Source organism: Erinaceus europaeus, chromosome X (genome assembly GCF_950295315.1).
Source record: "Erinaceus europaeus chromosome X, mEriEur2.1, whole genome shotgun sequence".
Lineage (NCBI taxonomy): Eukaryota > Metazoa > Chordata > Mammalia > Eulipotyphla > Erinaceidae > Erinaceus > Erinaceus europaeus.
Genome location: NC_080185.1, coordinates 46,609,941 through 46,877,152, shown reverse-complemented (window position 1 = coordinate 46,877,152; position 267,212 = coordinate 46,609,941). Strand labels below are relative to the sequence as shown.

Here is a 267,212-nt window from a genome sequence, read left to right as displayed (position 1 = left end):
TGAAGCAGGTCTACAGGTGTCTATCTTTCTCTCCCCCTCTATGTCTCCCCTCCTCTCTCCATTTCTCTCTGTCCTATCCAACAACATCAATGGCGACAATCAATAACAACAACAAGAGCAACAAAATGGGAAAAAATGGCCTCCAGGAGCAGTGGATTCGTAGTGCAGGCATCGAGTCCCAGCAAATAACCGTGGAGGCAAAAATTAAAAAAAAAAAAAAAAAGCTAGATTAATATATATATTCCATCTTGCCTTTTCTTTAGAAAAGCTGGTGGATCACAGTATAAGACCTAGAGTCTGGTGCCAGGCAGTGACACACTGATTGAACACACACATTAGCATTCAAGCCCCTGATCTCCACTTGGCAGGGCTAAAGTTTTAGAAGCTGTGAAGCAAGTACTACAGGTGTCTCTTTCTCCCTCTTTATCTTCCTATCCTCTCTCAAGTTCTCTCTGCCCTATCAAATAAAATAGAAAGGAAAAAAGAGGGTCAAGCGGTAAACGCAACAGGTTAAGTGCACATGGTGCAAAGCACAAGGACTGGTGTAAAGATCCTGGTTTGAGCTCCCCAACTCCCCACCTGTAGGGGGCTCACTTCACAGGCAGTGATACAGGTCCGCAGGTGTCTTTCTCTCCCCCCCCCCCGTCCTTTCTTCCCCTCCTCTCTAGATTTCTCTGTCCTATCCAACAACAACAGCAGTGATAATAATAATGATACCACAAGGGCAACAAAATGGGGGAAATGGCCTCCAGGAGCAGTGGATTCATAGTGCGGCCATCTAACCCTCGCAATAACCCTGAAGCCAAAAAAGAAAAAAAGAAAAGAAAAAGAAAGACTTGAAAAAGAACTAGGTTTTCATGCTTTATCCCACTTGATAATTAAGTGCTCAGAAATAGCAGTGGACTTGAATGCAGCATTTCTTCCTGAGTATGAATAATGAGCTAAAATCAAATCACTAAGAATGTTCAAGTAGAAAAATGGACAGAAAAAACATTAAGGTCCAATTCAAAGCACTATAAGCAAGAAATACAAAATGGAATGCTGGTTCCCAAAAGTAATGAGAGTTATACAATTTATTTATTTATGGCCTCCAGAGTTACTGCTGGGGCTTGGGGCCTGTACCACGAATCCACTGCTCCTAGAGGCAATTTTTTCCCTTTTTTGCCCTTGTTGTTTATCATTGTTGTTATTGTTGCTGTTGGTGTCGTTATTGTTGGATAGGACAGAGAGAAATGAAGAGGGGGAGACAGGGGGAGAAGAAGATAGACACCTGCAGACCTGCTTCACCACTTGTGAAGTGACACACTTGCAGGTGGGGAGCCAGGAGCTGGAACCAGGATCCTTAATCCATTCCTTGCACTTCGCACCATGTGCATTTAACCCACCATGCTACCACCCGACCCACACAACTTATTTTTTTAAGTTTATTTGGACAGAAATTGAGAGGGGAAGGGGATCATGATAATGTATGTGGAGGTTAGGGATTTGAACCTGGGTCTTTGTGTGTGGTAATGTGTGGACTCAACTGGTTACACTGCTTCCCAGCCCCAGGTAATAAAATTTAAGCCAACTCAGAAATAGCTTTTTTTCTTTTCTGGCTCTGGGGCCTCAAGCATGAGCAATTTCTGTTCCCTGCTCCTGGGCTAATTTTTTTTTTCACTTCTTTTTACTTGAAAGTGAGAGACAGGAAAAGCAGGAGAGAGAGCGATACCTCCATGCTAGAGCTTCCGCCAGGGCCGTGACATGCACTCAAACACAACCCTATTTGTGGCAAGACACATGCATTACTAGGTGAGTTATCTTTAAGTCTCAAGGATTACTTTATTTAATAGGTTTTTAGAGCACTTTTAGATTCACAACAAAATTAGAAAAAAAGGATGAGCATTTTCCATATGCTTCCTTTCTTACACATACATAACCTATCAACAGCTTGCCGCCAGACTGTAGCATTTGTGTTAAAATTGATGGAACCTAGCAACCTAGATGGCAAAGTGGATAAAAAGAAAACACTGACAGAAACCATAGGATAAGAGGGGTACAAATCCACACTATTCAGACCACCAGAACTCTGTATCCCATCCCCTCCCCTGATAGCTTCCCTATTCTTTATCCCTCTGGGAGTATGGACCAAGGGACATTATGCAGTGCAGAAGGTGGAAGGTCTGGCATCTGTAATTGCTTCCCTGCTGAACATGGGCATTGACAGGTCGATCCATACTCCCAGCCTGCCTCTCTCTTTCCCTAATGAGGCAGGACTCTAGGGAAGCAGGGCTCCAGGACACACATATGGAGGGGGTCATCTGCCCAGGGAAGTCTGGTTGGCATCATCTTAGCATCTGGATCCTGGTGGGTGAAAGAAGAGTTAACACATAAAGCCAAACAAATTGTTGATTAATCATGAATCTAAAGGCTGGAATAGTGCATATGAATATTTGTGGATCTCCATTTTGTAGATAGTTAGTAGGCCTATTTTTAGTTATATTCTAGTATAGCCCATGACTATACTCCTGGTTTGTTTTGGGTTTTTTTTCTTATTTTTTATTGGGGAATTAATGTTTTACATTCAACAGTAAGTACAATAGTTTGTACATGCATAACATTCCCCAGTTTCCCACATAAGTGAAATAAGTCCCATTAAGTGAATAAGTCCCATTAAGTGAAATAAGTCAGAAACAGAAGGATGAATATGGGATGATCTCACTCTCAGGCAGAAGTTGAAAAACAAGATCAGAAAAGAAAACACAAGTAGAACCTGAACTGGAATTGACATATTACACCAAAGTAAAAGACTCTGGGGTAGGTAGGTGGGGAGAATACAGATCCAAGAAGGATGACAGAGGACCTAGAGGGAGTTGTACTGCTATATGAAAAACTAGGAAATGTTATGCATCTACAAACTATTGTATTTACAGTTGAATGTAAAACATTAATTCCCCAATAAAGAAATTAAAAAAGAAAATTTGCTCCAGGTCTCTGATTGTTCAAGAAAGACAGTACTGAAATACCACCTCACCACTGTGAGAATGGCATACATCAAAAAGGACAGCAGCAACAAATGCTGGAGAGGCTGTGGGGACAGAGGAACCTTTCTGCACTGCTGGTGGGAATGTAAATTGGTCCAGCCTCTGTGGAGAGCAGTCTGGAGAACTCTCACAAGGCTAGACATGGACCTACCATATGATCCAGTAATTCCTCTCTTGGGGATATACCCCAAGGACTCCATAACACCCACCGAAAAAGATATTTGTACACCTATGTTCATAGCAGCACAATTCGTAATAACTAAAACCTGGAACCCAGGTGACCACCAACAAATTAGTGGCTGAGAAAGCTGTGGCATATATACACAACATACAAATATATACACAACAGCTATTAAGAACAATGAACCCACCTTCTCTGACTCATCTTGGATGGAGCTAGAAGGAATTATGTTAAGTTAGCTAAGTCAGAAAGATAAAGATGAGTATGGGATGATCCCACTCATCAACAGAAGTTGAGAAAGAAGAACAGAAAGGGAAACTAAAAACAGGATCTGACTAAATCTGGAGTAGGGCACCAAAGTGAAAACCCTGGGGTGAGGGTGAGGGTGGATATTCGGCTTCCTGGGGCGGCAGGGGGAGGTGGGGGAGTGGGATGGGACACGGTCTTTTGGTGCTGGGGATGGTGTTTATGTACACTCCTATTAATTTGTAGTCATATAAATCTCTATTTAATTAATATGAGGGGGAAAACTGATTGTCTCATACTTTTAAAGCACAGGCTGAGTCTTTTTAATGCATAGGCTGAATCTTTGATATGTTGACTCTCAAAAGCCTAGACCAGGAAGAACAGAAGCAACAGGTGGCACAGCTATATACAAGATGCAGGGTATTATACAGCAAATCCTAACAAAGGGATTTTCAAAGTTAACCCAATTACCAAACAATGTGATTATAACAATAACTATCTATTATCTTCTTGAACTCTAAGACAGCAGGAACCTCACATTACCACTATAGAGCCTATATTTCCCCCAGTCCTGGAACCTTAGGGTGGGGCCCACTTTACTGCATGCTTGTCTTAATTCATACCAAAGAATATTGCAACCACAGACCCCGACCTAATCAACTCAACGAGTACCACCTCAGCATGCTTCACTTCAGACTGTGTCCAGAGACTAAGGGTGTGGAATGACAACCTTTCAGCTTCATTACTCGGGTGAGGTGGTTCACTTCCTAACAACATCACAAAACCTAGATATAGACCGGACCCGTGAGATAGAGCATATGTTCACACGTATCCATAAACTAGTGCAAAATATATACCTGAAAGCAGAAGTACACTAGAGTTCGCAGTGAGTACCCCCCAACACTTCATCTGCACTATTCCAGCCTTTAGGTCCATGATTGTTCAACAGTTTGTTTGGCTTTGTATGTTAACTCTCTTTTCAGCCACCAGGTTCCAGATGCCAGCATGATGCCGACCAGACTTCCCTGGACACACGACCCCGCCAGTGTGTCCTGGAGCTCCACTTTCCCAGAGCCCCACCCTACTAGGGAAAGAGTCAGGCTGGGAGTATGGACCGACCTGTCAACGCCCATGTTCAACAGGGAAGCAATTACAGAAGCCAGACCTTCCACCTTGTGCACCCCACAATGACCTTGGGTCCAAACTCCCAGAGGGATAAAGAATAGGAAAGCTATCAGGGGAGGGGATGAGATATGGAGTTCTGGAGGTGGGAATTGTGTGGAGTTGTACCCCTCTTGTCCTATGGTTTTGTTAATGTCTCCTTTTTTAAATAAATAAATAAAAAGAAATAGTTTTTTTGCATAGTGTGTTGCTTTGCCCTGTGTGTGGTCCATGTTTGAGGCAAGTCCACATCTCCTTGAAGGAAGCTTGGATACTATAGCTCTCTCTTTCTTTCCCTCCCTCCCTCTCCACTCCATCCCTCCCTCTCTATCTCTACAGAAACCCCTACTAATAATAAAATATATGCAAGTCTACAGCCAATTATGCCAACTGTGCTCTTCTCTGTGGAGCCCAATGTGCCATGGTTGCAAACTACAGCCTCTTTGAGTGTACAGTCTGTTGTGTGTAAAAGTTGCCCTCAAAGACCTTATATTTCTTCCCAATGGACATTCATTTCATGCCTGACAATCTACTGTCCTCATTCCTAGACTCAGACAGGTATGTGGGGTGCTGGTTCTTTTGGAATGCTTTAGGGTGCAGTGGCCAGGCCATCGTGTCCATTCCAACAAGCTGCAAAAACAAGGAACATGTGATTGAGGAACAGTTCAGGGCCAAGTTCAAATTCCTTAGCTATCAGATCTCTATCTGCAGGAAGTGGGCTATCAGCAAGTTCAATGCAGATGACTTTGAAGATAGGGTGACTGAAAAGCACTGTATCCCAGATAACAGTGGAATTAAGTACATCAGTAATAATGGTTATGCAAATTAATTTCCTGCCTGAGGGCTCCAAGGTTCCAAGTTTTATCTCCAGCGACACCAGGGCTGAATAGTGCTTTAGTTTAAAAAAAAAAAAAACTGGTGTACTCTCAAGCATGAGGTCTGGAGTTAGCTCCCAAGCATGTGCTGGAGTGATGCTTTGGTTCTCTCATATTAGTAAATATATAATAATAACAATAATAATGCCCTGGGCAAATGGCAGTTCTTAAACTCACTAGAGTCTTAGCGCTGCCCCCTCCCTCACCTCTTCCAAACCCCCCTTCCTCATTCAAAAATAAAACATATGACAATATTTTCTACAAAAATAAAACACATGTAAATAGGATCGCTTACATCCATGTCACAATCCAACAGCACTGAAGAGAAAGAAGAAAAAGTCAGCCCTAACATCTGAGAACTGACCTAACCCCCGTCCCAGCCAGGTCTTATCCTATCATAAACAATTTCACAGAACACCAACACCCGATAAGATTCTGTGATGGAGAGAAAATGAGACAAAAACAAGACCACTGAATAATTGTGTCTGAATGCAGACAAAACATGAACTTGTCCAAGTCTCAGAAGTGAACACACATTCCTATATTATGACTAATATTAGAGAACTCTGCTGCCTTATCCAGGCCACCCCAGCCCCCAGTACAGCATTAGCTCTGGAATGATCTAGGATTGTTTGCAATGTTGACTAGAAATATTTCTTATATTTAAATCCTGATGACTTACACCTTGTCTCCACTAACAACTATTCTTGATTGTGCCTTTTCCCAAATTCAGGCCCCAAATTCGGAATATTAACGGTACCTAGAGGCGTCTTTTATGGCCCTTTAAGTCTTTTATGTCTTCCTCGGTTTCCTGAAATGGAATTAGAGGCTACAAAGACCTGTTCCTTGATTTTATGAAAAAGAAAACAGTAAATCTTCCTAATTAAATATATATATATTCAACAAACCAAATGGCTTTACTTACATGTGGAATACAGATAACTAAAGCAAACAAACTTGCAAAAAAGGAACTAAACTATGTCTTAGACTGTAGGGACTATGATGGTTTTGGGGGCAGTATGGGGGCCACTTAGTTGGTGAATGCAATGATTTGTGTGAAACTAAACCTTGAAATCTTGGATTTTTGTAAATCAATGTTAAGTCAACAAAGGAAAAGACTCTGAGGTGGGTGAAGGGAAGAATAAAGGTCCAGAAAAGATGACAGAGGACCTAGTGGGGGTTGTATTGTTACGTGGAAAACTGGGAAATGTTATGCATGTACAAACTACTGTATTTACTGTCGAATGTAAAACATTAATTCCCCAATAAAGAAAATTTTAAAACTTTTAAAACAACAAAGATTAAACAATTATTATTCTTTTAAAAATATTCTTTTATTAATGAGAAAGACCAGGCCACCACTCAGCTGAGGCATAAGGAGATACCATATTGAACCTTGAAATGTGGAGATACCATATCAGACATTTTAAGCTGAGCTATTTCCCATGCCTTAATTTTTTAAGCATTTTATTTTTTATAGACATAAATTGAGGTGGGGGAGAGAGAGAGAGAGAGAGAGAGAGAGAGAGAGAGAGAGGGAGAGAGAGGTGGCTGCAGCACTGCTTCACAGCTTGTGAAACTTCCCCCTGTAGATGGGGACCGGGGGCTTAAACTCAGATCCTTCCACATGGTGTCCCACCACCTGACCCCGTGTTATTTTTTTAAGAGACAATGAAGGCAAAGAGGTTGAGAGAAAGAGACAGAAAGAGAGAGACAGAGTAAAAGAGGCCACAGCTTTCATTCAATGAGGTAGAGGCTGGTCCCCATGTCTTAATTTTGAAATAAAACCATTATAAAAGCTTTTGTTTGCCAAATGTACCTGGAACTTCCAGACATTCTGGCATGAAAATCTATTGCACTATCAATGGCCCTATCTCCCATGCTGTTTGCCAAATACAATATTAATAATGATAATAATGAATTTGATGAATCCAGAGTTTGACTTCCTAAGATAGTCTTGCATGAATAAAAATGATAACTAAATGCTCTAATGATTGAGTGCCTTTCAAGTTAAAACAAACACAAATATCAAGGGTAATTCTAGGACTGCCACTCGTTTTTTTATTCTGGATTCACAAGCCATTTCTCTTTAGCTGTTGAAAATATTTCTTGATAGAAATAATGGGTATTAACTGCTAAAAAAAAGTAACCATAGGGCACCAGATAGTGGCACACTCAATAGAACAGACATATTAGCATGTGCAAGGTCACAAGTTTCTCTTAATCCAATGTAAATAAATTTAAAAATTAAGAAAAAGAAACCCCCCAGTGCTGAATATCACTTTTAGCAAACTCTGCTCTGTATAACCTTCTGGGACTCACTTAAATATTCCCAATTTAGCTGTATTTGTTAATGGTTCAAACACTAAAATTAAAACAAAAAAAAAAAGAAAAACTGCTAAACAAAATATGCCCTCACATTTTTCCCTCCCCCTTCCCCTTTCAAATTTATTATAGAAATTAAATCAGGAGTGCAAGAGATAGGGCAAGTGTTTCACCCTGAGCTAGGTTCAAGTTCAACCACTAAACTGACAGGAAGCTATAATTCTGTTCTCTCTCTTTCTCTCTCTTTCTCTCTCTCTCCCTCTCTCTCGTCTAGGAGGTATGAAATCATGCATTTACAAGCCCCCAGCTCCACCAAGAAAAAAAAAAAAGGAAATGAGCTTTCCGGTTTTGGCTTGGAGGAGGCCAAGGTACAACGTTCTTTAGCCACCCCAATCTGGGTTCACCCCACACCAGCCAAAGTTGGACCCCAATGAGATCAAAGTCATGTACCCGAGGTGCACCAGTGGGAAAGTCGGCACCACTCCAGCCCTGGCCCCCAAGATTGGGTCGCTCAGTCTGTCTCCAGAAAAGTTGGTGATGACATTGCCAAGGCTACTGGTGATTGGAAGGGTCTGAAGATTACAGTAAAACTGAAAGTCCAGAACAGACAATCCCAGATCATTAAAGCCCCACATCATTAAAGCCCCCAAGGAACCAGCAAGAGACCGAAAGCAGAAAAATATTAAGCACAGTGGAAACATTACTTTTGATGAAACTATCAGCAATGCCCGACAAATGAGACACCAGTCTTTAGCTAGAGAACATTCTAGAACCATCAAAGAAATCCAAGGGACCGCTCAATCTGCGGGCTGCAATGCTGATTGCTGGCATCCTCATGATATCATAGATGACATCAACAGTGGTGAAGTGGAATGTCCAGCTACTTAAAAATTACAGAGGACGGGGAGTCGGGCGGTAGCGCAGCAGGTTAAGCGCACGTGGCGCAAAGCGCAGCAAAGCACAGGGACCAGCATAAGGATCCTGGTTCTAGCCCCCAGCTCCCCATCTGCAGTGGAGTCGCTTCACAAGCGGTGAAGCAGGTCCGCAGGTGTCTGTCTTTCTCTCCCTCTCTCTGTCTTCCCCTCCTCTCTCCATTTCTTTCTGTCCTATCCAACAATGACGACAGCAATAACAACTACAACAATAAAATAACAAGGGCAATAAAAATAAATAAATAAATATTTTAAAATTTTTAAAAATTACAGGGGAAGATGCTTCAATTCGATAAAGGACTATTTGAAATTTTAAAAAAAGGAAACAAATCTTTCTAGATGGTTAAACTTGAATTGCCTTCAACAGGGATTACCATAACACAAAAGACAAAAGGGCATATGAAAATATTGACAATAAATTAATTAGTCTATGATATCAACTAGGTTTAGAGACAAAGATGGCCTGACTTGGCTGAGGGTATGGATCAGCCTGTCAACACCCATGTCCAGCAGCGAATCAATTACAGGAGCCAGACCTCCCACCTTCTGCACCCCATAGAGATCTTTGGTCCATACTCCCAGAAGGATAAAGAATAAGGAAGCAACCAACGAAAGGGATTGGATAAGGATGTCTGGTGGTGGAAACTGTATCTCTCTTATCCCACAGTCTTGTCAATTGTTATTGAATCACTACTACTACTACTACTAATAATAATAATAGTTGAGAAATAATAAAACGCAAAGCAGGACTTGGACTGGGTTTGGTGTATTGCATCAAAGTAAGACTCTGGTGTGTGTGTGGGGGGGGGGGGTTCAGGTCCTGGAACATGATGGCAGAGAAAGACCTAGAGGGGGTTGAATTGTTATGTGGAAAACTGAGGGCAGAGGTAGATAGCATAACGGTTATGCAAAGAGACTCTCATGCCTGAGGCTCCAAAATCCCAGGTTCAATCCCCCATACCACCATAAGCCAGAGCTGAACAGTGTTCTGAAAAAAAAAAGAAAGAAAACTGAGAAATGTTATACATGTACAAACTATTGTATTTTACTGTTGACTGTAAACCCTTAATCCCCCCCAATCAAGAAAAATAAGTAAATAAAAAGATAAAAGATAGCCTGACTCCCTCCCCCCCAAGCCCCCAGTAATATTAATGGTGAATAGAGGAGTCTGACGATAGTACAGCGGGTTAAGCGCAGGTGGTGCACAGTGCAAGGACCAGTAAGGATCCCGGTTTCGCTCAGCATCTGCAGGGGAGTGGCTTCACAAGTGGTGAATCAGGTCTGCAGGTCTCTCTCTTTCTCTCCTCCTCTCTGTCTTCCCCTCCTCCCTTCCATTTCTCTCTGTCCTAACAACGACGACATCAATAACAACAATAATAACTACAACAATTTAAAGAAAAGGGGCAACAAAAGGGAAAATAAATAAATATAAATTTTTTAAATAAATAAATGGTGAATGAAAAGTATTGAGAGTCCGGCAGTAGCACAGCAGGTTAAGCGCACTTGGCGAGAAGCTCAAGGACCCACGAAAGGATCCCGGTTCCAGCGCCCCGCTCCCCACCCGCAGGGGAGTCACTTCACAAACGGTGAAGCAGGTCTGCAGGTGTCTGTCTTTCTCTCCTCCTTCTGTCTTCCCCTCCTCTCTCCATTTCTCTTTATCCTATCTAACAATGACAACATCAATAACAACAACAATAATAACTACAACAAAAATGAAAAACAACAAGGGCAGCAAAAGGGAAAATAAATTAAAAATAAAAAAATAAAAGTCTTTGAGCTGTTTTAATCATTATTTTTAAACATAATAAATCCCCAAATGCTGCATAATATTGTCACCGATACGAGAAATACCGTTATCTTATAATTTTGTAAATCAATATTAAATCACTAATAAAAATTTTTAAGAAATAGACACATGAAAAAATGCCCCAAGTCTCTGATTGTCAGAGAAATGCAAATAAAGACAACAATGAGATACCACTTCACTCCTGTGAGAATGTCATACATCAGAAAAGGTAATAGCAGCAAATGCTGGAGAGGTTGTGGGGTCAAAGGAACCCTCCTACACTGCTGGTGGGAATGTCAGTTGGTCCAACCTCTGTGGAGAACAGTCTGGAAAATTCTCAGAAGGCTAGAAATGGACCTACCCTATGATCCTGCAATTCCTCTCCTGGGGATATATCCTCAGGAACCCAACACACCCATCCAAAGAAGATCTGTGTACACATATGTTCTTGACAGCACAATTTGTAATAGCCAAAACCTTGAAGCAACCCAGGTGTCCAACAACAGATGAGTGGCTGAGCAAGTTGTGGTATATATATACAATGGAATACTATTCAGCTATAAAAAATGGTGACTGCACTGTTTTCAGCCGATCTTGGATGGACCTTGAAAAATTCATGTTAAGTGAAATAAGTCAGAAACAGAAGGATGAATATGGGATGATCTCACTCTCAGGCAGAAGTTGAAAAACAAGATCAGAAAAGAAAACACAAGTAGAACCTGAACTGGAATTGGTGTATTGCACCAAAGCAAAAGACTCTGGGGTGGGTGGGTGGGTGGGGAGAATACAGATCCAAGAAGGATGACAGAGGACCTAGTGGGGGTTTATATTGTTATATGGAAAACTAGGAAATATTATGCATGTACAAACTATTGTATTTACTGTGAAATGTAAAACATTAATTCCCCAATAAAGAAATTTTAATAAGAAAGAGAGAGAAAGAAAGAAAGAAAGAAAGAAAAAGAGGCATCGCAGGTGTTTCCAATCCAGATCCTGACACCCAGCACACATTCCTAAAAGGCTCTGAAGGCAGTAACAGAACAGCAATCAAAACACCAAGGTTGAGGGCAGGAGGTGGCACACTGGGTTAAGCATACATATTACAAAACACCCAGGCCCCTGTTAACTTCTAAATCTACAGTTGAGTTAGTAGAGTGTTCTAGCTATTGTTGACTATTCTTAAGATGAGCTGAGGTAACTTCTTGCTGAATCTGAGTGAAACGGTTTCCCACTCTTGTGTGAGAAGATCCAATATTTCTAGTCATAAGGACATACATTTTACTGGTATCCCTAAAAAGTGTTAGTGTAAGTAATAGAGTTGTACCTATTCCAGTTTAAAAAATTGTAACTAAATGCTAACCTAGAGATTCTTTTAATATTCCACTCAAGTTTCACATCCTTCAGCCCACATTTGAACTCACTGATTTGTATCTCCAGCCTTTAGTCACTTTAGCTGTTTCCAAATGCTAAATTCATTTTTTTTGGGGGGGAAATGCATTATTATAATAACTAGGGTATCTTCTATGACTTTGAATTTGTGCAAACATACAAAGAGTAAGTCCCAAGGATTGAAGGAAGCTGAAAACCTGAGCTTACAACAGTTATAGGCCTGCCAGTGGCACATCTGGTAGAGTAAACACACACACACACTACCTTGCACAAGCATCCAGGTTCAAGCCTCTGGGGGAAAGCTTCATGAGTGGTGAGGCAGTGCTCCATATCTCTCTTTCTTTCTCTCTCTCTCTCTCTCTCTTTCTCTCTCTCCCCTCTCCTATTCTCTTCTCTCTCTCTCTCCCTCTCTTTCCCCCCCTCTCTCCCCCCCTCTCCCTCTCTTTCTCTTTCTCTCTCTCTCGTTTTCCTTTCAACTTCTCTCGGTCTCTGTAAAAAAATTAATAAAAGAAAGAAGAAAAGAAAGAGAAGGAATGGCTGCCAGGAGCAGTGGATTCTTTGTGTAGGCGTTGAATTTCAGCAATAACCCTGATGGCAAGTAAATAAAAAAAAAAAAGAAAGTTACAAATCCCAAAAGTAACTTTGATTGACCCCCCCCAAAAAAAAGGGCAAAATGCACTTTACATCCATTCTTGATGTCACTTATTCTGTTCTTTTTTTTCTGTTTTTTTTTATTTGTTTAATAATGAACGACAAGTCTGTTGGATAAGAGGGGTACAATTCCACACAGTTCCCACCACCAGAGTTCTCTATCCCACCCTCTCCATTGGAAGCTTTCCTATTCTTTCTCCCTCTGGGAGTATGGACCTAGGATCATTATGGGTTGCAGAATATTCCGTTCTTTTTAACATGTCTTTCTCACCCAACACCATCCTTGGATTGTCCCATCAAACAAGAGGAAGAAACATAACTGACTTGGCTCTCTTGCTTCACCTCATATGAACAGTTTCTCTGGAAGAACCCAAGGACTGTGTATGTATGTCCTATCAAACACCTGAGTTGGGCAGGGGTAGATAGCATAATGGTTATGCAAACAGACTCCCATGCCTGAGGCTACAAAGTCTCAGGTTCAATCCCCTGTGCCTCCATAAACCAGAGCTGAGCAGTGCTCTGGTTTAAAAAAAAAAAAAAAGTCTGAGTCCCATTTCTGGCTTTCTCTTCCCATCTCCAGACAATTCAGGAACTCCTGTCCAAAGAATGTAGCTGGGTGGGAGGGAGAAACAGCCCAGGGGCAAAGCACTCACCTACCAAAGAATGTAGCTCCTGCTCAGACTCAGCTACCCAAATAGTTTTAGTCAATTCCTTCTAGTTCCTGGGGAACTTTTCTAGCATCTTCAAGGGAAGAGAAATATCTATCTTCCTGCAGATTCATTGGTTATTGCATCACTTATTGTCACCACACTGAGTTCTGTGTTCTAGGGCCCCCCAAAAAGCAGAGTGACAATAGTCAGTTCTGTGGTTTAATCAATGATGGAGGCTGAATGTATAAGGCTGGTTGGTGAGAATAAGTCAGCAGACAAGGTTAAGTGTTACAAAGTGTGGGGGGTGTATATTGGTTAGGGTTTACTCAAGTGAGGTGTGGAAAGGGCAAATCAAGGAGACAGGTTAAACTACTCATGTGGAATTGGAATTGAGGAATCATTTAGGAGAAATATCAAGGGAAGTGAAACAGAAGTCAAAGGGTCTTTGTAAAGAGCAGAAAGATTCAGAGAAATGAGGGCAGGGAGTACCTCCTCCTGGTGTGTTCCCAGGACAGATGACTAAAAAGAGAAAACTAGCCTGTGTTAATTTGTAAAGTCTTAGGTAGTTTTGTGATTGGCCAATTCACATTTTGTGAATAGCACAGGTTCAGGGGGCGTGCCTGTGGTATGCCTTAAGGTTCTAGGGAAATGTAGTGATGGGATTCTCAGGTCACTGGCCAGGCCAAAAGGCCATTACTAGTTATTAAGTTATGTCATGGCACTCAACTGACCTCAAAGAGAATAGGTAGATACTCTGAAGCCCTAGAATATTTGGGATATGTACTTTCCACACCCAGGGTACTGAACTCAGACCACGGAGCCAGTCCCATGGGCTTCATTGTCCTAAATCCAATAAACAAAATTATTTCAGGACAAGAGCTGAAAACCATACCAGTTTGTGCCTAACTCAATAGTGCAGCTGTTCTTTCAAAAATATTTTAGATTGGCATTTCCTCTGGCAATTGTTAGAGTATTTCCTAGGTTGGAGACTCAAAAGTCAACAAAAAGGCATTCAGGAAAATGTGCCTTTCCCAAGCACCCCACCCAGGTTTCCTCACCAGAGGCAAACACTACATACTAATGTTTTTCTTTCATTTTCTTTTATGAATGCTTCCCCAAGTTGGGATTGGTGATTTGTTTTCTAGCATTTCTAGTTTGTTCTGGCTGGCTCTTCACTTGTAACCAGAAACCATAAGGTATGTCCTTTAAGCAAAAACAGTGTTCTGCAAATCTTGTTACTGTGCATTTGCAGTTTAAGCAACTCAGTTATGGCACACAGCAGCAAAACACATTTTTTAAAAATTCACAGGAAACCATAACAAAAGGACTTTTCAAAGTTAACCCAATTACCAAATAATGTGATGATGACATTAACTATCCATTGTCTTTTTGAACCCTAAGACAGCAGGAACCTCACATCTCCACTATAGAGCCCCTACTTCCCCCAGTCCTGGAACCCTTGGATAGGGCCCACTTTCCCGTATGCCTCTCCCAATCCATATCAAATAATATTGCATCCGCCGATCACAACCTAACCAACACAACGATTGCCACCTCAACATGCTTCACTTCAGACTGTGTCCAGAAACTTCACATGTGGAATGACAACCCTTCAGCTTCATTACTCGGGTGAGACCTTTCCTTTCATAGTATACTCTAATTTCATCTCAGGTGGTTCACTTTCTAACAAAGTCCCAAAACGTAGATATACACCAGTTTCTGTGAGAGAGAGCATATGTTCACACATATCCATAAATTACTGCAAAATATATACCTGAAAGCAGAAGTACACTAGAGTTTGCAGTGAGTACCTCCCTAACACTTCCTCTCCACTATCCCAAGCTATGGGTCCATGATTGCTCAACAATTTGTTTGGCTTCGTATGTTAACTCTCTTTTCAGTCACCAGGTTGCAGATGCCATCAGGATGCCGGCCAGGCTTCCCTGGATTGAAGACCCCACCAATGTGTCCTGGAGCTCAGCTTCCCCAGAGACACACCCTACTAGGGAAAGAGAGAGGCAGACTGGGAGTATGGACCGACCAGTCAACATCCATGTTCAGCGGGGAAGCAATTACAGAAGCCAGACCTTCTACCTTCTGCAACCCACAATGACCCTGGGTCCATGCTCCCAGAGGGATAGAGAATGTGAAAGCTATCAGGGGAGGGGGTGGGATATGGAGACTGGGTGGTGGGAATTGTGTGGAGTTGTACCCCTCCTACCCTATGGTTTTGTTAATTAATCCTTTCTTAAATAAAAAAATAAAAAATAAATAAAAATATTTATTTATTAATGTATTTATTCCCTTCTGTTGCCCTTGTTGTAGTTATTATTGTTGTCATCATTGTTAGATAGGACAGAGAGAAATGGTGAGAGGAGGGGAAGACAGAGGGAGAGAGAAAGATAGACACCTGAAGACCTGCTTCACCACTTGTGAAGTGACTCCCCTGCAGGTGGGGAACCGGGGGCTCGAACCGGGATCCTTATGTCTGTCCTTGTGCTTTGCGCCACCTGCGCTTAACCCGCTGCACTACCGCCTGACTCCCACAAAACACTTTATCCCCCGTCCTCTGTCATTTGTAGGATCTCTGAATGAGGGCATTTTATCATTGCTTTATTAGTTGTAAAGACAAGACTTATCCATAATAAATGGCTGGAATAGATAGAGTACACTGGAGTTTTGAGGAATTTATCTATGAAAAGCCAGTAGGCAAAACATCAGTTTAATTGTTGGCATTCAGTAACCATTTGTTTGTTTATTTATTTATTCATTTATTTCCAAAGTTATCGCTGGGACTCAATGCCACCATCTTTTCTTTCCTCTCTTCTTCTCCCCTTTGCTTTTCTTTTCTTTTTATTGCATAGAACAGAGAGAAACTGAGAGGGAAGAGGGGAGAAAGTGGGAGAAAGATACCTGCAGACCTGCTTCGCTGCTTGTGAAGCGTCCCCCCTGCAGCTGGGGAGCCTGGACTTGAAACCCATCCTTGATTGGATCCTTATGCTTAGTACTTTGTGTGCTTAACCGGGTGCACCACCGCTGGCCCCTGTCAATGTATTTAAAGACAGAGAAAACCTAGGCTTTGATGCCAGCTCTGGTGCTTGATTGATTCATTCACATTCTCCCTCTCTCTCTCTCTCTCTCTCTCTCTCTCTCATACTGATTTACAAAAGTATACAATATAGAGCCAGGCAGTGGTGCACCTGGTTAAGCGCTCACATTACAGTGCACAAGAACACAGTTTCAAGCACTTGGTCCCTACCTGCAGGGGAAAGCTTCATAAGTGGTGAAGTAGGGCTGCAGTTGTCTCTTTGTCTCTTTCCCTCTCAATCTCTCCCTCCCATCTCAATTTCTTTCTGTCTCTGTCAAATAAATAAACATTACAAGATAACAGGGGTACAACTCTGCACTGTTCCCACCGAAAGAATTCTGTATCACCATTTCCTCCATTGTAAGCCACAGCAGTTCTCCTAAGGTTGCAGATATAGGTTAACTATTTTTTTTCTACAACTATCTGTCTATATTTGTATACATTGCTGACTCTCTATCCAAAGAGGTGATGGTTAAGAGAAACTATACAAAACTTGGGGTGTGTGTGTGTGCGTGTGCGTGTGTGTGTTAGAAAAAGGCATACTAGTGGTTTGGAAGGTGGCGCAGTGGATAAATAATTCAACAGTCAAGCATGAGGTCTTGAGTTCCATTCCTGGCATTGCATGTGTTAGAATGATGCTCTGGTTCTCTCTCATAAATAAAGAAATAAAATCTTGAGAGAAAAAAAAAAAAAAGAGGACTGATAGGTTCATGAACTCTAAGGACTACTGTAAACAGCCAGAGAGGGAGATTAGCTGGGAGTAGCCTTTGAGTGTAAGCTATCCCCCTGAACTACTAGGATAGGATGTGGAGTAAGGGACAGGGTCTCTGATACTTCCCGAGCATGACTATGACTAAGTCTGAGACTTAACAGGATTCCTAGGAAAGTGGTATGGAGGCTGATATGGAAAGAGCCACAACTAGAGACAGAGACCAGGAAGGACTATCAACAAACTAACAGATTCGGAGACTGTATAGAGGAAAGAAATGAGGTAAAGATGACTCTAGGGTAAGAAGATATCCTCGCCAGAGTGTCCTGGAACCTCACTACACCAGAATCCTATTCTACTAGGGAAAAGACAGAGACAGACTAGGGGTATGGATCAACCAGGCAATGTCCATGTCCAGCTAAGAAGCAATAACAGAATCCCTAACTCCTTTCTTCTGCACCCCAAAAAAGAGTTTTGGTCCATACTCCCAGATAGGGAAATGTTAGAGGAAGAAGCTCTGAACACCAGTTCCATTAAGACCTGGAGCTTTTGTGATCAGGGACCTTTGTTTTTTCCCCCATTACTGAGGGGGAAGAGAATTTGGAGAACACCTGAGGAAGTCAGCCGCTATTTCCCTTACCTGAGAGGGAAGAGAAAAAAAGGACAGCTAGAAGTTGTAATAGGTGTGGCTTAGAAAGGAAGTGAAATCAGGGCCTCAGAAGTTAATAAAAATGAGCATCAGTTTCCATATCGGATCAGCCATCTTTGCCCAAATGGGCCAGGTGCATGCTTTTATCATTTTCCTGATTAAAAGTTTAAAATATTGGGGGGGGGTAAATGACAGTATTAGTAATACTTGGAGTTGGGGGTTCTTTAACAATGGAATAAAATAACTAATTTGAAGCAGGTCTACAGGTGTATGTCTTTCTCTCCCCCCTCTGTCTTCCCCTCCTCTCTCCATTTTCCTCTGTCCTATCCAACAGCAATGACATCAACAACAATAATAACTACGACAATAAAAAACAAGGACAACAAAAGGGAATAAATAAATAAAAACTAAAAATGTATATATATATAATTCTTTAAAAAGATAATTCCAGGGCTTCCAGCCAGGGAAATGGCCTTTAGAGAACAAAAGAAGAGGGGGTTGGTTTGGTGGGGCAGAGAGGGAGCTGTGTGCTAACTGTGTCCACCTTGTGTCCACATAAGTAAAGTCAGATGCCCTATGGGGGGAGGTAGTTTGACTAAAGCCTGTGAATGGAAGGAATGCAAGAGGGACAGTGTGTGTCCTTAAGAGATGCTGAAATGAGGAAGGCCTCCCTAGGAGAGTTCCCCAGCCTTCTGACCCTCCCATGCCTCCAGCAAAAGAATTATTTTGAGGAGGTGAGAGGGATGGGGTTGGCCAGAAGAGCTCACATTACTATGTGCAAAGACCTGCGTTGGAGCTCCCAGCTACCACAGAGGAGTGTCTGCAGTGGAAAAGCTTCATAAGTAGTGGGCTGGTGCTGCACTGTCTTACCCTCTCTCTGCCTGTGTCTCTCTCTTTCCCTCTCTATTCCTTTTTTTTCTTTTTTCTTTTTCCCCCTTTGTTGCCCTTGTTGTTTATTGTCATCGTCATTGTTATTGCTGTCGTTGTTGTTGGATAGGACAGAGAGAAATGGAGAGAGGAGGGGAAGACAGACAGGGGAGAGAAAGATAGACACCAAAAGACCTGCTTCACCGCCTATGAAGCGACCCCCCTGCAGGTAGGGAGCCAGGGGCTCGAACCAGGATCCTTACACAGGTCCTTGCACCTTATTTCCCTCTCTATTTCTGTCTTTCACCTTCTATCTAGACATAAGAAAAGAAAAATGGCTACTGGTAATGGTGAAGTCATGCCGTGATAACCTTGACTGGAAAAAGAAAAAAAGGGGCTGGGCGGTAGGGCAGTGGGTTAATCATACATAGCGCAAAGCACAAAGACCACCGCAAAGACTGGTGTAAGTATCTGGGTTCAAGCCCCCAGCTCCCCACCTGTAGGGGGTCACTTTGTAAGCAGTGAAGCAGGTCGGCAGGTGTCTATCATTCTCTCTTCCTCTCTGTCTTCCCCTCTTGTCTGGATTTCTCTCTCTCCTAAACAACAGCAATAACGGCTATAACAACAATAACAACCACAACAAGGGCAACAAAATGGGAAAAACAGCCTCCAGGAGCAGTGGATTCATAGTGTTGGCACCGAGCCCCAGTGATAACCCTGGAGGCAAAAAAAAAAAAAAAAAAGTAGAAGAAGAAGAAAGAAAGAAAGAAAGTAAAAAGAAAAAGAGGGAGGTGATGTGACTTTATTTTTTAAATATTTTATTTATTCATATTTAATTATGTATTAGAGATAGAGAAATCAAGAGGGCAGGGAGCCATAGAAGCATTTGCAGCAATGCTTTAGTGAGCAGTGCTCATCTACTTCCTATTACAGTTCTCTCACTCACTCCCAAGCTATCCTTATCAAAGCAAGGACTGCAAAAGCTGAATAAGGGCAAGAGACTGGCATACTGTAACGATGACGCTTTAGTCACTGTCAGGCCACCCCATCAGCTGGGGCCCTATTTGGGAGTCCTGAGATTCCCAAACAGACATTATGGGCCTAGACCTCAAATAAATCCCTCTCTCCATGGTTACCAATCCTCTGTATCAGGAACAAAAAAACAGACCCCTTTGCGGGCCACCCCATAGGACCTTGCCCTCAATTTGGGTCAACAATGATAGAGAATGTTCCATCCTCCGAAGGGAGGATGGACAACATACTCTATGCTACACCTGAGGAAGATGGGTCCTAAAACTGGGGCAGCTTGGAACGTTCCTACTCATAACCACAGAATGTGAGCTCAGATCTACAGGGATGCAGAGGTCACATAGGCTCCTAGGCTGAATATGGGCCCCAGATCACATCAAATTGATGAAGTTTATAGTCAACAATATCTATACACATTTCCCATATCTGGGAGCTACTCTCTTCCCTGATCCAGCTTTCTGGTCCTTTTTCCAGCCATGACATCATCTCCCCAGACAATAACTTGGATCCACCTGCATTTCAGATTTCAGGCTCAGGGAAAAGGAAAAAAAAAACTAGTATAGCCACAGACCCTTTGGAATATAACTAAAATATGCCCACTAGCTATCTACAAAATGGAGGACCCCCAACTCCTCATCTGCACTACTCCAGCCTTTGGGTTCATGATTAGTCAACAACTTGTTTGGCTTTTTAAAAAATATTTATTTATTTATTTTATTCCCCTTTTGTTGCCCTTGTTTTATTGTTGTAGTTGTTGTTGATGATGTCGTCGTTCTTGGATTGGACAGAGAGAAATGGAGAGAGGAGGGGAAGACAGAGGGGGGAGAGAAAGATAGACACCTGCAGACCTGCTTCCCCGCCTGTGAAGTGACTCCCTTGCAGGTGGGGAGCCCAGGGCTGGAACCAGGATCCTTATGCCTGTCCTTTTGCTTTGCGCCACGTGTGCTTAACCTGCTACGCTACCGACTCCCATTTGTTTGGCTTTATATGTTAACTCTCTTTTCAGCCACCAGGTTCCAGACGCTAGCAGGATGTCAATCAGACTTCCCTGGACAAACAACCCCACCAATGTTTCCTGGAGCTCCAATTCCCCAGAACCCCACCCCACTAGGAAAAGAGAGAGACAGGCTTGTGGGTATGGATTGACCTGTCAATGCCCATGTTCAGCAGGTAAGCAATTACAGAAGCCAGACCTTCCACCTTCTGCATCCCATGGAGACCTTGGGTCCATACTCCCTGAGGATTAAAGAATAGGAAAGCTGTGGTCCAGGAGGTGGCACAGTGGATAAAGTGTTGGACTCTCAAATATGAAGTCCTGAGTTCAATCACTGGCAGCACATGTACCAGAGTGATGTTGGGTTCTTTCTCTCTCTCCTCCTATCTTTCTCACTAATGAAAATAAAATCTTTAAAAAAATAGGAAAGCTATCAGGGGAGTGGAGGGGATATAGAGTTCTGGTGGTGGGAATTGTGTGGAGTTGTACCCCTCTTATCCTATCGTTTAGTCAATGTTTCATTTTTATAAATAAAAAAATTTTTTAAAAAAGATATGGCTCTGCCACAAGCTCAATGTGAGGTTGTGGCTAAATCATGCCCTTCCCCATTTCTGATACATTCCCTTTTGTCAGATAAGGGAGTAGAGTGGGCTGGGTTATATCAAAGGACATTTCCAAGGTGGCTGCCTTGTGGTTTACAGAACCATCATTCATGAGGTTCAGCATCTTAGAAGAGCAGCCAGGCATACTTTAACGATGACACTTTAGTCACTATCAGGCCATTCCATCAGCTGGGGCCCTAATCAGGGTGTCCTGAGATTCATAAACAGACTTAATGGGCCTAGAAATCGAATAAATCCCTCTCTCCATTGTTACCAATCATCTCTATCAGGAACAACAAAATAGACCCCTTTGTGGGTCCCCCAAAGGACCTTGCCCTCAACTTGGATCAACAATGGTAGAGAATGTCCTATCCTCCGAAGGGAGGATGGACAACATACTTTATGCTACACCTGAGGAAGATGGGTCCTGATATTGGGGCAGCTTGGTACGTTCCTACTCATAACCACAGAATGTGAGCTCAGATCTACAGGGATGCAGAGGTCACACAGGTTCCTAATTATAGGCCCCAGATCACATCAAATGGATGGGATTTACAGTCAACAATATTTATATACCTTTCCCATATTAGGGAGCTACTCTCTTCCCTGATCCAGCTTTCTGGACCTTTTTCCAGCCATGACATCATCTCCCTAGACAATAACTTGGATCCACCTGCATATCAGATTTCAGGCTCAGGGGCAAAAAGAAAAAGGAAAAAAAACTACTATAGCCACAGGACCTTTAGAATTTAACTAAAATATGCCTACTAGCTATCTACAAAATGGAGGAACCCGCCCCCCAACTCTTCATCTGACTATTCCAGCCCTTAGGTCCATGACCAGTCAACAATTTGTTTGGCTTTGTATGTTAACTCTCTTTTCAACCACCAGGTTCCAGATGCTAGCAGGATGCCGACCAGATTTCCCTGGACAGAAAATCCCACCAATATGTCCTGGAGCTTTGCTTCCCCAGAGCCCTTCCCCATTAGGGAAAGAGAGAGGCAGGCTGGGAGTATGGATCAACCTGTCAATGCCCATGTTCAGCGGGGAAGTAAGTATAGAAGTCAGAGCTTCAACCTTCTGCATCCCAAAATGATCTTGGGTCCATACTCGCAGAGGCTTAAAGAGTCGAAAAGCTTGGGCCTGGTGGTGTCACACCTGGTTAAGTGCACAAGGACCAGGGTTCGAGCCCCTGGTCCCCACTAAGCTTCACAAGTGGTGAAGCAGTGCTGCAGGTGCCTGTCTCTCTCCCTCTCTATGTCCCCTGCCCTTCTTGATTCTGGCTGTCTCTATCCAACAAACAAATAAAAGTAATAAAAAATTTTTTAGGATTTGACTTCCGGAGGTGGAACTACGAGCAGCAGATTGCTTTCTCTCCTCACCTCTCCTGTTGGGAAATTATGCCGATGCAATCACATCTACCATGTTGTCTCCTCAGGCTACTGCTAGTTCCCTGAGTTGGGACATTCTCAGAGTGCCTGTTCCGCCATGTTGTGCCCTCAGGGCATTGTCTATATCCCCGCGATATCCGGAGTGCTTTGGTTACTCCTCCCCCCTCCCATTCTCACGAGAGTTATCATTCTATCCTGGAGTGCTATGGTTACTCCTCCCCCTTCCCATTCTCACGAAAGCTGCTCCTATAAAAGCTTTTCTTCTTCCGCACTTCTCTCTCTTGCCAGTGCTTCACTCTGGTGTTCAGAAGCAGGAAAGATTACTGCGTGAGGCGGCCATTTTCACTACCTCCACGTGGCCCAACCTGTTTCTCTAGCACCCAACTCTGAGGTGCCAGCGCAAATAAAGATTTGTGTTTCCTCTTCGCTCTGGACCCCTCCTCTCTCTCTTCTCCACGGCACGCGTACAACAACATCTGGCTCAACAACATCTGGCGCCCAACTTGGGGGCACAGAGGTGGGTGGATGCCACTTACCTGTGTCTGGGCTGCCTTTCTGGACCTCAGGCTGGGCGTGAGTGCGGGACACATTGAGCGCCAGATGTTGAGGCCCCACACCTATGGACATCTAATCTTTGACAAAGGGGCCCAGACTATTACCTGGGGAAAGCAGAGTCTCTTCAACAAATGGTGTTGGAAACAATGGGTTGAAACATGCAGAAGAATGAAACTGAATCACTCTATTTCACCAAATACAAAAGTAAATTCCAAGTGGATCAAGGACTTGGTTGTTAGACCACAAACTATCAAATACTTAGAGGAAAATATTGGCAGAACTCTTTTCTGCATTAATTTTAAAGACATTTTCAATGAAACGAATCCAATTACAAAGAAGACTAAGGCAAGTATAAACCTATGGGACTACATCAAATTACAAAGCTTCTTCACAGCAAAAGAAACCACTACCCAAACCAAGAGACCCCTCACAGAATGGGAGAAGATCTTTACATGTCATACATCAGATAAGAGTTTAATAACCAACATATATAAAGAGCTTGCCAGACTCAACAACAAGACAACAAATAACCCCATCCAAAAATGGGGGGGGGGAGAACATGGACAGAATATTCATCACAGAAGAGATCCAAAAGGCTGAGAAACACATGAAAAAATGCTCCAAGTCTCTGATTGTCAGAGAAATGCAAATAAAGACAACAATGAGATATCACTTCACTCCTGTGAGAATGTCATACATCAGAAAAGGTAACAGCAGCAAATGCTGGAGAGGGTGTGGGGTCAAAGGGACCCTCCTGCACTGCTGGTGGGAATGTCAATTGGTCCAACCTCTGTGGAGAACAGTCTGGAGAACTCTCAGAAGGCTAAAAATGGACCTACCCTATGACCCTGCAATCCCTCTCCTGGGGATATATCCTAAGGAACTCAACACATCCATCCAAAAAGATCTGTGTACACATATGTTCTTGGCAGCACAATTTGTAATAGCCAAAACCTTGAAGCAACCCAGGTGTCCAACAACAGATGAGTGGCTGAGCAAGTTGTGGTATATATACACAATGGAATACTACTCAGCTATAAAAAACAGTGACTTCACTGTTTTCAGCCGATCTTGGATGGACCTTGAAAAAATCGTGTTGAGTGAAATAAGTCAGAAACAGAAGGATGAATATGGGATGATCTCATTCTCAGGCAGAAGTTGAAAAACAAGATCAGAAAAGAAAACACAAGTAGAACCTGAACTGGAACTGGTGTATTGCCCCCAAGTAAAAGACTCTGGGGTGGGTGGGTGGGGAGAATACAGGTCCATGAAGGATGATAAATGACATAGTGGGGGTTGTATTGTTAAATGGGAAACTGGGGAATGTTATGCATGTACAAACTATTGTATTTACTGTTGAATGTAAAACATTAATTCCCCAATAAAGAAATAAATTTAAAAAATTTTTTTTAAAAAAAAGAATAGGAAAGCTAAAGGGGATGAGGTATGGAGGTCTGGTGGTGGGAATTGTGCGAAAATGTGGCCATCATATCCTATGGTTTTGTCAGTGTTTCCTTTTTATAAATAAAAAATTAAAAAAGAAGAGCAGCCAGGAAGGGGTTAATGGTGACACCAAGTGAGGACTGGTGGGGTGCTTTCAGAAGCCCAGAAAAGGGGGGCAGGCTGGGAAACAAGGTGGCAGGTTCACTCTCAAGTTTCTATGAACTGATTTCCACAGGGAAAGAAGGTGGTGATTTGGAGGTATTTATACTTGACCTGGATCAAGAAGCAAGATAAGAGAAATGGGGGTTGTTTTGGTGAGTGGGTAGGAACCTTTCCCAAGTTTGTGATAGCAGAAATAACCATGAAGGACCTGTCTTAGAAGATGTGTTCATGGGAGTCAGGCGGTAGCACAGCGGGTTAAGCGCACTTGGCGCAAAGCACAAAGACCTGCGGAAGGATCCGGGTTGGAGCCCCCAGCTCCCCATCTGAAGGGGAGTCCCTTCACAGGCGGTGAAGCAGGTCTGCAGGTGTCTCTCTTTCTCTCCCCCTCTCTGTCTTCCCCCTCCTGTCTCCATTTCTCTCTGTCCTATCCAACAACGACTACAACAATAAAGCAGCAAGGCAACAAAAGTGAATAAATAAATTAAAAAAAGAAGATGTGTTCATAAATGGTGGAAACATCAGAGACAAAATTGTGTTGACACTAATCTTCCTACACTCTTTACACACACACCCCATGTGAAAGGAAACCATAGTTTAAGCCAGGTGCTGGATGGAAATAAAGCTCTCAGCTCAGAGCCTGGCACCCAATAAGCCCTTCCTCCCCTTAAAGGTTAACGTGACCCTCACAATTAAGTGATTGCACCTGGGCTTGCTTTGACTCGGTTTGGTTTTTGTAGGGTGGCAAAAAAGATGTATTTAATGTGGGTCCAAAGAGTCTTCCTGATGTGAATCAAACCTGTTACTTTGTTGGACTGTTTCACAGTTCTTCCAACCCTTAAATTTCAAGATTCGAGAGTCAGGCGCAGTGGGTTAAGTGCAAGTAGCCCACAGCGCAAGGGCTGGCGTAAGGATCCTGGTTTAAGACACCGAATCACCACCTACAGGGGGTTTGCTTCACAAGCGGTGAAGCAGGTCTGCAAGGTGTCTATCTTTCTCTCCCCCTCTGTCTTCCCTTCCTCTCTCCAGCTCTCTCTGTCCTATCTAACAACGATGACATCAATAATAACAACAATAATATGTACAACAACAATTAAAAAAAACAAGGGCAACAAAAGGGAAAATAAATAAATAAATAATTTGTTTTATTTCAACATTCATATCTATGCTTAAGCACTGTTGATAATTAAACACACACACACACACAAAGTTAATGCTTGACAACCAAGATGAAATACACAACGTTTGCTTTTTATCATGTTTTAAGGTTTTTACAATGAAAAATATGCCTATGGTTTGATTGCATTTGTATAGTCCTTCCCATTTTTGCTAATACATAGTACCCCTTAAACACATATATGGCAGGCAAGTTTTGAGGAATCTTCCTAGAGGACAAAACTATCATCTTCTCTTAGAAATGTCACTGGGTCCAGTGTGGTAGACCCTCTGCCACCATGTAGGTCAGTACCTTAACAGTCTGAACTCCAGCAATTACAGTTTAGACAAGGAAGAATTATCCAGCCAAATCGGACCAATCAGATTGTGCTTGAATTTTTAAAATTGGGTAGAGATGTTCCAATTTGGTCCAGTCTTTTTATCTATTTATTTTTAAATTTTTCCCCTTTTGTTTCCCTTGTTGTTTATTGTCGTTGTTGGTATTGTTGTTGTTGCTGTTGTCATTGTTATTTGATAGGACAGAGAGAAATCAAGAGAGTAGAGGAAGACAGAGAGGGGGAGAAAAAGACACCTGCAGACCTGCTTCACCACCTGTGAAGGGACGCTCCTGCAGGTGGGGAGACGGGGCTCGAACCCGAATCCTTAGACAAGTCCTTGCGCTTTGCGCCATGTGCGCTCAACCCACTGCGCCACCGCCCGGCTCCCTTGATCCACTCTTTTAAATGGAAAGTATATAATAACTTGTAACTCATGCAAAGGACATGTTTGGCAATAAATGTAGAACAATACCTGGTCTTTCCTGAGACCTTACTGCACTGTACAGTGGCTTTCCATGAAACTACTTTTTTTCATTTGTATTTATTTTCCCTTTTGTTGCCCTTGTTGTTTTTTTATTGTTGTAGTTATTATTGTTGTTGTTGATGATGTCATCGTTGTTAGGACAGAGAGAAATGGAGAGAGGAGGGGAAGACAGAGAGGGGGAGAGAAAGACACCTGCAGACCTGCTTCACTGCCTGCGAAGTGATGCCCCTGCAGGTGGGGAGCCGGGCCTCGAACCGGGATCTTTACACGGGTCCTTGCACTTCGCGCTTAACCCCCGTGCTACCGCCCGACTCCCAGCAATTGAATTTTTAAAAGGAAAATGAGAGGACAGTCTAGTCTGAATATGTCATTAGTTATTTCTCTCATCTCCAGATGTGCTCAGTTCAAATCTTTCATTCCTGGCTATTAGTCTAAGAGCAATTTATAGTCAACATTCTTATCCTACAAAGGAGAATAAAAAATGAGAAACAGCTATATTCTGCCACAAAAAGAATAAAAAAGGGAGTTGGCGGTAGTGCAGTGGGTTAAGCGCACATAGTGCGAAGTTCAAGAACCGGCTTAAGGATCCTGGTTCCAGCTCCCAACTCCCCATCTGCAGGAGAGTCGCTTCACAAGTGAAGCAGGTATGCAGGTGTCTGTCTTTCTCTCCCCCTCTCTGTCTTCCCTCCTCTCTCCATTTCTCTCTGTCCTATCCAACAAGGACGACATCAGTAATAACTACAACAATAAAACAACAAGGGCAACAAAAGGGAATAAATAAATAAATAGGGAGTCGGGCGGTAATGCAGCGGGTTAAGTGCACGTGGCGCAAAGCGCAAGGAACAGCATAAGAATCCCGGTTCCAGCCCCTGGCTCCCCACCTGCAGGGGAGTCTCTTCACAGTGAAACAGGTCTGCAGGTGTCTATCTTTCTCTCCCCATCTCTGTCTTCCCCTCCTCTCTCCATTTCTCTCTGTCCTATCCAACAATGAAGACAGACAACAATAATAACTACAACAATAAAACAACAAGGGCAACAAAAAGGAAATAAATAAATATTTCAAATAAATAAATAATATAAAAATTAAAAATTCAATTGCAAGGGCAGCAAAAGTGAATAAATATATATTTTTTAAAAGGAGTATCATTTAAAATTTTAATTGCTTTGATCTTTATTAGCAACTGAAATTTTTTTAAGTTTTATTATCTTTATTTATTGGATAGATACAGCCAGACATCAAGGGGGTAGGGATAGATAGGAGAGAGAAAGAGAGACACCTGCAGTCCTGCTTCACCACTCACAAAAGCTTCCCCCCTGCAGGTGGGGACCGGGGACTTGAACTTGGGTCCTTGTGCATTTTAACACATGCGCTCAACCATGTGCGCCACCACCCACAACTGAAATTTTTTATTAGTAGGCACTGTTTTTACAAAGAAATATATTTCAATAAAGAGAATTATAGCCAGTGTAGTAAGCTATTGTTCTCTGTTCTGTTCTCTGTCTCCCTCTTACAGATCTTAGTTTGTCAACTTAATTTTTCTAGATTTATTGATATGTAATAGCTATATAACATTGAATAATTTCTTTGTATTATTTTCTAGCAGAGAAAATGAAAGGGGAGAGAGAGAGAGAAGGAGAAAGCAAGACAATGAAGCATTGCTTCACTACTCATGAAGTTCCCTGCAGGTGGGGGCTGAGGGCTTGAACCCAGGTTCTTAGACATGGTAACACATGCACACAAACCGGGTGCACAACCACCACACATCTGATGAATAATTCCTAAAAGCACAAACACCTAAGACTGTATAACCAGTATACAGCATAGCTGATAATTAGCCAAACTGTCATTTTATTTTACTTCCAGTGCAAGAGAGGTATTTCTTCTCCTTCTCCTTCTTCTTCCTTTTTTTTTCCTTCTTCCTCTTCTTTTTTTTTTCTTGTGATAGTGTGTCCCTGCCCCCCCCCCACTTTTCCTAAATGTAGACAGATCACAATGGAATATATAGGAAAATGTGTAGTATAGGACTTTTGAAATAGCTCATTTGCAATAGTGTGCTACTTCGCCATGGGCAACACCCTGGTTTCAGCCGGACCACTGCTGAGGGAAAATGCAGGACACAGAGTCCTGGAGAGTATTTTATTTTCACTGTATTTGCACACGTGAAATAGATTCACATGGTGAAGGGATCCCTTCCCCCCCCTTTTTTTTTCCTGCACTATATGAAGGGGGAGGAGTTTACTCCATTGGGCCAATGAAAAGTGGGCCCTGGTGTAACTTAAGAAGGGTTATAAAGGGGGCCGGTGGTAGGGCAGCTGGTTAAGTGCAAGGACCTGCATAAGGATCCTGGTTGGAGGCCCTGGCTCCCCACCTGCTGGGGGGGAGTCGCTTCACAAGTAGTGAAGCAGGTCTGCAGGTGTATATATTTCTCTCCCCCTCTCTGTCTTCCCCTCCTCTCTCAATTTCTCTGTCCTATCCAACAACAGCAGCAATAACAAGGACAACAAAAATGTGAAAAAACGGCCACCAGGAGCAGTGGATTCTTAGTGCAGGCACTGAGCCCCTCGATAACCCTAGAGGCAGAAAAAAAAAAATGACCCCATCCAAAAATGGTGAGAGAACATGAACAGAATATCCACCATAGAAGATATACAAAAGGCCAACAAACATGAAAAAATGCTCCATGTCATTGTCAGAGAAATACAAATAAAGACGAGGGGAGTCGGGCTGTAGCTCAGCGGGTTAAGCGCAGGTGGCGCAAAGCACAAGGACCGGCATAAGGATCCCGGTTCGAACCCCGGCTCCCCACCTGCAGGGGAGTCGCTTCACAGGCAGTGAAGCAGGTCTGCAGGTGTCTGTCTTTCTCTTCTCCTCTCTGTCTTCCCCTCCTCTCTCCATTTCTCTCTGTCCTATCCAACAACGACGACAACAATAATAACTACAACAATAAAACAACAAGGGCAACAAAAGGGAATAAATAAATAAAAATAAAATTAAAAAAAAAACAAATAAAGACGAGATACCACTTCACTCCTGTAAGAATGTCATACAAATGCTGGGGAGGTTGTGGGGTCAAGGGAACCCTCCTGCACTGCTAATGGGACCATCAACCGGTCCAATCCCTGTGGAGAGCAATCTGGAAAACTCTGAGAAGTCTAGAAATGGACCTACCCTATGATCCTGCAGTTCCTCTCCTAGGGATATATCCTAACGAACCAAACATGCCCATCTAAAAGATAGGTTTATACCTATGTTCACTGCAGCACAATTTGTAATAGCCAGGAACCCAGGAAGCAACCCAGGTGTCCAACAACAGATGAGTGGCTTAGTAAGTTGTGGTGTATAGATACACAAGGGAATACTACTCAGCTATTAAAAATTGGTGATTTCACTGTTTTCAGCCCATCTTGGATGGAGCTCCAAGGAATCATGTTAAGTGAGATAAGTCCAAAACAGAAAGATGAATATGGTATGTTCTCACTCACAGAGCACTATGCAGCTATTAAGAACAATGAACCCACCTTCTCTGACCCATCTTGGATGGAACTAGAAGGAATTATGTTAAGTAAGCTAAGTCAGAAAGATGAAGATGAGTATGGGATGATCCCACTCATCAACAGAAGTTGAGAAAGAAGATCAGAAAGGGAAACTCAAAGCAGGATCTGACTAAATCTAGAGTAGGGCACCAAAGTAAAAACACTGTGGTGAGGGGGAGGGTGGACATACGACTTCCCGGGGCTGGGGGGGGGGGGTTTGGGACACAGTCTTTTGGTGGTGGGAATGGTGTTTTTGTACACTCCTATTAAATTGCAGTCATATAAATCACTATTTAATTAATATATGAGAGGGGAAATTGATTGTATGTCTCGAACTTTTTAAAACACAGACTGAGTCTTTTTAATACATAGGCTGAATCTTTGATATGTTGACTCTCTCAAAAGCCTAGACCAGAGAGAACAGAAGCACCTGGTGGCACAGCTATATACAAGATACTGGGTATTATACAGCAAACCCTAACAAAGGGACTTTTCAAAGTTAACCCACTTACCAAATAATGTGATGATAACAATAACTATCCATTGTCTTCTTGAACCCTAAGACAGCAGGAACCTCACATTTCCACTATAGAGTCTATATTTCTCCCAGTCCTGGAACCTTAGGGTGGGGCCCACTTTCCTGCATGCTTCTCTCAAATCAAATAATATTGCATCCATTGATCGCAACCTAATCAACGTAATGAGTGCCACCCCAGCATGCTTCACTTCAAACTGTGTTCAGAGACTTCAGGTGTGGAATGACAACCCTTCAGCTTCATCACTCAGGTGAGACCTTTCCTTTCATAGTATTCTCTAATTCCATCCCAGGTGGTTCACTTCCTAACAAAGTCCCAAAACCTAGATATAGACCAGGTCCCCTAAAATAGAGTATATGTTCACACGTATCCATAAACTAGGGCAAAATATATACCTGAAAGCAGAAGTACACAAGAGTCTTCAGAGTACCCCCCAACACTTCATCTGCATTATCCCAGCCTTCAGGTCCATAACTGTTCAACAATTTGTTTGGCTTTGTATGTTAACTCTCTTTTCAGCCACCAGGTTCCAGATGTCAGCAGCATGCTGATCAGACTTCCCTGGACTGATGACCCCACCAATGTGCCCTGGAGCTCTGCTTCCCCAGAGACCCACCATACTAGGGAGAGAGGCAGACTGGGAGTATGGATCGACCAGTCAACGCCCATGTTCAGCAGGGAAGATATTACAGAAGCCAGACCTTCCACCTTGTGCACCCCACAATGACCTTGGGTCCATACTCCCAGAGGGATAGAGAATGGGAAAGCTGTCAGGGGGGGGATGGGATACAGAGATCTGGTGGTGGGAATTGTGTGGAGTTGTACCCCTCCTATCCTACAGTTTTGTTAATGTCTCCTTTATTAAATAAATAAATAAATAAATAAATAAGTTGAAAAGCAAGATCAGAAAACACTAAGCAGAGCTTGGACTGGAGTTGGTGTATTGCACCAATGTAAAAGACTCTGGGGTGAGTAGGGGGAAGGGTTCTGGTCCTGGAACATAATGGCAGAGGACCTAGTGGGAGTTGTATGTTATGCATATACAAACTATTGTATTTACTGTTGACTGTGAAACATTAATCCCCCAATAAAGAAATCCTGTCCCAAGGGTCCGGGTGGTGGTACACCTGGTTAAATGCATATGTAAAATGTGCAGGACCCGGGTTCAAGCCCCTGGTCCCCACCTGCAAGTGAAAAGCTTTATAAGTGGTAAAACAGTGTTGAAGGTGTCTGTCTCTCTCCCTATCACCCTCTTCCCCCTCGATTTCTGGCTGTCTTTATCCAATAAATAAAGATAATAAAACAATGATTTAAGAAATCCTGTCCCATCTAAATTTATAGTTAACTAGATTTAGGAACATAGGTTAGAAAAGCAATTCAAGGCTAAATAGATATTTCATTATTTCGTGTTAATTTCAAATGGGTCCCTGTAAGGGGGTGGTAATCAGCCAGCCACCCCTTTTATCTCGGCCAGAACTCCAGCCAGCACCTTAGGAGATGGTTCCACCAAACCCCACCAGGACCACCTCCTGGGAAGCAGAGGGCTGAATAGGCTCCAGCACCAAGCGCCTCTAAGTCCAGCCTGGGGCAAGAACACGTCCTCTCAGCTGGGATGCGGTGACACCAGTATCACCGCGCGGGAACTGAAAGACACCTCGCACAGCTGCCTAGCTCCCTGCAAGCCTCACGCTTGGCGGGGAGGCGGGAGAGAGATGATAGCGGCCACTCTGATTGGTACGTGCCGAGGTTCCGCCCCGCCCACTTCCCCTGCCGCGCGCACTTTCGGTACCTTCCCTTCCGGGCCCCCCCCCCCCCCCCCCCCCCGGGTAGTAAACAGTCTAGTACCCAGGAGGCTCTCAGGGTTTTTTTTTTTTTTTTTTTTTTTTTAGGGTTTGTAATTGGCTGTTTCAGAAAGAGGCAGGAGGGCTGATTGGGAGGATGGTCCGCCAATCACTGTGAGGCGGGGCTTGGGAGGAAGCTCTTCTGGCGCTCTTTTTTGCAGACTTCGGTCCACTAGCATCTGTATTTGTTTGTTTGTTTTAAATTTTTATTAATAATTTAATTTGTTATTATTATTGATATTGTCGTTGTTGGATAGGACAGAGAGAAATGGAGAGAGGAGGGGAAGACAGAGAGGAGGAAAGAGAGACACCTGCAGACCTGCTTCACCACTTGTGAAGTGACTCCCCTGCAGCTGGGGAACCCAGAGCTCCAACCGGGATTCTTATACGGCTCCTTGCGCTTTGCGATGATTTAATATTGATTTACAGACTATCTGTATTTATACACGGAATCTACTTCACCTGTTTAGGGCTCACTAGGATGAGTAACACCTGAGCAACACAAGATGTTTTATCATTTCTTGAGTCAGTGCTGTTTTCCTAGACTGTTGGCTCAGGGGTACATATTTCAGATCTCTCCAAAGTAAGTATTAGCACACCTCGCCCTCCACTAAAGTGTGTGCCCCTCTTACTCTACTGGCCACCACCACTAGAGCACACAAAGTACCCCAAATCCCTCCGAACCCCCTCCATAGCCCCCTCTAATCAACTCAGATATGCAGTTCTAATCCAACGGTCCTAACTTATTTGTATCACACCCATCTTTGCCACAAGGGGGAAAGCAGAGAAAGAAGAGGAAGAGGGGGAGGGAGTGAGGGAGAGAGAGACAGAGAGAGAGAGAGAGAACTGCAGCACTACTTCACCTCTCACAAAGTTTTGCCCCTGCAGGTGGAGACCGGAGGCTTGAACCCGGTCTTTTCACATGCTGACATGTACACTCAAATCAGAAAGGAAGAGAGGGCAGAAGGAAGGGAAAACAGAAATGTTATACATGTACCAACAACCGTATTTATTGTAAACCATTAATTCCCCCAACTAAAAAAAGTCTCCTCTTTAGTTCCAAGAGTAAGGCTAAAGGCTGAAAGCTAAAGCCGAAAGGCAAAGACTAGGCTCCATTTCCTGTGCTAGGTACTATAAACACAGAGGAGCAATAAAGATAGCATTTGCTACAACAAAATATATCTGGTTGCTTATTTTGAGTTTGAAAGCCTTTTAAAGAAGGTATTATTTAGGTTAAATCTTTATAGAATAGTAGGTTTTATCCCCTTTTTCTTATTGGGAGGCTAATGGTTTACACTACAGTTGTTGGCACATGGTTACAATGTCTCATATAAAAAGATAGATATCTGCAAAACACTCCAAATTAGGTTCATTATTGTGTACCAAGACAATCAGGATCAAAACTATACTTGGTAACATCTTTATCAAGTAAGAATACAATTCATAAGAGTTCCTGTCATCAAAACTTACTAAGTTCCTTGCTTTGATCCAGGCTGTCCAAAATGGACTTTACTGGAGTTGTCAAGATCAGTTCCTGTTATTCTGACGTTTAGGAGGTCCTGCCACCTAGTGGGCGAATTTCATATTGTTGTTTACTGATTTAAAATGAATTAAAGGCTTCTTTATGAATCTTCCATGCTCCTGGTGCTTGTAAGAAAATTTAACTGGGGGTCCGGCGGTAGCGCAGCAGGTTAAGAGCACGTGGCGCAAAGTGCAAGGACTGGAGTAACGATCCGGTTCGAGCCCCGGCTCCCCACGTGCAGGGGAGTTGCTTCACAGGTGGTGAAGCAGGTCTGCAGGTGTCTGTGTTTCTCTCCGCCTCTCTGTCTTCCCCTCCTCTCTCCATTTCTCTCTGTCCTATCTAACAACGACATAAATAACAATAATAACTACAACAACAATAAAAAAAACAAGGGCAACAAAAGGGAAAATAAATAAATAAATATTTTTAAAAGGAATTATAACAAAGCCTCACTTATTTCAAGATGCAAGGAATACAGTAATCTTTTTGGTAATCTTCTCCCTCTGGTAAGAAAACAAATGCATTCGTCTGTGAAGGATTCTTATTTGATTTTCTTTTATTTTTTGTATTTTATTTATTTTTAGATAAAGACAGATAAATTGAGAGGGACAAAGGAGGTAGAGAGGGAAGGGGAAAGAAAGATACTTGCTATCTCCCCAGATCCCATCTCTCTCACTAATAAATAGAGTCTTTCTAAAAAATAAACAAAAAGCAACCCTGGGCTATGAAATCATGTTTGAGTAAAGCTCTGTCTCCACAAAACATAAACTAGGAAATTGAGCGGTAGTGCATCGGGTTAAGCACATGTGGCACGAAGCCGGAGGACCTGCATAAGGATCCGGGTTCTAGCCCCCGGCTCCCCACTTGCAAGGGAGTCCCTTCACAGGCAGTGAGGCAGGTCTTCAGGTGTCTATCTTTCTCTCCCCCTTCTGTCTTCCCCTCCTCTCTCCATTTCTCTCTGTCCTATCTAACAATGACAACATCAATAACAACAACAACTACAACATAAATGAAAAACAACAAGGGCAACAAAAGGGAAAATAAATATTTTAAAAGCATACACTAAATAAATGAGTAAGGACTTACTTTTTAAAAAGAAATACTGTGAACCCAGCTACTTACATTATAATACAAATTATCTCTAAAACACAGTTTTGCAGGGTTGGGGAAACAGCATAATAGTTATGCAAAAGACTTTCATGCCTGAGGCTCCAAAGTCCCAGGTTTAATCCCCAGCCCCACTATAAACCAGAGCTGAGCAGTGCTCTGGTAGCTCTCTGTGTGTATCTTTTTGTATCTCTTTCATTAAAAATAAGTAAATAAAATATTTTTAAAAAATCAGTTTTGGTGACCGGGCGGCAGCGCAGCGAGTTAATTGCACATGGCACAAAGTGCAAGGATCTGGTAAGGATCCCAGTTCAAGCCCCATCTCCCCACCTACAGGGGGGTTGCCTCCCAAGCCTTGGAGGTTTGCAGGTGTCTTTCTCTTCCCCTCTCTATCTTCCCCTCCTCTCTCGATTTCTCTCTATCTTATCCAACAACGACAACAGCAATAACAACAATAATAATAACCACAACAACTATAACCGAGGGCAACAAAAAGGAAAAAAAAAAGGCTTCCAGGATCAGTGGATTCGTAGTGCAGGCACCGATCCCCAGTGATAACCCTGGAGACAAAAAAAAAAAGTTTTGCTTGTCCTAAAACATGCAGGACAGTTAAAGAAATTAATGTTTAAGCCTTTTCCATATATGAAAATTGTAGCCTAGAAAATGAAATTTTCAGATTTATATAATTTCTATTTAATTTTATGTTACTTTTTTTTAATTGGGAGGTTAAGGATTTACAGTCCAGTCGTTGGCACATGGATACAATTTCTCATCTCACCAAGACAGGTGTCTGCAAAACACTCTCACAGTGCCCCCTCCCTCCAACCCTCTTTCTGTTTTCCTTCTGCCTAGTTCTTTGCTTCTGTGCAACCCAACAAACCAGTCAAAGTTTTACTTTGTATTCCCACTTTTTGTTCTTGTTTCTTAAGTTTTGCCCATGAGTGAAATCATCTCAAATTCATTCTTCTCTTTCTAGCTTATCTTGCTTAACATGATTCCTTTAAATTTCATCCAAACTGAGGTGAAGAAGGTGAATTCAAGTTGGAGAGATAGCATAATTGTTATGCAAAAGACTTTCATGCCTGAGGGGTTGAAGGCCCTAGGTTCAGTCCTCAGCAGTGCTCTGGTTAAAAAAAAAAAAAAAGTGACTTCATCGGTTTAAATAGCTGAGTTTCCATTGTGTATATGTACCACAACTTTATATGTTGCTGGACACCTAGGTTGCTTCCAAGTTTGAGCTATTATAAACTGTTCTGCTATGAAGACAGGTATACACAGAATTCTTTGGATGGGTGGGGAGTTCTTCAATTTTTAATGTATTTTATTTGTTTTATTTTCATGAGAAAAAACACTGAGAAAGAAAACGGAGCACTGTCTAGTTGTGGCTTATGGTGCTTCAGGGAACTGAAACTGGGACTTTGGAGCTTTAAACATGAAAGTCTTTTTCCATAGCCATTATGCAACCTCCCTCTTCCAAATTTTTAGTTATTTAAAATAAAATGTTGCTTTGCCGGAAAGTCTATTTCTTGGTTATGCTTCCATTACATCTAGCAAAAAATAATGTTCTCCCAACAGGTATAGATTGACCTGTCAATGCCCATGTCCAGCAGAGAAGCAATTACAGAAGTCAGACCTTCCACCTTCTGCATCCCATAGAGATCTTTGGTCTATACTCCCAGACAGATAAAAAATATGGAAGCTTCCAGTGGAGGGGGGTGGGATATGACTCTCTGGTGGTGGTAATTGTATTAATTGTACCCCTCTTACCACACAACCTTGTTGATCATTATTGAATCACTAATAATAATAATAATAATAGAAGTTGAAAAATAATAAAACACAAAGCTGGACTTGGACTGGGTTTAGTGTATTGCACCAAAGTAAGACTCGTGTTGGGGGAGGGTTCAGGTCCTGGAACATGATGGCAGGGGAGAACCTACAGGGGGTTGAATTGCTACATGGAAAACTGAGAAATGTTACACATGGACAAACTACTGTATTTTACTGTTGGTGTAAAAAAGTCAGGGGCATTAGGGAAAGAGAAACAAGCTGGAAGTTTGGGTCAACCTGCTTATGCCCATGTCCAGTGGAGAAGCAATTACAGACCTTCCGCCTTCTGCACTCCATAATGACCCTGGGTCCATGCTCCCAGAGTGATAAAGAATAGGAAAGCTTTCAAGGGAGGGGATAGGATACAGAGTTCTGGGGTGGGAATTGTGTGGAATTGTACCCCTCTTATCCTATGGTCTTTTTGATATTTTTTTATTTATAAATTTTAAAAAAAGAAGAAGAAATGCAAGAATAAGCAGCTGCCAGGCTGAGGCAAAACACTTCAGGTTCCTCATTGTCCCTGCCTCTGGAAATTACCAGCCACTTCTGTACAAACAGTAAGAGAATGAATGAGTGAAAATAGGGGGGCTGGGAGTTCTAGCCTTAGCACAAGGCTGGGAATGACTGGACAGCAGCTGTTCTTGGTGGCTTGAGCCTGTAAAGTTTTTTCGGGGGAGGGAGGTAATAAAATGCAAACAGATGCAGGCAGGAAATGAGGGGTAGTCACTTGGCCACTTGTGCTGATTTGGGGGTGGATACAGTGTGTTGAAGAAGTTTCTAGTCCCGGGCTTCCTGATACTTGTTATTAGAAATCTTTTTACCTCAGAGGAGGTTGTATTGTTATGTAGAAATGTTATACATATACATACTATTGTATTTTACTGTCAACTGTAAACCATTAATCCCTCAATAAAGACAGAAAGAAAGAAAGAAAGAAAGAAAGAAAGAAAGAAAGAAAGAAAGAAAGAAAGAAAGAAGGAAAGAAAGAAAGGGAGAGAGAGAGAAATCCTTTACCGCAAAAGACTTCTACTTGAGGTTCTGAAGTCTCAGGTTCAATCCCCTGCACCACCATAAGCCAGAGCTGAGCAGTACTCTAGTAAAACAAACAAACAAATAAATAGTGACTACACTGGAAGGTGAATCTGGGATAGATGACTTCAGTTATCCCTTGAAAGTGCTTATTATATTCTTGATTTTTCAACAAAACCACTGTATTGAGGAATTGTTGACTTACAGGATTGTTGTCCCAGGGGTACTGTTTCACATTGCCCTGAGACAGGTTTCAGTACACCTCACTCACCACCAAATCGTCATTTCGTTCCACTATAGAACACTGACACCCACACCTCAATCTCCTTTTAGTATTGTCTCGCCTCCCCCTTTTAAAGTATTGGATCTGATGAAATAGATACTAATTTATTAGTATTTAGCTCCTTGTTTTTCCTTTCTTTGTTTCTGGTTCCACTTATGAGTATGATCACCCAGTATTTGTCTTTCTCCTGTCTTATTTCACTTAGTATGATTCTCTTCAGTTCTATCCATGTAGCAGCCAAGCAGAAAGATCTCATCATTTATTACAATTGGTAGTATTTCATCATTTATACATACCACAACTTCTTTTGACACTCAGACGTCAATTTTCTTCTTTGCCTGTTTGTTTTCTGTTATCCCTAGGGCTTCACTGCTCTGTTAGACTTTTTCAGATAGAAAGTGAGAGACAGAGAGTCTGGCGGTAGCACCGCAGGTTAAGCGCAGGTGGCGCAAAGCTCAAGGACCGGAATTAAGATCCTGGTAAAGCAGGTCTGCAGGTGTCTATCTTTCTCTCCCCCTCTCTGTCTTCCCCTCCTCTCTCCATTTCTCTCTGTTCTATCCAACAACGACGACATCAATAACAACAACAATAATAACTACAACAACAATAAAAAAAACAAGGGCAACAAAAGGGAAAATAAATAAATATAGTTTAAATTAAAAATAAAAAGTGAGAACAGATTGACTACAATCAGAGTCCATCAAGGTTTTCACTCGGGATGCTAGAATGTGAAAGTGAGAGTCACCACTCACAGCGGTTTTCTCTCCTTCATTCTATTGCTGTGAATTTTTCATTTCAATGTCAAGGTACTCATCAGGCAGGAGAAACCTATAACTCACCGTGACTCCTTGGGATCTAGAACGCATTCCCATTCACCCCACCTTGGCATTGTGGGAGCCATCTGCTGCAGCCTGGCTTACAGCACACAAGATGTGAGGTCTGGGGGCCAGGTGGTAGTGCATCTGGTTAAGCGCACACATTGCAGTGCATAAAGACCCATTTCCAAACCCTGGTCCCCACCTGTGAAGGGAAAGCTTCACAGCAGTGAAGTGGTGCTACAAGTGTCTCTCTATCTCTGACCCCTCTCTATCTTCACCCTTCCTTTGACCTCTCTCTCTCTCTCCATATATATATATATATATATATATATATATATATATATATATATATATATATATATATATATGATCAAGGGCTCCTTAGCAGGTCTTTGATAGTGAGCTCCTGTAAGAAAGGTAGGGGTCCAGGTAAGGGTGGGGGTGGGAAATGAGCCAGTCTATGGTAAGGCTCTTGATTTTCCAGGAACTTCTTACTAGAAGCCATGCAGAAACAATGGGACCCGAGATCTCAGGTACAAGTAAGAGAAAGTTTATTAGGGAAAGATATCCAGGCAGAGCCAACTGCATGGGGCACTGGAAAGGCCAGAAAGCAGAAAGGCCAGAAGGGCACTGTTACTTAAATTAAATCAAAAGTTTCTCTCTGTTTTTGCCAGAGCACTGCTCAGCTTTGGTTTATGATGGTGTGGGGGATTGAACCTGGGACTTTGGAGCCTCAGGTATGAGAGTCTTTTTGCATAACCATTATGTTGTATCTCCCACCCTACATTTAAGATGTCTTTTTTTATACTCTTTTTAAATTTATTTATTTATTTATTTTTATTGCCATTAGGGTTATCTATTGCTGGGGTTCGGTACTGTCACTGCGAATCCACTGCTCCTAATGACCATTTTCTTTCCTTCTTTCTTTCTTTCTTTCTTTCTTTCTTTCTTTCTTTCTTTCCTTCCTTCCTCCCTTCCTTCCCTCCTTCTCTCCCTCCTTTGTTTCTTTCCTTCCTTTCTTCTTTTTTCCTTTTCTTATTTTTATCTGATGAGACCAAAATAAATTAAAAGGGGAGTGGAGTTTCGGGAAAGGGGGAAAGATAGATACCTGCATACCTGCTTCACTACTCTTGACCTGTCCCCCCTGCAGATGGGGACCTGGGGCTTGAACTCTGGCCCTTGAGCATAGTAACTGAGCTAACAGGGTTCTCCACCATCTACCTGGCTCCACTATTTATTTATTTATTTATTTATTTATTTATTTATTTATTTTCCCTTTTGTTGCTCTTGTTGTTTAACGTTGTGGTTATTAATGCCATTGTTGTTGGATAGGACAGGGAGAAATGGAGAGAGAAAGGGAAGACAGAGAGGGGGAGAGAAAGACAGACACCTGCAGACCTGCTTCACTGCTTGTGAAGCAATTCCCCTGCAGGTGGGGAGCCAGGGGCTCGAACTGGGATCCTTACGCAGGTCCTTGCGATTTGCGCCACGTGCGCTTAACCCAGTGCGCCACCGCCTGACTCCCCTGGCTCCACTTTTTAAATAAATAAATAAATAAATAAATAAATAAATAAATAACAATGTGGCACTCCTGGGATTATACCCCAAGGACTCTATAACATCCAACCAAAAAGAGGTGTGTACTCCTATGTTCATAGCAGCACAATTCATAATAGCTAAAACCTGGAAGCAACCCAGGTGCCCAACAACAGATGAGTGGCTGAGAAAGCTGCGGTATATATACACAATGGAATACTATGCAGCTATCAAGAACAATGAACCCACCTTCTCTGACCCATCTTGGACAGAGCTAGAAGGAATTATGTTAAGTGAGCTAAGTCAGAAAGATAAAGATGAGTATGGGATGATTCCACTCATCAGCAGAAGTTGAGTAAGAAGATCTGAAAGGGAAACTAAAAGCAGGACCTGACCAAATTATAAGTAGGGCACTAAAGTAAAAACCCTGTGGTGATGGGTAGATATGCTGCTTCCTGGGCCAGTGGGGGGGTGGGAGTGGGTGGGAGGCATGGGTCACAGTCTTTTGGTGGTGGGAATGGTGTTTATGTACACTCCTAGTAAAATGTAGTCATATCAATCACTAGTTAATTAATACGAGAGGGGGAAAATTAATTGTATGTCTCGAAGTTTTTCAAAACACAAACTGAATCTTTTTAATATATAGGCTGTGTATTTGATATGCGGACTCTCTCAAAAGCCTAGACCAAGTAGATCAGAAGCAACCAATAGCACAGCTATATACAAGATACTGGGTACTGTACAGCAAACCATAACAAAAGGACTTTTCAAAGTTAACCCAATTACCAAATAATGTGATGATAACATTAACTATCGATTGTCTTTTTGAATCCTAAGACAGCAGGAACCTCACATCTCCACTATAGAGCCCCTACTTCCCCCAGTCCTGGAACCCTTGGATAGGGCCTACTTTCCCGTATGCCTCTCCCAATCCATATCAAATAATATTGCATCTGCTGATCACAACCTAACCAACACAATGATTGCCACCTCAACATGCTTCACTTCAGACTGTGTCCAGAAACTTCACATGTGGAATGACAACCCTTCAGCTTCATTACTCGGGTGAGACCTTTCCTTTCATAGTATTCTCTAATTCCATCTCAGGTGGTTCACTTTCTAACAAAGTCCCAAAACCTAGATATACACCAGTTTTTGTGAGAGAGAGCATATGTTCACACGTATCTGTAAACTACTGCAAAATATATACCTGAAAGCAGTACACTAGAGTTTGCAGTGAGTATCCCCCTAACACTTCCTCTCCACTATTCCAAGCTTTGGGTCCATGATTGCTCAACAATTTGTTTGGCTTCGTATTTTAACTCTCTTTTCAGTCACCAGGTTGCAGATGCCATCAGGATGCCGGCCAGGCTTCCCTGGACTGAAGACCCCACCAATGTGTCCTGGAACTCCACTTCCCCAGAGACCCATCCTACTAGGGAAAGAGAGAGGCAAACTGGGAGTATGGACCGACTAGTCAACGCCCATGTTCAGCGGGGAAGCAATTACAGAAGCCAGACCTTCTACCTTCTGCAACCCACAATGACCCTGGGTCCATGCTCCCAGAGGGATAGAGAGTGGGAAAGCTATCAGGGGAGGGGGTGGGATATGGAGATTGGGTGGTGGGAATTGTGTGGAATTGTACCCCTCCTACCCTATGGTTTTGTTAATTAACCCTTTCTTAAATAAAAAAGAAAATAATAACAACGTGGCACTTTTTATTTTTTTTTTGTATTCTACAAAAGATCTTTTTTTAAATTTTTTTTTTATTTAAGAAAGGATAAATTAACAAAACCATAGGGCAGAAGGGGTATAACTCCACACAATTCCCACCACCCAATCTCCATATCCCATCCCCTCCCCTGATAGCTTTCCCATTCTCTATCCCTCTGGGAGCATGGACCCAGGGTCGTGGGTTGCAGAAGGTGGAAGGTCTGGCTTCTGTAATTGCTTCCCCGCTGAACATGGACGTTGACTGGTCGGTCCATACTACCACTTTTTATTTTAACAGAAAAATATGTTCTGTTTCAGAGAAGAAGGGAGACTAGATACTGGGCCAAGATAAGGGGTTACTCCCAGGCATTGAGGAGAGGACTGGGAACAGGATGCCTTCCTCTGGAGAGGGACATGACCAAGCCAGAGGTGAGTCGAGCTCCCATTGGGGGTCCAGGGCTGCCCGAGCCCAGTCTGCGCCCACAGCCTCTCCTGATCCAGATCTGGGCGACTGTCACCAGCAGTTCCAACTGGCTGCCAGCCAGAGCACCCTGGCCACCCTCTGCAAGCACAATACCCAGGTGACACTCAGTCCCTGCTCTGTTCAGTTGGCCAGCTGGGGCAGGGCCGAAGGTGAAGCTCATCACCATGTGCCCCAGGTCACACTGGGCAGCACATAGCAGGCAGAGGGAGACTGGCAGGCAGGACTTCCAGGCACAGGTGCGAGGGTGGTGTCCCTCGCCCCAGGCAGGCGTGGCAAGATGCTGGGGTCCTCTCCTCTTCCTGATATGGGGAACCTGGCCTGCTGGCCTCCTGGTCTGCAGAGCCTGGTTCCAAGAGCAAGTGGACAGGTCTTCCCTGCAGCCCGCTATCAGTCTGGTGGAACATTTCAGGCCACAGGAAGGGGTAGTACAGACCCTCCTTCTGGGGTGGCCTGGAGAAGGGCTCAAGCCCCAGGGCTCACAGATGGGGCCTAGGGGTCCACTGGGGGGGGTGTTGCAGGAGCGAGTCTGGAGAGGCCTGGAGGACCAGGATAGAGTGCAAGGGCTGGTGGGCCTAACCCAGGTCCAGCAGAGTGCATAGGGGCTGGCTCGGGCTCCCCAGGAAGGGCTGGTATGGTGGTGGTCTCAGGAGTTAGGCCTTTAGGGGGACTCCCGCTTGGGCAGCAGCAGTTGGAATTGGCCAGATTGGCTGTGGTTCAGAAGCAGCTGCAGGCCAGCACCACTTTTTTTAAATTTATAAAATGGAAATATTGACCACACTATAAGATAAGAGGGGTACATTTCCACACAATTCCCACCCCCAGAACTCCATATCCAATCTCCTCCCTGATAGCTTTCCTGAGAGAACAGATGAGGAAGGAGACAGAGAGACACTATAGCACTAGAGTCTACTTCAGTGTCATAATACCTGCCATATGGTGTTGGGGCTCAAGCCTGGACTGCACACATGGCAAAGCATGTACCCTATCCAGTCATCTATCTTTTTTAAATTGATTTAATAGTGATCGACAAGACCGTAGGATAAAAGAGGTACAATTCTACACAATGCCCACCACCAGAGTTCCATATTACATCCCCTCCACTGGAAGCTATCCTGTTCTTTATCCTTCTGGGAGTATGGACCCAGGATCATTATGGAGTGCAGAAGGTGGAAGGTCTGGTTTCTGTAATTGCTTCCCTGCTGACCATGGGCATTGGCAGGTGGATCCATACTCCCAGCCTTTCTCTCTCTTTCCCTAGTGAGGCAGGCATCTGGGAAAGTGGGGACACATGGTGGGGTTGTTTGCCCAGGGAAGTCAGGTTGGCATCATGGTAGCATCTGGAACGTGGTGACTGAAAACAAGTTAAGATATAAAGCAGAACAGACTGTAGACTAATCATGAACCTAAAGACAAGAATATTGCAGAGGAAGATTTCGGCTCACCGTTTTTGAAAAAGCTAGTAGGTCTATTTTAGGTATATTCCATGGGGCCCATGACTTTACTAGTTTTTGCCTGAGCCTGACATCTAATATGCAGGTGGACCCAGGTTATTGTCTGGGGAGATGGTGTCATAGTTGAAAAAAAGACTAGAAAGCTGGATCAGGGAAGAGAGTAGCTCCCAAATAGGGGAAAAGTATATAAGTATTGTTAACTATAAACCCCATCAATCTGACCTGGGGCCCATATTCAGCACAGGAGCCTATGTAACCTCTGCATCCCTGTAGGTCTGAGCTCACATTCTGTGGTCACGGCTAGGAACATTCAAAGGTGCATTCATTTCAGGACCTATTATCCTCAGGTTGTAGGTAGAGTATGTTATGTTGTCCAACCTCCCTTTGGAGAATGGAACATTCCCTACCATTGTTGATCCACATTGAGGGCAAGGTCCTATAGGGACCCATAAAGGGGTCCATTATGTTGTTCCTGATGGAGATGACCAGTGACAGTGGAGAGAGGGATCTGTTAGAGGTCTAGACCCATCATGTCTGTGTGGGAATCTCAGGACCCCCCCCCAAATAGGGCCCCAGGTGATGGGGTCTGGCCCTACTTTTTATATTCATTTGAGGCTATGGGTAGGCATACATCAATTGATGATTATTGTACAGGTGATATAGTATTACATTGTTTATCGATTGCATATTACCCTGCACTGGGGCAAGATTCCCCCTCAGAATATGTTGACAATGAGTACTTTTGTCTCTGGTGAAGATTCACAGCCTGCCTACAGCTGGTGTTCTTACATTTGGGTTCTTCTCTGCCTCCTCATTTACATTCCAGTTCTGCTCACAGATAAGTCTACAGGGTCAGCCTCAGGGAAGGAGAAGGCATCCATCTTACCCTGAAACTGTCCCTTTTTTTTTCTTATTGTTGTAGTTATTATTGTTGTTTTTATTGCTGTTTTGTTGTTGGAGAGAGAAATGGAGAGAGGAGGGGAAGACAGAGAGGGGGAGAGAAAGACACCTGCAGACCTGCTTCACCACCTGTGAAGCGACTCCCCTGCAGGTGGGGCGTCGGGATCCTTACGCTGGTCCTTGTGCTTTGCACCACCCGTGCTTAACCCTCTGTGCTACAGTCTGACTCCCTCACTGTTTCCATTTTATAAATAAAAATTAAGGAAAGAAAGAAAGAAAGAAAATAGGACACAAAGACATGATCCCCTTCCCCTTCCATTTAAGCTCCATTGGGTTGTCTGAAAATGTGTGACACATTTTTGCATAGAAAAACCTAGAAAAAAATATGTCAAGACAGAGGAAGAGAGAAAGACACCAGCAGACCTGCTTCAATGCTTGTGAGGTGACTCCCCTGCAGGCGGGGAGCCAGGGGGATCAAACTGGAACTCTTAGGCCCATCCTTATGCTTTGCACCAACCCGATGCGCTAACGCTGGACTCCTGAACCTGTCCCTTTTATCTGTTCCTTACCCTTCTCACCCGGAAGGACATGTTTAAAGTTCAGTAATCAAAGAAATATGAATAATGCACACTCCTAAGTTTGAATGTGCGCTTATTTAAACTGACTCCCCGAAGAGTTTTGTGAGTGTTGAACAGTAAAACTTTCCATTTTGCTATCCAAGCACATCCATCCACCATTTGCCAGCTCTCCGGCACAGACCCTACAAGCAAGAGTAATTAAGTCTTTCCGTCAAGCAACAAGGCCATTGGCTGGAGGTTTCCCTGAAACTTTCCCAAGCCCACCTCTCCCCGCCCCTTCGGGCATCTGGGGCCCACAGAGGGAGCCCCACTCCTCCCCTTGGGCGGGACCCGCCCTGGAGAGTGCTTTTATCCTCCTTCTCCTCCGGGCCTCATTCTTTCAGCCCTCAACCCCACTCCTTGGAGCAAGGAGAAGCAGAAGAATTGGGGCTTGATAGGTGCCTATCCAGGATCCGATGTCCCAGGGGTCCCGGGGGTGAGTCCACAGGGCTTGTGGGTGCATGGCTCCAGCCTTGCGCCCTTTGTTTGCCTTTCCTTTCCGGGATCAGGTTGCCTTTCTGGCCCCAAAGGCCTTATGCGTTCTCCTCCAGTTTGTGGGCAGCTGGAGCCCGCCTAGCAGCCTTGGACAGTGGTGGCTGCAACCTTGCAGACCCCAGCTTCTTACAGACTCCAGAGCCACAAGGACAGCATGGGCCGGCGGGTGAAAGGCTGTGTTTTGGGGGAGACTGACCTGGGGGAGGCTGAGCGCCTCTCCCACATTGTGGCATGGAAGCATTTCCCTTAAGCCTGTGTGTGTTGAAGCCAGTGTGTGTTGAAGCCTGTGTGTGTGTGGCATGGGAGCATTTCCCTTAAGCCAGTGTGTGTGTGTGTGTGTGTGTGTGTGTGTGTGTGTGTGTGTGTGTGTTGAAGCCAGCGCCGGTGTGTGTTGTGTGTGTTTTGAAGCCAGTGTGTGTGTGGGGGGGGGGCATGGAAGCATTTCCCTTAAGCCAGTGTGTGGGTGGGGTGTGTGTGTAGGTGGCATGGGAGCGTTTCCCTTAAACCAGTGTGTGTGGGGGGTGGAGCATGGAAGCATTTCCCTTAAGCCAGTGTGTGGGTGGGGTGTGTGTGTATGTGGCATGGGAGCGTTTCCCTTAAACCAGTGTGTGTGTGTGTGTGTGTGTGTGTGTGTGTGTGTGTGTGTGTGTGTGTGTGTGTGTGTGTGTGTGTGTGTTGAAGCCAGTGTGTGTGTGTGTGTTGAAGCCAGTGTGTGTGTGTGTGTGTGTTGAAGCCAGTGTGTGTTGTGTTGAAGACAGTGTGTGTTTGGCATGGAAGCATTTCCTATAAGCCACTGTGTATGTGTTGAAGCCAGTGTGTGTATGTGTGACATGGAAGCATTTCCCTTAAGCTGTGTGTGTGTGTGTGTGTGTGTGTGTGCGTGTGTGTGTGTGTGTTGAAGCCAGTGTGTGTGTGTGTGTGTGTGTGTGTGTGTTGAAGCCAGTGTGTGTGTGTTGAAGACAGTGTGTGTTTGGCATGGAAGCATTTCCCATAAGCCACTGTGTATGTGTTGAAGCCAGTGTGTGTATGTGTGACATGGAAGCATTTCCCTTAAGCTGTGTGTGTGTGTGTGTGTGTGTGTGTGTGTGTGTGTGTGTGTGTGTGCTGAAGCCAGTGTGTGTGTGATGGAAGCATTTCCCTTAAGCCAGTGTGTGTGTGTGTGTGTGTGTGTGTGTGTGTGTGTGTGTTGAAACCAGTGTGTGTGTGTGTGTGTGTGTGTGTGTGTGTGTGTGTGTGGCATGGAAGCACTTCCCTTAAGCCAGTGTGTATGTACCCCCCAGTAGAGACACCCCCCTCCCACCCCCACCCTTTCCCAGGCCTTTCCCAAGTTGTGGCATGGAAGCATTTCTGTTAAGCCAAAGGATGGCTCTGAGAGAAAAAGGTGGGATGGCTTGCAGAGCCCTTCTCCCTTCTCTCTTTCCTTTCCATTTATGTGGCCCCTGGGAAGGAGGGCTTGGGTGGGGTTGAGCTGAGAACACTGCAGGGGACTGGTAACATCCCAGGGGACTTGGGTAGGGTTGGGCTGAGAACACTGCAGGGGACTGGGAACATCCCAGGGGACTTGGGTAGGGTTGGGCTGAGAACACTGCAGGGGACTGAGAACATCCCAGGGGACTGGGATCCTAGATCCTAGAGAATAACGTTTCCTGCAGTGAATTTTTGCCCAGGAATAATCATCGGTATTAAAGGTCCATTTCCACGTGTACATTTATTTTAACTATTATTTTATTTATTGTAATGAAAGAGATACAGAGAAAAAGTTGGAGAGGAGACTAGAACACACTGCTCAGCTCTGGTATATGGTAGTGCTGGGAATTGAACCTTGGACCTCAGAGCTTTAGGTATGAAAGTCTTTATAGAACCATTATGCTGTCTCCCTAGCCCTACTGTGTGTGCATTTAACCCAATGTAAAAAACAAGCCCTCCAATTTTTCTAGGGCTCTGCATAATGATGAGGACATAGGTGACTTGAAATTTCCACCTGCATATGTACCTGATTTTTACTGAGCCTTGCACATACTGCATCTTTTCTGATTTGGACTTTTGTGGCAATTGTGCTGGGTACTGGTACCATTTTTTGAACAGCATGTGCTCACTTCCTTTTCCTTCCTTTCTTCCTTTTTCTTTTAAGCAATGAAGTATTTTTTAAATTTATTTAAGAAAGGAGACATTAACAAAACCAGAAGATAGGAGGGGTACAACTCCACACAATTCCCACCACCCGGTCTCCATATCCCATCCTCTCCCCTGATAGCTTTGATAGCTTTCCCATTCTCTATCCCTCTGGGAGTATGGACCCAGGGTCGTTGTGTGAAGCAATTACAGAAGGCAGACCTTCCACCTTCTGCAGCCCGCAATGAAGTATTTTTAAACATTTATTTATCATTGGATAGAGACAGAGGCATTGAGACAGGAGGGGGAGAGATAGGGAGAGAGACACCTACAGCACTGCTTCACCACTCCTGAAGCTTTCCCCCTGCATTTGGGGACCAAGGGACTTCAACCTGGGTTCTTGTGGATTGTAATATATGTGCTTAGCCAGATGTGCCACCACCTGGACCTGCAATGAAACATTTTAATGAGGGCATGCATGCACATTTCTTATACATCTTAGACTACAGTATAGTGTAAACATTGCTTTATGTGCACTGGGAAGTTTTTTTTTATTTCTTTATTTTTATTTTTATATTACAGCATTACATGTCGACAGGGGTTTGAAGCCACACCATTCCCACCACCAGTCTTCTGAATCTTCACTCTCCCCACTGCAATCCACCACAGTTCCCTTAATGTTGTAGGCATGGGTCAACCATCTTCTCTACAACTATCTGTCCACATTTATACATAGTTGCCCCTTCTTTTTCTGATTCAATCCTCTCTTTCCCTCTAAGCCACACATGACATCATAACTACCTCCACATGTCCCTCTCCTTTTCCTTCTCTCTCTCTGGGTGCTGATGGAGCTGGAAGGCAGAGTCCTCTTCTCTTCATCCTATCACGTCTCCCACGATGGGAGTATGGATCAAGGTTGTTTATGGGGAACAAAAGGTAGGAGTTCTGGCTTCTGTAATTGCTTCTCCGCTGAGCATGGGTGTTGATAGGTCGATCCACACTCCCAGCCTGTTTCTGTCTTTCCCTAGTGGACCAGAGCACTGGAGATGCGAGGGTCCAGGACACATTGGTGAGTTCGTCTGCCCAGAGAAGTCGGGATGGAGTAGCATCTGTAACTTGGTGTCTGGAAGGTGGCATGACCTAAATTGAGACAAGATGGTTTATGAACAGGAACCAAAAAGTAGGGTCAGAGCAGATGAGATTAGGGATTTTAGGGTAGAAGAGAGCTAGGAGAACCATTTTAGGCGTGTTCCTGGGGGCATAAAACTATAGTAGTTTTGCTTGAGTTTGGTAGCTAGCCTGAGGTTGGTTAAGAATATTGTGTAAGAGAATGGTGTCAGAGTAGAGAAAAGGGCTAGAAAGTTGGATTAGGGAAGGGAGTAGCTCCCATTCTTATGAAGAAAAAAAAAAAGTCTGTGGCTACAGTGAACTATTTACCTCCATCCACCTGCTCCAGGGCCCATATATAAATACATATTTATATTTAGCACCAGAGCCTGTGTAACCTATTAGTCTATTAGCCTGTGTAAGTCCTATTAGTCTGAGCTTATAGCTCATGGTCACATCTGAGGAACATTGCAGGCTGCACTCATTTCACGACTAGTGGCAAGGCAGGATACCCCCAGCCTCCCTTCAGAGACTGGTGCTATCTCTACCGTCCTCATTGCTTTATGGTAGAGCCAAGGTTCTAAGAGGGCCCACAAGACATTGTTCCTTATGGAAGTGACCAGAGGTAGTTGAGAGAGGGACCCTTTAGAGGTCAAAGCCCATCATATTGCACTAGGAAATTAAAAAAGTCATGTGACTCATTTGGGCATGGTCATCTGGCATGGAACCCACACTACCTTTGAAGTGTATGTGTATTTATAGTTCTTTGATACAAGAACAGCTGAAAAGAGGATGCTTTTTCTTAATAGAGAAACAACAAAGTTACTTACTTATGAGAAAGATAAAGAACCAGAGAACTCTGTTGTAGGTGCTGCTGGGGATTGAACTAAGCACCTCATGCTTGAGGGTCAAATGTTTTATTTTTTAACTTTTTTTTTTCCACCAGAGCACTGCTCAGCTCTGGTTTATGGTGATGAGGGGATTGGATTGAACCTGGGATTCTGGAGCCTCAGGCAGGAAAATCTGCTTACATTACCATTATGCTATCTACCCACCACCCAAAAGTCCACTGTTTTATCCAACTCACCACCTCCCAGACCACAGAAACAATATTTTTTTTTTAATTTTTTTTTATTTAAGAAAGGATTAATTAACAAAACCATAGGGTAGGAGGGGTACAACTCCACAAGAAACAATATTTTATAAAGAAATAATTTCTGGGAGTTGGGCGGTAGCTTAGCGGGTTAAGCCTAGGTGGTGCAAAGCGCAAGGACCAGAGTAAGTATTCTGGTTCAAGCCCCCCACCTGCAGGGGAGTCACTTCACAAGCAGTGAAGCAGGTCTGCAGGTGTCTATCTTTCTCTCCCCCTTTTTGTCTTCCCTCCCTCTCTCTATTTCTCTCTAGCCTATCCAACAACGATGACATCAATAAAAATAACTACAATGATAAGAGGGCAACAAAAGAGAATAAATATTTAAAAAATAGGGAGTCGGTGATAGCTCAGCGGGTTAAGCGTAGGTGGTGTAAAGCGCAAGAACCCGCATAAGGATCCCGGTTGGAGCCCCGGCTGCCCACCTGCAGGGGAGTCGATTCACAGGCGGTGAAGCAGGTCTGCAGGTGTCTAATCTTTCTCTCCCCCTCTCTGTCTTCCCCTCCTCTCCATTTCTCTGTCCTATCCAACAACGACAACATCAATAACAACAATAACTACAATAAAAACAAGGGCAACAAAAGGGAATAATTTTTAAAAAGGGCAACAAAAAGGGAATAAATATTAAAAAAAAAGAAATAATTTCAGGTTACTAGATAATAAAAGTAGTAATAATATAAACTATGAATAAGGCAAGCAAGTTAATTTAGGAATAAAAAAACTGTTTTTTAATTTTTTATTTATTTATAAAAAGGAAACACTGACAAAACCATAGGATAAGAGAGGTACAACTCCACACAATTCCCACCACCAGAACTCTGTATCCCAACCCCTCCCCTGATAGCTTTCCTATTCTTTAACTCTGGGAGTATGGACCCAAGGTCATTGGGGGATGCTGAAGGTGGAAGGTCTGGCTTCTGTAATTGCTTCCCCGCTGAACATGGGCATTGATAGGTTGATCTATACTCCCAGCCTGTCTCTCTCTTTCCCTAGTGGGGTGGGGTTCTGGGGAAGCGGAGCTCCAGGACATATTTGTGGGCTCATTTGTCCAGGGAAGTCTGCTTGGCATCATCTGGAACCTGGTGACTGAAAAGAGTTAACATACAAAGCCAAACAAATTATTGATCAATCATGGACCTAAAGGCTGGAATAGTGCAGATGAAGTGCTGGGGGTTACTCCATTTTGTAGATGGCTAGTAGGCATATTTTAGTTATATTCCAAAGAGTCTGTGGCTACACTCGTTTTTTTTTCTTTTTCCTTTCCCCTGAGTCTGAAATCTGATATGCAGGTGGATCCAAGTTATTGTCTAGGGAGATGATGTCATGGCTGGAAAAAGGACCAGAAAGCTGGATCAGGGAAGAGGGTAGCTCCCAAATATGGGAAAGGTGTACAAATATTGTTGAGTGTAAACCCCATCGATTGGATGTGATCTGGGGCCCATATTCAGCTTAGAAGCCTGTGTGACCTCTGCATCCCTGTAGATCTGAGTTCACATTCTGTGTTCATGAGTAGGGACTTTCCAAACTGCCCCAATATTAGGACCCATATTTCTCAGGTGTAGCATAGAGTATGTTGTCCAGCCTCCCTTCGGAGGTGTTTTTTTTAATACTATTTTTATTTATGTATTTTTTTTTTTTTTACCAGAGCACTGCTCAGCTATAGCTTTTATTTGTGTGAGGCATTGAACCTGAAACTTTGGAGCCTCAGGCATGAGGGTCTCTGTATAACCATTATGCTATCCCCTCCCCCTCCAAAAAAACCTAGTTTTTAAATGACATTGTTAAGGATATGAGTGTATGTGTGTGCATGTTCTTGCTATTGAGAGTGAGGCAGAAAGTTGGCCTTATGCTTTTTTTTTTTTTTTTTGCTTCCAGGGTTATGCTGGGGCTGCACTATGAATCCATTGCTCCTAGAGGCCATTCCCCCCCCCCACTTTTTGAAATATATATATATAATAGGACAGAGGGAAGGATAGAGAGGGGTAGAGAAAGACACCTGCAGACCTACTTAATCACTTCTGTAGCGACACACCCCCCCCTTATGTCCTTTTTTTTGTGTGTGTGTGGATTCTTGGCCTTGCACATATGCTGTTTTTTTATTCAGATGAGAGACAGACCAAAACACAAGAGGTTCCTCTGGTGCCAGGTGGTGCTGGGGCTTGAACCTAGCTGGTTACTTCTTTGGTCCCTTATATCCACATTTTAAAGTATCAACTTCTATAGAGATTTGATGGCATGAAAGAGTAGTGAAGATTGAGGAGAGCTTAGGAATTTTCACATAAAGAAGGAAACTGTCTACAGTGATATTATAATGGTTTGGGGGGTTAAGATTTGGGGGAACATTTGAGAAAAGCCAAACTGAAGAGAAGTCTCACTTAGCAGGCTCTTAAGAGGGGCAGGTCATAGTGAGAACTCATGGAAAAAAAAAAAAAGATGGGTGGGGGTATAGCATAATGGTTATGCAAAGAGACTTTCATGCCTGAGGCTTTCAAGTCCCAGGTTCAATCCCCCATACTGCCATAAGCCAGAGTTGAGCAGTGCTCTGGTAAAAAAACCAAAAAATATATAGTTTGCCTTTTCCCTTTTAGGGGTGAGAAGGAGACAAGTCTTTGTATTTCTTTTTCTGTGAACTAAGTCTTTTTCTACTGGGTGCTAACTTTGTCTCATAAATGACATATAGAAAAGTGTCCTTTATATATTAAGACTAGTGGTGTAAGTTGAAATTTTTAAAATTATATATATTTTTTCCCTTTTTGTTTCCTTTGTTGTTTTATTGTTGTAGTTATTCTTATTTTTAATGACTTATTTTTTAATATTTATTCCCTTTTGTTGCCCTTGTTTTATTGTTGTAGTTGTTATTGATGTCGTCATTGTTGGAGAGACAAGGGGAAGACAAAGAGGGGAGAGAAAGATAGATACCTGCAGACCTGCTTCACCACCTGTGAAGCGACACCCCTGCAGGTGGGGAGCCAGAAGCTGGAACCGGGATCCTTACACTGGTCCCTGCGCTTCACGCCACCTGCACCTAACTTGCTGAGTGAACGCCAGACTCCCTGTAAGTTGAAATATTAGAGGGGCCTGGGGAAATAGCTCAGTCTGTTACAGCACTAACTTGCATGCTTAAAGACTGAAGACTCTGAGGTCACTAGTTCAATTCCTGGCAAAACTTTTTTTTTTTTTTTTTATCAGAGCACTGCTCAGCTCTGGTTTATGGTGGTGTGGGGAATTAAACCTGGGACTTTGGAGCCTCAGGCATGCAAGTCTCTTTTAATAACCATTACGCTGTCTACCCTCACCCCTGACACCATCTTTTGTCCAAACTGAACAGTGCTCTCTGCTCCCCTCTCTTCTTACTCCTTATCTTTCACAATAAATAAAAAACAAAAAATAAAAGGAAATCAGCCCAGGCAGAGGGCCCTGGTTCAAACCTCCAGTCCCCACTTGCAGGGGAAAGCTTTTTGAATGGTACTGCAGGTATCTCTCTGTCCTTTTCCTATCTCCCGTTCCCCTCTCAATTTATCTCTGTCTCTATCCAAGATAAATAAACTTTAAGAAATGAGAGGAAATTATTTTGCTTGTCAATGCCATTCTGATTGTTAAAACTTTATTTTATTTGACAGAACAAAGAGAAATTGAGGGGAGAAAGGGAAAGAGACAGACACCTGCAGCATTGTTTGTGAAGCTATCCCTCTGCAGGGGCTTGAACCTGGCTTATTTTTTTTTCTTTCTTTTACACACATATAGAGGAAAGCTATTTGCTTTTAAAGAGAGCACAATTCTAGAGTATATTATCTAGAATATATAATATTAGTGTACAGATTATATGATAAAAACTGAAGAAAAGGGGGTCGGGTGTTAGCGCGGCGGCTTAAGCACACATGGCTGGAAGCTCAAAGACCCGGTGTAAGGATCCCGGTTTGAGCCCCCAGCTCCCCACCTGTGTGTGTGTGGGGGGTCCCTTCACAGGCGGTGAAGCAGGGCTACAGGTGTCTGTCATTCTCTTCCCCTTCCTGTTTCCCCTCCTCTCTCGATTTCTTTCAGTCCTATCCAGCAGCAACAACAGCAATGACAATAATAATAATGACAACAAGGGCAACAAAATGGGAAAATTGGCCTCCAGGAGCAGTGGATTCGTAATGCAGGCACCGAGCTCCAGCAATAACCCTGGAGACCAAAAAAAAAAAAAAAAACTGAAGAAAAACGAAATGGAATAGCCGAGAAGTGGCACTGTTGTGGAGTGACCAAAGTCCTGATTTCAATCCTTGGAAATCCAGAGTAAAGCTCTGAAATGAAATCTTTTTTTATAAAGAAAAAAAATAGGGAATATTAATTATCAATAAATCGGGTATTATTTCGTGGGAGGGAATGAAATCAGAGACTCATGACAGTCAACAGATTTGAAAGCAACAGCTAAAGTAAATTCATAAGACAGTTACTATGTATTTTACTAACACTACATACTTAATAAACATGCTTTTTTTTTTTTGTTATCGCCACCAGGGTTATAACTAGAATTGGGTACCTACACAATGACTCCACAGCTTCTGGTGGCTGTTTATATATTTTCTCTGTCTCTCATTTTCTGATAGAGACAGAGAAGTAGAGAGGGAGAATTAAGGGGAGGGAGAGGGAAAGGGAAGAAGAGTCACTTGCAGAACTGCTCCACTGCTTGTGAAGCTTTCCCCCTGCAGGAGGGGACATTGGGACTTGAACCCAATTTCTCACACATGGTGACTTGTGCACTCTACCAGGTTGCCACCACCTGGCTCTATAATTTTTTTTTTCCTTTCAGAGTGCTGCTCAGCTTTGGTTTATGGTGGTGCAGGGGGATTGGACCTTGGACTTTTGAATCTGAACCTTTAGATTTTCAAAACAAATTCTGTCCCCATTTATTAGTGAACAGTGTTTTATAGTAATGGGGACATAGAAATACAGTTAACACTTAATTTGGGCTTTGTGTCACTCTTGTAACACAGGAATGATTGTTTTCTAAGAAAATGGTATTTATTGGGGCCGAGTGGTGGCACACCTGGTTGAGTGCACATGTTACAATTTGCAAGGACCCAGGTTCAATCCCCCAGTCCCCACCTGCAGGGAGAAAGCTTCACAAGTGGTGAAGCAGTGCTGCAAAGAAGATGGGACCATAGGAAAAAGTAAAAGGCAAATATAGACAGATAGTTGTAGAAATAACAGTGAACCCATTTCTGCAATGTGTCCACTAACATGGCGGTGGTTGGCGGCTCAACGGTAGCACAGTGAGTTAATCATACATTATGCAAAGCGCAATGACCTGCTTAAGGACCCGGTTTGAGCCCATGGCTCCCACTTGCTGGGGTTGGGGGGGGTCGCTTCACGGGTTGTGAAGTAGGCCTGCAGGATTCTTTCTCTTCGACTCCTCTCTGTCCTATCCAAGAACAGGGAAAAATGGCCTCCAGGAGAGTGGATTCGTTGTGCAGGCACTGAGCCCCAGCGATAATCCTGGAAGTAAAACAAACAAACAAACAAACAAAAACATGGGGGCAGATATATATATATATAATTTATACTCAAGTCTTCCGCAAGGGTTTATGAGGAATATCCATTTTGGTCATAAAGAGGTAGGTTAAGTGGATTCACAGGAGACAGGCTCAGCTCCCTGGAACATCAAAATTGTGGATGCCTCCCCTAAGGAACCCATATAGTTAGCGGCCATGTTTAATAGTAATTGGCTGTGTATTGCCGGTTTTTTTTCTTCAGCAAAGGGCGGAGGGAAAGGCCACTTTGGCAGGATAGGTTGGTTTTCCTGGTGCAATACTGCCATCAAGCGGAACTTGTTTGTCGAAGAGTAAAAAGTGGAGCACTAATTAAAGGTAGGCCGAGGATCTAGCTTCTTTTAGACACTCCCACCCACCCCACACCCACCTACTGCTCTTCTATCCTTTAGGATATTGGAGAAAAGTATAGAGCAAGTCTAGAGCACGTTCTGGAAATTCAAGAGACAGACACATGGATGAGCGTCTCATAGGAACAGCACTAACTGCTTGGAGATATCTTTCACCTCCTGCATTACTCTTCTCTGCGCCTGCTAGCAAATAACAAGAAATTCATAATCCTGGCTAAAAAAATGACATTACTGACTTGGTGTCATATACCTCCGTTTCCCCCTTCTGTGGTTGGACCTGTAACCTCCAAAGAAGGATTCAAGTCCTGGCTCCCTGTGGCCCCTCCAGTCCCCCAGGGACCCAATTGACAGACTTGCTCTCGAAAGGATTCAATGGGACCCAGCTAAGGAGGCAGAAGATTCTACTACTTTCAAACATGGCGGCTACCTCGTCCATGTCCCGCAGCCTAGGAAGTCAGGAGGACCCACAGTCTAGGGTTTCTGGTGTGGAACGTAGGGCCTTTATACAACGTTTTGTTTCTGCACTCACTCTAAACAGTGCTGCTTGACTTAGTCTGGCTTTCGAATCCTTTCTTTGCTTTAAACCAACACTATCCCTCCCACCACCGCTAGCCTTGCCCGCCATGTCCATGGAAAGGCTGGCGGCTGTGCTGTAAAACCATCCGCTTGATGACACTGTCGCTCCAAAAAATATCATACTGTATGACTTCATCCTCTGTCCTTTGAGGTTCCAAAAAATTTTCTTAAGTATCTATAAGCCTTACTTTTATTAGTAATGGATGGATTCGTTCAGATTGTGTCTGCTGCTGTTTCTTTAGCATTTCTTTCCCTTGTAATCTTCCTTTTAAAGATAAAAATGATAGGGGAGATGATACAGCAGGTAGACTGTAGGACACTAGGATTCCACATTAAACTAGTGTTCTGGTTCTATCAAACACAAAATAAAAACAATTTTGTTGTTATTATTTCTATAATTTAGTAATTTTAACCAGAACACTGCTCTTCTGTGCCTTATGGTGGTGCGGGGGATTGAACCTGGGACTTTAGAGCCTCAGACGTGAAAGTATTTTATGTCACCAGGGTTATTGCTGGGGCTCCCTGCCAACACTAGGAATATACCAATCCGTCATTGTTTCCTTTTTTTTTTTTTTTTTTAGACAGGACAGAAAAATTGAGAGGAGGAAAATATAGGAAGAGAGAAAAGACACCTGCAGACTTGAAGGTGGGGAGTGGGGGCTCTAACCCGGGTCCTTGCGTAATAAATGCACTCAACTGGGTGCTCTATCGCCTAGCTCCCATGAAAGTCTTTGCCAAGAGAGTAGGGTGGTAGCGCAGCTTAACCAGTGTACATGCTGCAAAGCACAAGGTCCCGCTTAAGGATTCCTGTTTGAGCCCCTGCCTTCCCACCTGCAGGGGAGTTGCTTCATAGGCCATGAAGCAGGTCTGCAGGTGTCTGTCTTTTTCTCTTCCTCCCTGTCTTCCCTATCTTCATTTTTCTCTATCCTATCCAACGACAACATCAATAACAACAATAATAACTATAACAATAAAGGGAAACGAAAGCAAATAATTTTTTTTAGCTTGTTCAGCTAGTTGCGTTCTTAGCTCAGTGATTTCACCTTTCAGCTCTCTAATAACCCTGAGATAATTGGTATTTTCTTCCATAGTCTCATTTGTTGTTCCTGTAATTCTGATTACAATTTTTTCAAATTCTTTACTCACTCCTGTGATTATTTCCTTAGCTAGTGTTTGGATGTTGAATTTGTTATTTTGTGCTTCGCCCTCTGGGGAACTTTTAGCTGGACTCTTGTCCTGGTTCGTTTCTCCAATATTTCTTCTTGTTGTTTTAACCATTTTATATATTATGTTATGAGTTCCCTCTCTCAGTACTTTCCAAATTACTGATCACTATTGCCTGGATTGACTTGTGTCTAAGTAAGTTAATTAAAGGGTTCACAGTGGTGGAAGTTAACAGTTGTTTCACTAGTATTCTAATACCTGAGTTAGCTCAGTGGTTTAAAAGCCTCTTTTTTTTTTCTTCCCTGTAGGCTATGGGAGCCTGAGGGCTTTTAAATTATCAATAGGCTTCTTAGCTTAATCACTGACTCCTGACCAAGAGATAAAGCAGGGTGTGGCAGAGATAATCTAGTGGTTATGCAAAGAGACTTTCACAGCCCCACAGCTATGCCACCAAGCTATAGGTCTTCTCCTGAGTTTCCTGGTTAGATCTCTGTCCCATGGTGTCCCTCTCTGTCACTGTTCCAGATTCTGAGGGCAGTAGCAATGGAGACTCAAGAGTTGCACTTGGTGAGTCTCTGGGGAGTCCTCTCCTCCCTTTAGCCGTCCCCTTGTTGGTGGAGCAGACTGGAGGTGGTGTCTCAACTGATAAAATGCTGGACTGTTAGCAGTCACTTAATCTCTCCCTACGCTCCTCTCTGTCACCAGCCACACGTGTTTGTACTCACCAGTGATTTAGTGGGTTCCTGTGGTCATTCTATTCCTGTCTTGTTTAGGTCCTGGGTGGTCTCCTTTGGTATTCCTAGTTGATCTGGGAATAAAAATTTTTTTTTAGATTTTTTTTTTAATTTTATTTATTTATTTTCCCTTTTGTTGCCCTTGTTGTCTTTTTTTATTGTTGTAGTTATTATTATCGCTAGAAGAAGAATTGTTGTAGTTATTATTGTGGTTGTTATTGGATAGGACAGAGAGAAATGGAGAGAGGAGGGGAAGACAGAGGGGGGAGAGAAAGATAGACACCTGCAGACCTGCTTCACCGCCTGTGAAGCGACTCCCCTGCAGGTGGGGCTGGAACCCAGATCCTTACACCGGTCCTTGCACTTTGTGCCACCTGCGCTTAACCCACTGCGCTACCGCCCGACTCCCGGAATAAAATATTTTTAAAAAAATTTTTAAAAAGAAAGTCTTTGCCATAATTACTTTCCTAGGGGTAGGGAGTTGGCGAACCTGGTTAAGTGCACAAAGGACCATGCACAAGGACCCAGGTTCAGGCCCCTGCTCCTCACTTGCAGGGAGGAGGCTTCATGAATGAATGGTGAAGTAGGTCTGCAGATGTCTTGGTCTCCAACTCTTATCACCCCCCCTCCTCTCAGTTTCTCTTTCCTATCTAATAAAATACAATGAAAAAAGGGAGGGGGCACAATAATCAGGCAAAAAGGCTTTCATGCCTGGACCTCTGGAGGTCCCAGGTTAAGCCAGAGCTGAGCAGTGTTCTGGTCTCCGTCTCTTTCATAAAAAAATAAATATTTAATAAAGGAAAAAATGGCTACTGGGAGCAGTGACTTCTGTAGTGCTAAAACTGAGCCTCCAGAGATAACCCTGGTGGCCAAAAAAAAAACTATCTCTCATGAATAAACCTTTAAAAAAATTAAATTAGGGCGGAGGGTAGATAGCATAATGGTTGTGGAAACAGACTTTCATGCCTGAGGCTCCAAAGTCCCAGCTTCAGTCCCCCGCACCACCATAAGCTTGAGCTGAACAGTGCTCTGGTTACAAAAAGAATAGGGTGGTAGCACAGCACAGAGGGTTAAGCGCAGGTGGTGCTAAAGCTCAAGGACTGGCATAAGGATCGCGGTGGTTCGAGCCCCGAGCCCCCGACTCCCCACCTGCAGGGGAGTCCCTTGACAGGCAGTGAAGCAGGTCTACAGGTGTCTCTCTGTCTTCCCCTCCTCTCTCCGTTTCCCTCTGTCCTATCCAACAATGACGTCAATAACAACAACAATAATAACTACAACAATAAAACAACAAAGGCAACAAAAGAGAATAAATGAAAAAAAATTAAATTAAAAGACAGTGAAAGCTGGCAGGAAGGATAGCATAATGTTTAGACAAAAAGGCTTCCATGCTTGAGATTCTAATGTGCTAGGTCCAGTCTGCTGCACTACCATAAGCCAGAGCTGTGCAGTATTCTGGTAAAAATAAGTTAAGATAAATATTTTTTTTTAAAAAAAAGTCATCAAAGAGAATACTTACCTGCAAGATTCTACCTCCTCACCTTTATATGACTTTGAATTTTTTTTTATTGTTGTAGTCATTGTTGGATAGGACAGAGAGGAATGGAGAGAGGATGAAAGATATTCACCTGCAGACCTGCTTCACCACTTATGAAGTGACTCCCCTGCAGGTGGGGAGCCTGAGGCTCAAACCAGGATCCTTACTCTAGTCCTTGTGCTTTGTGCCACATGCACTTAACCCGCTGCACTACCGCCCGACCCCCCCCCCCTTTTGTTTTTTACTTTGTGTGCATAGGGAGCTTGTTTTCTCTCTTTTTTAAAAGTTTTTTGTAATATTTATTTATTTACTCCCTTTTGTTGCCCTTGTTTTATTATTGTAGTTACTGTTGTTACTGATGTCGTCGTTGGATAGGACAGAGAAATGGAGAGAGGAGGGGAAGGCAGAGAAAGATAGAGACCTACAGACCTGCTTCACTGCCTGTGAAGCAACTCCCTTGCAGGTGGGGAGCAGGAGACTCAAACCGGTATCCTTAAGCTGGTGCTTGTGCTTGCTCTCTTTTTTTAAACCAGAGCACAGATCAGTTCTGGCATATGGTGGTGCAGAAGATTGAACCTGGGACTTTGGAGTCTCAGGCATGAAAGTCTCTTTGCGTAATCATTATGCTATCTACCCCTGCGCGAAGCCTGCTTTCTCTGTGTACTTATTTGTTTATGACTATCCAATGTGGCCTTTGGCAAAATTCTAGCTTTGCCAGACTCTAATTCATAGCTACAGGTGGAAGTAATGTTTTTTGAGTGATTGTTTGACTTGTGCTCTTCAGTCTAGCTCAGGAGTGACAGATTGTTGGTCTGGTGGGAAAAGGAGATGTGTTGCCTAGGTTCAACTTATAGAGTCTCTCTCCATCATTTAACCACTGAAACGTGCAAATTGGTTGTTAGGGCAGTGTCCATGTAACACATGAAGACTCCAGTAACTCCATCTATACAAGTGAGGACCATTTGTCCAGAAGCCTTGTTGGCTATGTATACATAAGAGTATATCTCTAGGGGGCAGGGTGGTAGCGCAGCGGATTAAGTGCATGTGGTACAAAGCGCAAGGGCTAGCCTAAGGATCCTGGTTCCAGCCCCCGGCTCCCCACCTACAGGTGTGTCACCTCACAGGTGGTGAAGCAGGTCTGCAGGTGTCTGTCTTTCTCTCCCCCTGTCCCCCTGACTCCGATCTCTCTGTCCTATCCAACAACAAGAACAGCAATAGTAAAATAACAACAATGGCAACAAAATGGGAAAAATGGCCTCCAGGAGCATTGAATTTGTAGTACAGTCACTGAGCCCCAGTGATAACTCTGGAGGAAAAAAAAAGTATTCCTCTATTTTACTCTGCAATACGCAATTGCTCTTTTTTAAATATTTATTTTCCCTTTTGCTGCCTTTTTAAAATTGTTGTAGTTATTGATGTCATCGTTGTTAGATAGGACAAAGAGAAACAGAGAGAGGAGGGGAAAACAGAGGGGGAGAGAAAGATAGACACCTGCAGACCTGCTTCACTGCCTGTGAAGCGACTCCCCTGCATGTGGGGAGCAGGGGGCTCGAACTTAGGTGCTTACACTAGTTCTTTCGCTTTGCGCCACGTTCACTTAACCTGCTGCGCTACTGCCCGACTCCCATACAGTTGCTCATTCCTAACTACCTACAGAAACACACACACAATATTTCTGCGTATGTGAGCAAATATTTTATCTATGTGTCTACAGACACATGTATATATGTGCATGCATACAAATGTTGATTCTCCTATTCTTGTCTCTGTAACCACTTTAGAGATTTCACTATGGATTAACATTTCTCCAATAATAGCAAAAACTTCTTCTGTTGTATGATGACCTCACCCAAGTTATCAAGGAAATGTGTGATTTTTTTTCTTCTTTGTATTTTGTTTTCCTTGAATGCAAATAAAAGCAAACATTCAGTCTATGCTTTCTCTTTTCTTTGACTCCACAAGGCTGTCAATGTAATAGTTTTTTTTTTTTTAATCTGTTTGCTCTCATAATATGTAGGTCCCCTGGCCTTGGACCATGTGTGTCCTGTTCAGGGACATGTCTACTTCTTTTCTGACATTCACCTGGGACAATATATAGGTTATCTGTGCATCCTTTGTTTTGGAAAAACTAGGTTTTCTTTCTTCCTATTTCTTTGCTTTTTTTTTTTTTTGGTAAGGTATTGAACCTGGGGGCCTTAGGAGCCTCAGGCTTGAAGTTCTTTTTGAATAACCATTATGCTATCTACCCCGCCCTCTTCCTACTTCTTTTATACAACTAGTGAAGCAGTATATAGAGTAGTAGTTACTAAAGTGTGTGTGTTGATATGCTTTTTAGTGTCATTGTAAAACCAGATGAAAGTGGTTGGGTAGATCATCGTAACTTGACCACATCCCAGAATGAATGTAACCCCTGAAATGAATGTATCCCCTGAAAGTAACGTACTGGGTCTGTGTGCAACAGGAGAGGAGATAGCCTGGTCCATATTTGCTTGGAAGTCAAAGGAACTGCTCTCAGAGAAGGGCTGTTACTCTGTAATGGACACGGACTTCCTAACATATTCATGCATTGTCTGCTATAGTTCCACAGGTACAGAGGCCAGGCTCTGGGAAAGCCCCCAACTGTCATTGCCAAGGTGATTGCTATGGTTATCAAGAAGAGATTTTGGTGGAAGGTAGCTTCAGCTTTCACTTGAGATGTGTGTCTACAGCTGCTCCTTACAACTCCCCTCATCACATCCAAGCAATTTCAGGAAAGTATATAGAACTACTTTATACACTGGACTTTTCAGAAATTTGGGTTGCCTTGAGAACTGGTGTGAAAAATAACTACAAAGACTTTTGAGGTTGGGGAATTGGGGCTAACACTTCCCCCAGTTAACTAGCACTGTGTTGGCCCCATACTTAAATATAGAACTTTTGAATTGTCTTGCAAAGAGAGAGTGGAAGGAAGGAGAAATGAAAAACAGATACAGTCATTTCTAGTTTCTCTTTTCTGGTGACTGAGTGCTTTTCTTTCCTTCCTTCTGCTCCAAATAAGTTTGTTTCATCATAGGAAACTGGTAGGAACTCTAGAATTTCAATGAGTCTCAAGGAGAGACTTCCAAAGTAGATTCATGGCATGGGGATAATTGAGTGTTGATCTAAAAAATTAGAGCCATTACATAAAAAGGCCCCTTTGCCAGGTCTTGAATGTAGAAGATGACGTAAGTAGATGGATGGAACAACATCTAAATAATTGGTGCGTATTATCTAAGTTAATCAGTACATGGAATTCAGGTCAGTGTGCTGAAGGCCTAACTGGGTGTTAACCTCAGAATTTCTTGGAAATAGAGCCAGTGCCGCAAGCACCTGTTTATCACCTTCCCATGTGAGGTTGAGCTCACTCTGAAACAGTCTGCCAGTGCTTTTGGACTGCTGTTGCTCTTTGTATCCTACTATTTGAGGTCTTCTTTTTTTTTTTTAATTTTTTTAAAGATTTTATTTTTGAGAAAAAAGATTTTATTTATGAGAAAGGAGAGAGAAAGAACCAGACATCACTCTGGCACATGTGCTGCTGGAGATCGAACTCGGAACCTCATGCTTGAGAGTCCAAAGCTTTACCACTGCACCACCTCCCGGACCACTATTTGAGGTCTTTTGCTCTTGGTGACTTTTATTTATTTTTTTTTAAGAGAGCATTGATTAGCTCTGGCTTATGGTGGTGTAAGGGATTGAACCTGGGACTTTGGAGCCTGAGGCATGAGAGTCTCTTTGCATACCATTATGCTATCTACCCCAGCCTCTGACTTTTCCTTTCTTTTTTTTTGCCACCAGGGTTATTGTTGGGGTTGGTGCAGGAACTGAATCCATGGCTCCCAGTGGCCAATTTTTTTTCCCTGTTTCTGTTCTTCCTTTTCTTTTTTTTTAAGAGGGTACAGAGAAATTGAGAGGGGGAGGGGAAGACCCAGAGGGAGAAAGAAGAAAGAGAAACATCTGCTTCACCACTTGTGAAAGCCTGTCTTTCTCTTCCCCCCACCCCCCAGCTAGTGGGGATTGGGGTCTCTAACCTGGACCCTTACCCATGCTAAAATGTGCATTTAGCTTATGTGCCACCACCGGGCCCCCTGTCTTGGTGACTCTTAATGCAAAAGTGAGAATGATAATGTGCCCCTTAGGGCACTGGTTCAGTATGGTTCCAGCCCTGTACCTGCACTTAGTGTGATTCCTGACATGTCTTAAAAACCCAGAGTGCTTTACCTTTAGGTAGAAATGCAGAAAGTTTCATGTGAACACACAAGAGGTTCAGGTGAGACACAAAAAGGAGCTGCTGTTGCCTTCTGATCACGAAAGCATGCTACGCGGACCCAAAAAGACAAGGCTCTTTCTACTCCATAGACTTACTGCAAGTGGCAGTGCTCTTCCAAAATGGCCTAGATGGTGAGCAGCCATATTGGATTAAGGCTGGACTAGAATTGGTGGTTTTTTTCTTCTGCAAAGGGTGGAGGGAATAGCTTTGGGGATTGGGTGGGGCATAGAGCAGGCTAATATTTCTGGTACAATACTGCCATCAAGAGGATGTCATTCCATGATTCAGTAAGCCCTGCAGTGTCCTTTCTGGTGGAGGATCTATATGGCAGTGAAGTCAAGAGTGTCAAGCTAGACAGATGATAGATTCTGTTTCTAATACTCTCCGCTGCCAAGATCCAGAGTCTGGTAGGGCCTGGGGAAAGTGTGGACCAAGCCCCAGTGGTCTCACATCCTGAGTGCCTGGCTTCCAGGGACTGGAAGGTGTGAGGTTCCATTTCCTACTGGCAGCCATGTCCAGACTAGACCAAATAGAGTGAGTCACTCTGAAGAAGCCCATGCCAGCGTCTGTTACCTTCATGGAGAGCAAGAGCAGGTTAAGCCTGGGTTCTCCAGTGCCCTTGACTTCTCTGTTAGGCACAGGGGAAACCCAGCTAGGCATCAGCACTGGAGAGCTATAGCCTCTCGTGGGCATGACTGAGGCACAATATGGCTAATTCACTGGTAGGAGAACCTTAGCCAGATTCCAGTACCCTGAGATCTGACGCTCTTGGGGTTGAGAGACAATAACTTTGGACACTTCATAATTTATTTCAAGAGCCTGGAGGGATAGCATCTAGACACTTTGAGATGGGAGAATGTCAGGTGTGCTGCTGATCAGAAATCTAGGTAGAGTAATTATTGATAAAATTACTACATCCAAAAGGAACAGAAAGATCAAAAATGCTTTCAGGTAAATACAACAGGAAGAATTGTCAAAGCACACATTACTTTCAAGGTATGGGAGATATCAAGAAAGTGTTAAACCTTGATTACAAAGTCTTTGTCTGGATTTCTTTAGTCAGGTACAATTCTCTGATGCCTCAAGAAATATTCAGATCACTCTTATGCACAATAAATCCCAAACGCTTCAGGGAAGTAGACAGAGGTCAGAGTTATAGGTAGGCATTTTGCATTATTTCAAAGCCTATATGGCTGTGCCATTTTAACTCTGTGACACTCTTAATACTTCTGCCTTAAGGGGGAAGGAGTTGTGACAAAAGGAGTGCCTGAAGCCTCACTTTCTGGGCACCTGTTAACAATCAGCCAGACTTGTTTTGTAAACATGGAGGCTTTAGGTAAAATCAATAATAGAATTTCTGCTAACAACAGATAGCAAGAAAGCAGAAAAACTACAACACAACGTATGCTGCTTCTCTGTCTTAGATTTGGTGCCTGGTTACCGAGTGTCAAGTGGTCTTGAAGATTACTATTGGAGGTGAGAGGCAGAGTAAAGATGTCAATGGTGTGCATATGGGGTTTCCCTCCAGCAGAGTCCATTCAAGAATAACCCTAACACTAACCTAGGTGAGCCAAAGTGAGAGGAGTTGCTAAATGTTTATCCTCTCCAATTCCTCCACACCCACCCCCTTTCTCTTCTGAGATCTTGTCAAAAACAGCCCCCCCCAAAAAAAGTAAAAAAAAAAAAAAAGAAGAAGCAGTGTATAACAGTCTAATAGGTAGCCCTAGCTTATGGTGGTGGGGGGGAATTGAACCAGGGACTTTAGAGCCTCAGGCATGAGAGACTGTTTGCATAACCACTATGCTATCTACCCTCCACCGGGTAGCCATAGTTTTTATTTGCAGGTTGCAAGTTACAAATTTTGAGGGAAGCCTGCTGCAAATATTCCTTGGACTCAGGTTCAGACAGGGCTTTTGCTTTGGCAGATATAAATGTTCTGAATCAAGGGGTTGGGCAGTAGCATAGCAGGTTAAGCCCACATGGCACAAAGTGCAAGGACCAGTGGAATGATACGGTTTGAGCCCCCAGCTGCAGGCGGTGGTCACTTTCCAAGCAGTGAAGCAGGTCAGCAGGTGTCTATCATTCTCTCCCCTTTCTCCATTTCTCTGTCCTATCCAACAACGACATCAATAACAACAATAATAATAACCACAAAAACGATAAAACAAGGACAACAAAAAGGGGAAAAAATAGCCTCCAGGGAGCCGGGCGGTAGTACAGTGGGTTAAGCACACGTGGCGCAAAGTGCAAGGACCGGCTAAGGATCCCGGTTTGATCCCCAGGCTTCCCACCTGCAGGGGCCGTTGCTTCACAGGCAGCGAAGCAGGTCTGCAGGTGTCTTATCTTTCTCTCCCCCTCTCTGTCTTCCCCTCCTCTCTCCACTTCTCTCTGTCCTATCCAACAATGACATCAATAACAATAACTACAACAATAAAACAACAAGGGCAACAAAAGAGAAAATATATTTTTTAAAAAATAGCCTCCAGGAGCAATGGATTCATGGTGCAGGCACTGAGCCCCAGTGATAAGCCTGAAGACAAAATAAATAAATAAATTAATTTCCTTAATCAAAACCTTGAGGCTCCTCAGGAGAGCAAAAGCAGGTTAACAGTTGCTTAAAAGTTGACTTTCAATATAAAAATCTCCTTAAAGAGTTCATCTCTGTTGGCTGGTGGTTTCTAGGCAGTGTACCTAGCCTCTTTTATCCCAGATCTATTAGTGATCAGCCAACATCCCAAAGAAGGCTCTCAAGCCTGGACACATAGTTGTTAAGATCTGGCTGTCCTAATAAACTACTTTTTAAAACTACCTCAAATGGATGTATTGTGTTTTTCCCTAAGTATCACCCAACTGGGCTCAGTTGAGACTAATGCTGATAACAGCATGTCTTCAAGCTCAAAACTCTCCTATATCTTTGCTTTTACATGTCATGGAAGAGTGTTAAAATCCTGCTTCCATACCATTCATTTCGGACTTGTGAGTCCCCGGCAAATCAGATAAAAGATCTACTTTTGACAGGCTTTTGGGGCTCCCTTGCCAAGCCTGGGGTGTGACTCTTGACTGATCCCCAGCCTATAGTGGTACTCCTGTTCCCATGTAATGAGGCCAGCAGCAGGACCCACAGACCATGGACTGACCCTACTTGAGTAATCTCAGGAGCCTCTCCAGAGGACAAAGCCAAAGAAAATGACATCACTGACTGTGACATTCCTACTCACTTACTCTGGAGGATCATGTTCTTCTCAACATCTTTGGACCAAATCCTAGTGGATATAGTCACTCTATATATCAGTTAGGCCAAGACTGGATTTCTATGGCAGGACTCACTTCTTTTTTTCCTTTTTTTTTTCCTCCTCTAGGGTTATTGCTGGGCTCGGTGCCTGCACCATGAATCCACCGCTCCTGGAGGCCATCCCCCCCCCCCTTTGTTGCCCTTGTTGTAGCTTCCTTGTGGTTATTATTGCCCTTGTTGACGCAATTCGTTGTTGGATAGGATAGAGAGAAATGGAGAGAGGAGGGGAAGACAGAGAAGGGGGGAGAAAGATAGACACCTGCAGACCTGCTTCACCGCCTGTGAAGCGACTCCCCTGCAGGTGGGGAGCCGGGGGCTCGAACCGGGATCCTTACGCCGGTCCCTGCGCTTTGCGCCACATGCGCTTAACCCACTGCGCCACCGCCCGACCCCCTTTCCTTTTTTTTTGTAATTTTTAAATATATACTTATTTATTTTCTCTTTTGTTGCCCTTGTTGTTTATTGTTATAGTTATTATTGTTGTTGTTATTGATGTCGTCCTTGTTGGATAGGACAGGGAGAAATGGAGAGAGGAGGGGAAAACAGAGAGGGGGAGAGAGACACCTGCAGACCTGCTTCACCGCCTGTGAAGCGACTCCCCCGCAGGTGGGGAACTGGGGGATCGAACCCCGGGTCCTTGTGATTCGTGCCACATGCGCTTAAACTGCCGCGCTACCACCCAACTACTGACATGATTCACTTCTATACTGACTCTTCCTCTGTCGGTGGTTCCAGCTGCCCTTTTGGCTAGCTTGCCTTGTCTATCTGAGAATGCCTCCGTAAAAATATGCCTTGCAAGACCCCACCAATGTGTCCTGGAGCTCAGCTTCCCCAGAGACACACCTTAATAGGGAAAGAGAGAGGCAGACTGGGAGTATGGACCAACCAGTCAATGCCCATGTTCAGCGGGGAAGCAATTACAGAAGCCAGACCTTCCACCCTCTGCAACCCACAATGACCCTGGATCCATGTTCCCAGAGCCATAGAGAATGGGAAAGCTATCAGGGGAGGGGGTGGGTTATGGAGATTGGGTGGTGGGAATTGTGTGGAGTTGTACCCCTCCTACCCTATGGTTTTGTTAATTAATCCTTTCTTAAATAAAAAAATAAAATAAAATATGCCTTGCTAGTCCATGGCTAGAGTGACTCAAACTCTGTCTACACTATCTCCTTCAAATGTGGAACACTATAGTTAGAGCTACAGAGAGGCTCAGGTCTATTAGTAGGTGCGGGGGTTGGTCTTCAGGCAGTGATAAAACCCTGTAGAAAGCCAGGTTCAAGCTCCTGGTTCCCATTTGCGTGGGGGTGGGGCTAGGGGCTGGGGTGGGAAAGAAGCTTTATCTTCTCCCCCCCCCCCACCTTTCTGTCTCTGAGAGAGAGGAGAGAAAATGAAAAAGAAAAAAAGACAAGAAAATGGCTGCCTGGATTGTTGGATGAGATTTACAGGCTTAACTAAGCTCCAGTGTGCAAGAATTAAGCCCTAATTAAATAACCCTGGTAGCAAAAAAATAATTTGAATAAAAGGTTGTTTTTTTTTTTTTAACTAAATAAAAGGGTTTTTTTGTTGTTGTTTGTTTTTGTTTTTAACTATGAGGAGGCTCTGGGCTGTTCCGGGAGATTTGGGTGTTCTACTACTTCTCTAATATGGCGCAGGTGATAAACAGCCAAGTTTAACAGATTGGAGTAGAGGTTTTTTTCCTCAGCAAAGGGAGGAGGAAGAAGCCACCCAGCTAGGAAGGTTGTCATTTCTGGTGCAATACTGCCATCAAGCGGAACTTTTTTTGCCAGTTTCATAGGCTCTGAATTGGCGCTATCGGTGGGGGAGCAAAATGGCTGTCATGTGCGAGTCTTGACCCAAAAAGGGCTGTTGCTGTTATGCTATTTTCTGCCTTCAAGGTTCAGAGTTCTGTCAGAGGGAAGCATGGACTAAAGCAGGATCAGGCTCTTGTGTTTGGTGGCCTGGGATTGGGAAATCAGTGGAGTTTAAAGTTATGATTTAAAAAAATATGTATTTATGTATTTTCCCTTTTTGTTGCCCTTTTTTTTTTTTTTTGATGTCGTCGTTGTTAGATAGGACAGAGAGAAATGGAGAGAGGAGGGGAAAACAGAGGGGAGAATGAAAGACACCTGCAGACCTGCTTCAGCGCTTGTGAAGTGACTCCCCTGAAGGTGGGGAGCCAGGGCCTCCAACCAGAATACTTATGCTGGTCCTAGAGCTTCGTGCCACGTGTGCTTAATCTGCTGCGCTGCTGCCAAATTATAAGGTTTTTTAGGGGGACTAGACGGTGCAACTAATTGAGACAATTTCCCAGTTCTCTCTCTTGCGAAGTTCTAGACTGACTTCTACATGGAAGAATCACAAGAGAACCAGTCCTGTTTCTGGAAGATAAGCATTTATTTGGAGAAAGTAAGGACAGAAAAGGAGAAGAAAGTATAAGCCATGCAAGCATGTAGACAACCCCCACTCCCCCAGAAAGCGAGAGATGAAGGCCCTAGGCCCTCTAGTCTTCCAAGCTTTGTAGTCACTTCAGAGGAAGGGATGTGCTAAACTTCTGTCTTCAGGTGCTCTGTCTGCATTTTATGGCCTTTGCAGTCAGTGTTGGTGCTCAAGATATCTTTCTGGTCCCTGTCTCTGGTCCCTTTCCCTGGCTTCCTGCAGGGTGCAGGGGGAGAAGTGTTGCTTTCCCTAAACTGCCCTCCCAACAGTTTCCAGAGTCCAAAAGGAGCTTGTGCTAGTCACCATAAGGACAAATGAAAATGAGAGTAAAAGCATCCTTCTCTTCCCCTTGTCCATTACTTAACTTATCACTCCACCTTCCCCAACACACACAGAGAGAGAGAGAGAGAGAGAGAGAGAGAGAGAGAGAGAGAGAACTAGTTCTGGGGCTTTGGCCAAACAGACATGGAAGCTGTAGCATTGATTCAGAAGATTTCATCAGCTCTGTGGTAGTTTATTTGTTCTTTATGGGAGAGGGGCAGATTAATGGTTTATAGTCAACAGTAAAATACAGTAGTTGGTATATGTGTGACATTTCTCGGTTTTCCATGTAACAATTCAACAACTCCCCATCCTCCTCTTCCATCATGCTGTGAAGAACTAGAGATCCATAAAGATGATTCATTTGAAATTTCACCTATAATAAAAGTAACTTTTTAAAAATGTATTCCCTTGTGTTGCCCTTGTTGTTACATTGTTGTAGTTATTATTGTTGTTGCATAGGACAGAGAGGAGGGAAAGACAAAGAGGAGGAAAGAAAGACACCTGCAGAACTGCTTCAGCACCTGTGAAGAGACTCCCCAGCAGGTGGGGAGCCGTAGGCTCAAACCGGTATCCTTAGGCTGGTCCTTGTGCTCTGCACCACCTGTGCTTAACCTGCTGCACTACCACCCAACTCCCTTTAATTGTTTTTACCAGAACGCAACTCAGCACTGGCTTATGGTGCTGGGGACTGAACCTTGGACCTCCAGAACCTCGGTTCATTAAAGTTTTTTTTTTTTTGTAGAACCTTTATCCTGGCCCTGATTTCACCAACTCTGATGGCCTGTCTTAATGCTTCACATGGCTATGCTCCCATATTCCAGGGAACTGGAAGGCCTGTGACCCAGAATTCCCTGGAAGATAATCCTGGCTCCTTTGGCATAGAGCGCTTCCAAATTGATCCAGGAACATGCTCCTTACCTGAATTTGGACCTGGAATCCTAGTGTCCTAAACCTATCCTTCCTACTTCCTTTTTTGTTTGTTTGTTTGTTTGTTTTTAATGTTATTTATTTTCCCTTTTGTTGCCATTGTTTTGTTTTTTGTTGTAGTTATTGATGTCGTCATTGTTAGATAGGAGAGAAATGGAGGAGGGGAAGACAGAGAGGGGGAGAGAAAGACACCTGCAGACCTGCTTCACTGCCTATGAAGCAACTCCCCTGCAGGTGGGGAGCCGGGGGGGCTCTAACTGGGATTCTTATGCCAGTCTTTGTGCTTCGTGCCACGTGTGCTTAACCCGTTGCACTACCACCCAACTCCTTCCTACTTCCTATGGGCCTTTCCAACCATATTCACAGATAGGAGCTATATACCATACTCAAAGCCTTCTGCTTCATCATGCGATACACACCACTCATTGTGGATTAAGAATAGTCCATGAAGGGAGTCGGGCTATAGCGCAGCGGGTTAAGCGCAGGTGGCGCAAAGCACAAGGACCGGCATAAGGATCCCGGTTCGAACCCCGGCTCCCCACCTGCAGGGGAGTCGCTTCACAGGCGGTGAAGCAGGTCTGCAGGTGTCTATCTTTCTCTCCTCCTCTCTGTCTTCCCCATCTCTCTCCATTTCTCTGTCCTATCCAACAACGACAACAACAATAATAACTACAACAATAAAACAACAAGGGCAACAAAAGGGAATAAATAAAATAAAAATTAAAAAAAAAAAGAATAGTCCATGAAGAAAAAAAAAAGGTCCTTAAAACTTCCAACTGGGGTTGAGCCATATTGTGTTGTAGACGGTGGTCTCCCCTTTTTTTGGAGGGGGAGGGGGCAAAAAATTGTCTTTTATTCTGCCTCTTCATCTCTCTAGGAGTTAGAAGTCAACATTTTTGGGGAGAAAGGTTTTGTATTCATACTTTCTATGTATACCCAAAGTGGCTTTCTTCTGTCCCAGGATATTGCTTCATACCTACAAGTGGCAGACTGATAGAGAGGTCGAGAGAAAGGGAGACACCTGCAGTTCAGCATAACCACCTGTTAAGCTTTCCCCCTGCAGGTGGGAACTGGGGGCTTGAACCTGGGTCCTTGCACATTGTAATATGTGTACTCAACCAGGTGCGCCACCACCCAGCCCCTTTACAGGTATTATTACAGATAAAAATTTCTATCAATTATAGCAAAAGCCCCTTTACGGACACTTAGTGCTTTAGTTATTTTTGGGTCTGCTTATTTCCTGTCCTCTTTTTTTGATAGAACTGGTGGTTTACAAGGTGTCATCGCCAAGATTAGTCTGTGACAGTGTATGACAGTGATAGTAGAGTCTGTGGACATTTCAGAATACCACTGTTGACCCAAAGGAAAGCTGGATAAATGGTCATTCAGTCACATCCTAGAACAAAACCCCTTATTTCAGGTAAGTCAATGTATTTGGGTCTATGCACATCACAGAATAGAAACCTTTGCTGCCTACTTAACCCCAAGTCAAATGAGCTGATACTCATTTAAGTGTCTGTTACTCTATTTGTTTGTGGTGGACAGGGACTTGCCAAGGTTTCCAGACAAGATAACCTGCCTTAGTCACATGAGGGCTGTGGTTCTCAAGCAGAGATTTTCTTTTTCTTTTTATTTCATTTATAAAAAGGAAACACTGACAAAACCATAGGATAAGAAGGGTACAACTCCATACAATTCCCACTACCAGAACTCCGTATCCCATCCTCTCCCCTGACAGCTTTCCTATTCTTTAACCCTCTGGGAATATGGACCCAAGGTCATTGTGGGATGCAGAAGGTGGAAGGTCTGACATCTGTAATTGCTTCCCCACTGAACATGGGCATTGGCAGGTTGATCCATACTCCCAGCCTGCCTCTTTCCCTGTGGGGCAGGGCTCTGGGGAATCAGAGTTCCAGGACACATTGGTGGGGTTGTCTGTCTAGGGAAGTCTGGTTGACATTATGCTAGTATCTGGAACCCGGTGGCTGAAAAAAGATTTAACATATAAAGCCAAACAAATTGTTGACTAATCACGAAACTAATGGCTGGAATAGTGCAGATGAAAGGGAGGGGGTCTCCGTTTTGTAGATAGCTAGTAGGCATATTTTAGTTATATGCCAAAGGGGCTGTGGCTATGCCAGTTATTTATTTTCCCCCCCTGAGCCTGAAATCTGAAATATAGGTGGATCCAAGTTATTGTCTGAGGAGATGATGTCATGGCTGGAAAAAGGACCAGAAAGCTTGATCAGGGAAGAGAGTAGCTCCCAAATATGGGAAAGGTATACAAATATGTTGACTATAAACCCCATGGATTTGATGTGATTCAAACAGAGATTTTGACAGAAGGGATCTTTTTTAAAAAAGATTTTTATTTATTCATGAGAAAGATAGGAGAGAGAGAAAGAACCAGACATCACTCTGGTACATGTGCTGCCGGGGATTGAACTCAGGACCTCGTGCTTGAGAGTCCGACGCTTTATCCACTATGCCACCTCCAGGACCACCAGAAGGGATCTTCATGCTTAGGGAGGGTGGGCGCTAGCATGCTCATGTTAACTGAAGCAGAAAATAGATGCGTAATTCCTTAATATAACTTATATGCACTCATATTTCCCTGTTATCTGATGACAAATGGGGCAATGGCAGGAGCAAAGTCAGGCCTGATGCATGACACAGCCCCAGCAGGCTAGGGCTAACTGCAAAGCGGGGAGTCCTGGACTAAACTGAAGCCATTTTTCCTTACACTCTTAATTTAAAGATTTATTGGCTATTGAAAATACACAAATATGACCTGAGGACAATGGGGGAGGCAAGTCAGGCCTGCTGTATGGCACAGCCCCAGCAGCCTAGGGCTAACTGCAAACCGGGGAGTCCTAAGACTATACTGAAGCTATTTTTCCTTACATTGATAATTTAAAGACCTATTGACTATATTGGATATGCACAAATAATACCTGGGGACAATAAAAGGAGATCCCGGGGTGAAGTACACTGTGACAACAATTATGGCAGTGAATGTGACAAGATTAAAAATGGCCTAGGAGCAGAAGCTGCTGTATCCACTGGGAGGCTTTCAGAAAAAGAGCTACTTATCACCACTATAGCTTCTCTATTAGCTGGACTCAGACCAAAAGCCAGAATTATGGGTGGCTTGTAGCATGAGTGGCAAACTGTGATCTCTATCTAAATATAATACTGCTTACCCTCACCCACAGGAAGTTAGCAAACTTTCATTAGCTAAAAGTCAGTGAACTGGGAGTTGGACCATCGCGGAGCCAGTTAAGTGCACGTGATCTAAGGAGTGAAGATCAACCATCCTAGGGCCTCCCAGGATCTGTATGAGGGTGGGTATTTTTCTTTGACAGCACTTTTACACCAGAATATCCATTCAAGCCTCCAAAGGTTACATTTTGAACAAGAATCTACCACTGTAATATAAACAGCCAGGGAGTTATCTATCTGGACATTCTGAAAGACAACTGGAGTCCAGCTCTAACCATTTCTAAAGTTCTCCTCTCCATCTGCTCACTCCTCACAGACTGCAATCCTGCCGACCCCTTGGTGGGAAGTATTGTCACTCAGTATATGACCAACAGAGCAGAACATGACAGAATGGCCAGACAGTGGACCAAGAGATAAGCTACATAAACGGGGTTTCCACAATTCCTACATTATTTGTCTGTCACAGAGAGAGCTGCTTATGATTTTGAAGGGATGGGGGAGGGTGGGAGTTGCTAAAGAGTAGCGTATTTAACAGATATTATTCAGTCTTATCTCCTAAGATTTTGTTGTATCTTAAGGTATCTTGCTACAGTAGACAAAATTGGTGACAGCAACTTTTTAAAAATTTTTTTAAATTATCTTTATTTATTGGATAGAGACAGCCAGAAATCGAGAGGGTAGGGAAGATAAGACACCTGCAGCCCTGCTTCACCACTTGCAAAGCTTTCCCTCTGCAGGTGGGTACCGGGCGCTGGAACCCAGGTCTTTGAGCACTGTAAGGTGTGCGCTCAAACAGGTGCGCCACCACCCGGTCCCTGGTGATAGCAACTTTTTAAAAAAAAAATTTATTTATTTATATATTTTCCCTTCTGTTTTCCTTGTTTAACATTGTTATGGTTATTGATTGTTGTTGGATAGGACAGAGAGAAATAGAGAGAGGAGGGGAAGACAGAGGGGGAGAGAAAGACAGACACCTGCAGACCTGCCTCACCACTTGTGAAGCGACTCCTCTGCAGGTGGGGAGCCAGGGGCTTCAACTGGGATCCTTACACGGGTCTTTGCGGTTTGCACGTTTGCTTAACCCGCTGCACCACTGGCCGACTCCGGATAGCAACTGTTAAACTCATTAGTTTGCGATATTAGCTGAAATGTAGTGCACAGAGGAATAAACGCTGGGCTCAGTTGCTTGTAGTCTGTACATTTAAAACAATTTGATTTCATACAGGTTACAGACATGGCCATTTATATGAAGTCCTTTTAAGACCACACTGTTTTATGAATCAGATTTCTTTTCCTTTCTTAGAGGGGAATTGGTAACAGTTTTTAGAGACTGTCATCATATATATGACACCTGGCTATAAAACACCATATAGGAATGAGTAGTTGTGTATTTTATTTTATATGCCTGTCTACTTTATTGTGAAAGATTAGAGGTTTGAATCAGAACTTGTGAAAACCTGTAGTAAAATACCTTAAGCTGTTAACTGTAAGGCGTGGAATAGGAGTTACTCAGTAAATTGGTTATATGTTGTAGACGAGTTAAGTTTACATTTGCTACTGTGCTAATAAACAAAATTAAAGCAAACAAACAAACAAAAATTACCCATGTATGAGGACCCAAGACCATAGGGTGGCTACCCAGAGGCAAAATTAGAGGAAGGGGGTCAAAAGGTAAAAACTTCTCGCTCTAAGATAAAATACTGAAGATGTTTAGAACATGATGACTACAGTTAGTTAGGATTGCTGTGCGAAACCAAATTCTAAGCATTCTCATCTCATGGGGTTCGGTGTCTGCAGTATGAATCCACTGCTCCTGGAGGCCATTTTGTTGCTCTTGCTGTTGTATTAAGAGAGAAATCGAGAGAGGAGGGGAAGACAGAGAGGGGAAAAGATAAAGGCACCTGCAGACCTGCTTCACCACCCATGAAGTGACTCCCCTGCTGGTGGGGAGTGGGGGGGGGGGCGTCAAACCGGGATCCCTAAGCTTTCATTCTATTACTTGTAATGGATCTGAGTCGAACCTATTATAGTCGTTTCACAATATATATACATCAAACCAGCAGGCCATACGCCTTAAATGTAAGTGATGCTTATCAAATATTTATCAATAAAACTGAAAAACGGAAGGTTGGTACAATTGGTTGAGCACACGTTATGATGTGCAGGGATCTGTTTGGAGACCCCGCTACCCCATATGCAAGGTGGGGGTAAAAATAATGAGTATCGAAGGTCTATTAAGCGCCCTTATCTCCCCCTCCACTCTCAACTTCTATCCTATCAAAGAGATAAAATGGCAGCTGGGCTCGATGGATTTGCAGTGCTAGCACGGAGCACCAGCGATAATCCTGGTGCCCCCCTCCAAAAGGAAAGAAAGAGAGAGAGAGAGAGAGAGAGAGGAAGGAAGGAAGGATGGAAGGAAGGAAGGAAGGAAGGAAGGAGACCCCAGAAAACACACCCTGCCAGACACTAACAGGAGTGACTGAGACTCATTGTGTCTTCTAAGTTCTCCGGCAAACCCAAAGTAGTAAAAGATGGAGGCTCGACTCATTAGTAGGGGTTCTGAGAGGGATATTTGGCCCGTGATAGTACTGATAAGAGCACAGGTCTTGGGTAAGAATGATTCACCAGACAAAGTTAAAGGGGTAAAAGTTAAGTTTAAACTATAGCTAGAGAGATGGACAAAGAAAGAATGGGTAGGTGATGTGCAAGAGCGAAACGCCCTAGCTATTTTAAATTATGAACCTCCAATGTCACACCAGGCAAGAAAAACATTCATGCCTCTCATCTGTAGCTCCTTTTCTCAAGTACAAACGCTGTAGAGAAAGAAGAAAAGATAGACGAATACTTTACCGCAGAGAAGGACGGGTTCCTAAAAGCCCGGACTAAAAAGAGAGAAAGCAACAACCTCAAATAGTTAAATCAGCTATTAGCCCCACCCTTGTTATCCGTGATTGGTCAGTTCATACTAGTTGGTACTTTGTGACTCCACTCAGATGGTGACGGCACTGCTCTGTGTCAAAGGCATTGGCGTTAGGAAAGCAGAGATTTTTGGGAAATGTAGTTCCTTAACGAAACAGCTCCAGGGACCTCAGCCCAACAGTCATTTAAGTATCGCTTTTATCCACAGCACCAAGCAGTAGCCCTTGCTTTTTGGTCGTGAAGAAAGCTTATAGGACCCTACAGACTGGAGCTTCACCTCCACATAGAGCATTTGAAGTGGTAGCCACACCGGGATCTCCAAAATGGAGAACAATAAGGTTTAAAGGAAGTTGGACTAGAGATGATTTTTTTTCCTCACCAAAGGGCGGAGGTAAAGGCCGGGTGTGGGATTAGTTTGGCATTTTTGATGCAACACTGCCATCAAGAGGAATTTGTTTTCTGTCCTGTTGGCCCTGTGCTTGGCTTTCCTATGGAAAAGTAGTATGGCGGTGAATTTGGAGTAGGTAAGGCTGGTATTCCTATCACTACACTTGCCTGCTAGGGTCCAGAGACAACCCGAGTTCCTAGCTGGATTAAAGGAAGCCTCTCTAAAGTAGCATTTGGCTGTTCCTTCTGTAAGCAAAACCAGGTTCTATGGGGGTAGAAGCCTTTCAAATGGTGCAAAATCTAACCAAAGACCACCATGGACACCAGAGGCCTGTGGCCGTTTATGTCAATGGTTGGAATGGGACCTGAGATCTCTCTCTAAATAAATAAATTATCTTTATTTATTTATTAGAGACAGCCAAAAATCTAGAGGGAATGGGGAGATAGGGAGAGAGAGAGAGACACACCTGCAGCATTTTACCACTCACAAAACTTTCTCCCTGCTGGTGGGGAAGGAGGGCGTGAACTGAGGTTCTTGCACATTGTAACATGTGCAATCAACCAGGTGCACCACCACCTGGCCCCCTGATATATCTCTTTGCAAAGCGCTGTTAGTTGGGTATGGAGTCTGGAAGCTGTTGATGGTGGGAGCTTAGCAGAAAGCCCAGGCAGAAAAGACCAGGGAGAACCAATGTGAAAGCAATAGCACCTGACAGCACCTGTTAGCCTCTTATACTTTTTAGGCCATGGGTGAAAAAGCAGTGCCTAGTAGAGATAAGGCATCTGCAGTGCCATGGCAGGATATTTTGTAGACTGTATAAGGCTCAAGTCCAGGTGGAACGCACCCTGGACTGTTTCTGTAGGATTTAACTTTCTGGGCCACTGTCTCCAGATCCCATGAAAAGTCTTCAGGACACAATGAAGGCATGGCCCCTACTTCCACATCTCAGTGTTCTGCTTATTTCAGAATTGGTGTTCAATGCACATTGTGTAGATTTTTGCCAAAAGAGATCAGTTTGTTGGATGGCAGCTTCCAGGTGGTAGATACAGACACACTTCCCCAGATCTAAGATCAAGGCTCACATTCCTGGACACACTGACCATATATGTATAAGAGGATATCATTTGCTGATCCTTTGAGCTGTGCTCTATCCCTGCTAGTAGAAAAGCAATGTAGCAGTAAAATAAAGCAGGAGAATCTGCTTGCCAGCCACAGAAAAATTCTGGGTCAAGGCAGGTGTGAGTCCTGCAAGCTCCAGAGATAAGACAGGGGAACTAGAAGTATAGCCTTAAGGGGACAATGGACAGATAGTATAATGGTTATGTAAACAAACTCTCATGCCTGAGCTTCCAAGGTCCCAGGTTCAATCCCCCACACCACCATAAGCCAGAGCTTAACAGTGCTCTGCTTAAAAAGTGTAATCTTAAGTGTCTGGCATTTCAGCCACATCTAGCAGTTTTAGATACTAGAAGCTGTCATATTGGGCTAGAGTCACAGAAGCCTCACCAGAGAATCCCTGGTCAGAAGGTGTGCATGCTTGGCTAATTTCTTTCTTTTCCTAAAACAAAAGTAGTTTTGCCTGGATGGGTCCAGGGTCCTGGTAGTCTCTCTTGAGTATGTTGGTATCTAATTAAAAACAACTGAGTCACAGGGGGCCTATAATCATTGGCGACTGTAATGATGTCAGGACATGACTGTCACTGGCCAGCCCAGGGGAGCAGGTTGTGGAGCCTGGCAACCTAATAGATGGCATTGAGTTGGTTGATGGGTGTCCAGAGTCTAGAGAGTAGTAGAGTTTGGGGATACAGTGCCACCACTCCCCACCCCTACTCCTAACAGAGTCAGCAGTATTTATCAATAGGATAAGGCAATATGAATGAAAACAGTAGCAGCATACTCACAGGTGCCTTCTAGACTAACAGTCATATGCACCCTTCTCTTCAGAGACTTTGGTCAAAGAAGTAGTACTAAACGGAGACTTGACAACTGCAGTGCTATCTCCAGGAATTTCACAACCTCTGACAGATCTGTTCCAAATGTTCCCAGACTCAAGTCCAAGTGGTACAATCTCACCAGAGCCTCTACGTAGGTAAACTGAGAATTTGCTCTTCTAGGAACTGACTGGGAGGATTCAACTGTGTGCCCATACTCAAGGTATCTTCTGACATCTGCAAACCTGAAGTGCTCAAGAAAGAACTATTGAGAGATATTCAGTCATGAAGGCAGGCTAAGAGGATCCACTGGGTAGAGGCACTGTTCCCAGTATCATTTAAAGTGGGTATGCTCTTCTAAAAAGGCCCCCTGGTAAGAGCAATCAATTTTGAGCCAGACGAAATGATGGTTGGCTTTTTTTTTTTTTTTTTGTCTCCACAAAGGGTGGAGGAACTAGGTTGAGGGAAGGGCAGTGATGTGGGACAGGTTGGCATTTCTGTTGCAATACTGCCATCAAGAGGTATTTCTTTTCCCATGCAGCATATATTAAGCTGTAACTTCTGGTGGAAGAGCAGTTTGGGCATGAAGTCAGGTCCTGGCAGGGTAAAAGACGGATTCGTCATCAGTTGTACAGTGGGTTAAGCGCAGGTGGTGCGAAGCGCAAGGAGCGGTGTAAGGATGTGGGTTCGAGCCCTGGCTCCTCACCTGTAGGGAGGTCACTTCATGAGTGGTGAAGCAGGTCTGCAGGTGTCTCTCTCTCCCCCTCTCTGTCTTTCCCTTCTCTCTCCATTTCTCTCTGTCCTATCCAACAACAATGATATCAACAACAATAATTATAACTACAACAACAAGGGCAACAAAAGGGAAAATAATAAAGAAAAAATTTTTAGAAAAAAATTCTAAAAAAAAAAAAAAGAGATGGATTCGTCATGAAGCCAACAAGGCCCAATAATCTTTTTTTTTTTTTTTTTTTTTTGCCTCCAGGGTTATCATTGGAGCTTGGTGCCTGCACCACAAATCCACTGCTCCTGGAGGCCATCTTTTCCCCAATTTTGTTGCCCTTGTTATTGTTGCCATTTATGTTGTTGTTGGATAGGACAGAGAGAAATTGAGAGAGGAGGGGAGACAAAGAGGGGGAGAGAAAGATAGACACCTGCAGACCTGCTTCATCAGACCTACTGCATTGTCTCTGAAGCGACCCCCCTGCAGGTGGGGAGCCAAGGGCTGGAACCCAAATCCTTACACTGGTCTGTGCACTTCGTGCCATGACCTGCTGCACTACCGCCCGACCCTCCCCAGTGATAATCTTAATGGCAATAAAAACTAATTTAATTAAAATAGTATCTCTATGGTTGCTTTCCTTATTATTTTTTTTATTGACACTAAGATTATCATTGGGGCTTGGTACCTGCATGACAAATCCAATGCTCCTGGCAGCCATTTTTTTCCCATTTTCATTTATTTGATAGGACAGACAGCAATTAAGAGAGATGGGGAAGATAGGGAGAGATGCAGAGAGATACCTGCAATACTGTTTCACTGCTCATGAAGCTTCCTCCCCTGCAGGTGTTGTCAGACACAAGGACCTGAGTTCAAGCCCTTGGTTTCCAACTGCAAGGTGAAAGCTTCACAAGTGGTGAAGTAGTACTGTAACTGGTTCTCTCTCTCTCTCTATCCCCCCTCCGCCTCTCAATTTCTCTCTGTCCTTTCATAGAATACAAATTTTAAAGTTTCATAAAGGAGTTTTTAGTTTTATGATCAATGGTGATGTCTAGTTTAGGGAGAGTGTTCTTTCCCTAAAGTAGTGTTAATTTAAATATAATATATTGCCATTACTTGCTTGAGGAAAAATTTATTTCAATTTCAGAATTGATATTACATATTAGCTGGGACCAAGGAAAGCCTAGATTTCCTTTCTCCAAAATGGTATCATATTACACACACATACACACAATCTCACAGAACAAAAGACTATTACTTTTTAAAAAATATTTATTTATTCCCTTTTGTTGCCTTTGTTTTATTGTTGTAGTTCTTATTGTTGTCATCATTGTTGGATAAGACAGAAAGAAATGGAGAGAGGAGGGAAAGACAGAGAGGGGGAGAGAGAGACACCTGCAGACCTGCTTCACTGCTTGTGAAGGGACTCCCCTGCAGGTGGGGAGCTAGGGGCTCGAACCGGGATCCTTAAGCAGGTCCTTGCACTTGGCGCCACCTGCGCTTAACCCGCTGCGCTATGCCCAACTCGCAAGACTATTACTTTTTAAGAGAATGTATTTAAACAAGATACAAAGTGTGTGTGTGTGTGTGTGTGTGTGTGTGTGTGTGTGTGTGTGTGTGTGTGTGATGTGTGGGTGTGTTTGTGAAAACAAAGCAAAAAGACAAAAAAAAAAGTGCCACATTTTTACTTTAATTTCAGAGTTGGTGTTGTTATTTCCATCTGGAGAAAGACCTTCAAGGCAGGATGCTATCTATACTCTGCATTGGTGCCCTTCCTCAGTCAGATCTGAAGTTGTATTTATTAGCTACAGAGGATAAATTTTCATGGTGGAAGTTGACATCAATTGTCAGAAGCAGCACACTTGTCTATAAGGTGAGTTGATACAAGAATGTCTCCTAAGTGACAGACATAGTCTAACACTTCACTCTAGGTGTCCAAGACCAATTTCCCAGGGGGAAATGCAAAATAAGAGACAAAAAGCTTAGCCTAGCATTTTCCTTTTAGGTGAGACTGAACCCCCTGGGTTTCTCTTTGAAGCAAGGGCTAAAATCTGGGGGGGGGGGGCAACATTTCTGCCCTTTGTGCCTAGTAAAAGCTGGCAAAATTCTCCCATGTTTGAACCCAAACTTCTGCAGCTCCATATTCCTTCCCCTCAATTTCATTCCATGATAGGCTACAACTTAAATGTCACTGTAAACATTGAACTGAATAGTGTAGAAAGACCACAGTAGTTATTCTATTCCATAGTAAACTATTTGTTTTATCAATAGAAGTGGTTATCTGGTAATTGCTTGAAGATCTTAGGTAAAGATACGAAGTCAGCGAGAGCCTTGTATTAGGGTGTTTGTTATTTCTGTTGACAGATGCAATTTGTGTGATAAATGCAAGAATTTAGACATAAAATCCTTATTTTAAAGGATTGATGGGGTCTGCTCACTGTTCCATTTTTTTATTTTCCAGAGGAGGGTTTATTGTTAAGTTTAAAATAATAATGTACTGAGTATCTGTGATAGCCTATAGAAAATTTTTTTCTCCCTTTTGTTGCTCTTGTTGTTTATTGTTGTCATTGTTGTTATTGTTGTTGCTGTCATTGGATAGGACAAGAGAGAAATTGAGAGAGGAGGGTAAGACAGAGATAGGGAGAGAAAGACACCTGCAGGCTTGTTTCACAGTCATCCCCCTGGGGGGGGCAGGGGTGTCTGGAGAGGACTCTAAACAGTATACCTGCGCTTTGTGCAATGTGCTTGTGTGCTTTTAATTGGCTGTGCTGCCGCCAGGCCCACCATTTATATAGGACATTTTTATAGCCAAACTGATCCTGCTGATTTCCAACCTTTATTTTCTTTGCCCCAGATTGCCTTTTTATCACTTATTTTCTTCTAGAATCCACTGGTAGACAATCCGTGTTATCTCCTTTACGTGCATTTATGGAGGTGTCCACCCTTTCTTTTTCTCGTAGATAAAAAAGAAAAACAGAAAGAACAAGAAGTTGCCCCCATCTCCTTCCCCAGCCCCCAAATCCCAAGACCCTGGGCAGTAGAATCAGCAAAAGTAGGATGTGGAATTATATATATAATTATATAAAATATATAAATATATAAAAATATATTTAATATATATATATATATATTCCCCCTTAAGCTAAAGGGGGAGGGAAAAAGTTGGGGAATGGCAGGGTGGAGAGGAAGCCAACAAGTTGTAATTTCTGGTGCAATACTGCCATCAAGAGGTGATCTTTTCTCTGGCTTTCTTGGAGGAGCAATAAGGAAGTGTGGGAAGCCTGAGTCCAAACACGAATGAATTCAGTCTTCCTCTTACCTTTCCTTGCCAGGGTCTTTCGAGACCCCCACCTGGCATCGGGAAAGCATGGGACAAGGTTAAACTCTCAAAAGCTCCAGAAACAGACAAGACGAGGAGTTGGTGCATGGTGGGTTTATCACTGGAGGCTCTGAATACTGGTGGCAGCCATGTTGTGCCACAGTAGAGGAAGTCTCTGTAGAGGGCCAAGACCAAAGAATGTCGTTTTGACCACTTGCTCATTACTCTAGTGAAAGAGTAGGTGTGTTTTTGGTGGGTCTAGAAACTTGAAAGCATTTCTTGGGCTCAGTAAAAGTCAAGCATGACTGCGGTCACCCCAGAGCCATAGTAACTGATGGCAGCCTGTGGAGGCGGGACTTGTTATCCCTCTATGCAGATCTGGCTACCCAGTCAAGGGCCTTGAGGTGATGGCTGCCTCTGGGTAGGTTCAGAAGGCAGTGGAGTTCGGGGAAGCAGGAAGAGAGTGTCATTGTCTGTATTACTGTGTTGAGCCAATTTGAAAGCAGCAGCAGCAGCACACCAGAACACTGTTCCAGACAGATATCCACACCAACATTCTCTTCCTTAAAGAATCAGTGGGTGAGGTCTCTTTAAAAATAAATAAATAGACCTAGGTACTGGACTATGTATTTTGACTACATTTCCCAGAAATCTCTGCGTTAAGACTAGTTCAATGAAGTAATTCGCCTTCATCAGTGCGAATCACAAAGCAGTGTGTAAATATGAATGAGCCAATCATAGAGGACGGGGGTGGGGCTAAAAGGCAATTGAGCCTAGGAGATTTAACACTTCCTTGTTCTTTTTGGCCACTCTTTTTTTTTTTTCTTTTTATTTATTTATTTTCCCTTTTGCTGCCCTTGTTTTTATTGTTGTTATAGTTATTACTGTTGTAGTTATTGATGTCGTTGTTAGGACAGAGAGAAATGGAGAGAGGAGGAGAAGACAGAGGGAGCGAGAAAGATAAGACACCTGCAGACCTGCTTCACCTGTGAAGTGACTCCCTTGCAGGTGGGGAGCTGGGGTTTGCGAACCGGGATCCTTAAGCCATTTCTTGTGCTTCGTGCCATGTGCGTTTTACCCGCTGCATTAACACCGGATTCCCTGGCTACTCTATTTTTGCACTTGAAATCTGGGGTGGCAGCGTTGTTGGTGGTTAAGATATATATATATATATATATATATATATATATTTTTTTTTTTTTTTTTTTTTTTTTGCCTGCAGGGTTATCACTGGGACTTGGTGCAGGCACTAAGAATGCACTGCTTTCGGATATTTTCTCCATTTTATTGGATAAGACAGAGAGAAATTTAGAGAGGAGGGGAGAGAAGGAGAGAAAGACTGCAGACCTGCTTCACCTGTTTTCTCCCTCTCCATTCTCTCAAGTGGGGAGCATGGAGTTCGACCCTGATTTTTGAACTGCTCCTTGTGCATAGTTTGGGTACCCAGTATACACTGGTTAAGAGGGACTTGAGTTGATGAAAACTGTTTGCAGACACCCATCACAGGTGTCTGTAATAATGTAAACCATTATTACCCCCAGTAAAATAACTATTTAAAGTGGACCGGAAGGTAGCGCAGTGACTAAAGCATTGGACTCTCAAGCAGGAGGACCTGAGTTTGATCCCTGGCAGCACATGTACCAGAGTGATGTCTGGTTCTTTCTCTCTCCCCTATCTTTCTCATGAATAAATAAATTCTTTAAAATAATAATTTAAAATAAATCTGCTTGTGCTTAGAAATACAGTTGTGCAGGAATTGGGAGGATGTCATTTGCAGTTATTAAAAGTACTAAGAAACATTTAAACAACTCTCACCTGTACTTCTTATACTCTCATTGAATTTACACTGATCTCCTTTTAATGAAATAAAGCTTTTGCTCTCACATTTAACCAATAGTCTACTTAACCAAAAGCTGCACCCCTGTTTTTGTTGTATCATCTCCAAAGGGGGCCAAGAACCTGGTGTTATTTATTATTGTGTGTTTTTCCTGATCACATAATTTTAGTTCTCTGACACTAATTCTCAGTAATACTTGGTCAAATGAAGCAATGCCTAAAGATAGCTACTCTGCCATATTGGCAGTTTACTGACTTTGAAGAAAAAGACCTGTTTCAGACGCTCCTACAATCAATTGAGAAGCAGTCGTCAGACTGACTTCAAATTGCTGGGTCCCCTTTCCTGAGCTTCCCTGAGAGTCTTCAGTACATTAAGAAGACCTGGCCCTTCTGTATCACAATCCTATGCTTGCTTCAGAGCTGAATGCTGAGGGTGGTAGATACTTCCATTTTCCCTTTTTCCTTGTTGTCTTGGCCTGAGTCCTACAGATGGGGCATTGGCTTTTGAATTCTTATTGGCTAGAAGTCTTGGAATAGCAGTTCTAGTTACTTCATTCTGAAGTTTTCCTCTCTAGAAGCTATATTCTCACAGCCTTGGAAGCTGTATGGTCTGTTGGCTTAAACTTGGTAAACATTCCAGATTCCCTCTTTTATGAGTTGTTTCCATACCAACTTGAGATTCCTTGTGGTTAGGTCAGGAATCAAGAGTCCATGGAGTGTTCTGAACCTACTTTCTCCATTATGGCTTTAATCAAATGGATCTACAGAGAAGAGCTAACAACCAAAAGCAAAAATCTTATGATTATTGGCATTGTTGTTCCAGAAATGTCAGCCATCTTGTCAGTGGCTTCTTGCTGTGCATTTTGTGGCTCGATAAAGAATTTCTAGAAGTCCAAGCCATTCCAGTGGATTTTAATTCAAAACATTTGCATATCTGGAGAGGCAGTTGGCTACCCCATCAAATGAATTGTGTATACCCATTCAACAGGAAGGTTTTTAGAGAAGGTCCAAGTTTTCATCTTGCCAGGGAGGTTTACCTCACTACCCTCCTTTGATGGTATCCATAGGCTGCATCCACCTTCTATGCCCTTTTCTCTCTCCATTACCCCTGAGAACACATGAGTGATAGATAATATGCTGCTTTGGAACTAACTAGGGTAGGTCTCAGACTCTGTATCCATACATTGTGCCTTCTGCACAGCTGGAGTGCTAAAGGCTCTGGGAAATAGCTCACTCAGTAGAACATTTGTTCTGGTGTATGGGGGACTCTGGATTCCAGCCCCGGCACCATAAAGAAGCATCACTGATAGTGCCAGGGTACTCCACAGATGACGGAACACTGGCTGTTGTTTCTCTTTCTTCTAAAAATACATAAATAACAATACAGTTACAGACGTTCAGGCCCCCCTGCTAAAGGCTACCATGAGCCACCATTGCCTTTTGGTCTTGAAAGCCAGCTACTGGGACCCAACTAGGAAGAGGCTTTGCTCTCTGGAAAACTGAACTGGCTATGAAGGTGAGCCAACATGTTTACTGGACATCAGACTGTTGATGGCAGTATCTTTTTTTTTTTTTTTCTTCAGCAAAAGGTGGAGGAAGAAGACTTGGGACTAGAGCAGGTTGAAATTTCTGGTACAATACTGCCATCAAGAGGAAATTGTTTGCTCATCTGTAGAGGCCTGCATTGTCCCTTGTAATGGAGCCTTTTGGCAGTCAAGTCCGAATCTCAGACAGAACAAATAAAGATCTTCCTTCCATCACTCTTCCCTGTCTGGTGAGGTCCAGAGCTTGATAGGGCACATTGATATCTTGGGCCAAGTCCTGACTGAGTCCTGGAAACTACAAAGACAGGCCTCTGATACATCCCCAGAGCGTGTTGGGGAGGAAACCGAAAGCCAAAGCTCACTATCCTGATGGCTGCCATATTTAAAGTGGACTAGAGGAAGCCACTCTGAAGACATGGCTGGTTATAAGCTTTTATCTCAGTACCCCTTCCTTGGAAATCTCAAAGTGGTTTCAGCCTGGATGGAAACAGGTTCCTGCAAACCTTTTTTTTTTTTTTTCTTCCCTCCAGGGTTATTGCTGGGCTCGGTGCCTGCACCATGAATCCACCGCTCCTGGAGGCCATTTTTTCCCCCTTTTGTTGCCCTTGTTGTAGCCTCTTTGTGGTTATTATTATTAACATTGTTGATGTTGTTCGTTGTTGGATAGAACAGAGAGAAATGGAGAGAGGAGGGGAAGACAGAGAGGGGGAGAGAGAGAGACACCTGTAGACCTGCTTCACTGCTTCACTGCTTGTGAAGCGACTCCCCTACAGGTGGGGAGCTGGGGGCTCGAACCGGGATCCTTACGCCGGTCCCTGCGCTTTGCGCCACATGCGCTTAAACCACTGCGCCACCGCCCGACCCCCACAAACCTCTTTTATCAGATAAAATCTTATCATAGCTATCATTGTCACCTAAGGGCTGCCACTGAGAGTGAAACATAAATAAATAAATAAATAAATAAATAGAAAAAAATAATAAATAAATAAATAAATAGAAAGAAAAAAAGAGGATCCCCCATACCAACCATAAACCAGAGCTAAGCAGTGGCTTTGGTAAAAGAAAAAGAAAGAAAGAGTGAGGGAGGGAGAGGGAGAGAGATGGAGAGAGAAAGCCATGCAACACTGTTTTACCCCTTGTGAAACTTCCCCTTTGCAGGTGGGTAACAAGGACTTGACCCTTGTTCTGTGTGCACTCTACCAGGTGTTCCACCACCTTGCCTCTTTATTTTATTTTACTGAGAGAGAGATATAGAGATAGACAGATTGAAGGATACCATAGACAGCCAGACAGATTGAAAGATAGCTGGAGACTGTGAGGCTTTGGCTTACAGCAGTGCTGCTATGAAGCCTCAGGGGTGAATGCTGAGTCAACCATTCTACCATCTGTTTCAATTTGAGGCAAAGGAACTGAGCTCTGTGAGGAAGATCTCCAAGAGGTTAGACATAGGACTTGGTGTGGGTGTTTTCCAGCCCTATCTCAAATGATGATTTCTCCCCTTCTTTATGTTAATGAGTGAATAAAGGAGTCAGGAGTATCATACCCAAAGGATTACATACTAGCATGAGTGAGGATCTGAGTTCCAGCTCTTGGTCTCCATCAGGGGTAGGAACTTCCATAATCTGCAGAGAGAGCAGTGCTGCAAGCCTCTCTTTCTCTTTTTAAAATTTATTTTATTTATTTTATTTCATTTTAATTTTTTAACATCAGAACACTTCAGCTCTGGCTTATGGTGGTGCAGGGGACTGAACTTCTGACTTTGGAGTGTTAAGGCATGAGCATAGCATCTCTTTGCATAACCATTATGCTATCTACCCCTTCCCTAACTCTCTGTCCCCCCCCCACACACACACACACTTAACTCTCCCTCTCTACCAGCCCCAGCCCCCAGAAGAAAAGGAAAGAAAGAAAAATGGCTGTTTTGAGCAGAGGAATCATTGTGTAGAAACTGAACCCTGGTGGCAATATATACATACATTATATACAGACATAGAAAAACGGAAAAAGGTATAGAGATCCATTTGAAAATGTTTATGGTGTTGAACTAATATTTAGTGGACTTTTTTGTTTTTTTCTTCAGGAAAGGGCGGAGGGAGAAACCTCATGGCTAGGGATAGTTGATGTTTCTGGTGCAATACTGCCATCAAGAGGCACTATTTTGTCAGTCCCCTAAGTCCTGAATTGGAGCCTAGATTTGGAGCCCTGTGTGGAGGAACAAAATGGCGGTTGTGTGTGCGGAGGAGTCTTGACCAGAAAGTCCTGGTTCTGTCATACTACTTTTTGCTAGCCATCAAGCTCCACAGCTCCTCTGTCAAGGGAAAGCCTGGGTTGTGGCAAGGTCATTCCCTGGCAGGACCAAATATAGACAGAGAACTAATGTGTACACCTCTGGAGCCCAATGACCCAGGAAAAGGAAGCCAGGGCTCTGAACCCTGGTGGCTGCCATGTCTGGGTTGGAGGAGGGGAAACTGGTCAAAAGGAGTCCAAGAAGTGAGCAGTATGCCTTTTGTTTTCTGCCTCCTCCTCTCCACAAGTATAATCATTTTGTCTTTTCTTTTTAAAGATGTTTTTATTTATTTTAGTTCTACCAGGGTTATCGCTGGGCTTGTCTACTGACTAATCCATTACTATTGGTGGCCATTTTTTTTTTCCTTTTTATTTTTTTCCCTTTTAGATAGAGACAGAAAATAGTGAGGGAAGGAGGATAGAAAGGGAGAGGGGGAGGGGGGAAGGGAAGCAGAGAAACAGAGACTTGCAGCACTGCTTCCTCTTGCTGGTGGGGGCCAGGGGCTTGAGCCTGGGTCCTTGTGCATGGTAAAGTGTGCACTCTACTGGATGTGCCACTGCCTGGCCGCTATTTATGTATTTCAATGAGAGAGACAAAGAAAGCGACAGACAGAGAAGGAAAAAGAGGCATTGACACTAGAATACTGTTAACCCTCATAGTGGTGCTATCTATTGAAATTGGAACCTTGGGGGGGGTCGGGCAGTAGAGCAGTGGGTTAAGCTCAAGTGGTACAAAGCTCAAGGACCTGCGCAAGGATCCCCACCTGCAGGGGTGTAGCTTCAAAAGCCCTGAAGCAACTCTGCAGGTGTCTATCTTTCTCTCCCCTCTCGGTCTTCACGTCCTCTCTCTTACCCAACAACAACATCAATGGCAACAGTAACAACTAGGGCAACAAAATGGGGGGGAGGAAGGCCTCCAGAAGCAGTGGATTTGTAGTGCAGGCACAGAGCCCAGCAATAACCCTGGAGGCAAAATAAATAAATAATATATATTTTAAAAAAAGACATTGGAACCTCAGAGTCTCAGGCATGCAAGTCTGTTGCATAAAGCATTGTAGTTTCTCCTGGACTGAGGAGCACCTAGCAGGAATTAGGTTCCACTCCCTGGAGCAGTCTAAATGACTCTTCTCTCAGAGTCCAAGATGGTAGTCATCATATTTGAGACTTGATAGTTTTTTTTCTTTAGCAAAGGGTGGTGGAGGGAGAACTGGGCAGGAAGTAGATAGGCAGTTGCAGTGTGCTACTGCCATCAAGAGGAATTTGTTTGCAGATCCTTGTTCCCTTAGCTTTCCCTTCTGAGGGAGAAGCAGTATGGCGGTCAAATCAGAGGTTCCAATAGGATCCACCAGCCACCCCTGCTGAAGTCCAGAACTGGGTCAGAACTATTTAAATGTATATGCCAGTACTAGTTCAGGCTTTGGAAACTTTTCACAAAGTCCTGGTGCCTGGGCACCAGGATAAGATGCTTAGGCTTGGACACTGGTGTCAGCCATGTCTGACGGGCAAGGTACTGTGGGTCTTGGGTTGCATGACTATTCTGAGAGAGCAAGAACAGATTCAAGGGTTTGCTGCTGTAGTTCCACAGGTACAGAGGCCAGGTTGAAATGTCGCAGCTCTCTTTGCCAAGGTGATTGCTGTGTTTATTAAGGAAAAGATTTTGGTGGAAGGTATTTTCAGGTTTCAGTTAAAATGGATAAAAATTATTTATTGGGAGTCAGGTGGTAGTGCAGCGGGTTAAGTGCACATGGTGCAAAGTGAAAGGAGCAGCATAAAGATCCTGGTTCAAGTTCCTGGCTCCGCACCTGCAGGGGAGTCGCTTCACAAGTTGTAAAGCAGGTCTGCAGGTGTCTTTCTTTCTCTCCCCCTCTGTTTTCCCCTCCTCTCTCCATTTCTCTCTGTCCTGTCCAACAAGGACAACTACAACAATAAATTTAAAAAGGGGGGCACAACAAAAGGGAATACATAAATATTTTTAAAAAACATTTTAAAGAAAGTTAATTTGTTTATTTTACTTTTTGTCCTTACTGGGGCTTCACCACTCCAGGCCATATTTTTTTTTTAAATATTTATTTATTTATTCCCTTTTGTTGCCCTTTTTGTTTTATTGTTGTAGTAATTATTGTTGTTGTTGGATAGGACAAAGAGAAATTGAGCCTGTAAAGGGACTCCCCTACAGGTGGGGATCCTGGGGCTCAAACCAGGATCTTTACTCCAGTCCTTGTGCTTTGCCCCGCCTGCGCTTAACTCGCTGCGCTACTGCCAGCCTCCTCCAGACCATCTTTTTTCAACTAGAAAGACAGAGGCAGAGAGACACACCAAAGCACTGAAGCTCCCTTCAGTATGATGGGGTCCAGGCTGGAGTCTTGGTTCGCACACAACAAAGCACTGCTTGTGATTCCCTTACTGACTTCCATGCTACATTTGAACAAATGAGTGGATTTACTTTTCATTTTGTTTTATTCATAAAATTAGGTTGACTTGAATGACTGGTAACTACAAACACTCTTGAGGTTGCCTGGGGCTCCGGAGCATGGGGGCTGACTTTTGTTTACCATCAGTGTTTGGAACACACAGTGAATGTAAATATAAGGTCTTTGATCTCTTACAGAGGAGAGGTAGTAAAAGAGGAAGGTAAAAAAAAAAAAAAAAGAAGAAAGAAATGTCACATTTCTAGTTGCTTATTATGTTCTGATGATTGAATGCTCTTGTTTTCTTTCTTAATCACCAGGGCTTCATTGCAGAGGGATTACTTTAGAGAGAGAGAGAGAAGCAAACAATGGGACTAAAGCTGCCTGCAATGCAGGGGGACCAGACTGAACTCAAAACATGGGTGACACACTTTTGCAAAGCAGTGCACTATCTAGGTAGACTGATTTCCTGGGCTCCTTCTCCTTTCCTACATGAGTGTACTTTGTCACAAGAAAGAAAAAAGCAAGTGAATGTGGTGTTCCAGTGAAATCCAAGGAAAGATTCCCAAGGTAGGTTCACATTAAGAGGACAGTTGAGGGACAGGGGTAGATAGCATAATGGTTATGCAAATAGACTCTCATGCCTGAGGTTATGAAGTCCCAGGTTCAATCCCCTGTACCACCATTAAGCCAGAGCTGAGCAGTGCTCTGGTAATAAAATAAAATAATTACTATTTAAAAAAAAAAAGAACAGTTGAGGACTATCCTGAAATACTGACTATTTTAGAGAAGGATCTTATGTCAGATATGAATTTGGAAGAGGAAATAATTTAGTAATATGTGCAAATCACCTAAGTTGATAAGTACACTCAATTCTGTTCAGCTTTCTTTCTTTTTTTTTTAAGATTTTATTTATTTATTTTTTCTTTATAACCGATTATATTTATTTCTTAATGAGGAAGATAGGAGGAGAGAGAGAAAGAACCAGGCATCACTCTGGCACATGTGCTGCCGGGGATCAAACTCAGGACCTCATGCTTGAGAGTCCAAAGCCTTATCACTGTGCCACCTCCCGGACCACATCTGTTCAGTTTTCTGTAGAGCAGGAAGATAGCACAGAACCTGGGCATGGGTATTTGCCATTTCTAACTTAATTACACTAGGAGTTGTGAAGAAACTGATTTGTCCTAGGTATTATGGTGGCACCTGGCTTACCGTTCATGCCTGAATCCCAGAAGATTTTGGAAGCAGAGCCTGGTCCTGTCTTGCATGAGATTCACCTCATTCTTGAACTCTCTGCCAGTGACTGAGGGTCACAATTACCATGTTTCTGAATGATGTAAACTTCTTGATCACTCCAACCTATAATGAAATTGCACCAGTGAGAAATGTACCCTACTTGGCAGTGGAGGGGCTGTGGTGACTACGCTCACACCCAGTGTGTTTCTGCAGTTTCCATCCCATGTGAAGTGGAAACAGTAGACCTACAGAAATTCAGATCTATTGCTAGTTTCAAGGAGTACCTTTGAATTTGAAGTCCATTGTGCTCTGTGAAGTAGTTTGTGGTTAATAAACTGGATTTAGGAGCCTGAGGTCCTGAGTCCAATCTCTGGTGACATTGTGACAATAATGCTCTCTCACTCTCTCTCTCCTTCCCTCCCTCTGTCTTAATTCCTGGCTGGCTCTATCCAATAAATTAAAAAAAAAAAAAAAAAAAAAAAGAAGAAAAAAAAAAGGAAATAAGGGGGGTGCTGGGCAGTGGCATCAGTCACCATGGTGAAGTTCTGGTTTCACCCTTGCATGGGTAGGAATAGGCTTTCATAATCTGTGGGGCAGTGCTACAGGTATCTCTTTCCCTTTTTTTTTTTTTTAATTTTTAAAAAAATATTTATTTTATTTATTTATTCCCTTTTGTTGCCCTTGTTGTTTTATTGTTGTAGTTATTACTGTTGTTGATGTCGTCGATGTTGGATAGAACAGAGAGAAATGGAGAGAGGAGGGGAAGACAGAGAGGAGGAGAGAAAGATAGACACCTGCAGACCTGCTTCACCGCCTGTGAAGCGACTCCCCTGCAGGTGGGGAGCCGGGGTTCGAACTGGGATCCTTATGCTGGTCCTTGTCCTTTGTGCCACCTGCGCTTAACCCGCTGCGCTACAGCCCGACTCCCTTTCTTCTCTCTCTCCTCTGTCTAAGAAAAAATAGGGAAATAAGGGGCTGGGTAGTAGCACTGTGGGCTAAGTGTCCCAAAGTGCAAGGGCCGGCATAAGGGTCCAGGTTCAAGCCCCCAGCTCCCCACCTGCAGGGGGATCACTTCACAGGTGGTGAAGCACATCTGCAGTTGTCTGTCTTTCTCTCCCCCTTCTGTCTTCCCCTCCTCTCTCCATTCCTCTCTGTTCTATCCAGTAATAATAACAACAATAATGATAAACACAAGGGCAACAAAAGGGAAGAAATAGCCTTCAGAAGCAGCGGATTTGTAATGCAGGTACTGAGCCCCAGCAATAACTCAGGAGACAAAAAAAAAAAAAAAACCTACAAAAAGACTCTAATGACTGAGGCTCTAAGTCCCAGGTTCAATACCCTGCACCTCCATGAATGAGAGTTGAGTACTGCTCTGGTAAAAATAAATACATAAATAAATAGGGAAATCATATGGTTATCAGGAGTGGTGGAATCCTTGTACAGGAACCTTTCCTCAGTGTTAGCCCTGGTGGCCAAAAAAAAAAAAAAAAAAAAGAGAGAGAGAGAGAACAGACATAGGCATCCATGTCAAAGAGTTTCAGTACATCTCAGTATGCTTGAGGGTCTTACTGGTTGCCCTCTTTTTCCTCAGCAAAAGGCACAGGGAGAAGCCTATTAGCTAGGAAGGTTGTCATTTCTGGTGCAATACTGCCATCAAGAGGAACTCTTTTGCGTGTGTGTGTGTGTGTGTGTGTGTGTGTGTGTGTGCACGCCACTTTTCTAAAGCACTGAGTTGGTTTGGTCTGGAGGAGCAATATGGCAGTCTCACCCAGAAAGGATGAGTTCTACACTATTTTCTGTTTCAAAGTCTAGAGCTCCTCTGTCAACGGGAAATATTTGAACTGGGGCAGGATCAGCCCCCGGAAGGATCATAGACAGAAAAGGGACAGCCCTAGAGCCCAGCGAGCCAGGCAATAGGAAGCCAGGGCTCTGAACCCTGGTGGCTGCCATGTCTGGGTTGGAGGAGGGAAGAGGAGGGAAAGATGCTCAGGAGTATAAGAAAGAAGTGGTGGTAGTATGTGTTTTGTCTTGTGCTTCTTCTCTACAAGCAGAAGCATTTTCTTATTTATTCTCTGTTTAATTTTTTTTACGTTTTTATATGCCACTGCTGGGGCTCAGCACCTGCATGACTAATCCACTGCTCCTAGCAGCCATTTTTTAGAAAGAGGGAGGAAAGGAGTCAAGCAGTAGCACACTGGGTCAAGCTCAATGGGTTAAGCACCTGCCCCAGCTCCCCACCTGCAGGGGAGTCGCTTCACAAGCAATGAAGCAGGTCTGCAGATATCTCTCTTTCTCCCCCCCCCTCTGTCTTCCCCTCCTGTCTCCATTTCTCTCTGTCTTATCCAACAATGACAACAACAATAATAACTACAACAATAAAACAAGAGCAACAAAACGGAAAATTTTTTTTTAAGAAAAAGAAAGAGGGAGAGTGGAAGAGAGAGCCATGCAATACAGCTTTGCCTTTTGTGAAACTTCCCCTTTGCAAGTGGGGATCAGGGACTTGAACCTGGGTCTTTGTGCATGGTGATGTGTGCACTCTACCAGGTGCTCCACCACCTTGCCTCTTTATTTTACTGAGATAGACAGATAGATAGGTGGGTAGGTAGATAGATAGATAGATAGATAAGATAGACAGATTGGCAGATAGCAGGGGACTGGCTGTTAAATGAACCTGGGACCTTGAAAACTCAGGGATGCATGTTGAGTAAACCATTCTACTATCCGTTTTAATTTGAGACAAAGGAACCGAGCTTAGTGAGGATCTGCTACTATATTTGTAGTGAAGGACACAGATCTCTTAAGCTGTCCATAGACTGTCAGCTATAGGCCAGGTTAAAATGTCCTAGCTATCACTGCCAAGGTGACTGCTGTGGTTATAAGGCAAAGAGACTTTGGTGGAAGATGTCTTCAGGCTTCACTTGAGATGTATAAGTATAGTTACCAATTTTATTTTACTTTTGTCAGCATTTGGGCTTCACCACTCCGGGCTGACTTTTTTAGATAGAGAGACAAGAGACAGAGACAAGACAGAGGGAGAGGCTTCCTTCAGTATGATGGGGGCCAAGTGGGAACATGGACTGCACAGAACAAAGCATTGTTTGCAATTCCCTTCATGACACTGACTTAATATTTGAAAAATGAGTGAAGGGGGCCTGTTGGTGACGCATTTGGTTAAGTGAAAAACATCAGCATGCTCAAGGAACCTGGCTTGAGCCCCTGCTCCCCACCTGCAGGGGTTGATACTTAATGAGCAACGAAGCAGACTTGCAGGTGTCTGTCTGTCTGTTTCTCTCCCTCTCTCTTTTATTTATTTACAATATTTTATTTATTTATTTACAATGTTTTATTTATTAATGAGAAAGATAGGAGGAGAAAGAACCAGACATCACTTTGGTACATGTGCTGCTGGGGATTGAACTCAGAACCTCATGCTTGAGAATCCAATGCTTTATCCACTGCGCCACCTCCCGGACCACACAAGTCTTTTACTTTAGTACAATACACCATTTTATCCACTGTGTCATCTCCTGGACCACATTTTTTTCCCTCTCCCACTCTCTATTTCCCCTCCCCTTTCAATTTCTCTCTGTCCTATCTAGCATAATAGAAAGAAAAAGGGGGGGGGGGGAGAAAGAAAGAAAGAAAAGAAAAAGGGAAAATGGCTGCAGGGAGTGGAGGATTTTTTAAAAAAAATTTATTTATAAAATAGAAACATTGACAAAACCACAGGATAAGAAGGGTACAACTCCACATAATTCCCACCATCAGAACTCCGTATCCCATCCCCTGCCCTGATAGCTTTCCTGTTCTTTATTCCTCTGGGAGTATGGGCCCAGGGTCATTATGGGGTACAGAAGGTGGAAGGTCTGTCTTCTGTAGTTGCTTCCCTGCTGAACATGGGCGTTGACAGGTTGATCCATACTCCTAGCCTGTCTCTTTCCCTAGTGGGGTGGGGCTCGAGGACACATGGGTGTGGTTGTCTGCCCAGGCATCATGGTAGTAGCATCTGGAACCTGGTGGCTTAAAAGAGAGTAAACAAGTTGTTGGCTAGGAGTAGAGGATTTGTAGTGCCAGCACCGAGTTCCAGCAATAACCATGACGGCCAAAAAAAGAAAAATGAGTAGAATTGTACTTAATTCTGCTTTATTTTTAAATTTAGGTTGTTTGAGAAATTTAATCTGGTAATTAAAAACACTCTTGAGGTTTTTAACTTTAAGGTTGGGGAGAAGAGGGATGCTGCCTCTTGTTTTTTTAATATATATTTTTATTTTTATTTATTTGTTTTGGATAGAGACAGAAATTGAGAGTGGAGGGGAGATATAGAGGGAGAGAGACAGACACCTGCAGCCCTGCTTCACCATTTGCAAAGCTTTCCCTCTACTGGTAGGGCCTAGGGGTTTGAACCCAGGTCGTTGCACACTGAGTGTGTTCACTTAACCAGGTGCGCCACTGCCTGATGGCCCCCTGACTCCTGTTTACCAGTAGTACTTGATCCCACACTGAGTATAAGGTTTTTGGTCAATTGCATAGGAGAGGTAATGGAAGGTGGGAAAAAGGAATAAAGAATATAGTGACACACTTCCAGATGCTTATGTTCTGGTGAGTGGTCGGTCTTGTTTCTGTTTTCTTTTTCTTTTTTTTTTTTTGCCTCCAGGGTTATTGCTGGGGCTCAGTGCCTGCACCATGAATCTACTGCTCTTGGAGGCCATTTTTCCCCACTTTTGTTGCCCTTGCTGTAGTGTTGTTGTGGTCATTATTATTATTGTTGATATCATTCGTTGTTGCATAGGATAGAGAGAAATGGGGAGAGGAGGGGGAAGACAGAGAGGGGGAGAGAAAGACACCTGCAGACCTGCTACACCCCCTGTGAAGGGACTCCCCTGCAGGTGGGGAGCCTGGGGCTCGAACTGGGGGTCCTTATGCCGGTCCTTGCGCTCTGCACCACGTGCACTTAACTAGCTGTGCTACAGCCCGATCCCCTCTTGTTTTTCTTCTTTCCATTTTTATTTTCTTGTTGTTGTTGTTGTCATGAACAGGGCTTTACTACCAAGGGGTAACATTTCAGAAAGAGAAAGAAAGAGAGAGAGAGAGAGAGAGAGAGAGAGAGAGCAGGTGTTGCACTGAAGCTTACTCTAGTGCATTGGGAATTGGATTTGAGGATTTGAGTCTCAGCCATGTACATAACAAATCAGTGCACATTCCAGGTTGTTGTGTCTATCTCCTTTTTTATTTTATTTTTTTTTTAATTTAAAAAAAATTATCTTTATTTATTGGTTAGAGATGGCCAGAAATTGAGAGAGAAGGAGGAGATAGAGAGTGAGAGAGATAGAGAGACACCTGCAGCCCTGCTTCACCACTTTATCCCAAGAGAAAAAGAAGTGAATTTGGTGTTTCAGTGACTCCAAGGGGTAGACTCCCAAGATAGGTTTATGTTAATGGAGACACTTGATTACTGTTCTGGAATATTTGACTATTTCAGAGAAGGATGTTGAGTCAGCTATGAATGTAGAAGAGGAAATAAGTAGATGCATGGGCAAGAATTTTAATAACGTGCGCATCACCTAAATTCAAATGCACACTCAATCCTGTTCAGTTTTCTGCAGAGCAGGAAGATTGCCAAGGTGTTAGACACAGTATTGGGGACAGCACAGGGGTAGAGTGTGATCCTGCAAACAGGGACATTTTGTTGCACCACATTTGCACATATGGGAATTGGGGCATGTGAAAAGCTGAACTTGGGGCACAAAAGATGCTCATTGTGGGAGGTGTTTGAATTAGGTAACCACATCTGGTGCTTCCAGCTGGCCAATAGGAGGAGGCTGGCCCAGGTGTGAGGAATGTAAGGTTTTTTTTTTTTTCTTTTTCTTTTTTTATTTAACCAGAGCACTGTTCAGCTCTGGCTTATGGTGGCTCAGGGGACTGAACCTGAGACTTTGGAGCCTCAGGCATGAGTGTCTGTTTGCATAATCATTATGCTATCTACCCTCTATACGCAGAATGTATGGTTTTCACTTGGAGGCCTTTTCTTTGGGCAATCTACCCAGGCCCTCGGATCTAATCCCCAAATAGAACTAACTCTAACTCCACTTCTGTGTAATTTCTTTTTTTAAAAAAATATATTTTATTTATTTATGAGAAAGATAGGAGGAGAGAGAGAAAGAGCCAGACTTCATTCTGGTACATGTGCTGCCGGGGATTGAACTCAGAACCTCATGCTTGAGAGTCCAATGCTTTATCCACTGGCCACCTTCTGGACCACATAATTTCTACCTCATAACTTAATAAAGGAAGATCTGGACATACCATACGTATTATGTGTATTCCCTTGTAATTCTTTTTTTTCTTTTTAGGTATTTTCTTTAAATTTTTTTTTTATTATCTTAATTTTTTTTATTTACTCGATAGAGACCACCAGAAATCAAGAGGGAAGGGGGTGATAGAGAAGGAGAGTCAGAGACACCTGCAACACTGCTTTACGGCTTGCAAAGCATTCACTCTGCAGGTGGGGGTTGGGGGCTCAAACCTGGGTTCTTGTGTGCTCAACCAGGTGCTCCACCACCTGGCTCTTTCCTTGTAAAATTCTTTCAAGAGTATTCGTGAGGAACTCACAAAGGGGAAAATTGGGAATTTCAACTTCCCTAACAAAAGGACTTGGGACTGGATGTTTTCCATCTCTAGAATGATGTTCTCTCCCCTTCTGTTTTATGTTAATAATTAAATATATTTTTAAAGGTTTTATTTGTTAATGAGAATGATAGCAAGAGAGAAAAAGAATTAACCAGACATCACTCTGGTATATGTGCTGCGGGGATTGAACTCAGGACCTCACACTTGAGAGTCTAATGCTTTAGCCACCTCCAGGACCACTAATTAAATACATGTTTTTAGGGCTAAAATGGGGCTGGGCAGCATCACACCCAGTGAATCACAAATTAGCATGGATGAAGATCTGGGTTCTCCTTCCTGGTCTCCATGGGAGGTGGGCACTCCCATAATCTGCAGTGCTCCCTTGCTACTCTCTCTTTCAGTCTCACCCTCCCCATCCCACAGAAGAAAAGAAAGAAAAATGGCTGTTTTGAGCAGTGGAATCACTGTGTAGAAACTGAACCCTGGTGGCAATATATCCATACATTAGATACATACATAGGAAAAAGAAGGGCGGAGGGTAGATAGCATAATGGTTATGCAAAGAGAAGCCTTCTAGGCTTCAAAGTCCAGGTTCAATCCCCCACACCACCATAAACCAGAGCTGAGCAGTGCTCTGGTAAAAAAAAAAAAAAAAAGTAAAGAAAAAGACATAGAAACTCATTTGAAAATGTCTATGATGGTGAAGGCTGGATAATGGCTGCATTTTTTTTTTCCTCAGGAAAGGGCGGAGGGAGAAACCTCATGGCTAGGGATAGTTGTTTCTGGTGCAATACTGCCATCAAGAGGCACTATTTTGCCAGTCCCTTAAACCCAGAATTGGAGCTTAGATTTGGCGCCCTGAGTGGAGAAACAAAATGGCAGTTTTGTGTGCGGTGTCTTGACAGAAAGTCCTGGTCCTGTCATACTGCTTTTTGCTAGCCATCAAGCTCCACAGCTCCTCTGTCAAGGGAAAGCATGGGCTGTGGCAAGGTCATTCCCTGGCAGGACCAAATATAGACAAGAGAACTAATGTGCACAGCCCTGGAGCCCAGTGACCCAGGAAAAGGAAGCTAGGGCTCTGAACCCTGGTGGCTGCCATGTCTGGGTTGGAGGAGGGGAAACTGGTCAAAAGGAGTCTAAGAAGTGAGCAAGTATGCCTTTTGTTTTCTGCATCCTCTCTTCAAGTATAATAATTTAATTTCTTTTCTTTTTAAAAATGTTTTTATTTATTTTTGTTCTGCTAGGGTTATTGCTGAGCTTGGCTACTGACTAACCCATTACTATTGGTGGCCATTTTTTTTTCTGTTTTTTTTTTTTTCTTTTTTGATAGAGACAGAAATAGTGAGGGAAGGGGGATAGAAAGGGGCCGCTATTTATATATTTCAATGAGAGAGAGAGACATACAGAGAGAGACACTAGAGCAACCCTTGCTTACAGTAGTGCTACCTATTGAAACTGGGACCTCAGTCTCAGGCATGCAAGTCTGTTGCATAAAGCATTGTATTTTCTGACTTGAGGAGCAGCTCTTTCCTCACAGTCATAAAGATGGGTTAACAATACTCCTTGGGGCAGTCTGAGTCCTCCCTTAAAGAGCCCAAAATGGTAAGATGGTACCCATTATATTTGAGCCCATATGGGTAAGACTTGATACTTTAAAAATTTTTTTCCAGCAAAGGTCAGTGGAGGGAGAACTGGGCAGGGAGTAGGTAAGCATTTGTAATACACTATTGGCATCAGAAGGAACTTGTTTGTAGATCCCTGTTCCCTTCCCTTTCCTTTCCTTTTTTTTTTTTTTGATGCCTCAGGCAGAAGAGATTCTTTGTATAACCATTATATTATCTCCCCTCCCCCTCAAATAACTTGTTTTAATTCCATCACCCAGCCTAGCATCCTGGATTAGATTTAACCTGAAACTATTTATGTAAACACAGTTTTCTTTAAAGAATTTCTCAAACCTGAGGCTTCAAAGCCCCAGGTCCAGTCCCCCATAATACCACAAGTCAGAGCTGAGCATTGCTTAGGTTTATCCATTACTTATTTATTTATTGGATAGAGACAGCCAGAAATTGAGAGGGAAGGGAGTTATAGAGAGGAAAAGACAGAGAGACACCTGCAGTACTGCTTCACCACTCATGAAGGTGGGGAATGAGGGATTAAACCTGGTCCTTGTGCACTGTAGCATGTGCACTCAACCAGGTGTGCTACCACCTAGCCCCAGCCTTTCCTTCTGAGGGAAGAACAGTATGGCAGTGAAATCAGAGATCCAAATAGGATCCACCATGGATAAGAAGTTACTTGTCGGGAGCCAGGCGGTAGCATAACTGGTTAAGCACACCTGGCACAAAGCTCAAGGACTGGAGTGTTTGAGCCCCTGGCTCCCCACCTGCAGGGGAGTTGCTTCACAGGAGGTGAAGTAGGTTCAGGTGTCTGTCTTTCTCTCCCCTCTCTGTCTTCCCCTCCTCTCTCCATTTCTCTGTCCTATCCGGCAACGTCATCAATAACAACAACAATACAACAAAAAGGGCAACAAAAGGAAAATAAATAAACATTTTAAAAGCATTAAAAAGAAGAAGTTACTTGTCTATTTTAATTTTTGTCTTCATTGGGGCTTCACTCCAGGCCAACTTTTTCAGTTAGAGAGACAGAGACATACCACAGCACTGAAGCTCCCTTCTGTATGATGGGGGCTAGGCTGGAGCCTTGGTTTGCACACAACAAAGCACTGTTTGTAATTCCCATTATGACCTCCATCCTATATTTGGGGAAAAAAAAGTAGAATTGCTTTTTTTTTTTTTTTTAATATTTTATTTATTTATTCATGAGAAAGATAAGAGGGGAGAGAAAGGACCAGATAAAACTCTGGTACATGTGCGCCAGGGATTGAACTCAGGACCTCATGCTTGAGAGTCCAATGCTTTATCCACTGAGCCACCTCCGGACCACTAGAATTGCTTTTCATTTTGCTTTATTCATACATTTAGGTTGACTTGAGAAACCAGTAACTGCAAACAATCTTGAGGTTACCTGGTTGGGGGCTGGAGGATGGGGACGCTGACTCGTTTATCATCAGTGTTCTGATCACACAATGAATATAAGATTTTTTAATCTCTTGCAGAGCAGAGGTAAATTAATAATAAAATGTACAGAAAACCATTGAAGCCCATTTTGATGTTTCTAGGATGGTGAACTGATTTTTTTTTTCCCCCCCCTCAGGAAAGGGTGGAGGTAGAAACCTCGTGGCTAGGGATAGTTGTTTCTGGTGCAATACTGCCATCAAGAGGAACTATTTTGCCAGTCCCCTAAGCCCAGAATTGGAGCAAACAAAATGGAGGAACAAAATGGCAGTTGTGTGCAGTCTTGACCAGAAATTTCTGGTTCTGTCATACTGCTTTTTGCTTGCCGTCAAGTTCCAGAGCTCCTCTGGCAGGACCAAAGATACATAAGAGACTGATACACACAGTCCTGGAGTCCAGTGACCCAGGAAAAGGAAGCCAGGGCTCTGAACTCTGGTGGCTGCCATGTCTGGGTTGGAGGAAGGGAAGTTACTTAGGAGTGCAAGAAAGGGTGTGCTGTGTAGTGTCATTTTTTTTTTTTTTTTTTTTGCCTCCAGAGTTGGGCTTGGTGACAGCACTAGGAATCCACTGCTCCTGGAGGCTTTTTTTTTTTTCTTTTCTCGTTTGTTGCCCTTGTTGTGGTTGTTACTGTTGTTATAGTTGTTGTTGGAAAGGACACAAAAATCAGGAGGAGGGGAAGACAGAGAGGAGAGAAAGTTAGCTACCTGCACACCTACTTCACAGCTTGCGAAGTAACACCCTTGCAGGTGGGGAGCTGGAGGCTCAAACTGGGATCCTTACCTGGTCCTTGTGCTGTGCGCCATGTGTGCTTAACCCGCTGAGCCCAGCCCCCTATGTGTAGTGTCTTATGTCCCCTCTCCACAAGCCTAGGCATTTTCTTATTTCTTTCCTTAAAAAAAAGAATTTTTTAAAAGTTGTTGATTTTTATTTTTTATCATTTGTTTAGTGCCACCAAGACTTACTGCTGGAGTAAGGTGCCTGCATGACTAATCCCCAGCACACTTGGTGGCCATTTTTCTCTCTTTTTCTTTTAGATAGGAGACAGAGAAATAGTGCATAAGGATAAATATGGAGAGAGGCAGACACAACTGTAGCAGTAGTGATTGTGAAACTTCCAACTGTAGGTGGGGACCTAGGATTTGTACCAGGGTCCCTTTGCAAGGTCATGGGTGCAGTCTTCTGGGTGTGCCACCATACAGCTTCTATTTGATTTCATGAGTGAGATACAGAGAGACAGGTACACAGAAAGGACTGAGCTCTGGCTTAAGGTGAGGCTTGCAATTGAACCTGAGACCTCTGAGTCTTCATAATTATATGCTATCTCCCCAGCCCTATTTATTTATTTACTTTCCTCCCCCCTCTAATTCCAATATAATTTTATTGAAGATATTTATTTACTGGATTTTAATCGTTAAATAGTACCTTTCCACATTTCTCCAAGATATGTATCAGTCCATTTCACCCACAACCAAAACACCATCTTAGTCTACCATAAGAATTTAGATCCCCACCCTCCACTTCTCCTTTCTAGTAGCCCTTCTCTTTTCTGAGTTTTGGAATCTGCTGTGACAGAAGGGAAAGGATGGGGAGTCGGGTAGTAGCTCAGCGGGTTAAGCGCACATGGCGCAAAGCGCAAGGACCGGACCTAAGGATCCTGTTTCGAACCCTGGGCTCTCCACCTGCAGGGGAGTCGCTTCGTGGGTGGTGAAGCAGGTCTGTAGGTGTCTTTCTCTCCCTTCTCTGTCTTCCCCTCCTCTCTCCATTTCTCTCTGTCCTATCCAACAATGATGACATCAATAACAATAATAGCCACAACAACAATAAAACTAGGGCAACAAAGGGGAAAATAAATAAATAAATAAATAAAGGAAAAGGATGAATACCAGATGATCTCACTCATAGACAGGCTCTAAAAAACAAAGGAAAGGACAATTCAGGGTGAATTCTCAGTGGAATACATACTGTAGCAGATTCTGCATTTCTATGATGATCAGTAACTTTTAATTTTTTTTCTTTTTGCCTCCAGGGTTATTGCTGGGCCTCGGTGCCTGTACCACAAACCCACTGTTCCTGGAGTCTATTTTTTTCTCTTTTTGCTGCCCTTTTTTTTCTTCCCATTGTTGTGGTTATTATTATTGTTGTTATTGGTCACTGCAAGTGGGAAAACGTGGTATGGGAAGGGCTCTGAGTGAATTCAATAATACAAGGACAAAACATCAGATCAAGTGGGATTTATTCTAGTAATTCAACACAGGCAAACTAATTAATGTGATAGCCCACATCAACAACAACAACAAAAAAAATCCTGATATCATGACGCAGAAAGTATTTGATAAGACTTAACACCCATTAATGAAAGAAATTAATCAAGACAGAAAATATGCCTCAACACAGTAAAGGATATATGATAAACCTAGCACTACTAGTATATACAGTGGTAAACAATGGAAAGAATGTCTTCTAAGATCATGAACAAGACAAGGATGGCCGTTATAGCATTACTATTCAAGATAGTAATGGAAGAACTAGCCAAAGCAATAAGCCAAGAAAAATAAAGGAATCCAAATTGCAAAAGAAGTGAAACCATTAATGTTTGCAGATGACATGACTCTCTCCCACTCTTTTCTCTCCACATATATGCAAAAAACTTCACTAAAATACTACTAGAAAGATGTGACCACAGTTAAGTGGAAGGCTATGGAGTCAATAAAGAAAAATCTATTGTGTTTTATTATGCAAACAATGAGCCATAAGAAAGGACGCAATGACTGAAGTTAACAAAGGAGGTGAAAACTATTAATACAATATTAAAAGAAATAGATGAATACAAAGAAGTGAGAAGACATTCTCGTTGACTAGATTTAACAAAGGAATATACAGATTCAATGTAATTCTTGTCAAAAATTCCAAGGCTAATTTTCAAGGACACAGAACAAATAGTTCTAAAGTTTCGAGATTCATCTGGCAGTATCTGAATTTGAGTCCTAATACCCCAGCGCTGAGAACACAGAGATCCCACTATGCATTCTGTTGCCTGCATTTTTTTTATAATCTACGAAGCAATTTTGGACTGTTTTTCGATTATTCGCGGTCTGACCTCTCTCTTGTCTCTCCACCTGCTTTGTGATGGGCGGCTGGCAGTGCTTCCTCTCCAGTCAGCTGCCAGTGGACTTCCTACGCTTCTTGGACAGAATGCAGTGGTTGTACCAGGACTCATGTGAGACGGTGCAAGGACTGAATATTTACACACAGAGATAGCTTAACATGGACAATGCCTTTATCAACTTTTGAATATTATAATTTTTGAATATTGCTTTTATATTTCTTTTTTTCTTTTTTTTTTTTTGCTTTTATATTTCTTAAAAAACGTAACTATCAATAGTGATTCTGAGGAAGGAGAAATGTGATCTTTTTTTTAAAAAAATAATTTATTTCTTTATTGGGGAATTAATGTTTTACATTCAACAGTAAATACAATAGTTTGTACATGCATTACATTCCCCAGATGTTAAATGGGAATCTGGGGAATGTAATGCCTGCATTTTTTAATAATATTTTTTTATTTATTCATGAGAAAGATAGGGGAGATAAAGAGAAAGAACCAGACATTACTCTAGTACATGTACTGCTGGGGATTGAATTTAGGACCACATGGTTGAGAATCCAATGCTTTATCCGGACCACCTGTTGCCTGCATTTAATCAAGGATTTGGGGAGCCATGTTTCTTCAGAACATGGCGGCTGACAGACCCCGCCCCCACGATCTCTTTGCCCTGAAGGTTTTTCCCCTAGCGCTTCCTTGTTGTAAAAACTGGGATTCATACACTTGGTGCTGTTTCCACACTAATTCTGGAGATAACTGGTGGCCTGGTCCTTTGAGCGCCCCAACTAGACCCTTCTAGTCAAGGGCTTCCGTCAAGCGCCCTTGAATCCACAACAGCACTTCACAATTATGGCTCAAATAGCAACCACTTGGTGGCACTGTTGTTCCAAAAAAAGACAACCACCCCATATAGCGCCACTCCCTCCGCCTTTTGTAAATAAAAAAAAGTATATGCCAAGTGCTTTAGGATTCTGGTCTGTTCATTAAGTTGGTGTAGTTCCCTTAAGGTCCGTTATTATTTATTATTTTGCCACTAGAGTTACCACTGGAGTAGACAACTTGTATGACTCCACCAGTAATTTTGTGTTTGTTTACTAAAAGATGCGGCTTGAGCTTGGCCTTGTTTCACACATTACTTTGTGGTAGAGTAGGGTTCAAACCGCAGGGAGTAAATTTCATGTGCATAAGGGAAGCAGGTCTGCTGGAAGCTTTTTCTCTCTACTTGACTGTCTCTATGGGGGGGGGGGAGGAGGAAAGAAAATGGCTGCTAACAGCAGTGGTGTCCTTTTGAAGGTGCCAAGCCACAGTGATGATAAAGGTAGCCAAACAAAAAGCATAAAGAGGGAGAGACAAAGAGAGACACCTCAGAATCTACTGCTTGTTAAACTGTACTCCTCAAACCCTTTGCAGGTGCTCCCATGTTATGGATGGGAGCTTGTAAGCAGTTCCTAGGGCCTGGCAAATGTACACATTACCAGGTGAACTATCCCTTCACCCTATCTTCCACCCCACCCCACCCCCAACTTTTAAAACTATACTAACAAAGGGCAGTGATCAGAACACTATGGTATTGGAATGAAAGGTCCATGGAAAAGAACTGAAAACCCAAGAAAAAAATAGCACAGTGACAGCTAGTTAATAAAAGAACATAAAGACATGGTAATGGGAAAACTGGACAGCCAGATATAAACAAAATGAAACAGGGTCACTCTCTTGCATCATACAAAAATTAATTAAAAAACATATCAAAGACCTGAATGTACTCCTTGCAGTTCTACTCAAAGAAAACAGGTATTATGTTCTTTAACGTCAGTTAAAAATGCAGTCAGCATTTCTGGAACCACAGTGCCATGAAGTGAAAGCTTTTAGACCATGGTCTCTAGTATTTTCTGTGGTCTGTTGGGAGAAAACCAATGATAACGAAAAAACAAAATAAAAAACAAACAAAAACCATTGTGGTTTGGGGACATTGAAAGTATTCTGGGCCTTAGTACAGTTAGTGAGCACCTCCAGAGTCTGTGGAAGTGACCTACATTGTAAAGAACCAAGGTTGCCCACCAAGGAGTCCAGGGATGCCAAGCTTCCCAGTTTACTAGGTAGCTGCCATGATCAAGATGAAGGTGCTGAATTTAGAGCCCAAGTCAAGAGGATCCTTGTCCTTATTGCAGGACCACAGTTGGCCAGTGAGTTCCCTGGGATCTCAGGACAAAAAGAAATCCAGAACTAGATGCTTTGGAAGTTTCAAGCCGAGATACCAACATATCCTTCATACTGAATATCTGGTCAACCCATTAAAAAAAATAATGTAGAATATGAAAAACAGTTTTACTCAAACATACCACATGACTGCTAGTGAGGGATGGTTATCAACAAGTTTTTTCCCTCAGCTAAAACCATAAGATGCCTCCCCCAATTATCTTTTTAAGTACAACCTTTACCTTGACTTTGATAACAGAGATTTCTCTCTTTGTCCCTACCTGCTTTTGACTTAGGTGGTCTTGATCGAAATCTTGACAAGTCTATGTCCTTCACCACAAATGGCAACAACAGACTCTGAACTGATTGATCAGCAGCTTATCTGATTTACAGGTAAGTGGGTACCAGCTATCTCCTCTCTAGCAGCGTCCAGACCCACTGCATTGAGTTTCTGAGGATATTAGCGTTTAATGTAGGGTGTTGCCGGGAGCCAAAACCTTAGCTAAGTCTCTCACATAACTGATGAGCAGACATTCCGATCATTGTGAGCGGACATTCTGATCATTGTAACTGTGATTACCATCTAACTGTTTGGAAAGTTGCTCACCCACCTCCCTCCCCCACTACCTTAGCAGAACTTCCTCCTTGTTTGTGAATAAATTGTGACTGCAAAATAAAATTTTCAGAGCTTGATCAGACCTCATGACTTGCTCTCCTTCTTCCTGTCTCTTGTCCCCTCCATTCTCTCGCCCCCTACCCTAGGTTTCTGTAGATAACCCCGCAGGCCGGGGCACCTGGCGCCCAACGTGGGGCCTTTTTGGGTCTGGGGTTCAAGAGAACGTCGCTCCCGATGGTCGACCAAGGAGCATAGGACCACCACTTCAGAGAAGGAGCGAGTGAAGGTTCGCATAAGATCGCCACTCTAGCCCAGAGTGAGTGAAGATCCGTGTGGTGATCGCCGCAGATTCGCCCATCTGTGAGATTGATCCGTTTGGAGGTAAGAAAGAGCGACGCAATTATGGGACAAGCATTGAGTAAACATGATTTGTTGCTTAAGGGCCTCAAAGAGTCCCTCAAGACACGAGGAGTAAGGGTTAAAAAAAAAGATCTCAAGAAGTTTTTTTTTATTTTGTGAGTGATGTTTATCCGTGGTTCCCCTTAGAAGGGACTATTGATGAAAAAAGATGGGCCAGAGTAGGAAACTGTTTAAGAGATAACCTTCTGTTTGTGAGTCATACTTAAGAGTCTAATGCTTTAGACACTGGACCTTATCTTGGACTGTTAAAGGAATAAGGGTGGGGGGATCTGCCCCCTATTCTGAGAGTTCACCATGCCTTTTCCCAACAAAGAATTGATGGAAAGCATGATTATCAAGGTAAATTAAACTTTATTGGCCACAAAATCATGTTAGGAAAGGGAGAGAGAGAGAGATAGAGAGAAGGGAACTCACAGGCTTGATGGTCACATGGTAGTCTGGAAAAAGAGAATGAGCCCCAAAGGTTCACCCCTTTTAAAATCAAAGGCCTGCAACCACTCCCATTTCTGGGTGGTGCCTTCTCTCCATCAACAGGACCACACCTAAGAACTATTTAGGGGATGGTGGTAGATACCATAATGTTTATGCAAAGAGACTCTCTTGTCTGAGGCTCTGAAGTCCCAGGTTCAGTTCCCCGAATGACCAGAAGCCAGAGCTGAACAGTGCTCTGATGTTTCTTTCTTTTTAAAAATTTTTATTTATTTATTTTTTTTATTGGGGGAATTAATGTTTTACATTCAACAGTAAGTACAATAGTTTGTACATGCATAGCATTCCCCAGTTTCCCATATAACAATACAACCCCCACTAGGTCCTCTGAATCCTTCTTGGACCTGTATTCTCCCCACCCACCCACCCCAGAGTCTTTTAGTTTGGTGCGATACGCCAATTCCATTTCAGGTTCAACTTGTGATTTCTTTCTTTTTTTTTTAAATTTATTTCTTTATTGGGGAATTAATGTTTTACATTCAACAGTAAATACAATAGTTTGTACATGGATAACATTCCCCAATTTCCCATTTAACAATACAACCCCCACTATGTCATTTATCATCCTTCATGGACCTGTATTCTCCCCACCCACCCACCCCAGAGTCTTTTACTTTGGTGCAATACACCAATTCCAGTTCAGGTTCTACTTGTGTTTTCTTTTCTGATCTTGTTTTTCAATTTCTGCCTGAGAGTGAGATCATCCCATATTCATCCTTCTGTTTCTGACTTATTTCACTCAACATGATTTTTTCAGGGTCCATCCAAGATTGGCTGAAAACGGTGAAGTCACCGTTTTTTTTTTTTTTTTTTTTTTTTTTTTACAGCTGAGTAGTATTCCATTGTGTATATAGACCACAACTTGCTCAGCCACTCATCTGTTGTTGGACACCTGGGTTGCTTCCAGGTTTTGGCTATTACAAATTGTGCTGCCAAGAACATATGTGTACACAGATCTTTTTGGATGGATATGTTGGGTTCCTTAGGATATATCCCCAGGAGAAGAATTGCAGGATCATAGGGTAGGTTCATTTCTAGCCTTCTAAGAGTTCTCCAGACTGTTCTCCACAGAAGTTGGACCAATTGACATTCCCACCAGTAGTGCAGGAGGGTTCCTTTGACCCCATATCCTCTCCAGCATTTGCTGCTGTTACCTTTTCTGATGTATGACATTCTCACAGGAGTGAAGTGGTATCTCATTGTTGTCTTTATTTGCATTTATGTGACAGAGACTTGGAGCATTTTTTCATGTGTATCTCAGCCTTTTGGATCTCTTCTGTGGTGAATATTCTGTCCATGTTCTCCCCCCCATTTTTGGATGGGGTTATTTGTTGTCTTGTTGAGTTTGGCAAGCTCTTTATATATGTTGGTTATTAAACTCTTGTTTGATGTATGGCATGTAAAGATCTCCCATTCTGTGAGGGGTCTCTTGGTTTGGGTAATGGTTTCTTTTGCTGTGAAGAAGCCTTTTAATTTGTAGTCCCATAGGTTTATACTTGCCTTAGTCTTCTTTGTAATTGGATTTGTTTCATTGAAGATGTCTTTAAAATTTATGCGGAAAAGAATTCTGCCAATATTTTCTTCTAAGTATCTGATAGTTTGTTGTCTAACATCCAAGTCCTTGATCCACTTGGAATTTACTTCTGTATCTGGTGAAATACAGTGGTTCAGTTTCATTCTTCTTCATGTCTCAACCCATTGTTTTCCAACACCATTTGTTGAAGAGACTCTGTTTTCCCCATTTAATAGTCTTGAGTCCCTTTGTCAAAGATTAGATGTCCATAGGTGTGGGGGCTCACTTCTGGGCTCTCAATTCTATTCCACTGGTCAGTGTCTCTTCATGTTCCAGTACCAAGCAGTTTTGATGACAATGGCCCTATAATACAATTTGATATCTGGGAGTGTGATGCCTCCGGCTCTGTCCTTTTTTCTCAGTCTCTCTTTTTTATTTTACTTTATTTATTTAATATATTTTTTTATTCCCTTTTGTTGCCCATGTTGTTTTATTGTTGTCGTTATTATTGTTGTTGTTAACGATGTTGTTAAGACAGAGAGAAATGGAGAGGGGGAAATGGAGAGAGAGAAATGGAGATAGAAGGGGAAGACTGGGGGGGGGGTGGGTGGGGGGGGTGGGGGGGTGGGGGGGGACACAGGACAGAAACCTTCAGACCTGCTTCACTGCTTGTGTAGTGACTCCCCTTCAGTTGGGGAGCCAGAGGCTTGAACCTGGGTCCTTATGCCGGTCCTTGTGCTTCACGCCACGTGCGCTTAACCCACTGCGCTAGGGCTGGACTCCCTCATCTCCTTGTCTTTCATCTGGTCCAGCCCATAGCAATTTCCCCTGAAACTTCTCTGCTCTCTACTTCCTGTGCATATCCCAGAGCCCCGCTGGATAAGGTAGCTGAATTAGCACAGAAAAAAAGTCACGTAGGTAATTCAGTTGTGAAGAACAGGGGTGAAGAACAGGCCCTGCATTAGATCATCTTCACAACACAAAATGACTGACCTCCTCCTTTAACAATAAGCAAACAGATAAAATGGTGAACAACAAGGACCGACATAGAAAAGGCAGGGGCCAGGGAAGGAAGGGCCTCTTGTCTCCTCTAGCTAAGTATAAATCAGTAAAGGAAAGCTAGGATGTAGTCATTTGATTATAGAATATAACGACTACTAGGCTCCCAAACTCAGAGATCAGTTGATCCACTAATTCATTGATGTGTTTTTCTGGTACATTCTTAATACTCCGGTGCAGACCCCAAAAGGAAGGGTATCTATTTATTGCCAGAGCACCCCCAGGATCCAAAACCACCTGAAAGATTTAGATAAATGCCTTTTAGTTAGCCCACCTCCCTCCCTATTTTTTTTTTTAATTCCTAAAGGGTGGAGGAAATTCCCCATGCTGTGGTTGACATTTTTAGAGCAACAGTGCCATCAAGTGGATCATGTTTGAGCTGACATCCATGTACATTAAGTGTCGTCTGTGGATCAATAAATAAATAAGTGTGCAGAGCAAGCCAATGACCGAAGGGTGGGTTTGGGAGGCACTGAGAGGACGTGGCCACCTGTTCGCTCCAGAAATTATGTGGAAGGAAGATGAAGTGCATGAATCCATTTGCTTCCCAAGGAAGGGCTGGGGAACAAAGGCTGCGGGGGCAGGGCCTGTCAGCCGCCATGTTCTAAAGGAAACAGTCCAAGTCCAGGAACAAGACAAGGCCCCGCAATCCTTTTTAAAAAATTTATTATAATGTATTTATCAAATTAAAAAATAGAAAATAACTACAAAATCACAGGATAAGGGTGTTTTTTTTTTTTGGCCCCCAGGGTTATTTTTACTTTTTTTTTAAATTGTTGTAGTTATGATTGATGTTGTTATTGAATAGGACAGAGAGAAATGTAGAGAGGAGGGGAAGACAGACATGGGGAAAGAAAGACAACTGCAGACTTGCTTTATCGTCTGTGAAGCGACTCCCCTACAGCTGGGGAGCCGGGGGCTCGAACCGGGATCCTTTTGCCTTTCTGCACTTAGCGCCCGCTTAACCAGCTGCTGCTGGACCCCTATTGATTTTATCTTTACACCTTCTTTTTCAACAAGAACCCCTAAAAGAAGAAACAGAATCTTCTAGAGCACACAAAGATCCAAACGCACATGGAAAACTTGGAAATCTAGGTCTTCCTTGATATGTTTTTTTTTTTTTTTACTTCACAAAAGGTGGGGGGAAAACCTTTACACCTCAGGGTTTTGCCAGTTTTAGAGCAACAGTGCCATCAAGCGGAAGCTTTTTGAGGATAGGCTGCTCTGTGCATGATAAGCGTTGTTTGTCATGAGAGCCAGGAATGGTGGGTGAGAGGTAGTCAGGCACCTCAGCAGTCAGGGTGGAAGTGGCTGAGCACTGAGCCAGGTTTGACCACTGTGGAATCCAGGACCACAACATTTCTGGGTTCAAAGAATGTTGGGGAGCGTGGTGCCCTATGGTATGATGCTGGATCAAAGACTCTAGGAAGTGAGCAAAGGGTAATTAATCTCCTTTTTTCTCATCTGATTCAGCTCATTCTGCTTCCATGAGGATATTTGGCCTGTTCCTAAGCCCCATTTGGATGAAGTAGCTGCATGAGCAAAGAAGAAAAGCAACCACTCAAGAAGAGGGAAATACAGGTACTCATGCCACCTCTATGAGCCCAGAAAGCTAGAATATATATATATATATATATATATATGTGTATATATATAGTGAAATCACCATTTAAAAATTATTTAATCCCTTTTGTTGCCCTTGTTGTTACTGATATCATCGTTGTTGGATAGGACAGAGAAAAATGGAGAGAGGAAGGGAAGACAGAGAGGGGGAGAGAAAGACAGACACCTGCAAGCCTGCTTCACCTCTTGTGAAGCAACTCCCCTGCAGGTGAGGAGCCAGGGCCTCGAACCATCCTTGCACTTTGGGCTACATGCACTTAACCCACAGCGCTACCACCTGACTCCCAGAAAGCTAGAATTCTAACCAAAATTACTGGCATTATTAAACATTCATAAGGAGATAGATCCACAGATGCATTTATTCTATCTGATTCGTCATCTGGGCATTTCTATAAATCTGTTCTTCCCAGCAAGAAGGGACACAATGGAAGGAACACAACACACCTTGGACAACCCATCCCGAAACTAATAGGAGGGTTTCCCTATCTTCTAGGCTTTCCTGAGAGGTTTTTGACTCACAAAGGGTAGAGGGAGAGGCCTACTAACATGAGGGTGGATGACATTTAAGAACAACAGTGCCATCAACTGGAACCTTCTTCTTTTTTTTTTTTTTAATTTATTTATTTTGTTTCCCTTTTTTTTTTTAATGTTGTTGTAGTTATTGTTATTATTGTTGTCGTCGTTGTTGGATTGTAGAGAGGGTGAGAGAAAGGTAGATACCTGCAGACCTGCTTCACAGTCTGTGAGGCAACTCCCCTGCAGGTGGGAAGCCGGGGGCTCGAACTGGTCCTTGTGTTTCGCACCACAGCTTAACTTGCTGTGCTACCACCTGACTCTCTAAAACACACTTTTTTTTAACCCAAGTTTTCTGCCTCTTCCATTTGTTAAGGGGAAAACAATAAACAATAATTCATGTTCCACAAGCTCCAAATCTGATGATCCATCTGAAAGAACCGCATTGATTTTTATTTGTGATTTAATAATCATCACAAGATAGTGGGATAAAAGAAGTACAATTCCAAGCAATTCCCACCACCAAAGTTCTGTATCCACTCCCCACTCCCTCCATTGGAAGCTTCCCTGTCCTTTATTATTATTATTACAAGTTTTAAAATTATCTTCATCGAAGGGAGTCGGGCGGTAGCGCAGCGGGTTAAGCACATGTGGTGCAAAGTGCAAGGACCGGCAGAAGGATCCCAGTTCGAGCCTCCAGCTCCCCACCTGCAGGGGAGTCGCTTCATAGGCTGTGAAGCAGGTCTGCAGGTACCTATCTTTCTCTCTTTCTGTCTGTCTCCCCTCCTCTCCATTTCTCTCTGTCCTAACAACGACGATATCAATAACAGCAACAATAAAAAAAAAAAAAGGGTAACAAAAGGGAAAATAAATAAATCTTAAAAAATTAAAAATAAATAAAAATAAATCCTTATTGAATAGAGATAGCCAGAAATTGAGAGAGAAGGGTGTGATAGAAAGGGAGAGAGACAGAGAGACGCCTGCAATAGTGCTTCACCACTGGCAAAGCTTCCTTCCAGACCCAAAAGCTTCCCTATTCTTTATACCTCTGGGAGAGAGCCTCATTTCAGGGTTCTCCTGTGTGGTCTTCATAATCAAAATGGAAGTACCTTCAATCAATGCACCCTAGCTGCAGACTTGAAGCTTGCATATCTATTGTGGTAGTATTTCCAAGTTTAAGTGGACCTCAGATACACAGAGTGTGGGTACAAAGTTTGAGGGCACATTATACTTGGGGCATATCAGGTATGACCCTGAGGTCACCCAGGCCAGTGAGATCATGAATCAAAACATAACACGATAGGTATCCAATTATCAGCAGGGAAGGGTGGGGTGTTGGAGTAGGATGAGGAGAGGAAGCAGACTCATGCGGAGGGTCCAAAGAACCTAATCAGCAAAGGGAAATGTGTTTTCTTTTTTTACATTTTATTTGTTGACTAGAGAAAGCAAGAAATTGAGAGGGGAGGAAGAGGAGATAGAGAGGGACAGAGACAGATAGACACCTGTAGCACTGCCTCATCACTCATGAAAGTTTCCCCCTGCAGGTGGGGACTAGGGGAGTGAACCTGAGTCCTTGTGCTCTGACATGTGAGCACTTAACCAGGTGTAACACCTCCTGGCCCCGTGTTTCCTTTTTTTAATGATAGCATTACAAGAAAGGAGTTATCATGAAAATGGAAGGTCCCTACATTGCTAGGGGAGTGAGCGGTTTTATATTCAAAGTTGTACCTTCTAGGATTTGAAGAATGGGAAAGGGATCTTGGAGTGATGGAGAAGGGAAAGAAAGCAACTATCACTTTCCTTAATTCATTTAAATTAATTAATTAATTAATTCCCTTTTGTTGCCCTTGTTGTTTTATTATTGTAGTTACTATTGATGTCGTCATCGTCGTTGTTAGATAGGACAGAGAGAAATGGAGAGAAGAGGGGAAGACGAGAGGGGGAGAGAAAGACAGCTGCAGACCTGCTTCACTGCCTGTGAAGGGACTCCCCTGCAGGAGGGGAGCCTGGGGCTCGAACCCGGATCCTTATGCCTGTCCTTGCACTTGCCGCCACGTGCGCTTAACCCGCTGCGCTACCACCCAACTCCCCCCAACTTACTTTTTAAAGTGATTTTCACTTTGACAAAGATGAGATAATAGTCCAGTCCTTTATATATGCATATATATCCAGTGTCTGGACTACTTTCATAGCTAAAATAGCCTGCATACCAATGAGATACTTAACTAAAAACACCTAATATGAGAAACTTCATGAGGCCTGTTTACGTATTCCCGTTAACCTACATAGGTGGTCTAGGTGGTCATCCATGCAGATCCTTATTTCTGGTTCCACAATCAGCACCTGACTGAGGGCTTTTCCTATTATGTCAAAAAAATTCTGTAACATTATACTGTTGTCTCTTTGTCACAAATCTACTATGGGAATAGTCTCCTTGTTAAGACAGTGAACTACTACAATCACTGCCCCTTTTCAGTTTTGAAATACACTGGTGGGAGTCGGGAGGTAGCGCAGCAGATTAAGCGCACGTCGTGCAAAGCTCAAGGACCAGCATAAGGAGCCCAGTTCGAGCCCCCAGCTCCCCACCTGCAGGGGTGTCACTTCATGAGTGGTGAAGCAGGTCTGCAGGTGTCTGTCTTTCTCTTCCCCTCCTTTCTCCATTTCTCTGTCCTATCTAACAACGACGACATCAGTAACAGCAATAATAACTACAACAATAATTTTTTAAAAAAAAGGGCAACAAGAGGGAAAATAAATAAATATTTAAAAATTAAAAAATATTTACTAAAAAAAAAAAAAAGAAATACATTGGTGTGGGAATGAAGTAGGAAAAAAGAAACCATATTAACCCCTGCCCCTAATACTACCAAGTGTTTGTGTTTAGTTTAATGCCAGTCTGGAGTCAACACACATTTTTTTTAAAAAAGATTTTATTTATTAATTAATGAGAAAGATAGAAGGAGAGAGAGAAAGAACCAGACATCACTCTGGTACATGTGCTGCTGGGGACTGAACTCAGGACCTCATGCATGAGAGTCTGATGCCTTATCCACTGCGCCACCTCCCGGACCATCAACACACATTTCTAAATAAATCACAATCTACTATATTTTCAGCTATTACATGGATGTCAGAGATGTAATGAAGAAGCACCCCTTAGAGATTTATTTCAGGTAAAGCCTGAAGATGCCTTCACCTACAATCTTTTTTTTTTTTCTTTTATCCCTAATGTCTGCATTGTATGACTAAAACAGGTTAGTAATGAATACTTGGAAAATCTATGCTCTCCACCAAATGAAGAAACAGACAATCCTGAACCAGCTCTCATTTGACTTGTGAAGAAAGCGGCACCAGGAATATCTCTGGCAGCGTACAAACACCCCACATTATTTCGCAGGAATAAGGACTTTCGTTCTAGGATGTGACACAGTTATTATTTACATAACTGCTTTTTTTTTTTTTTCTGGAGAAATCTAGATCCTGGAAAACATATACTGGCCTACTCCTTTTTTTTTTTTTTGTTAAGTATGACTAAGTACTCCAACTCAGAAGAACAGAGAAAGAAAGCAACTAATAGTTTAAAGAACCCAGGTACCTGCTGCTACTAGCGTTTAGTTAGTAATGAGCAGGCGAGTTACTTAGTACTGGACTTCATGGATTAACTACATTTCCCAAGAATGACTGTGACAAAAACAGTTTAATGCAGTGAGGCTACCTTCACCTGACCAGTCACAGACGATGAGAGTGGGACTAAATGCAATATAATCACTGAAAGTTTACGTTATTCACTGTTGACACCTTGGTATGAGATGTCCCCTTGCTTTCACAATGTTTGGGCTTCAAAATATAGGGGTACATCAATCACAGAAAAAGCCCTTGTGTAGTTTGCAGTTGCTAAAAGTATTAAATGTAAGGAATATTAAGTGACTTTATTCTGTACTTCTTACCTCCCACTATTAGGGCATCTATGTTCTGTTTAATAAGTAAAACTTGTGCTTTCACATTTAACTAATAAAGCATCTGTTTTCCTTAATATGTGTCTCTTTTTACTCCACGAATATTCAAGGCGGGGTGGAAGAGAACTTTTATTATTATTAGTGTTTTAGTTCTTTAACATTAAACCTAGAAACTTGTAGAAGGGAAAAAAAAGATTCCTGGTGGGGAGGGAGAGCATAACGCTTATGCAAAGAGAGTCTCATGCCTGAGGTTCTGAAGTCCCAGGTTCAATCCCCCATACCACCATAGCCAGAGCTGAGTAGTGCTCTGGTAAAATAATGATAACAAAATTAAAGTAAAAAAAATTCCTTTTGGAAGAAGGGGATTTGAAGCCACACATGTAATTTGGGAGTAATCAAGCAACAGAAAAGGGCTTTGAACTGAAGATTGTATCCATGTATCCACAGTGCTACCTCCAAGGTGGTTAGAGGGAAAACTAGAAAAAAAGGAAACCCGTGTGTGTGTGTGTGTGTGTGTGTGTACGTACATAGGAGGCATATATGTATCTATATGGTTGTGGGTCATTTACAAACTCTCATGTGGAGTTTACCAAAAAGGGCTTCTGAACAAATAACCCTCAATCAGGTCATCTCTTTGGATGCAAGAAGTCACAGGGACACTACCTAATCTCATGAAATCCTCCCTTTACCAACCCCACTGTGAAAGAATGGGATTCCCCAATCGGACTAGTTCATTGAAGTGGATAGAGAAATCTCTTAGAAACTAGATAAAATGAAATTACAGTAATGCACTAATTGTTTCAGCTCCGCACCTGGCAGATACGAATGTTTGCCTTGAAAACAGCACACCCTGTAACCCCTGCTCTCTCCCTGCTATGTGTTCACTTGTCCATTTGGCTTCTGTAAACACTGCTTGCTTCCTCTCCGGAAGATTAAGAATGGAATGTTCTCCTTGAAACTTTAACCCCAAAAATAAATTAGCAAGGACATGTTAATCACTAATTCATGTAGACACACCCCCCCCCCCAACTCACTTTTCTCTTTAAAGGAGGACGAATTTCAGCCTCAATATCTCAGAGCGATGGGACCAAATTTGGTCCACCCACCGGCCTGGGATCTCTCAGTTGAGATTTGTCTTTGTCTTTTGGTGTTGTCTCTGTGTTAAGTCTGTGTACTGGCCTTATTTTCACTCTTTCAAAATTAAGAATAAATGCCTTATACTTAACTTATATACGGGAGTCGTGTCAGTTTGTGTGGGTTCGGATCAGAAGTGCTCTTTCACCACCCCTAACCAAATAGATACAGTGACCTGAAGGGAAGAGTGGAAATGTTGAGAATCCTCTGTACACCACTAGATATGAATCACTATCCTAAGAATTTCTCCGTAGAAGACAGGCTGTGCCTTTCTAGAAGGGTACACAGGAAACTAGGACACTGTCCCCATGAAAGGTGGGCCCTAAACCCCTAAAGTCTTACAGACATGAAAAGGGGGATCCACAGACACATAATTTTTTTCTTTATTGAGGGGATTAATGGTTTATAGTCAACAGTAAAATACAGTAGTTTGTACATATATAAGATTTCTCAGTTTTCCCCATAACAGTCTAACCCCCATTAAGTCCTCCTCTGTTATCCTGTTACAGGACTTGAACACTTCCCACCCCAGAGTCTTTTACTTTGGTGCAATACACCATCAAAACATTTTTTTAAATGCATACATTTGTGGTCCAAGAGGTGGTGCAGTGATAAGGCTTTGGACTCTTAAGCATGAGGTCCTGAGTTCGATCCGCGGCAGCACATGTGCCAGAGTGATGTCTGATTCTTTCTCCTCCTATCTTTCTCATTAATAAATAAAATCTTTAAAAAATTAAAAAAAATTTTTAAATGCACACATTTATTTTTAATTTTATTTTCTTTTATTTGTATTTAACCAGAGCACAGCTTAGCTCTGGCCTACTGTGGTACTAAGAGACTGAATTTAGGACCTCTGTGGCAGGCCTGAAAATCTTGTTTTTTTTTTTTGATAGGACAGAGAAATTGAGAGGGGAGGGAAGACTGGGAGGAGGAAAGATAGACACCTGTAGAGCAGGGGAGATAGCATGATGGTTATGCAAACAGATTCTCATGCCTGAGGCTCCAAAGTCCCAGGTTCAATCCCCCGCACCACTATAAGCCAGAGCTGAGCAGTGCTCTGGTGTTTTTTTCTCTCTCTCCCTCTGTATCTCTCTCAAAAATAAAATATTAAAAAAAAAAGACACCTGTAGACCTGCTTCACCTCCTGCGAAGCGACCCCCCCCCCCCCCCCCCCGCAGGTGGGGAGCTGGGGGTTTTCAACCAGGATCCTCACACCAGTCTGCACCTTGTGCACTTAACCCACTGAGCTACTGCCCAGGCCCCCAGGCCTGAAAATCTTTTGCCTAACCATTAAGCTCTCTCTGGCCCTCAGTACACTTTTTTTTTTTTTTTTTTTTACACACAACTGCAGAGACACTACCTCCGAAAAGAAAAGAATAATGAAAAAAAAAAAAAGCAAAAAACCAGAAAAACAGGATTCAACACCACTAGGATTTAGATGCCTTTTAATGAACCCAAGATGTAATATACATATATTTATTTTTTTAAATTTTTAAAAAAATATTTATTCCCTTTTGTTGCCCTTGTTGCTTTTATTGTTGTCTTGATGTCATTGTTGTTGGATAGGACAGAGAGAAATGGAGAGAGGAGGGGAAGACAGAAGCGGAGAGAAAGACAGATACCTGCAGACCTGCTTCACCGCCTGTGAAGGGAACCCTCTGCAGGTGGGGAGCCGGGGGCTCGAACCGGGATCTAAAAGCTGATCCTTGCGCCATGTGCGCTTAACCGGCTGAGCTACCGACCAACTCGCATTTATTTATTTTTAATTTACAAAGGGCAGAAGCCATGGTAAAGAATTGACATATCTGAAGCAACAGTGCCATCAAGTGGATGGTACTTGGGTTGTGAGTAACAAGCAAGGTCTATGGGTGGGGGGGGGGTGTAGAGGGAGGAAAAAGACTATAATGGGAGGAAGGGCGAGTTTGAGGTTACTCAAGAGGACCCCGTCACCTGAACTTATGTGGAAACAACACCAAGTGCATGGATGCCAGCTCTTGCACTAAGAAAAGTGCTGAGAGACAGGCCTTCAGGGTAAAGAGGCCATGGGAGTGGGGCCTGTCAGCCGCCATGTTCTGTTAACACCTGTCCCAGCTCCTAGTCCAGGAACATGGCTCCCCAATCCTTGAATGTAGACACCAGAATACCCAGTGGTGTTCCTGTGTTCTCAGGGTACTGGTGGCTGTAGACAAACAAGCTTCCACTTCTCTAGACACATCAGAATTGTCTGTGGTAAATATTGTTATCATTTCTTGGCCAAACTTCCTGTTCGTTCTTGTTTTCCTTTACTGAATCTTCACTGCTCTAAGAACATTTTTAGATCAAGATAGGTCGGCAAAATAACTCAGCTATACAGTGTTTTTGGTTTGTCAGGAGCACAAAGGAGGTTCCATCCTGGCCCCATACCACTGGAGGAAACTTTCCTTCTCAGTCTCAATCTGGGGGAGAAAAAAAAAAAGTCCAGAGGGTGAAGCCCCTAGTGTGTGTGTTGGGGGGGGGGGTAGAGAGAAAAAGCTAGACACTTCACACCATGAAAGTGTCCTTTAAAGCAATGAGGGGCCATACTGGAACCCCCTTTGTGTGCATAACAAAATAGGCATACAATTCCAGGTATCTTGCCCACCCACCAGAACAAAACAAGTTTATTGCCACCAGGGTCTTAACCAGGCCTTAACTAAGAATTCACTGTTCCTAATGGATTTTTTTTCTCTCTTTAAAACTTTTTTCTTTTTATTTGATAGGACAGAAAAATTGAGAGGTGTGGAGAGATAGAAAGCACGAAAGAGAGACACCTGTAGCACTGCTTCTCCCCTGCAAGTGGGGAACTGGGATTGAACCTACGTCCTTGTACATGGTAATATGTGCTCAACCTAGTGTGCTACCACCCAACCCCTAAAACAAATTTTAAAAAATGTTTGAAATAAATAAATGTATGGGGAGATGGGCAGTAGTGCAACAGGTTAAGCGCAAGTGGCACAAAATGCAAGGACCAGCGTAAGGATACCGGTTTGAGCCCTGGGCACCCCATCTGCAGGGGAGTCGCTTCACAGGTGATGAAGCAGGTCTGCAGGTGTCTTATCTTTCTCTCTCCCTCTCTGTCTTCCCCTCCTCTCTCCATTTCTCTCTGGGATCATTCCCCTCCTCTCTCCATTTCTCTCCAGGATCCTTACGCTGGTCCTTGCGCTTTTCAACAGGTGCTCTGAATCCGCTGCACTACCTACCACCTGACTCCCGAAATGAAGGTACTCATGCCACCTCTATTTGTGAAAAGTAAATCTCCTGGCTCCTAGAATATCCGAGGTATCTATGAAAGAACAAGGGTGGTTGGAAGATTTTGAACCTGAACTGGAGTTATATTTGATTGTTGCATCCTGTGCTTCTTGTAAACCTGAGAATCCAGAAACTTCACTAGCCCATCTCACTCCTGCAATGAAGGCTATGATCTAGGAATTGCCATGTGTGCTTCTTCTTTTTCTAGCGTTTGCCCTTCTTCCGTAGCCAGTCACCAGCGTCAGGTTGAGCCTGATGTAAAGTTTCGAGACCTCCTTTGAATCTGGAGAGGTGGCAGTCGTTGACTATGTGGGTCATAGTCTGTCTGGAGCCGCAGGGGCAGTTCGGGTCGTCTCTGGCTCCCCAGCGATGGAACATAGCGGCACACCGGCCATGGCCTGTTCGATAGCGATTGAGGAGGGCCCAATCATAACGTGCTAGGTCAAAGCCGGGTTGACGCTTGCAGGGGTCTGTGATGAGGTGTTTGTTCTTTACCTCAGCTCACTGCCAACTCTGTTTCCAAGAGTGTGGAACAGAGAAGTTCAGTGTAGGCGTATAAAGTTTGAGGCGTTTCCTGAATTTCATTCTTTTACATATTACTATTTGTTTCCCCCCCACAATTAACTAAAGAGATTTCCCCCCCCTTCTTCAGTCCATGTTTTTACCCCCATTCCACTGACTAGCTATACATATATATGTGGATTGTGGACTCTCAGTTCTTTATTTTTTTATAGTTTTGTTTTTTATTTTTTTTTTAAATTATCTTTTATTGGATAGAGACAGACACTGAGATTGTAGTGGAGACAGAGAGGGAGAAAGAGAGACACCTGCAGCACTGCTTCATGACTTGCAAAGCTTTCCCCCTGCAGGTGGGGACCGGGGGCTCAAACCTGGGTCCTAAAGCACTGTAACATGTGCTCTCAACCAGGTGCACCACCACCCAGCCCCTCTCAGTTCTTTCTAAAGAGCAGTGTTTCTACTTTTGATCCAGTACCACACTAATTTAATTGTTATACTTTTGTAGTATAGTTTGATTACAGGTACTAAGATTCATCCACTCTATTTTCTCAGCACTGCTTTGGCAATCTGAGGAATGTCATGGTTCCAAACACATTTTAGTCAAATTTGTTCTAGTCGCTTAATGAATATTACCTGAATTTTTATAAAAACTGTATTGAACCTGTATACTACTTTGGGAAGTGTGATCATTCTAATGCTGACTCTAGCAATCAATGAGGAAGGAATACGACCTTTTCCTTGTCTCTTCTATTCCTTTTAACAGTGCTTTTTTCCCCCATAGAATTATTTTAGTTTATTTAAATTGTTAAGTGAAATATGAAACTAAATTTGTAGAACTGAATTAATAGGGATTGGTGTACAAATGTTCCACTTTGTAAAATCTATTCCAAGGATTCTGATTATTTTATCATCCAATGGTTAGTGTGATTATTTTATTAAATTTCTCTTTATTTGTATAGACAAGGCTGAGACACTTGTTATTTATGGTACAATACTGCCATCAAGCGGATGATTTTTGCCAATTGCTTTAGCCCCCTGCATTGTCATTTCCTGGGGAGGAATGACCAAGGAGTGAAGTTATGGACAGCTGACATTTTATTCAGAAAGCCAGATTCACTAAAATAGAAGAATGTACATGTGGATATTTGGTAAAAGTCATATAGGGCCTAAGAAATTCTAGAGACTGGAAACTAGACCACAAAGACACAACTCCCTGTGCTTGTGTAAACTGGAGATGCCATGTTTGGGCGGGACTACGGAAGCCTTCAGGTTCCTGATTTCTCAACCAGCAAGGGCCTCTAGGGGCATTCGTTTTGGCATCCTGTCTTTATAACAAGTCAAATGAAAGAACAACTGTGATTCTGCCGGCCTTCGGTCTTCGGTAGATTTAGATGTTGAGCTAGAGAAACTGCTTGGTCTCTGGGCCAGGGATCTATAGCTGATTGTTGTGTCCTGTACTGTTGGGAGATGAGAATCCACGCACTTCACTAGCCATCCTCACTCCTGAGCTGAGGCTTGTGATCCAGGAATCAGAAGCTGTCAGAGCTTCAGCTCCTTCCTGGATATCATGGCGGCTACTGAGGCCACACCCCCATAAGATATCTGAGCCCAGCAATTCTGGGATCTGCGTCTTTTGGGGGTGACATTGGCTCCTACCTCCTCGGATAGCTTTTAGTTCGCCTTGTCGATGTATGGTGACTGGCATGAGCTCCAGAACATTCTGAATGTCCTACACAGCATTTCCAGGTTTTATTACTGACAGTGCTAGGGACAGACAGCACATACTGGAGTTCTTGCTCAAAAATCAGTCGCTTGATGGCACTGTTGTACTAGAAATATCAAAATTCCTCTGCGCTGCCTTTCCATCCACCCTTTGAAATGTCAAAAAAAACAAAACAAAACAAAAAAACACCTTAAGACCTTAAGAGCAGCCAGGAACTAAACTATGTAATTTAAACTTGCAAGATAGAAGTCCCCATTTTGACACTCAGCTACACATAAACGTCTGGTGTTCTCTCTCTCAAATCATTCCAGTAAATAAAAAGTACTTTTAAAAATTATTAATGACATAATAGATGTTTACAAGATTATAAGATAACATGATAGTTCTACACTGCACCTGCTGAAGTTCGGTATGCCCATCACCAAGGCTAACCACCATAGTTTTCAGTCTTTTTTTTTTTTTTTTAATATTTATTTATTCCCTTTTCTTGCCCTTGTTTTATTGTTGTAGTTATTGATGTCGTTGTTGTTGGATAGGACAGAGAAAAATGGAGAGAGGAGGGGAAGACACAGCTGCAGACCTGCTTCACAGCTTGTGAAGCACCCACCCTGCAGGTGAGGAGTCTGGCGCTCCAACCGAGATTCTTACACTGGTCCTTGAGCTTTGCACCACTTGTGTTTAACACTCTGCGCTACCACCCAACTCCCTTCACAAAGTCTTTAAGACAATTCTATCTATCTTCTATCTATCTATCTCTATATACATATATGTATATGCAAGTTCATTTGCTTTATTAGATTCCACGAGTCAGATCATTTTGCAATTGTCTTTCATCTTCATACTTATTTCTGTATATATAATCACCTATTACATCCATTTTCCTCCAAATGTCACGATTTTTAATGCACAGTAGTGCTCCATGGAACCTCTGGCTCCCCACCTGCAGGGGAGTCACTTCAGAAGGGGTGAAGCAGGTCTGCAGGTGTCTGTTTTCCTCTACCCCTCTCTGTCTTCCCCTCCTCTCTCCATTTCTCTCTGTCCTATTCAACAACGACGACAACAGCAGCAACAACAACAATAAAACAACAAGGGCAACAAAAGGGAAAATAAATAATAATGAAAAAATATGACTGAATATATAGAGTTTGGTGTACAAATGTTCCACGTACATTATAAAATCGATTCCGATGGGAGTTGGGCGGTAGCACAGCATGTTAAGCGCAGGTGGCTCAAAGTGCAAGGACCTGCAAAAGGATCCCGTCCAAGCCCCTGTCTCCCCACCTGCAGGGGAGTCACTTCACAGGCAGTGAAGCAGGTCTGCAGGTATCTATCTTTTCTCTCTCTGTCTTCCCCTCTTCTCTCCATTTCTCTCTGTCCTATCTAACAACGATGAAATCAAACAACAATAATGACTACAACAACAATAAAAAAGGGCAACAAACAGGAAAATAAATAAGTAAATATAAAAAATTAAAAAATATATATTCCAAGGTTTGTGATTCTTTTATCATTCCAATTGTTAGTGTGATTACTTTCTTTTTTAAAATTGGCCTCTAGGGTTATCAGTGAGGCTCATTGCTTGCACTAAGAAAAAAACTCCTGGAGGCTTCCCCCCCTTTTTGTTGCCCATCATTGTTATTATTGTTGTTAATAATTGCTGTCCTGGTAGTTGGATATGACAGAGAATTCAAGAGAGGACAGGAAGACAGAGAGGAGGAGAAAAAGACACCTGTAGAACTGCTTCACTGCTATTGCAGTGGACCCCCTGCAGTTGGGCGGCCTGGAGCTCTACAGGATCCTTATGCTGGTCCTTGTGCTTTGCACAATTTGCGCGTAACGTGGTGTACTACCACGCTGCTCTGGTGATGACTTTAATTTCTTTCTCTTCTATTTTATATTTGTATAGACGATAGGCCGCTGGCTATTTCTGGTACAATACTGCCATCAAGCGGATGATTTTTGCCAATTGCTTTAGTCCTGCACTATCATTTCCCGGGGAGGAATGACAAGGGAGTGAAGTCATGGACAGCTGGCATTTTATTCAGAAAGCCAAGACAAGATTCACTGACATAGAAAAACCTGCATGTGGATATTTTGGTAAAAGTCATATAGGGCCTTGGAAATTCTAGAGAAAGGAACTCAGACAACTCAAATATAACTTCCTGTGCCTTGTGAGCTGGAGGATGCCATATTTGGGTGAGACTACGGAAGCCTTCAGGTTCCTGAATTCTCAGTGAGCAAATGCCTCCACGGGACATTCCTTTGGCATCCTTTTCTTTATACCAAGGTTGACAGGAGCACAGGGTCCTGGACACCTCTGTGATCATGGTGAAGTCATATGAAAAATCAACGTTCGTTTAGTTGGTGTTCGGTAGATTTAGATGCTGAGCCGGAGAAACTGCTTGGTCTCTGGGCCAGGGAGCTATAGGTGATTGTTGTGTCCTGTATTTCTTGGGAGATGAGAATCCACGCACTTCACTAGCCATCCTCACTCCTGAGCTGAGGCTTGTGATCCAGGAATCAGAAGCTGTCAGAGCTTCAGCTCCTTCCTGGATATCATGGCGGCTACTGAGGCCACACCCCCATAAGATATCTGAGCCCAGCAATTCTGGGATCTGCTGTCTTTTGGGGGTGACATTGGCTCCTACCTCCTCGGATAGCTTTTAGTTCGCCTTGAGTACCAGAACATTCTGAATGTCCTACACAGCATCTCCAGGTTTTATTACTGACAGTGCTAGGGACAGACAGCACATACTGGAGTTCTTACTCAAAAATCAGTCGCTTGATGGCACTGTTGTACTAGAAATATCAAAATTCCTCTGCGCTGCCTTTCCATCCACCCTTTGAAATGAAAAAAAAAAAAAAAGTGCCATTAAGAGCAGCCAGGAATTGGTATATTCGTCAAACTATATAATTTCAGACATGAAAGATAGAAGTCCCCATTATGACACCCAGCTACACATAAACGTCTGGGGTTCTCTCTCTCTCCAATCATTCCAGTAAATAAAAAAATTAATTTTAAAAATTATTGATGACATAATAGTGGTTTACAAGATTATAAGATAACAGGTGTTAGTTTAGTTCTACACTGCACCTGCAGAAGTTCGGTATACCCATCACACCAAGGTTAACCACCATAGTTTTCACAAAGGCTTTTTTTTAAAAAAATATTTATTTATTCCCTCTTGTTGTCCTTGGAGTTTTATTGCTGTAGTTGTTGATGTTAGATAGGACAGAGAGAAATGGAGAGAGAGGGGAAGACAGAGTGTGGGAGAGAAAGATAGACACCCGCAGACCTGCTTCACCACTTGTGAAGTGACCACCATGCAGGTGGGGAGGTGGGGAGCCTGGGGCTTGAACCGGCATCCTTACATTGGTCCTTGTGCTTTGTGCCACTTGTGCTTAACTCGCTGTGCTCCCGACCCAATCCCTTCACAAAGTCTTTAAGACAAATCTGTCTGTCTGTCTATCTATCTCTCTGTCTATCTATATACATATATGCAAGTTCATTTGCTTTATTTCTTTAGATTCCACATGAGTCAGATCATTTTGCAATTGTCTTTCATCTCCGTACTTACTTCCGTATATATAATCACCTCTTATTACATCCATTTTCCTTCAAATATCATGATTTTTACTGCACAGTAGTGCTCCATGAAGTATATATTACATAACTTCTCTATCTACCATTGATGGACATTTAATCTGCTTCCACTGTTTTCCTACTGTGAAATATGCAAGTACGGAATAGTGTTTCTACCTTTGTCCTAGTACCACACCATTTTAATTACTATAACTTTGTATTGTAATTTGATGACAGGTAGTGATTCATCCACTCCATTTTTCTCAGGATTGCTCTGGCAATTAGGGGGACTTCTGTCTTAACAAACATATTTTAGTCCTGCTTGTTCTCATTCCTTAATGAATATTACTGGAATTTTTTAAAAAATTGCATTGAGGGCGGAGGGTAGATAGCATAATGGTAATGTAAAGAGACTCTCATGCCTGAGGCTCCAGAGCCCCAGGTTCAATCCCCCACACCACCATAAGGCAGTGATGAACAGTGCTCTGGTAAAAAAAAAAAAATTGCATTGAATCTGTATAATGCTTTGGGTAGTGTGATCATTGTAATGATGCTGACTGTAGCAATCAATGAGGAAGGAACATCATCTCTGCTATTTCTTTCAGCAGAGTTCTTTTTTTCTTAGAAATATTTCAGTTTATCTAAATTGTTAAGTAAAACATGAAACTGAATTGATAGGGTTTGGTGTATACATGTACTTTATAAAATCTATTCCGAGGTTTGTGATTATTTTATCATTCCAATTGTTGGTATGATTACTATCTTTTTTTTTTTTTTTTTTTTGCCTCCAGGGTTATCCCTGAGGCTCCTTGCCTGCACTAAGAAAAAGTTCCTGGACGCTTCCCCCACCCCTTTTGTTGCCCATCTTTGTTACTATTATTATTGTTAATAATTGCTGTCGTAGTATTTGGATATGACAGAATTCAAGAGAGGACAGGAAGACAGAGAGGAGGAGATAAAGATAGACACCTGTAGAACTGCTTCACTGCTATTGCAGTGGACCCCCTGAAGGTGTGTGTGGGGGGCTCAAACCAGTATTCTTTTTTTTAATATTTATTTTATTTATTTATTCCCTTTTGTTGCCCTTGTTGTTTTATTGTTGAAGTTATTATTGTTGTTGTTGTTGGATAGGACAGTGAGAAATGGAGAGAGGAAGGGAAGACAGAGAGGAGGAGAGAAAGATAGGCACCTGCAGACCTGCTTCACCGCCTGTGAAGCGACTCCCCTGCAGGTGGGGAGCCGGGGTTCGAACCGGGATCCTTATGCCGGTCCTTGTGCTTTGCGCCACCTGCGCTTAACCTGCTGCGCTACAGCCCGACTCCCCTCTAACCAGTATTCTTATGCGGGTCCTTGTGCTTTGTGATATATGCGCTTAACCCGATTTACTACCGCCCTGTCCAGGTGATGACTTTCTTAATTTCCTTCTCTTCTATTTCATATTTGTATAGACAAAGATGGGCCGCTGGCTATTTCTGGTACAATACTGCCATCACGCGGTTGATTTATGCCAATTGCTTTAGTCCTGCACTATCATTTCCTGGGGAGGAATGACAAGGGAGTGAAGTCATGGACAGGTGACATTTTATTCAGAAAGCCAAGATTCACTGGCATAGAAAAACGTACATGTGGATATTTTGGTAAAAGTCATATAGGGCCTTGGAAATTCTAGAGAAAAGAACCCAGACAACTCAAATACAACTTCCTGTGCCTTGTGAGCTGGAGGATGCCATATTTGGGTGAGACTACGGAAGCCTTCAGGTTCCATAATTCTCAGTGAGCAAATGCCTCCACGGGACATTCCTTTGGCATCCTTTTCTTTATACCAAGGTTGACAGGAGACATGGACACCTCTGTGATCATGGTGAAGTCATATGAAAAAACAACGTTCCTTCAGTTGGTGTTTGGTAGATTTAGATGCTGAGCCGGTGAAACTGCTTGGTCTCTGGGCCAGGGAGCTATAGGTGATTGTTGTGTCCTGTATTTCTTGGGAGATGAGAATCCACGCACTTCACTAGCCATCCTCACTCCTGAGCTGAGGCTTGTGATTCAGGAATCAGAAGCTGTCAGAGCTTCAGCTCCTTCCTGGATATCATGGCGGCTACTGAGGCCACACCCCCATAAGATATCTGAGCCCAGCAATTCTGGGATCTGCTGTCTTTTGGGGGTGACATTGGCTCCTACCTCCTCGGATAGCTTTTAGTTCGCCTTGTCGATGTATGGTGACTGGCATGAGCTCCAGAACATTCTGAATGTCCTACACAGCATTTCCAGGTTTTATTACTGACAGTGCTAGGGACAGACAGCACATACTGGAGTTCTTGCTCAAAAATCAGTCGCTTGATGGCACTGTTGTACTAGAAATATCAAAATTCCTCTGCGCTGCCTTTCCATCCACCCTTTGAAATGACAAAAAAAAAAAAAGAAAGAAAAAGAAAACCCAAGAGCAACTAGGAATTGGTTTGTAGTCTTGTGTGTTTTCTCTCTAATCATTCCAGCAAATAAAAAAATAATTTTAAAAATTATTAATGGCTCAACAGTGGCTTACAAGATCATAAGATAACAGATTTATATTTCGATACTGCAACTGCCAAAGTTCTGTATGCCCACCACCAGGGATAAACACCATAGTTTCCCTAAAGTCTTTAAGACACACACACAGACACACACACACACACACACACACACACACACACACACACACACACACACACGTTTATATATATGCCACTTCATGTACTTCATGTCTTTAGATTCCACATAAGTAAAATCACTAAATCACTTTGTAATTGTCTTTCATCTTCATACTTATTTCTATCTATATAATCACCTCTTATTATATCCACTTTCCTCCAAATGTCATGATTTTTATTGCACAGTAGTGTTCCATGGAGTATATATTTCATAACTTCTCTATCTACTCATATGTCAATGGGCATTTAATCTGCTTCCACTGTTTTCCTACTATGAAAAATGCAAGTATGGAATAGTGTTTCTACTTTTGACCGAGTACCACACCATTTTACTATAACTTTGTACTATAATTAGATGACAGGTACAGTGATTCATCCACTCTGTTTTTCTCAGGATTGCTTTGGCAATTAGGGGACGTCTGTCTTTCCAAACATGTTTTAGTCCTGCTTGTTCTCCTCCCTTAATGAATATTACTGGAATTTTTATAAAAACTGCACTGAATCTTTATAATACTTTCAGGAGTATGATCATTCTAATGATGTTGATACTAGCATTCAGTGAGGAAGGAATACATTTTCTATGTCTCTTCTATTTCTTTTAACATTTTTTCTTAGTATTATTTCAGTTTATTTATAAGGGTTGGTATAAATGTTCCACTTACTTGTAAAATCTACTCCAAATTTCCTGATTATTTTATCATTCAATAGTTAGTGTGATTATTTTCTTAAATTTCCTTCTTTTCGGGAGTCGGGCGGTAGCGCAGCGGGTTAAGCGCATGTGGCACAAAGCGCAAGGACCGGCATAAAGACCCCGGTTCGAGCCTCTGGCTCCCCACCTGCAGGGGAGTCGCTTCACAGGCGGTGAAGCAGATCTGCAGGTGTCTATCTTTCTCTCTCCCTCTCTGTCTTCCCCTCCTCTCTCCATTTCTCTCTGTCCTTACATTAATAACAACAACAATAATAACTACATCGATAAAAAAACAACAAGGGCAACAAACGGGAATAAATAAATATTATTAAAAAAATTTCCTTCTTTTCTATTTTATTTGTGCAGACAAGGATGGGCCACTTACTATTTCTGGTATAATACTGCCATCAAGCGGATGATTTTTGCCAATTGCTTTAGTCCTGCACTATCATTTCCCGGGGAGGAATGACAATGGAGTGAAGTCATGGACAGGAGACATTTTATTCAGAAAGCCAAGATTCAGTGGAATAGAAAAAACGTGCATGTGGATATTTTGGTAAAAGTGTATAGGGCCTAAGAAATTCTAGAGACAGGAGCCGAGACCACTCAAACAACTCTATTAACTTCTGTGTGGTAGACTGCCATGTTTGGGTAGGGCTACGGAAGCCTACAGGTTCCTGAATTCTCAATGAGCAAGCACCTCCATGGGGAATTCTTTTTGGCATCCTTTACCTCAGAGCAAAGCTTATAGGAGCAAAGGGACCAGGATACCTTTATGATCATGGTAGAGTAAAATGGAAAGAACAACTTTCGTTTTGCTGGTCTTTGGTGGATTTAGATGCTGAGCTGGAAAAACTGCTAGGTCTCTGATTGTTGTGTCACGTATTTCTTGGGAGTGAGAAGTCAGGGACTTTACTAGCCATCCTCACTTCTGCAATGAGGGTTCTGATCCAAGGATCAGAAGCTGTCAGACCTTCAGCTCCTCCCTGGATATCATGGCGGCTCTTGAGGCCACACCTCCACGTGATATCTGAGCCCAGATTTTCTAGAATCTTGGAACCCTGGTTGAGAGACCCTTCGGTGGTTTTTAGTTTCCTTGTGGATATACGGTGATTCGCATGAGCTCTATTATTTTTCGAGTGACCTACAAGGCATCTCTAGCTCTTATGACAGATAACTCAATTATCTCAAGGGATAGACAGTATGTATTAGAATTCTTGCTTCAGGGGGTCGGGCGGTGGCGCAGTGGGTTAAGCGCATGTGGCGCAAAGCGCAGGGACCGGCGTAAGGATCCCAGTTCGAGCCCCCGGCTCCCCACCTGCAGGGGAGTCGCTTCACGGGCGGTGAAGCAGGTCTGCAGGTGTCTATCTTTCTCTCCCCTTCTCTGTCTTCCCCTCCTCTCTCCATTTCTCTCTGTCCTATCCAACAACGAATTGCGTCAACAAGGGCAATAATAATAGCCACAACGAAGCTACAACAAGGGCAACAAAAGGGGGGAAAAAATGGCCTCCAGGAGCAGTGGATTCATGGTGCAGGCACCGAGCCCAGCAATAACCCTGGAGGAGGAAAAAAAAAAAAAAGAATTCTTGCTTCAAAATGCCCCGCTTGATGGCACTGTTGTTCCAGAAATCAAAAAGTTTCCTGTGCAGGGCCTCACCCTCCACCTCTTGCAGATTAAAAAAATGCCTTAGGGTAGGCAGAGATTGGCACAGTGGGGGAACTCTTAGACTTACAGGCCTGAGGTTTCCATTTTGACAGCCATTACCACATTTGCGCAAACAATGGTCTGGTTCTCCACTTATTCCCTGTGTATATGTAATTAAAAACTATTAATGAGGGAGTCGGGCGGTAGGGCAGTGGGTTAAGTGCAGGTGGCACAAAGAGCAAGGACCGGCTGAAGGATCCCGGTTCCAGCCCCTGGCCCCCCACCTGCAGGGGAGTCCCTTCACAGGCTGTGAAGCAGGTCTGCAAGTGTCTATCTTTCTCTCCCCCTCTTGTCTTCCCTTCCTCTCTCCATTTCTCTCTGTCCTATCCAACAATGACAACAACAACAATAATAAAACAACAAGGGCAACAAAAGGGAATGAGTAAATATAAAAAAGGAAAAAAAAATATGAATGATTAAATAGTGGTTTCCAGGGGCTGGTTGGTAGCGCAGCGGGTGAAGCGCACATGGTGCAAAGTGCAAGGACCAGCTTAAGGATCCCAGTTCAAGCCCATGGCTCTCCCTCCACCTGCAGGTCAAGTGGTGAAGCAGGTCAGCATGTGTCTATCTTTATCTCCTCCTCTCTCGATTTCTCTCTGTCCTATCCAACAACAACAACAGCTACAACAACAACAATAATAACAATGACAATGTGGGCAACAAAATGGGAAAAATAGCCTCCAGGAGCAGTGGATTCTTAGTGCTGGAACCAGCAATAACCCTGGAGGCAAAAAAAGAAAGAAAGAAAAATGGTTTCTGAGATATAAGATAACAAATGTATGGTTCCACACCAGACCCTCCACCAAAGTTCTGTACTCCCAGCCCCCATGGATAACCATCTTGGCTTTCACAAAGTCTTAGAGATAAGTTGGCTACTCTTATTTATTTCTTTAGCTAGGTATTGAAGTTCACGTGTTCAATTTCTAGATTCCACATGAGTAAATTAATCCAGTAGTTGCCTTTCATATGACAATATAAGTCCTATGAATATATATATATATAATTTTTAAGAGGATTCTCCCTTTCCCTACTGCTCAACTCTGGCTTGTGGTGGTGTTGGGACATAGCAGTCTTAGAAACTAAAGTTTTTTTGCATAACTACTATGCTCTCTCCCCAGCTTTAATTACACAATTTTGAATGTATGTAAGTATATATCAGTGAATGAACTAATGAAATTTTAAAGTTCAGAATACAGAGAAGCTCATATAGAGAATCCAGAAAGTGGTAAAATAATAACAACAACAACCCTCAGGGGCTGGGTGATGGTGCACCTGGTTGAGTGCACATATTATGGTGTGCAAAGACCCTGGATCAAACCCCTGGTCCCCCCAACTGTAGGGGGAAGCTTCATGAGTGGTGAAGAAGGGCTACAGGTCTCTCTCTCTCCTTCTCTATCTCCCCTTCCCTCTCAATTTCTGTCTCTTTACAAAATAAATAAAATATGAAAAATAGAAAGAGGGACCTTGTTAGTGGCACTCCCTGTAAAGTGCACATAGTATGAAGCGTAAGGATGTGCGTTTGAGCCCCTACTTCCAGCCACCAACAAAATGGAAAAACTAGTCTTGAGGAGCAGTGGGTTCGTATTACCTGCCAGCACTGAGCCACAATGATAACCCTGGAGGCAAAAAAGAAGAAAGAAAGAAAGAAAGAAAGAAAGAAAGAAAGAAAGAACCCTCACATAGTCTGTCTGAGTACATGGAGCCACTGGGGTTTCCAACAGTCCTAGTGAAGGGGTTGGAGGACATAGTGCACTGTGGTGGATATAAGTTGGTGGTGGTTGTGACAAATAGACTTCTTTTTTTTTAATTTTAAAAAAATATTTATTTATTTCCTTTTGTTGCCCTTGCTGTTTTATTGATGTACTTATTATTGTTGTTGATGTCGTCATTGTTGGATAGGACAGAGAGAAATGGAGAGAGGAGGGGAAGACAGAGAGGAGGAGAGAAAGACAGAAACCTGCAGACCTGCTTAACCTGCTTGTGACGTGACTCCCCTGCAGGTGGGGAGCCCGGGGCTCGAACCTTAAGAAGACCTTTGCGCTTTACCCGCTGCACTACTGCCGACTCCCGATGAATAGATTTGTATCATGGGGAGCTAAGAAGCTATACATGGGGCTGGGCAGTGATGCATCTGGTCGAGCACATACATCATCATTGGTGAAGAAGGGCTGCAGGTATCTTTCTCTCTCTCTCTCTCTCTCCCTTTCAACTTCCCATTCTCTTCTCAATTTTTCTCTGTATTATCAAGTGAAAATGAAAGAAGAGAAAATGGCCGCTGAGAGCACTTGATTTGTAGTGACAGTGCCAAGTTCCAATGATAACCCTAATTTCAAAATCAAACAACAACAACAAAACCCTGTAAGTGTATGACAGCAATTTTCTTGTAATCATTATATCCCTCTCAATAAAGTGGACAAAATGCCCATATTGTTGAGGCTTCGGTGGTGATACAACTCAGACATGGCTGCCTCCACTGTTCCGGTGCCTTTTTTTTTTTTTTTTTGCTTGTGTATGTCACTTTACTTAAGGAAATAACAGTGCATTGTTCACGGAATCGGCAAAACTTATTCCACTTGATGGCAGTATTGTAATAGAAATTTTCTCTGCCCTAAGTTTTTACTTTGGAAATACACCTTTTTTTTTTTTTTTGCTTTTACTTTTTTTTTTAATATTTATTTTATTTATTTATTCCCTTTTGTTGCCCTTGTTGTTTTATTGTTGTAGTTATTATTGTTGTCGTTGTTGGATAGGAGAGAGAGAAATGGAGAGAGGAGGGGAAGACAGAGAGGAGGAGAGAAAGACAGACACCTGCAGACCTGCTTCACCGCCTGTGAAGCGACTCCCCTGCAGGTGGGGAGCTGGGGTTCGAACCGGGATCCTTATGCCGGTCCTTGTGCTTTGTGCCACCTGTGCTTAACCCGCTGCGCTACAGCCCGATTCCCTGAAATACGCCTTTCTATATATATATGGAAGTTTCTAATACAAGTTGACTCACCTTGTTTCTGTGAGACAGGTGATCCAAAATGTAACACTCCATCCTTCCATCCTGTAAAGACTTATCTCTACTGAAGCACTCTGGAGATGATACCTGAACCTATCCATTCTCGTCTTTTTAACATTCATGTCTCTCTAGTATGTCCGCCCTCCCTCCCTCACTTTTTTCCTTCCTGTTCTTCTTTCATAAAGTTCAGTTATGGATCAGTCAGGATGCACCTGGGTAGAGCCTTAGTCTGTCAAAGATGTCAAGTCTCCAAGGCTAGGGTCAGTATTTTTATAATTCACTTGTAAGACCACTGATGGGAAAAAAAAATTAAGTTGTGTGACTCTCGAGGTGAACTCCTGTAGTAGAGTTATCTTGTGGCTTTTTATCAGCACATGTGAAATCTAATATGGATACACACTCCTGAACTTCTCTGGTTGGCCTCTCAACATCTATTTGCTCTGGACTGGGCAGAGAGGTGGAGCCCTCACCACCACTATATATATTTCATTTAAGAAATGTAATTTCGGGAGTCTGGTGGTAGTGCAGCGGGTTTAGCGCACGTGACACAAAGCACAAGGGACTGGCTTAAGGATCCCGGTTCTAGCACGCCTGGCTCCCCACCTGCAGGGGAGTCCCTTCACAGGCAGTGAAGCAGGTCTGCAGGTGTCTTTCTTTCCCCCCTCTCCATTTCTCTCTGTCTTATCCAACAATAATAACAACAGTAATAACTACAGCAGGGGCAACAAAAGAGAAAATAAATATATATTTTTTTAAACAAACAATCTATCTCAGTGTTAAGTGGTTGGGACATTAAATCATGTAAAAAGAGTAAACTTAGTCCACTTTCATGCATGTAAACACTAAACCCAACTATATTATCTTCACTGAAAAAAGAAAAGATAGCCCCAAATTGGAAACAACTCAAGTGTCCAACAACAGATGAGTGGTTAAGGAAGGTGTACATATACACAATGGAATAGCACTCAGCTGTAAGTAATGATGAAATCTCAGGGCTGGAGAGACAGCATAATGATTTTGCAAAAAACTTTCATACTTAAGGCTCTGTGGTTCCAGGTTCAATTCCCAGCACCACCTGAAGCCAGAGCCGAACAGTGCTCTAGCCTATTTTTCTCTCATTAAAGTAAAATGAATAAAACATTAAAAAAGAAATGATAAAATCTCTTTTGCTACAATATGGATGAAACTGGTATTGTGTTAAGTGAAATAAGCCAAAATTGGAAGTATAGATACTGGATGGTTTCACTAATGTATGAGACCCAAGAAACAAAGCAGGGGTAGGGAGTTGGGCGGTAGTGCAGTTGGTTAAGTGCACGTGGCGCGAAGTGCAAGGACAGGCTTAAGGATCCCAGTTCTAGCCCCCAGCTCCCCACTTGCAGGGGAGTCGCTTCACAGGCGGTGAAGCAAGTCTGCAGGTGTCTATCTTTCTCTCCTCCTCTGTTTTCCCCTCCTCTATCAATTTCTCTCTGTCCTATCTAACAACGATGACAACAATAACAACAACAACAACAACAAAAAAGGGCAACAAAAGGGGAAAAAGAAAGAAAGAAAGAAAGAAAGAAAGAAAGAAAGAAAGAAAGAAAGAAAGAAAGCAGGGGTAACAGTAGATCCAGAGACTCAGAGAGGTGGATGTTCAGGGGAATGAGTGGGGACTGGGGACCCAGAGTCCTATAGTAGAGGAGGATGACAGTTTATGGAGGATGAGGTATATCGACCCCCCCTTTTTTTTTTTATTAGCTAGGACAGACAGAAATTGAAAGAGATGGGGAAGATAGAGAGGGAAGGAAAAATAGAGATACCTGCAGACCTGCTTCACTACTCATGAAGTTTTCCCCCTTTCAGATGGGGAAGCAGAGGCTCAAACCCTGGTCCTTGCACATGGTAAGGTGTGCTGAAGTAGGTGCAACACCACCCATTAAAAAAAAAATTATTTCTTTATTCCCTTTTGTTGCCCTTGTTGTTTTATTGTTGTAGTTATTGATGTCGTCATTGTTAGATAGGACAGAGAGAAATGGAGGAGGGGAAGACAGAGAGGAGGAGAGAAAGACAGACACCTGCAGACCTGCTTCACCGCCTGTGAAGCAACTCCCCTGCAGGTGAGGAGCCGAGGGCTTGAACCGGGATCCTTATGCTGATCCTTGCACTTCAAGCCATGTGCGCTTAACCTGCTGCGGTACCACATGACTCCCTCCCCCCCTTTTTAAAATCCACTAAAATAGAACATCATAGTCTTCGTGGTACGAACCTACTAGAGGAGGTTTTCCTCCTGAAGTTTTATGAAATACTATCATCACCATTCTCTTCCAAAGATGAAATACACTTATATCAAAACAGAGAAGAAGGGCTGGGTAGTGGCGCTCCTGACTGAGTGCACACGTTACAGTGTGCAAGGACCCGGGTTTAAGCAGGTCTGCAGGAGTCTCTCTGTCTCTCTCCCTCTCTCTCCCCCCTTTTCTTGATTTCTGGCTGTCTATATCCAATCAATAAAGATTAAACAACAACAACAAAAACAAAAGTGGAGAACAAGGAATTCACTCACCAGAACATCAGCTTCTAGAGATGACCCATATTCATTTTCCTTTGTCTTCTTTTTACTCTTCTTGGTCTTTTCTGCAACAAGAAAGAAAGCCTTCCCTCAGTGTGGGAACAACTAGGATGGAGTTAGAATTAACAGGCGTCTCATTCCCTCTACCCAGGCAACTTCATAAATGTGTATGATTCCTGTTCACATCAGCTCTGGGTTCAACCAAAATTTCTGACTGAAGCACAATACAAAAAGTAATTCCGTCCCTGGTCCCCACCCGCAGGGGGAAATCTTCATGAGTGATGAAGCATGTCTGCAGGTGTCTCTCTGTCTCCCCCTTCCCCCTCAATACCTGGCTGTCTCTATCCAATAAATAAATAAAGATAATAAAAAAAAAGTAATTCCACTCATCTTTCAGCAACTTCATAGATACCAGTGAAGGGAATTTAGAGAAGCAGCTCTTAGAGACAGGCCCCAGTGAAAAGTGAAGATTCCCTCTCCACAAACTGTCTTTTGTGGAACCACAGTCATTCCTTTGTCAAGAAATGCAGAGATTTCCAACAGGTCTCTGTAATCAGGTTAATAATGTGAAGAGTAATGGTAATCTTGGTGAGTCTTATATAGCAAATGGTGTAACAAAGCTTTATCAAGCAGTTACCTATTTTTAAACTATTTTTAATTCTTTCTTTAAAAATATTTTTATATTTATTTATTTCCTTTTGTTGCCATTGTTGTTTTGTTATTGTTGTAGTTATTATTATTGTTGTTCGGAAGAGGAAAATAATAAGGAAGTAAAGGGGATGTTAGGTAAACCAGACTCTTGGGGCCAAGTGCCCCCGCACATGGTTGAGCGTACTTGTTACAGTGTACAAGGATCTAAATTCAACTCTCTGGTTCCCACCTGCAGGGGAAAGCTTCAAAGAATCAGTGCTGTAGGTCTTTCTCTCTTTCTATTTCTCTCCCCCATATCTATCTAGTAAATTTAAACATATATTAAAAAATAAAGAAATAAACCTGACTGCTGTCCCTACATGGAGACATAAACCTTGTACTCTGCGTGGTTGTCAGAAAGGAAACGGAGCTTAATTAAAGCTGGGTGTAAGACATGTATTCAGCACAGGTGCTGAGGCCAGGGGAAATAAATGCTGTGAGAGCAGCCAAATGCAAAGGTGTGTCATTAGGAGGAAAGCAGCCCATTATAGTATCTCCTGCTGTCACAATATCTAACTCTTTCTTGGTTCAGTCTTGAGCCCTCAAGGGAGATGACTTAGTTGAATGAGCACAGGAAGAGAGGCTATAACCTAAGGAGAAGAGGGGCCGTATAATGTACTCATGTTACTTTTGGTGATGTATGAATTAATGTCCTAGGAAGGCTTGGATTAAGCTCTAGAAGACATGTATGAATCCATATATACATAGCTTTAAGAATATTTGTTCAGACAGAATATTTAAGAATATTTGTAAAGACAGAAAACTGAGGGGGTGAGGAGGGGGAGAGAGAGACTTACAGCACTGTTTCATGGCTCCTGAAGCTTTTCCACTGCAGGTGGGGACCAAGGGCTTGACCCTAGGGCCTGTACATTTTAATGTTGGTGCTTAATCAGGCGTATCCACCATCTGGCCCCAGAGTCACAACTTTGTATTGGAAACAGCAACAAAATTCCAAGTAAATATGTACTTAACATTACTAGACTATTAAGAACAAGGATATCTAGATTAAATTCTTCACTACCTTCTCCCCAAGGATGGCTTTTATATACCCCTTTTAATCATCCTGGGCATTTTTGATTCACAAAGGGTAGCAGCAGAGACCATGCATACTAGGGTAGTTGACTATTAAGAGGAAGATTTTTATTGGTGGGGGAGATAGCATAATGGCTATGCAAATAGACTCTCATGCCTGAGGAGCTGTGAGCCAGTATCTATCTCATACAAGGATTTCAGGATCCTAGAATTTCTAGGCTCAGAGAGCATGGGGGTGTGGCCTCAGTAGCTGCCATGATATTCAGGAAGGTGCTGATGTGATGCTCTGACAATTTCTTTTTCTTTCTTTTCTTTTCTTTTCTTTTCTTTTCTTTTCTTTTCTTTTCTTTTCTTTTCTTTTCTTTTCTTTTCTTTCTTTCTTTCCCTCCTCTCTCTCTCTCTCTCCCTTCTTCCTTCCTCCCCCCCCCTCCCTTCCTTCTTTCCTGCTGGGGCTCTGCAGTATGAATTCACTGCTCCTGGCAGACATTTATCCTATTTTTATTGTGTAAGACAGACAAAAATTAAGAAAGGAGGGAAAATAGAGAGGGAGAAAGATACCTACAGCCCTGCTTCACCGCTTATAAAGCGACCCCCCTCCCCCGCCCCCGCCACAGGTGGGGAGCCGGGGCTCAGACCCGGATCCTTAAGCAGGTCCTTGCGCTTTGTACTATATGCGCTTAACCCAGTGCACCACCACCCCGCCCCAACAGTTTCTGTCCTCTGGATCATAGCCCTCTGGGCAGGAGTGAGTAGGGCTAGTGAAATCATGGGATCCTCAGGCTCACAAGAAACATAAATTTCACAAGAAGCGTCAAGACTCAATAACCAGATATAGTTCCCTGGCCCAGCGACAAAGCCAGTCTCCAGTTCAGCATCTAAATCCACCAAAGCACCACCAAAGTAAAAGACTCTGGGGTGGGTGGGTGGGTGAAGGATGATAAATGACATAGTGGGGGTTGTATTGTTTAATGGGAAACTGGGGAATGTTATGCATGTACAAACTATTGTATTTACTGTTGAATGTAAAACATTAATTCCTCAATAAAGAAATAAATTTTAAAAAATCCACCAAAGGCCAGCAGAACCCGTTTTGCCTTTGCTGGGCAAAGATCATAGAAATGACTGGGGGATCATAGAAATCATAGAAATGTGATCATAGAAATGACAGGGTCCTTGGGCTTGGATAAGCCTTACTGAAGGAGAATTGATGCCAAAAAAAAAAAAAAAAAAAAAAAAAGCTTAGAACTTAATGGAGGCTCTTGCTCATTGAGGCTTCAGGAACTTGCAGGCTTCCGTATCCCCGCCCAAACATGTCAGCCTCCAGTGAACAGTGGTACAAAGGGTTCTATGTGTGGTCTAGGTTCCTGTCTTCAGAACTTCCAGGGCCTGATATGGCTTTGACCAATTTTTCCCCACTGTACTTTTCCTATTAGAGGCGAGTTCTGGGCTTTTTGGGTAAATTATCACTTGTTCATTCTCTCGTCACTCCTCACCAGGAAGTGACAATGCAGAGCTAAAGGAATTAGCAAAAAACATCCACTTGATGGCAGTATTGTACTAGAAATATCAGGCAGCCCCCCCCCCCCGCCCCCCATCCTTCAGTTGTCTGCTTGGGAATAAACACCACACGTATATCCAGCAAATGGACGATTGGGCCATCTATTCTAATGACTGATAATCTATTCAATACCTCTATTCATTCTAACAGAGACAGAGCATCTAAGTGTATCGCAGATACCCTTAAGTGTCCACACAGCTGGCCCAGGGTAAATCTCTTGGTAGTAGGCCCCAAAGGAAGGCAATGATATAGGTGTTTATAACTCTTAAGATGGGCTTGTCATATATATCATGAATTCTGGACGTCAACATTTGCACTGGTTTCATTATCAACAAAGAGTGGAGGAGGGGCCGGGTGGTGGCACACCTGGTTGAGCTCACCTGCTACAATGCACAAGGACCAGGGTTCGAGCGCCCAGTCCCCACCTGCAGGGGGAAGGCTTTGCAAATGGCGAAGCAGTGCTACAGGTGTCTGTCTCTCTATCAACCCCGTCCCCCTCGATTTCTGGCTGTCTCTATTCAATAAATAAATAAATAAAGATAATTAATTTTTTTTTTTAAGTGGAGGAAGGGAGTAGGGCGGTAGAGCTGTGGGTTAAGCACACCGTGGCACAAAGCTCAAGGACCAGCGTAAGGTTTCCGGTTCGAGCCCCTGGCTCCCCATTTGCAGGGGAATCGCTTCACAAGTGACTTTTTTTTTTTTAAATCTCTCCCCCCTCTCCATTTCTCTCTGTCCTTTCCAACAACATTAATAACAGCAACAATAATAACTACAGCAATAAAACAAGGGCAACAAAAGGGAATAAATAAATATTTTTAAAATCTTAAAAAAAAAAAGTGGAGGAAATGTTGATGGACAAGGAGTACCTGGAGGGTACAGTAGTGCCACCCAGAAAATAGGAGTGGTTACAGGTGTGGCTTGGAAAGGTGGAGGCAGGGCTTGAGATTTTTAAAAATTTTATTTACTTATTTATTTATTCCTTTTGTTGCCCCTGCTGTTTAATTGTTGTAGTTATTATTGATGTCTTCATTGTTGGATACGACAGAGAGAAATGGAGAGAGGAGGGTAAGACAGAGGGGGAGAGAAAGATAGACACCTGCAGACCTGCTTCACTGCCTGTGAAGTGACTCCCCTGCAGGTGTTTCTGAATTTCTGATCACAATTCTTTCAAACTCTTTACTCACTCCTGTGATTATTTCCATAGTGTTTGGATGTTGACCTCATTATTTTGTGCTTCAAGTTTTTGGGGGCTTTTAGCTGGTTCATTTCTCCAATGTTTCTTCTTGTTGGTTTAACCATTTTATATAGTATGTTATGAGGTCCCTCTCTCAGTACTTTTCAAATTACTGATCACTATTGCCTGGATTGACTTGTGTCTAAGTAAAGTAATTAAAGGGTTCACAGTTGTGGAAGTCAACAGTTGTTTCAATAGTATTTTAATCCCTGAGTTGGAGCTCAGTGGCTTAAAAGTCTCTTTTGTTCTTTTTCTTCCCTGTAGGCTATGGGAGACTGAGGGATTTTAAACTATAAGTAGGCTTCATAGCTTAATCACTGACTCCTGACCAAGAAATAAAGCAGGGTGGGGGAGAGATTGCACAGTGGTTATGCAAAGAGACTTTCACAGCCCCACCACTAGGCCACTGAGGTATAGATCTTCTCCTGAATTTCCTGGTTAGTTCTCTGTCCCCTGGTGTCAGCACAGGGCCTCCCTGCCGCTGCTCCAGATTCTGAGGGCAGTAGCAATGGAGACTCACAGTTGCATTTGGTGAGTCTCAGGGGAGTCCTCTCCTCCCTTCAGCCCTAGTACCCTTGTTGGTGGAACAGGCTGGAGATGGTGTCTCAACTGATAAACTGCTGGACTGTTACCAGCCACTTAATCTCTCCCTAGGCTCCTCTCTGTCCATGAGCCACGCGTGTTTGCACTCACAGGTGATTTGGTGGGTTCTAGTCCTGTCTTGTTGTGGTCCCAAGTGGTCTCCTTTGGTATTCCTAGTTGACTCAGGGAGAGGAGAGGAAAGAAACACAGCTGCTGCTGCTCGGTTGCCCTGCCTCAATAACCAATAACAACCATTTTTACCATCTTTAGTCCTGTGTTCTAGCTACTGCCCAGAACACATACTGCTTTTCAAAGCTATATTTTAGGGTGTGTTCTCCCTATATTATCCCTCCCTATCCTCAACTCTGTGCCAGGCCCTAAACCCTCCAGACACACATTCCATTGTCCCTAACTGCTTTCTTTTTTACCAAGGAAGTAGCAAAGGTTCACCAGATTGAAAATTATGTTCCACTTGATGGCAGTGTTGCTTCAGAAATGCCAAGATACCCTTCTTCAGTCCATTACTCTTGCTTTCTTTCTCCTCCCTTTGCTGAAGAAAAAAACACCAGTACATATCCAACCTGGCTAATGCAATACTGCCCTCCATTTTGAGCACTCATGGAGTGCATATTCCAATCTAATGTTCCATTCCATATGACCTCATCGCTGTAGGAATTTTTAAGACTGATTTCATGACCTAAGAGTGACAAATTCCTATGAAGCAACACTGGATTTGAACTAAGCCATCAGATTTACACTTCAGATTTGACTGAGCCATCAGAGACACACCATAGTGTGAGCAAACGCTGGGCTCAACCACACTGGAGAATACATCATAAATCACCATAAGTCAGCTAATCTCAAGTAGCACAGTGGAGAAGGGGTTCTTTTTGTTGTTGTTGTTGTAGTTATTATTGTTGTTATCGATGTCGTTCTTGGATAGGACAGAGAAACAGAGAGAGGAGGGGAAGACAGAGACAGGGAAAGAAAGATAGACACCTGCAGACTTGCTTCACCACTTGTGAAGTGACTGCCCTGCAGGTGGGGAGCCGGGGGCTTGAACCAAGATCCTTATGCTGGTCCTTGTGCTTTGCACCACCTGTGCTTAACCTGCTGCCCTACCTCTGGACTCCCTGAGAAGGGGTTCTGTACAGACAGCCATTAGGAGAGTGTAAAGAATTTGAATCAGTGCTGAAGGACCTGATCTAACAAAGGGTCCCTGGGGTTTCACAATAGAAGTTGATAAACAAAAGACAGTATTAAATGCAGCAATGTTTGATTCCTATGGTAAAAAAGCAACCTTGCTACAAAATTAACATACAGAATACTGGCATTTATTTATTTATTAACTTTATATAATTTTATAGGACAGAGAGAAACTGAGAGTGAAGGGGGAGATAGAAGAGACACCTGTAGCCCTGCCTTACCACTCATGAAGCTTTCCCCCTGTAGGCAGAGACTTGGGGCTTGAACCCCGGTACTTGTGCATTGTAATCTGTGCACTTAACCAAGTGTGCCACCACCTGCCCCCTGGCATTTCTATATACAAAGCATAAAACAGAAGAGAAAGAAATTAAGAAAACAATTTCATTAACAATTGCATCAGAAAATTATCAGATACCTTAGGATACATTTAACAAAGAAAGTGGAACATTTATACTCCAAATCCTATAGTAACTGTTAAAAGAAATAGAAGACACCTCATGGATTGGGAGAATCAACATCATTAAAATGATCATACTATCAAAGCAGTGTGCATATTCAATGTAATTTTTTAAAAGTATAATCTCTTTTATTTATTTATTCCCTTTTTGTTTGTTTTATTGTTGTTGTTATTGATGTCATCGTTGTTGGATAGGATAGAGAAATGGAAAGAGGAGGGGAAGACATAGGGGAGGAGAGAAAGATAGACACCTGCAGACCTGCTTTACTGCCGGTGAAGTGATTCCCCTGCAGGTGGGGAGCCGGGGGCTCGAACGGGATCCTTACTCTGGTCCTTGCGCTTTGTACCACGTGTGCTTAACCCACTGCGCTACAGCCCAACTCCCTCAATGTACTTTTTATTAAAATTCTAGTAACATTCTTTAAGGAACTAGAGCACATATGACTAACTGTTTGGAACCAGAAAAGGGCCATAATTGTCAAAGCCATTCTGAGAAAATAAGAGTAGAAGAATCACATTTTCCATGATTGAACTATACTACAAAATCATAGTAATTAAAATGGTGTGGTACTCCTCCTATATCCAGTGAAAACCTTTGGTCCATACTCCCAGAGGGATAAAGACTAGGGACCCTTCCAGTGGAGGGAAGAGTATATGGAACTCTGGTGATGGGAACTGTATGGAATTGTACCCCTCTTATCCCACAATCTTGTCGATCATTATTAAATCATTAATACAATTTAAAAAATGGTGTGGTACTAAAACAGAAGTAGAAACACTGTTTCATGGATAGAACTGAGAGACCAGAAATAAATCCACACATATATGAATAGATAATCATTGACAAAGGAGCTAATAAATGGAACAAAAAGCTCTCTGCTAAACAGTAGGGAAAACCTAAGAACATGCAAAACAATGAAACTCAATCACCATTTCACACTATGTACTAAAAAATTAACACACAGGATTAAAGACAAAGAAAAGGAAGATGCAGGCAGTTTGAAAGTAAGCAGTGGCCCATTACAGCTCACTACAGCTGATTGAAGAACTATAAAGGGAAAGATGGAAGGGTGATGAAAGTATCCTATGGCGGTAAAACACAAAAGACTTTAACAGGATTTTAAAATCATGGGACTATATCAAAGTAACAAACTTCTGACACATTGGAAACAAACTACACAATGATAAACAGGCAACCAAGCACTAGGTGAAGATATTTGTACACTGCACATCTGACAAGTGCATGATATTAAAAACTCTATAAAGAAATCCACCAGCTCAACAAAAATAAAATAAAAAAAATATTAAAAAGTGGCCCAAAGAACTGAATAGTTTTATAAAGAGACACATCTGTCCCACAGGCATATGAAGATATGATCCACTTCACTTATCATTTGAGAACCGCAAAACAAAATTTCACTGAGATTCCAGTTGGCATCTGTGAAAATGGCCTGCATCAGCAAAATAGATAGGGACAGATGTCTGTGAGATGGTAGAGCAAAAGGGACTCTAACACTGTTGGTAGGAATGCAAACTGGTGTATCCCCTTTGGGAGACTGTACTGAGTAACAAACTGCAACACCTTTGTGAACTATGCGGGCGGCTATCCTTGGGAAGTTAGAGGGGGTGGGGATACTGAACTTTGGTGTGGAATTACACACTAATTTTATAATCTTATAACAAATTATTAATAACCAATAAAAATCACTTTTTTAAAAAGGACTGTAAGCACAGTCCTTGAAAATGAAAATGGAGGGAGTTGGGCGGTAGCGCAGCGGGTTAAGCGCAGGCATCACAAAGCGCAAGCATCCGGATTTGAGCCCTCAGCCCTCCACCTGCAGGGGAGTCTCTTCATAAGCGGTGAAGCAGGTCTGCAAGTGTCTTTCTTTCCTCCTGTCTTCCCCTCCTCTCTCTGTCCTATCAACAACAATGGCAACAATAATAACTACAACAATAATAAAAAGGACAACAAAAAAGGGAATAAATATACTAAAAAAATGAAAATGAAATTACCTTATGATCTAGCAATACCATTTTAAGCATTTATCCAAATGACATAAACACACTAATTTGGTTATACTGGGGACTGGAAATATAGAATTTTTGTGGAACTCTACATCAGTTATCCTATAATATGACAAACCACTATCAAATCATTAATAATTTTTACACTTATTTATTTACAGGAGATAGTGAGTCAGACCATTTCTTTGCCATATAGGTTGCTGAGTGTCTATATATTGAGTGACCTCAGCTTAAAAGTTCACAGTTCCACCACAGCACCAAATTCCTGGCTGCTCCCAGGGCACTTTTTTTTTTTTGTCATTACAAAGGGTGGAGGGAAAAGCAACACAGAGGAATTTTGATATTTCTAGAACAACAGTGCCGTCAAGTGGGAGCTTTTAGAGCAAGAACTCTAGTATCTTCTGTCTGTCCCTAGAGCTGTCAGGAATAAGAGCTGGAAATGCCATGTAGGGCGTTCGGAATGTTCTGGAGCTCATGCCAATCACCATACATCGACAAGGCAGAATAAAAACTACGGAGGAGCTAGGAGCCAATGTCACCCCCAAAAGACGCAGATCCCAGAATTTCTGGGCTAGCTATCCTATGGGGGTGTGGCCTCAGTAGCCGCCATGATATCCAGGAAGGAGTTGAAATTCTGACAGTTTCTGATTCCTGAATCACAAACCTCAGTGCAGGAGTGAGGATGGCTAGTGAAGTCCCTGGATTCTCATCTCCCAAGAAATACAGGACACAACAATTAGCTAGCTGTAGCTCCCTGGCCCAGAGACCAAGCAGTTTCTCCAGCTCAACATCTAAATCCACCAGAGGCCAGCAGAACCACAGTTCTTTCATTTTACTCTACCATGATCATAGAGGTGTCCAGGTCCCTATACTCCTATAATCCTTGCTCTAAAGGAAAAGGATGCCAAAAAGAATTCCCCATGGAGGCTCTTGCTCAATGAGAATTCAGGAACCTGTAGGCTTCCGTAGCCACCCAAACATGGCGCACAAAAGTTCAGAGAGTTGTTCGTGTGGTCTGGGTTACTGTCTCTAGAATTTCCAAGACCCTATATGACTTTTACCAAAATATCCACATGTACATTTTTCTATTTCAGTGAATCTTGGCATTCTGTGTATAATGTCACCTGTCCATGACTTCACTCCCTTGTCATTCCTCCCCAGAAAGTGACAGTACATGGCCAAAGCAATTGGTAAAAAGCGTCCACTTGATGGCAGTATTGTACCAGAAATATCAAGGAACCTGAAATAAATTTAACAAAGGAAGTGGAACATTTGTATACCAAACCCTATAGTCATTGTTAAAAGAAACAGAAGAGTGGCCTGGGAGGTGGAGCAGTGGCTAAGGCACTAGACTCTCAAGCATGAGGTTCTGAATTCAATCCCCGGTAGCACGTGTATCAGAGTGATGGCTGGTTCTTTCTCTCCTCCTACCTTTCTCATGAATAAATTGAAAAAAAAAAAAAGAGACAGGGAAAAGGTATTCCTTCCTCATTGATTGCTAGAACCATCATCATCAGAAGGCTCATAATCCCCAAAGTATTATACAGATTCAATGCAATTTTTATAAAAATTCCAATAATATTATTAAGTGACTAAAACAAACATGACTAAAACATGTTTGGAAACACAAAAGTTCCCTAATTGCCAAAGCAATCAATCCTGAGAAAAATAGAGTGGATGAATCGCTGTACCTGTCATCAAAATTATAGTACAGGGAGTCCGGCGGAAGCGCAGTGGGTTAAGTGCAGGTGGTGCAAAACGCAAGGACCTGCATAAGACACACACTCCCCCCCCCCCCCCCCCCCCCGTTCGAGCCCCCGGCTCCCCACTTGCAGTGGAGCTGCTTCACAAGAGATGAAGCAGGTCTGCAGGTGTCTTTCTCTCCCCGTCTTCCCCTCCTCTCTCCATTTCTCTCTGTCCTATCAAGGACGATTATATACTCCATGGAGCACTACTGTGCAATAAAAGTCATGTCCTTTGCAGGAAAACATATGTAATAAGAGGTGAGTATATACACAGAAATAAGTATGGAGATGAAAGACAATTGCTAAATAATTTTGCTCATGTGGAATCTAAAGGAATAAAGCAAATGAACTTGCATATATGTGTGTGTATTTGTCTTAAAGACTTTGTGAAAACTATAGTGGTTAACCTTGGGGGTAGGCATACAGAACTTTGGCAGGTGCAGTGTAGAACTAACATTTGGGGAGTTGGGCGGTAGTGCAGCAGGTTGAGTGCACGTGGCGTAAAGCCCAAGGAGCAGCATAAGGATCCCCACATGCGGGGGAGTCTTTTCACAGGCGGTGAAGCAGGTCTGCAGGTGTCTATCTTTCTCTCCCCCTCCTCCCTCCATTTCTCTCTGTCCTATCTAACAACGATGACATCAATAACAACAACAATAACTACACCAACAATGAAAAACAAGGGCAACAAAAGGGAAAGTAAATAAATAAAATACCAATTCTTGGCTGTTCTCTGGGCTTTTTTTTTTTTGTCATTACAAAGGGTAGAGGGAAAAGCAACACAGAGGAATTTTCATACTTCTCTACAACAGTGCTGTCATGTGGGAGCTGTTAGAGTAAGAACTCCAGTATCTGCTGTCTGTCTCTAGAGTTGTCAGTAATAAAAGCTGGAAATGCTGTGTAGGACATTTAGAATGTTCTGGAGCTCATGCCAGTCACCAAATATCGACAATGCAGACTAAAAGCTATAGGAAGATCTATGAGCAAAGGTCACCCACCAAGGCTTCCAGGTGCCTAGAATTTCCAGGCTCAGATATCATGGGGGCCGTGGGGGTGTGGCCTCAGTAGCCGCCACAATATCCAGGAAGGAGCTGAAGCTCTGACAGCTTCTGATTTCTGGATCACAAGCCCCAGTACAGGAGTGAGGATGGCTAGTGAAGTGCCCGGATTCTCATCTCACAAGAAATATAGGACACAATTCTTCTTCTTCTAGCGTTTGCCCATAGGACACAATAATCAGATATAGTTCCCTTGCCTAGAGACCAAGCAGTTTCTCCAGCTCAGCATCTAATTCCGTCAGAAGCCAGAAGAATCACAGTTGTTCTTTCCTTTGACTCTACCATGATCATAGAGGTGTCCAGGTCCCTGTGCTTCAATAGACCTTGCTCTAAAAGAAAAGGATGCCAAAAAAGAATTCCCCATGGAGGCGCTTGCTCAATGAGAATTCAGGAACCTGTAGGCTTCCGTAGCCACCCAAACATGGCGCACAAAAGTTCAGAGAGTTGTTCGTGTGGTCTGGGTTACTGTTTCTAGAATTTCCAAGACCCTATATGACTTTTACCAAGATATCCAAATGTACATTTTTCTATTTCAGTGAATCTTGGCATTCTGTGTATGTCACCTGTCCATGACTTCACTCCCTTGTCATTCCTCCCTAGGAAGTAACGGTACAGGGCTAAAGCAATTGGTAAAAAGCGTCCACTTGATGGCAGTATTGTACCAGAAATAGCAAGTGCCAACACATTGCCCATCCTTATGAATACAAATATGAAATAGAAGTGAAAGAAATTAGGAAAACAGTCACACTAACCGTTGTATTATAAAACAATCAGGAACCTGAAATAAATTTAACAAAGGAAGTGGAACATTTGTATACCAAACCCTATAGTCATTGTTAAAAGAAATAGAAGAGACAAGGAAAAGGTATTCCTTCCTCATTGATTGCTAGAACCATCATCATTAGAAGGAGCATACTCCCCAAAGCATTATACAGATTCAATGCAATTTTTATAAAAATTCCACTAATATTCATTAAGGGACTAAAACAAACGTGACTAAAACGTGTTTGGAAACACAAAAGTCCCCTAATTGCTAAAGCAATCCTGAGAAAAATAGAGTAGATGAATCAAAGTACCTGTCATCAAATTACAGTACAAAGTTATAGTAATTAAAATGGTATGGAATGGTACTGGGTCAAAGGTAGAAACACTGTTCTATACTTGCATTTTTTCACAGGAGGAAAACAGTGGAAGCAGATTAAATATCCATCAATATGTGAGTAGATAGAGAAGTTATACAATATATTCTCCATGAAGCACTACTGTACAATAAAACTAGTGATGTCTTATCTTTTGAAAGAAAATGGATGTAATAGGAAGTGATTATGTTTAGAAAAATAAGTAAGGAGGTGAAAGACCATTGAAAATGACTTTACTCGTATGTGGAATCTAGAGATTAATGCACACATGAATATATATATATATATATATATATATATATATATATATTGCTAAATTGTCTTCAAGACTGTGAAAACTATGGTTATTTAAAAAAATTTTTTTATATTTATTTTCCCTTTTTTGCCCTTATTTTTCATTGTTGCTGTAGTTATTGTTGTTATTGATGTCGTTGTTGTTAGGTCAGAGAGAAATGGAGAGGAGGGGAAGACAGAAAGGGGGAGAGAAAGATAGATACCTGCAGACTTGCTTCACCACCTGTGAAGAGACTCCCCTGCAGGTGGGGAGCCAGGGGCTCGAAGCAGGTTACTTAAGCCAGTCCTTGGGCTTTGCGCCACGTGCGCTTAACCCACTGTACTACCAACCGACTCCGAAAACTATGGTTCTTATCCTTGGGCATATATAACTTTGGTGAAGGGTTTCATTAATATTTTTTTTTACAATTTTTAAAAATATTTATTTATTCCCTTTTGTTGCCCTTGTTTTATTGTCGCAGTAATTATTGATGTTGTTGTTGGATAGGACAGAGAGAAATGGAGAAAGGAGGGGAAGACAGAGAGGGGGAGAGAAAGATAGACACCTGCAGACCTGCTTCACTTGTGAAACAACTCCCCTGCAGATGGGGAGTCAGGGTCTCAAACCGGGATCCTTACACCAGTCTCTAGGCTTTGAGCCACCTGCACTTAACCCGCTGCGCTACCGCCCAATTCCCTCATTTATCATTTTTAATGCTACTTTTTAAACTATTATTATTTACTGGAATGGTTGGAGAGAGAGAGAACACCATACCACTGATTTTGCTTAAGTGATGGTGGGTGAAAATGGGGATCTCAGGTTTTCAAGTCTGCAAATGTAAGAGTTCTACCTTGTAAGAATTCATAGGGGCTTCTAGGCTCCCCCCCCATTTAAAAAGGGTGGAGGTTAAGGCCATAAAGAGGAATTTTGATATTTCTATAACAACAGTGCCATCAAGCAGCAGATTTTTGGAGCAAAAGCTCCACTACTTGGTGTTTGCTCCTTGAGTTGTCAGTGATGAAAGTTGGAAATGCTGTATAGGACATTTAAAATATTCCGGAGCTCATGCTGGCCACCATATATCTAAAAGGTCAACTAAAAGCCATAGGAGGGCTATGAGTCAGGGTCTCCCACCAACATGTCCAGGATCCTGGAATTTCTGGGTTCAGATACTGTGTGGAGGTGCGGCCCCAGTTGCCACCATGATATCCAAGAAGGAGCCAAAACTTTGACAGTTTCAATCCCTGGATCACAGCCCTCAGTGCTAGAATGAGGAGGCCTAGTGAAATTGCCGGATTCTGATCTTACAGGAAGCATAGGCACAACAATCAGATATAGATCTGACCCAGAGATCAAGCTATTTATCCAGCTCAACATCTAAAGCCACCATAGGCCAGCAGAACCACAGTTGTTCTATTGTTTTGATTGTACCATGGTTAGAGGTGTCCAGGTCCCTGTATTCCTATAAGTCTTTTTTTTTAAGAAAGAAAGAGAGAAAGAAAGAAAGAAAGAAAGAAAGAAAGAAAGAAAGAAAGAAAGAAAGAAAGAAAAAAGCCTATGGAGGCACTTGCTCATTGAGAATTCAGGAACCTGTAGGCTTCCGTAGTTCTGCCCAAACATGGCAGCCTCCAGTGCACAGAGGCACAGGGAGTTGTGTGTGTGGTTTGGATTATTGTCTCTAGAAATTCCAAGGCCCTATATGACTTTTACCAAAATATCCACATGTACTTTAAAATTTTTTTTAGTGAATATTTACTTTCTGGGTAAAATGTCAGTTTTCCAGGACTTCATACTCTTGCCATTCTTCTTTGGGAAGTAATAGTGCAAGGCTAAAGGAATTAGCAAAAAGCATCCATTTGATGGCAGTATTGTACCAGAAATAGCAAGCAGCCCCATTCCCTACCCCCAATTCTTCAGCTCTTTGGGAACAAACACCACACATATATCCAACTTTGCTAACAGAAGATGGAACATATTATTGGCCCTGTTGGGTCATCTGTTCTAAAGACTGATAGTCTATTCTTAATATTCTTTAGTCACTCTAACAGATCTAGAGCCTCTGAATGTATCTCAGAGGCCCAAAAGTCTCCATATATCCATTATCCCAGGGTTAATATCTTCATAATCCAGTCAGTCAGAAAGGACACATGATACAGGCCTGTATAACTCGCATGATGGGTCTGTCATTTATACATACGAATTTTCTGGAAGTCTTGAGACTTACCTTTTGGTTTCATTATCAGCAGAGAGAGGAAAGATCCATACAGCAAAGGTAGTAGTATTTTTTTTTAATGGGTGTGGTACTCTGCCTTTAGGGGATCATGCTTGACAATCACAGAAGTCATCTTGGTTAACTCAGGGCAAAGTTTTGGCTTCTCATCAGTGAATTCATCTTCCTTTTATTTCATTTAGTTTGACCACTGTGTCATCTGCAATGAAAGCACAGAGTGATCTTTACTCAGTGTGACAATAGCACAGTGCTGCTAGCAGAGAGCTATGTTCATCAACCTGGAAGAGTTTACAAAAAATATTTACACAGTTCCAAGAAAATGTGAAACTTAAATTCCTACAAACTTGTGGGTGTAGATTCATAGATATATTTATTCCGTTGATGATTTTGTATATATATTCCTTCAGTCAACCAGCATGCCTCAAAAGAACAGACATAACATTCCAGACTTTTCATGTTCCAACCCCATTTGAAGTGCTAGGATAGCTTCTTGTCTCCCCCGGTTCTTTCTGATTCACAGAAAGGTGGAGGGAGAGGCAATGCATAAGCTGGTGTGTGGCTCATATGGAGCAACAGTGCTATAGAGGAGAATATTATTAAGCATGGCCTCCAGTAATACTTGAGGGTCTTAACTTGTCTTGAGAGCTATAGAGTGTGGGTTGTGGGCATTCAGATGACTTATGGGTAGGACTAAGCCATCAGATAGCTCAATGTATCTGTAGAAAGAACATGAATTGCATAGAGATTGGGTGCCCACCACAAAGTCTCTGGTATGAAGGCTTTTAGACAGACAAGAAGAGGAGGTGTGACCTTAGCAGCTACCACGCTCTGTATTTTTTTCTTTCAAAGAGAAACTGATTTATAAAACTGAAAACTTCTCTGTGGAAAGGCAAGACAAAATGCCTTGAGTAGCCAGACCTAAAACAACTTTACAAGGGAAACAATTCCTTCCTTCCTTCCTTCCTTCCTTCCTTCCTTCCTTCCTTCCTTCCTTCCTTCTTTCCTTCCTTCCTTCCTTCCCTTCCCTTTCTTTCTTTCTCTATTTTTATTTTTGAGAGAACTGCAGAGAGAAAAAGACACAGAGAGAAACACCAGAGCACTGCTCAGCTCTGGCTTATGGTGGTGCGGGGGATTGAACCTGAGACTTTGGAGCCTCAGGCATGAGAATCTCTTTGCATAACCATTATGCTATCTACCCCCCCAACAATTACTTTCATAAAATGTACTTAACATAAAACACACTAACCATATTAATATAACACACTACACGTAGGACAGTGTTGATTTAGAAAACACAAAAATAGGATTAACTAAATATGATTTATATATCAGTTTAGAAAACACAAAAATATGATTACCACAAACTATTTCAAGTCACCATGTCTTTTTTTTCTTTTTAAATCACTAGGGACTTGCACACGTGACTCCACTGCTCCCAGACTGACTTTTTCCTGTGGTGCTGTGATGCACAAATATGAGCCCAAGCTTTGTGCATGGTAATGTGTATGTCCTACCCGATAACCAATTCCCAGCCCCATAACTATGTTTGGATATAAGAAATTGAATCCATGGGGCTGGGTGGTGGGCAGTGCACCTGGTTGAGTGCATGTTTCACAATGTGCAAGGACCAGGGTTAAAGCCCCCAGTCCCCACCTGCAAGGGGAAAGCTACACAAGTGGTGAAGCAGCGCTGCAGGTGTCTCTGTCTCTCTCTATCTCCCTCTTCCTCTCAATTTCTGGCTGCCTCTATCCAGTAAATAAATAAAGATAATAAAATAAAATAAAAAGGAACTGAATCTATCATTCCAAAAACCATGGACCACTATGCAGGAGCAAGGCCAAACAGTGGCATGAGTGTGTTTTTAGAAGCAAGGAAATGTCAGAACTGGAGTCCATGTTTGTATTTCTCATGCCAGCAACCAAATTATTATACCTATCATCCAGTATCTATATTTTACAATGGCAGCAGAAATCTATGTCAGCAATGTCTTATAGTTGGTTTTTCCATGAGCAGAGAGACTGGTACTATGTCGCATCCAACCAGCCTGACCTGCTGAGGAAAGGGATGCACAGATGAATGCTACAACCCCTGGCCTGGGCTCTCTCATAGCAGCAGTCTGTACTCATAGTCAAACATGGCAGCCACCTGGTCCCTAGTTGTGCTTCCGGTGTCTGATCAGCCTGACATCTGGACTGGCTGGCTGACTTCTAGAGCTTCCACAGCTCAAATACTCTCAACTCATGATTCCTTCGTTCCTTCCCAGTACTCTGGTGGAGCTCTGAACCTTCTAGAAACACTGTTCATCATGCCTCTTTCACACCTCCACAAGAGTGACAGTGTGGAGGTCCAGTAATTAGCAAATATTATCCACTTGATGGCAGTATTGCTTTAGAAATGCCAAGGTGGCTTTTGTTAGCCAGTCACCCAAGTTTCTTCCTTCCATCTTTCACTGAGGAGAAAAATCTCTTAAGTAACCCATGTTCCTGTGCACACACACATACCTGCCACCCAGATATATAGGCACCTTACCACAGTTGGATACCAAAAAAGATATGTGGATTATGCAAAAGACTTTCTTCATGCCTGGAGCACAGTGGTTCCTGGTTCATCTCCAGCACTGTTATAAGCAAGGGCTGGCAGTGCTCTGATGAGGGGAGTAGTGGGGAGGACCCAGAAGAACTGGATGATTACTCTATACAGATGTTCCAAGGCCAGTAGAACTATTTTCTGTGAGAGACTCCAAATGCCAAGTATGTACTGGTAGAAAGTTTTTGGTTATGCAAAGAGACTGTTGTGCCTGAGGCTCCAAAATCCCAGGTTCAGTCCCCTGCACCACCATAAGCCAGAGCTGAGCAGTGCTCTGGTTAAAAAAAAAAAAAAAAAAAAGGGTGGTAGCACAGTGGGTTAAGCGCACATGGCGCTAAGCGCAAGGACTGGCTTAAAGATCCTGGTTTGAGGCCCCCAGCTCCCCACCTGCAGGGGGGTCACTTCACAGGCAGTGAAGCAGGTCTGCAGGTGTCTATCTTTCTCCCCCCTTTCTTCCCCTCCTCTATTTCTCTCTGTCCTATCCAACAACAACAGCAATGACAACAACAACAACAACAACAAACAAGGGCAACAAAATGGAAAAAATAGCCTCCAAGAGCAGTGGATTCATAGGGCAGGCACCAAGCTCCAGTGATAACCCTGGAGGAAAAAAGAGAGAGAGAGAGAGAGAGAGAGAGAGAGAGAGAGAGAGAGAGAGAGAGGAAGATTGTGGCATAAGCAATCAAGCAAAATGGACAACTCTCTATATGTCTCTTTGTTTCCAGAGAAGATATAAAGGATTTCCCACATAGGGAGAAGGTTCAGGCTCTGGTCTTAGTCACCTGGCATGCCCAAAATTAGTGTGGAAGCAACATGAGAAGCACTGTGCTTGGAACATCCACCAAGGAGTCCTGGATAACAAACCTTCTAGGCTTACAGACTGTGGTGGTGTGGACTCATTGGCAGTCATGTTCAGGAAGAAGAACTTTTCATGGCCTCTGGATCTCAAGCCCAACAATCATGGCCATATCTCTGGAATATCATATAGGTCAGCAATGGCAGCTGAACTCCTGTGCCCCAAGTCTTCATTTGATAAGCTGCACCATAGCCAAGAGAGACTTCAAGGGCCTGGGAATAGGTGGACAAACCAGTCTCCTATGCAGAGGAGACAAGAGTGTGAGGCCAAAGGTCCACAGCTGTTGGCCCAAGTTCCTTCAGAGCAGCATCCACGAATCCAACCCACATATGGGTCTCTACCTTGGGTTTCCTGTGCCAGACTGGCTAGACACCTGTGGCAAGTATCTAGACCAGAGCTTTTCTTTGGAGTTTACCAGATCCCAAATGGCCCTTCCCAGTTTTTCCTTTATAAGCCCCCTCCCTCTATTCCCAAGGGGGCTAAGCCCTAGGCCTTTATGCAAGGCTCTCCAGATACACTATCCATTGTTCATGAATTGCTTTTTTTTTTTTTTTTTTCTAACAAGGAAGTAATAGTTGAAGGTTCACCAGATTGAAAATATGTTCCACTTGATGGCAGTGTTGTTTTAGATATGGCCAGATGTCTCTTTTCAGTCCATTACTCATGCTTTCTCTCTCCTCCCTTTGCTGAAGAAAAAACACCGAGACGTATCTATTCTGGTTAACATGAAGTCGCCTTCCATTTTGACTAATCACAGACTGCATGTTCCAGTTGGATCCTGGATCCCATATGATCTCACCTCTGTAGGAACTCCTACAGAATGGACCAAAGAATGATAATGTCCCATTTGGTAAAACTGAATTTGAACTCATTCATAGTTAGGGAATTAGCACCTCAGGTTTGAATGAGACCTTACAGACATATTGAGTATGAGCAGAGATTGAGGTATCCCAGCTTCTGCTCCGTAGGCCACATTATCTTTAGGGCATCTTAATAGTTACCATGAGTCCATTCAAGTGAAAAAACTGAAGTTTTGAGCTCCTGGCTCCCCACCTGCAGGGGAGTTGACTCATAAGTGGTGAAGTAGGTCTGCAGGTGTCTTTCTCTCCCCCTCTGTCTTCCCTTCCTCGATTTCTCTCTGTCCTAACCAATAACAATGACAGCAATAACAACAACAATGACAAACAACTAGGGCAACAAAAGGGAAAAAAATGGCCTCTAGTAGCCTCTAGTAGTGGATTCCTAGTGCAGGCATCAAGCCCCAGCAATAACTCTGGAGGCAATAAAAAACAAAACAAAACAAAACAAAAAACCCTCAAGTAATCAAATAGAGATGGGCTTCAGTGTTCACAGACCCCAGCAGACGTGCCAGAAAGAGTTGAACGACACATGGTAAGACCATGGATAATGCCAAGAGGACCAAATCTTTTCCCACTGGGCTCTTGGTATTAATCATAGAAAGTGGCTGACACTAAGCAGTAGGGAGGGCAGTTGAATATGACCCCATAAATCTAAAAGTGTTCTTCCAGTTGGCTGAATATCAATATCCTGACAACTCCAATGACAAACACTCAAGTAGGCATAGGATCCTGGAAACTCATGAGGATTACAATTTAAGACCATCTGGGTACCACAGGAGATGCCTTTTACTTTCTGAGGAATCTGAGAATGTGATGTGGAAGCATTATAAATGTCAAATGACATCACAGCTTCCATTTACTCTGTTTTTCTATTTTTGGGGAGTGTTATGAGAGTCATTCTTTCCTTCATACAGTGGCTGAAGGAATATATTCAATGCCAAATGGTCTCACATGTATCCATGAAGAACTAAGTCATTACTATCTCTGCAACTCCAAATCAGCCAGCTCCTCCCAACTGGAAATGAAAAGAGTGACATGACATTGCCTTTTCTCCTTTTTTCTGAGCTTACATTTGTCTTTCTATAATTCTACAGCTGCTGCATTTGCAGGCACCGGCAAAAATTCAAGCACACTAAGGTGAACTAGTAAAAGCTTCTGTGTTCATTCTTGTGGGTTAGATGGTTGTTCACGCAGATCCTTATTTCTAGTTCCACAATCAGGATCTGGAATGAGAGCCTTTCTCACCAGGACTGAAAATTCCAAATTATTACATGATTATCTGTAATAATAGCTGTGGGAGCCTTTCTTCCTTGAGATACACTAAAACATCACTGTCATTTGCCAATGATGAAACACATTCTGTTGGAAAAGGAGAAGGAATGAAATATATGGCACTCACCAGAGGATCAGTGTCTAGAAATGAGCGGTGTCCTCAATTTCCTTCCATTTCCTTTCTTTTCCATTCCTGTCTCTTCTGCAAGGAAAGAGATGTTCTTTGCTCAGTATGAGAACATACAAGGAAAACTGCCTAAAGGCCTTGGCTAGGCCTCTTCACTGCAGCAATCTCTTGTACTACCTAGACATGGTACCTGCAGGGTTCCTAGCTCTGTTTCATATGTACTGTTGACCAGGTACCTGTTTCAGTTGCCTGTCTTCTGGAGATTCAACAGCTTAATACAACTAAGCCAATGATTTCCCCACTCCTTCCCATTACCCTGGAGGGGATGGGGACTTCCCAGAGACACTGCTTTTGTTGCTGACTGTTCTTTGTCATTCCTCTGAAGAAAAGGACCTTGCGTATGCAGCAGATTGCAAATACATTTCCACATGATGACAGTATTGCATCAGAAATGCCTAACTGCCTTGTTGAGCCAAGTATGCTTGATTCTCTACTCCACACTTTGTTGAAACACACACACACACACACACACACACACACACACACACACACACACACACACACACCAATACATGTTCACCCTGCCTAACACAAGGTGGCTCTATTTTGATCACTTTTGGGGTGCAGACTCTAAAATCTGATGCCCCATCCACACATGGCTTCATTTCTGGAAGGATTTCAGACTCTCTTTGAAGGAAATACTCTGAGACTTGACTCCGTCATCTCATAGGAAGAGATTATTTTGCTGAAACAGAAAAAGTAAACCCCTCACCCACACAGGAATTGATGGAATTGTTCTCCACCTACATCAAACATCTTCAACCAGAACTGAAACAATACTGACACCCACGCCAGAAAGGACATTTCCAGCTAGAATTGGGTCATAAAACTTGGGAAAATATAAACTTCCAGGGACCTCCAGGCTAAAAACAAACAAGTCCTGGACAATATAAAAATGACCCCAGCCTACCCTGGGGTGGCTCTTCACTCTTGATGCCCTAACGGACACACAGAGAGTTCGCCACTCTTGACTCTTCTTATCTGATTAAAAGTTTTTCTTTATCTTGTCTCCTGACTCTGCTTGACTTATTTTATGCCTCTATAACTCTAACACTTTACTGTCACACAAACCCAACACTCTTCATTAGTAAAAAGTAACAACGTCCCATCATGGTACTCTAACACTGGATATGAACCCATCTATAACTCTATAGTTAGCATTTTAGGTTTGTGTGAGACGTCATAAACACACTAGAGTGTGTGCAGGCTCAATGGTCCATGGGGTTCTTGCTCTGTTGGATTCATGCTCCACTGGTCAGTCACACTGGAGAATCTAACAAGTCACCATAAGTCAATTAATCTCAAGTAGCACAATGGAGAAGGGGTTCTGTGCTGACAATCAGTAGGAGGGTGTAAAGAAGTTGAACTAGGGGAGCCAGGTGGTGGCCTAGCAGGTTAAGCGCACATGGCGCAAAGCATATGGACTGGCATCAGGATCTTGGTCTGAGCCCCCAGCTCCCCACCTGCAGGGGGTTCGCTTCACAGGCTGTGAAGCAGGTCTGCAAGTGTCTATCTTTCTCTCCCCACTGTCTTCCCCTCCTTTCTCCATTTCTCTCTGTTGATCCAACAACAATGACAATAACAACAACAACAACGACAAACAAGGGCAACAAAAGGGAAAAAAGGTTAAAAAAAGTTTTTTAAAAAAGAAGTTAAGGGAGTCAGGCGGTAGTACAGCGGGTGGTGTAGAGCCCAAGGACTCGAGTAAGGATCCTGGTTCGAGCCCCTCCCCCTAGCTCCCCACCTGCAGGGGAGTTGCTTCACAGGTGGTGAAGCAGGTCTGCAGGTGTCTGTCTATCTTTCTCTCCCCCTGTCTTCTCCTCCTCTCTTCATCTCACTCTGTCCTATCCAACAACAACGACATTAATAACTACAACAACAATATAACAACAAGGGCAACACAAGAGAAAATAAAGATAAAAAAATAAGTTAAACAAAACAAGGGCAACAAAAGGGAATAAATAAATAAATAATTTTTTAAAAATTTTATTTATTTCCTTTTTGTTGCCCTTGTTTTTATTGTTGTAGTTACTGTTGTTGATGTCGTCATTGTTGGATAGGACAGAGAGAAACGGAGAGAGGAGGGGAAGACAGAGAGGAGGAGAGAAAGATAGACACCTGCAGACCTGCTTCACCGCCTGTGAAGCGACTCCCCTGCAGGTCGGGAGCCGGGAGCTCGAACCAGGATCCTCATGCTGGTCCTTGTGCTTTGCAACACATGCACTTAACCCGCTGCGCTACCGCCTGACTCCCAAATAAATATTTTTTTAAAAAGAAGTTAAACTAGTACTTGAAGTCCAAATTTTCTAAGATATTTAAAAAGTATCCTTGCTACAAGATTAGCATTTCTATATACAGATAATGAAATAGAAGAGAAAATAATTAAGAAAATAATTCTACTTACAAGTGCATCTGAAAATAATCAGGAAACTTGGAATATATTTAACAGAAAAAGTGAAACATTTGTACACCTAACCCTACCATCTTTGTTAAAAGAAATACAAGACACAGGAAAGGGAAAGGTATTTTTTTCTTCATGGATGGGTGGAATCAACATCATCAAAATAATGATCTGCCCAAAGTATTATACAAATTCAATACAATTTTTATTTAAAAATCCAGTGACATTTTTTTTTCTGCCTCCAGGGTTATTGCTGGGGCTTGGTGCCTGCACTATGAATCTACTGCTCCTGGAGGCCATCCCCCCCCCCCATTTTGTTGCCTTTGTTGTTATTGTTGCTACTGATGTTGTTGGATAGGACAGAGAGAAATGGAGAGAGGAGGGGAGACAGAGATGGGGAGAGAGAGACAGACACCTGCAGACCTGCTTCACCGCTTGTGAAGTGACCACTCTGCAGGTGAGGAGCCGGGGGCTGGAACTGGGATCCTTACATCCTTGCGCTAAAACTCTACATCAACAAAATAGGAAAGGTCAGGTGTTGGAGAGGTTGGGGAGAAAAAAGGAACTCTGTTATATTGGTGGGAATACGAACTGGTGCAGCTCCACGGGAAGACGGTATGGAGAATCCTTAACAGAAAAAAAAAAAAAGGAAATAACTTGTGAACAATTAATACCACTTTAGGCATTTATCCAAAGGACATGCCAACCTAATTTGAAGAAACAAATGCACCACTATGTTCATAGCGTTAATGGTCATTGATAGATGACTGGCTAACGAAGTTCCCGGATATATACTTTGTGGAGCACTACTGTGCAATAAAAAATGATGGTGTTGTATCCTTTGGGATGTATGTATGGAAGTGGATATGGTTATATGCAGAGATCTAAGTGAAGAGGTGAAACCCGGTGGCTGTGGAATCTAGAAAATTGAAAAACAAAAACTTGCAATAAATAAATAAAGTCAGCTAAATTATCTCTAACACTTTGTGAAAACGATGGCGATTTTCCTTGGAGGGTGGGGGCACAGAAATTTGGTCGAGGGTGAGGTGTGGAACCATACATCTGTTATCTTACAATCTTGTAAACCACTATTATAAACCAGTAATATTTTAAAAAGTCTTTTATTGCCTTTATTTATTTGATAGAGATGGTCAGATATCGAGAGGGAAGGGGGAGACAGAGAGGAAGAGAGACAGAGAGACATCTGCAACCCTGTTTCACCAGTCCTGAAGCTTCCCCCTGCAGGTGGGGACTGGGGGCTTGAACCCTGCTTCTTGCGGATTGTAATGTGCACTCAACCAGGTGCGCCACCACCCAGCCCCTAAACAAGTAATATTTTTTTGAATTATTTATTTACTAGGAAAAAGTGGAGAGAGAGAGAGAGAGAGAGATAGCAAGTGCCAGATCATTACTTTAGAATGTCTAAATGGGAATCTCTGCTTGAAGTCTTCAAGTCCAGAATTCCACCACCATTCCAATTCCTGGCTGCTATAAGGGCATTTTTTGATCTACAAAGGGTGGAGGGAGTGGCCACACACAGGAGATTTTTGGCATTTCTAGAACAACAGTGCCATTAAGTGGGTGCTTTTGGAGTAACAATTTTATTATTTGCTGTCTGTCCCTTGAGTTGTCAGTGATGAGAGCTGGAAATGCTGTGTAAGATACTCAAGAGTTCTAGAGGTCGTACCAGTCACCATACATCTACAAGATAGATTAAAATCCAAAGAAGGAACTATGAGCCAGGGTCTCCCACTAAAAAGTCCAGGATGCTAGAATTTCTGGGCTCAGAGAACATGGGAGTGTGGCCTCAGTAGCCGCCATGATACCCAGGAAGGAGCTGAAGCTCTGATAGCTTCTGATGCCTGGATAGCCCTCAGTGTAGTAATGAGTGGAGCTAGTGAAGCCCCCTGGCTACTCAGGCTCATAAGAGGCACAAGACTCAACAATCAGATACAGGGTCTGGTCCAGAGACCAAATTGTTTATCCAGCTCAACATCTACATCCACCAAAAGCTAGCAGAATCACAGTTCTACAGTTGAGTCTACCATAATCAGTTATAGGTTCCTGAGCTACTATAAGCCTTGCTTCAAGGGAAAAGGATGAAGAAGAAAAAGAAGCCTACACTTATAGAGGGGGCGCTGGAACCTTCAGGCTTCCGTAGCCCCGTCCACATATGGTAGCCTCCAGCATACAAGGTCCAAGGAATTCTGTTTGTGTTCTAGCTTCCCGTATCTAGAACTTCCAAGGCTTTGTATGGCTTAAACCAAAATTTCCCCACTGTATATACATATTTTTTTCTATTTTAGTTAGTTCTTGACTTTCGAGATAAAATGTCACTTGTCAACAACTTCATCTTGGTACTCCTACCCGGAAGTGACAGTGCAGGGCTTAAAGAATTGGCAAAAAGCATCCGCTTGATGGCAGTATTATACCAGAAATAGCAAGCGGCCAACTTTCTGTAAATCCTTATATAATACAAATCTTAAGTAGAAGAGAAAGAAATTAAGAAAGCGATTCTACTAACAACTGCATATAAGGAACCTTGGAATAAATTTAACAAGGGCCAACAACTGTACTGTAGACTATTAAACCTCCAATAAAATGACAAAAAAAAGAAAAAAATTAACAAGGGAAGTGGAACATTCGTATACTGAACCCTATAGTCAATAAAAAAAGACACATAAATATTCTTTCCTAATATTGATAGTAGCAACATCATTAAAATAATTACACGTTTGAAAGATTACACAAATTCAATGCAATTTTTATAAAATTCCAGTAATATTCACTAAGGAATATATATATATATATATAAAATTTGGAACCCAAATGATCCCTAATTACCAAAGCAATCCTGAGAAAATAGAGGACAAATCATAGCAGTTATCATCAAGCTATACTACAAAATTACAGTAATTAAAATGGTATGATACAGGGATTCGGGCGATAGGGCAGCGGGTTAAGTTCAAGCGGCACAAAGCACAAGGACCCGCATAAGGATCTGAGAACCAGGCTCCCCATATGCAGGAGAGTCGCTTCACAGGCAGTGAAGCAGGTCTGCAGGTGTCTTTTTCTCCCGGACTTCCCCTCTTCTCTCCATGTCTCTCTGTCCTAGCTAACAACAATGACATCAATAACAACAACAACAACAATGAAAAATACAAGGGCAACACAAAAAAGGGAAAATTAAAAAAAAAATGGTATGAGACAAACAAAAGTAGAAACACTGCTCCACGGATAGAACTTAAAGCCCAGAAATAAATCCACATACATATGAACAGCTAACCAGTGAAATAGGAGCTAAAAACATTGAATCAGGAAACTCTCTTCAGCTAACAGTGTGGAAAACCACATAGGAATATGTAAAAGAATGAAACTCAATAATCACCTCACATCTTTTACTATGAAATAACTAAAAGGATCAAAGAAAAAGAAAGGGGGGGGGGGAGTAGGACGGTGGTGCAGCATGTTAAGCGCATGTGGCCCAAAGCACAAGGACCAGCATAAGGATCCCAGTTTGAGCCCCCGGCTCCCCACCTGCAGGGGAGTCGCTTCACAGGCAGTGAAGCAGGTTTGCAGGAGTCTATCTTTCTCTCCCCCTCTCTTACACTCCTCTCTCCATTTCTCTCTGTCCTATCCAACAACAACGACATCAATAACCACAACAACGTTAAACAACAAGGGCAACAAATGGGAAAATAAATAAATAAATATAAAAAATTAAAAATAAAACAAAGAAAAAGAGAGGGAAGATATAGGCTGAAACTTTAATTAGCAGCGTTTTATTACAGCAGATTCAAGAACTCTAAAAGGGCGGATGAAAGGATGATGAAAGTTTCCTATAGTGGAGAAAACACTAGCAAAACACTGAAAGATCTAACATAAAAGATATTTGGAGACTCAACCCCATGGATATGGCAAAATGAAAACAATATTAAATCAGTGGTACTACATCAGACTAAATAGCTTCTATATATCACAGGCAAACCCCACAAGGATAAACAGGAAACCCAGCATTTGCAAGAAGATATTTGCATGTTTCACATCTGACAAGTGATTGATATCAAATATCCATAAAGAAATAGTACAGCTCAGGGACGTGGCAGTGAGATAACTGACTGAGTGCACATATTACAATACAATGACAGGGTTCAAGACCCTGGTAGCCACCTTCAGTGGGACAGCTTCTCAAATGATGAAGCTATGCCACTGGTCTCTCTCTCTCTCTCTTTCTCTCTATCTCTATCTTTCCCTCTCGGTTTCTCTCTGTCTCTATCTCATAAATAAATACACAAATCAATAAGCAAGTAACTACATACAAATCCTACAACTCAACAAAAGAAAAAATAATAACCCAAAGGGAGTCGGGCGGTAGTGCAGCGGGTTAAGCGCACATGGCGCAAAGCGCAAGGACCAGAGTAAGGATCCCAGTTCTAGTCCCCCGTTCCCCACCTGCAGGGGAGTCACTTCACAGGTGGCGAAACAGGTCTGCAGGTATCTTTCTCTCCCCCCTCTATCTTCTCCTCCTTTCTCCATTTCTCTCTGTCCTATCCAACAATAATGATATCAATAACAACAATAATAATAACCACAACAATAAAACAAAGGCAGCAAAAGGGAATAAATATTAAAAAAAAATAACAACCCAAAAAGTTGACCAAAGAACTGAATAGACAGTTTTATAAAGTGGAGACATATATAGCCCTCTGATATGTAAAGAAATGCTCCACTTAAGTCATCAGTAGCGAAATGCAAATTAAAACTACACTTAAGATTCCACTTCAAACTTGTGCGAATAGTTTACATTAACAAGACAGGAAACGACAGGTTTTAGCAAGGTTGGAGAAAAAGGGACTGTTATTGTTTGTAGGAATGTAAACTGGTGCAATCCCTTTGAAAGACTGGATGGACAGTCCTTAAATTAATGAAAATGGAAACACCTTATGATGCAGTGATGCCACACTTAGGCCTTTATCCAAAGGCCATACAAACACTAATTCGAAGGGACATACAAACCACTATGTTCATATCTGTATTTTTCACAATAGGAAAGCAGTGGAAGCAGACTAAATGCCCATTGATACATGACTAGATGGAGATATTATGAAATATATACTACACAGGGCACTACTGTGCAATACAAAAATGTGATATTATATCCTTTGGGGCTAAACGGATGGAATCAGAGATGATTATTTTTGGATAAATAACTAAGGTGTTGAACAACAACTGCAAAATGACTTTGCTCATATGTGGAATCTAGAGAATTCAAATGCAAAAAAAAAACTGTTGTCAAATTGTCTTTAAGACTTTGTGAGGGGCCAGGTGGTGGTGCACCCAGCTGAGTGCACATGTTACAGTGTGTGCAAGGACCTGGGTTGGAGTCCCTGGTCCCCACCTGCAGGGCAAAAGCTTCATGAGTGGTGAAGCAGGGCTACAGGAGTCTCTCTCCCTCTCTTTCACGCCATTCCCTCTCTATTTCTGGCTGTTTCTATCCAATAAATAAATATAATAACAATTAAAAAAACTTAGAAAACTCTGGTGGTTATCTTTGGGGGTTGGGGGGGTATAGAACTTTGGTGGCAGGTGCAGTGTGGAACTACACATCTGTTACCTTATAATCTTGTAAACCATTATTAAGTCATCAATTATTTTAAATATTATTTATTTACTGGAAATAAGTAGAGAGAGGGAGGGAGAGGGGGAGATAGAGACACCAGACCACTGATTTTTGCTATATGGTGCTGTGTATCGATATGGAGAGCTCAGATTTCTAAGTCTGAAAGTCCAGAGTTCCAAATAAACCAGTTCCTGGCTGCTCCCAGGGTAGAAGCAGAGGCCATGCAGAAAGGTTATGACATTTCTAAAACAACAGTGCCATCAATAGGGAGTTTCTTGAGCAAGAACTCCAGTATATGCTGTCTGTCACTTGAGTTCTCTGTGAACTGAAAAGGTGTGTAGTCAGACACTCAAAAGGTTCTGGAGTTTGTGTATCAAACATCTACAGTGGCCGACTAAAAATGATAAGAGGAGGAGCTATGAGCCAGGGGCTTCCACCAAAAAGTCCAGAATCCTACAATTTCTGAGTCCAGAGAATGTGGGGATGTGGCCTCAGTAGCCGCCATGATATTTAGAAAGAAGCTGAAGCTCTGACAGCTTCTGATCCCTGGATCACAGCCCTCAGTGCAGGAGTGAGGAAGGCTAATGAAGTCCCTGGATTCTCATCTCACAGGAGGCACAAGACTTAACAACAGATACAGATCTCTGGCCCAGCGACAAAGCCATTTGTCCAGCTCAGGATTTAAATCCATCAAGGGCCATCAGAACCACAGCTATTCTGTGGTCCAGGAGGTGACACAGTGGATAAAGCAGCAGACTCTCAAGCATGAGGTCCTGAGTTCAATCCCTGGCAGCACATGTACAAGAGTGATGTTTGGCTCTTTCTCCTCCTATGTTTCTCATTAATAAGTAAATAAAATCTTTTAAAAAATGTGTTAGAGGGGAGTCGGGCTGTAGCGCAGCGGGTTAAGCACAGGTGGCGCAAAGCACAGGGACCGGCATAAGGATCCTGATTCGAACCCCGGCTCCCCACCTGCAGGGGAGTTGCTTCACAAGCGGTGAAGCAGGTCTGCAGGTGTCTATTTTTCTCTCCTCCTCTCTGTCTTCCCCTCCTCTCTCCATTTCTCTCTGTCCTATCCAACAACGACAACAACAATAATAACTACAACAAGAAAACAACAAGGGCAACAAAAGGGAATAAATAAATAAAATAAAATAAATGTGTTAGAAAAAAAAAAAGAACCACAGCTATTCTTTCTCTTGATTCTATCATGATCATAGAGGTGTCCATGTCCCCGGGCTTGTATAAGCCTTGCTCCAAGAGAAAAGCTTGCCCCCCCAAATCTCTAGGGGTACGGAGGCTCTTGCTCATTGAGACTTCAGGAACCCACAGGCTTCCGTAGCCCCACTCAACATGGCAGCCTCTAGTATAGAATGGCGCAAAGAGTTGTGTATGTTGTCTGGGTTACTATCGCTAGAATTTCCAAGGTCTTATATGGCTGTCACCACAATTTACTCTCTTTTTTCTGTTCTATGGAGTTCCTGATTTTCTGGAGAAATCTTCACTTTTCCATGTCTTCACACCCTTGTCATTCCTCCCCAGGAAGCGACAATGCAGGTCTAAAGGAATTGGTAAAAATCATCCGCTTGATGGCAGTATTGTACCAGATATAGCAAGCAACCACACACACCCACCCGACCCTCCATTCTTCAGTTCTTTGCTTGGGGATAAATACCACACACATCTATCCAACCTTGCTAATACAAGGAGCATAGTATATTTGCCCCATCGGGCCATCTGCTCTAAAGACTGATATTCCTTTAGTCACTCTATTAATAGAGTTTGACTGTATCCCACAGGCCCAAAGTATCCACATAGCCGGCCTAGCGTAAATTTCTGGATAATCCAACTTGAGAGGAGGCAGTGATGTTAACATTCCCAAGTCATTTAAGGTGTACATGACTCTCATAACAGTGCCATGAAGCAGAAGCTTATTGAGCATGCCTCCAGTAGTTTCTGTGGCTCCAAAAGGGTGACTTGGCCTGAAAGATATGAATTCTGGTTTGTGGGTATTCAGATGACTTGGGGGTAGCACTGAGGCACCAGGCACCTCACATTTAGCTGTGGAAGAATATGAATTGCATAGACCCTGGTTACCCACCACAGTCTCTAGTAGGAAGGCCTTTATGCACATATGCACAGAGGTTGTGGCATCAGCAGCCACCATGCTGTATTTTTTCTTTCAAGAGTCATTTATTCATAATACTACTTATTGGGAAGGACAGATAAATTATTTTCATTTGCCTGACCTGTACCAGGTATACTTGGTTGTGCATACATGCTACAATGCACAAGGACACGGGGGTTCAAGCTCCCAGTCCCCACCTGTAGAGGGAGATTCAGTAAAGGTAAAACAGTGCTACAGTTCTTTTTCTCTATCTCCCCTTGTCTTCATTTATAATACATTTATAGTAAATAAATAAATACATCTACTTTCTTAAAAGATACTTCACATAAAACACACTAATAATAATAAATGCAATATCACACTACATATTATCTATTTTTATCTTTATCATTGCTTTCTACTCAGTCAAAATGCTTTTTATTAATACTGTAACTGCTACTGGTGTGAAACAAAGCAAACGTTCTCTCATGAATGTGCAGGGAAAAAAATCATAACAGAAAATTCTCTAGTGTTCAAATCTGAACAAAGAGCAAACATAATATTTTTGTACATTTCTTAGAACCACTTACTCACTGAAATCGACAAATTACATATTTCAGAGAGAAGAAATATGAGTAAATAGTAGTAAGAAATATTGTCTGCTGGAGAAATTCAAGAAATTAAACTTAAACAACGTGGAATTTATATAATTGAAAGGTTTATATTATATCTAAAAAAGGATGGTATTGATTTAGAAAGCACAAAAATGATTACATATGATTAAATAGGTATGATTAAATATAACTGAATTATCATGTGTTTGATTTGTTTTGTTTTTGTGTCACCAGGGTCTGGCACATGTGTGATTCCACTGCACCCAGGCTGACTTTTTGCCATGCTTCCATGGTTTGAATTCGGGGCTTTGTGTATGGCTATGTGTATGATCTTCCAGATGACTTCTTCTTCTAGCGTTTGTCCTTCTTCCGTAGCCAGTCAACAGCGTCAGGTTGAGCCTGATGTACTTATCTCCCAGTACACAAGTTGCCATGTTCTGATATAAGGAATTGAAGCCAGGTACTATGACTTTAGCACCGGAGCAAAATTAACCATTTTGAGGACCAATAAAGGCTCAGAACTGGAACACATGCTTATATTTCTCATGTCTGTGAACAAAGCTACACCTATTATCCAGAGTATTTATTCTCCAATGGCAGCAGAAATCCATGTCATCAGTGTATTATGGTTGGTTGTTACATGGATTTAAGAGAGTTTCTATATGCTGCACCCCACATTCCTGCACCCAGGTTCCTGCCTGGGAAGGGGATGCAAAGATGAATGTCTACATCTCCTGGCTTGGGCTCTGTCAAAGCAGCAATCTGTAGTCCCTGCCAACATGGCAGCCAACAGGTCTCCTAGTTTTGCATCTGGTGCCCGGTTGGGCTCGCATTTGGTCTGGCTGACTCACTTCTGCATTTTTCACATCTCGAATGTTTGACTCATGATTCCTCCACTGCTTCCCATTACTCTGGTGGGGCTCTGGACCTTTTAGAGATACTGTCTGTTGTCTCTCTACTTATTACACATCCCAAAGAATGATAGTGTAGAATTCTTGGGGTTGGTAAATGTGATCCACTTGATGGCAGTATTGTTTCAGAAATACTAAGATGTCCTTATTAGCCCATCACCCAAGTTATCTCCCTCCACCCTTTGTTGAAGAAAAAAAAAAATTCCATACTTGTCCAGTCTGAGTAACACAAGCTAGTTTGCTCACCATTTTGGCCATGGGGGCGGGGGCGGGCTCCAATATCTGAGGCTCCATTCTGCAAGCTCTTATCTAAGTAGGGTTCTCCCAGTTAATTTTTAAAATATTTATTTATTCCCTTTTGTTGTCCTTGTTGTTTTATTGTTGTTTTATTATTGATGTCATTGTTGTTGGATAGGACAGAGAGAAATGGAGAGAGGAGGGGAAGACAAAGAGGGGGAGAGAAAGACACCTGCAGACCTGCTTCACTGCCTGTGAAGCGACTCCCCTGCAGTTGGGGAGCTGGGGGCTCAAACCGGGATCCTTGTGCTTTGTGCCATGTTTGCTTAACCCGCTGCGCTACAGCCTGACTCCCCTCCCAGTTAATTTTTACGACAATGATGAAAAGACTCCAAGTCACAGTATCTGCACAAAAGTATGAGGTAACCTAGCCTATCATTGGTGGGAAGAATACAGGGTCAACCTGGTCAATGAGTTAAAGTAATCAAAGGCCAAGGGTCTCCACTGCTCACAGTGCTTACTCACGCAAAATAATGTGATGTAGAGATTTGCCTTCTTTTTTTCTGTTCCTTCTACTCTTTGTCCTCTACCTTTTGCCCTTCATTTTGTGTGGGAACAATACAATAGTAGGGATGAGTAGGGTTATATCTCCTTTTCCCTGAAATCAGGCAGCCTCAAGCTTGTAGCAACTAGGGAGATGGCTTGGTTGGTACAGCATTGGACTTACATGTCTAAGGTTGCTCATGATTCCCTTATATGCCCTTTCCCCACTGACAACTTTATGCCAGATCTTCTACACAAACTATCCATGGTCTCTGACTCGCTCTCCTTTCTACCAAGAAAGTAACAGTTGAGGGTTCACCAGATTGAAAAAAACTGATGGCAGTACTGCTTCAGAAATGCCAAGATGCTCCCTTTTCAGTCCATTATCCTCTCTCTCTCCTTCCTTTGCTGAAGAAAAAAACATCAATATATGTCTAACCTGAGTGCATGCTTCAGTCTGATATACCACCCCGCATGACCTCATCTCTGTAGTAATTTCTTAGCCTGTTTTCATGACCTAAAAGTGACAACTTCCCATGAGGCAACATAGGATTTGAACTGATGCACAGAAATATAATTAGCAGTTCAAGTTTGCCTGAGATCTCAGAGATAGGCAGAGACTGAAGTACCCCATCTTATGCTCAGTAAGGTACATTCTCAATATGGCATTTTACTAGTTGTCATTCTTCTTCTAGCGTTTGCCCTTCTTCCGTAGCCAGTCAACAGCGTCAGTTTGAGCCTGATGTAAAGTTTCGAGACCTCCTTTGAATCTGGAGAGGTGGCAGTCGTTGATTATGTGGGTCATAGTCTGTCTGTAGCCGCAGGGGCAGTTCGGGTCATCTCTGGCTCCCCAGCGATGGAACATAGCGGCGCACCGGCCATGGCCTGTTCGATAGCGATTGAGGAGGGCCCAATCATAACGTGCTAGGTCAAAGCCGGGTTGACGCTTGCAGGGGTCTGTGATGAGATGTTTGTTCTTTACCTCAGCTGACTGCCAACTCTGTTTCCAAGAGACTGGAACAGAGAAGTTCAGTGTAAGCGTAGGGGACCAGATTGGGTGACGAGACGTCCAGCGTTGGACAGGGTGGGCGAAGATATCCGCGTATATTGGCAGGTCCGGTCGAGCGTAGACGTGGGAAATGAACTTAGATGATGCCGCATCCCAACGAATATCTGGCGGGGTGATGTTGCTAAGAACTGGCAGTCATGGAACCGGGGTGGAACGGATGGTTCCAGAAATTATCCTCATGGAGGAATATAATTTGGAATCGACCAAGTGGACATGGGGGCTACGGAACCATACTGGGGCACAGTATTCTGCAGTGGAATAGCATAATGCCAGAGATGATGATCGCAGTGTGGAAGCGCTCGCGCCCCATGAGGAGCTGGCCAGTCTTGCAATGATGTTATTCCTCGCACCCACCTTTGCTGCAGTTTTTATGAGATGTTTGTGAAATGACAGAGTGCGATCTAGAGTAACACCAAGATAGACTGCCTGGGCTTCATGCCGGATTCTCGTATCGTCAAGCTGCACATTAAGCTCACGCGAAGCCGAGGCATGGTGTAGATGGAAAACAGATGATACCGTTTTTGCAGTGATAGGGATTAGTCGCCATTTTTTACAGTAATCAGATATCAGAGACATGTCTTTCGTGAGTGTTTCCTTGAGGATGTCGAGCTTGGATGCCTGAGTTGTACAGCAGATGTCATCGGCGTAGATGAACTTCCTTGAAGAAGTTTCTGGAGGGTCATTGATGTAAATATTAAATAGTGTAGGAGCCAGAACAGAGCCCTCGGGGAGGCCACTTGAGACAAGTCTCCATCTGCTAGACTTGTCACCCAGATGCACCCGGAATCTTCTGTTTTGGAGAAGAAACTATATAGTGTTGGCCACCCATGGAGGCAGGAATCTTGAGATCTTGACTAGGAGACCACGGTGCCAGACCGTGTCATAGGCTGCTGTGAGATCAACAAAGATAGTACCCGTCTTTAAATTCTTCTGGAATCCATTTTCAATGTAAGTTGAGAGGGCCAGGACTTGTTCGCAGGTAGATCTTCCTGGGCAGAAACCAGCTTGGGCGGGTGAAGTTGTCATGAGTCCAGCAAAACCAATATACCTCAAGTAGCCAAACAGAGAAGGGTTTCTGTGCTCACAGTCATGAGCAAGGATATAAAGAAGGAGATGAGTCACACATAGTAAGGCTATAGAAAGGGCCCAGAGAACCTTTTTTTTTTTTTTTTTTTTTTTTACTGGGCTCTTGGTATTAATTATGGAACATGGTAGGCATAAGTCAGGGAGTGTCACCTGTTGTGACCTCATATTTCCAAAAGTATTCTTGCTGTAGGCTAAAGGTCAATATCCTGACAATTTTAGTAGGAAAGAAGGTCAAGTATATCAAACACTTAAGTATGCATAGGATCCTGGGAACTCATATAAAGAGTTTAACTGGGAGTTGGGCGGTAGCACAACGGGTTAAGCACAGGTGGCTCAAAGCGCAAGGACTGGCATAAGGATCCCGGTTCAAGCCCCTGATTCCCCACCTGCAGGGGAGTCACTTCACAGACGGTAAAGCAGGTCTGCAGGTGTCTATCTTTCTCTCCCCCTCTCTGTCTTCCCCATCTCTTCATTTCTCTCTGTCCTATCTAACAATGATGACATCAATAAAACAACAATAATAACTATAACAATAAAACAAGGGCAACAAAAGGGAATACATAAATATTTTTTAAAAATAAAAAAAAAAGTGTACAACTAGGGTGGGAGTAGATAGCATAATGGTTATGCAAAGAGACTCTTGTGCCTAAAGCTCCATAGTCCTAGGTTCAATCCCCCACACCACCTTAAGCCAGAGCTGAGCTGTACTCTGGTAAACAAACAAACAAAAAAAAGATTACAACTTAGAGTATTTGGGTACTATGAGAGATAGTTAGGTTTTCTCTTTAAAAGAACATTAATAGAACAATTGCTTAGTACCAAAATTCTTTTTATGAATTGTTATCTATGACCATCTATCTATGGCCAGTAGTTTTGTATTCTTTAGGTCAGCTCCTTGTAGTGCTTGCTAATCCCCCAGCAGAGACCCTCAGATTCTCTTCCTCCTTTCCTTATTTAGGCACGGGGAGACTGTGAGCTCTGAAGCACAGCCCTCAGACAGTTCTGAGGCAGGTATAAAATATTGGAAAAGGCTGAGGGGGACATGCTGCTGCCTGGCAGCCACTGTTGACAACACACCCTTTTGCAAAAGAATAAATGCCTTGCTTCAACTCCTTACTTTTTGCCTTGATAAGTAATTTTATTTTATTTACTTATTTATAAATATTTATTTATTCCCTTTTGTTGTCCTTATTGTTTTAGTGTTGTAGTTATTATTGTTGTTGTTATTGATGTCGTTGTTGGATAGGACAGAGAGAAATGGAGAGAGGAGGGGAAGAAGGAGATGGGGAGAGAAAGATAAGACACCTGCAGATCTGCTTTACCGCCTGTGAAGCGACTCTCCTGCAGGTGGGGAGCCGGGGGCTCGAACCGGGATCCTTATGCCAGCCCTTGCGCTTTGAGCCACCTGCGCTTAACCTGCAGTGCTACCGCCTGACTCCTGATAAGTAATTTTAATTGGACGTCATTTACAACAGGTACTATAGGAGATGCCTTTTATTTTCTATTACTATTATTATTACTATTTTTTAATTTTAATGTATTTACCTTATTTATTTTGTCACCAGGGTTATCATTGGGGCTCGGAGCACTGCTCCCAGTGGCCATTTTTCCCTATTTATTTTTCTTTCTTAAGCTTGATAGGACAGAGAGAAATTAGGAGGAGATATATAGACAGGGAGATAGGAAGATAAGACACCTTCAGCTCTGCCACACCACTGATGAAGTGCCCCCTTGCAGGTGAGTTGGGGCTCAAACTCAGGTCTTTGTGAATGGTGGTACATGCGCTCAACCAGGTGTGCCAACAACCGGCACTATTTATTTATTTATTTATTTATTTATTTATTTATTTATTTATTTATTTATTTATGTGTTTTGCCTCCAGGGTTATCGCTGGGGCTCGGTGCCTGTACTACAAATCCACTGCTCCTGGAGGCCATTTTTTTCCATTTTGTTGTCCTTGTTGTTGGTGTTATTGCTGCCATTGATGCTATTGTTGCTGGACAGGACAGAGAGAAATTGATAGAGGAAGGGAGACAAAGAGGGAGAGAGAAAGACAGACACCTGCAGACCTGCTTCACCGCTTGTGAGGTAACCCCTCTGCAGGTGGGGAGCCGGGGCTCAAACTGGGATCCTCATGCCTTGCACTTGGCACCATGTGCATTTAACCCACTGCACTACTGACCCCCCAAACCCCGCCCCGGCTTTTTATTTTTTAAGAAATTTGAGAATGTGATATGGAAGCATGGCCAATGTCAAATGGAATCACAGTATCACTGTCTTTGCTTCATACATTGACTGAGGACTACACTCAATGCTAAATGGTCTCACATGTATCCATGAAGAGCTAAGTCATTACTATCTCTGCAACTCTAGATCAGCCACCTACTGGAAATGAAAGAGGTCACATGACTTGCCTTCTCTTCATTTTTTCTGAGTTTGAATTTGCCTTTCTATAATTCTATTGCTGTTGTATTTGCAGGCATTGGCAAAAATTCAAGCACACTGAGGGGAACTAGTAACACCCTATGTGTTCATGCTAGTGGTCTACATGGTGGTTCATGCAGGTCCTTATTTCTAGTTCTACAATCAGGATCTGGAATGAGAGCCTTTCTTACCAGGACTGAAAAGTCCAGTTTAAAGATCCCAGTTTGAGCCGCCAGCTCCCCACCTGCAGGAGTGTCGCTTCATGAGTGGTGAAGCAGGTCTGCAGGTGTCTATCTTTCTCTTCCCCTCTGTCTTCCCCTCCTCTCTCCATTTCTCTGTCCTATCCAACAACAACGACAATAACAACAATAACTACAACAACAGTAAAAAACAACAAGGGTAACAAAAGGGAAAATAAATATAAAAAAAAAGAATAGGAAAGCTTTCAGGTGGAATGGGATGGGATAGGGAGTTCTGGTAGTGGGAACTGTGTGGAACTGTACCCCTCTTATTCTATGATCTTTTCAATATCTCCATTTTACAAATTAAAAAAAATTAAATCATCACATTGTACACTATAGAAACACACGGACAGTGGCTGGGTGATGGTGCAACAGGTTGAGCACACACACACAGTGTGCAAGAGCCTGCATTTGAGGCACTGGTTCCCACCTGCAAGGGGAAAGCTTTGCAAGTGGTAAAGCGGTGTTGCAGGTGTCTCTGCCTCTCTCTATCTTTATTACTCCCTTCTCTCTTGACTTCAGGCTGTTTCAAAAACTCTGAGAAGTGTGGAACTAGAGCAAATAAAAGTGGGCCTGGGTCACCAAATGCAGGAGATGATATAATATAGTACTGGAAATGTAAAGGGTATGGTCTTCTTAGAGGCTTTGAGACTGGAATGAAACATCAACTTCCTTCCACTCCCCCCCCATCCACTTTCATGTCCCATGAATATCCAGGTTAGATGAAGCAGCTGAACATAGACCAGTGCAAGTCAAAGATGTTACACCAACTGTATGTACCCTATAGGCATATATAGAAGGGCATTAATGATTAGTAAGTAGTCTTACAGATCCCAGTGAAGACTGAGGAAAATGCAGTGTCACGGGCATTTCCAAATGATCCATCGGCATGCAGGGAGTCCACAGGTACGGATCGACCTGCCAACGCCCATATCCAGAGGAGAAGCAATCACAGAAGCCAGACCTTCCATCTTCTGCCCCCCATAAAGATCTTTGGTCGATACTCCCAGAGGGATAAAGTATAGGAAAGCTATCAGGGGACGGGATGCGAAAATCTGGTGGTGGGAATTGTACCCCTCTTATCCTAGGCTCTTGCCAATTATTATTAAATCAATTTTAAAAAAACAATAGCTTTATATAGCAATAAAGGTTTATTTTACAAAAAAAAATTTTACCCATGTATCAACAACTTTAATGTAATTCATTAGCCTCTCTCCCAACAGAAAGATTAAAGAAAACTGAGAGAAAACATTTAGTAAGTGGCAGAAGCAGATTTTGACCTTATGGCTCTGAGATTCTAAAATCTATGATTATGCCAGCACCTCAGTGTCTTTCAGTTTCTGAGTCAATTTTTTTCTTATATTTAATCAACTGATCACTCATTTGCAATACTGCAAAATCAGGGGATATAATTTATCACTTATATGTGTGTTTAGATTTAAAACATCCGCCACAAAAGTTCCAGTGCCATCTCTTCAGAGACCACTTCTGCCTACCTCCTCTGGCCGCTCCCCACTCCCCCCAATAACCATCATAGTTTTCACAAAGTGCAAGAGTCTCCATTTCAAGTTTGTTTGCCTTAATTATATTTCACATATGAGTGAAACCATCTAATTGTTATCTTTCATTTCTTTTCTGATTTCACTTGAGTTCCATCCATTTTATAGCCCCCCTCAAGGCATTTAAAAAAAAGTATTTTCACATTTCATGGCAAATTACAATCATCTGGGGAGTCAGTCCTGAGGTAGCGCAGCGGGTTAAGCGCACGTGGAGCAAAGCTCAAGGACCAACAGAAGGATCCTGGTTTGAGCCCCCGGCTCCCCACCTGCAGGGGCGTCGCTTCACAGGCGGTGAAGCAGGTCTGTCGGTGTCTGTCTTTCCCCTTCTCTGTCTTCCCCTCCTCTCTCCATTTCTCTCTGTCTTCTCCAACAATGACATCAATAACAACAGGAACAATAAAAACAGCAAGGGCAACAAAAGGGAAAATAAATATAATAAAATAAAAAAAAATTACAATCATCTAAGGAGTTTTTAAAAATGACGATTTCCGGGGGCAGGCGGTAGAAGAGCAGGTTAAGCGCACATGGCAAGAAGCTCAAGGATCAGCAGCATAAGGGTCCCGGTGTGAGCCCCAGGCTCCCCACCAGCAGGGGGGTTGCCTCAGAAGCCTTGAAACAGGTCTGCAGGTGTTTATCTTTCTCCTTCTCTGTCTTCCCTCCCCCATGGATTTCTCTCTGCCCTACCCAATAACTTCAACAAAGGCAACAAAAATGAGAAAAATGGTCTCCAGGAGCAGTGGATTCATAGTGCAGGCACCAAGCCCCAGCAATAGCCCTGGAGGCAACACATAAATAAATAAATAAATAGGCAGGAGGGGAGCTCAATCCCGAGTCCCTGTGTATAGTAGTGTGTAGCCCTTAACCTGGATATGCCAAAGCCAAGTTCTTGTTATTTAATTCTTCGGAGAGAGAATACAATGAGTAATATCATTAAGGAAAAATAAACCCTGTTTACTACGTACTCACTTATCATTCAAATGTCACACCCACTCCTCTACAAGCCCACCATTTGGTCCGCTCCAAGTGATATTCAAAAGGGTAGAGTCTCTACACCTCTGTATTCCAAACAGCCTTACTTATATTACCAAAAGTTGTGTTTTCACTCCCAGCACTTGTACCATTACATATATCTCAGGTTCTGGGCTCACCTTAGAGTACAGTTTTGGGGCCAGGTGGTGGTGCAACTGGTTGTGTGCACATGTTACAATGTGCAAGGACTCAGGTTCAAGCCCCGGTCCCTACCTGCAGAAGGAAAGCTTTGAGTGGTAAAGTAGTGCTGCAGGTCTCTGTCTCTCTGTCTCTCTCTCATTCCCTTCCCTCCCAACTTCTGGCTGTCTCTATTCAATAAATAAATAAAGACAATAAAACATTTTTTAAACAAGAGTACAGTTTTTGTTTATTTGTTTTTATCTTTATATTTGTTAGGGAAAGAGAGACACCACAACAATGAAGCTGTGTAGTAGAGGCTGGGATAAAACTTAGGTCACACACATGGGAAAGCAGTGCCCTGTCCAAGTGAGCTATTTTATAGGCCCATAGGTAAGGTATTTTAGTACTTAAAGTGGCTCCTTAGCAAAAGAATCAAAGACTACCTGCAATTCCTGGGTCTAATATCAGTTATCTGTGTAAAAAAAAAAAAGCTGTCCCCTTAGTGGGCTGATTCACATTTTAATTTGAAGGCTATGTTTACTTCTTTTGAAGTTTTCCTATTTTCTAGACATGAATACATATAGATAATCTCCTAGTAGCCAACTCTACCACCTCTAATAGAGACAAAATAGTGTTAAAATTGTAATAAACTGTATCCTTTAAAATCTTTTATTAGTGATTGAATAATGATTTACAAGACAGTAAGCTAACAAGGGTCTAATTCTACACAGTTCCCACCACCAGAGTTCTAGGTCTCAGTCTTTCCATTACAAGCTTTCCTATTCTTTATGTCTCTGGGAGTATGGACCACAGTTCTTTTTGGGGTGCAGAAGTGGGAGTTCTGACTTCTGTCATTGCTTCTCCATGGGACATGAGTGCTGGCAGTATGATCCATACCCCCGGCCTGTTTCCTCCTTTCCCACTGAGGCAGGGTCCAGGAGAGGACATACTGGTGAGGTCCTCTGCCCAGGGGAGTCAGGATGGAATCATAGCAGCATCTGCAAATACAACCAGTATTTTTTTTAAAAGAATAATTCAGTGCTTTCCCATTGCATTTCTAAGGCTACTTAATTTTTTGTTGATGTAATAATGACCAACAAGGCCATAGGAAGCCTACCTAATTTTGACAGATGTTGAGCTAAAAACATTTTCAAGACTGTAACTGAAAAAAAAAAAAAAACCCAAACTTTCTTTCACCACTAGCTGCCTCACTAAACCCAAGCTCAGTCATTTACAGCAGCGATTGTAAAATGAGAAAGAGGAAGACAATTACAACTCAAACAGCCAGACAGCACTTCCATTGCTGCAGATACAGCAGGACTCAGGCTTCTAGCATCTCTGCTGACTAACCAACACGAACAAATACAAATTGTATTAGCTTCCATCATATTTTCAGAAACAAATTAGTCCTCTCAAATATCTAGACCTCTTGAGCCAATGAAATGTATAGAAAGACAGTGATCCCCTGGAAAGAAAATAATGGCTTGGAGCAGGAAGAATGGAAAAAACAAGTTCACTTCTTGGAAATGTTTCTAATCCAGTCAAAAATGATTCATGATCTCCCTCTAGTGACCGAACAGAGAATAGCCTCCAGACACTGAATTTTTTCCACAACAGGCTTTTGCTGCCCTTGTTGTAGTTATTATTGTTGCTGTTATTGATGTCGTCATTGTTGGATAGGAAAGAGATAAATGGAGAGAGTAGGGGAAGACAGAGAAGGGGAGAGAAAGATAGATAGACGCCTACAGACCTGCTTCACTACATGTGAAGCTACTTCCCTGCAGGTGCAGAGCCAGGGACTAGAACCCGGATCCTTACGCAGGTCCTTGTGCTTTGCCCCACGTGCGCTTAACCCGCTGCGCTACTACCTGACTCCCCCATGACAGGCTTTAAGAGCTCATTTGTTTAATCTTATCCTTTGCAACTACACACACACACACACACACACACACACACACACATATATGCACATGCTCTTTATACACACACACACACACACACACATATATATATAGGTGTGATACTGCTGGATTGTAAGGTATTTCAGATTTTGTTTCCAGATCCACTCAACTTTTTCCCCTGGGGGTTGCACCAGTTTGCATTCTGACCAGCAAATAACAGAGTTCCTTTATCTACAAACGAATTCAAAAGGACATATGTACCCCTGTGTTCATAACTACATTACTCACACCTATGAACTTCCAAGGAGTAGAAGCAACGTAAATGCTCATCAGTTGGTGACTGGATAAAGAACTTGTAGGATCGATATTAATGGAATACAATTCTGCAATTAAAAAGATGACACTAAGGAGTGATGTCCAGAGATGTAGCCATGGTATTGCAGCTGCCTCATGTCACTCCTCTGACCAACTAGTTTATGAGGAGGGGCAGAAAACTTTGGAGATGGGTGTGGGGAGAAATTGTAACCCCGTAGTCTTAGAAGCTTGCAACCCACTACAAAATCACTAAAAAAAGTATATTAGACTTTTAAAAAGAAAAATGTTCTCGTTTTCCAAGGACCCTGTTTATTTTCCCTCACAGTCATATAACATTGGTATAAGTAAATACATTGGGAGTCTGGCAGTAACAGAGCGGGTTAAGCACAGGTGGCACAACGTGCAAGGACCAAAGTAAGGATCCCGGTTCGAGTCCCGGGCTCCCCACCTGCAGAGGCGTCACATTACAAGCAGTGAAGTAGTTCTGCAGGTGTCTTTCTTTCTCTCCCCTTCTCTCCATTTCTCTCTGTCCTATCCAAGAACGACAATAAGAATAACTATGATAATAATACAAGGGCGCAACAAAAGGGAATAAATATTGAAAAAAAATTTAAATAGCTAACTGGATTGTTGGATTCATTATGTACGCACCAAGCCCCACATAATAAGCCTGGTGGCAATTTCCAAATATTTTATTTATTGATTCATTTATTGGAGAAAGACAGAGAGAAACTGAGATGGAAGGAGAAGACAGAAAGGGGAAAGGGAGAGACAGCTGGAGGTCTGCATCACCACTTGTGAAGCTTTCTCCCTACAGGTGGGTACCCGGATCACTGTACATGGGACCGTGTGTGCTCAGCGGAGCGCATCACCACCCAGCCCCTGGCAAGTGTTTGTATAAAGCCTAGGCTCAGTGTTTCTTCCCCAGTATTTAAAACTTATTTGGACAGGAGTTGACAGAGTCACGGTTGAAGAGACATCAAAAGCAGTGCTCCTTGCCAAAGTAAAGTTACCAGCAACAAATCACAGGAAAACCTCACCAGCATTGTTTTCCTGAGTGACATAAGCATGAATATATCTCAAGGCTTGTGGCTGCAGTTGACAGGGAGAATTAAATCTGATGGAGCTAATATTCCTTCTCTGGAGAGCCAGTTGCCATAGCTGTTACCAGACTCACACACTCAAGACTCTCAGACAGAAGCTAAAGACATTATATAGTCCTGGCATCCAAACACTTCGCAAAGGGGACAAGTGATTGCACTGATTACAGGAACAGGGCACTGGGAAAGGGAAAAACATACACTGACATCAAATATAAAGAATTGAAACACATAAACTTGCAAAGAAAAAAACGTAGCCAAAGTGTCTCTGAGACCTCGGAAGTACCGTGGTAGCTATCTTCAGGAAAGTGGGGCCACAGAAACCTGGCAGTGGATGTAGTGTTGAATTAGACAGCAGTTATTTTATGAGCTTAGAAATCATTATTAAATCACTGATTAAAAAAGAAAGATTGGTGGGAAAGATGGCATAATAGTTATGCAAACAGATTCATGCTCTAGGCTCTGAGGTCCCAGGTTCAATACCCAACACCACCATAAGCCATCAATAAGCAATGCTCTGGTAAAAAAAAAGAAAAGACATAAGGATCCCGGTTCGAACCCCGGCTCCTCACCTGCAGGGGAGTCGCTTCACAGGCAGTGAAGCAGGTCTGCAGGTTTCTATCTTTGTCTCCTCCTCTCTGTCTTCCCCTCCTCTCTCCATTTCTCTCTGTCCTATCCAACAACGACAACAACAATAATAACTACAACAATAAAACAACAAGGGCAACAAAAGGGAATAAGTAAATAAAATAAATATTTTAAAAAAAAGAAAAGAAAGAAACATAAGGAGGAGGAAGTGGAGAAGGAGGTGGAGAGGAGAGAACAAAGAGAAGAAAGGGAAGGGAAGGGAAGGGAAGGAAAGGGAAGGGAAGGGAAGGGAAGGGAAAAGAGGAGATCTACATTCTGGTCTTTGAAGTTAGTACCAACTAGACCAGCTAAGTCCCTTCTCTGGTTGTTCCAGGGGATTTTACCAGTTGGAAATTAGGCTGTAATCCAGATGTGAAGAACCGTGGCACAGGTATGTTGCTAGAATAGGAATTAGGAGAGGTTGCAAAGGCTAAGGTGCAATGTGGAGTCTTCCTACAAGAGTGCATAATCCACACACACTCAACTGTACCAACACTGTAATCTATAACGTTTTATGATACCCCCATCCACCACTGCCACCTCACGTGATATAAGCAAATGAGAATTGCCCCACCACAGCCACGGTGTAAACTGCAGGAAAGCAAAAGATGCTAAACCAGAAGTGTAAGAAGAAAACTTTGTCAGGTAGTCAACCCATACCTGTGACCTTGGGAGAACTACCGTAACTTCCAATGGAGGGAATGAGGACACAGAACTCTGGTGCTGGGAACAGGGTGGAATTATACCCCTGTTATCTTACAATTTTGTAAGTCAATCAATATTAAGTCACTAATAAAATTAAAAGAAAAAAATTTATCAGGCAGCCTTTGTGAAAATAAGGTAGACTTCCCTAAGAATGACATTCAGGGAAACAACATAAAGACACAGAATTAGAAAAATTAACAAGCAAAGAATTAAGAAAATTCATCTTCATAAGATGGAACAGAAATAAAGAATCTCAATTCAAGAAGTGCAGTGACTATCCTTGGCTAGTGGAGGCACAGAACTTCTGTGGTGGGAAAGGTATGGGGCTACATTCCTCTTATAAATCACTCGTGAAATTTTTAAAGACTCTCAACTCAACATAGAAAAATGGCTCAATATATCAAAAATGAGTGATAGCAGCAAAAGTTGTTTTTTTATCAAAAGGATTGAATATCTTTAAATGTTTTAAAGTGTTAACAGTCCTCTATGATGACCTGAAGGAGGCAAAAAGAACAAAGGCACTGCTATGAATCTTCTACTGGATGCTTCAGTAGAATCCTAAGGTCTTGGAAACATGAACCACTTAGTGCACAACAGGACCCTATGACAACCTCTATCCTATCTCTTCACCTGTTGTTAAATTTTCGGTGGCTCTTGCCGGCCGGGCTGGCTTCACAGCGGGTAACAGAGACGCGGAGACAACGGCTGGGCAGGGAAGCTGTATTTCTTTATTCAGGAACAACGATTCACAAACTAAGACAAACTAATCACCAAACAGAACTCGGCTGTCTCTTTGCGGCGGCACAAGCACTCCCTCTTACTCTGTAACTCGGGAACTCTCCAACTCTGGAACTCTGGAACTCTCGTACTGGGGAACCCTCTGAAACTCTGGCACTCTCGAACTCAGGAACCCTCTCCCGGGGTTCCTTTGGGGCGGGGCCAAGTGGGCCCGCGAAATTAGCAGGCCTGATCCAATTCTCTTGGCGGGGGGAGGGCTAGAACAAACCAATGTAAAGCATACGACATTCACCAAACAAGCAAAATGCAGTAATACTTAAAGTTAACGTAGACTTCCACTGAAACCCTAGGGTTACTCCCTCCCTCGCTTGAGGTCAGATCCCATAAACCCAACACCAGTTTGGAAACAACAAATGACACTCAAAGGTTTAATGAATGGGAGAAAGTGTAACCTTGTCAGATAAAGAAAGGACCACAAAAGCTGCATAAGGGCAAGAGACTGGCTCACTTCATGGTGGCCTTTCTGACCAACTACTAGTGCTCTAGGCGGGGAATTCTTGGATACCCACATAAGATGTGATGGGCCCAGACCTCTAACAGATGCCTCTCTCCACCATCACTGGTCACTGTCATCAGGAATCTTATCATAAAACCTCTGTAGGCCTCTCTAGGACCTTCCCTTCACTGTAGAGCAGTAAAGGTAGGGACTTCCCCACTCTCCAAAGAGAGGCTGGGTCAACATACCCTGACACTCCAGGAAGTTGGGTCCTGAAAGGAGTGCAGCCAGAATTTTCCTAGCTGTGGTCATGGACTGTGAGCTTAGACTGAGAAGGACTCAAGGTTACATAGGCTCCTGTGTTGTTAAAATTTCGGAGGCTCCAGCTGGCCGGGTCAGCTTCACGGGCGGGTAACAGAGACGACCAGAGACGTACGGCTGGGCAGGGAAGCTGTATTTCTTTATTCAGGAACAACGATTCATAAACTAAACCAAACTAATCACCAAACAGAACTCTGCTGCCTCTTTCCCCACGGCGGTGCCAGCACTCTCTAACTCTGCAACTCTGGAACTCTGGCGGGGTTCCTAGGGGTGGGGCCAAGCAGGCCCCTGAAACTAACTGGACTGATCCAATTCTCTTGGTGGGGGAGAACTAGAATAACCCAATGTAAAGCATACAACACTCCTGTACTAAATATGAATAGATATGGGCATTAGGTCAGATCCATGGGGTTTATAGTTAACGGTATTTATATACTTTTCTTGTATTTGAGGCTATGCTCAGTCCTAATCCAGGCTGCTAGTCTTATTCTCAATTCTGACACCATCTTCCCAGACAATATTTTTAGTCTACCTGCATATTAGCTATCAGGCTCAGGCAAAAATTACTAATGACACATGCCCCTTAGAACATACCTAAAATAGACTGCCCAGCTTCTTTCCACGTGAAGACTGCTCATTTTAATCTGCCCTATTCCTATCTTTGGGTTCCTGTTTAGTAAAAAATGTGTCCTGCATTATATCTTAGTTCCTTGCAGCTACCAAGTTGCAAACGCAACTATGATGCCATCCTAACTTCCCTGGGAAGACGACCTCACCAATGTGTCCTAAAGTCTCACCTCCCCAGAGCCCTACCCAACTACGAAAGGATAAAAAGGGGATCTGGGTATAGCTTGACCTTTCAACATCCATGTCCAGTGGAGAATCAATTACAGAAGCCAGACCTTCCACCTTCTGTACCCCATAAATAATTTTGGTCCATACACTCACAGAGGGATAAAAAATAGTCAAGTTTCCAAAGGAGAGGATGGGACATGGAACTCTGCTGATGTGAGCTGTACAGAATTATACCCCTGTTATCCTACAATCTTGTTTATCATTATATCACTAATAAAAACTTTAAAAATAATAATAGTTCAAGCAGAGGTCAGACTAAGGGCGGGCAAATTCAAAAGACATGGCATCTTGACCTCCCGGGACCGAAGTCCTCACCGTGTGTCCTGGAACCTCACTGCTCCAGAACCCTGCCCCACTAGGGAATGATAGAAACAGAATGGGGGTATGGATCAACCTGCCAATGTCCAGGTCCAGTGGAGAAGCAATTACAGAAGCCAGACTTTCCATCTTCTGTACCCCATAAAGAATTTTGGTCCATATTCCCAAAGAGGAATAAAGAATAGGGAACCTTCAAATATAGGAGATGGGACACAGAACTCTGGTGGCAGGGATTATGTGGAATTGTACCTCTGATAAGTCATTCAAGAATTATAAGTACAAAACTAGAAGTTACAGAACATATAATAAATGGACTACTACTCAAAGGATTAAAAACACTATACTGGGCTCAGGCTCACATGGTTCAAAGTGCAAGGACTGGGCAAAGGATGCGGTTCAGCCCGGGGCTCCCCACCTGCAGTGGGGTTGCTTCACGAGCGGTGAAGCTGGTCTGCAGGTATGTTTCTCTCGCCCTCTTTCTTCCCATTCTCTCTCCATTTCTCTGTTCTAACAAACAACAATGACAGCAGCAACAACAACAACAATAATAATAACGATAAACAAAAAGGGCAACAAAGGGGAAAAAATAGCCTCCAGGAACAGCGGATTCATGATATTCGTGATATGCACTGGAGTCATGACGAAGGCACCAAGCTCCAGCAATAACCCTGGAGACAAAAAAAAAAAAAAGAAAGAAAGAAAAAGACTATATTGTGTCCTTTCAAAAAAATTTATGGTACTGTTGTTGATTACGCTTAGTGAAATAATAAAGTGAAGGACAATGACAGACAGATTTCATTCTTATGTAGAATATAGAAAATTGAAACATATGAAATTGAAAAAAGAACAAAAATGTGTGTATATATATATATAGTCAACCCATATCTATGATCTTGGAAAACTATTAGGTTAACATTGCAGTGGGGTTAGAGCACAGAATGTTGGTGGTGAAAGTGGTATAGACAATGGAATACTACTCAGCTCTTAAGAATGATGAATTCACCTTCTTCACCTCATCTTGGATGGAACTTAAAGAAATCATGTTAAGTGAGAGAAGGCAGAAAGAGATGGATGACTTTGGGACGGTCTCACCCATGGACAGAAGTTGAGAAGTAAGAACACAAAGGGGAAACACAAAGTGGAACTTGGACTGGGTTTGGTGTATTGCACCAAAGAAAAGGACTGTGGGGGTTTGGGGGCATTCAGGTCCTGGTACATGATGGTAGAGGAAGACTGTAAGAGTGTTTCACAGAAATCTGAGAAATTTTCACATGAGTTAATAACTGTGTTTACTGTCAACAATTAATCCCCCCGATAAAGAAAAAGGAGTAGGCAGTAGCACAGCAGGTTAAGGGCACATGGCACAAAGCGCAAAGACCAGCATAAGGACACTGGTTCGAGCCCCCACCTCCCTTCCTGCAGGGGGGTGCTTCACAAGCGGTGAAGCAGGTCTGCAGGTGTCTACCTTTCTTTTCTTTTAAATTTTATTTCTTTATTTTCCCTTTTGTGGCCCTTGTTGAAGTGTCTATCTTTTTCTCCCCCACTCTGTCTTCCCTTCCTCTCTCTGTCCTATTCAAGAATGACAGCAACAACAAAAACAATAATAATAACAATGATAAAAAGGGCTTCACGAGGGAAAAGATAACCTCCAGGAGCAGTGAATTCATAGCGCAGGCAATGAGGCAGAGCAATAACTCTGGAGCCAAACAAAAAATTAATTAAAATACTAAAAATAAAATAAAGTAACAGTTTTGTCGAGAGCAATCTATAGAGTCAGGCAAGCTCTATTAAAACCCCAATGACACAGTTCCAGGAAATTGAATAAGTTATTGGAAAATCCATGTGGAAATAAAAAAAAAAAAAAAAAACCACTCCCAAATAGTAAAAGCACTCTTGAGGAACAAGGAAAAAAAAATGGAGACATTACAAGTCCCAACTTCAGTTTACACTACAAAGCAATAGTCCTTGAAGAATGTGGTACGGGAACAAAACCAGACCTACAGACCAATGCAACAGGACTGAGAGCCCAGAACTAAAGAAGCACAAAAATAAGATGATCTTTCAGGGACTGGGCATTGTTTCACCAATACAAAGGACTTGGGGGAGGGGGAGCAGAAAGTGAAACAAGGACTGGATATGGTGTTCAAGCCCTTGGTTCCCACCTGCTGGGGGAAAGCTTCATGGGTGCTTAGGCTGGGCTGCAGGTATCTCTCTGTCTGTCCCCTCTACCTCCACATTCCTTCTAGATTTCTGTCTCACCTGTATTAATTAATAATTAACGGGAAGGAGTGTACACACCCAGTAGACTAGTCCTAAAGCAGCACGAGGAATTTCAGTTTTCTCCCCTGCTGCCAGTCAGAGACAGAGGCAGAGAGACTGAAGGAGAGCACAGCATCCATGCTTGCTGCTGTGAGGTGTGAGCTGATCTCTAGCCTGGGGCCTGCACCCAGCAAAGCAGCCTATTCCTCCAGTGAGCTCTTGCATCAGCCCTCCTCTCCCCGCCCCCTTGAGGCCCTATGCCCTACACTGGAGCAAGCCACAACCCACTGGGTGTGACCTAACCCAGCAACCTGATTAACCACCTGTCCCACTTCAGTTTAACTTCTGTCCCCAGCTCCTATTAGAAACATAAATGGCAGAGATGGGGGGGGGGGGGCAGGCAATGCAGGAATGACACACATGGCATTTTAAGGTCCTCTGAGGTGGAAGTCCAGTCAAGAGACCCAAGGGTAAGGCTTGGAGCAGCTCTGTTCTCTTGCCGCGCTGGCTGCCGGGACCAGCTACATGCATTTTCCATTCTTAGCTTTCCTTTCCCAAAGTGGGCTCTTGGGCGCTGCTGGAGGAGCCTCTGTGAGCTCAATAGACCCCGCTATGCCAACGCCTCTGCCTCTGAGGGCAGCCTCTGTCTCGGGTATCCTGGACAGATGTTAGTCACCCTGGTTTGCAGTCTCCACTCCCCACAAACCCCAAACAGCAGCCTCTGATCAGCCAGAGCTTTGAGCAGTTTGAGACCTCTCCAGATCCTCCCTCCTACAGCAGGAAGGCTGCTACTGGCTGCCTCGGATGCAAGGAAAACAAAGGCTGCCCACACAGTAGAGGGGATGGGGGCTCCCTTCAGACCACTGAGGCACTCCAGCATGTCCAGCCTTCCGCTCTGGAAAAAGAAAAGCTGAGAACTCCACATACATATGTGGTTACTTAGCTAGTAGCAGTTCATGGGGAGAAGGAGAGAACTTCTCAGCTTCTTTCACTTGACTTGGGTGGGGCTAAGTGGAGTTCTCAGGGGGCAGGTCTGCTGCTCACAGGTTATGCAAAAGCCTTGCCTGCCTAAGACTTTCACATTCCAGGCTCATAAAACAATAGTGAGTACATACTCTGTGTCCTGTGCCTCTGTCTCTACATATCTCTCATTACAGAAGTATGGTATCAAAAGTGGGCCAAAGAACTGAATAGACGTATTTCTAAAAAGAGAGATATGGGAATCAGGCAGTAGCTCATCGGGTTAAGCACAGGTGGCATGAAAGTCAAGGACTGGCATAGGGATCCCGGTTCAAGTCCCTGGCTCCCCACCTGCAGGGGAGTCGCTTCACAGGCAGTGAAGCAGGTCTGAAGGTGTCTATCTTTCTCTCCCCGTATCTTCCTTCCTCTCTCCATTTCTCTCTGTCCTATCCAACGACAGCAACAACAGCAATAATAATAATAACCCCAACAATGATAAAAACAACAAGGGCAACCAAAGTGAAAAAAATGGTCTCCAGGAGCTGTGGATTCGTGGTGTAAGCACGAAGCCCGAGCATTAACCCTGGAGGAAAAAAAAAAAAAGATAGAGAGAGAGAGAGAGATGGTGCACACACAACTGAAGAACTGCTCCACTTACTGAATATTAAAGAAATGCACTTTGAAATTACACTGAGTCCATGTCACACGTGATAATCATTTACATCAACAAAATGAGAGATGACAGTCGTAGCAAAAGTTGAGGCAAAAAAAAAAAAAATTAAAGGAATCTTTCACACATTTCATTGGAATTCAAACTGCTGTAGCCCCTTTGGAAACTATCAAGAGTCTTTAAGCAAAAAAAAAATTCAATTACTGATGATCTACCCATGTCCCTCCTAGGCATTTACACAAAGGACACACAAACACCAACTAGAGGAGAAATGGGAGTGCTGGTGTCACACATTCACCAAGTCTTAGTGTTGGCTGTGGTTGTGGTGATGGGGGTGAGACACTGTCACAAATCAGAGAAAATACTCACACAACATATATGTTATGATGCAGTAATAGTCAGTGGGCACAGAAAGTTGGGTTCATGTTCCAAAGAAATGTGAATTTCAAAAGAACTAAAGAGACCAAGTAGAAGGTAACAGGTACTAGTTGTGCCCCTAGTGGTCATGATAAATAATGTACAGGAGAGCGTCCACGTTGTAGCACACCAGGCTGAGAGCACATGCTACACTGCACAAGATCTGGGTTTAAGCACCCAGCCCCCACCTGCATGGGGAACGTTTTGCCTGTGGTGAGGCAGTGCTCCATGTATCTCTCTCTGTCTCTCTCCTTTCTACCTCTCCCCTTCCTTCCAGATTTCTCTCTCTCTACTCAATGAATAAATAAATTAAGAAATATACTTTATGGAATAGAGTGTATACACTCAGTAGAAAATCTTTATTTTTTATTTTATTATTATTATTATTTTGCCTCCAGGGTTATTGTTGGTGCTGGATGCCTGCACCGCGAATGCACTGCTCCCGGAGGCCATTATTCCCTTTTGTTACCCTGGTTGTTTTTATCATTGTTGTGGTTATTATCCTTGCTACTGATGTTGTTTTTGGATAGGACAGAGAGAAACTGAGAGAAGAGGGGAAGACAGAGAGGGGGAGAGAAAGACAGACACCTACAGACCTGCTTCACTGCCTGTGAAGCAACTCCCCTGCAGGTGGGGAGCCGGGGCCTTGAACCGGGATCCTTACGGTGGCCTTTGCGATTCCTGCGATTAACCTGCTGCGCTACCGCCCGACCACCACTGAGTAGAAAGTCTTAAGGTAGCACAAGGAGTCTCTCTCTCTCTCTCTGTCTGTCTCTCTCTCTCTCTCTCATTCTCTCTTTTTTTTTCTGGCTTGTACCAGTCAGAAGATAGCAGCAGAGAGAGTGAAAGAAAGAACACAAGGGTGCCCCCATGTGGTGAGAACCGAGCAGTAACCTGGGTCCTTCCCCTGGCAAAGTAGCACATTAACCAAGAGAACTATTCCATACACCATCTTGGGAATGTGCCAGCCCACCTCTCCCTGATCCACCTGGATCCTGGACCCTACAGGAGAAGCTACAACGCCCTAGGCATGATCAAATCTAGAAACCTGATTAACTACTCATCCCCCTTCAGCTTTCACTGCAGCCCACTGCTCCTCAGGAACAGAGATGGCAGAGATGAGGGGGAGGGAGGGACGGCAGGAAGGGCACCCTTGGCAGTTCAGGGTCCTCTGAGGTGGAGGTGCAGTCAGGTTGCCCAAGGGAGAAGCCGGGGTCTTTGCCGCGCTGCGTGCCGCGACCAGGTTACACGCATTTTCCATTCTTAGCTTTCCTTTCCCAGAGTGGGCTGCTGGGCGCTGCTGGAGGAGCCTCTGGGAGCTCAGTGGACCCTGCTATCCTTAACCCTCTGAGAGCAGCCTTTGTCTCAGGTATCCTGGACAGGTGTTTGTCACCCCTGGTTTGCACAATCAACCCCCAAACAGCAGCTCCCGTTCAGCCCGACCTTTTAACAGTTTGAGAGCCCTCCAGATACCCCTGCGGCAAGAATGCGGCTACCAGCTGCCTTAGATACAAGAAAGAGAAAGGCTGCCCCCAACAGTGGAGACGATGCAAGCGGCCCTTGAGCCCACTCTGGTGCTCCAGCATGTCCAGCCTGCCGCTCTGGAAAAAGGAAAGCTGAGAACTCAACACTAATATAATACATGGCCGCACAATGCATGGGAGTAGTTGATTGCGGCGGGAGGAGGGGTGGGGGTGGGGGGAAGGAGGAGGAGAAAGCCTTCTCATTCTGTCACTTGACTTGGGCGGGGCCAACTGGAGTTCTTAGTGGGCAGGTCAGACTTGCACAATGGTTAATGGAAAAGACTTGCCTGCCTAAGGCTAAAATTCCAAACCCATAAAACAGAGTGAGGAGTGGTCTCATAGTTAACCCTCTCCCTCTCTCTCTCTCTCTCTCTCTGTATCTTTCTCTACACATCTCTTATTAAAATATGTTTTCAGTAGTAGGTCAATATAATGAATAGATATATCACTAAAGAAGAGACAGATATGGTGCACAGACATATGAAGAACTTTTCCCCTTCGAGAATATTAGAAACGGACATAGAGGGAGAGGGGCAGTAGCACAGCTAGTTAAGCACAGGCCGGCACAAAATGCAAAGACCAGCATAAGGATCCCGGTTCGAGCCCCAGCTCCCCATCGGCAGTGGAGTCCCTGAACAAGCAGTGAGGCAACTCTGCAGATGTCTATCTTTCTCTCCTGCTCTCTGTCTCCCCTCCTCTCTCCATTGCTATCTGTCCTATCCAACAACAGATGACATCAATAGCTACAACAATAAAATAACAAGGGCAACAAAAGGTAATAAATATTTTAAAATAAGTAAGTTTGAAAATAAAGAATTGGACATGGAAATGACACTGAGAGTCCATCTCATACATGTGACAATCCTCTAAATCAACAAAACTGGAGATGACAGGTGTAGCTGAGGTTCAGCAAAAAAAGAAAAAAAAATCACTTACACTATTTATGGGAATGCAAACTGCTGTAGCCCCTTTGAAAATTACTGAGTCTTTAAGCAGAAATAATTCAATTACTGATGGTCTCCCAATGTCCCTCCTAGGCATTTACACAAAGGACACACAAACACCAACTAGAGGAGAAATGGGAGTGCTGGAGTCACACAGACACCAAGTCTTAGTGTTGGCTGTGGTTGTGGTGATGACGGTGAGACACTCTCACAAGTCAGAGAAAATACTCACACAACATATATGTTATGATGCAGTAATAGTCGGAAGGCACAGAAAGTTGAGTATATGTTCCAAAGAAATGTGAATTTCAAAAGAACTAAAGAGACCAAGTAGAAGGTAACAGGTACTAGTTGTGCCCCTAATTGTCATGATAAATAATGTACAGGAGAGTGTCCACGCTGTAGCACACCAGGCTGAGAGCACATGCTACACTGCACAAGATCTGGGTTTAAGCACCCAGCCCCCACATGCATGGGGAACGTTTTGCCTGTGTTGAGGCAGTGCTAGATAGGACAGAGAGAAATGGTTAGCAGAGGGGAAGACAGAGATGGGGCAAGAAAGATAGATACCTACAGACCTGTTTCACCTCCTGTGAAGAGACTCCCCTGCAGGTGGGGAGCTCGGATCCTAACTCTGGTCCTTGAACTTTGCTCCATGTGCGCTTAACCATCCCGTGTGCTTAACCTGCTTCACTATCGCCAGCCTCCTATTTTTTTGTCCTGCTTCTACCAATCAGAAGATAGATGCAGAGGGAGTGAAAAAGAGCACAGCGCAAAATTTGCTTCCATGTGGTGGGAGCTGAGCTGTAACCTGGGTCCTGCACCTGGCAAAGTAGCACATTAACCAAGAGAACTCATCCAGACACCTCCTTGAGACTGTCCCATCCGCCCCTCTCTATCCATCTGAATCCTGGGTCCCACAGGGGAAGCTACAACCGCTGGGCGGGACCAAATCCAGAAACCTGATTGGCCACCCCTCCCCTTCAACTGTAACTTCCATCTCCAACTCCTCTCTGGAACAGAGATGGCAGACATGAGAGGAGGGGCTGCAGAAATGGCACACAGGCAGTTTAGGCTCCTCTGAGGTGGCGGTCCGGTCACGATGCCCAAGGGTGAGACTTGGAGAAGCCTTGGATTTTGCCGCGCTGTTTGCCGCGACCAGCTACATGCATTTTCCATTCTTAGCTTTCCTTTCCCACAGCCGGCTGCTGGGCACTGCTGATAGAGTCTTTGAGGTCTCAGGTATCCTGGACAGACTTCTGTACGTCCAGTTTGCTGTCCCCCAAAAACCACAGCTCCCGATCAGCTGGACCTCTTGGCTCTTTGAGAGCCCTCCCAATATGACACCCGCAGCTGAAGAAAAACAAGTCTTGCCCACATGCTGGCAAGGAAGGGGGAGGGGGCCTCTTCAGGCCACAGAGCTGCTCCAGCATGTCCAGCCTTCTGCTCTGGGAAGGAAAGCTGAGAAATGAACACACATATGTGGTCGTGGCACAGCATATTGCCAGTTCACTGCAGCAAAAACAAGGGTTCTCACATTCTTACACTTGAGCGGGACTAACTGGAGGGTCAGACAGCACAATGGTTATTCAAAAGTCTTATGCCTGACACTTCACTGTTCCAGGCTCATAAGCAAGAGCGGAGACATAGTTTGGTAGGAGTCAATCTCTCGCTATCTCTTTCATTCTCTCTCTCTCTCTCCCTCTCTCTCTTTCTTATAAATAAAATGTTTTACAATTAGACCTAACAACTGCATACAGTTGGAAAGGAGAGATGGATGACATGTCACACAGATATATGAGGAAATCTCCACACTTCACTAGTACTACAGTGTTTCAAAAAACAATTTAAAATTACGCTGAGAGTCCATCTCATACACCTGAGAATGGCCTACACCAGCAAAACAGGAAATGACAGGTGTTGGCCAGGTTGTGGAGAAAAAGGGACACTGCTATACTGTTGTGGCAAAGCAAACTAGTGCGGCCCCTTTGGAAACTGTTAAAGTCCTTTAACAAATAGAAATGGAATTACTTTCTGATCCACTACGATCCCTCCTAGGCATTTATAGAGAGGACATGCAAACACCAATTGGAAGAGACAGGGGAGCAGTGGACTCATGCAGACACCAAGCCTTTGTGGTGACCGGTGGTGCTGCTGCTGGTGGTGGTGGTGATGGGGAGGGGGAGAAAGACTTAACTAAATCACAGCAAATATTCACACAACTTAGATGTGGTAATGGACTAATATTCTAGGCTGCCCAGAAAATCTGTTCTGTGTTCTCAGGACATGTGAATTCCAAAACTGTAAAGAGAGGGGGCCGGGCAGTAATGCAACAGGTTAAACACACATGGCTCAAAGTGCAAGGACCGGCCTAAGGATCCCAGTTCAAGCACTGGCCTCCCCACCTGCGTGGGTTTGGGGGGTGATTCACAAGCAGTGAAGAGGGTTGGAGGTGCTTTCTTTTCCCCTGCCTTCCCTTCTTCTCTCCATTTCTCTGTCCTATCCAATAACAACAACAGCAATGATGACAATAAGAATACATACAAAGGGGACGGGTGCTGGCACACCTGGTTAAGCACACACATTACAGTGTGCAGGGACCCGGTTCGAGCCTCCAGTCCCTACCTGCAGGGGGAAAGCTTTGCAAGGGGTGAAGCAGGGCTGCAGGTGTCTATATGTTTCTCTCCCTCTCTATAACGCCCATCTGTCTTGGTTTCTGGCTTTCTCTATCCAATACATAAACATAATAAAAATTAACACAAAGGGAGTCGGGCTGTAGCGCAGTGGGTTAAGTGCAGGTGGTGCCACGCAAAGCACAAGGACCGGCCGAAAGGATCCTTGTTCGAGACCCGGCTCCCCACCTGCAGGGGAGTCACTTCACCACTGGTGAAGCAAGTCTGCAGGTGTCTTTCTCTCCCCCTCTCTGTCTTCCCCCTCCTCTCTCCATTTCTCTCTGTCCTATCCAACAACAATGACAACAATAATAACTACAACAGTAAAACAACAAGGGAATAAATAAAATATATATTAATATAAATATAAAAATAATAAAATAAAAATATAATAAAAATATAAAATATAATAAAAATATAAAAATATATTAAAAATTAACACAAAAAAGAAAGAAAAATAACACTCCCTTAAAAAAAAAGATTACATACAATAAGGGTATTAAAACGGAAAAAGTGACCTCCAGGAGCAACGGATTCATAGTGCCGGCACAGAGCCACAGCGATAACCCTGGAGGCAACACAAACAAAAAAACAAAACAAAACTGTAAAGAGACTAAGCAGTAGACAAAATGAATTACACCCTGCCTCCCATTTATGATAAAGCATGTGTAGGGCAGACTACACAGCAGACTAGTCCAGTGCAACACAAGTAGCTTCGTAGCTTCATTTTCCTCCTCTTTGGCCACTCAGAAGAGAAGCACAGGTAGTTAAAAAAAAAAAAAAAGGCCACAGCGAGCTAGCTTGCTTGCTCGAGTTGGGAAGTGATCAGTAACCTGGATTTTGATCTGGGAAAGCAGTTTATTAGCCCAGTGAGCTACTCCACCAGCCTTCCTCTGCGCCCGCCTCATCTGGTCCCAGGGACCTGGAGGGGAAGCCCAATCCCACTGGGCGGGGCCAATATCCAGGAACCCGGATTACCACACCTCCCCCCTCTTCTGCTTTAACTTCAGTCCCTGGTTTCTCACCGGAACAGGAAGAGCTAGTAGACATGGGGTGGGTGCCCTGTGTTGCTTTGCGCCTCGGGAACCCACGAGTTGCAGACCCTGGTCTTCTAGGTGGAGTCCCAGGCAGACCACCCAGGGGTCAGTCTTCCAGACGCTTCGGTTTATGCTGCGACTGGCTGCTGCAACCAGGTACGTGTTTCTTAGCTTTCTTTTCCAGAGCGGGCTGCTGGGCCATGCTGGAGCGGCTTTGTGTTCTCCGGGGTTTCTTCTGTCCCCATGGCATGCTGGGAGGCCTTGTTTGTGCATGGGAGGCAGGTCTGTCTGGTAGCTGCCTTCTTGCCAAGGTGGCATCGGCTGCGCTCCGGAACCCAGGGCTGGTCCCGCTGATTGGAGCTGACATTTTAGCAGAGACTCTGTAAAGCAGGGCAGGCTTCATCCCCACTCGGGCATGAGTTCTGCTTTTATTGGGGTTTTAAAGGCAGGGGTCTGGGCTTCTAGTGTACAGCAAGGGAAAGATAAAAAAAAAAAAAAAGAAGAAACAGACAAAAACAGTGGCACAAGAAAAATATGGCACAGTGGCTAAAGTAATGAATTGAAATATGCTGCTAGGTCCAGAGTTCAGTTCCTAGCATAGCATATCTCTGGTAGCAATTAAAATTTTCTTAAAATTATTTTTGTTTATTTATTATTGGATAGAGACAGTGGAATTGAGAGGGGTGGGGAAGATAGAGAGGGAGAGATACTTGAAGCCCTGCTTCACCATTTTTGTATTTTACCCTTGTAGGTGGGGGGCTTGTACTTGGGTCTTTGAACACTGTAATATGTGAGTTTAAGGAGGTGCGCCACCACCTGGCCCCACAAAAAAAATTAACTCTCATGTTCAGCAGGGAAGCAATTGCAGAAGCCAGACCTTCCACCTTCTGCACCCCATAATATACTTTGGTCCATACACCTGGAGGGTTAAAGAATAGGAAAGCTATCAGAGGAGGGGATGGGATACGGAGTCCTGGTGGTAGGAATTGTATGGAGTTGTACCCCTCTCATCCTGTTGTTTTTTTCAGTGTTTACATCTGGACCAGTCTTCTGTCTGGACCTTCCAGAGTACAATACAGCCTCTATTTGTGGAAGTCACCTCCCTTTTGCCAGAGGGAGCTTGGGATCTTTTGAGATTAGAGGAATTTATGGAATTGCGGAGTATTTTCCATATGAAGGCAGTATGTTTCAAGCAATGCAAATGTACAAACCTAGTGTCCTCTTCCCCTGCCCTTTGCTAAGTGGAAAAAAAAAGCCTATGGATCACTATTCCTCAAACTTGCTATGACAACAAGTTAGCCCCTTTTGGATTAAAGAAGAGAGGGAGTATGATTTCATTCTTAGGAATTCCTATCAGGTACCCTAGGAATGGAGGTGGATATATCCTAGATATATGTTATTCAATACTACAATTTTGCTTATGATTTATTTTTTGATATTCATTGACTTAATTATTTTACCACAGCTCTGCTCCTGATCAGCTCTGGCTTATGATGGTGATATGCTGGGGACTGAACTGTGGACCTTATGCTCTTAGGTTCAGTGCTTTACTATTGTGCCATTCTTTTATTTTTCTGCTTTATTATTATTATTATTATTATTTATTTTTCATGGTTCTTCCATTCCTGTACTCTAGCTTCCCATGCTTAAAATTTTAAATACACCAATAAAGAATGTGAGAGCTAGAAACCCAGTTCCCTGCCTTTAACTGTGGTAAAAGCAGAACTCAGACTCCCATTCTCTATTTTTTATCTGTAATTTCCCTTGTGTTGCAATGAAGCAACAAACTTGCTTTAAAGTTTCCCAATTAATGTTGTTATGGAAAAACACTTCTAGATATTGAGTTCGAATTACACCTGTGGTTGCCTTGACAGGGCCAGACCAAAATAATTCACAGGCTATGTATGTCTGAGTGAGGACATTCCCCAGCCCTAGTTTACAGGGTCTTCACCCAAACCACAGTTGCAGATCAGCCAGACCTCCTAGTAGTTCCATAGCACACAGGATCCTGCATTGGCAAGAAGGCAGCTGCAGCTGCTTGTAGTTACAATGTAGATAAAGGTTGCCTGCAAGCTGGAGAGGATAGGGGGAGGCTCTTGAAACCACAAAGGCCACTGCAGCAGGGCCCAGCAGCTTGTTCTGGGAAAGAAAAGCTAAGAATGGAACACACATACCTGTTAGTGGCAGAACTGAGACTTCTCATATCCTTATCCATGGAAGGGCCTGACTGGACCTCCACCCCAGTGGGCCCTAAACTGCAAACTGTGATTTCCCTAGAACTCTAAAAGGAGTCTGAGAGGGGATGCGAGTATCCTATGGGGGAGGAAGATAAGTTAGCGGAATGTGGTGTGTTGCGAATTACTATGGAGAGACAGGAAAACTGTGTACCAGTATCAACAGTCTTGTAAATGATCGTTTCTCCCAAAGAAGTAATTAAAATACTGGGTAGAGAGGGGAAGAGGTAAAGTCTGAGTTTTAGCCTTCAGTTTTTTTGTATGTGTTGAAGGATTCTCATTGTTATAATATATAACTTATCAAATGACCTACATTTCTCTGAAAGGCAACTATAGGATGGCTTGTCCATATTTGCAATATAAACAAAACATACAATCTTTTGAAAATAAAGAGTAGTAAAACTGTTGCTAAGACTGTGAAAACTATAGTACTTATCCTCCTAAGAGGGTAATGGTGGAGGTCACAGAACTGTGGTGGTAGGTTAGGAAAAGAACTATACCCCTGAAATCTTACAATTTTGTATACCATTATTAAATTCCCAATACAAGAAAAAAAAGAATACTAATCTGGGTGGGCTTAAGAGCTTATCTGGATAGTATGCTGCTTTGCCGTGTCTATGAAGCTGGTTTGACCTCAGTCCACTACACTGGAGAAAACTTTGGTACTCTGGATTATTCCCTACCCTCATCTGAATAAGTCAGCTCGGAGTGGCAAAACCCTGGTTATGACAAGTAAATAAAGTAATAACAAACACTGAATTTAAAAAGCAAAACCATATGTACTGTAAAAAGAAAAAAGACAAATCATTACAATTTAAACAATTGGGGCCAGTAGGTAGTTCATCTAGTAAACTTCATACATTACCATGTACTACAATCCAGGTTTGAGGTCCTGGCCACATGCAGGGAGGAAACTGAAATGGAATAGTGCTGTGATGTTTCTCCTTCTGTCTTCCTCTCTCTCTCACCCTCTATTAAAAAAAAAATTGGTGGGAGCCAGGTGGTAGAGCAGCAGGTTAAGCGCATATGGTGCAAAGCGGAAGGACCGGCATAAGGATACTGGCTTGAGCCCCTGGCTCCCCACCTGTAGGGGAGTCGTTTCATAGGCAGTGAAGCAGATCTGCAGGTGTCTATCTTTCTCTCCCCCCGTTTTCTCCTCCTTTCTCCATTTCTCTCTGTCCTATCCAACAATGAGGACATCAATAATGACAACAGTAACAACAACTACAACAATAAAATAAGGGCAACAAAAGGGAAAATAAATAAAATATAAAAAAATCTTTAAAAAATTGGCTACTAGGAGCAATAGAATCATCCAGGCACTAAGCCCCAGAGGTAACCCTGGTGGCAAAATAGCAGTTCAAATTAAAATAAACACTCATAACTTTCATTTGAATACTGTCAATATGTCATAGGATTATTTATTTATTCATTTTATTATTATTTATTTATTATTGGATTGAGACAGAGACTTTGAGAGGGAAAGGGGAGATACAGAGGGAAAGAGACAGAGAGACACCTGCAGCCCTGCTTCACCACTTGTGAAGCTTTCCCCCTGCAGGTGGGTACCAGGGGCTTGAACCTGTGCACTGTGATGTGAGCACTTAACCAGGTGTGCCACCACCTGGCCCCAGGATAATTTATTTTCATACAGTTTTTCTGTCCACTGATTTCTTTTGCCATAAGAGCTGTCCTTGAGGCCCTGTGAATGGACCAGGAATCCACTGCTCCTGGCAGCTATTTTATTTTTCCGTTTTTTCTGTCTACTTTATTTGATAGAACTGAGAGAAATTGAGAGGGGAGGGGGTGGTAGAGAAAGAGAAACACCTGCAGGCATGCTTCACTGCTTGTGAGACTTGCCCCCCCTCAGGTGCGGAGCAGCGGCATGGCTTCATCAGGTGGACCGCTGCCCAGTCCCCCACCAACTTTTGAAGTATCATTTTTCCCAAAGCACAGGTTTACACTTCATTTACTAGTCTGTTAAACAACTAAAATGGTTCCTGCACAGCATTATAGGAGGTGTGACTTTTAAGTTATTAGTAAGAGGATTCTTACCATGATTAAAGTCAGAAATTTGGAGTCATTTGGTTAAAATTCATCCTGGTCATAAAATTATTTTTGTTATGCAGGCAATCAGCTGTGAAAACTATTTTGTACTCGTATCATTCCAGGGAACTAAGTGTAGCAGAGTCCATATTGTCATAGTCGGTGTTTGAACATTTCCAAGTTTGTTTTCTGCAGTATTACAGGACCTGTGAAATTTAAAAATAAAAAAGCCAGACATTTAGGGTTTAAGCTGCATATGATATATATATATATATTAATTAATATATATTCATTAAACATACTTGTGTATGTAAATATTAAAGGGATCATAAGAAAACAGGAAAGAATGAAAGATTTGCAGGTAACCACACATACACATACCACTCCTGAGAAAAGGTACACTCCTCAACTTCAGTTTATACTATAAAGATCTATAAAAATGGACACTTGGATCAATAGCACTGAATCAAGAGCCCAGAAATAAACTCACACATGTAGTCATGTAATATATGACAAAGGGACCAAAATTTTAATTTTCCCCATTAATGTTGTGATGGATAGAAGCTCCAAGATTTATTGCATTTCAGGTCCCACCTGCGGTTGCCCTGGACTAGCAGACCAAGTGACTTCACAAGCCATGCATGGCCAAGTCAGGATGAACCGTACCCTGCTTTACAGAGCCTCTGCTAAAATGTCAACACCAATCAGCTGGACCTGCCCTTGGTTCCAGAGCTCAGCTGAAGACACCATGACAAAACAAATGGACCCAATGGTCTGTAACGCGACCTTTAATTAACAGTTCCCTGTGGCTGTGAGAATATGTGGAGCTCAATAGATGGCTTTATTTGTCCACCAAGAGCATGGTGTAAAAATCCCTCAGAAATCTAAACACTCCCATTCCTAAAACGGCCATTTACTAGCCACAGCCCTACAGCCTCAGAGGCTATAAGGAAAGCAATCCTCTTACCAAGTTTTCATCCCTGCTTGTTTCCATAGCCCCCGGGTACTGTAGCCCCTCTGCCTATCACTGAGATGTTGGAGACACAATGGGCACCTAAAGTCATCTCATTCAATGCCTAGGAAGACAGTCTCAGGTACCATGGACTCTGGGAAACTTCAACACGAAGCATAAAAGACAGAAAACAAGTCACACAATCCCACACATCATGTAGGGTAGGGAATCAAGGAGGAATGTTTTTCATCATGAGAGAAGAGGGCCATCAGCTCTGACACATGCTATGCTAGGAACTGAACTCTGGACCCAGTAGCATTCTTCAATTCATCATTTTAGCCACTGTGCCATATTTTTTCTTGTGCCTCTGTTTTTGTCTGTTTCTTCTTTTTTTTTTTTTTTTTTTTATCTTTCCCTTGCTGTACACTAGAAGCCCAGACCCCTGCCTTTAAAACCCCAATAAAAGCAGAACTCATGCCCGAGTGGGGATGAAGCCTGCCCTGCTTTACAGTCTCTGCTAAAATGTCAGCTCCAATCAGCGGGACCAGCCCTGGGTTCCGGAGCGCAGCCGATGCCACCTTGGCAAGAAGGCAGCTACCAGACAGACCTGCCTCCCATGCACAAACAAGGCCTCCCAGCATGCCATGGGGACAGAAGAAACCCCGGAGAACACAAAGCCGCTCCAGCATGGCCCAGCAGCCCGCTCTGGAAAAGAAAGCTAAGAAACACGTACCTGGTTGCAGCAGCCAGTCGCAGCATAAACCGAAGCGTCTGGAAGACTGACCCCTGGGTGGTCTGCCTGGGACTCCACCTAGAAGACCAGGGTCTGCAACTCGTGGGTTCCCGAGGCGCAATGCAACACAGGGCACCCACCCCATGTCTGCGGGCTCTTCCTGTTCTGGTGAGGAACCAGGGACTGAAGTTAAAGCAGAAGAGGGGGGGAGGTGTGGTAATCCGGGTTCCTGGATATTGGCCCCGCCCAGTGGGATTGGGCTTCCCCTCCAGGTCCCTGGGACCAGATGGGGCGGGGCGCAGAGGAAGGCTGGTGGAGTAGCTCACTGGGCTAATAAACTGCTTTCCCAGATCAAAATCCAGGTTACTGATCACTTCCCAACTCGAGCAAGCAAGCTAGCTCGCTGTGGCCTTTTTTTTTTTTTTTTTTTTTAACTACCTGTGCTTCTCTTCTGAGTGGCCGAAGAGGAGGAAAATGAAGCTACGAAGCTACTTGTGTTGCACTGGACTAGTCTGCTGTGTAGTCTGCCCTACACATGCTTTATCATAAATGGGAGGCAGGGTGTAATTCATTTTGTCTACTGCTTAGTCTCTTTACAGTTTTGTTTTGTTTTTGTTTTTGTTTGTGTTGCCTCCAGGGTTCTCGTTGTGGCTCTGTGCCTGCACTATGAATCCGTTGCTCCTGGAGGTCACTTTTTCCGTTTTGTTGCCCTTGTTGTATGTATTCTTTTTTTTATAAGTAAGTGTTATTTTTCTTTCTTTTTTGTATTATTTTTTTTAATGTTTATTTTATTTATTCCCTTTCGTTACCCTTGTTGTTTTGCTGTTGTAGTTATTATTGTTGTCATTGTTGTTGGATAGGACAGAGAGAAATGGAGAGAGGAGGGGGAAGACAGAGAGGGGGAGAGAAAGACACCTGCAGACTTGCTTCACCAGTGGTGAAGTGACTCCCCTGCAGGTGGGGAGCCGGGTCTCGAACAAGGATCCTTTCGGCCGGTCCTTGTGCTTTGCGTGGCACCACCTGCACTTAACCCACTGCGCTACAGCCCGACTCCCTTTGTGTTAATTTTTATTATGTTTATGTATTGGATAGAGAAAGCCAGAAACCAAGACAGATGGGCGTTATAGAGAGGGAGAGAAACATATAGACACCTGCAGCCCTGCTTCACCCCTTGCAAAGCTTTCCCCCTGCAGGTAGGGACTGGAGGCTCGAACCGGGTCCCTGCACACTGTAATGTGTGTGCTTAACCAGGTGTGCCAGCACCCGTCCCCTTTGTATGTATTCTTATTGTCATCATTGCTGTTGTTGTTATTGGATAGGACAGAGAAATGGAGAGAAGAAGGGAAGGCAGGGGAAAAGAAAGCACCTCCAACCCTCTTCACTGCTTGTGAATCACCCCCCAAACCCACGCAGGTGGGGAGGCCAGTGCTTGAACTGGGATCCTTAGGCCGGTCCTTGCACTTTGAGCCATGTGTGTTTAACCTGTTGCATTACTGCCCGGCCCCCTCTCTTTACAGTTTTGGAATTCACATGTCCTGAGAACACAGAACAGATTTTCTGGGCAGCCTAGAATATTAGTCCATTACCACATCTAAGTTGTGTGAATATTTGCTGTGATTTAGTTAAGTCTTTCTCCCCCTCCCCATCACCACCACCACCAGCAGCAGCACCACCGGTCACCACAAAGGCTTGGTGTCTGCATGAGTCCACTGCTCCCCTGTCTCTTCCAATTGGTGTTTGCATGTCCTCTCTATAAATGCCTAGGAGGGATCGTAGTGGATCAGAAAGTAATTCCATTTCTATTTGTTAAAGGACTTTAACAGTTTCCAAAGGGGCCGCACTAGTTTGCTTTGCCACAACAGTATAGCAGTGTCCCTTTTTCTCCACAACCTGGCCAACACCTGTCATTTCCTGTTTTGCTGGTGTAGGCCATTCTCAGGTGTATGAGATGGACTCTCAGCGTAATTTTAAATTGTTTTTTGAAACACTGTAGTACTAGTGAAGTGTGGAGATTTCCTCATATATCTGTGTGACATGTCATCCATCTCTCCTTTCCAACTGTATGCAGTTGTTAGGTCTAATTGTAAAACATTTTATTTATAAGAAAGAGAGAGAGGGAGAGAGAGAGAGAGAATGAAAGAGATAGCGAGAGATTGACTCCTACCAAACTATGTCTCCGCTCTTGCTTATGAGCCTGGAACAGTGAAGTGTCAGGCATAAGACTTTTGAATAACCATTGTGCTGTCTGACCCTCCAGTTAGTCCCGCTCAAGTGTAAGAATGTGAGAACCCTTGTTTTTGCTGCAGTGAACTGGCAATATGCTGTGCCACGACCACATATGTGTGTTCATTTCTCAGCTTTCCTTCCCAGAGCAGAAGGCTGGACATGCTGGAGCAGCTCTGTGGCCTGAAGAGGCCCCCTCCCCCTTCCTTGCCAGCATGTGGGCAAGACTTGTTTTTCTTCAGCTGCGGGTGTCATATTGGGAGGGCTCTCAAAGAGCCAAGAGGTCCAGCTGATCGGGAGCTGTGGTTTTTGGGGGACAGCAAACTGGACGTACAGAAGTCTGTCCAGGATACCTGAGACCTCAAAGACTCTATCAGCAGTGCCCAGCAGCCGGCTGTGGGAAAGGAAAGCTAAGAATGGAAAATGCATGTAGCTGGTCGCGGCAAACAGCGCGGCAAAATCCAAGGCTTCTCCAAGTCTCACCCTTGGGCATCGTGACCGGACCGCCACCTCAGAGGAGCCTAAACTGCCTGTGTGCCATTTCTGCAGCCCCTCCTCTCATGTCTGCCATCTCTGTTCCAGAGAGGAGTTGGAGATGGAAGTTACAGTTGAAGGGGAGGGGTGGCCAATCAGGTTTCTGGATTTGGTCCCGCCCAGCGGTTGTAGCTTCCCCTGTGGGACCCAGGATTCAGATGGATAGAGAGGGGCGGATGGGACAGTCTCAAGGAGGTGTCTGGATGAGTTCTCTTGGTTAATGTGCTACTTTGCCAGGTGCAGGACCCAGGTTACAGCTCAGCTCCCACCACATGGAAGCAAATTTTGCGCTGTGCTCTTTTTCACTCCCTCTGCATCTATCTTCTGATTGGTAGAAGCAGGACAAAAAAATAGGAGGCTGGCGATAGTGAAGCAGGTTAAGCACACGGGATGGTTAAGCGCACATGGAGCAAAGTTCAAGGACCAGAGTTAGGATCCGAGCTCCCCACCTGCAGGGGAGTCTCTTCACAGGAGGTGAAACAGGTCTGTAGGTATCTATCTTTCTTGCCCCATCTCTGTCTTCCCCTCTGCTAACCATTTCTCTCTGTCCTATCTAGCACTGCCTCAACACAGGCAAAACGTTCCCCATGCATGTGGGGGCTGGGTGCTTAAACCCAGATCTTGTGCAGTGTAGCATGTGCTCTCAGCCTGGTGTGCTACAGCGTGGACACTCTCCTGTACATTATTTATCATGACAATTAGGGGCACAACTAGTACCTGTTACCTTCTACTTGGTCTCTTTAGTTCTTTTGAAATTCACATTTCTTTGGAACATATACTCAACTTTCTGTGCCTTCCGACTATTACTGCATCATAACATATATGTTGTGTGAGTATTTTCTCTGACTTGTGAGAGTGTCTCACCGTCATCACCACAACCACAGCCAACACTAAGACTTGGTGTCTGTGTGACTCCAGCACTCCCATTTCTCCTCTAGTTGGTGTTTGTGTGTCCTTTGTGTAAATGCCTAGGAGGGACATTGGGAGACCATCAGTAATTGAATTATTTCTGCTTAAAGACTCAGTAATTTTCAAAGGGGCTACAGCAGTTTGCATTCCCATAAATAGTGTAAGTGATTTTTTTTTCTTTTTTTGCTGAACCTCAGCTACACCTGTCATCTCCAGTTTTGTTGATTTAGAGGATTGTCACATGTATGAGATGGACTCTCAGTGTCATTTCCATGTCCAATTCTTTATTTTCAAACTTACTTATTTTAAAATATTTATTACCTTTTGTTGCCCTTGTTATTTTATTGTTGTAGCTATTGATGTCATCTGTTGTTGGATAGGACAGATAGCAATGGAGAGAGGAGGGGAGACAGAGAGCAGGAGAGAAAGATAGACATCTGCAGAGTTGCCTCACTGCTTGTTCAGGGACTCCACTGCCGATGGGGAGCTGGGGCTCGAACCGGGATCCTTATGCTGGTCTTTGCATTTTGTGCCGGCCTGTGCTTAACTAGCTGTGCTACTGCCCCTCTCCCTCTATGTCCGTTTCTAATATTCTCGAAGGGGAAAAGTTCTTCATATGTCTGTGCACCATATCTGTCTCTTCTTTAGTGATATATCTATTCATTATATTGACCTACTACTGAAAACATATTTTAATAAGAGATGTGTAGAGAAAGATACAGAGAGAGAGAGAGAGAGAGAGAGGGAGAGGGTTAACTATGAGACCACTCCTCACTCTGTTTTATGGGTTTGGAATTTTAGCCTTAGGCAGGCAAGTCTTTTCCTTTAACCATTGTGCAGTCTGACCTGCCCACTAAGAACTCCAGTTGGCCCCGCCCAAGTCAAGTGACAGAATGAGAAGGCTTTCTCCTCCTCCTTCCCCCCACCCCCACCCCTCCTCCCGCCGCAATCAACTACTCCCATGCATTGTGCGGCCATGTATTATATTAGTGTTGAGTTCTCAGCTTTCCTTTTTCCAGAGCGGCAGGCTGGACATGCTGGAGCACCAGAGTGGGCTCAAGGGCCGCTTGCATCGTCTCCACTGTTGGGGGCAGCCTTTCTCTTTCTTGTATCTAAGGCAGCTGGTAGCCGCATTCTTGCCGCAGGGGTATCTGGAGGGCTCTCAAACTGTTAAAAGGTCGGGCTGAACGGGAGCTGCTGTTTGGGGGTTGATTGTGCAAACCAGGGGTGACAAACACCTGTCCAGGATACCTGAGACAAAGGCTGCTCTCAGAGGGTTAAGGATAGCAGGGTCCACTGAGCTCCCAGAGGCTCCTCCAGCAGCGCCCAGCAGCCCACTCTGGGAAAGGAAAGCTAAGAATGGAAAATGCGTGTAACCTGGTCGCGGCACGCAGCGCGGCAAAGACCCCGGCTTCTCCCTTGGGCAACCTGACTGCACCTCCACCTCAGAGGACCCTGAACTGCCAAGGGTGCCCTTCCTGCCGTCCCTCCCTCCCCCTCATCTCTGCCATCTCTGTTCCTGAGGAGCAGTGGGCTGCAGTGAAAGCTGAAGGGGGATGAGTAGTTAATCAGGTTTCTAGATTTGATCATGCCTAGGGCGTTGTAGCTTCTCCTGTAGGGTCCAGGATCCAGGTGGATCAGGGAGAGGTGGGCTGGCACATTCCCAAGATGGTGTATGGAATAGTTCTCTTGGTTAATGTGCTACTTTGCCAGGGGAAGGACCCAGGTTACTGCTCGGTTCTCACCACATGGGGGCACCCTTGTGTTCTTTCTTTCACTCTCTCTGCTGCTATCTTCTGACTGGTACAAGCCAGAAAAAAAAAGAGAGAATGAGAGAGAGAGAGAGAGACAGACAGAGAGAGAGAGAGAGACTCCTTGTGCTACCTTAAGACTTTCTACTCAGTGGTGGTCGGGCGGTAGCGCAGCAGGTTAATCGCAGGAATCGCAAAGGCCACCGTAAGGATCCCGGTTCAAGGCCCCGGCTCCCCACCTGCAGGGGAGTTGCTTCACAGGCAGTGAAGCAGGTCTGTAGGTGTCTGTCTTTCTCTCCCCCTCTCTGTCTTCCCCTCTTCTCTCAGTTTCTCTCTGTCCTATCCAAAAACAACATCAGTAGCAAGGATAATAACCACAACAATGATAAAAACAACCAGGGTAACAAAAGGGAATAATGGCCTCCGGGAGCAGTGCATTCGCGGTGCAGGCATCCAGCACCAACAATAACCCTGGAGGCAAAATAATAATAATAATAAAATAAAAAATAAAGATTTTCTACTGAGTGTATACACTCTATTCCATAAAGTATATTTCTTAATTTATTTATTCATTGAGTAGAGAGAGAGAAATCTGGAAGGAAGGGGAGAGGTAGAAAGGAGAGAGACAGAGAGAGATACATGGAGCACTGCCTCACCACAGGCAAAACGTTCCCCATGCAGGTGGGGGCTGGGTGCTTAAACCCAGATCTTGTGCAGTGTAGCATGTGCTCTCAGCCTGGTGTGCTACAACGTGGACGCTCTCCTGTACATTATTTATCATGACCACTAGGGGCACAACTAGTACCTGTTACCTTCTACTTGGTCTCTTTAGTTCTTTTGAAATTCACATTTCTTTGGAACATGAACCCAACTTTCTGTGCCCACTGACTATTACTGCATCATAACATATATGTTGTGTGAGTATTTTCTCTGATTTGTGACAGTGTCTCACCCCCATCACCACAACCACAGCCAACACTAAGACTTGGTGAATGTGTGACACCAGCACTCCCATTTCTCCTCTAGTTGGTGTTTGTGTGTCCTTTGTGTAAATGCCTAGGAGGGACATGGGTAGATCATCAGTAATTGAATTTTTTTTTTGCTTAAAGACTCTTGATAGTTTCCAAAGGGGCTACAGCAGTTTGAATTCCAATGAAATGTGTGAAAGATTCCTTTAATTTTTTTTTTTTTTGCCTCAACTTTTGCTACGACTGTCATCTCTCATTTTGTTGATGTAAATGATTATCACGTGTGACATGGACTCAGTGTAATTTCAAAGTGCATTTCTTTAATATTCAGTAAGTGGAGCAGTTCTTCAGTTGTGTGTGCACCATCTCTCTCTCTCTCTCTATCTTTTTTTTTTTTTCCTCCAGGGTTAATGCTCGGGCTTCGTGCTTACACCACGAATCCACAGCTCCTGGAGACCATTTTTTTCACTTTGGTTGCCCTTGTTGTTTTTATCATTGTTGGGGTTATTATTATTATTGCTGTTGTTGCTGTCGTTGGATAGGACAGAGAGAAATGGAGAGAGGAAGGAAGATACGGGGAGAGAAAGATAGACACCTTCAGACCTGCTTCACTGCCTGTGAAGCGACTCCCCTGCAGGTGGGGAGCCAGGGACTTGAACCGGGATCCCTATGCCAGTCCTTGACTTTCATGCCACCTGTGCTTAACCCGATGAGCTACTGCCTGATTCCCATATCTCTCTTTTTAGAAATACGTCTATTCAGTTCTTTGGCCCACTTTTGATACCATACTTCTGTAATGAGAGATATGTAGAGACAGAGGCACAGGACACAGAGTATGTACTCACTATTGTTTTATGAGCCTGGAATGTGAAAGTCTTAGGCAGGCAAGGCTTTTGCATAACCTGTGAGCAGCAGACCTGCCCCCTGAGAACTCCACTTAGCCCCACCCAAGTCAAGTGAAAGAAGCTGAGAAGTTCTCTCCTTCTTCCCATGAACTGCTACTAGCTAAGTAACCACATATGTATGTGGAGTTCTCAGCTTTTCTTTTTCCAGAGCGGAAGGCTGGACATGCTGGAGTGCCTCAGTGGTCTGAAGGGAGCCCCCATCCCCTCTACTGTGTGGGCAGCCTTTGTTTTCCTTGCATCCGAGGCAGCCAGTAGCAGCCTTCCTGCTGTAGGAGGGAGGATCTGGAGAGGTCTCAAACTGCTCAAAGCTCTGGCTGATCAGAGGCTGCTGTTTGGGGTTTGTGGGGAGTGGAGACTGCAAACCAGGGTGACTAACATCTGTCCAGGATACCCGAGACAGAGGCTGCCCTCAGAGGCAGAGGCGTTGGCATAGCGGGGTCTATTGAGCTCACAGAGGCTCCTCCAGCAGCGCCCAAGAGCCCACTTTGGGAAAGGAAAGCTAAGAATGGAAAATGCATGTAGCTGGTCCCGGCAGCCAGCGCGGCAAGAGAACAGAGCTGCTCCAAGCCTTACCCTTGGGTCTCTTGACTGGACTTCCACCTCAGAGGACCTTAAAATGCCATGTGTGTCATTCCTGCATTGCCTGCCCCCCCCCCCCCATCTCTGCCATTTATGTTTCTAATAGGAGCTGGGGACAGAAGTTAAACTGAAGTGGGACAGGTGGTTAATCAGGTTGCTGGGTTAGGTCACACCCAGTGGGTTGTGGCTTGCTCCAGTGTAGGGCATAGGGCCTCAAGGGGGCGGGGAGAGGAGGGCTGATGCAAGAGCTCACTGGAGGAATAGGCTGCTTTGCTGGGTGCAGGCCCCAGGCTAGAGATCAGCTCACACCTCACAGCAGCAAGCATGGATGCTGTGCTCTCCTTCAGTCTCTCTGCCTCTGTCTCTGACTGGCAGCAGGGGAGAAAACTGAAATTCCTCGTGCTGCTTTAGGACTAGTCTACTGGGTGTGTACACTCCTTCCCGTTAATTATTAATTAATACAGGTGAGACAGAAATCTAGAAGGAATGTGGAGGTAGAGGGGACAGACAGAGAGATACCTGCAGCCCAGCCTAAGCACCCATGAAGCTTTCCCCCAGCAGGTGGGAACCAAGGGCTTGAACACCATATCCAGTCCTTGTTTCACTTTCTGCTCCCCCTCCCCCAAGTCCTTTGTATTGGTGAAACAATGCCCAGTCCCTGAAAGATCATCTTATTTTTGTGCTTCTTTAGTTCTGGGCTCTCAGTCCTGTTGCATTGGTCTGTAGGTCTGGTTTTGTTCCCGTACCACATTCTTCAAGGACTATTGCTTTGTAGTGTAAACTGAAGTTGGGACTTGTAATGTCTCCATTTTTTTTTCCTTGTTCCTCAAGAGTGCTTTTACTATTTGGGAGTGGTTTTTTTTTTTTTTTTTTTATTTCCACATGGATTTTCCAATAACTTATTCAATTTCCTGGAACTGTGTCATTGGGGTTTTAATAGAGCTTGCCTGACTCTATAGATTGCTCTCGACAAAACTGTTACTTTATTTTATTTTTAGTATTTTAATTAATTTTTTGTTTGGCTCCAGAGTTATTGCTCTGCCTCATTGCCTGCGCTATGAATTCACTGCTCCTGGAGGTTATCTTTTCCCTCGTGAAGCCCTTTTTATCATTGTTATTATTATTGTTTTTGTTGTTGCTGTCATTCTTGAATAGGACAGAGAGAGGAAGGGAAGACAGAGTGGGGGAGAAAAAGATAGACACTTCAACAAGGGCCACAAAAGGGAAAATAAAGAAATAAAATTTAAAAGAAAAGAAAGGTAGACACCTGCAGACCTGCTTCACCGCTTGTGAAGCACCCCCCTGCAGGAAGGGAGGTGGGGGCTCGAACCAGTGTCCTTATGCTGGTCTTTGCGCTTTGTGCCATGTGCCCTTAACCTGCTGTGCTACTGCCTACTCCTTTTTCTTTATCGGGGGGATTAATTGTTGACAGTAAACACAGTTATTAACTCATGTGAAAATTTCTCAGATTTCTGTGAAACACTCTTACAGTCTTCCTCTACCATCATGTACCAGGACCTGAATGCCCCCAAACCCCCACAGTCCTTTTCTTTGGTGCAATACACCAAACCCAGTCCAAGTTCCACTTTGTGTTTCCCCTTTGTGTTCTTACTTCTCAACTTCTGTCCATGGGTGAGACCGTCCCAAAGTCATCCATCTCTTTCTGCCTTCTCTCACTTAACATGATTTCTTTAAGTTCCATCCAAGATGAGGTGAAGAAGGTGAATTCATCATTCTTTTTTTTTTTTTTTTTTTTTTTATTTAAATTTTTAATTTAAGAAAGGATTAGTGAACAAAGGCATAAGGTAGGAGGGGTACAACTCCACACAATTCCCACCACCCAATCCCCATAACCCACCCTCTCCCATGATAGCCTTCCCATTCTCTAGCCCTCTGGGAGCATGGACCCAGGGTCGTTGAGGGTTGCAGAAGGTAGAAGGTCTGGCTTCTGTAATTGCTTCCCTGCTGAACATGGGTGTTGAGAATTCATCATTCTTAAGAGCTGAGTAGTATTCCATTGTCTATACCACTTTCACCACCAACATTCTGTGCTCTAACCCCACTGCAATGTTAACCTAATAGTTTTCCAAGATCATAGATATGGGTTGACTATATATATATATACACACATTTTTGTTCTTTTTTCAATTTCATATGTTTCAATTTTCTATATTCTACATAAGAATGAAATCTGTCTGTCATTGTCCTTCACTTTATTATTTCACTAAGCGTAATCAACAACAGTACCATAAATTTTTTTGAAAGGACACAATATAGTCTTTTTCTTTCTTTCTTTTTTTTTTTTTTGTCTCCAGGGTTATTGCTGGAGCTTGGTGCCTTCGTCATGACTCCAGTGCATATCACGAATATCATGAATCCGCTGTTCCTGGAGGCTATTTTTTCCCCTTTGTTGCCCTTTTTGTTTATCGTTATTATTATTGTTGTTGTTGTTGCTGCTGTCATTGTTGTTTGTTAGAACAGAGAAATGGAGAGAGAATGGGAAGAAAGAGGGCGAGAGAAACATACCTGCAGACCAGCTTCACCGCTCGTGAAGCAACCCCACTGCAGGTGGGGAGCCCCGGGCTGAACCGCATCCTTTGCCCAGTCCTTGCACTTTGAACCATGTGAGCCTGAGCCCAGTATAGTGTTTTTAATCCTTTGAGTAGTAGTCCATTTATTATATGTTCTGTAACTTCTAGTTTTGTACTTATAATTCTTGAATGACTTATCAGAGGTACAATTCCACATAATCCCTGCCACCAGAGTTCTGTGTCCCATCTCCTATATTTGAAGGTTCCCTATTCTTTATTCCTCTTTGGGAATATGGACCAAAATTCTTTATGGGGTACAGAAGATGGAAAGTCTGGCTTCTGTAATTGCTTCTCCACTGGACCTGGACATTGGCAGGTTGATCCATACCCCCATTCTGTTTCTATCATTCCCTAGTGGGGCAGGGTTCTGGAGCAGTGAGGTTCCAGGACACACGGTGAGGACTTCGGTCCCGGGAGGTCAAGATGCCATGTCTTTTGAATTTGCCCGCCCTTAGTCTGACCTCTGCTTGAACTATTATTATTTTTAAAGTTTTTATTAGTGATATAATGATAAACAAGATTGTAGGATAACAGGGGTATAATTCTGTACAGCTCACATCAGCAGAGTTCCATGTCCCATCCTCTCCTTTGGAAACTTGCCAATTTTTTATCCCTCTGTGAGAGTATGGACCAAAATTATTTATGGGGTACAGAAGGTGGAAGGTCTGGCTTCTGTAATTGATTCTCCACTGGACATGGATGTTGAAAGGTCAAGCTATACCCAGATCCCCTTTTTATCCTTTCGTAGTTGGGTAGGGCTCTGGGGAGGTGAGACTTTAGGACACATTGGTGAGGTCGTCTTCCCAGGGAAGTTAGGATGGCATCATAGTTGCGTTTGCAACTTGGTAGCTGCAAGGAACTAAGATATAATGCAGGACACATTTTTTACTAAACAGGAACCCAAAGATAGGAATAGGGCAGATGAAAATGAGCGGTCTTCACGTGGAAAGAAGCTGGGCAGTCTATTTTAGGTATGTTCTAAGGGGCATGTGTCATTAGTAATTTTTGCCTGAGCCTGATAGCTAATATGCAGGTGGACTAAAATATTGTCTGGGAAGATGGTGTCAGAATTGAGAATAAGACTAGCAGCGTGGATTAGGACTGAGCATAGCCTCAAATACAAGAAAAGTATATAAGTACCATTAACTATAAACCCCATGGATATAACCTAATGCCCATATCTGTTCATATTTAGTACAGGAGCCTATGTAACCTTGAGTTTTTCTCAGTCTGAGCTCACAGTCCATGACCACAGATAGGAAAATTCTGGCTGCACTCCTTTCAGGACCCAACTTCCTGGAGTGTCAGGGTATGTTGACCCAACCTCTCTTTGGAGAGTGGGGAAGTCCCTACCTTTACTGCTCTACAGTGAAGGGAAGGTCCTAGAGAGGCCTACAGAGGTTTTATGATAAGATTCCTGATGACAGTGACCAGTGGTGGTGGAGAGAGGCATCTATTAGAGGTCTGGGCCCATCACATCTTATGTGGGTATCCAAGAATTCCCTGCCTAGAGCACTAGTGGTTGGTCAGAAAGGCCACCATGAAGTGAGCCAGTCTCTTGCCCTTATGCAGCTTTTGTGGTCCTTTCTTTATCTGACAAGGTTACACTTTCTCCCATTCGTTAAACCTTTGAGTGTCATTTGTTGTATCCAAATTGGTGTTGGGTTTATGGGACCTGACCTCAAGCGAGGGAGTAACCCTAAGGTTTCAGTGGAAGTCTACGTTAACTTTAAGTATTACTGCATTTTGCTTGTTTGGTGAGTAGATAGGATAGATGTTGTCATAGGGTCATGTTTATTTTAATGAAATTTTCAGTCTGACTATTCTTGGTTGGGCACTAAGTGGTTCCTATTTCCAAGACCTTAGGATTCTACTGAATCTTCCAATAGAGGATTTATAGCAGTGCCTTTGTTCTTTTTGCCTCCTTCAGGCCATCATCGAGGACTGTTACCACTTTGAAACATTTAAAGATATTCAATCCTTTTGATAAAAAAACAACTTTTGCTCCTATCACTCATTTTTGATATATTGAGCCATTTTTCTATGTTGAGTTGAGAGTCTTTAAAAATTTCACAAGTGATTTATAAGATAAAAGGAATGTAGCCCCATACCTTTTCCCACCACAGAAGTTCTGTGCCTCCACTAGCCAAGGATAGTCACTGCACTTCTTGAATTGAGATTCTTTATTTCTGTTCCATCTTATGAAGATGAATTTTCTTAATTCTTTGCTTGTTAATTTTTCTAATTCTGTGTCTTTATGTTGTTTTCCTGAATGTCATTCTTCTTAGGGAAGTCTACCTTATTTTCACAAAGGCTGCCTGATAAATTTTTCTTTTCTTTTAATTTTATTAGTGACTTAATATTGATTGACTTACAAAATTATAAGATAACAGGGGTATAATTCCACCCTGTTCCCAGCACCAGAGTTCTGTGTCCTCATTCCCTCCATTGGAAGTTACAGTAGTTCTCCCAAGGTCACAGGTATGGGTTGACTACCTGACAAAGTTTTCTTCTTACACTTCTGGTTTAGCATCTTTTGCTTTCCTGCAGTTTATACCGTGGCTGTGGTGGGGCAATTCTCATTTGCTTATATCACGTGAGGTGGCAGTGGTGGATGGGGGTATCATAAAACGTTATAGATTACAGTGTTGGTACAGTTGAGTGTGTGTGGATTATGCACTCTTGTAGGAAGACTCCACATTGCACCTTAGCCTTTGCAACCTCTCCTAATTCCTATTCTAGCAACATACCTGTGCCACTGTTCTTCACATCTGGATTACAGCCTAATTTCCAACTGGTAAAATCCCCTGGAACAACCAGAGAAGGGACTTAGCTGGTCTAGTTGGTACTAACTTCAAAGACGAGGATGTAAACCTCCTCCTTTCTTTTCTTTTCTCTTCTCTTCTCTTCTCTTCTCTTCTCTTCTCTTCTCTTCTCTTCTCTTCTCTTCTCCTCTCCTCTCCTCTCCTCTCCTCTCCTCTCCTCTCCTCTCCTCTCCACCTCCTTCTCTACTTCCTCTTCCTCGGTTTTTTTTTTTTTTTTTTTTTTTACCAGAGCACTTCTTAGTGATGATTATAGTGGTGTTGGGTATTGAACCTGGACCTCAGAGCCTAGAGCATGAATCTGTTTGCATAACCATTATGCCATCTTTCCCACCAATCTTTCTTTTTTAATCCATGATTTAATAATGATTTCTAAGCTTATAAAATCACTGCTGTCTAATTCAACAGCACATCCCACCAATCTTTCTTTTGTAATCAGTGATTTAATAATGATTTCTAAGCTCATAAAATAACTGCTGTCTAATTAAACACCACATCCACTGCCAGATTTCTGTGGCCCCACTTTTCTAACGATAACTACCATGGTTCTTCCAAGGTCTCAGAGACACATTGGCTACGTTTTTTTCTTTGCAAGTTTATGTGTTTCAGTGCTTTATATTTGATGTCAGTGTATGTTTTTCCCTTTCCCAGTGCCCTGTTCCTGTAATCAGTGCAATCACTTGTCCCCTTTGCGAAGTGTTTGGATGCCAGGACTATATAATGTCTTTAGCTTCTGTCTGAGAGTCTTGAGTGTGTGAGTCTGGTAACAGCTATGGCAACTGGCTCTCCAGAGAAGGAATATTAGCTCCATCAGATTTAATTCTCCCTGTCAACTGCAGCCACAAGCCTTGAGATACATTCATGCTTTTGTCACTCAGGAAGACAATGCTGGTGAGGTTTTCCTGTGATTTGTTGCTGGTAACTTTAGTTTGGCAAGGAGCACTGCTTTTGATGCCTCTTCAACCGTGACTCTGCCAACTTCTGTCCAAATAAGTTTTAAATACTGGGGAAGAAACACTGAGCCTAGGCTTTATACAAACACTTGCCAGGGGCTGGGTGGTGATGCGCTCCGCTGAGCACACACGGTCCCATGTACAGTGATCCAGGAGCCCACCTGTAGGGAGAAAGCTTCACAAGTGGTGATGCAGACCTCCAGGTGTCTCTCCCTTTCCCCTTTCTGTCTTCTCCTTCCATCTCAGTTTCTCTCTGTCTTTCTCCAATAAATTAATCAATAAATAAAATATTTGGAAATTGCCACCAGGCTTATTATGTGGGGCTTGGTGCGTACATAATGAATCCAACAATCCAGTTAGCTATTTAAATTTTTTTTCAATATTTATTCCCTTTTGTTGCGCCCTTGTATTATTGTCATAGTTATTCTTATTGTCGTTCTTGGATATGACAGAGAGAAATGGAGAGAAGGGGAGAGAAAGAAAGACACCTGCAGACCTACTTCACTGCTTGTAATGCGACGCCTCTGCAGGTGGGGAGCCCGGGACTCGAACCGGGATCCTTACTTTGGTCCTTGCGCGTTGTGCCACCTGTGCTTAACCTGCTACCGCAGGACTCCCCTTGTTAGCTATTTATAATTAAACCAATGTATTTACTTATAGCAATGTTATATGACTGTGAGGGAAAATAAACAGGGTCCTTGGAAAACGAGAACATTTTTCTTTTTAAAAATCTAATATACTTTTTTTAGTGATTTTGTAGTGGGTTGCAAGCTTCTAAGACTATGGGGTTACAGTTTCTCCCTCACCCATCTCCAAAGTTTTCTGCCCCTCCTCATAAACTAGTTGATCAGAGGAGTGACATGAAGCAGCTGCAATACCATGGCCACATCTCTGGACATCACTCCTCAATGTCATCTTTTTAATTGCAGAATTGTATTCCATTAATATCGATCCTACAAGTTCTTTATCCAGTCACCAACTGATGAGCATTTACGTTGCTTCTATTCCTTGGAAGTTCATAGGTGTGAGTAATGTAGTTATGAACACAGGGGTACATATGTCCTTTTGAATTCGTTTGTAGATAAAGGAACTCTGTTATTTGCTGGTTGGAATGCAAACTGGTGCAACCCCTGGGGGGAAAAAGTTGAGTGAATCTGGAAACAAAACCTGAAATACCTTATAATCCAGCAATATCACACACACATATATATATGTATAAAGAGCATGTGCATATATATATATGTATATGTGTATATGTCGTTGCAAAGGATAACATTAAACAAATGAGCTCTTAAAGCCTGTCATGGGGGAGTCCTGAAGTATCTCAGCGGGTTAAGCGTATGTGGGGCAAAGCGCAAGGACCCGCGTAAGGATCCGGGGTTCTAGTCCCCGGCTCCCCATCTGCAGGGAAGTAGCTTCACCTGTAGTGAAGCATGTCTGTAGGCGTCTATCTTTCTCTCCCCTTCTCTGTCTTCCCCTACTCTCTCCATTTATCTCTTTTCTATCTAACAATGACGACATCAATAACAGCAACAATAATAACTACAACAAGGGCAGCAAAAGCCTGTTGTGGAAAAAATTCAGTGTCTGGAGGCTATTCTCTGTTCGGTCACTAGAGGGAGATCATGAATCATTTTTGACTGGATTAGAAACATTTCCAAGAAGTGAACTTGTTTTTTCCATTCTTCCTGCTCCAAGCCATTATTTTCTTTCCAGGGGATCACTGTCTTTCTATACATTTCATTGGCTCAAGAGGTCTAGATATTTGAGAGGACTAATTATTTCTGAAAATATGATGGAAGCTAATACAATTTGTATTTGTTCATGTTGGTTAGTCAGCAGAGATGCTAGAAGCCTGAGGCCTGCTGCATCTGCAGCAATGGAAGTGCTGTCTGGCTGTTTGAGTTATCTTCCTCTTTCTCATTTTACAATCGCTGCTGTAAATGACTGAGCTTGGGTTTAGTGAGGCAGCTAGTGGTGAAAGAAAGTTTTTTTTTTTTTTTCAGTTACGGTCTTGAAAATGTTTTTAGTTCAACATCTGTCAAAATTAGGTAGGCATCCTATGGCCTTGTTGGTCATTATTACATCAACAAAAAATTAAGTAGCCGTAGAAATGCAATGGGAAAGCACTGAATTATTCTTTTAAAAAAATACAGGTTGTAGTTGCAGATGCTGCTATGATTCCATCCTGACTCCCCTGGGCAGAGGACCTCACCAGTGTGTCCTCTCCTGGACCCTGCCTCAGTGAGAAAGTAGGAAACAGGCCGGGGTTATGGATCATACTGCCAGCACTCATGTCCCATGGAGAAGCAATGACAGAAGTCAGAACTCCCACTTCTGCACCCCAAAAAGAACTGTGGTCCATACTCCCAGAGACATAAAAAATAGAGAAGCTTGTAATGGAAGGAATGAGACCTAGAACTCTGGTGGTGGGAACTGTGTAGAATTAGACCCTTGTGTTGTATGCTTTACATTGGGTTGTTCTAGCTCTCCCCCTGCCAAGAAAATTGGATCAGTCCTGCTAGTTTCACGGGCCCTCTTGGCCCTGCCCCAAGGAACCCCGAGAGAGTTCCAGAGTTCCAGAGTTCGAGAGTTAGAGAGTGCTTGGTGCCGCCGCGGGGGAAAGAGGCAGCAGAGTTCTGTTTGGTGATTAATTTGGTTTAGTTTATGAATAGTTGTTCATTAATAAAGAAATACAGTTTCCCTGCCCAGCTGTATGTCTCTGGTCGTCTCTGTTACCCGCCCGTGAAGCTAGCCCGGCCAGCTGGAGCCACCGAATTTTAACAACAAATGGCACCCAACGTGGGGCTGACCTGCACATCTCTCAGATAAGTGAAGACAATTTGGCTACCTATGTACTATGGCCTTCTCTTCTGCTTGTGAAGAGATCTCCAAAGGCCTCTGCTCTTTCTTCACGAGACTGTTTTGCTGTTTCTGGAACATTTATCTCTGGACCACTCTGTGGTTTCCACTCGCTCGGGCGAACTCAGAACAGCCAGCGGGAATAGCCAGCGGGTGGGAGGCGAGGCGCAGAGCTGCTGTTTCCACCTGGTTAAACAGCCAGCCAGCCGGCTGCGCCCAGACAACCCCGCGCACCACGCCCGCAGCCCCGCAGCCCACAGTAGGCCGACGCCAGCACGCAGGAGCCCGATGCCACCACACAGGAGCCCGATGCCAATACGCTGGAGCCCGGTGCCAACACTCAGGAGCCCGATGCCACCACACAAGAGCCCAATGCCAGCACGCAGGCCAGCCCACAGGAGCCAGCTCTCCACTGCGTGGCGCAGGGTACTGGACGTGTGATCCCTCCATGCTGCTCGGCCACTGCGAGCAGGGCAGCAGACATGACAGGGCTATGGGGCAGGGCCGCGGCGGCCTATCATGATCGCCACCCCTGGGCACCTCGGCCTGAACCTTCTACAAGGCTGACCCGCCCGCCCTCGTGCTATGAATTCTGGACAGATCCCGAACCTCCCGGGCTCCCTGCCGAAACTAGATGACATCCTGGCAGAGATCCTCAGCTCCGGTCCGAAGGCAGACAAGCTGGAGTACGCAGAGATTTGTACAGAGATCGCAACCGGCAATTCCTAGAAGTGAAGCTGCCCAAGAGACCACCACTGGACAACGCACCCCCCAACAACTAAGACAGTACACATCTAAATTTGTGTTTAAAATGACATGTCTTCGTAACAAAGGTTTCTCTCCTTGTGCATTAATGACCATGTTTATGTGTATGTTTAAAGTTTGGTAAACAGTAACTTTAAGGCTAAATTCTTAGTAGTCAAAGTTAAATGAAAAAGGTTTTCAATGTAATTCTCATAAAGATAAAATTAACTTACATTTAAAGTCTGAGGTAAAAATTAGTTAACAATCAATATATTTTAACTAAGTTGGTCTAAAGACCTGCGCACACCTAGGGTGTGCCTCCATCTTGAATGGGTATAACAAAAGGTTAAATAGACTTGTTGATATGTAAAACTCTCGATTACCTTCTCTATTAGAAATGGTAGATCGCACAATGGGTATGCTAATTATTCTCATGCCTGAGGTTTCCTTTCCTGCGCACACCTAGGGTGTGTCTCCATCTTGTATGGGTGTAACAAAAGGTTAAAAAGACGTTGTTGATATGTAAAAGTCTCAAATTCCTTCTCTATTAGAAATTTTAGATTGTGCTGTGGTTATGCTAATAACAAGTTTTGTTTCATAGTAAGTAAATTGCAGCCAGCTGCCTTTGGGACTCTAGGCCATTCCCTACCCCCATGCAAATGCCTGTCGATACAAGTACGCCCCCCACAGGCAAGAATTGTTTTTTTTTAAGGTGATAAAGTTTTGCCCACAGAGGCAAAAAAGTGGCCCCCTCAGGCCTTTCCTTGGCAGCACACTGGTTCTTGTTACTTGCTTACATGTTTCTCCATGTTTGTGCCAGTTTCTTTTTTAAAAAATGCCTGTACGATATAGGTTTCTGTTCACCCCACACCCTTGATACTGTAGTCATTTAGTTAAAAAGAAAAGGGGGAATTGTTGTATGCTTTACATTGGGTTGTTCTAGCTCTCCCCCTGCCAACAAAATTGGATCAGTCCTGCTAGTTTCATGGGCCCGCTTGGCCCCGCCCCAAGGAACCCCGAGAGAGTTTCAGAGTTCCAGAGTTCGAGAGTTAGAGAGTGCTTGGTTCCGCCGCAGGCGAAAGAGGCAGCAGAGTTCTGTTTGGTGATTAGTTTGGTTTAGTTTATGAATCGTTGTTCCTGAATAAAGAAATACAGCTTCCCTGCCCAGCCGTATGTCTCTGGTTGTCTCTGTTACCCGCCCGTGAAGCTAGCCCGGCCAGCTAGAGCCTCCGAATTTTAACAACACCCTTGTTAGCTTACAGTCTTGTAAATCATTATTCAATCACTAATAAAAAAATTTCCAAAGGTACAGTTCCTTACAATTTTAACACTGTTTTGTCTCTATTAGAGGTGGTAGAGTTGGCTACTATTTGATTATATATATTTGTGTCTAGAAAATAGAAACGTTCAAAAGAAGTAAGCATAGCCTTCAAATTAAAATGTAAATCAGTCCACTAAGGGGACAGCAATTTTTTTTTTTTTACACTGATGCTAAACCAGGTATTGGTCTAACTGATGTTAGACCCAGGAATTGCAGGTAGTCTTTGATTCTTTTGCTAACGAGCCGTTTGATTACTAAAACAGCTTACCTATGGGCCTATAAAATAGCTCACTTGGACAGGGCACTGCTTTACCATGTGTGTCTGATGTGTGACCTAAGGTTTTTTTTTTATATTTATTTTATTTATTTATTCCCTTTTGTTGCCCTTGTTGTTTTATTGTTGTAGTTATTATTGAAGTTGTCGTTGTTGGATAGGACAGAGAGAAATGGAGAGAGGAGGTGAAGACAGAGAGGAGGAGAGAAAGCTAGACAGACACCTGCAGACCTGCTTCACCGCTTGTGAAGCAACTCCCCTGCAGGTGGGGAACCGGGGTTTGAACCGGGATCCTTATGTTGGTCCTTGTGCTTTGCGCCACCTGCGCTTAACCTGCTGCGCTGCCAGGATAGCCTGAGGGTACTTCTTTCCGAGCTGGTGCTCTCTGGGTTGGAGAGAACTCAACTGGAGCTGATCTGCGTGGGAGATGGATCAGGAACTCGTGCCGCACTAACTTCGCAGGAGATACACTCTGGAACTCTCGGAGCCGGAAAGCAATTTCCAAGTGTCTTTAATCAGAAGACCAGCTGTTTTTATACTCTCCAAGTAGGGTGGAAACAGGATGTGATATAGAGACAGTGGAGCGAAAAGTGACTGGTGGAAGATCAGGGTGTGACAAGGAGAGGATCAGGGTGTGACAAGGAGAGGGGGTGGAGCAGGTGAGAATTGTACCACTAAACTACCAATGCCCTGGAGGGAGTGTGGTGCTTCATGTAAATGTAAAAGTGATATATGTAAATAGACCAAAGCTTTGAATGGGATTAAATCTATCCCTATATAGGCATATGGTTAAGCAGAAGCCAGGGGGAGCTGGCATACTATCCAACACTGCGCTACAGCCCGACTCCCGTGACCTAAGTTTTATCCCAGCCTCTACTACACCGAAGGAAGCTTCAGTGTTGTGATGTCTCTCTCTCCCTAAAAAATATAGATACAGATAAAGACAAATAAAAACTGTACTGTTGTTTAAAAATGTTTTATTGTCTTTATTTATTTATTGAATAGAGACAGCCAGAAGTTGTGAGGGAAGGGAAAGAGAGATAGAGAGAGGGAGGCAGAGAGAGAGACCTGCAGCACTGGTTTACCACTTGTAAAGCTTTCCTTCTGCAGGTGGGCACCGGGGGCTTGGACCTGGGTCCTTGCACATTGTAACGTGCACTCAACCAGTTGCACCACCACGTGGGCCCAAAACTGTACTCTTAGGTGAGCCCAGAACCTGAGATATATGTAATGGTACAATTGCTGGGAGGGAAAACACAACTTTTGGTAATATGAGTAAGGCTGTTTGGAATACAAAGATGTAGAGACTCTCCTCATTTCTAATATCGCTTGGAGCGGACCAAAGGGTGGGTTTGTAGAGGAGTGGTGTGACATTTGACTGATAAGTGAGTGAGTAGTAATCAGGGTTTATTTTTCCTTAATGACATTACTCACTGCTTTCTCTCTCTCTCTCTTGAAGATTTAAATAACAGGGACTTGTCTGTGGCATATCCAGGTTAAGAGCTACACACTATTATACACAGGTAATCGAATTTGAGCTCCTTTCCTGCTTGCAAGGGGGACACTTCATAAGGTGACACAGGTCTGCAGGTGTCTCTCTTCCTCTCTTTCCCTTTCTTTCTTTCTTTCTTTTTTTCTCTCTTTCACTTTCTATCTCTTCCTCCCCTCTCAATTTCTATCTGTCCTACCTAATAAAAATCGAAAGAAATAAAAAAAAAAGAGGAAACTGGCCACGTGGAGTGGTGGATTAATAATCCAGGCACTGAGCCCCAACAATAACCTAGGTGGCAAAATAAATACATTAATAAAGAAACAAATATTAAAAAAACACTTAAAATACTCATATCTTTATAGTATATTAAAAATATCAGCTGATCTTGGATGGACCTTGAAAAAATCATGTTGAGTGAAATAAGTCAGAAACAGAAGGATGAATATGGGATGATCTCACTCTCAGGCCGAAGTTGAAAAACAAGATTAGAAAAGAAAACACAAGTCGAACCTGAAATGGAATTGGAGTATTACACCAAAGTAAAAGACTCTGGGGTGGGTGGGTGGGTGGGGAGAATACAGGTCCATGAAAAATGATGAATGAAATAGTGGGGGTTGTATTGTTAAATGGGAATCTGGGGAATGTTATGCATGTACAGACTATTGTATTTACTGTTGAATGTAAAGCATTAATTCCCCAATAAAGAAATAAAAAAAAAAGAATATCATTAATGTTCTTCTGGGAGGTATGGCCATGGGCTAACAGGAATCAGAGTGTTTCTCTCCCCTACCTCCACAGAGAAATGAATACAATAAGAGGGATGTCAGCAGCCTCAGGTGGATGCTCATGCGCAGATTGGGCAAGAAGGGCCAGAGGTTGAAAGTTCAATACAGGAAATCAGAGCTCCAGGGGGCATGGCATGGAACTGCGCCTTTTTGCTTCTCTGCACAGCAGGCAGTAAGAGTAGCTACCGGTGTTGGATCAGAAGAGAAGGGAGTGGGGCCAGGTGGTGGTGTACCTGGTTGAGTGCACATGTTACAGTGCACAAGGACCCAGGTTTGAGCCCCCGGTCCTGCCTGCAGGGAGAAAGCTTCACAAGTGGTGAAGTAGTGCTGCAGGTGTCTCTCTGTCTCTCTCCCTGTCAACCCCTTCCCTCTCAATTTCTGACTATGTCTATCCAACAAATAAATAAAGATAAAAAAAATTAAAAAGGGAGTCAGGTGGTAGCACAGAGGGTTAAGTGCACACGTGTTGCAAAGCGCAAGGACTGGTCTAAGGATCCCAGGTCGAGTCCCTGGCTCCCCACCTGCAGTGGCGTCGCTTCACAGGCGGTGAAGCAGGTCTGCAGGTGTCTGTCTTTCTCTCCCCCTCTCTATCTTCCCCTCTTCTCTCCATTTCTCTCTGTCCTATTCAACAACGACGACATCAGTAACAACAACAATAAAAAACAACAAGGGCAACAAAAGGGAATAAATAAATATTAAAATAATAAAAAAAAAGAAAGAAAGCCCAACTCAACCCCTCACCCCACTCCACCTTCCATGAAACACATAAAGTAGAGAAGCCTGGAGATTGCAACAGCAGCACCACCTGCTGGCCAGGAATAAGCAATACAATGAATACGGAAGTAGAGAAAGAACTAAACAGATAAACCTGATTTACCAGTCAGACAGACATGAAACAAAGGGACCCCAAGAAAGTACAGATATGGACAGCTTATCAGAGACAGACTACAAAAGCCTCATTAAGACTCCAAGCATGTAGGTATGATATGGAGACACATACTCAAGAGTTGAAAAAATTTTTCCCTAAGGAATTAAGAAGCACTAAAGAGGATCTCACAACAGAGTTTGCTAAGAAGCTAGAAAGCATGAAACAGGAAGTTCCATCAGAATTCACTAAGCAGTTAAGAAGCATGAAAGAAAAACTTGAAACAGAATTGCAAGGGGGTGAAATATACACTATGAGTGCACTTCAAGCCCAGGTGGAAGGCTTAGGAAGTAGATTCACACAAGAATATCATGAATGTACATTTAGGTGTCATTCACTCCTATATACTCATCAGAATCCTACTCTGCGGTGAACAAAGATGATACTGTGCCCTTTGGAATAAAATGGATGAATATAGAATGATCACACTCATAGACAGAAGTTGAAAAATAAGAAGAGAAGACACAAAGCAGAACTTGGATACAATTTGATATATTGCACCAAAGTAAAGGACTCCGGGGAGGGGGGAGTTCAGATCCTGAAGCATGATAGTAGAGGAGGACTTAGGTGGGGGGTTAGAATGTTTGGCAGAAAATGGAGAAATTTTACACATGGACCAGCTACTGTATTTACTGTCGACTTTAAAAAAATGGATATTGGGGGGAGGTAATATGGCGACGGCCTGAGAAGTCGCTAACAGCGACTGCTCTGATAGCATCGTCGGCAAAGGTAGGATTTTCTGCCTTTAGCAGGCCAGTCAATAAGGGGGGGGGGGCACCAAAGAAGTTATTACAGTTTAATTTGGGTTAACAATTAGAGCAAAGGTGACACGGACTAGCGGGGCGCCAGAATTCCCAGGCGGCGCCAGGCAAGGCGAGTGCGCCGGGCATTGTCCTCCGCCCGCCCGGGAAGACGGCTCCTCCGCCAGTTGCAGAGCGCGGCGGGCAGAGGACCCGGAGAGAGCACTTTAGCTCGGGGGCTGCCTCTTGGGAGTTGCCAGGGTCCACCGCGACCCTGAGGGTGGATCCAAAGACTTCTTGAGTATAGCTCTCATTGGATCAAAGGACTTGGAGCTAGTTTTCATTTTTGAGAAATCCTTTAAAAAAGTCTGGAGGGCGGGGTTTCCCGGAAAATGGCGCCCGGAGAAGCAGAAGCGGCCAGCCTTTGAGCTCCGGACACATCTCGTGTAAACAATAGGATTTTCTGCCTTTAGCAGGCCATCCAATAAGGGGCCATAACGGTCATACCAAGGATGTTTCTATAACTTAATTTGGGTTAAGAATTAGAGTAGGGGGAAAAAATTCTTTTTTCTTCCTTTTAATTTTCAAGCATACATCCTTCCCGCCGCCCGCCCCCCCTCCCCCCATAAGCAGTGCCTGGGACCAGCTACTAGCAGGATACCCCATACCACCAAACAGGGTTTTTTTTTTTTTTTTTTTTTTTTTTGTTAATTCACTGATACACATTTGGGAAGTTCCTCGCACTGCTCTTTAATTACAACTCTTCTTCCTATCTTCTCCCTTTTCTCTCTCTTATCTCTCTCAATCTCTCTCTCTTTTTTTTTTTTTTTTTTTAATCTTGTCATACACGTCTTTCTTCTTTGACTTTCTGAATTTGTGAATTACTTTGGGGAAGAAATCTGACCCAGAGTGGACTCTCTATGTGTGTATCTCTGCTCTAGTTCCCTTTACACTCTTGTCACCCTTAGAATATACACTGGATAGTAAATTTGCATAACTGTCTATTCTTGCTATCCTCTCTTCCTTTTCTCTTTCTTCACTGGGATTTGGTTACTATTTTTTCACGGACTGGAGAAATTGTTTGGCTAACTGGTAACGATTAAACTCCTTCAATACTTACTTCAGTTGCTACGGTTATTCCGGAGGTTGGTGAGTGCAATTGTCATAAAGGTATTTAGTACAGTGCTACTTGTGCTCAAAACACAACAACTGAGGAACAACAGAACATTAAAAAAAAAAAAAAAAAAGAGAGAAACACATAAATTAAAAAAAAATGGGTAGATTAAAAACAAATAAAACTGCTACCCCAATGAATGAAGACAAGAGCCCAGAAGAAACCACAAATCAGTCAGAAGTAACCATAGATAAGAAAAGTATGCAAGCAATAATAAACTTATTAATCACAGAAATGAAAACAACATTGGAGGAAAGAAATGGCAGTATTAGGGAAACAACAGTTGAGACCCCCAAGGAAAATACTGATTATCTTGAGACAATTAGAGAACTGAAAGCTGAAATAGCTGTAATGAAGAAAGAAGCTGAGGCAAGGGAAAGCAGACTAACAGAAGCAGAAAACAGAATTAGTCAGACAGAGGATGAGTTAGAGAAAACTAAGAAAGAGGTGAAAGAGCTTAAAAAGAGATTGAGAGACACTGAAAACAACAACAGAGACATATGGGATGATCTCAAAAGAAGTAACATTCGTATAATTGGCCTGCCAGAGGAAGAAAGAGAGGAAGGGGAAGCAAACATCCTAGAGGAAATAATACAAGAAAATTTCCCAGACCTGAATAACAGAAAGGATATCAAGGTGCAAGAGGCCCAGAGAGTACCAAACAGAATCAACCCAGACCTGAAAACACCAAGACACATCATAGTCACAATGAGAAGAAGTAAGGATAAAGAAAGGATCCTAAAGGCTGCAAGAGAGAAACAAAAAGTCACATACAGGGGAAAACCCATAAGACTTTCTGCAGATTTTTCAACTCAAACTCTAAAAGCCAGAAGGGAGTGGCAAGATATCTATCGAGCCCTGAATGAAAAAGGGTTTCAACCAAGGATTATATATCCTGCTAGACTTTCATTCAAGCTAGATGGAGGGATCAAAACCTTCTTAGACAAACAACAGTTAAAGGAGGCAACTATCACCAAGCTGGCCCTGAAAGAGGTATTAAAAGACCTCTTATAAACAAGAACATCACTATAATACTTGTAATATATCAGAGCAAACAAATTGTTTTTTAGAACAATGGCACTACAATACATTAAATCCATAATATCAATAAATGTCAATGGCTTAAATTCACCCATCAAAAGGCACAGGGTGGGGGGATGGATCAGAAAACATAACCCAACCATATGCTGCTTGCAAGAATCCCATCTGTCACAACAAGATAAACACAGACTTAAAGTGAAAGGATGGAAAACTATCATACAGGCTAATGGTCCACAAAAAAGGGCAGGAACAGCCATTCTCATCTCAGACACGATAGATTTTAAATTAAATAAAGTAATAAAAGATAGGCAAGGACATTACATAATGATAAGAGGATCAATCAGCCAAGAAGACTTAACAATTATTAACATCTATGCACCCAACGAGGGACCATCTAAATACATTAAACACCTATTGAAAGAATTTCAAAAATACATCAATAGTAATACAATAATAGTGGGAGACTTCAATACCCCACTCTCACACTTAGACAGATCAACAAAGAAGAGAACCAATAAAGATATAAGAGAATTGAATGAAGAGATTGACAGACTAGACCTCTTGGACATTTTCAGACTCCTCCACCCCAAAAAACTGGAATACACCTTCTTTTCAAATCCACACAACACATACTCAAGGATAGACCACATGTTAGGTCACAAAGACAGCATCAATAAATTCAAGAGCATTGAAATCATCCCAAGTATCTTCTCAGACCACAGTGGAGTAAAACTAACTTTTAACAACAAACAGAAAATTATTAAAAGACATAGAATTTGGAAACTAAACAACATGCTCCTTAAGAACCACTGGGTCAGACACTCACTCAAACAGGAAATTCAAATGTTCCTGGAAACTAATGAAAATGAAGACACAACCTATCAAAATATTTGGGACACAGCTAAAGCAGTACTGAGAGGGAAACTTATAGCTATACAATCACATATTAAACACCAAGAAGAAGCCCAAATGAACGAACTTACTACACACCTCAAGGACTTAGAGGAAGAGGAACAAAGGAACCCTAAAGCAACCAGAAGGACAGAAATCACTAAAGTTAGAGCAGAAATAAACAACATCGAAAATAAAAGAACCATACAAAAGATCAATGAAGCCAAATGTTGGTTCTTTGAAAGATTAAACAAAATTGACAAACCCCTAGCCAGACTCACCAAACAAAAAAGAGAGAAGACTCAAATTAATAGAATTGTCAACGATACAGGAGATATCACAACTGACACCACAGAAATCCAGAGAATTCTGCGAAACTTCTATAAAGAACTATATGCCACCAAGCTAGAGAATCTGGAAGAAATGGAACAATTCCTAGAAACCTATGCACTTCCAAAACTGAACCAAGAAGAACTACAAAATCTAAATGCACCAATCACAGACAAAGAAATTGAAACCGTTATTAAGAATCTCCCCAACAACAAAAGTCCTGGACCAGATGGCTTCACAAACGAATTCTACAAAACTTTCAGGAAACAGTTAATACCCATACTTCTTAAGCTATTCCATAAGATTGAAGAAACAGGAATACTCCCTTCCACCTTTTATGAAGCCAACATCACCCTGATACCAAAAGCTGATAGGGACAGAACAAAAAAGGAAAACTACAGACCAATATCTCTGATGAACATAGATGCCAAAATATTAAACAAGATCTTGGCCAACCGGATACAGCAACACATCAAAAAGATTGTTCATCATGACCAAGTGGGATTCATCCCAGGAATGCAAGGCTGGTTCAACATCCGTAAATCAATCAATGTCATTCATCACATCAATAAAAGCAAAGCCAAAAACCACATGATTATCTCAATAGATGCAGAGAAAGCCTTTGACAAAATCCAACACCCATTCATGCTCAAAACTCTACAAAAAATGGGAATAGATGGGAAATTCCTCAAGATAGTGGAGTCTATATATAGCAAACCTACAGCCAACATCATACTCAATGGAGAGAAGCTGAAAGCATTCCCCCTCAGATCAGGGACTAGACAGGGCTGCCCACTGTCACCGTTACTCTTCAACATAGTATTGGAAGTTCTTGCCATAGCAATCAGGCAAGAGAAAGAAATCAAAGGGATACAGATTGGAAGGGAAGAAGTCAAGCTCTCACTATTTGCAGATGATATGATAGTATACATAGAAAGACCTAAAGAATCCAGTAGAAAATTACTGGAAGTTGTTAGGCAATATAGCAAGGTATCAGGCTACAAAATCAATGTACAAAAATCAGTGGCATTTCTTTATGCAAACACTAAATCTGAAGAAGAAGACATCCAGAAATCACTCCCATTCACTGTTTCAGCAAAATCAATCAAATACCTAGGAATAAAGTTGACCAAAGAAGTGAAAGACTTGTATGCTGAAAACTATGAGTCGCTACTCAAGGAGATAGAAACTGATACCAAGAAATGGAAAGATATCCCATGCTCATGGATTGGAAGAATAAATATCATCAAAATGAACATTCTCCCCAGAGCCATATACAAATTTAATGCAATACCCATCAAAGTTCCACCAAGCTTCTTTAAGAGAATAGAACAAACACTACAATCATTTATCTGGAACCTGAAAACACCTAGAATTGCCAAAACCATCTTGGGGAAAAGAAACAGAAATGGAGGCATCACACTCCCAGACCTTAAACTATATTATAAAGCCATCATCATCAAAACAGCATGGTACTGGAACAAAAATAGGCACACAGACCAGTGGAACAGAATTGAAAGCCCAGAAGTAAATCCCAACACCTATGGGCATCTAATCTTTGATAAGGGGGCCCAAAGGATTAAATGGAAGAAGGAGGCTCTCTTCAATAAATGGTGCTGGGAAAACTGGGTTGAAACATGCAGAAGAATGAAATTGAACCACTTTATCTCACCAGAAACAAAAATCAACTCCAAATGGATCAAAGACCTAGATGTCAGACCAGAAACAATCAAATACTTAGAGGAAAACATTGGTAAAACACTTTCCCATCTACACCTCAAGGATATCTTTGATGAATCAAACCCAATTGCAAGGAAGACCAAAGTAGAAACAAACCAATGGGACTACATCAAATTGAAAAGCTTCTGCACATCCAAAGAAACAATTAAACAAACAGAGAGACCCCTCACAGAATGGGAGAAGATCTTCACATGCCAGACATCAGACAAGAAACTAATCACCAAAATATATAAAGAGCTCAGCAAACTTAGCACCAAAAAAGCAAATGACCCCATCCAAAAATGGGCAGAGGAAATGAACAAAACACTCACCACAGAGGAGATCCAAAAGGCTAACAAACATATGAAAAACTGCTCTAGGTCACTGATTGTCAGAGAAATGCAAATTAAGACAACACTAAGATACCACCTCACTCCTGTAAGAATGGCATACATCAAAAAGGACAGCAGCAACAAATGCTGGAGAGGATGTGGGGACAGAGGAACCCTTTTACATTGCTGGTGGGAATGTAAATTGGTACAGCCTCTGTGGAGAGCAGTCTGGAAAACCCTCAGAAGGCTAGACATGGACCTTCCATATGACCCAATAATTCCTCTCCTGGGGTTATACCCCAAGGACTCCATAACACCCAACCAAAAAGAGGTGTGTACTCCTATGTTCATAGCAGCACAATTCATAATAGCTAAAACCTGGAAGCAACCCAGGTGCCCAACAACAGATGAATGGCTGAGAAAGCTGTGGTATATATACACAATGGAATACTATGCAGCTATCAAGAACAATGAACCCACCTTCTCTGACCCATCTTGGACAGAGCTAGAAGGAATTATGTTAAGTGAACTGAGTCAGAAAGTTAAAGATGAGTATGGGATGATCCCACTCATCAACAGAAGCTGACTTAGAAGATCTGAAAGGGAAACTAAAAGCAGGACCTGATCAAATTGTAAGTAGGGCACCAAAGAAAAAACCCAGTGGTGAGGGGTAGACATGTAGCTTTCTGGGCCAGTGGGGGGTGGGAATGGGCGGGAGGGATGGGTCACGGTCCTTTGGTGATGGGAATGGTGTTTATGTACACTCCTAGCAAAATGTAGACATATAAATCAGTAGTTAATTAATATGAGAGGGGGAAATCAATTGTATGTCTCAAAGGTTCTCAGGAGACAAACTGAATCTTTTTAATAGATAGGCTACGTATTTGATATGCGGACTCTCTCAAAAGCCTAGACCAAGTAGATTGGAGGCTTCCAATAGCACAGCTATATACAAGATACTGGGTACTGTACAGCAAACCATAACAAAGGGACTTTTCAAAGTTAACCCAATTAACAAATAATGTGATGATAATATTAACTATTGATTGTCTTTTTGAACCCTAAGACAGCAGGAACCTCACATCTTCACTATAGAGCCCCTACTTCCCCCAGTCCTGGCACCCATGGATAGGGCTCACTTTCCCGTATGCTTCTCCCAATCCATACCAAATAATATTGCATCCGCCGATCACAACCTAACCAAAGCAACGATTGCCATCTCAACATGCTTCACCTCAGAGTGTATCCAGAGACTTCACGTGTGGAATGACAACCCTTCAGCTTCATTACTCGGGTGAGACCTTTCCTTTTATAGTACACTCTAATTTCATCTCAGGTAGTTCACTTTCTAACAAAGTCCCATAACCTAGACATACACCAGTTTCTGTGAGAGAGAGCGTATGCGCACACGTATCCATAAACTACTGCAAAATATATACCTGAAAGCAGGATTACACTAGAGTTTGCAGTGAGTACCTCCCCAACACTTCCTCTCCACTATTCCAATCTTGGGATCCATGTTTGCTCAACAAATTGTTTGGCTTTGTATGTTAACTCTCTTTTCAATCACCAGGTTCCAGATGCCACCAGGATGCTGGCTAGGCTTCCCTGGATTGAAGACCCCACCAATGTGTCCTGGAGCTCAGCTTCCCCAGAGACACACCTTACTAGGGAAAGAGAGAGGCAGACTGGGAGTATGGACCGACCAGTCAACGCCCATGTTCAGCGGGGAAGCAATTACAGAAGCCAGACCCTCTACCTTCTGCAACCCTCAACGACCCTGGGTCCATGCTCCCAGAGGGCTAGAGAATGGGAAGGCTATCATGGGAGAGGGTGGGTTATGGGGATTGGGTGGTGGGAATTGTGTGGAGTTGTACCCCTCCTACCTTATGCTTTTGTTCACTAATCCTTTCTTAAATTAAAAATTTAAATAAAAAAAAAAAAAAAAAAAAATGGATATTGCTGGAATTTATTATTCTCAGTGAACTAAAGAAGTAAAAGGCTGGACTTTTCTTAACTTTTATTAGACTACTGGACAATTTTATTCCTATGTGAAATATAAATAATTGAAACAAATGGACTTGCAAAAAAGAAGAAAAAAGGAGAAGTTGCCAAACCGCCTCTAAGATGTGAGAACTGTTATGGTTATCATTGGGTTGGTGGGTAGTGGCGGGTTCACAGAATTTTGCTGGTGGGTGCAGTGAGAACTCTGCTGGAACTCCACTCTGTGATCTTAAAATCATGCAAACTATTATAAAACCACTAACAAAATCACATCAAATAAAAATATCACTGAAAAGTTTGCTCTTCCAGAGAATGGCTTTTTTTCTGTCCCTTCCTTGCATAAATAAATCTATAACAAGGTGTAGTCACGGTAGGTTGTCACCTGAAATGCTAGGGTTAAACAAAAGATACTCCAAAGGGTGAATAATAATAATAACAATAATAATAGCAGCAAGATACTTTCCTGGCCAGGAGGATACTGGGATCAGGAAGTTAATTTTTTCCAGATGTGCTGACCCCTGTGATTTGTGGTTGTGGTGGTGGGGGATTGTGACTATGCTTTTCCCTTGCAGTTAGCTGGAAATCTTCAAGCAGCTATTGCTAACTAGGCCCTAGAGTTAGATTAGAGTTAGTAGTTAGGGTGACTTGATATTTATTTATTGATGAAGACATCTACAGTTCTTTTTGAAGTTAAAAATATTTATCTTGCTTACTCTGTATGAAACAGAACTTCATATGACAGAGAGAAAGAGAAAGAATAAGAGAGAGTTCCCCCTGGTATGTGTTGCATTGGGGATCAAACTAGAAGCCTCTGATATGCCTATCCTGTGCTCTGTGAGATGAGCTATTTCTTCATCTCTGACCTAGAGCTCTTTATATACTTGTAGATAGCATTAGTCTCAAAAGCTTGGTTGTGTTGCTGATTAGGGACTGTGTGATGACTACAGAAGATAGGCAGGGAGGCATGACCTTGTCAAACCAAATATTAAATCATGTTTATTTTGTCTACAGTGAATTGCTTGGCAGAGTGCTATGATGATCAGCCTTGGGTATGTATGACAAATCATCTCATGTTCTTTTAATTTGTAACCTTTTCAGAAAATTATTAGCAGTATATGTGACACTGAATGTATACACTCTTGCAGTTCCACTGAGGCATGTAAAGCACCATTTCCAAAACATTTTTCATGACACTCACCCACTCAGTATCCTTTCTAAAAAATTGATTCCTTGCTGTACATTCTACTCTATAAAATTCCAGTACTACAGATGTAGGGTACATCTGTTTATGTATAGAGGCCTTTTGGAGAACTTTTTGTCTCTTTCAAGAACCACCAAAGCTCATCTTCTTGAGAGTGCTATTGCATTGCTGGACCGTGCACGATTTCAAACTGAGAGATGAGGGCCTGCATTTGTCAAAAGGAGAATATGCGAATGCTCTTAGAAGATTTATTCATATTTGTCCCAAACTATGAGTTAACTTTTTTGAAGTGTGTGGTATATTCACACAATTTAAATAGTACACAGAAAAAAACAGAGAAGAAAAAGAAGAAATGAATCATTGATCTTTACAACTATACCTTTGCTTTGTGCAGTCTTTATGTATGTTGTAAAAAAATCTATTAGTGCTCATCTCAATCTTCTCTTTAATTAGACAGTTGAATAAGAATCTGTGGGAGTGGACTCTGGGAAATAGTCATATTTATTTATTTAATACCTCCAGTGTTATTGCTGGGGCTCGGTGCCTGCACTATGAATCCACTGCTCCTGGAGACCATTTTTCTCATTTTTGTTGCCTTTGTTGAAGTTATTGGGTAGGACAGAGAGAAATTGATGGGGGAGGGGAAGAAAGAGAGGGGGAGAGAAAGATAAACACCTGAAGACCTGTTTCACCACTTCTGAAGCAACCCCCCTGCAGGTGGGGAGCCTGGGGCTCACACAGGGATCCTTATGCCGCTGGTCCTTGCACTTCGTGCCATGTGCACTTAATCCACTGTGCTACTGCCTGGCCCTGGAAATAGTTTGTTTGTTTGTTTGTTTGAATAGGCATTTTTGTTTATTTTTATTTTTATTTTTTTTACAAAAAGGAAACATTGACAAAACCATAGAGGGGTACAGCTTCGCACAATTCCCACCACCAGACCTCTGTATCCCATCCCTTCCCCTGATAGCTTTCCCCCTGGGAGTATGGACCTAAGATCATTGTGGGATGCAGAAGGCTGAAGGTCTGGCTTCTGTAATTACTTCCTCGCTGAACATGGGCGTTGACTGGTCGATCCATACTCCCAACCTGTCTCTGTCTTTCCCTAGTGGGCAAGGGCCCTGGGGAAGCGGAGCTCCAAGGCACATTGGTGGGGTTGTCTGTCCTGGGAAATCTCCTGCTAGCATCTGGAACCTGGTAGCTGAAAAGAGAGTTAACATACAAAGCCAAACAAACTGTTGAGCAATCATGGACCTAAAGGCTGGAATAGTGCAGATGAAATGTTGGGAGGTCCTCCATTTTGTAGATAGATAGTAGGCATATTTTAGTTATAGGAAATAGTCATTTAAAAAAAAAACTCCTCAGATGATTGTAATTTGCCATGAAATGTGAAAAGACTTTTTTTTAAATGCCTTTTGGAAGGGCTATATAAAATGGATGGAACTCAAGTGAAATCAGAAAAGAAATGAAAGATAACGATTAGATGGCTTCACTCATATGTGAAATATAATTAACTTGAAACTTGAAACGGAGATACTTGCACTTTGTGAAAACTATGATGGTCATTGGGGGTGGGTGGGGAGGGGCCAGAGGAGGTAGGCAGAAGGGGGTCTCTGAAGAGATGGCACTGGAACTTTTGTGGCGGATGTTTTAAATCTAAACACACATATAAGTGATAAATTATATCCCCTAATTTTGCAGTATTGCAAATGAATGATCAGTTGATTAAAAATAAGTAAAAAATTGACTCAGAAACTGAAAGACGCTGAGGTGCTGGCATAATAATAGATTTTAGAATCTCAGAGCCATAAGGTCAAAATCTGCTTCTGCCACTTACTAAATGTTTTCTCTCAGTTTTCTTTAATCTGTTGGGAGAGAGGCTAATGAATTATATTAAAGTTGTTGATACATGGGTATAATTTCTTTTTTTGTAAAATAAACTTTTATTGTTATATAAAGTTATGATTTTTAAAAATTGATTTAATAATGATCGGCAAGAGCCTAGGATAAGAGGGGTACAATTCCACACTAGTCGCAACACCAGATTTTTGCATCCCATCCCATCCCCTGATAGCTTTCCTATACTTTATCCCTCTGAGAGTATCGACCAAAGATCTTTATGGGGTGCAGAAGGTGGAAAGTCTGGCTTCTGTAATTGCTTCTCCCTGGACATGGGCGTTGGCAGGTGGATCCATATTCCCAGCCTGTCTCTCTCTTTCCCTAGTGGGGCAGGGCTCTGGAGAGTTGGTATTCCAGGGTACATTGGTGAGGTCATCTCTCCAGTGAAGTCAGGTTGGCGTCATGGTAACATCTGCAACTTGGTGGCTGAAAAAGCTTTAAGATATAAAGCAGAACAAATTGTTTAATAATCAGGAGCCTAAAGGTAAGACGGTAGCTGATGAGATTTGGGGGTCTCCATTTTGGAAAAAGCTAGTAGTTAGGTCTATTTTAGGTATATTCCAAGGGGCCCATGACTTTCCTAATTTTTGCCTGATCCTAACAGCTAACAGCTAACATGCAGCTGGGCTAAAGGTATTGTCTGGGGGAGATGGTGTCAGAGTTGCAAATAGGACAAGAAAGCTGGGTCAGGGCAGAGAGTAGCTTTCAAGTATGGGAAAAGTATATAATTACCATCAACTATAAACCCCATCTAGCTGATCTGGGACCCATAGTCAGCACTGGAGCCTGTGTAACCTCTGCATGCCTGTAGGTCTGAGCTCACATTCTGTGGTCATAGTTAGGAACATTCTAGGCTGCACACATTTCAGGACCTGTCTTCCTTGAGTAGGAGAATATGTTGACCCAGCTTCCCTTTGGGAAGTGGGGCAGTCCTCACCATCATTGATCCACGTTGAGGGCAAGGTCCTGAAGAAGCCCGTATGCGGGCCCATGATACTGTTCCTGATGGAGATGACCAGTGATGGTGGAGAGAGGGATCTGTTAGAGGTTAGGGCCATCATATCTATCGTATCCTAGGATTCTCTGACTACAGCCCTCGGATGATGGGGGTGGCCTGGTAGTGACCAAAAGAGCCATTATTAAAGTCTGCCGGTCTCTTGTCCTTATCTAGTTTTTATAGTCCTTACTTTATCTGACAAGGTTAGCTTTAGAGTGATTGAGGGAAATGAAATAGGAAGTAGGTGAGGAGCATATCTAGGTCTAAGAAAATATTTAAGTACTTTATGGTGTCTTTTTTATTATTTATTTTTTATGTATAAAAAGGAAACATTGACAAAACCATAGAACAAGAGGGGTACAACTCCACACAATTTCCACCATCAGAACTCTGTATCCAATCCCTTCCCCTGATAGCTTTCCTATTCTTTATTCCTCCGGGAGTATGGACCCAGCATCATTATGCAGTGCAGAAGGTCTGGCTTCTGTGATTGCTTCCCCGCTGAACGTGGACATTGGCAGGTCGATCCATAGGTCTTTTTAAAAATATCTTTATTGGGAGATTAATGTTTTACATTAGACAGTAAATATAATAGTTTTCCATATAACAAAACAACCCCCACTAGGTCCTCTGTCATCCTTTTTGGACCTGTATTCCCCCCCACCCACCCACCCCAGAGTCTTTTACGTTGGTGCAATACGCCAATTCCAGTTCAGGTTCTACTTGTGTTTTCTCTTCTGATCTTGCTTTTCAACTTCTGCCTGAGAATGAGATCATCCCATATTCATTCTTCTGTTCCTGACTCATTTCACTTAACATGATTTTTTCAAGCTCCATCCAAGATCGGCTGAAAACGGTGAAGTCACCATTTTTTATAGCTGAGTAGTATCTTCCATTGTGTTTTTAGAACACAACTTGCTCAGCCACTCATCTGTTGTTGGACACCTGGGTTGCTTCCGGGTTTTGGCTACTACAAATTGTGCTGCTAAGAACATATGTGTACACAGATCTTTCTGGATGGGTGTGTTGGGTTCCTTAGGATATATCCCTAGGAGAGGAATAGTAGGATCATAGGGTAGGTCCATTTCTAGCCTTTTGAGAGTTCTCCAGACTGTTCTCCACAGAGGCTGGACCAATCGACATTCCCACCAGCAGTGCACGAGGGTTCCTTTGACCCCACAACCTCTCCAGCATTTGTTGCTGCTATCTTTTCTGATGTATGACTTTCTCACAGGAGTGAAGTGGTATCTCATTGTTGTCTTTATTTGCATTTCTCTGAGAATCAAAGACTTGGAGCATTTTTTTTCATGTGTTTCTCGGGATCCATAGTTCTTTCTACTTGCTTACTGCACTAATTGGCAAATGCTAGAAGAAGAAGACTGCACTAATTGAGTTACTGCAAACTATTGTGCAGTTTTACTTTAAGGTATATATTTTACCCACACTTATGAAGACATGTGCACATGTGCTCTATTTCATCAGCCATGGTCTATATCTAGGTTGTTAGGAAGTGCGCCACCCAAAATGGGATTAAGGAGTCCCAGTTACATGGGTATAATTTCTTATCTTCCCAGGATAGGTGTCTGCAAATCACTCTCACCCCTGACTTTGGTCCTTTTCCACCATCTTGCACTAGGATCCCAATGCCTTCTCCACTCCTACTTTCTCCTCCTGTCCCAGAGTCCTTTGCTTTGGTGCAATATACCACACCCATCCGTCAGTTTTCTTGTAGAGCTATTGTGAGTATTAAGCTTTATGTCAAAGTAAAGGATCTGTAAAAATGAAAACAAAACAAAACAAAACAAGACAAAGCTCCAGAGTAGATTACTCAGTGTAAAGAAACAGATAAGTTCCTAGAGCTGGGGTCAGGTGTTAGTGCACCTGGTTGAGCGTCATGTTACAGTGTGAAAGGACCCGGGTTCGAGCCCCTGGCCCCTACCTGCAGGGGAAAACTTTGTGAGTGGTGAAGCAGGACTGCAGGTGTCTATCTCCTCCTTCCTTCTCAATTTCTGGCTGTTTCTATCCAATAAATAAATATAATAAAAAAATTTAAAAAAAGTTCTAGAGCTGTCAAATCACTTCCAGCACTCAGAGCCAAACCCCAAAAGGTGGTGTGAGCCACCTTTGGCAAGTAGTAAACTCCTAATACCAAATCAGTTTCTGACCTCTTTTGTTCTTTCTACTGCTGTAGAGATTAGAAAGAGCTTAATAACTAGAGCTGCAACAACCATGGCTCCCAGGATTCGTATTATGAACTAAAAAGGTTCAAATAAAAACACAATTTCAGGGTTATTAGATTGGAGTATTGCACTCTCCTAATAGAAATTCTATATAGAATATAGTTATTAATAATTTATCTTGTGGACTAGTGTTCACCCTCCCTCCTTCCATGCCTGCATACCTCTATGTTACTGCCATTCTGTTTTCTAATTCCCCCCTTAGTCAGTGAGGAGGAACACCAAACATGTAAGAAGTGCTCCTCCATAGTATCTATTCTTCTCTAATTCTTTAAATGAGGTCAAGCAGTCACTTCCCTCTAAATTCTCTCTCTCTCTCTGTGACCTCTAAGTTCATAGTCTTATTTCTTAGAACACATGGAATTATTTACTTTGTATTTGAACTTAAAAAATGTCAGCTCCCTAATCTGATAAGTTGGAACATGTCTTTGTGTTATTTTTACTTCTTGGAATGGGATTTCTGTCTTTTCCCTGAACTAGAGATAATATAATCTGAGACTTGAAATTTTCTTAAAGATCACACAGTCTAACTTCCTTCGGTATTTGATATCCCTCTACAATATTCCTTCTAAGTGGTTACTGAATTTCCTCTGGGATACCTTTGGTATTAGGAGTTTACTATTTTCCAAAGGTGGCTCACACCACCTTTTAGGGTTTGGCTCTGAGTGCTGGAAGTGATTTGACAGCTCTAGAAGCTTATAGTTATGATGACTTTATTATTCTCAGAAGCAATGATGTTTAAAGCATGACCTGTGGACTCCCTGCATGCCGATGGATCATTTGGAAATGCCCATGACACTGCATTTTCCTCAGTCTTCACTGGGATCTGTAAGACTACTTACTAATCATTAATGCCCTTCTATATATGCCTATAGGGTACATACAGTTGGTGTAACATCTTTGACTTGCACTGGTCTATGTTCAGCTGCTTCATCTAACCTGGATATTCATGGGACATGAAAGTGGATGGGGGGGGAGTGGAAGGAAGTTGATGTTTCATTCCAGTCTCAAAGCCTCTAAGAAGACCATACCCTTTACATTTCCAGTACTATATTATATCATCTCCTGCATTTGGTGACCCAGGCCCACTTTTATTTGTTCTAGTTCCATTCTTCTCAGAGTTGTTGTGCGAGGTCTTTCCTAGAATATGATAAAGAAAGTATATGCGGGGGCCGGGCGGTAGCTCAGCGGCTTAAGCACACATGGCGCAAAGCACAAGAACGGGCGTAAAAACCCCGGTTTGAGTCCTCGGCTCTCCACCTGCGGGGTGTGTGTGTGTGTGTGTGTGTGTGTGTGTGTGTGTGTGTGGCTTCACAAGCAGTGAAGCAGGTCTGCAGTTGCCTTTCTCTCTCCCTCTGTCTCCCCTTCTCTCTCGATTTCTCTTTGTTCTATCCAACAGCATCAATGGCAACAATAACGACAACATGGACAACAACAAAAAAAATAAATTAAATATTTGTTAAAAAAAAAGAAAACATATGCCTGGGGCCAGATGATGGCACATCTGGTTGAGTGCACATGCTACAATTCACAAGGACCTGGGTTTGAGCTTCCGCCCCCCCACCTGTAGGGAGGATCCTTTGAGAATGGTGAAGCCGTGTTGTAGGTATTTCTCTCTGTGTGTCTCTCTCTCTATCATCCCCTTCCTTCGAGATTTCTGTCTCTAACCAATAAATGAACAAGATAATAAAATAAAAATTAAAGAAAAAAAGAAAGCGTGTTGCTTTCAACACTTTTTTGTTTCTGATTTTAACAATTGACTATGGAGAAGTGTCTCTTTATTAATTTTATTAGTGACTTAATATTTTTTATTTTTATTGATTTAATAAATCTATAAGACCATAGAGATAATAGGAGTACAATTCCACACAATTCCTACCACCAGAGTTCCATATCCCATCCCCTCCATTAGAAGTTTTGCTATTCTCTATCTCTCTGGGAACATGGACCCAGGATCATTATGGGGTGCGAAGAATGTGGAAGGTCTGGCTTCTGTAATTGCTTCTCCTCTGGACATGGGCGTTGGCAGGTGGATCCATATTCCCAGCCTGTCTCTCTCTTTCCCTAGTGGGGCAGGGCTCTGGAGAGGTGGGGTCCCAGGGTATATTGGTGAGGTCGTCTGTCCAGTGAAGTCAGATTGGTGTCATGGTAGCATCTGCAACTTGGTGGCTGAACAAGCTTTAAGATATAGAGCAGAACAGATTGTTTAATAATCAGGAACCTTGGGGCCAGGAGGTGGTGCACCTGGTTGAGTGCACATACTACAGTGCACTAGTACCCAGCTTTAAGCCCCTGGTCCTCACATGCAAAAAGAAAGTGGTTAAGCAGGGCTGCACATGTCTCTCTGTCTCTTTCCCTCTCTGTTTCCCCCCAATTTCTTTCTGTCTCTATCCAATAATAAATAATAAAAATAATCAGGAATCTAAAGGTAGGACTATAGCCATTGAGATTTGGGATTTCCTTTTGGAAAAAACTAATAGATCTATTTTAGGTCTATTCCAAGGGGTCCATAACTTTCCTAATTTTTGCCTGAGCCTGACCGCTAACATGCAGCTGGGCTAAAGGTATTGTCTTGGGGAGATGGTGTCAGAGTTGCAAATAGGACAAGCTGGATCAGGGCAGAGAATAGCTCCCAAGTATGGGAAAAGTATATAACTGCCATCAACTATAAACCCCTTCTTGCTGATCTGGGGCCCATAGTCAGCACAGGAGCCTGTGTAACCTCTGCATCCTTGTAGGTCTAAGCTCGCATTCTCTGGTCATAGCTAGGAACATCCTAGGCTGCACCCTTTGCAGGACCCTTCTTCCTCAAGTGGCAGAGTATCTTGACCTAACCTCCCTTTGGAGAATGAGGCAGACCCTACCAATGTTGACTCACATTGAGAGCAAGGTCCTGTAGAGGGTGTCAATTATATTGTTCCTGATGGAGATGACCACTGACAATGGTGAGAAGGATTTTTCTAGGCCCATTATGAGTGACTTAATAATGATTTACCAACTTACATGTTAACAGGGGTATAATCTACACCGTTCCCACCACTAGAGTTCTGAATCTTCAGTCTCCCCACTGCAAGCCGTCACAGATCCCCTAAAGTTGTAGACATGGGCCAACTAATATTTCTACAACAATCTGCCTACATTTGTACATAATTTCCCCCTTTTTCTTCCAGGTCCCTTCCTCTTTTCCCCTTCAATCCACTCATAGCACATTACTGCATCCAAATGTCCCTCTCCTTTTCCTCCTCTCTCTCTGGGTGTTGATGGAGCTGGAGTTCAGAGCCCTCTTATCTTGAGAAGTGTCTCTTTTAATTAATAACATGTAATTATTCAAGCCCTGGTCTTTAGCAGAACAAAATTACACCCAGGGTTAAATTATGAACCATTCCTTTTGTGTGTATCCAGATGTGTGCTGTTTCAGTTGTATATGTTGTGTGATAGAATTGAGTTGTGAGCCCACCTGAGTAGTCACCAAATTATTACTTTATAGTTTTCTTAAATAGTTTAAATTTTCTTACCCACTCAAGTCTCCTACTATTAAAAGAAAATGGTGGTGGGGGTGTTTTATTTTCCTAGCAATTCCTGAAAGAAATATAGAAATTAAAAATATTTTTCACACTGAACTGAAGTCGGTCATCTGCGCTCAGGAAACAGCTTGTTAGGTTTCATCGCAAGGTCAGACATTAGGGGCAGGCAATAATAATCCATTAGGAGCAGCAGGCAGAATGGAAGCCATGGTTTGTGTGCATGTCTTCCTACTCATCTTAATTTGCCAGTTGGAAAGATAGCAAAGTGCTAATAAGTTCCTGAGTCAAACTCAATGGTTAACAGGGAACAGCTCTCTCCATTGGCACAGCCCAGCCAATACACCAACATAATTCCAGAGAATAGACCTTTGAAAAGCATCTATCTCTGCTAAACTAAGAATGGAGGTCAGATAACTTATAAAGCTTCTTTACTGCTTCTTGAAGTAGAGACATGTGATTTTTATTAGGTGGGGAAACATAAAAGGGGGGATTTTTTTTCAGAATTCGTTATCTATGTTCAGTTTTGTAGTCATCTCACCAATCAAATAGTCAAAACATGAGCAAATTCTGACAATTTTGTTAGTATTAAAATTTAAACTGCCAAACAAATTATTTGGCTTTATATGTTAACTGTCTTTTCAGCCACCAGGTTCCAGATGCTACCATGATGCCGACCAGACTTCCCTGGACAGACAACCCCACCAAATGTGTCCTGGAGTCCCACTTCCCCATCGCCCCGTCCCACTAGGGAAAGAGAGAGACAGACTGGGAGTATGGATCGACCTGTCAATGCCCACATTCAATGGGGAAGCAATTAGAGAAGCCAGACCTTATGCATCCCACAATGACCTTGGGTCCATACTCCCAGATGGATAAAGAATAGGAAAGCTATCAGGGGAGGGGATGGGACACAGAGTTCTGATGGTGGGAATTGTGTGGAGTTGTGCCCCTCTTATTCTATGGTTTTGTCAATGTTTCCTTTTTATAAATAAAAAGTAAAAAAAATATTTAAATTTGCTAGCTTCATCAAATTAGAGAAAATTGAGCGCAAGCTTGGTGATTTGGTCATGGATTAGATTTAATATGAAAAGCATTGAGTTTTAATAAGCTATATATTTCAGTTTGAATTATCTAAATTTAAATATATTCAGGAAAATTTGAGAGAATGTTTACAGGAACAAACAAAAAATGTTCCCCCATGGCTTAAGTGTAATTGCTTGACTTTGTAAAGAGATTGTTAATATATGAAAAATATGAAAATCCTAATATATGAGGATGTACAATATTTGAATAAAGATGGAGTCAAATTTAATTTTGATTTAAGTTCTTCATTTTGGGGGAAAGTACTCTGAAAATGAACAAAGTAAGATTTCATGGTTACTAGGGTGATTAATTTGACTTGTGAAAAATCATTTAAATTATTATTTAATCATTTTATTGGTGGGTAGTTAATGGTTTAAAGTTGTTAACACATGGGTAAAATTTCTCATCTTACCATGATAGGTGTCTGCAAAATATTCTCACCCCCCCAGCCTAGATCCTATTGCAGCATCAGGAACCAGGACCCCAGAGTCACCCCTTCAGACCCCTTCTCTGTTCTCCTAAGTTATTAATATGAAGACATGTCAACAGGGGATATTTGCTCAGATGCAACTCTTGAGATCTTGTGGGCATTAAAAATCTAGAGTAAAAGATTAGCAATACAGTGTGGTTTAACCAAAGCTTGTGAAGGGGAGTCAGGTGGATGATTACACTGAAAAATGTGCTGATTCAAAAAGCACTGACAAAACATCTGTGTGCTTGATGGAAAGAGCAGATATGACTATTTTGGCAACAAGAAACCAAACATTATTATTATTATTATTTTTACTGGAGAGAAATATCTTTTGAAAATAGTTGTTTTACAGTTCAGATCTCATAAGTGTAAGGAAAGCAGACTACACCCAAGTTAGTGCAGAAGTAATAAGGAAAAACCTTTTTTTTTTTTTTAAGGGTTGAGTCACTCGACTAGATTTTTATCAGTGTGTGATATGTAGCTTGAGCCATTGTGACCAAGCAGGCTCACTTGTGTTGCAAGGGATAACTCAGAAGAATAACCAGGATTGGGTTGTTATAGGCTTAGTGGCTGTATACTAGTGGTAAATTTTCTTCCCTAGACAGATATCACATTCTCTCCCTAGTGAATTTTTGAAGAAGAGTTGGATGGGGCATGCCAACTTAGGAACAGGCAGGAAGGGAGTAGAGTGTACCTCCTGACACATTCATTGAAAAGAAACAAGAAGTATGAATTGGCCTATTCATTGACAAGAGGGTGTTGGTTTTGGAGGTGGGTATAGGGGGAGCATGCAGTAAAGGGAGCCAGGAACAAAAGGGGCATTTGAGTGAACTTTGCGGCAATTTTAACCTGCGAAGTCCCTGCGAATCAAGGGACACCTCTTGATTTAACAATTATTTTGCTCTTCTGGGAAACTTTTCTTTGCCCTGCTTTGGCTTTCGTTATATTAAAAAAAAAAAAAAGAAAGAAAGAAAGAAAGGAACTGTAAACAGCAGCAAGTATGAGCAAGACAAGGCAAGGCAGAAAGAGCTGTGGCAGAAAAGTCCCAGAGGCGTGGTGGCTAGGGCACACTTTGCATAGACATTCTTTGTGAGGCAGTAGGAGTTTGGCAAATGAAAGTGAAATGTTGGTGACATAATGTGGCCTACTTACACCAACAGGATCAGCCAGTCTGTAGGCAGGCAGCACTTCAATTAGGCAATGTACAGGCTAACCTACTTGTGTTAAAGTGACACAAGAGTAAAATAGGCATGTTTTTTTTTTTTTTTCAGAAACTTCACTACTCTGGACTGATTTTTTTTCAGATAGAAAGAGACAGAGACAGAGAGAGGGAGAAAAAGAAAGGTGCCATAACACTGAAACTTCCTCTTATTTGTTAGGGTCTGGGCTCAAACCCAGGTTCAAGTTCCTGGTCCGTGTGTGTGTGTGTGTGTGTGTGTGTGTGTGTGTGTGTGTGTGGTGTGTGTGTGTGTGTTGGGCAGATTCATGAGTAGTGAAGCATTGAGTTTTAATAAGCTATATATTTCAGTTTGAATCTATCACTTCTTCATTCTTCCCTTTCCTCTCAGTTTCTCTCTCTCTATATTCAAATTAAATTAAATAAGTTAATTAAGCAGAGAAAGAAAAGCATAACGATTAGGAATCAGACTGATTCTAAGTAGAGAGAACAAAATGAATGAAAACACAGGTATGAAATAGTGCAATATTTTCAGAAAAATACAATATAATTAATGCATCAAGGACATGTGGGGGAAAGACAGGAAATAGAGTCTAGCAAAATTTTTTTCTTAATTTTAAGTGATTAAATTTTATTAGCAAAAATTAATATTTATTTACAAAATTATAGGATAATAGTGCCCCTGTTATCCTATGGTCCTGCCTTCTCTTCCTTTCTAAGTCACACATACATCTATTACTACTTCTGAATGGTCTGTCTTTTTCCCTCTTCTCTCTCCAGGTCCTGATGTAGTTGGAGTTCAGAGCCCTCTGGTTATTTTCCCTTATCATTTTTCCACCTTTGGGAGCATGTACCAAAAATCTTTATGGGGTGCAGAAAGTGGAAGGTCTGGCTTCCGTGATTGTTTCTCTTCTGGACATGGGAGTTAAAAGGTAGATCCACACCTCTCAGCTGTTTCTCTTTTCCTAGTAGGGTAGGGCTCTGAAGAGGTGAAGTTCCAGGACACATTGCTGAGGTGGTCTGCCCAGAGAGGTCAGGATGGAATCATGATGGCATCTGCAACTTGGTGACTGAAAGGCAGTAATCTATAAAGCAGGACAAAATGATTAGTGAATAGGAACCAAAAAGTAAGAATAGAGCGTATAAGAATAGGGATCTTTGTTAGGGAGTCGGGTGGTAGTGCAGCAGGTTAAGCGCAGGTAGCGCAGAGCGCATGGATTGGTGTAAGGATTCTGTTCAAGCCCCGGCTCCCCACCTGCAGGGAAATCGCTTCACAGGCGGTGAAGCAGGTCTGCAGGTGTCTATCTTTCTCCCCCCCTCTCTGTCTTTCCCTCCTCTCTCCATTTCTCTCTGTCCTATCCAACAACAACAACATCAATAACAACAACAGTAATAACTACAACAATAAAACAAGGGCAACAAAAGGGAGTAAATAAATATTAAAAAATTAAAAAAAGAATAGGGATCTTTACTGTAAATGATTAATCCCCCAATAAAGATAAAAAAAAAAAAAGAATAGTGGGTCGGCGGTAGCGCAGCGGGTTAAGCACACTTGGCTCAAAGCGCAGGGACCGGCATAAGGACCCGGGTTCAAGCCCCTGGCTCCCCACCTGCAGGGGAGTTGCTTCACAGGCAGAGAAGCAGGTCTGCAAGTGTCTATCTTTCTCTCCCCTTCTCTGTCTTCCCCTCCTCTCTCTATTTCTCTCTTTCCTATCCAACAATGAAGGACACCAACAATAATAACCACAACAAGGCTACAACAACAAGGGCAACAAAAGGGGGAAAAATGGCTTCCAGGAGCAGTGGATTCATGGTGCAGGCACTGAGCCCCAGCAATAACTCTGGAGGCCAAAAAAAAAAAAAGAATATGAAACTTAGGGTGGAAAGAAGCAAGAAAGTCTATTTTAGGTATGTTCCTAGAGGCCCATGACTTTCATAGTTTTTGCTTGAGTTTCATAGATAACATGGATGTAGACAAAAATATTGTCTGGAAAGATGGTGTCAAAGTTGAGAATAGGGCTAGAAAGTTGGATTAGGGCAAAGAGTAGCTCCCAAACTTGAAGAAAATCTATGAATAAAATTAACTGTTTACCTCATCAACTTGACTCAGCTCATATATATATATATATAATTTAGTACAAGAGCCTGTGTAATCTCTAAGTCCCTATCTGTTTGGAATCTGGAAAACTCGTTAAGAACTGGTTCATAAAGGGCCTGTTTTATAAATGCGTATTTGGTCTTTATTCTGATCATGAATTATTCTAAGGAAGTCATTACCAGATTTGTATTTTAGAAATTTCAATTAGGAAAGGTTGGGAGATTGCTTATCCAATACAGTTCTCACTTTGCCAAACTGAAGGCCTGGGGTTCAACTCTGGCACTATTTGGAAGCACAGAAATAGCAGAGAAAGATCCAGGGATGGTGAAACATTGTTGTAATACCTCTTCCTTCCTTTCTGCTGTATCTATCTGTCCCCCTCCCTCCCTCCTTACTTCCTTCTTTCCTCTTTAAAATGTTTTTAAAATATATATTTATTTATTTTTCCTTTTGTTGCCCTTGTTGTTTTTTAATTGTTGTTGTTGATGTTATTGATGTCGTTGTTGTTAGATAGGACAGAGAGAAATGGAGAGATGTGGGGAAGACAGAGAGGGGGAGAGAAAGATAGACACCTGCAGACCTGCTTCACCGCCTGTGAAGCGACTCCCCAGGTGGGGAGCTGGGGGCTTGAACCGGGATCCTTACGCCGGTCCTTGCACTTTTTTTATTTGAATGAAAATGTAGATCTAGGGACAGTGAAAATGTAATTACACACATGTGACACTACTACCATAAAACAAAAGATAGAAAGAATAGATTCAGGTAGAAGCCTCTAGGGTTTTCTTAGGAAATTTCTCTGGGCAAAACTTTTTTTCTTGATTTTTTAATTAATGATTTAATAATGATTAACAAGATTATAAGATAACAGGAATATAATTCCATGCAGTTCCCACCACCAGAGTTCCGTGTCCCTCCATTAGAAGCTTCCCTGTTCTTTATCCCTCTGTGATTACGGATTGAAATTCTTTTTGGGGTACAAAAAGTAGGAGTTCTGGCTACTGTAATTGCTTCTCCGCTGGACATAGATGTTGGCAGGTTGATCCAGACCCCCAGCCTGTTTCTATCATTCCCTAGTGGGGTATGGTTCTGGGGATATGGGGTCCTAGGACACATTAGTAAGGTCATCTATTCTGGGAAGTCAGGATGGAGGATGGTGTCATGGTAGTGTCTGAAACTTGGTGGCTGAAAAGTGGTAAGATATAGATCAGGACAAATTGTTTAATAAACAGGAACCCAAAGGTAGGAATACAGCAGATAGTCTTTGTGTGAGAAGAAGCTAGGAAGTCTATTTTAGATATGTTCCAAGGGGTCCATGACTTTAGTAATTTTTGCCTGAGCATGATAGCTAACATGCAGGTGGACTAAAAGTATTGTCTGGGAAGATGGTGTCGAGTTGAGAATAGGACTAGAAAGCTGGATTAGGACAGAGAGTAGCTTCCAGTTACGAGAAAAGTATATAAATACCATTAACTGTTAACTCAATCAATCTGACCTAGGGCTTATATCTATTCATATTTAGCACAGGAGCCTGTGTAATCTCTGGGCTTGCAAAACATAGTCACAGTTTAGGAACAGTCTAATCTGCACTCATTTCAGGATCAGTCTTCCTCGAGTGGCAGAGTAGGTTGACCCAACCTCCCTTTAGAGAGTGGGGGAATCCCTACCATTCCTGATCTACATTGAGAGCAAAGTCCTAGAGAGACCCACAAGAGGGCTTATGATGCTGTTCCTGACAGAAATAACTAGTGATGGTAGAGAGAGGAGTCTATTAGAAGTCTAGCTCCATCACATCTACGTGGGAATCCAAGGATTTTCTGACTAGAGCCCCAGATTATGGGTTAGCCTGGTATTGACCAAAAAGGCCATCATTGGGAGTCGGAAGGTAGTGCAGCGGGTTAAGCACAGGTGGCGCCAAGCCCATGGACCAGTTTAAGGATCCTGGTTCGAGCCCCCAGCTCCCCAATTGCAGGAGAGTCCTTTCACAAGCAGTGAAGCAAGTCTGCAGGTGTCTACCTTTCTCTCAGCCTCTCTGTCTTTCCCTCCTCTCTCCATTTCTCTCTGTCCTATCCAACAACGATGACAACAAGAATAACTACAACAATAAAACAACAAGGGCAACAAAAGGGAATAAATAAATATTTTCAAAAAAAGGCTATCATTAAAGTGTAGGGCCAAACTTTAATTAAGTACCACAGGTTGATTTCATTTCCCTAATTATCAGTGTGTTATCTTTAAGTTACTGCTTATATGCTAAGATTTGGGATTATAGAACATGTATGGGGAGTTGGGTGGTAGCGCAGTGGGTGAAGCGCACGTGGCACCAAGCGCAAGGACCGGTGGAAGGATCCTGGTTCCAGCCCCCGGCTCCCCACCTGCAGGGGAGTCACTTCACAGGTGGTGAAACAGGTCTATAGATGTCTATCTTTCTCTCCCTCTCACTGTCTTCCCCTCCTCTCTCCATTTCTCTCTGTCATACCCAACAACGACGACATCAATAACAATAAAAAACAAGGCAAGAGGTGGTCAGGCGGTAGAGCAGTGGGTTAAAAGCACTTGGTGCAAAGCGTAAGGACCGGTGTAAGGATCCCATTTTGAGCCTGGCTCCCCACCTGCAGGGGAGTCACTTCACAGGCGGTGAAGCTGGTCTGCAGGTGTCTATGTTTCTCTCCCCTTCTCTGTCTTCCCCTCCTCTCTCCATTTCTCTCTGTCCTGTTCAACAACGACATCAATAACAACAATAATAATAACCGCAACAATGGTAAAAAAAAGCAACCAGGGTAACCGAAACAAAACAAACAAAAAACAAGGCAACAAAAGGGAAAATAAAAAAATAAAATAAAATACAAAAGAGAACATGTATGATGAAGAGGGTGATGGACTTTTAAATGACTCAAAAGTCTGACTAGATGTACAATGATGTCATTAATGGAGAAGGAAATAAGCATCAGAGAGGGGAGAGATTTATTTGACTGTGGTCTTTGCAGTGTCTTGTGATTTTTTCAGGTAAAAATATCCTGCAGACACTTGGAAGCAAGGATTTTGAATGTGTGGTCAAGTTGATTTAGATGTTGTTGCTTCTAGATCATAGCTGAAGATTTATTTAAGTGGGGGGGGGTCACAAGGGTGGGGGGGTCACAAGGGAGAGGCAGCATATGAGAAGAGCCTAGGGCAAAGGGTGGATTGAGCAAAAACAGTGCTTTCAAAAGTATTAAAAGACACAGTCATGAAGATAGAAGCAAAATTGGGTGCCAAGGGAAAAGAATTTGGAAGCAGAGAGAACATTTAACCCTAGGCAAATATTGCTGACATCGAACAAGATAAGGGCAAAAACAAAAACAAACCAAAAACCAACCAAACAAACAAACAAACAAAAAAATGCCACTTGCTGGATTTGGAAATCTAGGTAATAATCACTAAGTGGAGGAAGAAATAGAAGGTGGGAGTCTGGCAGTAGCGCAGCGGGTTAATCACACCTGGCACAAAGTGCAAGGACTGACATAGTGATCCTAGTTCTAGCCCCGGCTCCCCACCCGCAGGGGAGTCGCTTCACAAGTGGTGAAGCAGGTCTGCAGGTGTCTATCTTTCCTCTCTCTGTCTTCCTCTCCCCTTTCCATTTCTCTCTGTCCTATCCAACAACAATGATGTCAATAACAATAACAATAATAACTACAACAATAAAACAATAAGGGCAACAAAAGGGAATAAATAAATATTAAAAAATCTTAAAAAAAAAGAAAGAGAAGGCAATGGTGAAGAATCTGCTGTTTAGTAAATTTGGAGGTGAGTGGCAACACATGGGATTATAGTTAGAAGGGCACCTAACATTGAATGTGGGGTGCTTTTAGATGAAAGATACACGAACATGTTTATTTCTGGGGAGGAAAGAATAATTAGGAGCAGAAGAGAAAAAAAATCTATAAAGGGTAGCAAGAAAGTCAGGGCTTGAGAATTGGGGCATGGCTAATGTGGATAGGATGGGCATTTAGTAGGGAAATTTAGTTTTGAATAGAAGAGACATTTATCCTAAGGAAGCACAGAAGAGTGTGTGGAAATTTTGAAGAGGTTTGGGGGGCTGGGTGGTGGCATGCCTGGTTTAGTAAATACATTACAGTGTGTAAGGACCTGGATTCAAGCCCCCAGTCCCCACTTACAGGGGGAAAATTTTCACAAGCAGTGAAGAAGTGCTTCAGGTCTCTCTCTCTCTCTCTCTCTCTCTCTCTCTCTCTCATTCTCTTTCCCTCTCCTCCCCTCCCTTCTCTCTCCTTCTCTTTCCCTCTCTATACTCCTTACCTCCAAGTCTCTCTGTTCTAGCAAATAAAATAAAGTTTAAAAAATAAAAAAAATCAAGTTTGTAAGTAGTACAGAATAAAACTGAGAAACCTGTATCAGCTGACGGTCTTGGTTTTTTGAGAAAGTAGAAGGCAAAATTGCCTTGAAAGAAAGACAAGAGGCAAGGGTAGATAACATAATGGTAATGTAAAGACACTCTCATGCCTGAGGCTCCAAAGTCCCATTTCAATCCCCTGTACCACCATAAGCTAGAGCTGAGCAGTGCTCTGGTAGGTTAAAAGAAAGGAAGAAAGTAGACAAGATGAAGTAGATTATAGTCTATGGCCATAGCACCCTCAACATGCCCAATTGTGTCTGAAATGGATTATATAGTTTGAGGAGAGTGGTGATTGATGTAACTATTGATGCACATACAGAGGTTTAAGAATCAGAGGGACTGAAGATCACACATTTTAAAAAATATTTATTTAGTCCCTTTTGTTGCACATGTTTTTTTGTTGTAGTTATTATTGTTGTCATCGTTGTTGGATAGGACAGAGAGAATGGAGAGAGGAGGGGAAGACAGAGAGAGGGAGAGAAAGATAGACACCTGCAGACCTGCTTCACCGCTTGTGAAGCGATTCCCCTGCAGGTGGGGAGCTGGGGGCTTTAGCCAGGATCCTTTCGCTGGTCTTTACGCTTTGCACCATGTGCGCTTATCTCACCGTGTTACCGCCCGACTCCTGAAGATCACACATTTTAGTGTGATTTTATTCAGCAGTTGTTCATCACCTTGGAGAAACTGGATAGTTAGAGTGATCCATGAGGAGGTTTGGTGAGCAGGTGTGAAAGGACAAAGGAACAAAAAATGAAAATAATTTCAAGTGAGGTGGTGGCATGAACTATCATAGGAACACAGTAGAACCAGAAAAGGACTGATAAATTTGGAAAATGCAGGATAGGTAAATGGACTAAACAGCTAGTTGAACGGTAATGGCAGATTTGTTGGAAATAAAGACAGAAACCATTGTATTATGATAAAACAAAGCATACTCATCAAACTAGGGTATTGCAAGTAACAATTCTTTGAAGGCTGTAGTTGGGAAACTTTGTGAGCAGTGAAGCAGTGCTGCAGGTTTCTCTCTGTCTCTCTCTCTTTCTCTACCAGCCCCATGCCTCTCAATTTCTGGCTGTCTCTGGAAAGCTATCAGGGGAGGGTATGGAATACGGAGTCCTGGTATTGTGAATTGTGTGGAGTTGTACCCTTCTTATCCTATAGTTTAGTCAATGTTTCCATTTTATAAATAAATAAACAAGACACAAAAAAAGAATAAAAAGAAACAAAAAAGATAATAAAAAGAAAAGAAAATACCGAGCCTCAAAGTCTTCATTCAAGTGACTTAATTAAGTAGCAGTAATACAGGTGAACATAGCAGGGAGTCACACACTCATCTACTACAGAGGCAGATATGTAACATAAATCAGTGAATGAAGCCAAATTTAAGAGAGGACTTCCCATCAGAACAATGCAATCCCTGCTCAACTTTAAATGACAGTTGCCTTATAGAGTGATAGACCCACTCTGCAATGGCCAGATCTTTACAATTTGAAGAGGTACTTCAGTTCCTTCTGAAACATGTAAAATGTCTCATTTGCAATTTTTGGCAAGTAGAATCAAAGAGAACTATGAAGACCAAAGCCTATCTTCAGTATGAACCTATCCCACAAGATGTCTATCAGTTTGCACCTCCAGGACGCAAATTAGGGTGCTCAGGTGGCCAGAGGCTCAAAAGTAGGGTAGACTTCTCACACTGCTGAATACTCAGTTTCTCCTTCCTAAGCTATGGCAGTCATTTCTTGTTTGATCAGGGATGCTGGCCTTCAGGAAGCTACTACCAATCAACTGGATTTGGCAAGCGAGGTGAAACCCAATTTGCCATAACATCTCTATCATTTCCAAGGACGTTTCAGAGGCTTTGAACTCTTTTTGGTCTTTGGAAAAATAACAGGCATGCAGTAATGTTCCGATCCAGTTTTGCCCTCACAGGCTTTTCAGGTGGACTTTCTTGGTGAATGTGTGCTTTGTATGTTTTCAGAAACTTCTTCACACCAGTGACTGTGTTTTCAAAATTTCCAGTAATGTGCTCAGAGGTCCTGAGTGAGAACTAGTGTAACATTGAAGGTGAACAAACGAAACCTTTCATCTGTTCCCAGGTATGTCTGGCTCCTGGCAGCTTTGCCATTAATAGTTGAGAGGCTGTTTGCTGCCTGGAACACTGGAAGGTTGTTAAACAGCTCTCTGCCCTTTCAAAAAAAAAAAAAAAAAAGGAGTGGGAGATGACTGGGAAGCTTCTAGACTGAAGTATAAATTGAAAATGCCATGCGTGTTTTGCTACATGGTTTATTAGCTCATTTACTGAAGTGTGTGCTTGTCTTGTGTTGAATTTTTGTAAGCTTAGGCATTCTTGCTGCTGGGTGCTTTTTGTGGTATTCTAATACCCACATGCCCCCGTCTATATTCAGATGTCTCCTTAAGCACATTTCTGATTTTCTTTATAAGCATCCAGTGTTTTTTCTGTCTGTAGGAACTGTTCAACTCCTCACCCCCACACACTTCACTTAGCCAGCTGTTTCCAAGGCCTCTTCTGCAAACCCCCAGGCCAGATTCACGTGGCAGGAGGAGGGGAAGAACAGCTGAAGTTGGAAATGGGAGCTACCTTAGCTGCCAAAGTCCACTTGATTCTGACGCAATATGACTGCATTCTCCATTTGTAATTTGTTCCTGTTCTGCTTTTGGCTTTCTGCATCTGCCTCCTATACCCTTACCCCCATGGTGCCTCTTTTCCTCTCCTCCCCCTCGTTTTCCACAGTTTCCTGAAGCAGACTGATTGCTCGACCCTGCAGGGCTTATGCTTTGCCTCTTTCTCCATCACTCACCACTGATCCTGATCGTGCTCATACTTGTTCCTAAGAGACTGCCTGATCTGCTTGTGACCTGTCCTCCACCCATTTCTGTCTCTGGCTCTGGATCCTGTTGTCTGGTTTTGGCTGCCTGCCTGACGCAGAAGGCCTCACTGTCTGGTGTGTCATGGATTTGCTGATTTTCTGTGGCACCTGAAACAATAAAAACTGAAACATTTGTGATTTCTCCATTTTAATGCGTTCCCCAGCACCCCCGTGCCTCCTTTTCTTAGTTAGGTGCTGCACGACCCATAAACTCACATTTACATGTAACCAGCAACCTGTATTTTAGTTAAAAGCTAGAGTCCCAATTCAGATGGGTGAAAGTGAGAATACAGCAGTATTTGACTAGACATAAATGACATATATTTTTAATTTTTTCTTCATTGGGGATTAATGGTTTACAGTCAGCAGTAAAATACAGTAGTTTCTACATGTGTGACATTCCTCTGTTTTCCACGTAACAATTCAACCCCTTCTAGGTCCTCCTCTGCCATCATGTTCCAGGCTCTGAACCCTCCCCCCACTCCCCAGTCTTTTACTTTGGTGCAATACACCAAATCCAGTTCAAGTTCTGCTTTGTGTTTCTTCTTTTTCAAGTTCTTTTTTTTAAATTAGCGATTTAATAATTATTGACAAGATTGTGGGATAAGAGGAGTACAGTTCCCACCACCAGAGTGCCATATCCCATCCCTTCCATTGGAAGTTTCCCTATTCTCTATCCCTCTGGGAGTATGGACCAAAGTTCTTTATGGGGTGTAAAATGTGGGAGGTCTGGCTCCTGTAATTGCTTCTCTGCTGGACATGGGCGTTGACAGGTCAGTCTATACCCCTATCCTTTTTCTAGCTTTCTATAGTGGGGTAGGGCTCTGGGGAGGTGGGATTCTAGGACACAATGGGGAGATCATCTGAAAGGGATTTTTTTTTTTTTTTAGTGATTTCTAGATTAGGCGTCATCTTATAAGTTGGAGTGGAATGTATGTAGGTATGTGTGTTATTGTACATGAAATCTTACATACTAGGCTACTCATTAATCAGGTATTTATAGTCTTTGCCGATGAAAAGATATACTTAAGGGGTGATGTGTCTTCAAAAAAACAACTGACTGTGTAAATATGCTTCTTAATTTAACATGCTGTACTTTTTGTTTTCTGAAAATCTACATCCTGTTAATGTCTCTTTGTTTATGAATGAATATATTCCAGTCTTCATTAAGTATTCTTGATTACTTTTTATCTTCCTTGAAATTAATTTTTTTCCTTAAACTTTTGAACATACCTGCCAGCAGACAGCATGCCACATATAATAGATGTCTCAGACCTACAGGGATGCAGATGTCACATAGGCTTCTAAGCTGAATATGAGCCCCAGACCAAATCAAATCGATGGGGTTTACAGGCAAAAGTATTTATACACCTTTCTCATATTAGGGAGCTACAGTCTTCCCTGACCCAGCTTTCTGGTCCTTTTCCAACCATGACATAATCTCCTCAGACAATAACTTGGATCCCTCTGCATATTAGATTTCAGGCTCAGGGAAAGAAAAAAAAAAAAACTAGTATAGCCAGAGGCCCTTTGGAATATAACTAAAATGTGCCTACTAGCTATCTATAAAATGGAGGACCCCCCCCCAACTCTTCATCTGCACTATTCCAGCCTTTAAGTTCATGATTGATCAACAATTTGTTTGGCTTTGTATGTTAACTCTCTTTTTAGCCACTCACTAGGTTCCAGATGCTAGCAGGATGTGACCAGACTTCCTGGACAGACAACCCCACCAATGTGTCCTGGAGCTCTGCTTCCCCAGAGCCCCACCCTACTAGGGCAAGAGAGGCAGGTTGGGAGTATGGATCGACTGACCAGTCAATGCCCATGTTCAGTGGGGAAGCAGTTACAGAAGCCAGACCTTCCATATTCTGCATCCCACAATGACCTTGGGTCCATACTCCCAGAGGGTTAAAGAATAGGAAGCTGTCAGGGGAAGAAATGGGACACAGAGTTCTGGTGGTGGGAATTGTGTGGAGTTGTACCCCTCTTACCCTATGGTTTTGTCAATGTTTCCCTTTTATCAATAATAAAATAAAATAATAAAAAAAGAAATGTCAATATAATTTACTATTCCTTTCTTTTGTTCTTTAGGTGGGGCAATAGAACAGTACTAGCAGTGATAATAATAACAATATAATAGCAAATATCAAGGCCAGGCGGTAGCACACCTAGTTGAGCACACATGTTAGTATGCACAAGGACCGAGGTTCAAGTTTCAGGCCTCCACCTGTAGGGCGGTTGGGGAATTCCTCACAAGTGGTGAAACGGGTCTGTAGGTGTCTCTCCTTCTCTACCCCTTTTACTCTCCCCACCCATCTCAATTTCCTTCTGTCCCATCAAGATCAAATATAATAAACAAATAATTAAGAGAAATAAACAAAAAGCTTCTTGCTGGATTCCTTAGGTTTTTCTTTTTTTTTTTTAAATTTCTTTATTGGGGAATTAATGTTTTACATTCAACAGTAAATACAATAGTTTGTACATGCATAACATTCCCCAGTTTCCCATTTAATAATACAACCCCCACTATGTCATTTATCATCCTTCATGGACTTGTATTCTCCCCACCCACCCACCCCAGAGTCTTTTACTTTGGTGCGATATGCCAATTCCATTTCGGGTTCTACTTCTGTTTTCTTTTCTGCTCTTGTTTTTCAACTTCTTCCTGAGAGTGAGATCATCCCATATTCATCCTTCTGTTTCTGACTTATTTCACTCAGCATGTCCTTAGCTTTTTCTATGTATACTATCATGTCATCTGCAAATAGGGAGAGTTTGACTTCTTCTCTTCCAGTCTGTATGCCTTTAATTCCTTGCTCCTGCCTGATTGCTATGGCAAGAACTTCCAACACTATGTTGAATAGTAATGGTGATAGTGGGCATCCCTGTCTAGTACCTGATCTGAGGGGAAATACTTCCAGTTTTTCACCACTGAATATGATGTTGGCTGTAGGTTTGCTCTATATAGACTCCACTATCTTGAGGAATTTTCCATGTGTTTCCATTTTTTTTGTCGTGCTTTGATCATAAAGGGATGTTGTATTTTGTCAAAGGCTTTCTCTGCATCTATTGATATGACCATGTGGCTTTTTGATGTGGTGTATCACGATGATTGATTTACGTATATTAAACCAACCTTGCATGCCTGGGATAAAACCCACTTGGTCATGATGAACAATCTTTTTAATATACTGCTGTATCCGGTTGGCTAGAATTGTGTTCAATATTTTAGCATCTATGCTCTTTACTTGTTTGGAAGTTCATAGGCATCTAGGAAATCATCCATTTCTTCCAGGTTCCAGGTTCTCTAGCTTGGTGGCATATTGTTGTTCATAGAAGTCTCACATGATGGGAATCTGGCAGTAGCACAGTGGGTTAAGCGCACTTGGCACAAAGCACAAGGACTGGCATAAGGTTCCCTATTTGAGGCCATGGCTCCCCACCCGCAGGGGAGTCACTTCACAGGCGGTGAAGCAGGTCTGCAGGTGTCTATCTTTCTCTCCCCCTCTCTGTCTTCCCCTCTTCTCTCCATTTCTCTCTGTCCTATCTAACAACGACATCAATGCAACAATAATAACTACAACAATAAAATAACAAGGGCAACAAAAGGGAATAAATAAATTAAAAAAAAATCTCGCATGAAATGCTGAATTTCTGAGGTGTCTCTTGTGATATCTCCTCTTTCATTTACAATCCGATTTATTTGAGTCTTCTCCCTTTTTGGTTTTGTGAGTCTGGCTAAAGGTATGTCGATTTTCTTCACTCTTTCGAAAAAACCAACATTTACTTTTGTTGATATTTTGTATGGTTTTCTTATTTTCAATGTTATTTATTTCTGCCCTAACTAGTGATTTCTGTCTTTCTGGCTGCTTTATGATTTCTGTCCTTTTGGCTGCTTTTCTGTCTTCTTCTAGGTCTTTAAGATGTGCAATCAAGCTGTTTGTTTGTGCTTTTTCTTGTTTCCTCATGTGTGCTTGTATGGCTATGAATTTCCCTTTCAGTACTGCCTTAATTGTGTCCCAAATGCTTTGATAGCTTGTGTCTTCATTTTCATTAAACTCTCGAAACATTTTGCTTTGTTCCTTTATTTCCTCTTTGACCCAGTAGTTGTTAAGATTCCACATCTTGGGACTATTACTAATCTTTTGTTGATTGTTAAGTGTTAGTTTAATTCCATTGTGGTCTGAGTAGATGCTTGGGATGATTTCAATGCTCTTGAATTTGCTGATGCTGTCTTTGTGGCCTAACATATGGTCTATCCTTGAGAAAGACCCATGTGGACTTGAGTAAAATGTATATTCCAGTTTCTTGGGATGAATGACTCTGAAAATGTCCAATAGTTCTAGTTTATCTATCTCTTCATTTAGCTCCCTCATGTCTTTATTGATTTTCTGCCTGGATGATCTGTCAAGTTGAGAGAGTGGGGTGTTGAAGTCCCATACTATGACTGTGTTGTTGTTAATATATTGCTGTAGCCCTTTCAGTAGATGTTTGATGTATTTAGATGGCTTCTCATTGGGTGCATAGATGTTAATAATTGTTAATGTTAATTGTTAATGTTATTGTTAATGTAATGTAATTGTTAATGTAATTGTTAATGTTATTGTTAATGTTAATTGTTAATGTTAATGTTAATAATTGTTAATAATTGATTGACTAATCTTCTGAGCATTAAATAATGTCCATCCATATCTTTTTAAATTTTATTTATTTTAAAGTCTATTGTGTCGGATGTGAGAATAGCTGTTCCTGCCCTTTTTTTGTGGGCCATTGGCTTGTATGATAGTTTTCCATGCTTTCACTTTGAGTCTGTGTTTGTCTTGTTGAGTTCGGTGGGTTTTCTGTAGACAGCATATTGCTGACTTGTGTTTTCTGACCCATCTTCCTACTCTGTGCCTTTTAATAGGTGAATTCAGGCCATTGACATTTATTGATATGAAAGGTTGAAGAAATTTTAATGCCATTCTTGTAGAGTTTTAGAGTGTTTTGATATATGTCCTATTTATGGTGGTCTGACGGTTTATAGGAGACCTTTCAGAACTTCTTTCAGGCCAGGTTTGGTGATAGTTGATTCTTTCAACTGTTTCTTGTCTGAGAAGGTTTTATTCCTCCATCTAGTCTGAATGACAGTCTAGCAGGACACAGTACTCTTGGTTGAAAGCCTTTCTCATTGAGTACTCAATAGGTATCTTGCCATTCTCTTTTGGCCTGTAGTTTTTGTGTGGAGAAGTCTGCTGCGAATCTTATGGGTTTTCCTCTGTAGGTGACTCTTTGTTTTTCTCTTGCAGCCTTCAGGATCCTTTCTTTATCCTTATTCCTTTCCATTCTAAATATGATGTGTCTTGGTGTCTTTAAGTCTGGGTTAATTCTGTTTGGGACCGTCTGGGCTTCTTGAACCTTTATGTCTTTGATGTCTAGACTAGAGAAGCTCTCAGCTATTATGTCCTTAAGAATGCTTTCTTCCCCTACCTCTTTTTCTTCCTCTGGTAAGCCAATAATGTGTACATTATTTTTTTGAAGTCATCCCATAGGTCTGTGTTGTTGTTTTCAGAGTCTCTTAATTTCTTTTTGAAATCTCTTACTTCTTTTTTAGTTGTCTCTAATTCATTGTCGATCTTGCTAATTCTGTCTTCAGCCTCATTGATTGTATTCTGTCTCCTCTCTACTGTTTTCTGGAGTTCATCTATTTTGTTACCCTGTTCTGATACTGTTTTAGCCTGTTCAGCTAGTTGTGCTCTTAGCTCAGCTATTTCAGCTTTCAGCTCTCTAATAACCTTGAGATGTTGGGATATTGTACAGGTTTGGTTGAGTTAGGCAGGACCCACAAACCACCATATTTCCATGCGAGTATTATTATTTACATATCAGTCTTCTGCCTTGTTTTAAAAATGACTCCTCCGCCACCACATTATACCCTCAGGGTATTGCGTGTTCCTGCCAGCTAAAACCCTAGCAATTGTTGCTGTGGAAGCTGTCTACCTTCCCAGAGTGCCTTGTTTTCTCCACCCCCTTTCCTAGCCAATTCTGTCCCGACTTGCTACTTCTGGAATTCTCCTATAAATGTCACTTCTGTTTTTTTTTCTCTCTCTCTCTTTCTCTTCTGAGTCCCGACCTGGAGAAGGGCTGGTGTGCATAGCGGGAGGCAGCCAGTTTGCTAGCTCTCTGTGGCCTAAACCTACTGTGCTCACACCTGACTCTGGGATGTCCGCATGAATAAAGATTTGTGTTCCTGCTCTGCCATGAGTTCCTGGTCTCTTCTCTCTCTGGCGACGCTAGCCCGGCATTGATATGATTGGTGTTTTCTTCCAGAGTCTCATGTGTTGTTTCTGGATTTCTGATGACAATTCTTTCAAACTCTTTACTCACTCCTGTGATTATTTCCTTAACTAGTGTTTGGATGTTGACCTCATTATTTTCTGCTTCAACCTTTGAGGGGCTTTTAGATGGACTCTATTTTATGTATTTATTTATTTTCCTTTTTGTTGCCCTTTAGCTGGACTCTTGTCCTGGTTCATTTCTTCAATATTTCTTCTGGTTTGTTTAATCATTTTATATAGTATGTTATGAGGTCCCTCTCTCTGTACTTTTCAAATTACTGATCATGTTTGCCTGGATTGACTTGTGTCTACGTAAGGTAATTAATGAGTTCACAGTTGTGGAAATTGATAGTTATTTCAATATTATTTTAAGCCCTGAGTTGGAGCTCAGTGGCATAAAAGCCTCTTTTGTTCTTTTTCTTCCCTGTAGGCTATGGCAGCCTGAGGGCTTTTAAACTATAAGTAGACTTCTTAGCTTAATCACTGACTCTTGACCAAGATATAAATCAGGGTGGGACAGAGATTATCCAGTGGTTATGCAAAGACACTCTCACAGAACCACCTCTAGGCCACCAAGATATAGATCTTCTGCTGAGTTTCCTGATTAATTTTCTGTCCCCTGGTGTCATCACAGGGCCTCCCCGCCGCTGCTCCAGATTCTGAGGGATGTATCAATAGAAACTCACAGTTGTATTTGGTGAGTCTTAGGGGAGTCCTCTCCTCCCTTCAGCCTTTTTGTTGGTGAAACAGAAAGGAGGTGATGTCTCAACTGGTAAACTGCTGTACTGTTAGCAGCCACTCAATCTCTTCCTAGGTTCCTCTCTGTCCATGAGCCACATGTGTTTGCACTCACTGGTGATTTGGTAGGTTCCTGAAGTCATTCTTGTCCTGTCTTGTTGTGGTCCCAGGTGGTCTCCTTTGGTATTCCTAGTTGACCCAGGAGAGGAGAGGAGAGAAACACAACTGCTGCTGCTCCATAGCCCCAATAATTTATTCTTAACAAATGGATTGTGTCACTAGAGTAATTCAGATCTGGGGCCAGTGAGGTAGCTCATTGGTAGAGCACCTGCCTTACATGTGTGATCTCTGGTACCCCATGTGGGCAACAAAGACAAAATAAATAGACTTTCTTTACACCAATCCTTGTGCTTAGCATAATATGCGCTCAACCTGCTGCACTGCCACCTGGCCTCCCAAAATACACTTCCATGGATGATGAGTTGTGCTTTTCACTGTGTCTCTCAATCTAAATCTCAGTCTCAGTCTCTTTTTCTGTATCTCACTCTTTAAAAAATTTTTTTATTAACTTTATTTATTTATTGGATAGAGACAGCAAGAAATTGAGAGGGAAGGGGGGATAGGGAAGGAGAGAGACAAGTAGACACCTGCAGCACTGTTTCACCACTCATGAAGCTTTCCCTCTGCAGGTGGGGACTGTAACTCACTCTTAATAGAAGATGCTTGAGTCCTGTTGCATGGATGATGGAAAAAGACCCAAGTAACAATAAAAAGGGATGATATTGTGTCCTTTGGGATAAAGTGAATGGAACTGAAGAAGATTATGCTCAGTGAAGCAAGTAAGAAGGTGAAGGACAACTACAGATTGGTTTAACTCATATGAGGAACATAAACAATTGAACATACAAATGTAAAAAAAATATCAAGCAATTTTCAAGTATGTGGGAGAACTATAGTGGTTATCTGTGAGGGCAGGGATGGGGACACAGACCTTTGGTGACAGGAGTGGTGAAATAAATAAATAAAATAAATACATAAATAATTAAATAAAATAAAGGACCTAAGTTGGGAGTTAGTATTCTGTAGAGAACTTTCACAGGGGAGATTCTATTCACAGGTCAACAACTACACTGTGAACCCCAATAAAAATGATAAAACTGTCCTGGAGCCCCACTTCCCTAGAGTTCTGCCCTACTAGGGAAAGAGATAGACAGGCTTGGAGTATGGATTGACCTGCCAATGCCTATGTTCAGTGGGGAAGCAATTACAGAAGCCAGACCTTCCACCTTCTGCATCCCATACTGACCCTGGATTCATACTCCCAGAGGGATAAAGAATAGGGGAGCTAGCAGGGGATGGGATGGGATATGGAGTTCTGGTGGTGATAATTGTGTGGAATTGTACCCCTCTTATTCCATTATATTGTCAGTGTTTCCATTTTACAAATAAATATTTAAAAAATGACAAAACTATTTCTGAGGTAAAAAAAATGCTAGGCTAGTTATGTCAACTGTAGAACACAGGCAAAATACCTTGAGTTTCATCTTCTGCAACACATTAAAAAAATTAAGATCTGGAGCAAAAAAGCCTGAAAACATGCAGTTTTTCTCATTTATTATTTGTGTGACTTTCATACAATTACTTTATCTCCCTGAATCTCAAAGACCTTAGCCATAGGAAAAATAGCAACATTGTATGTCTTCCATGGTTTTTAGGATTAAATGAGAATACTTGTCAGGAGTACCTGCATATAGTAAGATGTTAAAATTATTTTGAAATTTATACCAAATGATACTGCATCTGCTGATCCCAACCTAATGAATGCATTGAGTACCACCTCAGCATGCTTCACTTTGGATTGTGCCCAGAGACATCAGGCATGGAATGTCAACCCTTCAGCCTCATTACTCTAGTGAGACCTTTCCTTTCTCATAGGATTCTCTAATTCCATTTCGGGTGGTACACTTCCTAACAAAGCCCCTAAACCTGGATATAGACCAGGCAGGTCCCATGAGTTAGGGCATATGTTCACATCTATCCATAAATTAGGGCAAAATATATACCTGAAAGTGAAAGTGCACAATAGTCTGCAGTGAGTCAATAAATGAAGCAAGCATGTAGAAAGACCTAAAAAGACACCTTAAACTTCCTAATGAAGTCGTTTCTACTTAGACTTAAATAATCTCCTCACCTACTTCCTATTACACTTCCCTCAGTCATTGCAAAGCTAACCTTACCAGTGTAAGGACTACAAAAGCTGAATAAGGGCACACTTTAATGATGACTCTTTAGTCACTATCAGGCTACTTTATCATCTAGGGCCCTAATTTGGGAGTCCTGAGATTCCCCCACAGATATGATGGGCCGGGACCTTGAATAGATCCCTCTCTCCATCGCCACTTGTCATCTCCATCAGGACCAACACAATAGACCCCTTTGTAGGCCCCCATTTGACCCTGCACTCAATGTGGATCAATAATAGTAGAGAATATTCCATCCTCTGAAGGGAAGCTGGACAACATATTCTACCTTCCACCTGAGGAAGATGGGTCCTGAAATTGGTGCAACTTGGAATGTTCCTACTCATGACCACAGAATGTGAGCTCAGATCTACAGGGATGCAGAGATCACATAGGCTCCTAAGCTGAATATGGGCCTAAAATCAAATGGATGGGGTTTACAGTCAACAATATTTATACACCTTTCCCATATTTGGGAGCTACTCTCTTCCATGATCCATCTTTCTGGTTCTTTTTCAAGCCATGACATCATCTCCCCAGACAATA

General features: G+C 42.8%; 2 long non-coding RNA genes and 2 pseudogenes across 12 annotated transcripts; 3 read left to right on the top strand and 1 right to left on the bottom strand.

Annotated features, from left to right (window-relative positions):
• Window positions 1-4,982: 4,982 nt before the first annotated feature.
• On the top strand, window positions 4,983-5,101 carry LOC132536050 (small nucleolar RNA SNORA70; annotated as a pseudogene).
• A 3,130-nt stretch (window positions 5,102-8,231) lies between these two features.
• LOC132535821 (large ribosomal subunit protein uL11-like) lies at window positions 8,232-8,699 on the top strand (annotated as a pseudogene).
• A 37,435-nt stretch (window positions 8,700-46,134) lies between these two features.
• Window positions 46,135-118,985, top strand: LOC132535801 (uncharacterized). Its single transcript, XR_009547513.1, has 11 exons — window positions 46,135-46,319; window positions 49,073-49,426; window positions 57,786-57,850; window positions 63,224-63,390; window positions 73,161-73,320; window positions 80,374-80,733; window positions 82,781-82,954; window positions 109,016-109,112; window positions 109,482-109,716; window positions 114,290-114,397; window positions 118,207-118,985. It is a non-coding gene; the product is annotated as an uncharacterized LOC132535801 (long non-coding RNA).
• LOC132535802 (uncharacterized) lies at window positions 49,351-205,438 on the bottom strand. Of its 11 annotated transcripts, XR_009547517.1 has the most exons (8): window positions 204,537-205,438; window positions 202,861-203,057; window positions 154,985-155,189; window positions 139,758-139,828; window positions 93,690-93,836; window positions 59,094-59,176; window positions 56,038-56,225; window positions 49,351-49,630 (listed from the first exon to the last, which is right to left on the bottom strand). It is a non-coding gene; the product is annotated as an uncharacterized LOC132535802 (long non-coding RNA). The 11 variants fall into 11 exon arrangements; XR_009547518.1 differs by lacking the exon at window positions 56,038-56,225 and having other exon boundaries at window positions 204,537-205,432; XR_009547519.1 differs by lacking the exons at window positions 49,351-49,630; window positions 56,038-56,225 and adding an exon at window positions 51,628-51,833 and having other exon boundaries at window positions 204,537-205,432.
• Between the last annotated feature and the right edge of the window lie 61,774 nt (window positions 205,439-267,212).